This window comes from Melospiza melodia, chromosome 3, assembly GCF_035770615.1.
Source record: "Melospiza melodia melodia isolate bMelMel2 chromosome 3, bMelMel2.pri, whole genome shotgun sequence".
Classification (NCBI taxonomy): Eukaryota; Metazoa; Chordata; class Aves; order Passeriformes; family Passerellidae; genus Melospiza; species Melospiza melodia.
Genome location: NC_086196.1, coordinates 68,842,622 through 69,068,464, shown reverse-complemented (window position 1 = coordinate 69,068,464; position 225,843 = coordinate 68,842,622). Strand labels below are relative to the sequence as shown.

The following is a 225,843-nucleotide window of genomic DNA, read 5'->3' as shown; positions in this document are numbered from 1 at the left end:
TGTTCTCTCCCTTTCCATATGAAAATGCAGGAATAAGCAGGTAACAGTATTGCTTAACATCCACCTGTCCTGCTGGAATAACCGGGCTCATGCTGGTCTTCTGCTCCAGCTGGTTTGTTAACCGAGCTCACAGGAACAAAGGGGAAGTGAATATTGTCAGGAAAAATGGAATTCAGATGATCATACACATAGGGGAGGAGTCAAGCCTGGGATCAAACCTGGGAAGAGGTTTGGCAGCTGCAGCAGCACACAGAAAAGTGCAGCAGGGAAGGCAAAGGGGGGTTGTGATAAAGAGATCTCCAAAGAAAACACCAGAAGAACTGATAGAGAAATAAGCAAGTTCAAGTAAAGGTGAAATTACTTGGGACTTCTACCCAATTGACACAGAGGTTTTATTAACAAGCATATGATTTTTCTTTTGAGATAGATAGATAGATAGATAGATAGATAGATAGATAGATAGATAGATAGATAGATAGATAGATATACATATAGCCAGTAAAATCTGCCCTCTGCATACAAAGGTATAAATAAGTATGCACTCTCAATGTGTGTAACTGGACTAAACTGTACCAGTACACTTGCTACTGTGCCAGAAAAGCATTATGCTGCTCTGTGTTAGCATAATTAAAGTAGCAGAACTGGTAAGCATAGATGAATCCTTGAAGACCTTGGAATGTTGTTTGGAGTCATGTGGAGCTGCTGGCCTCATTTGTATTGCATTGCTTTTTAAAACTGTTTTTCTGTTTTGGTGTTTTACCCCAAAATATTTCCTTATTGCCATATAATCCCACTGAGGGCACTGTATGTGCTTAACAACATATGTGGGTTTGTTTCTGAAGGGTTTCTTTTTTAATGTGCAGGGCTGCTGAGGCTTTGAAGAGAAATGCTGAATCACTTTTTTAATGAGGTGTGGAAAGTGAACTGTGGGAATAAGTGGACTTGGCTGGACTGCAACTTCCCTAGATCCCATGAGAGTTTTGAGTTTCTGACAGATGCAAGAGTCCAATGTTAAGAATATCTCAGAAACATGAAGTTCCTGAAGGAAATACTAATCATCATCACATGCATTCGAAACCCTAGCAGCTCCTGAGTTTTGAAGCATTCACCCTGTACCTACTGATTCAAAGGAAGTATGCCTGAAGGGAGTAGTTAATAGCTAGAAGGGAGTAGCATCATTCACTACATAAAGTCCATAAATATTATAAGCCAGTAAAAATATGTCCTAAAACAACTAGTAATATTAACAGTGATAACCTGTCTCAAATACTGTAGCTTCAACAGAATGTATAGGGGAAGATTCTGACCTCCCTCACCCTTTGCCAGAGGCAGAAGCACAATTCTAAGCATGAGGGAGAGGAATAGCAGAGGATTGTCATGCCCCAGCCCCTGGGAAAGATAAGCCAGATTCAGAAGTTACGAGAGGCATTTCTACACACGTCACTGCAGAGAGGGGACATTTCTCTGAAGCAGCTGAAATATTTTATCTGTTTAGGAGGAGTTATAGCAACAGTAATCAATGAGATACTGGCTAAGAAACTTGTGAAGTAATCGGGAGGATTTTAGATGGAGACAAAATATTCCTTGGGGGGCCTGGAGAAATATGTGCAACCATCTTTCTTTGAAGAGAATGAGAAACAGCTTTTTTTTTTTTCCTGTGGTTCAAACAGTGCTAAAAGCAAATGGGCCTTGTCTTTGCTCCAGCTAAAAGGATCTTGCTTCTCTAAGCAGGAATATTTGGATCTGCCTGGGAGGCTGGCACAGCTTTGCGTGCTCCGTGCGTGCTGAGTGCGCAGCTGGATACCTGCAGAGTGCTGGGCGACCACAGACTCATTTCCATGGGCACTCCAGCATTCCTGGGGGAGGAGAGGCTCTTCATAAGCCTCTTCATAATGGACGTGTAAGCATGCAAGCTTTATTACCTGCCAGCTCACCAGGAAAGTATGCCATTCCTGCACCAGCGGATGTGTAACCAGGGCTGGCTAATTATCCCCTGCTCTGCTGCCAGCAGCTCTGCCTTGCTCTGTCCTTGGGCTTTTCACTGCTGCACACAAAGCAGGAGCCTCTTGCTCGCTCCTCTGAACCACTTCTGGTGTTATTGCAGCCGCTGGAGAGAGGCAAGGACATAGCAGGGAAGAGCTGGGCACACTGCTTTGTGAAGAAAATCGAGGAGACGCCGATGTCAGTGCAAATCCTTGACTCAAAAAGTCTGTGCCTGCAGCGTGTGTGACACTTGAGATACCCTTAAAAAATATTAAAGGACTCTCTGTGAGCATCGTCCATTATAGTAGTTTAAATGGCAGGATTTAGACACAGAGGGTTTTTCTCTGCCTCTTCTAATGCTTGCAAACTAATGCTCTGACAGACCTGCAGTGTTGCCTTTTCAGAAGCTGTGCAGAAGAAATCTGATTACAGAAACACTATTAGGAGCTTGAGAAGCAAAAATAAAATACTGCAAAAGAAAGTTGAGGGATTAAGAAGAAAAAGAGAGTATAAACTCCAGCCAAACCAAAGCCACAGGAAATGGAGTCTGAATGTAAGAGCAGGAGCTAGACAGAAAGGGATTTGGCAGGAGAGAAATTGTTGCTAAGAGTTGAAAGAAAAATATAAGGCCCAGTTCTGTGAAACAGTGCTTGTGTTGAATTCTTATCTCTGCAAATGAGCCCATTTGCATGACTCTGCCATCATTTTGTAGGTCTAGGATGTCAGGAAAATATCATCTGTTACAAAAGGGTAGCAACACTGGAAAGGTAATGGGGTAAGAAGAGGGCAATGTATAGGGTAGAGGGATTACTTGCTTAAAACTCCCTTTGTCTGGGCAGCAAGGATTATATGCACAGAGACAGGTAGTGGCTGTTCTTTACCAGATGGATTGGGTGTTTGTTGGGAAAACAGTGCCTCTGCTTGTGACAAAAAGGGGTACATTTCACATATGCTTATTTGCCAGTTCTTCCGTTTCTGTCAGGATACTCTTGGTGATGCTGGATTCCTTCCCAGCCTCCTGTAGATTTTGGAAAGTCTCCCAATCAGCTGCCATGTAGAAGGCTTTGAACTTAAAATGAAAACAGCCAAAATGCGCCCAGAACTGGGTGGACCCTTACAATCCCTGTTCCATTTCTTTCTTCCTCATTGGGACCACCAGGAAGGTGGCAGGCATCATCCTGGGGCTAGCACTGTTGGCAGTGAGGGAGAGTGGGGATTGCAGCACAAGGTGAAAACTTTTGAAGATTGAGGCTTGGATGTGTAATTGTAGGCCATGCCTAATTAATTTTTAGATGAAATTAAATCTTTCTGTGGAAAGGGAGGCACTTGCCCACAACTGGAGTCCAGCTGTGCAGGGGCTGTTGAAGGGGCACCCATTTCAGAGCCATAAGAGTGTGTGTAAAGGCTGAAAAGAGAGGCATTCTCTTACTGTGGAAAAATGGGTATCATTAGAATTTTTTGTGGAAAAATCAGCAAACTACTTTCCTTTCAAGGAATAGACACACTGCTGAAAAACATGCCATTTGTGCATCAACTCCCCTCTGACAATAAATGTGTCTGAGGTCAGGAGAAACAGAACTGCAAACTGTGTAGCTGATAAGGACAAGCAATTGATTTAGCTGAGGTGTGCAGCAGGTAGGTCTTACACCAGTGGAAGCTGTGTGCAGCTAAAGCTGGCTCATAAAACAAACATAACTCTGGGCAGCTACTTGGGAAAGTAGCTTCATCCTCCTTGGAAGCACAGTCATGGCACTGATGTGTAACATATTTTATTTGTTGGTATGTCTGATGTTTGCATGTAGAGTCTAAACTGGAAAGACAAAGAGGTGCCCTGAGATGTGATTAATACTGCCCTCCATATCCTTGATACACCCAGAGCTTTGTTTACCTCTCATAGCACATTTGAGATGCCCTTCTCAGCAGCTTGAGGAGCTCCAGAGAGTTGTTGATGTGAGTGAGAGAGCACAACAACCCACTTTCTTCACTTCCTTCCTTCCACTCTTTCATAAAGGTGTGGTCACCAGCACAGGAATAAAAACAATGCACAATTTTTTTTGGTCCTTCTTTCTAAAGGCAACAGAATTAGGCTTCAGCTCCCTGCAGGGACCCTCAGACTATGGTGCAAAGTGCTGCACCTCACAAGGGAGTGTAGCCAGCCCACATGTGCCTCTCTCAGCTTGCCTTGAACAGATTTCAGCAGTGATATAAAAAACTGTCCCACCATCTTACAGGGATTTCTTGCAACTTCAAGACTGGCTGGTCTGTGATAAAGGATATTTCACTTAGGAGGGGTTTGAGCCACACAGGAAATTCTGACATCACAGGGATGAGCACTCCATTGTTGTTGGGTTTGTGGAATTTAAACATCCAAGATAAGAGCTTTGTTCCTCTACAAAATACACGGAGGGGAAGCAGGGAGGGGATTTTAAACAAATACAGCTACCCACCTTTTTTCCTCCAGTGCATTTGAAAAAAATAATTCTTTTAGTTTTAGTTTTGTTTAAAAATCAGGTTGTCTGTGCTGGTCAGAAAAATGCCTTTTTGCTAGAATTCTATCTCTTGCTAGATACAGATATCTTGCATTGAGATAATGGGCTAATTTACAGAGAGGAGCTACTGATCTTTAAAAATTCATCCTTCAAAATATATCAAGCTAACTGATCCAAGCCTAGCTTAAGGAAATTTGATCTAATCTGTCCATTCTTTCAATACTGTTGAAAGATTTTAGATTTGTTGAATATCAGTTTCAATACTGTTGAAAGATTTTTGTTGTAGATTTTAGACTTGAAATGTTCCATTGCTTTTCTTGATTACACCTGTCCGGGTACCTGTGGATATATATATATATATCCAAGGATATTGTTTGACTTGGCCTATCCCAGTTTGTTGTCCTGTTTGTATCTCCCATCGGTCCATAGATGTTCCTGAAAGAGCACACACACTCCTGGCCAGGTGATGCATCTTTGGGGTGACAAACACAAAGCTATCCAGAAGATTCATGGACTCATCTCTTATTGTGCATCTTGAGGATGCATTTCACTCCATATCCCTTAGGAAATACTAAGTGTTCTACCTCAGCCACCCAGGAGAAGCAATTTTGGCACAGTTCAGAGGTGCTAAAGCAATCCTTCCTTGGGGAAGGAATAGCACCTTCAGTAATCAAATTCTGCAGATTACCTGGGATTTATTTTTTCCTACTGAAGTGTCCTCTGCTTGTCACTTAGATACTGTGAAGTATCCAGGAGGAGAAAAAACTGTCCGCTGAAGAGATCTCTGAAATATAACAGGAGAGAAGATAATTCACTGAGAGCAGTCATGGACAGAAGTTACAATGCAGTTCTCTGTTTTACTGGTGTTTAACTGCCTGCAGTGTGTGTGGGCCAGGCCCTGGTGACTGTAGGGACATCCTCTACTACACCAACTGGGAATTGTTGGAGTCAGCAGCATTGATTGTGCTTTATGTAAACACAATAATATCACCTAATCTGTCATGAGGGAGAGGGTGATTTATTGATGGCAGTGATGCAACAGGAATATTTTGGTGCCACCAGCCAGAGAGGAGAGCCAGAGTGCTGCTGCCTCTGGACAGATGTGTCAGAAGTGCCCTTTGCTTTCCCAGCACATCTGCCCAGGAGAGAACCATCACAGCTGATCTCACTCCCTCTCAAGGCTTTTTCTTAAAAACAAGTATTAATCACATGAGAGGTTTGCATACTTGGGTAGGAAAAAGTGCATAATTCAGGACTTTCTAAAGCATGCAGTGTGTCTGTTTCAAACTACAAAGCATTTGAAAGATCAGTGGTCAGGGATTTATGAAATGATTTATTGTGTCAGTGACCCTTTAGATACTTCACATCAATGGATTATTCTCCTCTGTCACAGGAGGAAGATTTGTTTTTGGCCAAAACCTGAAGTCATTATTAATTTTATTACTTAGTCAAAATTCTTATTAAAGACTTAAGGGTTTGGCTTAAGGCTCAGTATTTAAAGCAGAATGTATTTAGAACAGAAAACAGAAGGAAGATCTTTGTAAACATCTGGATGTCCCTTTAAATTAATTCAGCTAACACATTCAATCTTTTGCAAAGCAAGCAGAGAACGTTCCTTCAGACGTAATTCCCACCCTCCTTCCCTGCCAAGAGCTGAATCTGTTTACTCCTTGTGGAGATAACTTTGTTTATGCTCTCCCAAGGTATCCTTAGCCTCTCCCCTCATAGCACCTCCATCAGAGTGAGCCCTGCTGGCCTGCTTTACAGACCTGTGTGATGCTTATCACCCTGGCACCCAAGGATCTCAAACAGCCTCCAAGGAGAAACAGCTCCAGTGACAGAGGCTCTCAAATGTGCTGTCTGTGAGCAAGTGATGTGGCCACTGAGGGAGCCCAGAATGAAAACAAACAGAGAACAGGTTTCAGATTGGCCCGAGGGCCCCTAGGGGAAGGTTGGAGGAGCACAGTGCAAACCTATCAGCAAACATTGCTGCTGTGTGCTGGGCATGCATATTCTCCCCTAAATCTGGGAGAGAAGTTGTGTCTATGTCAACACAAGGTACCAGCAGATTCTGCAGCATGTTTTCAAGTCTAATTAGACACATCTAAAATATGGAAGTGGCTTACCTGTAATAGATTATGCTTTCATCAGTCAACTAGATTTCATCATTCCTTGGGGCAGGAATTGTCTTTGGTTGTGGTACACATATGGATGACAATTTAAAATTGAATAATGTGTGGTAGGAGATCTGGAAATGACTGTAATTTGCTTTGCTTTTCTGAAGTCTTAAAACTTCTGCAAACTGAGACTACAGTAACTCAACATTTGTACAGTGGTGAGCTATTGGATTTGAGAGATCAGTTTTCAGTGTTAGAGTTTCCTCATGTAATTACACCACCTGCCATCCTATAAACACATTTTCTCTCTCCATCCCTATATCAAAACGTAAAAAAGACATTTTCCTCTAAATTCTCAAAATTGAATTAATGAACGGAATGGTTGAGGAAGGAGTGACCTAAATTTCACTTAGTCCAGTTTCTTGATAGCAAAAACAGAGAATGGTTTTGTTGAGTATTCAAACCAGCACAAGGATGAAGCACCTTCACTTGGTGCAGTTTTAATATTTTGAATTCACACCATCCACCATGATCTATTGTCTGACTGCTCAGAATGCTGTTTTATTATTCCATGGTGTATTCCCCCTATTCCAAACATCATTACCTGAAATGACACTCTTGTCTGTTCAACCAGTGATAAATGTGTATAAATACTAATTTAACCTCAACTGCAGGGTGAATCTGAGCAGATCTCAAACACTGGTGCACAGATGTGAGGCAGAACCATCACTCAAATAAAATGTGTGTTTGTTAGGTAACCTCCAACTCAGGACCTTGTAAAAGCCTTCAGCTGTGTTCAGATGAGTATTTTTTCCTCTCTCATGTTCACCAAACAGTTGTTATGCACATAGACAGTTGGTTTGCCCATAATTTATTAGCCTGGACAACACTCACATATTTCAGGTATTCCAAAATAAGTCTTTTCTATGTGATATGGGTAAAACAGGTAGCAGAGATTAATGGCCTTCAATCCACAATTGCCATATTTAATATACACCACACATGGAACATTTAGTGTCCTTTTACTCCCTCTTGTAAGTTGCAAGGATGAATGCTCAGGGCTGTTGAAATGTCAGATATTTTTCATTCATTTTTAACTGTCTGTAGTGCATAATTCTGTCTCTTTGTGCATCTATTAGCACAGCCTCCAACTGAGAAAATGCCTTGTTACTAGAATTCTATGACTTGCTAGATACAGATATCTTGCATTGAGATTATGGGCTAATTTACAGAGGGGAGGTACTAATCTTTAAAAATTCATCCTTCAAAATATATCAAGTTATTTGGCAGGTGATTTGGCATATTTTCAACATCCAGCTGCACCACAGGGATTTTTCCCCGTGGAGCCAGTATGAGCCTTTTGGGAGCAGGGCCTGTGCCTCTGGTGCTGCCCAGTGGCCCTGTGGGATGCTGGGCTGGTGGCCTGGCGTGGCCTGGGACAGCAGTGCCAGCAGTGACCTCTGGCAGCAGTAAAGGCAGCCAAGATCAGCCCTGTGCCACCTCATCTGGGCCCATGGCAGAGTCACAGGCAGAGATCCTGTGGCTGCCAGGCGTGCCCTGGGCTGTGTCCCTGGTGGTGCCCAGAGGAGCAGCCTGTGCAGCACCCCCAGCCCGGCTGCAGCAAACACACCCAGCTCAGTCACTGCCTCCCCCAAGGGGCTTTTGCCAGCTTGCAGGAGAGATAAAAAGTGAATTTGGTGTCCAGGGCAGCCTGTAGGTCACCTGTAATAGGTCACCCTTAACAAACAGCGTTGACACTGAGCTGGAACAGCGGCAAGTGAATGAAACTTAGCTCTCTCCTATTTGAGCAATGGAATTTATTCCCAGCTGTGACCTCGTGCAAACTCTGTTACCATATATATCACATGGAAAGAATGACCAGAGCCTCTGCCAGCACTGTGGGCAAGAGGTCTCCAGCCAGGTCCTGGGCACTGAGGAGCCAAATGAAATGAGGAACCCAAGGTGGTGCTGGGACAGGGAGGAAGGAGGGATGGCCTCTGCTCTCCCACCTGAACCTGGGGATGCTGAACCCAAACGGCACAGGGGCTGTGCAGGGTTTCCCTCACCCCTCCCCGGGTGTCTCTGGGGGCAGGAGGGCACTGCCCCAAGCTTTGCCTCCAGAAAGGGAAGCAGAGCTGGCCCCAGGGCCTCTCTGTGCGCTTGAAGGCAGCACAGCACAGTGCACAGCGGTTCTGATCTTCCTTTCAGCAGCTGCATCTCTGAGGCACAGGTTTGCAACAAGAGGTGCTGTGATCACCCTGCCAGTGTCTCAGGAGGCCTGAAGGGAGGGGGATTCCTCCATGAAAAAAAAATTCTTCCCTTTGAATCCCCTGTGCTGTCAGGGACTACTTATACAGAACCTGCCCATCCTGCACTCTCTTCCCTTCTGGGAATGTAGTTTACCAGAAACAGTGACTGGCCTCCCTGAGCATACAGGAAGCATCCTGCTAAAAAAAGAAAGCATATCATGTGAACGGAGATAAACTTCCCACAAGGTGTAATTTTTGCCCATTTGTTACTTTTAAATGCAAATGCACCATGGCAAAAAGATAGAGAGAAGCACAAGAGAGCAGGGGAAAACTCTTTGAGCTCTTGGGACCTGTCTGCTTTGCATTCAGCTGTCCTGAGCCTGGAGAGACATTTGTGCTAAAGGTTATTTGAAAGTAGCTCAAAGGGGAGGCTTATTCTTACTGAGGATTTTTGTTAATCAGCTGTGACGCCCCTCAAACCATTCACCTCTGAAATAAGTCTGTGTTTTCCAGTGGTCACAGTGGAGAAGGAAAACCTGCTTTGGCCCAAGGGTGGGTTCTGGTAAATAGCAGAGGCTAAAAGCCAAGCCCAAGGTGCAGGCACAGCAGTGCAGCCCCAGGGACCCTGCTGGAGCCAGGCAGGGGAACAGGGGACAGGACTTGCAACAAGGGCTGTGGGGAGGGATTCCCTGGCCCAAGCTTGCCTTTTTGGGTGGCTTGTGGCAGCACTGCAACATGAAAAGAGTGAGAAGGGTTTTTTACCGATTAAGTACTTATTCATTTGGACCATATGACATTTTCTGGAGGCTTCAGCAAACCTGAACCAGTATAATAAAATGTCCACCATAAAGAAATCATCCTGCAAAGCAAACTCCTTTTATTGCTTCAGGATGTTGATTTAAATATTATTTCACAGCCCTACTGTAGTAATCCTTTCCTGGGTTTCCCCACCCTCATCCACACTGAGATGCCAGAAAGGAGAGTGAAGCTTTTTTTTTTTTGCTTCCCCAGCTGTAAGCCAGAAAGCCTGTAATTACATTAGCTCTCTGGATTTGGTCGGGGGGCAATGCAATGTGCTCTCTCCTCATCCCTCCAGTTACCCGGGAGCTGTAAGTGCATCTCCATGGATGTCCTTGCATGCAATGATTTTAAAGAACTTTGCAGTGGGAGATGCCAACAGCATCAGATGAAATAGAGAGGAATAGCTTTACACAGGAGGAGAAACAGAGAAAAATGTCAAACAACCTGCAGAGACCTTGCTGCTGGCAAGAAGAGGGTTCAGCTCCAGCCTTGTCCTGTGGGCATCCCCAGGGGTACAGAGGGCCCCCCTGCTGCCCTGGCATGAGGCAGCACACAGAACCTGTGCTGGATCTAATGACTCATGTGCAGCCTTGCTAAGCAGAACCCATTATTTGTGATGATGCAGTTGATGGCTTCCTGCTATACACTACAGGTACAGAAATGTAAAAGACTACCAACAAATTGCAGCTGTGGTAGAGCAAATTTCTGTGTGTTATGGCTTGGTGAGCGAGGCTTTCCTTTTCTGCGGGTGTTTCAGTCTTGTTTCAAGGTGGGGCTGGGTGCTACTGCAAATTTCACTTCCTTGCCACCCTCTTGCATCTGATTGTGTCAAAGCTGCCCAGAGAAAGTAGAATTGCAGCAGAGATACAGCTGAGCAAGATTAAACTGCTCTTTTTGTTTGCTCTGTTTATCTTTTCCCCCACCACTGCACTTCCCTGCATTCCTCTGGTGCACTTTAGAACAAATAAGCCTTTTGAAATGATTCTTCTAGCACACAGAGAAACCACCTCAGGCAGTCATCAAAAACCGAGGCACATTAAGTGAGGCATTCTGGCAAGAAAGAACAAAGGTGAAGCTTTTTGCCCTGAAAAAGTGTGAAGCTGACTGTTGCAGTGTGATGCAGAGGAGATTTTGTTTAGAAACACACACAAATATGGTCATGTAAAATATCATAGAAGATGTTCATAATTCTACTGGCAGCACATTCTTGATAAGGATGGTTTGAAGCTTAAATTGGACAAGAATAATGTGTGACTACTTATCTACTGCTTTTCTCTCTATCCATTGGCTTCATAAAACATTGACTTCCATCACTCTTCTTGGTATCAGTTCCCCTCTCCATAGCGTGGCCCTTCCACTTGCCCCATGTTCTGGCCCTTCAAAAGATTCAGAAGAAGTTCTGTAGGTCTCTTATATTTAAAGATGAATATTGATTGCATAAAAATACATTGGTACTTAAGAGTTCAGCTGGGAAAATATGCTTCTAAGGTATCATTATTTTGCCACGAATAGGATGCTGCAGAGACTTCCATATGAGTGTTTGATTTAGCACAGCATGTGTGGAAAATGAGCAATGTGCAAGCACATCAGCACAGGACACTGAGAAAGCAGACAATGTTTGCATGCATTGATCTATCTGATGATTTGATAAATCAGTAGGTTCTGCCTTTAAAATAGCAGAGAAGAGGTTCAGAGGCTAAAATTTGAAGATGCTAGTCTTTCCCTAAGTGAGATTTCGGTTCTCATTAACTCAGGGTTCATAGTTTCCTGTGGTGGAAAACTTTCCAGTTTGATGACGGCAATGGCCAGAGTGGATGCCAGGCCAGGAAGGCAGGTGACAGCAGTGGGGAGCCAGCTACCAGTCACACTGGGAGCTGCCACCAGTGGGGTACAAAGCTGCCACCACCTGGGGTACAAAGACCCCATGAGGAAATGATCCCCCTGTGTGCAGGAACCTGCGTGGAAGTAAGTGTAGGGAAAATAAACAGCTTTGGTCATGCCAGGTTTAGTTGGGACTGCTTCCCCTTTCAACAGCTATTCAAATGCCAATCTATTTTTAACATTCCAAATATTTTTACAGCACAGTTTTGGCATGCATTTTCATGCTGTAGTTTGGGAGGGCTAAGCTGAGGTTTTGCTTTTACTTTTTAGAATGAAACCAGAGGTATAATGCAGCACCCTCTTCAGCCAAGAGCCTGCCAATGAATGTGGTTTACCTTGTAGTGGGATAGAGAGTATAAATCAGGATCTAACACCTGAAATACAGTGAGCAACACCTTCCCTGAGTGTGAAGGAGCAGAGCTGGGGTGTCAGTGGAGCCTGACTGATTTATATCTGTGGGAGTCTGGCCCTTTGCCTGCACAACTCCTATTGGCCATGGCTGGCAGGTTCCAAAACAGCCTCCTGTTCTGCTTCTGGATGGAGACTTTCCTCTGGCTGCCATGTGGGGCTCAGAGGATATGTCTTGTAGAATCAGATGTCTCTGATTCTACAAGAATTCCGTCAAGGGATTGCTTTCTTCTGGTGCCTAACCCTGATCCTAGAAGGTGATCTTGGCATTAAAAATCACCTGCAGGTGACCTTGGCATCAAAAATCACCTGTCTCTGCAGGTATGTACAGGGCCAGACCCTCAGTGTGGTTCCCTACATTTAACCCCTGCTCTGTTTAGTGAGTCAAGCTTTAATGTTGAAATGTTCACTGTGCCAGAGGTCCTTGGAAAACAAATTCCTTCAAGCATTGCTGCAGAGCCTGCCTGGAAGCTCAGGCAATGGAGGCTCCTCAAGGATTCAGGCACTCCTGAAGGTGAGTGGGAAGGTGGGAACCAAAAGTTCTGATTTCTGATTTTGCCACGTCCTGCCCACATTGCAGTGGCTGATGCTCCCCTGCTCTGCTCAGTGCTAGAGCTCCCATTTTGTTGTTTTATTTTGATTAGTTCACCAGGGTATAACGTGAAGCAGGCGTGATTTGGGTTGTGAGCTGCCAGCGAGCTGTCAGTCAGCTGCCATGGATGTGCTGTGCCTTGGTCTCTGTCAGCTGATCCTGGAGGAGAAATTGAAATAGTTTATTGGGGGGTATCACTGCACCCTGACCCAAACCACAAGGCTCTGTTCTGGTGTTGACAAGAACAATGAACCACAGTGAATTGATGGTAAACCCTTTCACCTGGTCAGTATGAGATTGAATTAATCTTGCTGTGGGAGTGGGGGCTCACAGCACACGAGTGTGGCTGAGCAATGCAAAAACTCAGATGTCAGAGAGGGAAGGGGCTTTTCTGCCGAGGATAAATCATCAACAGGGTTATGGCCTGTTTGGTAAATAGGCTGAGAAGCTGAAGCAAAGCTAAAATACCACTATACAACCAGAGGTGTTCAGGAAACCACTGTGTGCTTCAGCTTTGTAAAATTGAATAGCTGCCCTGTTTCGACCCAGACATGGTTAATCTTCAGCTGCAGATGAGACACTTTGTTTATAGCAGGCAAAGGCAGCCTGCAAGGGGCTTCAGTTAGATGCAGAACCCCTATTGTCAACAAGAATAATCCTTGATTACTAAGAGCTGAAGTCCTTGCCAGGAAGAACATGTCTCCAAGTTTATACCCTTATGATCAGAAGGATAATCTATCAATAATCCAATTTTTTTAAGGAAAAAGAACTGGAAAAGCTGTTTGTGAGCAGCTGAGACTGCATTTTGTTAGTTGCCAGTGCTGAAAGGATGTATTATCACAGTCCTGGGCACTTAATCATTGAGTGGAGTACACAAAAATAGCCAGGAAAGTTGCAGGCTGTGCTGAATGGGTTGAAAGGTTGTGGGAACATGTTCTGGCACACCCTTGTGCTGTGGTGAGATACACAACGAGGGGGCAGGGGAGAGAGCACTTCAGCAGGCCTGAGCAAAGGGGAATATACTCTTGTTTCCATATAAACCCTCTTCTCTCTTTCACTCAGCATCATTTTGCTTCCTGGAGCAGAAATAATTTCCATTAGTCATTCAGGGTAACACGTTTCTAATGCATACAACGTGGAAATGTCTCAGCAGCAAATCTATGGTCCAGTTCAAATGCTGGGAAAAATCTTTAGTATATTACACAATAAAATATTTGTAAACACAGATGACTTGAGTTTAAGAGGAACTTTGGTCATCTGGAAAATAAACCAACACAAAATTACAACACGACAATAAATGCGCCAAGTGGAGAACCTGCCTGTGACTCTTCAAAAACCACCACCATTGCAAGAAAAACCCAAGGCCATTGTTGGAGCAGCAGGTACCCCAAGGGAAATAGGATAAAGAAACATTTGGTTGGCTACCTGTGGTATATATTAAGAAACAGCCCATGAAGCCCAGTCATTGTGCCACAGTTAATATCAAGTTAGCTGCCTTGCTGCCAGACCAGCCAAGGCATGAATACTAATGCTGCCCTCAGCTGCCACAGAAATTGTCTCTTTGCATAAGAGGAGCGAAGACCTTTTGTCCTTAACTTGCTCGTGCCAGGACTAAGCCAGGAGCTCCAGCTGCATCTGCAATCAGGCAGGCTCTGCTTAGCAGCCCTGAACTCTCAGCATTGTATTTAAAACTCACTCTCCTCCGCCTCCCAGGGAGAAAATGAAAAGGAAGGCTGCACGCACGCCCTGTGCTCAGGGTGGCCCAAGGTGGTGTCCCTGCTGGGTGCACAGCAAGCCCATCAAAGCACGGCCAGAACAGCTTTTTGAGCACTTCAGCTGTGTGAGCACAGCAGGGACCCAGCGAGGCCCTGTGGGGCCGCAGCAGAGACAGGAGCTGGTGGGGGCTGCAGGCAGGGATGTGCTGGCAGGGCTGGAGGTGCAGGGATGGAGGCACAGAGCCAGACCCTCTGGGGCCAGGAGGGAACATCCCTGATTCCATGGGCTGCAGGAAAACACAGCAGCACGGCTTTGTGCAAATCCACAGGCGAGTGGAATTCCTTCTCACCAGGCACAGGGGTGAGCAGGGCTCTGCCCCAGTAAGCAGGAGCAGCAGAGGAGTCCCTTCAGCCCTGGATGGGCAGAAGCACATTGACAGCCAAACCACAGGCTGTGTGACTCAAAACCAGAGCCCTTCTGTGTCATGCTTTCTAACTGCTATGGCTGGAAGTGCTGAGATAAGGAAGTTTAGAAATTAATTTTCATGCAGAATTTTTTTCCTGCTGCCTTTATATTTGAGAATATCCTTGCTTTTATGTTATACCACTCCCCCAGCAGTCTCACATGACTTTCTTGAAGATTCACCTCCCATAGTGGAGTTACTGTAGGGCTGTTTGAATAGATGTTATTTCAGAACAGCTGTTTCTGAACAACCCAGGGCAAAACCAGGCTTATTCTGAAAGAAGAAAACCTTATTCTGATTAATCACAGTACTATGTCAAAACTGACTTATTTTCAGGAGTTGATTAGGTTAAATCAGAACAGGTGGAAGAAGAGTGTCCACAAAGAGAAGGAACAGCCTGCAAATTCACATCCTCTCTTAATCAGAATCAAGTGGCAAGCATGGACAACTGTCCCATTGCACAGAGAGAAAAAAATAGTATATAGATGTGAGTCTGATACAAAGGTGCAGCATGGGCCTCCCAAGCCCTACTCTTTCTTCTAAGCATGTAACAACTGGATGAATATTAGTTTCTCCAGTCACTTGCCTGTCTTATGCAATGAACTTTGTTCTTTCACACTTAATGGTCATTGTTTTCCCCCTACTAACTTGTGCAAACATCAACTTTGTCTTCATCAGTCTTCCAGTCCTGCTTCTTCAAACAGCTGGATGTGTACAAACAGCCAATTCCTCATGATGTAACACTTCCAATTTTCACATAATTGCCTTGCTGTCAGCTACCTGCAGCAAATCAGTCCATTCAAGCAAACAAGAATTCACTGCAGTTATGTCAGTCACAGGTTGTTTTCAAGAATCCAAGGGATCTCTTGATCTCAGTATACAAACTATCACTTCTCTGTCAGTGAATCCATGAAAAGCAGCACAACAAAAATAATGCTGACACTGAATAATTCAGTAATACACTCTGACAATATCTGCTAAACTCCTGTCAACACAGCCTACCTTGCTGTTGCTGGAGCTGGCTTTACAGCCACGCAGACTATCAGCAGTCTGGTTTTTGGATACTTAACACCTTTGGCAAGAACAGAAATAGGAGAATAAACTGGTATTTTTATCATAATGATGTTAACACTAGAGGGATAAAACCCCAACCAAAACAGGTTTGTCACAGTTATAGGCACGTGGATGTAAGAATGATCAGCTCTCCTAGGCCAGCCTTGTCTTTACTGCTTGGGTTTGTGTCCATCTCCTCCTCTGCCACACTCACAATACAACGTGAGAGCACTTATGAGGCAACCAGGGAGTTACATAATTTATGACCCAAACAAAAAAATCCAAGGATGGCACAGAAGTGGGTGGTTGAAGATGCTTTGCCAAAGGATTCAGTCATTCTTCAGACAAGAGAAGTAAACCATAAATCTGAGTGAAGACAAGACAGAGGTGTTAATGTAAGTGGAGCTACTACTGTGGCTCTTTAATGTGCAGGAATGAAGCACTTCCTTGGCTGTTTTGGGCTTTGTATGTAGAATCTCTTTAGCTTATGAAAGAGGAGAACCAGAGGTGGTTGTCTTATGTTTGGGCTGTCTACAAATTGGATAGAAGACCTAATGCAGTATAAATATGTGCAACCCAGACTAAAAAGTGAGTAACCTGAGCTAACAGGCAAAAGACAAAGCTGACAAAATTCAATAAATCAGTCTTTTCACAATATCCCAACTCTAGAACGATTTATGTACAACTGTAATGGACCTGTAATCATGCAAAGCATTGAAATCAAGACTGAACCACTTCAAAAATAAGAACTGTTGTAGATCCAGCAGTTAAAAATACTATATTGAAAAGTTAAGATGGGGTATTCAGACTTCATGATACATAATGCTTTCTGATTTTTGAGTCTTTGTCTACCTGCACAAGACTAGAGTAATGTGTCTTCCTGCTGTACTTTTAATCCCTGGAAATTTTCCATAATGCACCAATTAAGATGGAAAGTTAGTTATTCTGATTAGAAAAATATGTAATTCAGACCAAGGCTTAAAATTTAAAGGTTATCTTCGATTGCAATTTTGCTTTTTCTCTTCTGGGCTCATGCTGTCCTCATATCAACAGTGCATTATTGTATAAAACAACTGACATGAAATGTTTGAGTCATTTCAGAAGAAAATACATATGGACTCTTTCATGTTTGCTTTCCCCTCACCCACGCTTTGCATTGTATTTGGCACTTTGTGGAGTGCAGCAGAAGAGCAGTTTGGTATGGGTAAAGCTGCTCTTTGAAGGACAACACATGGACACTGTACAGTAGCACAATGTATTTTATTTCTTGTAGTCTGGGCATACATAAATCAGAGAGGGAAAAATGCAAACCACTGGGTTCTGAGTTCTGTGAAGAGAAACAGAGTGATAATTTCCACTTGGAAAACTGTTTAGGTCAGCTTCAGGAGAGAAAGAATGAAATTTGATTGTAGGGGGCCTGAAGATGAATACCATTTCCCATTTACTGGAAAATAAATATTGGTGATAGAAAACGTTTAATATTTGACCTTGAGGAGCCTCTTCAGAAGAATTACACATAAACCCTAGAATACTCAGCTAGCATTTGGCAAATCCCTGGCTGAAAAACATCTATTTCTAAACAAAACTTCTTAAGAAATGACATACCACATGCAGAGAGCAACTGGAACATTTTCCAATGCCACGATGGTGTGTTTTGCTACCACCTCAGTAGTCAGGTTACAAGGTGGACACTCCAAGGTAAGATGGACCATACTGGAGATTCCAGCCATGTTCAGTGGCTGCAGAAACAACCATGCCAGAGGAAGACTCAAGCACTCCCTGACCAACAAGAGTCTGAACTCTACTAGAAGCCAACTCTACACATCAAGAGGTAGTTTGACAGCACAGCCCCCTTGGTGGCAATGTTGTCCCCACACATTCACATCTGTCCCCTCCCTGGTTTTGGTCCATAACTATCTGCTGAGGCAGGGAACTGAGACAATTAAATTTTAGGTTTTCTTGGCAGTTAGCTTCCCCAGGGGACTCTTAAGTGAGTGCTGTTCCCAGCAGAAATGCTTGCCCAGGCTTGCTGACCATGCATCTGCGCAGATCCTGGGAGTGCCAGCTCAGTTTTGCCCAGCAGGGCTGGTTAGCCCCAGTCGCTGTCAAGTTGCCCTAAATCCAAACTGGTTGGGTGCTCAGAGCTGAGCAGGAGAGGCACAACTTCCAACAGAGCAGCAGCAACAGCTGTTGGATATAGCACCATCAGAAACTGCTGTGGTCAGTCCCAAATTCCACTTGGCAGTCAGAGGGTAAACACTGAGGACAGAGACAGGACATCAGGAATGACTATCATCTGCCTGGAAAAACCTGGAGGATACATGAAGTTGGATCTACGTAGATATATAGGATTTGGGAATAATATCTTAAAAGGTTTAATTGGATTATAAAACATGGAGGTCAGAGTTTCTGTAAATCCTTTAGAAGGAAAGAAAATTCGGAGGTATAGCTTGCTGACATATGATTTGTATCAGCAATTTTTCCATGCTTTTGCAATTTTGATTTTATCACAATAAGGTCATTTTATCACAATAAGGTCAGGGCAGTTGGACATATCAGTTCATTCTCCTGGACTCTGAACCAGGTTGACACCACCTTCAGATGAAGAAATAAATGCCTGGTGGTCCATAAAACAAGTCATTCCACTAAACAAGTATCTTCTATAAAAGAAGAAAATCTCACATGCCCATGGAATATTATTCATCCAAGTGATAAGCCATTACTGTATATCCTCTCTAGGTAGACATTTGTAAGATACAGGACATAGTGGTTTGGCTGCAGAACATTTCTGGAAGAGTAAAATACTATGAAAGAGTGGAGAAACACAAAATCCTATTGTTGATGTGTCTGATGACTCTCATGTACTTCAATAGGGTTCATATCTCTTTACTCTGCAACGTTTTTTACAAACTGCATGGAGGAATCCTGCATGAAAATCTGGTTGAAGCAAGGCAGGTTGTACCCCACAAAGCTGCTATAATAATTGAAATTAAGATAGAATTAAATCCCAAACCTACCAATTTTTGTTTATGTTTCTACTACTTCCATCTACTTCAATATCCAGAAGTAGGTTAAAATTAAACTAGCAGATTTTTTTATATTCCTGTTTTGCCTAAGATACTAGATCTATTAGGATAGTCACTTTTTAAAAATCCTTTTTTTAAAAGAAGAACTATTAAAAATGCCTGAAGCATTCATAGGATGATGGCCTGTAATTCAGGAAACAAGAGAAAGCTGTCCTGGCCCCTATTTGAACACAAGAGCTCATGCTAAAAGATGCAACATGATAGTAACTACTTTTATTTTTTAAAAAAAAAGCACATTACACATTTCCTTTTGCTTCATAGCTGTAGCATACCTTTTGTAAAAGCCATTTTCTCTCAAGTAATTTATTTCCTTGCAAAATACAATCTACCACATAAAATACCAGCTTGTTTCCTTCTAACCCCTTTCAGCTATCATACTTTCCAATGTTACTGTAAAGTAGAGGGTAAAATTGAAGATAGAAAACATAAGTTAGTGGAATCATATCCCCTTCATATACTTCAATTCTTCTGCAGTGGAAAAACATAATACGGATTCAAAGGGTTTGATTGGTTTTGAAGTTCATGGGAATGATTGCACTAGAAAACAGAGTAAATGTTACAAGATAAGATAGAGGTCTTCTGCTAAAAGATCCTAGGGAAAGCATGGCTGAGGAATTAGTGTCATTAGCCAGTGATCTCATTTCAATGACTTTGTTCTATCAGCACTGGGGACAACTTACAATGGCAAAGCCTTTAATATTAACATGTAAATGCTCTCAAGTGCTTTCTAAAATGTCAGTTGCCTCTCCCACAATTTACAAGGTATTATTTTGTAACTACTGTATTATAAAACTGTTATGAAGGTTAAGTTATAAGCAGTTACTAATGCCTTTGCTACAGGCTGAACCTGTAAGAGCTGACTGGCAATGGGCTGTTAGGGGATGCCTGTTTAGGATAGATCAAACTAATTTTGTGAACACACCTTGCCAGTATTTTATTTCAGTAAAGAGATAAACTTTTGGTCTTAAGAGCTGTAGTGCTGATGGTTGAAGAGGCAGCTAAGTAGGTAAAAAAATACAGTAGTTTCCAGGGTGGAAGAAGAAGGGGGATAACAAGGGGAGTACAGGCATTACATACTTGATTAAAACTTTGTCTCTTCTTGCACCATAGTCACCATCAAATGGATGTGGGTTATTTAAAAGGTTTTTAGATTTAATTAACACATAGCTAGCTTCCTTGCTGGAAGCAGGCAGTTATTGCAGTACTAGAGGAATAACTGTAGAAATGCCATTCAGCATGAAGAGGCTCAGGTGTACCTCCAGTAAATTTCTGTACATACATTCCAACAGTCACTTTTCAGGAGAGTGTAATGATTTACACACTACTCTAAAGTAGTGGCAGTTTGAACAGCAGATTAGTAACATGAACTGACAAGCTGTATGTGCCTGCCAACAATACACAGCAGAGCTGTGTCTGTCTTTGGACTAGAACAGTTGCCACGTAAAAAATACTTTGTTTATAAAAAAAATACGTACCCTAAGTCAGAAAGAGACCATGAGTAAGTATTGTGTAGATTTTACACACGCAGCTCACTGCAACTGATAACAACTTTAAAAATGGGAAGACTAAAACCTCAAGTCTATGAAGGTCTGACAACAAATTGTGTAATCCTGGTGCATTGTTTTTGGCATTGGTAAGTCTGGTCTTGATAGCCTGGTGTCAGCATCCCTCAGGTACAAGTGCTGCACGCTGCTTCAGTCATTCTGTGGCTTTCTGTGGAAGTATGTGCAGATCTTCCTCATGGAAACTGAAGGGGCTGCAGCCTAGCAGGAAATAAAACCAAAATTAGCCTGAAACACTTTTAGGTGAACAGCTCATATGCTGCAGGAATCTGAAAAGTCTCCCCTCCATCATTGCTCCAGTTTGCTCGGCTTCCCAACTAAGAGAGTAAATGAAAGGCTCTTTACTACAATCTGTCTCCAAGGTAAGAGGCTTTCTATCTACAGGAAACACTGTCTAAATCCTGGGGTTGTCCCACTGCCATGAGAAATGCGCTCCAGCTGCAGTTTCATCTTCCCCACAGCAGGTAAGAGAGCTGCAGATTTCCAAGATACAGCAAATTCAATGAATGCTGTTGGGTATTCCTGGCGTCTCCTCAGGCTATGGAACAACACAGGAGCACCCCAAAATCTGAATCAGGGCATACTGGGCAGGAAAGGTAATTGTTCTATAGTAATCTCCCTCCAGGGCAAATCTCTCTGTCTTGTGTTTAAACATGTACAGCATAAAGCACAAGTAGTCACAAGCAGTTGTAGGTTTCCTATAGCCAAGGTTTCTTGGTACAACCCAACATGAGGAGTCCGGCTGCTATGAATAACTTCAGGACTGGTGCTTTGCCCAGGTTGTATCTGATAAAAGTGGAATTTCATCCCTTAGAAGGGATGAAATCAGGTAAGAAAAGAGATAAGCCTCAATGATGGCAACAACTTTAGCATCAGATATTCAAGAGTACAACTAAAATTTGATGCCTGAAAATTTACCTAACTGAAATGAGACTCAGACAAAGACACTGGAGGACTTGGGAGTCCAGTTTCAGGGACAAGTCAAGTTTGGTTTGTTTTAAAAAATGTAATTGTAATTTCCTAGTTAAGCCCTCATGCCAACATTTTTAGCTGCTTTATAAGCTTAACTTTAATTTCAGATTGTAGGGTGAGCTCTGTGCCAGCCTTCCTGTACACCAAAAGTAGGATGATGTAGGTCAAATCCTGCCCTCTCACACTTGCACACTTCTTGTTTTCTTCTAGTTTTCCATTGAAGGAACTGAAGGCATTATTTAATGCCCCACAGTTTTAACATGGGTAACAAATTCTTTTGCTACCTGAGCTGGAAGAGAATTTAGCTCATTTTCCAGTGTTTAAGTGGCTTTCCATAAACAGGCAGATATGATGGTGATCACATAAACAGGAGATCTGCCAGGAAAGCTGTTGGCATTACTGTGCCTCTCAGAGTAGAGCTGTATTTAAGATGGCTACGTCCTTCTAACATCCAGCTGGGAGCTGCAAGGATCTCTGAGCTCCTGTGTGCTGTAAGTCCCTTGAAAATGAAGGACACATCATAAAAATTCTGTTCCTGCATGGAGAGGATTAGCAGTTAACAGCATTAATGTATCTGGCTTATTAGGCCAGAAATCATCCCTTTTGTCCATAGTCACAGGGATCAGATAATTCTCTGTGTCTGAGCAGGAGGGAACAAACAAAGGGAGAGTGGCAGCTAGGAAGAACTTATTTCATGAGGATGCTGTTGGCTGCCCTACTTACAGTTTTTGGTGAAGTGGCCACTGCCCCAGACTCGAGTCTCTTGGCACCAGGGCTGCAGGATGACAGGGGGCTGCTGGCCATGCTCTGGCTGCCAGCTCTGCCAGTCCGTAGCTTCTCTCCCAGCGCAGACAACCAATTTTTTCTTTCAGGAGAACTGTTCTCTTTATCTACTACCTCAGTGTCTTTCCCACGTGGAGATCTGAAAAGATGGGGGGAAGTTTCAATGCCTGATGGATTAATATGGCTTCCAGAAAGAGAAGGCTCTTTTGGGCTGAGGCTGGAGCCTTCGTGGTCGTTACACAAGTCAGCCAGGCTGAGAGAGTCTTCATCAGAAGCCTTTTGGTCTGGAACCAAGTGACATAAATTCAGCTTGGATTTCTTAGCTGCATGGTCCAGCTCAGTCACACAGCTACAGCCCTGCAGACACTTCTGCCCTGCATCAACCTCCTTGCTGCAGTCAAGCCTTCTCTTGGCACGCTTTTCAAACTGTGAGTGTGGCACTTGAGGAGGGCAAGCAGATTCCAGGAGGCCCTGGGTGACCTGGGTGACTTCTGCCAGGGCTTTTCTAGGAGAAGGAGCCTTTTTCTCCACTTCTGGAGGAGAAGAGCAGGGAGTCCTTGTAACCCAGTGTTTGATGGACATCCTGGAGGAAGGGATCAGTCTGGGGGACGCAGAGGGGCTGGCTGCAGGTGCCTTGGCTGGGGTGGAGGCTGTGGCACTCGGGGTGTTGGGAGCAGCAGTGGGAGTGCAGGAGGGCAGCGGGAGGTCTCCGCACTGCGTGGGAGCGCAGGCAGCAGGCCGGGGTGAGGAAATGCACGCACTGCCCACTGCCAGGGCCTTGGCAGGAGTGCTCTGTGGGCTGGCTGCTGGCCCTGGGAGGGGAGAAAGAAGCAGTCTGATGAGAAACACAGAACAACAAATTAAGGACAGTCATTTTAAAAAACACCCTTTCCAACGAGGAGATGAATCAGTGCTGACCCTGTGAGTCAGATATACCTTTTTGAACTAAGAAGTTGTATAAATCCCTCTGATTTTGGTTAAACTGGTACAAGTCCTTTATAAAATCCTGTATCGCACTGATAAAGCATAATGCAGTGTATTTGTGTAATGTCTGACATCTATCCCTTTGGAAGTGAGAGTTCTTACATGAGCTACAGCCAAAAAGAACAGACAAAAAAAATCTTGAATCTTCCAAGTGTATCTAGCCTTGCTGGAGCTTTGGATTTTGCTTTTCCAGACAACTGCCTGGCAAAAAGGCTGGTCCCCACCTGCCCTGCATCCTTAACAGCTCCATAAGTGAGCTGATGGACAAAGGTACTGCAAGCAGGTCCCATGGCTAATTACAGTACCGAGGGAGCCTTACACTGTGATGCCCTAGCATGTGAATAATGCTCCAGGTGTTACTGGCTGCAGATTTAAATATTTTTTTTAGTGAAGAACATTCTTTCATTCTCTTGTCTTTTTGCTGGCGGACTTTCTGCAGTGTTGTATTAGAATGGAGCCAGTAGCTATTTACCACACCCAAGGAAGCTTGAGAAATTCTTCACCTGCTGAACAAGGACTTAATTCCAAAGGAAATAAAATCTCTCAACAAATGATTCCCAAGCAGGTATTTCACAGTGGCTTCTGAGCTCACTAGCCAAGATATAAATGCCCCTGCTTGTAAAGGAGAAATTTTGAATATTCAGAAAACACCAGTCATAGGTAGGGACATAAGGACTAACAACAGTGGGAATCACACATAGCAAGGATCTCAGTCTACAGCAAAATTAGAGAGTATTATTTTAATTTTTTCAAATCTCCAGCCCCCTTCCACAGGGAACACATTAGTAAGTTTGTAAGATACGGCATTCACATTCTCTGAAAAAATTCCTTCGTCCAGGACTTTTCTCCTGGGAAGCTGAGAAGCCTCAGAGAAAAGGAAAACAATTCTTATCTCATTTGCTTCTCCTCTGTTTTAGTCATGTGGAATGTGTTTGGAGATTGTTTATGCACAGGTGATTGTTTCATTGGATTCTGGTGTGAGTTGTTTTGATTCTTTGGCCAGTCAGGGCCAAGCTGTGTCACAACCCTGGAGAGAGTTACGAGTTTTCAGTATTATCCTTTTAGCATTTAGCAAGTATCCTTCCTGTATTCTTTAGTACAGTTAGTATAGTATTCTTTAATATAATATAGTATAATAAAGTAATAAATTAGCATTCTGAGAACATGGAGTCAGATTCTTCATTCCTGCCTTCGTTGGGACATTCCCAACAAATCCAATACTTTCTCATTCTCCTAACTCACAGTGATGCAATTAAATGGGGTAGTGCCTTAAGTTCCTCTGTGCACTTCCACTGCTGGGCACAAGAGCACTAAAATTTTTGTGTATACCAGGGGTTTAATCCAAACTGCCCACTCTGAGCACCACACTGCACTATAAAGCACTTCATTAGAACAATGAGAAGTCTAGTGTGAACAACCTGCCAGGTTCTTTACAGTGCTGGGCAGTCTCACAAACAACATGTTGAGTGAGCACCTACAGGCCTGGTTATACACCATCCTAAAACTCTTCTGACCCTTTCACTGTATTATCTAACTAGTATCCAAAATACAAGTACTGCTGCATCAGAGCAAAACTGAATAGGACCCCATATTAAAGGATCCCACTACCAATAACTTCAACACAAAAAACAGAGTTAAAGGCTCCTTTCCTGATAAAATTTGCTACTTCATAATAACTTGCTTCTATCTGGGCTATGCAAATATAACTGCCAAGATTTCTTCTCCTAATCTTTGGTTTAATGAGCACTTACAAGACAATAATAACTCAGCTGGGAAATTAGTTGCACTCAAAAATCTAAGCTCCTGGGGGGAAGAAAACAGCAAGCTCAGCAACTCTTGATCCATAATGATTACTACAAATTCATTGAGCAGAAACATTGCATGACTAGCTGGGTATGAGCACTTTGAATCCCAAACTGGTCTGAAAGTTATGCTGTGGACACACTGGATGATGGAAAAAGTGTTATCCTGGGAGTAGGATGAGTGTCATGGCAAGAAGCAAACACAAATTTGAGATAAAGAATATGAAGATCAGGCTTTTTTTTCCTAAGACTGCATGCATTATTCAGGTTTCTACCAAGCTAGTTTAAAGCTGTTTCCATTTATGCTGCCACTGCACATGGTACAATACTGCAAATACCTGCAGTCAACCTGCATCACACCAAAGCAGGTTATTTTGGATGTTTCCTACCTTCTCTGCCACAAATCTTCTAGAGTGGTATTATCAATCTCCAGATTTAAGACTCACAAACTGTCCATGCACAGGCCTGCTCTAGAAATTTGGCTACACAAAACCACAGAGAAAGTAGTACAACTTACAGAAACCACAAAAGTAATTGCCAAAGAGGAAACTCTGGTTGCTACACTTGATGAAATAGGTCAACAATCAATACACAACCTCAATCTCCTAATTTGCTCGTCACAAATGGGTGGGGAACTACCTAGATTCATCCCAGCAGGTCTGAAATAGTCCTCTGCTTGCCAGCTCTGAATTAGTCTCTGCAGATAACTCCTATATTCTACCAGCACGTGTTTTGTGTTCAGGAACCAAGGTCAGCAGGAAGCCTGCTCTTGTGTTTGCAGTGTCTGTGTACTTCCTCTTCCCTCCTGTGTTACTTTCATGCAGCAAGAGCAAGGAGAAATAAGTAATTTTTTCTGGTATTATTGCCAAACCTGACTTGTAAAGTCTTAGTGTATAAGATCCTTTAGATCTCATGTTTTTGGTCTAAATCTATGCTTACTTCTGTTTTTTCACTAGGACACAAAGATATTTTTTGAGCCCTCTCTGAGGAGGCTCAAAATACAAAAGAATTTTGCACACAAAAAACAATTACCAGCTATGTAGTGGTCCTGGTACTCTCCCTCCCATTGTCCTGCAAACTTCCTGCTAGACTTGTTACTCACTGGCAAAAGGTTAGAGGTAATGTTATCCCATTAGTGGGATTTGGAGACCTTCAGCCTTTATTTGTGCTAGCCAAGATGAAATTCATTTGGAGGGTGGCTCAAAAAGATAGGTGGAATGCAGGAAGTCACAGCAGCAGCTGCTGGGAAGCCATTGTATTCTCAGTTTAGATCTACTCTACAGAGAAGCTCATCTTACTTCACTTTGGGGGAAGGGCACCTCCTCCTTTCACCTACTCTACTGCAACAAAATGCAGGTTACAGACAAATCAAAGTTAATATTATGATCAGGGTTCCTTTATTCTGCTCTAGTCACCTGCTTAGTGAACCCCTTCTCTACACAGCCCACATCTGCTTGCTGGCTCAGAGCATGCTGCACAACTTGTCTGAGTGCCCGGGCTTTGTAGAAAGGTACTGCATTTGTTCACTCATGAATAGATGATTAATTCTGGGACATTACAATCATCACAGTTGTCTACATGTTTTTTTGAAGTACTTTCACCACACAGCATTTCATTTGGCTGTACATGGTGAGTAGCACTGACTGAAGCTGCAGAAAGAGAGACAACACTGATAACTGCACCTGATAAATAACTCTGTGCACAGTTCAGCTATGGGCAGAAGCAAACAGGTCAGAGTTCCAAGGCTCTCTTTGCTGGGTAAACTACCAAACTAGAAAAGGCACATGGTCTTACTGCTCTTGGTTAGTACTTGATAGGGAAATAAATAAAGGTGAGTTCTTGCTACAGTGACATCTCCTTCAGCTGTTCAATTATCAAACCCTGCTGAAACCCACTGAAGATGTGGCTGCCCAACAAGCTGTGTCAATGAATATCTGCTTTGCAGTCTGGCCATACAGACTTTGCCATACTTGTAAGCTACTTCAGCCAGCTTGTCCTGTTGATGGCAGAAGTGCTTGTCTGGCTATATGAGTAATTGCCCAATATGACAAAAACCTCAGAAGGCTAGTAAGACAAGCCAAAGGCTTTTGTTGGTACAGAGAACAGACAAAATTCAGCAGCTGTGTTGCAGAGCAAGGTTCCTCAGCTCTGCAGGGGCCTTACCTGCTCCATGCTGTTCTTCTGGTTTCTTCTGAGTGACCCAGCCCACCAGGTTGGCTTTCCTGGATACTGATTTCTCTTCCTCAGGACAACGTTGTAGGCGCCAAATCCTCACAGTGTTGTCATCAGAGCATGTGGCAATCTAAGTATAAATGTGTGTGTTAGAGTGACCAGGGCACATCCTATGGATCACTGGCTGAGTGAACTGGAACAGCTCTTCATCCAACACACCACACCAAGATAGACCATTGAACAGTGAAAATAACCCAACTCTGTTTCATTACTGCACCAGACACCAGTATTTGTTTTAAAGCAGGCAAGGCTGCTGCATCCATGTATTTCTGCTCTAGAAATCTCAGCCACCACCAACCATTTGCTTCACATGGCTATGTAAGAGACACTGCTCTGCTCAGGGCATGGCACATTTGGGGATTTCCAACCCTTGGTGAGCAAAAGTAGCCATGATCCTTTGTGCACCTGCACCTTAATCCGCCTCTTTTGCTGAGGACATCTTCTGCTTGGGGACAAACATTTGCAGCACACCAAGAAGGTGACACTGGATGGCTGCTGCATGAGCTGTGCTCTCTCTCCAGAGGCAGATGTCAGCAGTACCTGGCAGAGAACCCAACTCTGCCAGGAACACAGCTCTAGAGCCCTGCTGCAGCATCACATGCTCCAAAAAGATCTCTGGAATCCTGACCAAAGGAGCAGCACCCATCTAACCCACACTTTATGGCTAGCTTCAGGCAGATTAGCTGGCGACTCAGCAGGGAATCAACCAGCAGAAAGAAAAAGGAAATGCTGTGGTGAAAGTTCACAGCAATCAGACTGGGGCAAGTGTCTCTACTCTGACTTTTGTCACAGCAGTGTTGTCCCTACCAAAAGCAACCTTCCTCCTCGTATCACACCAAGCAGCTTCCTGACCTGTGTTAGCTCCATATTTTCCCCTTTTCCTCATGCATTGGCATCTGAACAATGGCTGCCTATTTCTTCCCTGCGTCAGTAACAATTTGAAAGGCTGAATTGGTTTGCATTTCCAACACCTCATGATCAGGATGCTGGGCTACCTCTAGATCACAGATTTCATGTGAAATGTCAGTTCTCATGTTGTGCATCTTGCACAATGAGAACAATTCCTGATGTTTCCCTCCAAGACTTCCACCCTCCTATACTGTAATGCTTTTGTGAAAGCCCTGGTGCTGCAATGGAAGCCAGGGGAAGAAGCTGAATTCTTTAACGTTGTGGGGTGGAAGGAACTCTGGCTATCCTTAGGACACTGCTCAGGATTTTTCAGGGTTATTTCTAGTTTTGAGCAAGGCCAAACATTTGAGCCAACTTCCTACTCCAGTTGTTTTCCTTTCAGTGACACCTGGTGCATAGCTACTGACCCAATTTCACTGGAGGTTCTTTTTGTCATAAAACCAGATTTTGAAAAGAGGTCACAATGAAAAGAGTCCATATGTTTTTAAAGGGCATTCAGAACTTCTTGCCACTCTGTACAAGATTAGCAGATGTATCAATGGTCAGAGGGAAAGGAAGATGTGAATATGGAACAACAAAACAAGCCTTTGGCTTACGAAAGCCCTGATTAAATGATTTCATTGTCTTGTCTCTTATAGGTAGTATCAAGCTCTCATCAGGAGAGGTCTTTACTGATTTGCAATTTCTTAGGATTTCTCAATTAGCCAAAATTATTTGGAAATAATAAAAAGGTTCTGATACATTGTGCTAATGTGACAAGGGTGGATTACTGTCTTCTAAAGGAACATTTTAGAACTGATTGACTAAAAATTTCCTCCCAAAACAACAAATGCTCCTGTCTTTTTGAAAAGCAGATGTTGTCACATCACACCTATTGTTTCCCAGTAAAAACCATTTTGCAGAAGACAAACCTTAGTGAAGTCTGAAGGACACCAGGCAATGGAGGTAACTTCCTGAGAGTGACCAAGGAGTACCCGTGGAGGAAGGCTGGGCTCAGAAACCTTCAAAATTCCACAGAAAAACAGGCAAACAGTCAGAAGGCACACAGCCTAATGTACATCTCCAAGAAAAACCCCATATCCCACCTGAGAAGCATATGGGTACTTCCCATCTTTCCTGTATAAAATGCTCTCAGCCTGTCATCATGAGGCAACAACTGAGGAAGTCCTAAGAAGCAGTTCATGGAAACACTTGTTCAATTCCTGCCACACAGGAATTCTGCCACACAGAAATGGAAACGCAGTTCATGGAAACACTTGTTCAATTCCTGCCACACAGGAATTCTGCCTCCAGAGCTGACAGCCCAAAACATGACACAAGCATTTTAATTAGCTCTACCTGTTGGGAATTCATATTTCATGAATATTTCATTCATATTTCAATTCATAATTCATAATCACGTTAGGCAAATATATTCTGCTGCTATTTTACCAATTTCCCAATTACAGGTCGATGGTTTATTAAAAAAACGAAACCACTGCCAACAAAATCTCATAGATGAACCTCCACTGGCTTCAGAACTGGCATTTCTGCAACTGCCAAGTGCCTGTTCCTTCTCCAATCAATCAGCTGGACCAGAGACCCTCTTAAGATTCATAGGAAAGTTCTCTCAATAACTCACATCCATTCAACTGATTTCCACTTCTCTCACACTCTTCATAAAATCTTTCTCCTGTATTGCTACTCATCTTTGACTCCAGCTCCCGTAAGTGACAGACAGAGCTGCAGCCAGCACTAAGTGGCCCAAAGAAGAAAACACACACATGAACACACACACAGTTTTGCTTGCTTTCAGCAGGCAATCCTTTCTGGAGCTGTGAGTCACCATCATTGATGTGACATTATGAGGGAGATTTATCAAGAGGATTTGCATAAATGACTAAGGGAATGAACAGATCCTTTGCTGTCTGGGAAAAGGAGTAGACCTTACATATAGGTTTCAAAGGAAGATGCCAGACTTTGGGGAAGGCTTCTGCTTTACCAACATTTTTCTCTTGTAGATCATCTACAACAGTCTGCAAAACTGCAGCTTCAGAACTTAAGTAGTTTTGATACAAACAGGTTCATCTTAACAGGACACTTTTTTCTCCCTGGCATGACAGAGGCAATCATTTGACTAAATATGCACTAAATGCCTTGTTCAGAGCATTCCCTTCACTGTCAAAACATGCAATGGAAATTAAATCCCTGTTTAGGGAATAAACAGGAGATCTTGGTGCAGAGAACACCTTCACTTACAGTTAATAGCAGTCTTGCTATTATACATTCATAGCAGCCAAAACAGTGATCCAGCAGCCACTGATTGCTGAAAGGAAAGGAATTACTCTTTCTAGGACACGGTGGTTTTACACTATAGCAGTGTAAATTAAAGGAACTATACTATTCCTGTGAAGTGAAGAAGAGTGCAGAGCTATGGCTGTGTCCATGTGTTTGGCAGAAGACTGTCAGGCAGTCTGCATGGTAAGTCAGGATTAGCCCCAGCACAGGCTGCTTTTTGTGCCAGAATTGACAGGATATTGTTGGGGAAGTGAGGCCTATTGTGGAAAAGTTAAAAAGAGAAACCTAGGAAATGAGACCTTTTTTAGTTACTCTCCTCACTGGAAACAGCTGTTAGATCCATTTTCAAGATGCAGCCTAAAATGGTGTCTATGGCTTTGTGCACCATATGACACAGAAGCACCTCCAGTCCAGGGCTGGGACACACCAAAGCACAACTTGATATGGTTTCCTGGGAGTGATCCACATCAAAGGATTGAAAGAACAATGGAAGCACAAATCTACAAATGATACTGTTTTATTACCAGGAAGGTACCTCAGATAGGTACCATCTTTGTGGAGAAAAACCTCTGCTCTTCAGCTTGTATAATCTTATGGTCGCTCAAGAGTGAGAGTTCATCAATTGATGAACTTCTAATTTAAATAAAACCAATTTCAACACAAAAAAAAGTGTTTATTGCCTGGAAACAACTTGTAGATGAAAATAGACTGAAACAGCATCCTTGTCAGCAATAACTTCTATCCACAGTGTTTCTCACTCAAACACAAACTTAGCACTGCTGCAAAAGTTTCTCAGAGAAATCTTTTAAGTGGAAAAGGTCTTCCACTGCATTTCATTCCTCTCTAGATACAGAAAGAGCTCTTCATTTAGGTCCTTATAATATTACCTGTTAACTACTCATGCATCATCTAACCATGGTTTTCTTCACAGCATAGTAAGTCCTCATGCCATGAAAAGATACATATGTTTCAGAGACAAATCTGTCAACATTTAATTTAAGAAGCCTCTGAATATGACAGATATTGAAACAGACAAATGCACTGGAAGTCCCACTTTCTAATATGACTATGGTATTGAAATAAAAAGTAATCATCTGATGATTTATTTTATAAATATGCAATACAATCTGTCACTCATATGTGATAGCAACAGAAGCCTTCCCTACATGAATGCATTTTAAATGTGCTCAAATGCTTAAATTTTGAGATATAATGACATCCTTGAATACTCTCAACTGAGTCCCAGCCTGTGTTCCAAGAGAGTATCAAAACACAAATGCAGAATGTGCAAGTCAAGTTCACACAGGCATTTTTGCTGAATTTGCACAGAACACGAGGAAGGTTAGAATGACACCACTTGGCACAGCAATCCTGCTACCACACTCCTGCCCCCAGAGTGAGCCACCCAGCTGCTTCCAAGTGCTCTCCAAAATAAAGAGGCTACATGCTCAAACCACAGCCTCAGCAGACTGGCCCTCTCCTCTGAGAGGTTTGTATTTTGCTTTCAAAATCGTTGTGAAATGGATGCACAAGTAAACATTCCCTAAAAATTATCCCAAAACTGTAATAGGCAGTCACCTGTGGTTTCTGTCTGTTCTGCTTCAGTAAGTCCACTCTGTTCCCATATGAGGAACATGAAGAGCAGAACTTGAGGCATGCCTTATTCTGAGGTGCCTGCTGCTATCTTGGTGACATTTGCATTTCCTACACGTCCCTGCAAGATGTTAAGTGACGAAGGCCCTCGGCTGTCAGACAGTGCTTTGGAATTTTGCTGAAGGCTCTGGTGAGCCTTTGCTGTAACACAGAGGCTTTAACTACTGTAAATTAAGCATGAGAAAAAGCCATGTCTGAAGCAGGAGCTGGAAAAGGGAGAGGTGGAGGGAAAGTGTGCCCTTTAAAACAATTAAACTTTTAGGTTTCTGCTAATGTGCTCTGTTGCTAACTATGAACTGAGAACTGTCTGTCTACTTGTCATAGCTGCCTGAATCAACAGGACTGAAAAAGGATTTTAATGCCCATTAAAACCAGATTAAGAACAGCAATTTGCAATAAGCAGCAGTGAGGAGAGATGTACTGATGGCAGGAGGTTAGCTCTGTTTTACATTAAACAATTACACAAAGCCTTGACAGCAACATACACACTCCAGACACAACATGCCAGGAGCCAACCCCACGCTGCTTTGGGAAGGATTGGGAAGCAAGGAGTGTTCTATGCGAACATGAAAAGCAAAAGCAGCTGCCCCCATTGCCTCACCTTCCAGATGTAGGCATTACAGTCACTCGAGCCACTGACCAGGAACTGGTCATCTGGGCTAGTGCTGGATTTGATGTAAAAGGTGGAATTCTGGTGTCCACTGAAAACTGCCACTGTGAAAAGAAAATAAAATACAAAACTCAGTAAAAGCCCCACTCAATGCATAGCCCTGGAGTCAGTTGTGCAAGGAGGGCTGACCTTACAGGCTTTTCCTGCCTAGCCACTTATCCTTTGGAGAAAGTGGTTGCACTGCTCCCTTGCTCTGGGGCTCTGGCAGCAGGAAGTTTTTGTTATTCAACTGGAGCCCTTCAGGCTTCCCAAACAAACCAATGGCAGTTTCATTAAAGCTCTACCTTGACCTGTATGACAAGCAGGCTCAGCCCTCACCTGGGCTGCCCCACTCCTCTGGTTCAGGTTCCTTGTCTCCTCCTCCCTCAACCACCATCACCAGTCCCGCTCCATCAACAAGGGCAGTCCTGCAGCAGGAGCCTTCTTCCACACAGGTGGCCCAAAAGCACTGGCTGCTCCTTCCTCCTGCTGCCAGCTTTATTTCATCAATAAAACCTGTATTTCATCACTCACGTTCTCCAGTATTTAAAGCCTCAATAGTATCTGCTAAAGCCCTGAAACCATCACCCCAAATGGCTGACATGGCTGTACCACAAGGGCCTCTGCTGGCATGAGAGCCAGGTGGCAACAAAGGCACTGGCTGCTCCTTCCACTGCCAGCAGCTTCATTTCATCAATAAAACCTGTATTTCATCAGTCATGCTCTCCAGTATTTAAAGCCTCAGTAGTGATTGCTAAAGGCCTGAAACCATCCCCCCAAATGGCTGACATGGATGTACCACAACTGAGTGTGATCTGGAGTGCTTGGCTGCACCACGTCCTGTCCCCTCATGGGGCACAAAGCACAGGGCTCCCAGGGCAGCCCAGGCTGGGCTCTCCTCCAGCCCTGTTTCAGCAGTGGCTCTCACAGAGGAAACAACCCACAGACCAAGAGGACACATGGCCGCCTTCGGTGGCCTTTGAAGAGCTGCTGTGCCTTTTTTTTTTGCCCTTTGATTTTTTTTGCCCACAGCTCTCCTGGTGCAGCTCCACGGTGCAGGGGCCATCAGACAGAGAATCCCTCCTAAAGCAGGCAGCAAGTGCTTTACAGGAGGAATTCCTGACAAACTAGAGCCGCCTCAGTGCTGGATGGGAGCAGCTGCAGCCGCGGTGAGGGCGGCCCGAGGGCGGGCGGGGGGCGCTGCCCTCTGCTGAGGGCGGCCAAGGGCGGGCAGGCAGGCACTGCCCTCTGCTGAGGGCGGCCCGAGGAGCAGCACAGGAGCTCCATCCCGCTGGAGCACAGGGCTGCACAGGAGCTCCATCCAGCTGGAGCATGGGGCAGCACAGGAGCTCCATCCAGCTGAAGCATGGGCCTGCACATGGCTGCACAGGAGCTCCATCCAGCTGGAGCACGGGCCTGCACATGGCTGCACAGGAGCTCCATCCAGCTGGAGCACGGGGCTGCACATGGAGCCCGAGGGCTGCACTGGCCACAGCCTGCTCCTGTGAGGGACAGGACAGACAGCACATCCCCACAGAGCAGCCAGGGTTAACCTCACAACCAAGATGTTAATATTTACTACTCACAGCAATTCTCCACTTTGGAAGTGTTCCCACCCACCAGACTGCCTTCCTGAGCAGACAGAAGGACACATTGTTCATCTCATTTCAGTTAACTGAGAGACTGAGAAAAGGAAATGGGAAATAAATTATGTGTCTGGCTGGAACGCATCTAACAAGTTTTGCCACTGGCCTATGGCAAAGCAGCTTCGTGCACCAAAGGCTCAGGGCCATCTTGTGCATGTAAAGGTCAAAGCTGCAGAGCTGAAGGAAACCAAACGGATGAGGCACCTCAATATGCTGGGGATCCTTTCTTCCAGAAACTGTGGTATAAGTTAAATTGAAAAGACACCTTAAAATATCTGAAGATATCAGGTGATTACTTTGAGTGGATTCACTGACAAACCAGTGACTGCCAGTAAGCAGAGGATTCAAACTTGCTTCAGGCTGGATAGTAGCCATTCCTCACTGGATAACTAGAGCTAACAGGCAAACTACCATCAGTCTCTGTCTGGGTGAACCTCTATCTGCCATTAATTTCATGTGGATGGCTTAACATAAAATGTGGATCTGTCCTGCATAGCTTTGGAGATGAGAGCATGGAATAGGTTTCCTTCAAGCTTTGAACCTGGTCCCTGTCTCTCTGTCAGAGGGACACACTTGCCTCTGTAACATCTATACTTTTTGCAGCTATTTCCACAGATATCATGCTTACCTGGAGTGGTCCTTAAACTTGTCATATTGAACATGTAGATACTGTCATCAGTGCAGTTAGCAAACAGATTAGCACCAGTGGAATCCAAAACCAGGCTAGAATATCCTACAGAGAAAGAGAAAAGTTCTTCAGAAAAAAAAAAATTTGGAAAATAAATAGTCTCAAAGAATGCCCAGAGAAGGAAATTTGGAAAGGATCTGTAAAATGTATGAGACTGTCAGGGTAAAGTTTCTATGTTTGACACAGCACTTGCTGAACAAGAAATGTTTCTACAATAACATCTACATTTTCTCATGAGGATTCAGGGAAAGGATTTAGAAAGGTATTGCACCTTCAGAACAGGCAAGTGATTTATGTGATAGCTTCAAACAGATAACAGGAACAACCAGTTGTAGAAGCAGAGATGAAAAATAAAGATGCTCATGCTTTGGTAGAACAAACAATTCTCTGATTTGCTAGTGATTCAGGTTCAAGAAAAATCTTTCCCTTCAGGCAAATTATTTCACAACTACCTCATTGGGAGTGACACTGACCATTACCACATTGATGAGACAAATCATCAGGAATTACTGTGTTGCATCAGAGCATTGTAAGGTATTAAAGGTACAAAGAAGACAGAGTATTACAGCGACCTGAAAAGGTCTCCAGGGTGAGAGAAGGACGAGAATCTTGTTTGATGATCAGAAGGCTGGATTTATTGATGTATGATATATAATACATTATAGCTATACTAAAAAGAATAAGGAGAGAAGTTGCAGAGGCTGCTAAGCTAAGAATAGAATAGAAAAGAATCTAAAAACAAGAGAGTTCTCTGTCACTGTGTTCCAGAGAGCTTGCCCTGTGATTGGCCCTTAATTGTACACATGGAACATGAACCAATCACAGGTGCATCCTATTGCATGCCACAGCAGCTGATAATCATTGTTTACATTCTCTTTCTGGGGCCACAGCTTCCCAGAAGATGAACAAATCTGAAAGAAAGGATTTCTATGAAAAAATGTCTGCGACAACAGAGAAACATGGACAAGTGTACTATCATTTTTGATAATAGTTTCAAGAGGTGATAATAAAAAAACCCAGTCCAGTCTGTTGTCTTTGCAAGATACAATGCAAAGAAAGTTCAATCTGAATTTTATTCATGTATCAAAATGACTAGCTAAATTCCTCATCAAGAGCTGTACTGTTCCTCAACTCTGTTTATGAAAATGCACCGCTGAAGCTTCTGCAAGTTTTTTATCATTGGTGCAGTGATAGAAAAGTCAGGCATGTTCACTCTTCAGCTTGAAAATTGATATTAGCAATCAAGATACCCTGCAGAGTTTGCCAATTGGCTATAAAGATAAGAAATGTCACAGACAGTACCTAATTGACTCTGCACTGTAACAAACCCACGTGCAGCACTCACCAAGCCTGCGAGTGCTGGTCCCAGGGTAGCAGAAGGAGCGCAGGGGCAGCGGGTCCTGGCGGAAGGCAGCGTAGTTCCTGCGCAGGTCCCACACCTTGATCACACTGCAAGAGAAAAGCACCAGTGCCTTCAGCTTCCTCACTTCCCTTCCCATGCTGATACAGCCCTTTAAGAGCACAGAAATCAGGGTGCTCATGACTGAGGAGTGTCAGTGCTAAGGAGACAACAGCTGAGCAGGAGCAGAGCTGTGCTGAAAGCCAAACATTGCTCTGCTGGCCATGGGTGAGGAGGCAGTACTGCCCTCTGTAACTAACACAAGACAGAACAAGAGCCTAGAGGCCAACTTCCTTCAACTAGTAAAAGGAAACATATGGATGCATTTATACTTCTTACAAGTAGTTTTAAAAATTAAGTCTTCCAATTTTTTACTTGCTCTTTGGTAGCAAGTCTCTGTCATGAACCATAGGCAGGACAGTCAGTCTTCTCTGCCTCAGAAAGGCTTTGACCACATGGAACCTGCTAAAGAATCAAGTCTAAGCGGATCATTTCCATGCTGATCAATAAGACAGTTTGCTCAAGCTCCAAGATGCTGCAAGGGATCTGGCACCTAAGAGAATGCATCTTTTGTAACTCAAAGCAACATTTTCTCAAGCATGCCTACACATGTCCAGGCCCTGACCACCCACCCACACCCATACAGGCTGTCTAACAATAGCCTGTCTATGTGTGGTCTCATAGGTCCATGAGAACAGAGAGAGGGAAGAATTGCTCTCATTCTGCCCCACAGCTAAGACTAAAATGGGCATTTACCACATATCACAGTTTGTCCAGTACTGCAATCTCTAGCAAGGGAGTAAAGCCAATGCAAGCTGGCAGCATAGCTGTTGATTCCACCTAGCAGTAGCTCTAGGCCTTGTTGGCCACTGAGTGATCTTAGAGAGAAAATCTCCCAATGTTTCTATGCCACTGAGCACACAGAATAGACAGGAAAGCAGGCATCCTCCCTCCTTACCCATCAACAGCTCCTGCAGAGATAAGAGTATGCTCATCCTGAAGCACTAACACAGTTACACTCTGCTGGAAATCCTTAAAAAGAGAAGAAAAAAGAACTTTATTTTCTTTTAAGGTCAGCGAGATCTTAGTTCAAGGCCATGCGAATGCAGGGAAAACCTCCTCCTAGGCAGGCAGCAGAACACAGAAACAGCAGATGTCATTTAGGACACAACAATGCTTTGAACACTCCCTCCAGTGAAATTGCCACTGAGAGATAAGTGTTTGGGCAGCAGTTTGAGATTACATCTTTGAGCTCACAGATAAGAGAGCTGCCTTCATCCCAAGGTCTAATAGATCAAAAATGATCAGGTCTTACTCCAGTAAGGCAGTAATTTGTCTGGTCAAATTAAGGGGGCAAAAAAAAGACAGAAAAAATGTACAACTCTCCCTATCCCTCCCCTCAAAAAGGGAATTCTTTCCTCCCTGGGGAGGGGAAAAAAACCAACATATATTTTCACATAGCATTTGCCCAAAGTTGGATTTTATGGCATGTGGGTTGTTAGGCAACTACCCAATGTCTAAAATTAGCCACTGCAAATGACCATGACAAAAAAATCTTATCTCTGCAAAGATAAATGGAAGCATTTACCATGTACAAACCACATATTTCTCACTATATTTGCTTAGGAAGAATTCTGTGAATAGCACTGTCCCCAGAAGAGACATTTTGTTTCTTGCCCAGACACCCACCACCAAGGGAGCAAGTCCTCTCAGGTTCTGCCTCTTCTTCTTTGGTTTGGAAGGAGTCTGCTTGTCAGCCACGTTGTGTGCTCCACTGATTTGATTTACCTGCCTGTAAAAGCCATCTGAAAGAAATCAAAGACATCTCAATTTACATGCAATTTTGCTATCACTTTAATAAAACAGGCATCAGTTTGGGATTAGACCTAAAAGGTGGCTTAGGTTAAGCTTGAAAATCATTACTGTATTCTGAAAACAAAAACTAATTACATACAAAACCAGTGAGAAGAACACACTGCAAAAAACCCTGAGGTCAGTGTAGCATAGACAATGAAACTAAAGCTGATCTAGGCAGGCTGCCTTTGGAAATTGCTACCCCTTGGTCTTTTTTTCACATGAATCTTGATCTGGAGTGTTCAATTCACCTCATCCCAAGCAGAACTGCCTCACTGGAACATGCCCGGTGCTTTTCCACTCTATTTTATAATTTCATGTTCAGCCTTTTGTCTGTTACCTTGTGAAATGTACTGCCTTACTAGAGTAAGGCAACTTTTTTACTTTTTTTCCCTACACCTTCCACTTCAATTGTGTGGAGTCAGTGAACTTTTCCTTCACTGGCCTGTTTGAAAACCCAGGAAACCTGGGACAGATGGAAGAGCAAGACAGGCAAAGAAACTGCTGTGGCAGAGCAGGGAACTGGGAAATGGCATAAGGGGAAAGGGCTGGAAAAGGAAAAACTCCAGGAAACAAACAGGAGCAAAATGAGCTCACATCATATTCATAGTAAGTGTTCCCACAATATATTCAGTTGCTACCAGCACTCACAAGCTCTTTTTTTCTACACTTTCTGCCTTCCTTCCTTCCTATGCTGGCAGGAGCCTTTCCAGCTTTTCCTCACCCCTCTGGATGGCTCTGACCTAAGCAATCTCTCCTGTCTCACCTGCTTTTCCACTGCCCTAGCAGGATGCATTCTGTACAGCCTCACCTCCTTACCTACACACAGGGAATTATCAAACCAGCCTGTGGTTTGATGCTGCACAGCTGGGACTGCTGCAAAGTGGGGAAATGCCATGGCATACATAAATAGCAGAGATAGCTATTCCATCCCCTTACAGTACCTAAAGCAGTACAGTTATCTGAGAGTCCTCTGCTGCCTACATTGTAATCAAAAGGATCAGTCCAACCAGCCCATCTGAGCAGTCCTTTTACATGAGACACCAAGCTTTTCTGATACATAACTGAAAGTTTATTTACCTTTCTTGTTGCACCTGGTATCCCAAACCATGATGTTTCCATCTCTCCCTCCAGTACAGAAAACAGCTGAGAGAAAAAAAGTGTTATTAGCTTCCAAAAGCATTTCTTTAATTAAGTGAATGCAGTAGAATGCCATCAGTGTACCTCTGTCTCTCCTGTCCCAACACTTGGGATGCCAATCCTGGAAATACAGAACTCAGGCCATTGTTTTGCCATGCTTTTGACTTGTTCCCTTACTCTTACTATCCTTTTCTCACTCCCACTAGAGAAACCAGCCTATGGAAAGCATATTCACACCCTTGGGTATGGAAGCAGATCTTATCTTTGCCCAAGATCAGAAATGTGCACATTTTAGCATCAGGACACCATCAGGTTCCAGCTAGACAGTTTTGCTTTCCTGGCTGGGTCACTGCTCAGGCCTGTGCTATTGGTACCTGTCAGCTTCCAACGCCCCTTTTTAACCCTTAAAGTACTTTGCCAGAGGTAAAGAAGAAGGGAAAAAACAGACAACAGGCAGTATCAACATTTACCTTTCTCAAACCTAGAAAAAGCAACTGACTTGAGGCTACACTGGTGACCTTTGCATATGCCAAGAAGCTCGCCAGCTCTCACATCCCACACCTTGGCTGTCTGATCTCCTGAAGCAGTGACCTTCAGAGGGAAAAATAAAAAGCTTCAGTCATTTTCTGTACACAGTTGCCAAAGCATGAAAAAAAAAAGTCAGATGGCAAAAGATTGCTTACAATCCTGTGCTCCCCTGGCACCCAGGCAAGGTCAAATACAGCATTTGAGTGAGCCTGCCATTCTAAAAAGAAAGCAAAAGCCAAGATTAGTTCAGTGCATTGTAGCATGGTATTTTGCAGAAGACTAAATGACACCAGACACTGAAATCAGAAATCTTGTCAACAGTTTGCCTTAGGCATGAAAGACAACACAGAACAATTCACCTACTGCTGCTGATTAAGTGCACATTCATGCTGCTGCTTTGTAAAGAAGACTCAGCAAACTATGTGGAAGAAATAAAGTACTGCCTACAATTTATGTTTTAAGGACTTGCAAAAAGCTCTCTTTGATTCCCGCAAATCCCACACTTGTCACATCAAATGAAGATCACCTTCTGTACAACATCTACCTTTAAAGATGAGCTTGCTGGTGGTCTGTGCTTCAGTATCATACAGTCTAACAAACCCTTCTTCATTTGCAACTGCCAGGATGTGCTCCAAATTTGGGGCTGAAAAGAAATTGAAATATATTACATAGCTAATAAAAAATCATGCCCATGCTCTTCGTGAAAACCATAGATGCTTTAAATAGGGAATACAGCAAACATAAAACTGTGAAATAAACAGCATTTACATAGCAACCTAAGTGTTAAAATAGAGAAACACTGGCAAGCAATTTTTCTAGATGCTCCATTGAGGAATGACTATACATGGGCAATCAAATGGCTCCAGAAGCAACTTTTGGGATAACACCTTTTTCATCAGCTATAACAGTTTTCCAGTTACATTTGTCTGTATCTAGAGTACCTATCATCAACAGCCTCCAGCATTTTCTGTGATCTGACTTGGAAAAGCAGGAAGCCACCTTAGAGAAATGTAAAGTCTCAAGCCAAAACTAGAGCACAACAAATGAAGATGTTTTGCCCTAAGGATCCAGGAGCTTCATTGCTTACTCCCTTCTCCCATCATGGGGAAATGCCGTGTGTACAGCACAGCCTGGTGACATCCATTCACATCTAATTTCTACCTAATGCTCTCCACCCTATTCTAGCTTTTATATATTTTGAACAAAGCCCAGTTTTTCACCTATGTAGCCTCACACTGTCACCAAGAGGACACACCTTGAAACACACACAGATGAAACAAAGAGACACTAAAATAAAAGCTTTACAGTTGCTTCTTGGAGGGAAAACTTCCCATCAGTATCTAGGTGCACCACGATCCAAAGTTTATCACGTGTAGGAGCAAGCACACTGTAGCAGTAAGCTCACTTTGAAACAACAGAGCCCATACCCCGGCCCCACAAAAGGGCTTTCAGGAGGTGACTTTACCTGTAGAAAAGGTGCAGCCGAAAGGAGGGACCGGCATTCCCGTCTGCCCGTAGGACAGGTGATCATCTTCTCGGCTGCACTGGTAGCTCTCCAAGAGATGCTGCAGGGGAAGCGCTGAGCACGGACCTACAACGGGACAGACGGACCGTAAGCGCCTCAGACACCACAGGCTCGGGCGCCACGAGCCGCGAGGCGGCCGCCGCAGCTGTGCGGGCGGCCGGGGATGGATGGGGACGGGAGGGCCCGCGGGAAGGCGCGGTGGCGGCGGCGGAAAGGCGCGGTAGCGGCGGAAAGGCGCGGTGGCGGCGGGAAGGCGCTGTGGCAGGAGCAAGGCACGGCGGTGGCAGAGGCAAGGCGCGGTACTCAGGGGCACGGCGCGGTATTCAGGAGCAAGGCGCGGTATTCAGGGGCAAGGCGCGGTATTCAGGGGCAAGGCGCAGTACTCACGGGCGGGCGCGGCGGCGGCGCGGCGGAGCAGCGCGCGACACAGCATGGCAACGGGGACACGGCCGGGGCGCACCGCGCCAGCTCCCGCCAAACCTCCAGCCCGCCAAGCGCGCCGCGCGCCCTCATTGGCCACCGGAGAGCGCTCAGCGCCGCGCCCGCCTCCTCTGATTGGGCGGCGCTAAGGGATGGGCGGGGCCTCCAGGCCGCGCCCGCCGGTGGTTCCCGCGGCCGCGCCGGGCGGGCGGGGTCAGGCGCGCGGCTGCGCATGCGCGGGGCCGGCGGCAGCAATGGCGGCCAGCGGCAAGTCCTTCTTGGCGGACGCGGGCTATGGCGAGCAGGAGCTGGACGCCAACTCCGCCCTCATGGAACTGGACAAAGGTGAGCCCGCGCGGGCCTAGGCAGCGGGGCCGGGGTGGGGGCTTCGCTCGGTACCGCTTTACCCAGGGAGGACGGGGGGCGGAGGAGGAACCCGGGGCCGGTGGAGGTGCCTGCGGTAATTCTGCTGTCTCCGTTAGGCCTCAGGTCCGGCAAGCTCGGGGAGCAGTGCGAAGCCGTCGTTCGTTTTCCGAGGCTCTTCCAGAAATACCCGTTCCCCATTCTCATCAACTCGGCGTTCCTAAAGCTGGCCGATGTTTTCAGAGTGGGGTGAGTGCTTGAGGGCTGCCCGTCTGCTCCTGTCTGTTCCAGTCTGATCCGCGGGAACGCGCCGTGCCTTGGAGTGTCCTGCAGTGGAGGCTGGCGGGTCGTGCTCGCCTGCCAACACCCCTGCGGTACCCAGTCTGTTGTGGTTGGGCTTCATTGGAACTTGTTTTCCACTTCTTCAGTGGGCGTGAGCGGCTGTGAGTGGTAACGACACAGTTCCGTTCCTGGTTTGGGGATTCTCTCCCTGACTGGTTTAAGTCCACTGGTGTAAGTTTTGCTCTATAAGCACATCCAAATCATAACTCATAAATGGATGGATGATCACATGTGCAAATCTAATCTCTAGTGTGAAAAGTGCATATTATGTGGCTCTCTGCAGATATTTACTATATGTATTTTGATGTATTGATTAGTAGTGCTGTATTAACATTTTAATAATATGATGAATGTAGACTTGTAGTTAAAATAAGAACTATGTAAGTGGGATTTTTTTTTAAGAAAGGAATGAGGCATTCACACCAGATAGCATCCACAGGACATCTAAATCTTTCAGAGAAAAATAATTTATTGCCCCATTATCAGAAGAAACAAACTTCTTCTCGCCTCAAAGGTGCTGTCAGGATTCAGAGGAAGAAGTTGACACTGACCAGATGAAATCCTGTGTTTGAATGGAATTTATGCATCATGTGTGAAGTGTATGAATATGCAACAGGCTATTGCTTTTAAGGGTTAATCCTCTGTTAACGTGGTGCCCTTTTTCGGGCTCGTGCTGCCCAGAAAAAGGTACCCAGACATCCGTAACTCTTTGTCTCTATTGTCTCATATTGTCTTAATTCAGTTTGTCCAACTTATTATTAGTCTAATTGTATTACTATTTTTATAACCATTTTATTACTTTTAAAATTTTAAAAACAAGTGATTGGCGTTTTTCACATCTAATAAAACTTCAAGCTTTTCTAAGTGCCTGCTGTCTAAGTGATGTATATATAATGGAATCAAAGCTGCTTCTTAAAAGCTTACAAAGGTGTATGCTATTGTTGTGGAATCTTCACTCTTGTCTTCAGGAAGGAAAACAAATTTGCTCAGCACTTGACAGTGGTAATTAAGACTTCTCTGTCTTAGTCTCGAATGTGTTTTTCCAGCAGATTTGGATCCCTATGTGTGCACAAAACAGGCATTTGCTTACACCCCTCCTCACTGGTATCAGCAGGTTCATTTCCCTGGAATTGGGCTTTAGTTTGACACTATCTGAACTGGAAAATAAAGCAATAGCATGTTAACAGTCTCTATTTTACTGTATCAGTCTACTCAAATGTTTCTAAAGCATAGCTATCTCCTTGTTTTAATTTGCTCCCAAACGCTGTAGTTAAGTAATTTTGTATTTAAAGTGCTTGAATTTTTGTTACAAAATAGCCTGACAAAGAAATGTTTGTATTTTCTAACAGGAACAACTTCCTGAGGCTGTGTGTGCTGAAAGTTACTCAGCAGAGTGAGAAGCACTTGGAGAAGATCCTGAATGTGGATGAATTTGTCAAGAGAGTTTTCTCAGTGATCCATAGCAACGATCCGGTTGCTCGGGCCATTACACTCCGGTGAGTGTGGCAGGAGGGATCCTCATTTCCTTCAGATCTGGGAATGGTTCTGATTTACTGCCAACCTGTAGGTAACTATCAATGTGCTTGTCTGGAATAACAAGACCTAGTGCAAGGTGCTGCATCTGGGCCAGGGCAACCCCTGGTGTCACTCCAGGCTGGGGATGAACAGGTCGAGAGCAGCTCTGCAGTGAGAGACTTGGGGTGCTGGTGGATGAAAAGCTGGACATGGCCCAGCAATGTTCACTGGCAGCCCAGAGAGCCAAATGTGCTTTGGGCTACATCAAAAGGAGCCTGGGCAGCAGGCCAAGGAAGGGGATTCTGCCCCTCTGCTCCCCTCTGGTGAGACCCTCCTGCAGTGCTGTGCCCAGCTCTGGGGTCCCCAGCACAGGAAGGAGATGGACCTGTTGGAGAGAGTCCAGAGGAGGCAGCTGAGATTAGAGGGATGGAGCACCTCTCCTGTGAGGGAATGCTGAGAGAGTTGGGATTGTTCAGCCTGGAGAAGAGAAGGCTTTGGAGTGCTCTGATTGTGGCCTTCCAGTACCTGAAGGGAGACTACAAGAATGATGGAGAGGGACTTTTTACAAGGGCCTGTAGTGATAGGACATGGGGGAATGGATTCAAACTAAAAGAGAGTAGGTTTAGATAAGATATTGGGAAAAAATTCTGTATTGTGTGTGTGGTGAAACACTGGAACAGGTTGCCCAGAGAAGTTATGGATGCTTCATCCATTAAAGTATTTAAGGCCAGGTTGGATGGGGCTTTGAGCAACCTGGTGAAGCAGAAGGTGTCCCTGTCTATGGCCAGAGGTTTGGAACTGGATGATCTTTAGGGTCCCTTCCAACCCAGGCCATTCTGTGAGTGAAATAAAAGAGGCTTTTTATCATTCCTCACAGAGTTAAAAGCAGAGACAGTTGTCTTAGAAAAGCATGAATGATAAGGATTAGTGATAGCAAGAACAAGGTTATTAACCACTTATGATGGGGAGAATTTTGTGGGTGGTCCCAGGCAACACAGAATTTGCAGTGTTGAAATTTTTTGTACACCAGAGAAGAAAACTGAATCTGTAGTGTGCATAACCCAGACAGTAGCTATATGGAATATATCACATCTTGCCTAGAATATTTTTAGGCCAAGTGAAAGTGCTCCCTTTTGTGTCAAAATAGTTTTTGATAACTTGAAACCAAAAGTAGTTGATATCTGATCAATAACTTCTGAGGAAATGCTGTTATATTACTGATTGCTTTGAACCTCTGGGAATCAAGTGGGAAAACAAAATTAATCTGTCGTCCATGCCACTGTCCTGCTGGTTTGGTGTCTGTGTCTCTCATGCTATCCAGCATGATCCTCTTAACTGCATCTTCCAGCCCCTGTGCAGGTGAATTCAAATGTGAAGAGAGCACTTCTCTTTCTCTTTTTATATTCTTTTTGTACCTCCATCTGGAACTGTTTTTGATTTCACTACTGGGAGATGGGAGGCATTAGCAGGGCTTTGGTTTATTAGGTCACGTGTCCACTTCTTTTTTCTTTGAATATTTCATTTGAGATTATGCTTTCATGCCCTGGTGTCTCAGAAATCTGTAAATAAAATATGTCTGCATGTTTTTTTGTAGTCTCTGTTCAGTGCTTCAGTATAAGATTGCAGTTGTTGACTGGCATTGAGGGTTATCTTCACAGGCTGCTACAAAGTCCCAGGAGTCCTCTCAGTTTGCATAAGTACTTTAATTACTAAATTCACAGAATACATCAAATAAAATATTAAAATAGCTGTTGGTTGAACAGTTTCAATTTAAAATCTTCTGTTGATTTTTTTTTTGTCATACTTGAATAGTGTCAATAAGGAATAACGTGTTGAAAGAAAGAGCAGCTTAAACAAAACTTTGTCTGTGGAATTTTATTTCTAGATAACTGTGTAAATATTTGCACAGAGCTGTAGCTAAAATTAGCATAAGTATAAATCCTACATTTATTCTTCTTTTAACTGGATTATGCTAAATATGCCTGAAAGGCATCTTTGAAATATTTGTGGCAAAGTATAGGCTACTTTTTTAGCAGTTACACAAAATGTGATGCTACTTTTTTCACTAATAACCTTAACTTAGATCAGTGAAAGATGTTGGAAATAAATCATGCCATAGTGAACTTTGAATTTTTAAAGAATTTTGGTAAGTTTCTCACTGTATCAATTTCAAGCTGAAAGTTATAAAAATGGAATTTTTATCAAACTACTGATGCAACCCACACAACAAAATCTTTACATTTAATTGCATGTTTACTTTTAGCATTTGCTTGTTTCTGTAATAGCCGTGAAAGAGCACATATTTATATAAACACAGCCTTTTAACCAGTCTTTTTTACATTTTTATTTGGTTTCATCATTTCTTCATGCTCACTGTTTGTCCTGATTTTGCTGTGATTTATTTCTGCAGGATGTTGGGCAGCATGGCATCTATCATTCCAGAAAGGAAGAATGCCCATCACAGTATTCGCCAGAGTTTGGATTCCCATGACAATGTGGAGGTTGAAGCTGCTATATTTGCTGCTGCCAACTTTTCTGCACAATCTAAGTAAGAACTATTTTTTTCACTTTTTCACATTACAGAGAATGGAAACTCCATTAACACTGACATTCACACACCTCTCTATTTTGTGTTGTGCTGTCCTTTATAGCAAACAATTATATGCAATAACGATGTAAGGAAATCTGAATACAAGTTGAGCTGATTTTTTTTTTCTGAAATGGAAAGCTCATAACTATAAGAACTGGAATAGCAGCTTTAATCATGAATTATTTGACAGAAATTATATTAGTAAAATGTAGTGCTGCTTGTCAGTTTTTGAAAGCTTTCATTTTTTCATTTGGTCATGCCTGTGTGCAGGGGTTCTGAAAAGACTCAGGTTTTGGCAGGCACTCTTCTGTGTAACTTTTAATTGTTAAAACGCAGTGTTTGGTAGTTCAGTTGATTTTTTTTTTCTATTTTTAATGACTTAATTTTTTATTTTTCATTTCACCTGATACTTTCTTTTCTCCACAGGGATTTTGCTGTCGGAATATGTAACAAAATCAGCGAGATGATTCAAGGTACATGTGTATGTTGAGTGATAAAGAGGAAAAGTTTTAATTTCTCTGAAAATTTTTTATTATTCATATTTACATATTAGATATCAGAATGCTGTTGCCCTTAGATGATTGCAGTTTTTAAATTAGCTGACCAATAATCTGTCTGGTTATCTTAAATCCTCCTAAAATTTAAGTTTTTGAAGCACCTGTTTGGTACAGAATAAAAGCCCATCTATAGTGTGATGAGCATAGACTCTCATAGGTTGCTTCAGATGAGTTAATTTGTGTGTTACCTGCAGGGAAGCAAGAAGCAGCTTTCTCAAACAGCCATGAAAGTGCTTGATAGTGCTGTCATTTCACACCTAGCTAGAACATGAGTTATTTGAAGCCACTGCAGGTGTTTGCACAATCTCCTTTCAGCAGTGGTAGCAATCCAGACATACTCTGTGCCTCAGAGCTGCCAAAAAAGCCAACCCAAGGACTAACTCTGGCTGTGTTTCTTTCCTTCCTGCAGGTTTGGCCACACCTGTGGACCTGAAGCTGAAGTTGATCCCTATTCTGCAGCACATGCACCACGATGCCAGCCTGGCCTCCAGCTCCAGGCAGCTGCTGCAGCAGCTGGTGACATCCTACCCCTCCACCAAGATGGTCATTGTCACCCTGCACACCTTCACTCTGCTTGCTGCTTCTTCTTTGGTTGACATTCCCAAGCAGGTAACTCTTCCTAAGGCATGCCTTCTGTTGAAGTACAAAGTACATTTCAAAAGCACTCAGGTTCTGCCTGCTGATCAAAGCAAACAGTGATGCCTGGGCTGGGTTGGTTGCTCCTGTGTGCTGTCAAGGAAGAATGCCCTAAAAACTGCTGCTACTTTCATGTTTTTTACCTTTTCTGGTTCCATTTCCAGGTGACTGTATCAAACACACTACGCCTTTTTTACAGTTCATAACATGTCTTTTACTAAATCAGGGATTCAAATCACAAGGATAGACCAGCATACAGGAAAATAAACATCCTGATTTTTTCAGAAAAGAGTTCAACTGGCCTGTGGAAGCCAGGCTTTACTTTGCACTTCTGTATATTGTCTTGGGTTGTGGGTGTGCCTTTTGCCTTTCTTTCATGGAAGCACATGAATATTTCACGCATTTAAATTGTATTTCTTGGAGAATTTTGAGGAATTTCAATCAGTTCCTTAAATTCAGGACTATAAACCAAGTAATGGGAAAGCAGTGATGGAAAAATGCAATGCTTTTTATGTTCTGATAATGAGCTTTGTGGATGTGATTTATAGAGCAGGTCTGGACACAGAGTCACTTGAGACTCATCCAGCTAATCATTATAAAGGAGTCATGAAAATCTGTTTGCTTTCTTTCATCCCTGTACAGCCATGCAAGGCTGGTGTCTGTTAGATAATGGCATTGATCTGTCTGAAACTCTCTGCTGTGGCTCACTTCTGTATTTCAGATGATGCTTCTGATGGTGCTGAACCTAAGCCTGCTGAAACAACATGAGAACACTTAATGTGCTGCTTTTATTTGTTTGTTTTTTTTTTTTTTTTTTTAATGGCAGTAAACATGGAGATTTAGGCTGTATTTCTGCAGCACAACAGCCAATACTGCATAAAACTGATGGAGACTAAAAACCATGGCTGGCATGTTCATACTTTCTCAAGTTAGTTTTGGCTCTGTGTGCTCAACATTTCTTCCTGAGTGCTTTAGAAAATGCTTCCTTCTAGTAGCATCACTTTTAAACAATGAATTTATTTTCTTGCAGATTCAACTTTTGTTGCAGTACTTGAAAAATGACCCCAGGAAGGCTGTGAAGAGGCTTGCAATCCAGGATCTGAGGTTGTTGGCCAACAAGACACCACATACATGGAGCAGAGAAAATATTCAGGTCTATTAAATATTCATGGTTTTTAAGCTAAAATTTCTTATGAAGCTTCCCAAGGAGCTGTAGAATTCTCCCCAGAGGAACGATTTGGGAGGTTAAGGAAGGAGTAACATGCATCTCCATACCCTTAAGTTAGGTTACTCTGTCAAGCAGCCTAGCCAGGCATCAATGAGCAGCTCACAGAATGTCTTCAGCTGGATAAATTGACACTACCAAGGGAAGGCATGTGCCGTGTAGGAAGCCTCTGTACCATGAGGAAGTAGCTTTTCCATCTGACAAACCCACTTCAGGTAACAGACATGAGAGCTGAATGTTTTTACCACAGTGAGTACACACCAATGCTCTGGTGCAAAACAGCCTCTGGGATTTGTCAAAACATGTCATCCAGCAAGGGGTACTTAAAAGGACAAATGGGATTTTTGTTTCAGTTCTTAGAATTAATGGGGTTTTTGCAATAGTAGCCTTGTGACTCCTGTTGTACCAGTGAGAAGGTGTTTATAGTGCACCTGTGCTGTTTGGGGAAATTTGTGTTATGTTGTAGATGTTACTGCTGCCTTCTTTCAATCACAGTTGCATATGAATTTTTACTCCTTCCCCTTTTTCTGGTAGAAAAGAAATGGAAAATAACTTCAGTTTAGATTAATGGGAAAGTAAATATTTCAAGAAATTAATGGCAGAGGGTCACAGCTCTACTTTTTCCTGGGTCATTTTTTCTTTGTTTTTGTTACTCTTGGAAGCTACTTGGATCCTGTCCTGTTGGAGCATAAGGCATCTGGGAGAAAAAACTATGCAGGTTTTTGTTAACAATCATGTGAGAAATAAAGCAGGTTCTGCTCTGTCCCCAGTTCTTGGAGATGATGGTCTGGAGTGTGCAGAGCTTTTTGCTTTAGTGAACTGCTTTTTTCTTCATAATGGATTAACTCCATAAATTTATTTCCTTTTAGGAATTTTAAGGAATTGTGGATTTTTTTTGTGAAGAAAGTGCTACTCTATCCCATATTTCAGTAGTAGTTATGTCAGTACAAGTGAGAGGCATTGATAACGTGGCTTTCATTGTCATGTAGTGTGTTGAAGCAGAGTGGGTGTCCTGATGGTTGAAATGCATAGGGAAAAGTTCCACTGATGTCAGAACTAAACCAGTGGCTAGGTGAAAACAAAGCTAATTGTCTGAAGCTTGCAGAAATAGAGTTTTTCTGACTTCTGAAATAATAAGTTGACAGTTTTTTTGGAAAGTTGTTCTCCCAACAACGGGAGATAATATAAACAAAATACCATGCTTATACAACAAGGACTGGAACAGCCTCTCCTTTTCTCATGGCAAGGCCTGCCTCTTGTACCTTTTTACCAACAAACATTGGTTAGTTTCTTCAGCATTTGAAGTCTGTCCTGAGTAGGTCAGGTGGGAAGTTTGGTGTTTGCACTGTGGAGGCTTCACTGATTTCTGGACATCAGCCTCAGAAGCTGTTGCTGCCTGGAGCAGTCCATCCTGCTGGCTCTGTGTCCTGGCAGTGTTCAGTCACTGTTTCAGATATGCCCTGAGAGCTGATCTGAGAGCACTGGAGTAAAGCATCAGTGTCTTGGGAGACATCAAGACTCATTTTCTACCCCAGTCATTAGATCCTCTCTGTCTGTTGATGCCATTCTAGTCAGTGGATTAGAAAAATACTAATTGGTACAAATCACAGATATGTTTAGAATTTAACCCTTACACAATACATATACCTGATAAGAACACTGTGGGGTTTTTTTTATGTTCTATGGAACTAATTGTGTTCTTTATTACATTACTGGCTCTTTGGCATTCAGTTTTGACACACTTTAAAGCAGAATATAGTTATATTTTCTGTTTATGTCTCATACTACTGTCCCTTCTGTTGACTAAAAAAGCATCCAAAATCACTGAATGACTAAATTGTGAGCAATGTTGGCATAAGGAATTGAGAACAACGTGCATTTGCAGAGTTATTCAAACCAAATTGTGATAAGACCTGTGATAAAAATCTGGCAAAAGCCACAAAAGTAAGATATGAGTTTATGTTTTAACTCTACTACAAATGAGTTAAAACATAAAATACACTTTAATTTATTTATCAAGAATCTTAAACTCCTGTTGGACACCAATGCTGCTAAAGGAAATTACAGTTGAAACCTTGCTCTTCAGAGATGTGTATTTATATAAAACCTTGCACATTGTTACAATGCAAGATAATCAGCATGCCTGAAACTGTCTTAAAATCTTTTATAATATTGGATCAATGAGACCAGATAATATTTTTGCCACCGATTTTTAATTAATGAATGGCTTATAATTGATGTTTTCTAGCGTATGGGACCCACTGTCACTTTTCTGCAAGCCACATCCTCAGTCCTCTAAACTAGATGTTGAGGACTTGGCTTTTGATTTTAGTACAGTATTTTCTGTGGGAGAATATTGCTTCTTAAAACTTCTCAGAGAAGTGCAACTAAATTCTTCATACAGATAGCTCATGCTACTTCTTACCTCTATATTTTTTTTCCTGCTGATTTTTAGGCACTGTGTGAATCTGCTCTAAACACTCCTTATGACAGCTTGAAAATGGGCATGTTATCTGTTCTTTCCACGTTATCAGGGACCATTGCCATTAAACAGTACTTCAGCAGTGCTCCAGGTAAGAAAACTGGATGAGATGGTTACCTTTGGCATTCTAATGGATTGGTTTTCTGCTGCTGATCAGTTTCATCTCAGCACTTTGTGGCATTTTCTAAAACTATTTTTGAACTTCAGAACCCTGAGAGTCAGACTGTGTTCATCATCTATGTAAGCTGAAAATGGGACACTGTATAGTCATGAATGATGATGGTTTTGTTGTGTTTTGTGGGTACTGTGGTATATTAAAAGGGTTTTTGCCTTTGGGTCTTCAAGTTTTCTTCATTTTGTGAAGGAACATATTGCCTCTCAGATGGCTGACCTGCATTCTGCTTAAGGTGCTTTGAAACCATGGATTTGCATAATTTTTGAGTAGTGGGGAGGCTTCATGGTGTAAGAGTGGACTGGCATGTTACTCTTCCACCCTTGTGGGCTTGACAGTAGTACCAGGTGTCACCAAAATATTGTGACAATATTCTGGAGAAATTTTAGAAAAAGTAGACATTTAAAAGTGATTCGAGGTATCTTGTTCTCAAAATTATGATCTCACTCTTCTTGAAAGCCAGACTGCCCAAATGAGTGCTATGAGCTCAAATACATGGGCTGCAGAAGCGGAAAAAAAATAGTACATCCTCTTCAGTCATTCTGGCATGGCTTAATAATTAATAGGCTCACCAGCTTTTTTTAATCAGACATAATATTTCTTAAGGCAGTATTTCTCTGAGTCCTGAAACAGAACATTTGGAGCTAAAGGTTGATTTCTTACGTGTCTAACTTGTGTAGTGCTCAAGAATGAGAGACTCTCTGGGTTTTTCTGAAGAGAGAGCAATATTTTCATCCTATTGTTTAAACATAAGAAAAAACCCTAAATCCATATAATGGTTTTGCAGAAATGTACTTAAAGTTCTGTGGTATATTTATGGACTGCAGTTTCATGTTCTATTTGCCTTGCTTTTATTTAGGAGCAGCAGCTACAACTGCCAGGTCATTTGATTTGGTAAAACTAGCACAGGAATGCTGTTACCATAATAACCGTGGCATTGCAGCCCATGGAGTGAGAATTCTGACCAATATTTCAGCCTCTTGCCAGGAGAAAGGTAAGGGAAAGCAGGGGCAGTGCAGTGGCTCTGTTTGCAGCCAGGCTTATGCTCTTAGCACAGATTAACTCGTCCTGTCTGTGAACCTGGCTGTAAGTCTGTCTGATCCCTCAGGCTGGTTAGGGAGAATGGGGACTGTCATCTAGTATGGCCTTATGAATGGTTGGGAAGGTTCCATCTTTGTCTCATTTAGAGAAAATTACTGCCCACAATAGAACTGGTGCTAAATGAATGCTTGTTTTACCTTTGCTGTAAGATTAGTGAATTGTTGGTCAACCTTTGAAAGCCCTTTGCACAGAGCCTGTTGCAAAATAATAACAGGGCATTTAGAAGTCTTAGTCCCAGGATTTATGCATGCTTTGCAAGTGTCAGTGGGGCTGCTGAATAGTTACCCAAGACGTGAAATGGCAGAATTGTTTCTCATCAGAGTAAGGCAAAGCTGAAGTGTTAGGAAGATTCTTAATTGTCATGACTGCAACAGCAGTGCAAGCATTACACCAGCTATGGTCAGAAAACTAACTCTTTTTCCTTTTGTAGATCTTCTGCCTTTGGAGCAAGATGCAGTTTTTGGCTTAGAAGCTCTACTTGTTCTCTGTAGTCAAGATGACAGCCCAGGAGCTCAGGCAACCTTAAAGGTGACATTACTGTTGTCTTCCCCTTCACAGCTATAAGTTATAATAACAGCTTGTGTGACAGAGAGGCTGGTGTGCACCAGATCCTTTCTGGTGGAAGCACAACAGACTGGAGGGAAAAGATGATTTTTCTGGCTTGCCCATAATCAGAGTTCAGAGCAGTAGAGAAACTGAGCATAGCCATAGTACAACTCCTCAGCTCTGGGATAAGAGGATTGTTGCAGGTGGCAGGGAGCATTCCTCTCAGAGGAACAGCTGTAATAAAACATGAACATTGGATTGAGGTGTCTCTGGAGGACAAAGAGAATCTTGGAGACAACTTGCTTTTTGGAGATGGAGATGCATTTTTATAAATTATTATTATTTTCCCACTTCAGAAACCATCAGTAATTTTTCTAGTTATTTACCTTACAGGCTGGTGGTGTGAGAGACTATTAATGTTTCTTGAATTTGTGATGTGTTTTAGTGCTGCTAGCTCGGGGACAAAGACTTGGAAAAATCTTTTGTAGAGTACATAGTTGTGAAAATACCAGATGAGTGTTTGTGCAGTCCTGCTTGCAGCCAAGTAGCTGTGCCAGGCTTTGTTGCTTTGAGGCCATTGTGGTGATGTTCCTGTGGGCTGTGTGAGTTGCAGATCACGCTGACCTGCATGGTGAAGCTGGTGAAGTGCCGCCCCCACCTGAGCCAGTCCGTGGTGGAATCCCTGCTGGCACAGCTGCACAGTGCCCAGGACAATGCCAGGATCCTCATGTGCCACTGCCTGGCAGCCATTGCCATGCAGCTGCCTGTCCTGGCAGATGGCATGCTGGGAGACCTCATGGACCTCTATAAATTGATTGGACAATCTGCCACAGATAAAAAGCAGGAACTCTTGGTAAGACCTCCCTTGATGGATAAAGTCTGTATTAACAATTGGGGATGGACTGTATTTTAAAAGGCAGCTAAGGCGTTTGTTATGCGTCCAGGTTGATGTGCCAGTCTGTAGCCACTGGTTTCGATTTTCTTTCAACTTCTGACTCTTTATGTCAGTGTTGAGTGTAGAAATATCTCCTAGATGGAGCTGTGCTATGCAGTGTATTCCATTAAATTTTCCAGCAGATGGCACTGCTTAGGCAAACCTGGCTATTGAAATTATTGGGGTGTCTCTAAAGTAGTGTTTAAAGGCCAAATGGCAGCTAGCTCCATTTATATAGGGTGCTCTGAGGCAAATGACTTAATATACTGTAAGAGAGAAAAATGCTTTCATCACATATATTTGGAAAAGAATTTGAATTTTAAAAAAGAAATTACAAGATTTCTGTTAATTTACTTGGAGCATTTGAAATATTTCAGCTAAAAGGCAGAGTTGAGATTCTTTAAATGAAAGTTGTTTTTATCTTCAAGAAATACTTGGATTGCTGTAACTATTTAAAAGATAAATGACTGAGAAGTTTTGCACTTAAAAAAAATATATATGTCATCTTCTATGTAGTTTTGAGCCCAAAATAAAACAGAAATGGCTTTTTTTTCTTCTTTTCTTTAGTTACTGAATTATAACTTTCTTTCTCATTCCTCCACTCTCTACTAGGTTTCTCTTGCCACAGTGATATTTGTTTCCAGTCAGAAAGCTTTGTCCACAGAAATCAAAACTGTTATCAAACAGCAGCTTGAGAATGCCTCCAATGGATGGACAGCCTACAGGATAGCCAGGCAAGCTTCCAGAATGGTAAGTGAAAATACCTGCAGAAAAATGGTTTCTGTGATTGAAGGAATTGCCAGAGAATTCTTTAAATTGGATAAGGGAATAAAGAAAGTTGTAGGACTTGGGAGAAAGAAGTGAATGGGGGAAAAAGAAATAAAAACCACTTTGCCTCTTAATTCTCTGGAATGCAGATTCAGATATATATCATTTGGGACATTTATCCCATCAAAATGTTTTTTTACTTACCCTTTTGAAGTATTTGAGAAGGAAGTAAGTGATGTCCTGGCGCTTTCTTGAGCACGTGCCTAATCTGTATTGTCTGACTGCTCTTCAGAATGTGCAGGTCATCCTGATGTATGGGTTCTCTTTCTTCAGTGTGAAGAAAGGAAGAAAAATATACTGTTTCCATTTTCCCTTAAGTAATTCACAGTTGGGGTTAGAATTACACAGAAACACTAGTATGAGATGCTGAGGTAAATTTCCATGGTTTTTTCTCATCTTATTGAATTATCTTGTGTAAATAAATACTGTACTTTTTTACAGGCTGGTATTTTTATAAAGTAAGCACTCATGCTTTTATTTATTATTAGCATTGCCACAATCAAATAATTGGAAAAAGTTTCAGTATTTCTGTTTGAAGGCTTGAGATGTTCCTGTTTTCTTCCTTGTGTAAGTTCTGTAGAAATCCCCAGCCTTCTTTCACGTCCCCTTTCAGAATCATTCTTGTCATTACAGGGCAACCACGACATGGCCAGAGAGCTGTACCAGAGCCTGCTGACCCAGGTGGCCTCAGAGCACTTCTACTTCTGGCTGAACAGCCTGAAGGAGTTCTCCCAGGCCGAGCAGTGCCTGGCAGGGCTGCAGGAGGAGAGCTCCAGCTCCGCGCTCTCCTGCATCGCCGAGGCCCTCAAGTCCTACCACAAAGGGATCGCCTCGCTCACGGTCAGCACACACCTCTGCTGATGCTTCTGCTGCTGCAGGGTGGCTCCTTGGGTTCTGTTGTAGCTCTCTGAAAAGTTCTTCAGTATCTCTGGCATCTGCCAGACTCTGTTTGGTTCTCCTCTGCAGGCATCACACACTGCATCTTGGGAGAACACATCTGTAACTCAGCCAAGTGCGATTAGCTAGATTTCTCTTTGCTTTTTCTTCTCCCTCCACCCCTCATTTCCTGCCTTGATCAGATCAAATGAAATGTGAAAGATCTTGTTTAATTCAAGTGACAATACTTATAGTTTTCCACTCCTTGCTTTGGGTGAATAAAAGGTATTGTAATAGTCAAGCCTGAGAATTGGCCTGAATTGGCTGCTGTCTTCTTGAAATATAGAGAAGGATTCAATTGTCTTCCTCCCTCCTGCTGAGTTCATGTTGCCTTCTATTTGACAATGTGATCTCATGGAATCCTAAAAGCAATCTAGTAAGAAGAGGAAAGACAATTCAGTTTCATCAAATCCAGCTGGTACCTGCTTTTATGCAAATACTTTCTGCTTCTCTGAAGTGGTAAAAATACCAAGAAGCTGTGTGATGTCTGTGAACGTAAACAAAAAAAAAGCATTAATGATTAGGGACCTTCAGTTCCTGCTGTAAAGTTGCTTCTTAAGCAAAAATGTTCCAGCTTCACACAATACTTTCTTTCAAATTTTAGTTTCCATGAAGCAATCTTTACATACAGTTTCTGTATGCCTTTTCAGTGAAGCTGCATCGTTGCTTTAGTTTCTGGACAGTTAGGGTCATGAAAATTCAGACATTAGCATTTAATAAAGTTCAGATATTAGTATTTATTAATAAAATGTCCCTGAATAAGCTGCAATGACATAATTTTCCACTTTTGTCCTCTGAAAGACCCATCAATCCTGAAGTGTTTGTCTTTAAGTGTTGGCTGAGTGAATCAGGCTTTTAATTCAACACTTCAAGATTTCTCTTACATCAAGAAGACATTGAGAGAAGGACCTCATCTAATTAGATGTTAATATTTAATACAGGCAGGAAAATAACATACTTAAATAGGTCATACTGTGATCCAGTAATTTAATTACCCCTTCCATGGAGTTTGGGGCTTTTTTTCTGTTGAAGGATTCCTGTCTTCATCTCTTCTGCTGACTTCAGTTCCCGTTGCACATAGTGCTTTTCTGGGCCCAGTGCCCTCCTTATGGGTGGTTGTGGTCCAGAGGAGTGAGTACAGGATTTGTAGGTTAGAGGGGAGGAAATTGGGTTTTACTGCTGGTTGTTGCTGACTTGTTGCATCACTCTGGACAATTTCCCAGCCATGCTTGAGTGTACCAACTGGAAAAGGAGCCACTGACTGCTTGTCTATAGAACTCAGCCTCTCCAAGGGGAGCAAAGTGCCAAAAAATGCATGTGACAACCTTGCTGCTGTAGGCTTTTGCTCTCTTTCCTCTGACTGGAGCTCTCCTGTTGCTGCTGTTTGAGTGCAGAGCATGGCTCAGCCCTGCTGGTACCACAGAGCAGTGGTGCATGTGATGAGCCTGGTGTAGCTGCTTTACTCTGCAGCTGGGAAACACTGTGTCATTAAATCTCTTGCAGATGTTCAGCCAGCCCAGTTTACCAAGGATGAAATGTTCAGACAGTGCCTTGTCGGAAAATTTCTCAATTCCTCCTTGATAAACATAAAACTCTGTCTTGCACTGCAGAGTGTTCTTTCATTGGAATTAATGCACTTGAGGGAAAAAGTCCCTCTGCTTTATGGATAAGAGCTTCTCCCTGTGGGAGAGCAGGGACTTGTCAGGGAGCACATTGAGCACAGTCCCCATCTGTCTCGCTGTGTGCTTGGTTGTACACTTAGCAAAGGTTTTGAATGGGTCCTGCTCTTTCTGGCACAGATCCTAGGTCTCGTTGGAAACATTGGGCTTAGTTTTCCACTTCTGGTAATCTATCTAAAGAAGATACAAAACTTGAACAAAGCACTTATACAGCCATTGGTTAAAAAGCACCAATTCCAAATATGTCAAGTGGTGGTGTTTGAAGGACTTGGCTGAGCCAAAGAAATACTTCTGTCACTTTCAGAAAGAATTGTAACTCACTCACTGCCCATGGCAGATAAGGTGAATTGCAGTATTAATGAGACAAGCTTGTATTTCCATTTACAAGATTCAAGACCAATTTGTGCTACTAAAAAGTCTGTATATTCTGATATGAGTACTTTACTCTTTAAAAGCATGTAGTCTCTGTAGAGCAATTACAGTGCAGTATAGCCCTCTTCCACAGAGGCTTTTCTGAAACCATCCTTGCAAAATAAAGTGAACAATTCCCATTCAAAAGGGGTTGTTTTTTTTTTTTTTTGTGCCCTTGGAGAAGGAAAAGCAAAGTGATAGATAAGAGAGGCTTAATGGTTTAAATATGAAATAATATTACTTTTTCTGTTGAAATCTAGTTCAGTAGTTTAAAGTGGTTGCAGTGGGCTGATACTTCCTCACTTTAGTGAGTAGTGGGCCAGTTCTCAGATGATGTGATGCTTTGTGTGAAGCCACTTAGCTGGTTTTCTGCCAGCAAAGAAATGGGTCTTAGTAAGGTTTTGGGGTAGATTATAACTTTTTGCTTTGAGAAGTGACCTGGTAAGGAATAAGAAGCAGTGGCAAAGACAGGCATGAGTCCAAGAGGAAGTACTGGTGCTTTGTTTTTGGAGAGGGCTTGTTCTTCTCAAAATCCAACAGTTTAAGAAAAATAAGTAGTGGGTTTTTGGCTTAACTAGTATCAAACCTCGAGTACTGCAGTTTACCCCCTCCTGGGTGTCCTAAGCTGTCATAGATGCTTCTACAAGTCAGATAAGCTTTTAGGGAGCAAAGCTTCATAGAACTGTATTTTCTGAAAAATAGCAGCTTATCTACCCTCCTGGAATTCTGTTATTTACTGTTCTTAGTTACCACTAGGCTGTGTCTCTTGCCTTCATCAAATGCAAGGTTCAGTGCCTTCATCATGTTTCACAGTTCCAAAAAGTCACCATTTCACAGTTCCAAAAAGTCACCCTTTCCTTGTGCTGGGGGTAACTTGAGCCAATTCCTTCTCTTGTGGCTGATGCAGAGAATCACTTTTTCAGTCCTTGTGTTTCTTGTTTGCCATCCAGTTCAGTGTACTTCTTCTTGTGATAAAGACTATCTAGCCTGATGTCATTTGAAGCCTAATGGCTTGGCCTTGGAAAAAGGAAATATGTGCCCTAACAGTATTTATTTTAACTGCTTAAGTCATATTTGTTACAAGGGTGACATGCTTGGAATATGACTTAGCAATTATGTAACTTCTATGTCATTTATATTTAGTGTGATTGAAATTGAGCAAACTTGTTAAATGTAATTTTTAAAAACCAGCTTTTAGAATTGAACTTGAGGGTTCAGTTTTTTCTGATGAGACTGTTCAGTGACACTGCAGTGTAATTTTATCATTTTTGCTTTTGACCCAGTTTGCCAACATTCCTATTACTGTGTTTCAGGCTGCTAGTACACCACTTAATCCTCTGAGCTTTCAGTGTGGATTTGTGAAACTCAGGATTGACCTTCTGCAAGCTTTTTCTCAACTTATTTGTACCTGCAACAGCCTAAAAACGAGTCCACCCCCAGCTATTGCCACAACCATTGCTATGACATCAGGAAATGATCTCCAGAGGTGTGGCCGCATCTCCAATCAGGCATGTGTTCCTATTCCACTCTTGTGCAGTTGTGTTTGTGACTCTGGTATGAATCCTGCTTCTCAGCAAACATTTTTGAGAAAAGAAATGAAAAGTAGTTGTGAAGTGGGCTTTGGTTTTCACCTGTAGCTCTGAAAACACCTGCCTGTAGCAGGCTGTGTTTTGAAGGTGAATGTGCACATGTGTTTTCTCCCCCAGTCACACACACAGCTTCCAGGGATATGCACGTAGCAAGTGACTTGGTACACTCAAACTTGCAGCAAGGCTTTTCACACCTTGCTTTGAAACACCTCAGACACTCTGAGTACACTAAGGAAGAGTATGATGTACACCTGAGGATAATTCTGCAACTCCTTTTGCTGGGAGTTGGCAACTGCCTTGGTACTGTACAAAACTTGCCTTGTACCTCCTTGGAGCACCAAGGAGGTTTGCTTCTAAATCCAGCCAGTGGGTGGTCACTGAAAGACAGAGCAGTTTGATTTACCAGTGGGGGATGGAGGTTTTTTCTTTTGCTTTCTTTTTAACCCAAGGAGATTTTGTTGGTGCAGGAAAAATACCTGTTTAGTGCATGGATTACAGTATGTCACTTTGGTAATCATTATCAGAGTGAAGAAGCAGGAACTTCATAAACTTTTCTCCAATGTGCCACCTTATTCCTTCAGTGTTGTATGTTACTGTGTAGTGGTTTTCTGGATTTGTGGGGTTTTGTTTTGCTTTGTTTTGTGTTTTTGCCTAGTAACATTGTCTCTGCAGATGAAACACTCAATGGAGGAATTCCGAAACTTGGCTACACGATATGGAGATCTCTATCAGTCATCTTTTGATGCAGATTCAGCAACTCTAAGGAATGTCGAACTGTATCCTTTAAAAATCCTAGGGTTTGTCCACTTTCCTTCTCATGTGCACAGCATAAAGCATAAGAATCCTCTTTTCTTTGAAGACTGCCACAAAGTAATTTTGAAAGTTAATAACGTAAAAATTGGATGCCAATTATTTAAAACCTGTTTGAAAATAAACATTGCCATATTATTGTTTGGAATTACTTGATAAGCAAGTTATGACACAAAAATTGGAGCAGCTTATAACTTGGTATTTTCACAGTTCCGGCTCTCTGTTCACTAAATGAGTAATGATTGTAGGATTACTTCACAGAAGCAAGGAAAAGTGCCACCAAATACACTGCATTTCTTGCTTTAGGTGCCAACTTTGAAAGTCTTTTAATTCCTTAATATTAATATCAGACAACAGCAGAGCTGCCTGTTGATTTCACATGCAATAGAAGCTCTGATTCTGGACCCAGAATCTGCAAGGTAGGTTTGATAGTTAACTGCATACTCCTTTTCTGCTTGTTAATAAATCCTTGGAGCTTTAAACCTAGGAATTCAAGGAATGTTCAGAAAGTTTCTCAGTAGATATTCCTAATTGTATTCTGAGCAGGCTTGAGGATCTTTTGCTGCTGTGCTGTACCTGGCGTATGTACCTGGAACTCTCTTGGGTTCTGCATTTCATACTGATTTTGTTCTTGAGAGCACTATACTGGAGTTATCTTAAATATAGACTTGAATTTCTAATCTCTCCTTTAGCCACTTGTTTCAGTTTGTGTTGTTGTGTGTTAGATCCCGTGCCTGTTGCTTGCACTTGTAAGTGCACCTTAGCTTCCTTCAAAGTTGTGAAAACACATGCAATAAGATAGTTCAAATTTTTAATGTAAAGCCATCATCTCTGGCTCTTTTTCTAACAATGAACTTAAATCCACTAGAAAAAAATGTTGAAGTACTGATGAATTGAATCACTGTTTTAAAACTTCCAGGCTGAGATTAAATGGATAAAATCTCTAAATCTCTCAGTGATTTTATAGCTGGTAATAAAAGTGAACATCCCAAGTGACTGTAGTACTCATTAAGAATTAAGCATTGCTTAGAAGGTGTATTAGTCAATGGGATGAAATTCTATTCAAACAGGAGATTATAAACCTGGAGATTTATTTTTAATTCTGACTAGCTTTCTTGCTTTGTGTTGTGAGATTTTCATGGCTGTTACAAACACTGCAGGGTTAAAAAAGCCAGGGGAAGTAAGTATGCTGAGTCTGTTAGACCTGTCACTGCTTCAGCTGAGAGGGTGGGGACAAGAAGTGGTGAATAAATGGTAGGTAAGAAAGATTTAAATGTAAAGGGCAAGTGTTTTAGTGGAAAAAAAATAAAGTAAGAGTAAACACTCTGAAAGACATTTCTTAATGGATTTCATGTTGTAATGTCTTGTCACATCTGTTTGGTAGTGTGCCTTCTAGGTTATGATGAGTAAAGTAAGTTAGACATAATGAAAAGTTTCTTTTTTCTTTTTTTTTTTTTTCTTTTTTTTTTTTTTATTTTTTTTTTTTTTAGTTTCCAGGAATATAGCTCAAATGGAACAGCTCATGTTGAAAGTGAATACGAAAGAAGAATGATGTCTGTATTTAATCATGTGCTAGAGGAAGTGGAATCCCTCAACAGGAAGTATGCTCCTGTGTCTTACTTGGCAAGTAACAGTTTTAAATGTATATTGTCTAGAGAAAAGGGGCCAAAACCCCAGAGCTCCATATATCTGTGGTTGGCAAGAAACTGGGAAGCATTCTCAGTTGATTAACATTACTGACTCAAATGGCCTCTACAGAGACACACTTGTTTAACAATACTTCAAAAATCATTTTGCTAAAACATTTGTAGCCTTGCTGGTCTGCTGAAAAGTAATATTTTTAAAGTTCCCATCCTAAGAGCACAGCAGGTGCTGATAAGGTCACTGCAAGAGCTGTCAGACCCCTCAGCACACTCACATGCAAACCCTGCAGCACATTCTCCTCGTTCATGTTCTTGCTGTGAAGGAATTGTCCCCCTGCCCAGAGCAGCCTGGCTTTGCTCCCTGAGCTGCTGGGGGTGAGCCCTGTGCTTTGGGAGTGTTGTGTTTCTCTTATCAGTGCAGAGCATCAGGGAGCACAGAGTGAGTGTGCTGGTGCAAACAGTGAGCTGATAACACTCTCCTTACAGGGCTGGTGCCTTTGGCTCTTGCTGCTCTTGAGCATCCTGAAGCTGAAGTGCATGTTAGTGAGAGCAAGGTGGTTTGGCATGGTTGGCATCTGTTTGCCTGGTTTCTAAATCCAACAGTCCTCACCAATTCCAAATAGAACACAGGAGTAAATCATGTAAACCACAGCAAAGGTAAAGCCTGTACACTTAGCTGTGGCTGGCTGCACACCAGGGCAGCTTGGTGACTCCAGTGGCACTGCTTGTGTTCATCTGAGCCAGAGGCATGGAGCAGCAGGAAAAGGAAGAGCAGACAAGAGCCTTAAAACTTAATTATTGCATGAAGTTGTGATAGATGCCAGGCTTTTTGCTTGGAGGGGAGTTGTTTTTTGAGAGTTTGTGTGTAGGAGTGTTTCAAGCAGATCCTGCTCTGTGAACTCTAACACTAGGACTGGAAAGATCTGTATTTTTCTTTTGCTTGACCTCCTTGTTTTTTTCCATAGCAGATTGCCTCCTTCAGTAAGGGGCAGAACATAAACAGAGAGGCTGAATATAGTCATTGTAATCTTAGTGGCTATAATTCTATGACTGTATTAATATATTTTTGGACTTAAAATGGAAATTCCTGCTGTTTCAGTAGCTCAGGTACATGTATTTCTCCTGTGTCATGAATGATATTTTTTCTCAGTTGTTTTGGCTCTTGTTTCTTGCAGCACACAGCTTGTTTGTGCAATGCTGTCATTGCCTTGTTGAAGGTGCCCCTTTCATTTCAAAGGTACTTTTTCCAAAAGCTGCAGTCTACAAGTATTAAGGTAAGTATTGCTCAAATATGGCCTCAAATTTTAGAAAGTCTTTACTTCATGAGAAAAGCCCTACTGAAGGCACAAAGTTTAAGGATTTTTAGTGAATGCAAATGGCATTTGGGTTAATGTGTTAGGAGTAACTTGAATAGCATGTGTGCATGGTTGTTCAGAACCACTAGACTGTCACTTAGGCAAGTAGGATTCAGTTCTTTGATTGCAAAGTCTTAAAAGTAAAATGTACCTGGATTTTTCGTTGATTCTGAGTCTGCAAAGCTAAATAATTCTAGTCTGCAATGGCAGCTTTTATAGATTTGTATTTGGTTTTTTTCCTTTCCCTTTAAAAAGCAATGTTCACTATCTTGGAAGAAAATTGCCCTATATATCAGCTCACTAACTAAGAATGACTAAATATGACTAAGGTCATGGGTTTTCTTTTTTTTTGTTTTACTCAAGTGCTCCTTTTTTCTGGGAAAAGTGAAAGCCTTAAGGTTTTAATATTTACTCTTACTGCATTTTGCTTCTTTGTTCAGCTTAATATACCTATGGAAGATTTTTTTTCCACATATTTTGAAGAAATAAATGAAACTGATAATATCTGGTATTGCTGATGATGTTTATTAAATAATATAGTCATGAGTCTCTGATAATGTCTGTGTTTCCATTTGCTGATTTTCCTACCCAACCTCTCTTGGAAATGTTTCTGTAAGAAGGTGTCCTGTTTCATCCTTGAATTTTGTTTGCTTTTCTGGAGGTTTATAATTACATTTTGCTCTGTTTATTGTGTTCCAGCTTGCTCTGTCCCCATCTCCAAGGAATCCAGCAGAGCCTATAGCAGTACAGAACAACCAGCAGCTGGCCCTCAAGGTGGAGGGAGTGGTTCAGCACGGATCCAAACCAGGCCTTTTCCGTAAAATCCAGTCTGTCTGTCTCAATGTCTCTTCAGTGCTGCAGAGCAAATCTGGACAGGACTATAAGGTGTGGATAGAACAGAGCCAGGAGGAGCCTAAAGCTGTTTTGCTGTTCTTTTGTTTGTCTCTGGGTAGCAGAATTCCCAGGATGAGAGGAATGGGGGTGTTTCTGTAATCCTTTCACTCCTGCCAGTTGACTTCCAGGCTCTGGCCAGAGCCAAGCATAACTTCTGGAGGGGATCTGGGATTTTTAGGTCTGCAAGATGTCAATACCTTTTTGTAACAGCTCTTCTTCCAAACAAAGAGGCTTTGTGATGTTCAGAACAAGTCATTAGGAATCTGCCTGAGATGAGGAAAATAGCCTAGTTATATATCATATAAAACACCACAGGGCAAAACAAGCAAACCAGGAGTATATTACTCTCTGCCACAGAGTCACTAGAATTTTTTATAGTCAATTTATGGTTCTTTTATTTTGTTTGTGGAAACCATGAGGACAGGCTGTCCAAAACAAATAGCATCTGAGGAGACACATATTAAACTTAAGTCAACAGTTTTATCAAAGGCTGCATGGCTGAGGTTTAGGTTCTGCTAGCCTGTGATATTTAGTGAAAGGCCTGTTTTGGTGGGTTGTGGGGTCAGCTTTTTGTTTGTTTTGTTCTTTGGGGTTTTTTGAGGGAGAATAGGAGAAAGTCAATGACTTGTAAAAGAACAGGGCTAGGAAGTGTGTGATGTTTGACTCACATTACTTTGTGGAAAAGTAGAACCTCAGGTGGAAGATGACTTGTTAGCTTGTCAAGCTGTCCCAAGTATGCACATGTATTGGTTTAGGAGAATTGCAAACAGATTTTTCCCTTTTTTTCTCCTCTCCCCTTCAAGTGGAGACCTGAAAACTTATTTTTGGCAGGTTTATGGTGTTCTAACCTTCCATCTGTGTTCTCAGATTCCTCTTGACAACATGACCAATGAAATGGAGCAGAGGGTGGAACCGCACAACGACTACTTCAGCACCCAGTTCCTGCTCAACTTTGTCATCCTTGGCACCCACAACATCACCGTGGAGTCCTCTGTGATAGACTCAAACGGCATTGTCTGGAAAACTGGGCCTAAAACAACGATTTTTGTCAAGTCTCTGGAGGATCCCTACTCACAGCAGGTTCGTCTGCAGCAGCAGCAGCAGCAGGGCCCGGCCCCAGCGCAGCAGCAGCAGCAGAGAACGGCGTACTCGCGCTTCTGAGTGCACAGCCTGCTCTGCTGGGGCTGCAGCTCTTCTGGACACTTCTTTTTAAAGGTTTTTTTGAAGATTTTTTATTGCAGCCTTCTCCTAGAAAGTCTCAGATGCCAGTTTGTTGCTTCTTACATTATCTGGAGTAAACTCGAACTTGATTCAGCAGAGGCAGCTGTTCAAATCTGGAGTTGTGCTCTTACTATAAGAATGTCTACCTGATCTCTAACTTCTGTTTACAAACCTGTTCCAGCAGGCTCCACAAAGTGCAGTAGCAGGGGACACTAAACTTGTTGACTGGTACATTCCATTATGTTTTTTGAAGCACATAGGTTCTAATGTCAGGCTTACAGGACATTGGGAAACACTTCACTTTGGCTGGTTATACAGAAATGAGTGTAATACCAAGTGTGTATCTTTCAATGTGAAGCAATTGGCAGGAATGTCCAGAGATTCTTTTTCTGACATTTTAATAGCAAGTTCCAGTATTTGGGTGGTGTATGTATGTTATTAAAATTCTTCAGCACTATTTAATGCATGCAGCTGGAAGAAAAAAATTGCAGTTCACTTGTGATACCCAGTCACTGCAGAGGGAGGAGACTGCTTGAGGGGTTGCTGTCTGCAAGAGGCAGAGTTTTACAGGTGGGAATAATCACTGTCTCTCAGATGATATGGAAGGTATTACCATGTTGTTTTTAAATCTTCATGCATCTGTATTTCTGAAACCTTTTCTTTTGTAGGGTTTTTTTATTTGCTCTTTTTAGAGGGAAATTAAAATGAATGACTGCTTGCAAGTAAACAGCTCTGTTTTTTAAAAGGAATCCTTTATACCAAAACTTTGTAGTCTTATGTGTTCTTTGACCAACTTGCAAAGCTTAATTGTTAATTTTACAAGAACTTGAAATAGAATTTTGCCAATTCTAGAAATTGATCCAGAATAATTTTGGAAATACACTGCTTCATACACCATTTTCACAGTTCCTTTGTGATATAAAAGGCTGAACTGTATCCAGACTCACAGGCAGTAGATCACATAACATGACCTTTACCTGGTCTGCATAAATGGTCTCTGCTTATCACTCTGTAGCAAAGCAGGACCCACTTGAGTGAGGAGGAGGAGGGTTGGCACTTCTTACATACTTCAGCTTGTTAATCCCTCTCTTGGAGCAGAAATTTTTGTTGTTTTCTCAGCAAAATCCCATGATCCTGTTATTTCTTCAATCTGATTTCATTCTAGAGCTGAATGGAGTTTACAGGTTTTGCTTGCTTCAAGTGCAGAGAATATGATAACGAATTGCTGCAAACTGAGGCTTCTTTGCATAGCAGGATGAAGAAGTTTTTGCTGTGTTTTCCCATAGTACCTCTTGGCTGGAGACTATCCAAAAAAACCCAAACAAACTGGAAGTTTGTTACCCAGTGATGGTAACTGGGAGGCAAGGTTGAAACAGAAGACAGAAAATTGGTGAAAAGTTGAGCAGCATCCTCCATAAATGATTTTCCATTTGAGCAGGAGACACAAAGTGCCACTGCCTTCCAAACTGACTGAGCAAAGTGGTGGTTTCTGTCCCACTTTTGTGGTTCCGTGCCCATAGTTTGGGGTGGGTGTGTATATATTCAACTGTGTGTGCACACAGGCATATCTGTACCTGTAGCTACAGCTTGTTGAATGGTCCAGAAGGAGGTGCCTGGCCTGTTGCTGTGTGTGCTTTCTGTCAGATTGAAGAGCTGAACTCCTTGTGGTCAGTTGGGTTTTTTTCATTAAAGCCATAGATCAGTTCTTTACCACAAAAACCTCTGTATTTAATGGGGAAAAAAAAAAAAAAAAGAAAAAAAAGAAAAAAAAAAAAGAAAAAAAAAAAAAAAAAAAAAGAGAGAGACTTGGAGGTCAAAGAGGTTTTTTTATCCTGCATAATGAATGTGTTTTTCTTGCTCTTATTGACCAATATGTTGGTGGAAACCTTGGATGGTGCCTTTCCAAAACAACTCAGAAATTACAAGACATTTCCATGCTGGGGAACAAACTTTTCTCATAAGTCATGTGGTGTTCAGAATGGGAAAGCCCTGCTCTGGCCTGAGGCTCAGCTGTCTGTGAGATTAGCCCTACTACAGCTGAAAAAAATGTTCCTCCTTTAAACACATCTGCTCAGCTGATCTTAGAGGTCTCTAGAACTCCAAGAACTTGCATCAGTTTTAAAGCCCAGCAAATAATACTTGAAGCCTGAGAATCTGGATGTTAGGTATGGGAGATTGCAGGGGGAGGAAAATTACAATTGCTATTTATTGGAAATTCCCTTATATAGGAGGGTGGCTTGCTGTACAAATACCTGTATTTCTAACAAGCTCTGAAGAGTTTCTCATGCTGATTCATTTGCAGGTTAGTTCTATGTGTGTGCTGATCAGGAAAGGCCCTGGACCTATTAGTAAATTCTCCTTCTATGTAAGCACAGTGCTTTATGTTTTGTTGGATTTGTAGTGAGGTAATTTTCTGTGTGGGGAGATTTTTTTGTTTTCTAACACAGTGTATTTTTTTTATTCCTAATAAGCTGGGATATACACCTGTCAAACAGAAACCAGGGGTTTTATGGCACACAATGTCTCAAAATACCTAAAGAGAAGTGAGGAAGAGTGTTAAAGTTACAGCAATATACAGAAAGTTGCTGTTGGAGCTATCAGCAGTGAATGTGATCCTTCACTATCAGTAGAAGCAGGGAGGTTATTCTTGTTTGAGTCCTGAATTCAGTTTCTGGTGCCTGTACTTGAAGATGTGCAACAAAGAATTAGGAAGGCACTTCTAATATATGGACCCAACTTAAATCTCCTCAGTGTTTCTCAGTAAACAAAGCAGTAACCTGATTACTATGCATAGCTGCACACTGATAATGGAAGACAATTCAGATCTGTTTCACTTACTGGCAGAAGAAAGCAAATACTCAGTGGCTAGACATTGGTCCTGAGACAGCTGCTAAGAATTCCAACAACAGAAGGGCTTGTGCAGACAGCCACGTGGTGATCTGTTCCTAATCACTGAGATATGCCTGCATCTAGCTTGGATGAATGGTTGGGCTGAGCAGGAGGAGGTGATGGAATGAAGATGCCTGGAGGTGCTGGCAATGTGTGCAGTGCAGCATGAAGACAATAGTTTAGTTCTTGGTGCTTAGGCTCTGTAATTTGACCTGACTTCCCACGGATGGTGGAGCCAGTTACCCTCGGAAGTACTTGCCTCTCATTCCTGTGAACATGTGCTCAGGCATGTGTCCAGAAAGTGTCATTTCTGGATTCCTGGCTGATCCCTCGCTCCAGGCAACGTGGAACTGAATGCAGGGCAGGGGAGGAATGTCCTCTGTCAGATTCTACCTTCCCCTGGAATTTGGAGTGTAATCTCCTGCTAAGGTCATGCAAGTGTATTTCAGAAGTGATTCCCCAAGTTGCACTCATTGTGGGTATTCATGGAATCTCTATTCATGGAATCTCAGACTTCCTTTCCTGTTTTTGTTTCCTTGGATATGCCCTCATTTTACCCAAGCACTGATATGCCTTAATATAGCTGAAGTTTTTGTATTTCATAGGGGATATATTTTGACTTAAATCCTATGAAACTCTACAGGAATTGAACAGGTCTGGAAGCAAGGTCAATGGTTCTTTAAAGATATGCATAAACTTTTAAGAATTATTTTATGTAGTGATACAACAACTTTAGTTGAAAACCTCACCAACCTACTGAAAGAATTTATAGGATTTGAAGGAATTTTATTGCAATCCTAAAAATATCTTTTGAGTGGTATTCAGTGTGTGTGTGTATGCATATAGAGAGAGATCTCATACAACACAGTATGGAGGCATCTTGCCTTCGGATAAGCTTCATTTCTTTTCTGGTTTGTTGTCTTTCTCTTTGCCTCAAGTGCTTGCTGTGTCCTTGATCAGCATATTTACACACGTGTCCTTTTAGTTCCTGACAGCATCTTCTCTGAACAATCTGTTCCTTTTGTGGCAGTGCAGGTGTACTCAGGTGTCTGCAAACCGAGACAGCAGGGGGGAAAACAGAGGGTAGAGAGGGGAACCTGGGAGCCCTACCAGCACTCAAAGCAGTTCTGGTTTGAGTAAAGCCCAAGAACTGCAAGTTCTCTCTGCTTGACTGCTGCAGTTCTGTGTCCAGCACTGTGGGAGCTGCTCTTGCTTCACACACATAGGTGCCTCCAGGGACACAACCTGAGATGCTAAGCAAGAGCAGACTTACCCAGAACCTTGCTATTTTCACCTCCAGAGCAGAGAGAGTGACTGAGACAAAAACACTTCTTGGAATCAAAGGAAAACCCAGAGTTGCATGCTTCTCTAGCCAGGCACGTTATGCAGTGTTGCAGTTATCCTCTCCTCCCCTGTGAATCTTTAAGCCATGTGCTGTTTTGTGTCACCAGGAAACAAGCCTGTCTACCTTAGTGACCCCTGATAGTTCCTGAGTTGTTTGTACTCCAAGGAACATCTCTGTGCTCAGACTCACTCCTGAAGTCACAGATTGCTGCATTTCAGTGAGCAGTCATCCCAGGTTGGGCTTCAGAAAGTTGCTCTACTCTGCTGATTGTTAGCTGAGAAATAGGAAGCATTTCTTTGGTGTTCTTATTTGCTTTTAGGATATGGTCTTTATCTCTTGCTTGTGCACCTCCAGGTGATGCTGTCAAAATTAAGGACAGCTTGGTTGTATGTTAATGAAGTTTGCACTTACTCTCAGCCTCCTGACCCAAGGATCTTAGATAAGCTAAGAGCAGCATTCAGTGAATTTTGAGTGGAAAGTCTTTCTGAGGTCAGAAAGAGCCTGGAACAATGCCTTGAACACTTTCTAGTCACTGGACACCTAAATGTAGTAAAAAGCTGATTTTTCTTTTTACCAGTGACCCATTAGAACAGTCAAGGGGATACTGAAACTGTTTTATTTTATAGATGATAAAAAACTTAGGCCATAGCCATTTCACAGTCTTAAAAATCATCCTTTTCCCCTATAGATAAGGAGTCTTATATTCACATTCCCTCAGATATGATTGTGGAGTTCTCCAGAAGTCTTTTAAAACTTTGATTACTAAAAACAATTGTTTGTAAGGTTTTTTTAGGGATATCAATGGTAACTACACAGCTCCAAGGAGGACAGGATAAAATAAGAGACTAGTGTGGGTTGGCTGATTTAAAATACCTTTGCTCAGCATTTTAAGTATGTGGCTTGCTGGCAATCCATTTTATAGAGCCTGTCCTTGCTTCCCAGAAGCTCTAAATTTAGGAATGCAGTTAATGTGAAATTAAGAGCTGTCCGTGCTTAACACACAGCTAACTATGGAGAAAACCCAAGGAGGAGCAGTTGAGCTGGAAGAGACTGGGATAAATATAAACTGAGTGTGATGTGGATGGATGGACTCTGCCAAACATGGTGGGTGAATCTCCAGGGTACAGTTTCATGCTTCACTTGACACCTTCTAGGTGTGTGGCAGTGCTGAAAAGGGACTCTCTCTTGTGCTTATTCCTGACTCCAGCTTTACTCTTTGGATCACATCATGAGTTTTTCCACTTAAAACAGTTCCAGTTGGCTTGAGTGGTTTTTTCTGCTGGTTTGTAGAGTGACTTGGTCAATGCAGTGAGTACCAGACAGGTGCTGGGGAAGAGAGTGGTGTATCCTGGAAGTACTGGTGAACTGCTGGCCTGTGCACCTGCAGTGTATTTCTGTGTTTAGCAGGAGTCTGGAGGAAACTGTGAGTTCATGTGCACCTGAACTGTGGCTTTTGTGCTTTTGTGCGTGGGCACTGGAGAGGGCAGAGAGCACTGCAGAGTTCCCAGCCAGCTGCCCGGCCTTGCTGCTGCTCTGAGTCACTGCCCAGAGGTGACACAAGGACAGGAAGGAAGGAAGGAATGCCCTTTGGAGCAGTGTGAGTGTCAGTCCCTGCTCTGCAGCAGCCGAGGATGCTTGAGTGTGTCCCGATGTGCCAGCAGTGCATGAGGGCAGCAGCTCTCAGTGAGGAACCATGACGGTTTCTGCCTCTCCTTGTTTCACAAAGTCCCACGGTGTGCAGAGGTCTGATTGCTGTTTATACCCGTGATATTCCTACAGGAACACTTACAAATCCTGGCTAAAGCTAGGCTTTTATCCCTTAGCCTGAAATCCACTATTTCCATGGGTACGTGTTTGCAGAAATTGGTCTGTGCAAATGACAGTGTCCAAACCAGATCAATTGTATTTGGAGGGAGGATCAGCTCACTGCTTACATACATCAGCTTCACTGATGAGTAGCAATAATTAGCTGTTTGTGGAGGGCTCCACTGTTTCGTGGAGGGCTATTTTTTTGTTTTCAGAAATTGGTCTGTGCAAATGACAGTGTGCAAACCAGATCACTGAGTGAAGTGGATGCAGACCTCTCAGAGCTGGTCACCCCCTGCAGACACAGGGGAAATTTCAGCAGTTGTAATAATTGACAAATGTCTGACCTCTTCAGCAGGTCTCTCCCTCATTCCACAAGGGAGGAGCAAAAGCAATTGTAATTAATTAGGCTCATTACTGCTACTCATCAGTGAAGCTGATGTATGTAAGCAGCGAGCTGATCCTCCCTCCAAAGTACAAACTCTAATAGCTAATTTCCTTTATCTGTCTGTCACCTGTAGTGAACTGAGGTGCATTTTCACCCTTGCAGAGAAAAAGGTTTTCCTGACAGCAGTCTGTGCCATGTGAGAGAGATGCAGGCGGTTTCCTTGATTCTCCTTGTTGTAAGGGCTTAAGTTTTAGAGTGGACCAAGTCTTTGAGTTGGGTAGGAATTTCTGAGAGTATTAATCCTGACTGCGTCTGGGTAGTACTAGCCACATCACAGATCCACTGGAGAGATTGGTATTTCTGTTAGTGTGTGTAAATTAGGTCAAGAACAAAAATAAACACTGATTTTCATTTCTGGGGGGAGTGGGGCAATAAAGGTCACCCAGAAGAACAGCTTGAAGGCAGTTGAATTTCAGCCTGACCCTAAAAGAAAGCACCCAATTGTGTTGGTTTTCCTATTTTAAACAAAACAAAACCATATAATGGCAATAACAAGAGTCCTCAAACCCCCAGTTTTGTTTTGCTATTCAGAGTTTTAGGAATTGACTATAGTCATGGAAAATACTGTTCTGTTTTGTGGAGGGATATTTTTTCTTTTTGTATAGGAAAAAGGAGAACACAATCCCCATGACTCTTAATTGTGTTGCAATGCCTCCAGTAGTTCAATTTGGCAAGATAACAAAACCAGTGCAGGACTTAAAAGGTAATTAATGAGAAAAAATAGTTTTAAATGCCATGCTGATTAATAATTTTTTTTTTTTTTTTTTTTTTTTTTTTTGTAATTGAACCTTTTTTCAACAAAACCCAGGGTTGCAGATCAGGTACTCGTGTTCAGGTCTGCCCTTCAGTGATGTGAGTGTACTAAATGGCAGATGGCAGATGGGAATGTTGATGATTCACTGAGTGTATTTATGTGTCAACACTACCTCACCAGAAAACAGCTTACCCAGAGGGATATGGAACTTAAAATTTGTTTTCAGTGCAGCCTGCTCTGTAGTACAAATACAGGGAGCTCTTGCTGTGAGAGGACAGATGGGAGAGCCCTCTGTGATGCCTGTCTGAGCACCTGAGAGGGTGATCTTTGCCTTTCTGCTGCTCTCTGTGCATTCTGCCCTTGCAGCCACGGCTAATAACAGCACCCACAGGCTGTGCTGGTTTTGGACATCCACTGCCAAGTCAGCTTCTGTTCACTGTGATGTGGTTTGTCTGACCTGGGAGTTCTCACCTGTGTGTGGCCACTTCCCTCCTCCTGGCAGAGATGAAAATATTCTCTGCTATGGAAAACTGCTGGGAGCTTGACATCCTCTTCCTGCTGTAAATCTTTGACCACTTCCAGCAGCTCCAAGGCAGCCCAGGGAGAGGTTGGCATTGACCACCTCAAATACTCTGCTATGCAATCTGAATAAATTTGAAAAATGCCACTTTTAATCTCTTGAGCTTTTCCTTTCAGCTGCTTCTCTGCAATCATGATGGCCATAAATCATGTTTAGCCTAATCTCATTCCTCATTTTTATTTTTAGTATACGACTCCAGGAAGTGTGGCTTAAAAAAATAATTTTAAAAAGAGCCAAATGCTCAGTAAAATCTGTCCTTCCAAAAAAACATCTAAAAATCTGTCTTTCCAACAGTATTGTTTAGCAATTCAATTAGTTTTGGTTGACCTTCAAATGCCCAGTCTTGCTGGGCTGTGCCTGACATTTTGCCATTCAAGGAGTAAAGGATTATCAGCACAGGAATTTAACGATGGCTTTGCAAGCCAAGTGGCTGCCACTTCATCCTATGGGTGGGACTGGGGCAGCACATGTGTGACTTGCAGTCAGCAAAAGTTGATGGCAAATTACCAATTTAAAATTTTATCACTGTAATTATCACCTATTTTATTTCCTCATCTCCTCCCTTTAGAAGAGATAAAAAACCCAGCATTCTTGTTGTGCTCACAGAAATAATTACAAGTAATAATGTTATTTACTTAGTACAGTAGATTATGTAAATAGTGAGATGCATGTGAACAAAAACAGAACTCATTTTGTCCTTTATCTTTCCTTCAGGAAGACTTTGACCTGTAAGTTGTAAAGAAGCTGTGGAGCAGCCTGGGTCAGTCCCAGCAGCTCAGCTGTTGGAGCAGTGATTCATTTGTACCCATTCTCAGTTCCAGCTGTGGTGCTGATAATGAAAAGCTGACAGCTGAAGGGCAGAGGTGGAAAGGACTTTGTCCAGCAAGACAGCAGCAATCTGCAGCTGGGCTGGGCTGCTTGAGATGTAATTTGTTCACCAGTGATTTGATTACACAACAGTCTGCATGGAATCACAAGCCATTCACAGGACTTGAATTTCTAAACAGAATGTAGACAAAAGTTTCCTTTAATGTGAGACAAATCCCTGTAATGCTGTAGTAGGGGTGACACAGGGCACAGGATCTCTGCCACAGCTCTGTGTTGGGCTGCAGTTAAAATCAGGTGCATAATTCATGTTCAGCACAGGCAGTTGAGACCATGACTCATTTGTGCCTCTCTAAAATATTAAACTTCCAGGCCACTTCAATTACAAGCCTGGCAAGACATACAACCTGATACAGTAAAATATTTATCTGTGTTACCCAGGTAATGGCAAAAGAATCCAGTCATTACAAAGAATGCTACTTGTGATTAATTATTTAATTAGTTTCTTTAATCATTTTGGGCTGCCTAGGAGTAGAAAGAGCTGCAGTTGCATGGACATTTCACTTACTAAAGTATTTTGGAGATGCACAAAAGCTTTGCATCTTCAGGAATATAAACCTTTAAGGTATTTGTGCATGTGTAAGCAAGTGTTAGTCTGAAGGAGGGTGAAAGTTAAAAGAAACTGGACAAACTTAAACTTCTGTAATAGCAAAGATTAAAGATGAATTCTAAAAGAGAATTTGAAAAAGATCTCAAGGTATTTTGAGTTTTGAGGAGGGGGAAATACTAACAGTGCATTTAATAAATGCACTCAAATGTTAAGCACATGTTAAGTAATGAAGATCTCCTGATGAGAGACTAATTTAAATGTTCTTGATGATTAGGTGTAATGTAACAGAATTAGTGCTTCCAAACGGCTAAAATGAGAACCTGGTCCATGAGCTTTCTTTTTAATCTAGATGGTAGCAAGAGCTAGATTTCACATCCATTGTATCACAGGTTCAAAATTCAATTTTTAGTGTTTATCTAGGCAGCCCTGTAGAGCTCTGTGTGCAGACAACAGATGTACTTAGCAGTGGACTTTGCCTGGAACTGCATCCATGCAAATGTCTCTAAATGTGAAACTGTAGAGTGCACTGAAAAATCTGAGTATTCCAGCTCATGTTTCCCTGCATAATGAAGTCACTGACTAGTATGATCAGATTATAAAAAGTCATCTTTGGTGTTTATATAATTCCTAGGTTCGGCTGAACTATTTTTAATCAGGAATTCAATTGTTTATCTTGTATGTTCTTTTATATCCTTTCATCCTGCATTTGCATACATTGTGACGACCTTTTGTGGAAACCCTGCAGGATTTTTATAACAGTTCAGCTGAAATTCAATGTGAACTCCATCAGCTGTTCCAGGCTGGGTAGGATCTCAGCAACGCAGCTCACAGGGTGAAAAGCTTCTGTGAACAAGGGTACAGAAAGTTTTTCTGTGATACTCATTGCTTTTCTACTGGAACAGAATGTTCATCCATTTCTTTTGGAAGGATATTTCATTTTTCATCTGTTTTTAAAGATGGTGACCAGAGACTGTAGGGTTTTGGCAGCTGCTGATCTCTGAGCTGCAGCATTGCAAAACTAAAATTGCAAGATTTATCTTTTTGTTTTGAACATAAAGTCAAGTAGTGTTTTCTAAGGCCTCTGGCAAGTACTGTTGAGGAATGACTGCTCCTGGGTGTGTTGGTTACAGCAGCGGTTTGCAAATCTTCCTGATGTTCTGCAATGATTGAGGCTTCTGCAGAGTGTATTTGAGCAAGCTTGATCAACTTTTCCCCCTGCAATCTATTGCCTTGATTTTGCAAATTCACCGGTGGATTCTACTCAGTTGTGTCTTCACTCAGCTGCTAGCTTGCACTTTTTCATCCATCTCCTCAAGACATAATCCACAGCTTCTAACAGGTCATCCTGCACAGCAGCGCTTGCACCCAGTCCTTCCAAACGCCCCCTTGGATTCTTTCTGTAATTCCCTGAAGCTGTCTTTGCAAAAGCTGTGATGGTTTGAGTTTCTGTCAGAGGAAGAGGAGCAGAATGAGCTGGGCAGTGCTGTTCCTGTGTCCAGTGCAGATCACCCTGGCTGCTTTACACTCAGAGGCAGCCTCAGCCTGACCATGTGTCAGGACTGTTCCCTTCCCTCCTCGCCTTTCACATGGAAAACTTGGTGGCCAGGAGCAAGTGTGAAGATGTCTGGCAGCATAATGAGTGGCAGAGATTCCTCACCTGGAATGTGAGCCTTTCTGCTGTAGATTTGGACACGTGTAATTAATGTTTGCTCACAGCCCCAGCTGCTGCCATCTAGGAGAGGGAGCCCAGGGAATGTTTTTGTGCACTCCTCTAACGACTGACGTTGGTCTCGGTTTGGGGTTGGTTGGCTGGGGGTGTTGTTTGTTTGTTTTTTATGTGCACCACATCCTTAGGGGAGAGATGATCAATATTTGAGGAATGTAACAACTCCTATATTACCTCCAGTTGGAGACAGAAGTTACCACAATAAGAGTGTGTGTTGTAGGGAGTGGAATGTGCAATATAATTTACATAGTCCAAATTACTGGCCTCCACCCCAACCTGAGACAGCAATAGCTGCTGTAGAACAAGAAGGTGTCAAGCCTCTGCTTCCATTCCTCCCTGCCTTCAGGAACAGAAAGAGCTTATCACTGGGCATGGTAGATACTCCTGGAATATCGGAGACATTGCCCTGGCCAGGGCTGCTCCCTGCCAGGTTGGCAGCTGGTAATCTCAGGCACCAAGATAGTCTGGAATTCAAGTACCACCCCATGGTATGTCCTGTTTCTTCACCAGTCAAGCCTGAGAACCCTTACTAACAAGCTCTCACAAATGCAACATAATTTGTTCTTCAACTGTTGTTTATTTTTGAACTGGTGTTCATCTTTGGTAGCTTTGCATTGAAAGAAAGAATCTAACTCAGTCATCACTAAGTATTAACAGTGGAAAAGAGGATGCAAGGCTGGGTTTGGGGGGCAAATTCCTTGGAATACACAAGAACAGAGAATAGAACATGAAAGAGTAGGTTAAATACTCAAGCCTACACTCTGCTGTATTGAGCTCTTTCTCCAGCATATGACTGCTTTGATCCACACTTACAGTTTGCCAATCAAGACACATTTTATGACAAGATAACGTTTTGCTTACTTTTGCACATTCTTGCTCTGGCTGGGACTTTCTGCTTCTCTGTAAATGTTTGGCCTAAAAGGTTTGAATTAATGTCTTCACTTTAGACAGATGCTGCCATTTAGAAGTGTTATCTGAAAGACATGCAATTAATTCTTGACCTCAATTAACTCAGTACACCATTCTCAGAGCTGAGTGTGATAAGCAGTTATGGTCCTATGATACTGAATTTGCTGTGATGTATCATTCAGCACTACCACAAGGCACATCTTGTTTGATAATTTTTCAGAGCCTCGACACATCAGCCTGTTCTTCATTCTCCTTCCTCCTGCCTTCCAAAACTTGTAGTGGCTTCCACTGATGTCTCAGTCTTGACAATTTGAAGTGGAAGCAAGTGGAAAGATCTGAGTTCTGCCAATAATGAGACTTCATTTATCAATCTCACAGCTGAATTTAATGCCATTTTTCAAGCCCCAAAGCTGGGGATGGATCCCCACCTGAACAACGTGGTGAGTGTCTTGCTCAGAGCCTCCAGTTTCCCTTGGAAACCTTGGGGCTGGAGAGCAGGGAGGTGACAGCTAGGACTTAAGAGAAACTGGCATTTCAGACAGTGTGAGATGAGGCACAAAACACTGTGGGTTGGTCAGCCTCAGCCTGGGCCACACTGGATTGACAAGGGGCTGCAGGGCTCCAGAGGAGCTCAGTGGAACTGGGACTACTGATACTTCCATATGGAGAAAAAGGGGTAAGAGTTGAGCAGATAGTTGAAAGCGTTTTTATCTTCCACTTGCATCACTTCTGTTTGACAAAGGGAGTTTCTGTTATGCTTTTACTTTCCTCAATATTTTTTTTAAATACATAGCCTTACAAAAATAGTATTACAGTTATAGCTATCATTAGGAAACTGTATGATTTTGAAACCTTACTTTAGTTTCTTTGTTCCTTTTTGTTGATTTAGGCTGAACAAATCAAACTGTGTAATCCCTAGTGGATTAATCCATGCCATTAGGATTGCTTTTCTTAGCCACAGTTAACAATGGTGTAATGGGTTTTACAACATTTTATTAAGTTGAAATGCATCAATAACACTAATGATAAACATTTGTGGTATTTCAGGAAGAACAATTTCCAGCTCTTACTGCACATGCCAACCTATGGAGCTTCTGGGCAGCACATGACTGTGTGGCATGAAAATAGGAAGTAATTGTCCCTTACAAACACGTTAGTGCTGTGGCACAGATTAAGGGAACTGGTCTTGGATGTCTGTGGTAAAAAATACATAACAGCATTTCTATCATCTAGATAAGAGCTCCTCTTTGACTGTTGACTGTTGCCCAAGTCTGTGCTTCTGGCTGGTGTAAATCAGGATAAAGTGGTTTGGATTGGCTGTAGGGAGGACAGGAATGGGCTTTATTGTTGATGCCAGTCATAGGACAGGGTGTGGTGCTTCCTCCCTTCCTCTCCTGCTGAGCACATTGGGCCTGGCCAAGGCTTAGGGTGAAAAACTTAATAGGAAACTACAGCTAAGGTGTATAAGGTTTTTCTGGAATCCAACCTTCTCCTGCATCCATGGAAAAAAGAAGACTTCAGTTAGGACCTAACTGTGGCCTTGCAGTACCTGAAGGGAGCCTGTGAGAAAGATGGAGAGGGACTCTTCACAAGGGCATGCAGTGACAGGACAAGAGGGAATGGATTCAAACTAAAGACAGCAGGTTTAGATTGGATATTAGGAGGAAATTCTTTCCTGTGAGGGTGCTGAGGTTCTGGCACAGGCTGCCCAGAGAAGCTGGGGATGCCCCATACCTGGGAGTGCTCAAGGCCAGGTTGGATGGGGCTCTGAGCAACCTGGCCTAGTGGGAGGTGTCTCTGCACAGAGCAGAGGGGTTGGACTAAATGGTCTTTAAGGTCCCTTCCAACCCCGGCCATTCTGTGGTTCTATGATCTTTCCCTGTAGGGAAAAAAAAAACACACAAAAACCCCCAAAACAGGATACCTTTTAATGCTTAACTGATAGTGTTGTCTACCTTAATTAATGATTGCTCATTAACTAGTGCCAAGAGTATCTTTAACTGAAGTTTTCCCAAAGAAATGATTAATTGCTGTTAACAGTGGACATCAGTATTCTGCATTCAGCAGAGAGTCTGCAACTGTGTTTTTCAGGCAGGTAGCAAGGCTGCAGAGGATGTGGGCAGCTTGGATGCAAATCATGGTGTGACTTCTCCTTTTGGATTTCCTTGAGCTTGTGCAAAAACTGTATAAGCAGCTTGCACCATGGAAGTGTTCATGACCTTCTTTGGGTAACCAAGTTAAACATAGTCTTGAGGAAGCTCAGCAAAACAGTTGCAAAGCTGCATATGGCATCATAAGACAAGGAGGTTGCATGCTGCGCTAAACTGGGGGAGGGAAGATGAGGAGTATTTCAATAGATCTCTGTCCTAATCAGATTTCAGAGATGGTATTTATTTTACAATACTGGCTTCCTGGAAATGTACAGTGGACCTTGGATCAGACCTATTAGTTTGTCCCCAGGTCTTCAGTCTGCTCAAATAGGATGGATCTTTGTACTTTGACCAGTGCTGTTTGAAATCACTGGAATTCAGCACTTGGACAAACAGACTCCCCCACAAAGGCAGCTGTTGTTGTTACATTGGACTCCCTACTTTCTTTTTCAACTCAAAAATCACCACTTTCCTGAAACATCAATATTAATTTTAGATTGTACTGATATAGAATTCAACAAATGTAAGAAGGATAAAGTAGTGTGAATAACTCTTTTATTTTGTAACAAGCTGTTCACTAGGGATTGAAGTGTGATAATCACATTTAATAACAGCGATAAGTATTTATTTAGTTCTCTTGTATTTATGGTTTGATCTACAAACACTGACTTTCTATTAAGAGTTTACCAAACCCAAGTAGGTCAGTCTGGTAAATGCTGACTTGAAGTGAACTTGAGTGACAATAAGAGCCTCATCTGATCTTTATGCAACATATGAACTTTATGATCAGGACCATACAGCATAGTGCTTAGTTTGCCAGTACGGATGGAGAGAAATATTAGAGATTAATTCAGGGCTGTCAAATTCCTGTTTTTTCTATATATATTTTTTTTAAATGGCTAATCACAAAACAGTGTGATAACTAGAAAATGTTAGGAGTCCCATCTGCCTAAAAACAGGTTGGCTTCATCTCTGTGTTTGTAGCAGGCTTCCTTATGCAAACTTAATGGGCTTACAAAAAAATCTTGCAAAGTGCAAGCTTATATATAATCAGCGTGTTATCATTGCCTGAAGTAGTGAGATTCTGTAGATGGGATTGAATTAAATCCATGTTATGGACAAAAGATTTCATAACCAAGCAAACAAAGAGGTTAAAGATTAATTAGTTGGAGTAACTCTAGAGCTCCTTTCTTTCAAAAAATGCCACAAACCAACACAAAACAAGATGCCACAAAAATCAAAAGCAAACCCTCAGCTCAAACCTACCTCGGTGACAGCAGTGTCAATGGGGTGAAGAAAACACCCATGGAACTGAGATGAGGACCCAGCTTTGTTGTCAAAGCTGCCCACTGACTGACACACACGGAGCAAGGTTAAAAACATTCCACAGAGCAGCAAAGGGAGTGCTGCTCACTGACCACCTGGCTGCATTGTGCTGTATCTGTTACCCATCTTTAATAAGAGGCCTCTGTCAAAGTCTTCAGTTTTGCTTTAATGTGAAATCAGACACCTCAAAACACCTGTATTATTCAGCTCACAATTACAGGGGCTGCTATGGAGACTTTATTACAGTATGAAAAGGCATTGCAATAGCAGGAACAGCCTCTCTGGTTTTTAAGATTATATTGATTTGGCCAACTGTGAAATACATTGAGTAACCTTACCAGGTCTGCATATGAGTTACAGAACATGTAGCTGCAATATGAGGCCCTATATTAATCATATGCTGGACCAAGAGTAACCCCAAAAATGATAAATATGATGTGTACATCTTATGTAAAACAGATTGAAATGGAAAATCCAAGAGTGGCATTGTGTGAAGGTTAACAAGCTCTGCCTAAGAGGAAAATTATGAAATTTGCACAGAGCTGGTAGAAGAAAGGGAGCAATGGCTACATCTGCCTCACCTTCTGCTAGTCTTGACTAGCTGGCAAGTTGTTCCAATGGGATATATTCTGGGTTTTGCTGTCTTACAAATGGTGAAGGTTATGAACAAGATGACTGCACTGTTCTTAACAGCTCCAAAATTCCTTGATTTGCTCCTGTTATACTGCAGAAAGAATAAGTACATTCAGATATTAATGTGCCAAAATTCTTTTGGGAGATCAAGATAGCCTTCACTGAAACATCATCTGGCTTTGTCCCCCTCAGCAGTTTATCCTTAGAGTGTCTTTAGATCCTCTGTGGTGGCAGTAGTACAGATGCTGGTTATCACACACAAAGGAAATAAATGCATCCAAAACCAGTTAAAAACAAACCCTTGACAAACATCCTAAATAACGGAGTACTTTTAAATATTAGAACATAATCTACACCTGAAAAGTTTATGAACTATCACTTTTTTATGTGTCCATACCCAGTAAATCTATTTTGACACTGCCTTGGACTCAGCGAACAATTGGAAAGCACGTGATAAATAAAAATTAGGTATTAAATGGGACAAAAATACCTTCCCATAGAGAATGCCCAACTATGCTGGCCAATTAAATTGAGCAGCAGCAATCCACCAGATGAGCTCCCTCTGAAATGCAGAGCAGGGAGGATGCAGTCCACGTTCTTGACAATCTCACTATATAAAGACCCAGTTTGATGCAGGGCTCAGTAGATGGAGTGATGGGACCACAGCCAGCCCCAGCATTAGACACAAGCAGTCTCTTCTCTTCCCCAGCATTTTTGTACACTGGTATTTTTACATCCTGATTTTGTGTAGCTGTGTCTTCCATGTTGCATGGCCTCCTTGGCTTGGTTTGCTCTGAGAACACCCCAGAAGCTGTATGTCAACTTTAATTTTTACTTTATGTTGGACAGAGCTTCAAGCATTGCACTGGAGTTGCCTCACTGGAGCCAGAGTTTCTTCTTCTGTCTGTGTCTAACTGTATAAAATTCCCTTGGGCAAAATTACAAATGCAATAATGCCTGGTTATAAAATGTTTACTTGGTCTCATTTAGGCTTACAAAAATTTTTGAATGAAATATTAACTTAAAGAGCCATGTAACAATCCAACTTGCATCATATTTAATGATTCCTGGTTAAAAAAAACAAACAGCCAAACAAACAACATCCAAAACCCATTTCAGGTCAAATGCTGCTACTTCAATGCTTCAACTTTTTATTCACTCGGGAAAAAATACATTTTGTTTAGTCTGTCTTACACTAGAGATAAAAAATGGCCTTAAAACAACTCAAGACCTTAACCTGGCATCCTGCAGTCTTGTTAAATGAGCACTGTCTAAGATCTGATGTCAGCTGAAGCTAGTAGAAGGGAGAAGAAAAGTGTGCATTTATCAGGAGCCTGGAAGTTTTGGTCATGTTTGTGATGTTTCCTCTGAGGCCTATAATTTTTTTAACATGAAAAACTTAGCCTTTCACCCAAAGGTTTAAATATTAGAGAAAATGAGCAAAAATGACAACTCTGTGTGCTAGAGCCAGGGGAACTGGCAAGGCTGCAGCTGGCTCATCTTGGTGCAGGGATCTGGAAGTGCAAGCAAGGGAAGGGAACTTATCAGGGGGCTGAGGTTCAGTTAAAGCCTTTTTGCATAAATTCAGGAATGTGAAATGTGGTAAAGTCAATGCCACAATTTACTTCCTTTTTAACTGCTGCTTCGTGTTACTCTGAAGTGTCCTTAAAAGAATTAGAGTACAAACAAAAAGCATCTTTGACTAAAAGGTCAAATAGGCTGATAACATTTACTTCCTGGAGAGAAATGACAAAAGGCAAGTGGCCTGGGTTTTATGTTTGTGTGTGATAAATGAAGGTGAGCCTTCAAAGGAACTTGTGTGTCTGAAAGATTACTGAAAATAGATCTTGTAAGAAGCATGGCTGCTGTTGGGTGACTGCAGGAAAGAACATGGGATCAGCTTGCCACTGAAGTTCAAGGGACTTGGACAAGCAGGGCTCCTCCTGAGGTGCAGCTGGTGGAGATGGAGTAACTGATACTGCCCTTTAAATCTGAGAATCTCCTTGGAGAATGGAAGGATCTTGCCTTTCTCACAGAGGTTGCAGTAGAAACTACTATTACCGAGTATTTTGGAAGGTTTAACTGTTGTAATGAAAATGTTAAATGTTTTGAAGACAGTAATGCTAAAAATCTTTCACACTGGGGTATTTGACACTGCAAAGCAGCTCAGAATTGAAGGTTAAATGTAATTTATTTTTTTCCATACCCTAAAACTTCCTCCCTTTTGTGCTTTTGTGTGGCTTTATCTTTTTTCCCTTTTGTTCATTGCAGATTATAGAAAACATAGGTTCTTGATGCTTCTTTAAACCGTGACTTTTCCAAACCTAATGCTAACTACTTCATTCACTTGAGATACTTTCTGTATTTATGTTCCCTTGAGAATATTCCGTATTTCATATTATGCATCTTCCAGCAGCCTGTGCCCTGCATGTTCCCATCTCTGTAGTTCCTCATGGCAATTTAGTCTTCTTCCATGTTTTCTATCATGCTCTCTTTTTAAAATAAAATTTTAGCTAATTCCCCAAGTAGCCAGCTGTTTTTTTCTGAGAGGCTGGAAGCAGTAGCTGTTTTCTGCTCTGTAGAATTTCTGAGATTTCTCAGAAAATTTCTTTTCTTGTCCTTGCTGTCTGTATGACAGAGATTATGATTTGTAAAAGGCCATTTTGTTTTTACAGTTGTCAGCATGTGAGTGCATCCTCCTAACCCTTTCTGCTCCAACCACATGGCATCTGCAGCTTCAGTTTGCTGCAAGGAGAGCCAGCAGGGAGAGCTGATTGAATTTGCTCGTGACAAATGAGCAGCTTTTGATTTGCTCAGTCACTTCTGGAAGGGCACCCAGACATGAGACATGTTACCTTCTTCAAAGGCCTCTGAGGAGTTTGTGGCTGTCACCTGACTGGAATCAGAGCCAGAGCTCAGGGCCAGCCTGTGCAGTAAGCTGAGTGCTCCTCTGGACAATTGTTAAAGCAGCCAAACACAAAAGATGTTTGTTTATTTATTACTGTGTCACATCCACACCTCTAACACGTGCTCAAGCCCAGCCTTCTTCTGTGTTTGTGGCCTGTGGGTTTTTTAGAAAGGTAAGTGGGAGACAACTCCAATATTTATTTAACTGCTCCAGCAATTGTTGACATTGGTTAATGACCTAATTTAACCAATGTTCATATCCGTAGCACATTAAAATGTATTTTTACAATGATCAATAGTGACATCCCTGTCAGTATTTCTGTGAGGCTGAAAAGAGACGTTATAGGCAGGGTATTCAGTCAAAAAACATGTAAACTTTAGAGAAATTATTAAAAAGGCCATAAAGTGAGAGCTGCTTATATTAATACTTTGCCCTTTTTTTTGCATTTATAGTAGTAAAAAGACAAACTATATATAATGAAAACTCAGAGATTGAGGAATGACTTCCAGAAAATAGAATTTATTTTTCTTAAAATCGAAACCAAAAATCACTTGTGATACTTCTGGGCTTCAGAGTTACTGACCAAATAAAAATTTGCTGCTTTTAGTTGTCTCCTTCTTTTTGTTTGCAGTAATGGCACACATGTAACTTGGTACTAGAAAGGATTCTCCAGAGGCTCAGACTGGGTGGCACAGCTGCTTCTCCAGAGCAGTGGGGTCATTTCATTGTGCACACTTCCTAGGACTGGGCTGTCCATGGGAAGGCCAGGAAATGAGGAATAGGGGTGGGTCTTTGCTAGGAGCTCATTCAGCAGAATGCTAAACCACAGCTTCCTAAGCTCCAAGGCAGTCACTGACAAAGAATGAATGCTTTGTACAGCTGCTTCCCCATGTGCAATTCCTTTCTGCAGGATAAATTGCCTAATTCATTACTTGTCTAACATCATTTCTGCAGTCCCTCATTGGATGCATCAGGCTTCAGAATAGTGTTCCAAACTGTGCAGTGGGAATAAAATTAAGAGACTTTAAATTTTCTAAAAATTTATTATCATAAATATTTTTAAGCTTGGAATGATACATAAACTAAGCTTCATTTTGCTGTTTGATGTAAGAAACCTAAAATGTATCCTTAATAAAAGCCTAAAAATTGTCCTTTTTTCTATCTGAGAATTTTGGAGCAAAATTTTGCTGAGAATAACCTCAAGTGTATGCCCAGAGTTGTTTGTATGAGATATATGGAAAAAAAAACCCAAACCAACATAAAACTCAAGTTCTACTGATGCTGGTAGCACTTCAGAACAGCTCAAGCTGACTGCATAATGATTACTGAGCACAACTGTCAGGTTTAACCTAGGAATAAAAATAACACAGGCAAAAAAACACCCAGACTTGGAAACACTTATGCAAGATGTGTTCTTTTTTTCAAAAAGGTCAGAAGTTTAGTGTTGTTTTGTTTTTCTCAAATAGAATATGATGGTATTATTTGGTTGTTTGCATTTTTAAGTTCTCAAATTAAATTTACCTGCAATAACAACTTTGTTTGCTTCCTGGAATAGAGGTTGGGATTTAATTTTGTTGATGGTACAGTCATCTCTGAAGCCTCATTGTCTAGGAAACAGTAGACTAGCTTTACACATAGTATAGGAAACTGATATGTTTTTCAGTCCACATATTACAATTTGAACTTTTTTTTTCTTTTTTCAGCACAAGAGACCTTCTAGCATATCTCCTTGTTAAGGTGTTTTCAGCTGCTGCTCTTCCTTAGCAACGCAAGGAGAGTTAAAATCACTTGCAAAGCCATTCTGCTCAGTGTTTTAACAGCTCAAGGAAGCAGGGGGAGCAGCCTGGTCAGGCCAGAGAGCTGATGGAAGTCTGTGCTCTTCCATGGCCTCTTCAGGGGTTACAGAGAGGACAGGAGCAGAGCTGTGTCTGACAGGCACAGTGAACAGACAAGAGGCACAGTCCTGTATCACCACAAGGGAAGATGCAGTTACACAGAAGGCAAAACAGCCTCACCCTGCGTGGTTTTGTAAAGGTGCAGGTTCTCTGCATGGGGCTGTCAAGTCTCTGCCCTCAGCTGCTTCTGTGCAGGCATCGGGTGTCTCTGTAGGCTGGAGACCATCACAGAGTTGGTTTGGAGGTAGATGATGTTTGTGGCTGCTGGGCAGGGATGAGAGAGAAGGAAGAAGACTGGAGAAGCAGAGCTATAAAAAGCACACACAAGGCACTCAGGACAAGACAAAATACACTGTTGCTGTCTGGGCCCAAAGGGCTTTTCTGGTGGTGCTGAGGGAACCTGTGGAGCATCCTCTTCTACCTTCCCCGATTGCCCAACTTTAACCAAACACCAAGGGTGTGGGGGAGTGGTGGGGCCCAGCCATGCTGCTGCCTGCTCACAGAACCAGTTATCCGGGATGCACAGCACTGGTTATCCCATCCAGCTCCCTGCCCTGCCCAGGACACCGCCGGGAGTCACCCCGTGTGCCTGCCTGGGAGCGTGCTCCGAACTCTGCTTGAGCTCTGCCAGGCTGGGTGCGGTGACCACTGCCCTGGGGAGCTGTTCCAGTGCCCAAACACCCTCTGGGTGCAGAGCCTTGTCCTGACATCCATCCTAAACCTGCCCTGACACAGCTTCAGGCCATTCCCCGGCTCGTCCCGGTGTCTCCCCGCCCGGCCCGGGACGGGCGCTGAGGGCAGCCGCTGCCTGTGCCCCCTCCGCGGAGCGCGGGCCGGCCCGGGATGCACTGCGGCATCCGTCCCGATGTCTGCGTGTCTGTCTGTCTGTGTGTCTGTGTGTGCGTCGGTGTGTGAGTGAGAGCGGGACGGCGCGGGGGGTGTGCGCTGCCCGGCGGGGGCGGCGCTCGCTGCAGCGCCAGCCCCGCTCCCGGGCGGTCAGGGCGGACGCGGCGGGGGCGGGGAGCGCGGCCCCAGCGCCCGGCATGAGCCCGCGGCGGGGGCTCGGAGGCGGCGGCGGTGCCGAGGTACGAACCCCCGCCCCCGGCAGGTGCAGGGTCCTCCCCCCGCCCGCGGCACCGCCTGCCCTTGCGGGGCCGGGGCTCGGCGCGGTCCCGCCCGCGGAGCGCCGAGCCGGCAGGGAGGGGAAGGGTAAGCGAGGGGAGGGGAAGGGAACGCAAAGCGAAGCAGAGCGAAGCGTGCCAGGCCCGGCCGCGGGCGCGGGAGAACCGAGGTGAACCCGCGGTCTGCGCCTGCCCGCCCGGCCCGGCGCTCCCGCCTCCCCCGCGCTCACGCCGCCCGCCCCCCTCTCCCTCCGCAGGGAGCCGCAGGGCGAGCAGCGCTGCCGCGGCCGGGCCAGCCTCCGCCGGGTCCATGAGCCGCCGCCAGCCGCCGCCGCCAGCCCACACCGCCGCCGCCGCCGGGCCCAGCTCCCCCAGCCCCGCCGCTTCCGCCGCCGCTCCGCCGCCCCGCCGGAGGTGAGTCCCGGGGCCGGGCCGCCGCCTCCCCGCCCCGCGGGCCCGGGCTCCTGTCAGCCGCGCCGGGGCGGGGGAGAGGCCGCCGGAGCGCCCGCCGCCTTTGCGGGGAGGGGGAGCTGGAGGGCGGCCGGGAGCACGCGTGAGTGCCCCGGGCCGGGAGTGCGGGCTGGGCTGCCCCGGAGCCCGGGCACGGAGGCGGCGCCGGCCGGAGGTCGCGCCGGAGCGTCCGTGCCTATGCCTACCCCCGGGGCGGGGGTCGCTGCCTGCCCGGGGACCCACGGCCGGAGCGGGAGCGGGTTAGGGCCGGGGCCGGGCCGGGGTCACCCGCGCCTCGCCCCCTCGGGCTGCGCTCCCCTGGCACCGTGTTGTGCTGTCCCCACTCAGGGAGAGCTCCCTGTGCCACCGTGGTTTTGCTGTCCCCTCTCAGGGAGAGCTCCCTGTGCCACCGTGGATTTGCTGTCCTCACTCGGGCAGCCCTCCCTGTGCCACCGTGTTTTTGCTGTCTCCACTCGAGGAGCGCTCCCCGTGCCACCTTCGTTTTGGTGTCACCACTCGAGGAGCCCTCCTGGTGCCACCTTGCTGTCCCTCTCTCCGCAGGACGGTCCCGCTGTGAAGAGCATGGCCGTGACTGTAGAGAAGGCCCAGAAGTTGGGCTACACCTGCCTGAAAGCACTCCTCAGGTTTGCTTTTATGGTCGCCAATAACCTGGTTGCTATTCCGTCCTACGTCTTGTATTTAATTGTGCTGCAGCCTCTCCGAATATTGGACAGCAAAAGCTTCTGGTATATCGAAGGAGTGTTATTTAAATGGCTTTTAGCTATGGTGGCTTCCTGGGGCTGGTGGGCAGGATACACAGGTAAGAATGTCTTATTAATTTAAAACATACTAATGTGTTAAAAGACTGTTTTGATAAGGGGATGTATAGGGGAATATCTGAATGTAGTAAATATGCAGGATGTTCTTCTTTCAGTTGTCTTACAGATGTGTTTCTGGGTTGAGATGCTGTGTACTGAAACATTTTTTTAAGTCATAGCTAGAAACTTTATATGTTTTAAGAGGTTTGCAGTCAGTATTTTGTGCTAGTGAAATGGGAAATATGCCTTCTTAGTATCTTGATCACGTTATTTTAGTGTTTCACGAAAAAGATACATCTCCTCAGAAGAGAGTTGGTTCGTACTATGCGTGTAGCTAGTAGAACTAAACTTTTCTTATATTAAGTGGGTGCATCTCTAAATCATCTCCCCTTAGAAACATCAGGAGCCAAGGCTGAGAAGTTTGACACAAAGCTCCTGTCAGAAGAGTAGGTCTTCTGCTCCTTGCAGCAGCGACTGTCTTTTGTGCCGTCTCAGAAGGGAGGGAAGCAGAGGGAACCTCTTTCATTCGAGTAGTGATACGGAATATTTCCCAACCCTATGACTCTTCATTTACTGTTAGCAGAGCTAATTACAGTATCTGTAGGGGTTTTCCCTCTGCATGCTTGCTTTGTGGTTATTTCTGAACTTGTTTTTGCTCGTTTAGTATTCATAGGCTCATCAAGGTGATGGACTGAACTGAAATATTAAGGAAGGCTCTGGTCTTGTCCTCGAATGCACTGATTTTCATCCTGGCTACTGCACTTCATGAAAAAACCAGCCATCAGTTCTTTGTACGAGCTTTGGAAAGGGAAGAAATGAATCTATTGAGTGCAAAGTGTGAGCAGCCCTCCTAAAATTCTTTCCTTCTCTTCTGCCCAGGCTGCATCTGCAGGTCTTGTGTAAACAAGAGAAACAAGGAATGGCAGCAGCCAGCTCTGGAGTCTGGTCAGACTCCTGGTTAGTCAGAAAGTCAGTGTTGGCCCAGACGGAGGCTTGTTAGGCAACGAGAGCTGACGCCTCAGTGCCAGTGTGGCTTTTGGTGCCCTGTCCTGTGCCTTTCCAAGATGCACAGAGGTTCTGTGGATACTCTAGGTGAGCTTCCCATGCTTTTTAAGGACATGGTGGCAGCAGCAGCAAGCTGGACTCTGATCTGTCGGGCCAGAGCTGTTGCAGCGTTGCACTGCTTCAAAATGCCTTGCCTGGTACGGCTCAAGCTTATCCAGAGATGCTGTTTAAAGGCCTTTTTATATGTTTGCTCATTAAAAGAAGTCCACATGGTGTTTGCAGTGGCAGGTACACTTGTAAAAGTCTGCTTTATGTCATAAAGCACACAGGCCTTCCAGCAGGAAGGAGTGACTTTCAAGGTGTCTTGTGTACTATTAATTGGAAATGGGAAAGTTTATGGCCATAATGGTGATGGTAAAGTCATGCAGCTCCTGACCTCGAGGATCCACTATGTGTACTGAAGGTGCTGGTTAAAATTCATTGTCCCATGACAATTTTTGAAAGCCGTTTCCTCAGGGTAGTTTCACTGCTGACTGCAGAACTGTGTGGTTTCTTTTGCCTTTTGCTTGGAAGGTGGTCTTAGCATGATTTGCATATCCTAGAATATTCCTGAAGCATCTGTTGGTTGGTGTTACTGATTTGAAATCACTTATTTTATGGTCTTGAAATGTCTTAGTATATTTGTTTGAAGTATTTACAGACTGCTATGCAGAAGTGTTTTAAGGGATGGTGTACGGGTAAGGAGGCCCTTCTTTTTGCTTTTCACTATGAAGCATGGCTTTTGGGGAGGATTTTGAGCAAATGCTTGTATGAGAGTTTAGTTTAAATGCATTTTATTTGACATTAAGTCATTAGTGTGTTTTATACTGAAATTATATGAATTAGCAAGAACAGCTTATTTCTTTGTCCTTTCTTTCACCTCATCAGTGCTCTCTACCACTTGCAGAACGGACCTGGAAAGTGTATCTTTCTGGCTTCAAAATATGCAGACAGAGTAATCTGTGTCTTTTTCCAGATTAATGGTTTCATAAAAACCTGCCACTAGGTCCCCTGTTATTTATACAGTATGACATAACTAACTCGGAACTGAAATACTGTTTTATTGGAGTTGGTGTCCAAGACTTGCAGTGGTGCATCTGAAAGGGATATTGCTCCAGAATTCTTCTGTTCTAAATTCCAAAAAACTAAGTCAAAGGTAGGCTTCAGTATGTCCTATCTTTGCAAAAGTAAATACAAGACAGTAGATATGCATGGGTTCATTGAAAAGATTGAAGTTTTTGTCTTTTAGTAATTGGTGAACGTTTTTTCTTGGTTTATTTGTCTTTAATAGGGTAACCAGATAAATAAGTTTACTTGTCTTTTAGTTGGAGGGCGTAGTCTGCTTCAGTTGTGTTGCAAGTATATTTTAGTTCTTTTGTTTTATTTATTTTTTCCCTTTCCAAGCTTGGGTCATCTCTTGGGTAAGAAGCGACATAAATAATTTGTAATTAAGGACTTAAACTGAGCCTGCAGAATAGATTCAGGGCAGAATTTTTTTGCTCCCGTAATTTGTGTGTAATGTGTAGGAGAAAGCTCGACAACAAATGAAGAGAATATGGTGAGTGCTAGCTTACCCTTCTGGGCTTTGCTGCTGTTGCATAATTGTTGGTATATTTTATTGAATATAGCTGGAAGAGCTGAGAAAGAACTCCTGAATCATGTCTGCCCTTCTCTTTCTCTGTCTAAATCTGGGGGTTTCTGTTAGGAACATAGAGGATTTATGATCACAGGAATTACCTGATCTGTGTCTGTATCAGTAGCTCTAATCTGTGCTTTTTGATAAAGGTAGGTGTTTCTGTTTGCAGATGCACTTGGTATTATGTAAAGAAATAGCATATGACTGGACAAGCAAATTAAAGAAGGGACTGGAAAAGAAATTGTAAAGGTCACTGTCATCTCCCTGATCTTTTTCTTCTTAAGATGCAAGTATGAGAGAGAACTTGTGCATAATTGGTTTACTTTGATTTTTAAAGGGCAGACTATGATAAATATCTCTGTTGTTCTCTTGAGCTCCATAGCGTTTCTTACAAAAATGAGAACTGGATATCTTTTTATGAAGAGTGTGCAGACAGTCTAGCAATGTTATTTTATTTTTACATTATTTCATAAAGGCCTTCTTATAACTCTTCTAAATCTCCTTTTTAAAGGCATTTTTAATAAATGTATTGCTCTTGTAGGAGCTGTTCAGCCAGGGCACTTGGAATCTGCATATTAGTGTGATTTGAAAGGCACCTTTGAATAATACTTCTAAATATTTTCCTGCATTTGTTGGAAGATGCATTCTAAAAAAAGCAAACTCGAGAGTGCTTGATTCTTTGTTGGCAAGTACCTTTTCCCCCTGTACTATAATTTGTCATTTAATATATGAGTACACCAGATAGCACTAAATAGTGTGGTAGAAGGGAGGGAGATGGAGCATATCTGTGGTGGTGAATTCTGGCGATCTTTTGCTCGCCTACAAAACTAGTTTTAAAGCAGTCATCTTAGAGATTTCATCTTCATTGGTCAAGTATTGCAGACTAAGTGTAATATCCATGCACTTAATCGAATCACCAAAAATAGGACTGCCAGAGAGAAGCTTGCTCAATTAATTACACACAGAGGAACTGTGTTGTTGCCTCTGTGCAGTCAGAATGCAGGAGTCGGTCAGAGCCCGTGATGGTGGTGTTGCAGTGTTGCAGTGAGGAGTCTCTGGGACTCAGAGCACTCAGCTGGCAGTGCAGCCCTGGCACTGGGGATGCTGATGTTCTGCTCCAGTGTGCTCCACGCAGCTCATCCCACCGTGGGAGCGGGGCTGCTGCCTCTGGCTGTGGCTGGGGAGGGGCTGGCAGGGTGAGTTGTAGCTGTGATATCTTCTGAAAAATCTTTTCTTTAAGATTTTTTTCTCTTGAGAAGCTGAGAAGCCTCAAGAAGAAAATGTAAACTATCATTATCTGCTGCTGTGGAATGCAACAGGTGGATCTATGGTTGGTCCCATGTGGTTGTTTCTAATTAATGGCCAATCATGGCCCAGCTGTCCGGACTGTCTCAGTCAGTGACAAGCTTTTGTTATCATTCTTTTTCTATTCTGATGAAATCTTTTCTTCTATTCTTTTATTATAGTTTGAATATAATATATATCATAAAATAATAAATCAAGCCTTCTGAAACATAAAATCAACATTCTCGTCTCTTCCCTCACCCTAAGACTCCTGCGAACACCATCACAGTGAGTGACCTCTGGCTGCAGCAATCATCAGCTCTTCTGTCAGCACCAGGGGAGAGAAGCTGTGGGCTCTGCAGGCTTGTGTGCACCTGGGCAGGGGGTTTCTTCAGAACTGTGCCTGGGGTATTTCATACTCCAGCAGCAAAGAGGAGACCTTGACAAAACCTTGTGTTTCGGCCTCTCGGTGACACACAGAGCGGTATTGGATAGGTCAGTGCTGTGGGCAGGGGGAAGGGAGTAATACACCTGTTAATTCACACTAAAAACTATGAGTGCAGTGACTGTGCTTGCTGGTATAATGATGCAGTGCTTAATTAAAAGTGGACCCATCCTGTGGTGTTACTGTTCTGTGTCAGCCAGGATGGTGACTAATTTTAAAGAGTGTCTGTAAGAATTGTCAGGTTTTGTCAAGTGAGGAGAATTTCTCTTTCTGTCTCTGTTCAGCCAAGTAAAGAAAAACTGAGATTGAGATTTTGATTTTTAGTTGTCCCCATCTCTTCTCCTCCCAAGAGATTTAGCTTTTATTGGCTGATTTATACATGTGATTAGAATGAGACCACTCTATAATTTTTTCAGCAGTCATACTTTTTTTTTTTTCTTTCTAATGCAAAATCTTGTTTCCGTTTTATCAGTCAACAGTCTTAATTCCTCTAATCGTCTAAGAATGCAAATATTTTTGTCTTCCAGAGCTGTAAAAGACACAGGTGGAGTTGCTGTGACAACACTTCCTTGGTGCAGACAACATGTGCTGTCTGTGCTGCTTCTTGTGACAGGTTGGCCGCTCTCCTCGGGCAGGAAGTGCAGCAGAAGCTGAAGGACAGCAGATGAGATAAAGTAAATTTTTTGTCCCATACAAGGCAGGCAGTGTTATTTCAGGAGACCTGCCTCTAACCCTGCCATTGATTCTGCTCTCCTCAGTTCCTAGGGTCTGATTTTTCACTGGCAGTGTTTTGCTTTTGGGTCTGGTCACTACTCTGAGGACTGGGCAGGGAGAGGCACAGGGGAACAACTTCTGGTTTGAGGTCAGGCAGTGTGAGAAATGGAGAAGGAAAATGGTTCTTGATAACATTTTCATAGAATGTGCAGAAGTACCTGATTTGACACAGTAGATTTGGGTAGCAGAGTACTGCACATAAACTTCTGGTTTATGCTGGGGTGTTGAGTTTCTAGGCAATCTCTGAGTTAAATTAAGCTTTTCCTTGATGTGTAGGTTATGCTGAGATCAAGCAGGAGTTTTTGCATTCATTTTGCTGTTTGTAAGAGGAAGTTTGTGTTTACCTTTGGAGCTGACTGGATAAGAAAAGGTCAGAGTTGGATGAGCTGGGGACATTGGAGCTGTTTCCACTGTGGCCTCGGAGCAAAGGCCCGTCCCAAAGGCAGCTTTGCGTAAGCGGAGGGAAGGTGTGCACTGAACTTGGTGTCATCTTCTTTGGGCTTGTCATGTGTCTGTGCAGAGTGCTGCACAAAGGCCCTTGTCCTTTTCTAATGGCATGAGAAATCACATCAGAAACTCCCCATATCTCCTTCTGGGGACATGGGTTACAGTTACCATACTTCTTTGTACTTCATCTAATGCCAGCAAATGTAATCTAATGTGTCAGAAGCAGTAAAGCTTGTAATTCATTTTTCTATTGTATCATTTCACTGTAAAGGGTCATTCCAAAAGATTAGATAATGAAATATTCTCTGAGTTGATTTTTTTTTTTTCAGGAAGCTGCTGCCTCCTGGCACAAAGCTTAGAGTAAAAGCTCACACTATTGTTTTTGTTGTTTGTTACTATTTAAGTACTTTTAAAATGACTTGTTTGTCTGGGTTTTTTTTTCCTTTTTTCCCCCTTTTTTACAGCAGGTTAGTCTCTGTTCCTGTTTCACCTACTGTGGATAATACAAGAACTATTGCAAGCCTACCAAAGCATAGTAAAGATGAAATTATTGATGAATACATACACAAAAAGGTGTGATTCTATAATTTCAAGTCCAGCAATGACTGTGGAATGCTTCTAAATTAGCTCATATGCTCACAGCCAAAGGAAAGTGAAATTTTAGCAATTCTGGCTTCCATTCCTCCTTATAGCTGAGTTTGCTTTTTTTAGCATGTGTTTTTATCTCCCCTAGTTCATCTGGGCCTTTGTTTTTAGCATATCTATTCATTAGCTATTAGTCTTCTTATTTCTCCCTTCAGTACTGAAGGGATATGACTAAGAATACCTGAGAGATGTGTCTCTGTTCTCTTTACCTTTTGCTGTTCTTTTCCTTGATGGTAGCCTTTTAGGAATCATGTGAAATAATTACAGGAAAGCTTTTGTCCAGCTCTGATTTGGATAATCTTAGAGAGTTAAATATTTTGCCCACAAATTCTTTGCAGTCAATTTTTTTTTTGCACTCGAACAGTGTCATCATGTGTATTGAAACATGTGAGAAATGATGCCTTTATGTCAAAGATGCAATTTCTCACTCTCATTTAATGTAACTAAAGCATGGAAGTTTTGGAGGTTTTCAAGAAAGCTGGAGGAAAATAAAATTGAATTTTTCATGTGGAGAAGAAAACTCTTTTTCTCTAAAGTTTTGTTCTGGGAAATTACTTTTTTAGAATGAGTAGCAGAATACATCACTTTCCCTTTTTCTGTCATGTGTGTGAGAGGGACAGAAAAGTCTTGCCAAAGGTTACTTTGGCAAGGTTTGAAGGTGCTGAAAAATGGAAGAGTTGTGCAACTCTAATTAGACAGGGTAGTTAGTAAATCCTTTATGGGATATAATCATACTGCTGTAACTCTGCAGGGTGAGCTGAGCCCAAGTACAGCTCCAAGATATGCAATCTGCTGTGTGTGTTGGAGTGGGACACCAGCTCTGCTGCTGGGGATGACATGTCAGATGTGGGCTTGTGTAGGCGCAGAACTGCCCTGCTCTCGCAGCCACACAGCTCAGTCCAGCCACTTATCTCAGTGCACTCACCGAGATAAATAAAGCTAGTATGTTTGCATTCCCCAAAATGTTCCATGACACCAGTGAGGGGTTCTGTGTATGAGGCTGTTCTGGGTTTTTCCTCTCCCTCCACAAAGCATTTGGAGAAGGGAGTGCCACAGAAGAAGGGCAGTCCCAGCCTTTCAGACTCATCCAACCACTGCTTCAGTTGTATTGGCCAAATATTTAATGATGTGTGGTGGTCTGGATCACAGCCAGCTCTGGCCTGTGCTAACACTACCCATCCTCTCCTTTTTTTGCTGGGTGACATAGAAGACACAGGCCCTAACCCAGTTCCTTTTGTGCGTGTGGTGAGAGAAAGTAGGTACAAACAGCGGAGAGAAAGGGGAAGGAAATGCATCTTTTGGTGGCAGCAGCAGCTGTAGTGTATTTTTTAAACTAGTGCTTATGGCCTCAATTCAAGAGAGCAGTCCCATGCAGGTCAGGGCTTTAGTATGTGAATGTCACTGAAGTAGATTTCTTCATATTTTCTTACTATTTTCTTAACTGGTTGATGTTGTTTAGACTGGAAGAGTGCCTTCTGCCAAATTCTTTTAGAGAAGAAAACTAAGCCTAGGGTGAGAACAAAGGGCTAGGATAAACTGAAAACTAGTTCATAAAGAAATAAGTTCTGGTGGTGGTTCTGGTGCAAACAGCAAGGGGGTTTCTCTAACGTTTTGTATGTGTACTATTTGAATTTGTCAGCTACAGAGACAGTTGTAGAAAACTTTAAAAGTACTTAAGCTGCATGAATAGCCAACACAATGCAGAAGTTGTTTGGTGTTGAACAATATAAAGAAATAAACATTTAAGTAAAGTAGCAGTTTAGGAAATAGATGAGTATCATGGTGGAGAGCTTAGGGAAACTTTTATCCCAGTGAACAACTATACCTTCTGTTACAAAACTTTTACAGAGCAGAATGGAGAATAATACTAAAAAAATATCAGTGGTTCGCCTTCACAGTTCAGTAGTTTCATCTCAGTTGTTCTAAAGGTATTGAAAAATTAAGACCTCTGTAAGAGGGTCACCAGCCTCATTAGTGCAGGCTGAAATCAAACCAGAACCATTTCACTCACAGAACCAAATTGGACAACTCAGTGATTCTGCTTCCTGGGCAGAATGGAAAAGATTCAGTCTCCTTGACTCTGTGTAAAGGAGAAGGTAATTTTTAGTGACCCCATTAAAAGGTAGAACATTGCAAGTCTATGAGATTTAATAAGCAGCAGTACCTGGAGCTTATGTTTAATTTTTTCTTAAATACTTCCATTATACCTTTTCATAAATGCTTTGCCAGGTAATGCCAGTGGTGTTACTCTTTTGATTTGTACAACATAACCGTAAAACTACTTGTTCAAATGTTACAGTTCTAAAAGTAAGGAATTGTCCTTTTTTAAGGAGTGTAATAGTTCATAGCTTAGAGACTCACCTCAGTTTTGTAATTTAAGTAAAGGAGGAGAGGAAAGATTAATAGCTTTATTACTGCTTCTCACTTGTGTGGAACTAAAAATAGAAGTGGTGTGCTAAGAGCAAGGAGCAGAGCTGCTGCTGTTTGGGAGGATATGGCTTCAGGAAAATTGACTCTTTAGGACAGTGGCATGAGTGCTTGTGGATTTGGGGCTTTTTTGGTGGCAAAAGGGAGGACTTTGTCTGACTTCTCTTAAAATTTAGTTTAATTTGTTTTCTAGCATCCCATAGTTACAAGCATGTGGAGTTTCTGTGAAAGTCCATAGTGTCTATGTATGTTTGCCAGAAATGGGGGAGAAAAAACCCCATCAATATTAAGAACACATACTTTTGGTTAATTTAAGCACCAGTTATGTTTGAGTGTGGTGTTTAAGGTGGGCCATCAAACATCATTTTAATGTAATTTTCTGACTTGGGTGTTTATTACCCATGTAGATAAATGTGACCATGTTTAAGTATAGTTTCCTGATGAGATTCAGCTACTTGTTTAACAGCTATCCTTTCTCTCAGCTCTCCCACACTTCTGATTTGCTTCCTTCCAAATCTGTCTGCAATTGACCAGATGGTTCGGATTTCAGGCATAATTGTGTTCTCATGAGTTTTGTGAAAATTGACAGCTGAGCAGAGGAGAGAGACCCAAGTTTGTGCCTCAGCTGAGGGTGCTGCAGGCAGACTCAGCCACTGTATGTCTTGTTTGACATCTGCTGCTTGTTCAAACAGTGCATCAGTGATTCAGGGTCTGCCACAGTGCCAGCATATCTTGTCCACCCTGTTGGGAGAATGAGGTTAGACAGTGGGTTTTTGGGAAATCAGCATTTGTTACTTCTGCTTCTGGAGCAACACATGAACCTGGCAGTGGCAGATGGTGCTGGGAGCAGCATCCTTTCCTGTGGGACCTTGCTTATCATAGTATTTTAGATCCAAAAGGCATATGCAGAAAACTCTTTACTCCTAATATTAGGAAAAAGGCTAACTGGTAAAAGAACTTAATATATTGAGATTTTAATACCTTGTACTCTGTATAAAACAGAAGTTCATGTAGCCTCCTAAAAAGAGGACTGGAAGGACATCAACCTCACTGAAACTCCATCCTGATTTTGGCTAGGATGGTGTTAATTTTCCTCTTAAAACCACATCAAGCTCTCAAGAAAGAGCAGTGATGCTCAGATTCCTATAGGCAGGTCAGAGTCAAAGAGAAAGTCAGTTGTGAATCTGACTCAGGGACATGTAGAAACATGAAGGTCAAGGCATATTTGAGTATATTTGGGAAAACCAGGGAGAGAGCAATGGTGTGGGTTGTAAGGAGCATGAGAGTCTGTCAGGAGGGGTTCTGTGCCACTGTTGCACCACTCTTGAAGGCATCACATTAAAAGTGTGGCCTCTTGAGTTATGTACCTGAGCCTGTCCTATTTTGATATGCATAAATATATATAGATGGCCTGGCAAATCTCCAACTCCAATAGCTGCCAGTTTGCTTTCCAAATGCATTCTTCTTTCTTACCCATTTTTATTTCTTGCGGTTGTCTCTGGCATGAAATTCAGTTGTTGTTGCTCCTGTCAACAGCATTACTTGGAAATAAATAGAACCATAGTCTGTGTATACATTAATAGAGAATGAAGGACCTGTGAGGTTCAGTTTACATTTGTAAAAATGTTTCCAGATGCAGGCATGGTTAATATAAATGTCTGTTAAACATCTTGCATGGAGTGGGTGATGTGAAAATGAACAGATGATTTTTTGTGTTTGGAACTCTTCTGTTTGTATTATCAGACCTAATACTTTGCTCTTCTAATGTAGTAACAGAGGAAGGGAATGGGACAACAGCAAGGCCTTTGCCCAGATAATTCTGTTGTCTTGGTTAACACATCTCAAAACTCTCAAGATCATTTGATGCCTATCTTGGGCTTCTCCAGTTTGACGAGATTTTTGCAGGCTGGAGGAGCACTTCTGTTCCTCCTCTCCTTCAAAGGGAGCAAATACTGAAACATACCTTTTGTTTTCCTTTGTTGCTCACCTTCTCTGGTTTGTTTTAACATCCTACTGAACTTTAAAAGCTAAAATGCACTACTGAGTTCATGTAGCCATGAGTGGTGTCACTGTAGGAAGGCAAAGGGTTATCTTGGGTGGCTGCTGTGGGAAGGAACCCTAGCAGGTGGCCTCCTCCCTTCTTTTCCAGTCCCATTCCCACCCTTTCCTGATACTTTGCAAGAACTGTGTGGTAAATGCAAATCTGGCTGTCTGGTCACTCACTGTGTTTGATCTGAGACATTTTCTTTGTGCAGAGTATGGAGGATTTGGTTGGGTAGGTAGAATTCCGTGTTTGAATGGTACTGACCAAAGTTCTTACTCTGTGGGAGTGCTAGACTTGTGTGGCCCAATTTTTTTTATTTTTTTTTTTTTTCCTAGCTTTCTTTTTGTTTGAAGAAAAAGTCATTTGTAAGACTTCTGGCAAGAGTTTCAGGAGTAGGATAAGCCAAGGCACTAGTAGCCACATGTCATAAAAAGGTGCATTTAAAGTGCTTACAGTGCCCATTGCTACCCACAGACTTAAAAATATTCACATCAGTAATTTAATTGTAAAGCAAAAGTTTGAGAGTCCTCATATCTTCTTTCATTTGTGGCACCCTTCTATATTTGAAATGGAAAAGCTTATTTCCACAGTCTCTTTCACAGCTCTGTTGTTCAACCCCTTTATGGGTGCCCTCCAGAGAAACTGCTCTGCACTAAAGTAGTTTTTAACTGAACTACTCTAAAGTCTGTACTTTTTCTTTTTTTGTTCCCTAACATTTTTTTCTGCTGTCATTTCCACCATTTGTTCTAAATCTATTGAAACTTTTTTTTTATTTGAGTTGTGAATTCTTCTTTAATGTGAGGAGTGAAAAGAGAGAAGAAGAGAAGCTTCAATTACTGTCATTGCAGTAGCATATTTCACAATTTGAGCCTGAGTATTTCATTGAAAGGTGCATTCAGTACTGGTCTGTGCACCAAGCATGAAGGCTAGGTGTTGGAATCATCCACTCAGAATGTTTCAATAAATTTGTTTCTAGGGATTGACCATTTCATGTTAGTAAAAAGTATTGCTGAAGTACTTCCAAGTAATGGCCACAAATCCAAGGTACTTCTTGCAGTTGTCAGCAGGTGTAAGAGGATTATTTGTTTTGTAATAGTAACATATGCCAGAGAGCCAAACTTTTTGTAAAATTAGGAGCAGTAAACTTTCTGCTGCTGCTTTGATGTACATCAGCTAGAATAATATAATGAGAGAGGCTGTTTTTTCCTGCTCATTGCTTAATTTGTGATAGCCTGACTATGCCACCAAAGGTATTACTTCTGATGTTATGGTGGGCTTCTGCTTACTGTCAACCTGAAACCTGGCCACACACTTAATTCTTAAAAGTCACTGAACTGGTATAGGATAACCTGGGGCAAATTTAATAAGAGGTTTTGTTCTCTTGAATCATTTGTTGTGTCATACCAACAAAAGTAATACTTAAGTTCCCTGCTAGAATTGGTATCATACACATTCCAGCATGCTTTTCAAACTTACTGTGGCCTCTTGCTTTAACAATGGGATTTGCATAAACAGAAACATAAAACTAAATATAGGAATTTGCTATTATATTCATTTGCATCATTAGCTTCTAATTGGTTTGTGATCAAATTATTTCATTAAATTTGTGGTAACTGAGCATCATTTACCGCAGCCTTTATAAAATCCATTATTTGGAAAAAATTACCCTGGTATCTAACAGGTCCAAGGAGCAGTGTTTTCACAGTTCATGTTACAACTTCCTGGTTGTAAAGACTATTTTTAGATGAGAAGTTTTTTAACGTTCTTGAAACATAATGATGGAAACATTTAACACTTCTCTTGAAAGGTTTATCCTTTTTTCTTGCATTTGAATCTAGTTATTTTGTGACTCTTTGCAGGCCTTTCATTTTGAAGTGTGCCCCTCCGTGCTGCAGGCTGAGCATGTCCAGTGCCTGGCTGTGTTCTGTGGCACATGGCCACACTGTCCTGGTGGGGCTGGATGGTGGCACAGAGGTGTGTGGGTGGAGAGGAGAGTAATGCTGCAGCTGCTGATTAGCAGCCAGTTTTATGGCTTGGGGATATTGTTTTTCAGATTATGCTACATCTGCATTCTCAGTGTTCTTGGGCTCATTCAGGTGCTCAGTAGCCATTTTTATTGTCCAGACAAAGTTGAAAAGATTTAAATGGTCAATGTCCTTCAAGTGGAGACAAGCTCCTCAGTTCTGAGGTCACTGTAAGGAGACAACACATAAATGCAGATAAGGGCCTTTTGCCTTTCACATGTAGGCTGTTTGACCAAAGTAATCTAAAAGTACAGGATTTTCCTGGCACTGCTTTTGTGTGGTGATTATTTGTACTGGACAGTGAGCTGGGCTGAAAAACATTGGCTGTATAACAAGACATCATCATGTCTTGTTGTGGTAACTCAGGCAAGAACTGAAGAATATGAAGAGGTAACTGCAAGGTGTCAGCTTGGTTTAGGCAAACAGAAGGTAATGATCAGAGCTGGGATATAGGGTGGGCTTACCTCAGGTAGAATCTTGACTTCCACTAATAGTATTGTTCTCTTGACTTGAACCTTCAGCCAGTGATTAAAGTCATGCAATTTGCTTCACTGAGGAAATGGTTTCCTTTCTTAGTAGTGTAATTAGATTTTTTTTAATGTAGTTTATATTTTGAAAAGCACAGTCCTTAGCTGTTGTCACTCTGGCAGCTTTTCTTGCTGTGTGCCCTCTTGCTGTAACCCTTGCCTGCCCCTGGTCCCAGTGGTGCAGTCCAGAGCTAAGCAGTTGAATGCTTGGGGCTGATCAGGCCTTTTCACCATGCTGTTAATTAGGGTTTCTATGTAGGGAGAGATTAATGCAAACTCTCACTTGGACTTCAGGCAAGTTGCACATCTTGTATAAAGAAAAAGCAATGTTTGCTCACTTCCAGTCTGATTGCAGTTTTCTGGTTCCTGTGTTTCATAAACCTCAAGGCACTTCAGAGATTTTCATGTCTACCAAAAAACCCTTGATGAGTTACCTCTCTAACTATTATGTAAGTGCTCTAGAATAGCTGTGTTTTATCAGTTTCCTGTGAGAAACTGGGTTGCAAGAAAGGAGAAAGCAATGACAACTTCCTGCATTCTGCATGCCTTTTACCTCAAAGAGCCTCTTGGGTAGTGCTCTGAAAAGTTTGTAGTCCCACATCATACAGTAACTTAAAACTTGCAGTGCAAAATGTGAATGAGACTTACAACAAGTGTCTTTTCATTGCTGGCCACCCTCTTCAGTCCCCATGCAGGATGGAATAACTAAATTTGGCTGAATTCTTCTGCTGTCCCCAGAAAGACTTGGTATAGCATGGCCTTGGGATATTTGTTGGAAAATTGCTGCATATGTCATGTCATTTCTACAGCTGTGTTTTTTGGGGAAAACATCTGAAAAGCTTCAAGATGCCCTGGTTTCCTTGTTATTATATTGGAAGCTTGCAATCTGCAAATCTGAAAAGGAGAGGAAGTGGCCATCTCTTCCTGGGCAGGTTCATTGCTATCTGCCACCAGTTACTTGTTCTTTAAAGCCCTACTTTTAACTGGCCTTACTGGAGGATCTGGACTAAGTGAGAGCAGAGTTTTCTGTATGGTTGGAACTGTGGCTTTCAAAATACCTCAACACTTTTTTTTTTATCCCCCTGAAGAGTAAAACAGCAATTTTTGCAGAACTTTGCAGTGGTAGAACTTGCTTCTTCTTAAGTAACAATGAAAATCTTGTGCAGTCTTTATCAGGATTTGTTTTGAGCACCTCAGCAGTTATCAGCAGAATATACTTAAATTTCTGTAATAAATTCTTTCAAGTCTTACGTATTGCTCTCAGAAGCAACCAGGACTTGAATCTGTCCACTTCAAAAGCAGAAAAATCAAGTGTGGATTGCATCCACCTATTTACCTATCTATGATAATAGATGATTCTTATCTTTATTTCTTTATAGCCATCCGACTTTATAGCCATAAAACAGCTCATGTTTTATTTTCTTCTTGGAACAGCATTACAGATTTTTTCCCAATTATTTATTTAAAGCCTTGTTTTTGCCTTGCCAAGTGCATTTTATTTCAATGAGTCTTTATCCAGTTTCCCCATTATTTACATTATTCTGGACTAAACAGTGCAGGCCCTGTTCTGTCATATAAAGAAGAGAATTTGATCCCAAACAGCGTGCACCTCTGGAGATGCAGCTGAACAGCTGAATGGGAGCAGTGGGAGTGCTGTCTTCCTGTACAGTGACTTGTTGGTTATTAGTTTTGGCCAGCTTGTTCTAGGCTGGCCAGTTCACATCAGGATTCCCAGAGTGAACAGCTGAGGTTGCAAAGCAGGTTTCAGCCTTTCCCCCGCTTTGAAAGAGAGAGTTCTCTGTCTGGAGGAGACAGGCCTGCAATTTCACAAATTGTTTGTTGTGCATAGACCATTTTTCACACAGATTTTTTGCACGTTTGGGTTAGATATACTGTTTTTTGGTGTTGATGGCACAATCTGAGGTGTATTCCTTTGCTCTAGGGCCGAAAACCTTGGCTCTCTTTTCTGTGCATTGTCTCCCCAGGCCCTGACTGGGTTTTGTCTGACTGCTTTAGCCCTTATCTATTACCTTGTTAAGGCTGTATGATGTGTGGGCTGTGCTTTCTGAGCCACCTCAGCAGCTGAGGCAAGTGCAGTACCTTATGAATGAGTCTTTTTGGCATCAGGGGAGTTTCACATCTGGAAAGACAAGCAGCAGTATCAGATTAGTAATGCATACCATTGCTAGTGACTCAAAAGGAAACCGTAGTAATGGTGCTGTAGTTTTTGGTACTGCCTCTGGGTGATTTCTGCTGCCTAGTCTTTGCTGCTGCAAAGACAGCTTAGGTTATTGCTGGGATGCAGTGCTTTAACTGTGACAGAGGGTGTGCTTTCAGACTGCTCTCTTTGGGAGAAAATTTTTTCTTTGTTTTGCTTTCCCCAAACAAATCCAAAGCCCACTAAAAATTAAGCAGCCGTCACCCTGTCCCTGCCTTCTAAGTAGTGGCTCTGTATCTCTGTGACATATGGCTACAAAAATTTTGTACCAAGGATGTTTAACTTTATCTTGTACATCAGCCTACAAAAAAGAGTGAGGAGGATGCAGGTTTTCAGCATGTTCTTTAAAAGAACAAAACTCTACACTTGCTATGCTTTAGAGACCACAACATGCCTAACAAGTTTGTTTCAGAAGGAAATTCACAGCAATTTTGAAGGTAACCTGGGTGACTCGTCCTGATTGTGCTTTTCTTGTTGGGCCAACCAGACTTGCCCAGCAGGTCTTCCAGCGTGGCAAACCACAGTTCTGTAAGCATTCATCCTGGTTCAACAGGTGCTTGCTGCCCCATCATGCCATCTTCTGATAGCCCTGATTGTGCTGGCTTGCCCCTTCTGGTTTTGTTTATTTTTCCACCAGCACAGATTGTCCTGTGATGTTGCAGTGACTCTCTTCTGCTTCTCAAGTATAAGAGCAGCTTAGGTAACTATTTTAGATAAATATCTTGGATAAAGATAATGTGGGAAATAATTGGGGCCTTCTCACTTTACATGTTGGGGTTTTTTGTTTACTTGTTATTACTCTTAAGTTTTGTGTTTGAGTAGGTGTCACTAGCTGTGTCTGAGTATTAAATAGTAATTTGAGTATCTTTAAGTTCAAGTAACTTAAAGTAGTTCAGTTTCAGTCTCGCTGCTTTCATGTGTAATGTTTGTCATGCAGACAAAACAGTCTCCATAGAGGAGTTCACTTTTCCATAATATAGCTAAAGAGAAAAATACCTAAATGAAGATCTTCAGATGAAATTATCAAGACTTCCTAGCAGTGAACACAATAGCTTATTCTGAATGGCTAAAATGCATTGTTGCCTCCAACTCCTGGGGTTGGTCCCACCTTTTTTCCTGAGTTTGATGATCCCAGATGAATAATATTCTGCTTCTTTCATATTAACATTTGCACTATCTTTCAGATTTATATTTGCTGCAGTTCTGCAGCAGTAAGACAGAAAAATGCTGCTAGTTTTTATTTGCAATATGTGCTTTGTGATTGTAAAGGCTGTTCCTTCTCATGCTGCAGGATGAAGCTGTAGGTTTTGTTGTAGCTGTGCATATCCACTAAGAGAGAGTTCTCTTAACACTGTGCTTTCCTCCTGGTATCAGGCTGTTAGAACTGTTTAGGTTGGAAAGGACTTCTGAGGATCATACAGCTCAAAGCCAGGTTAGTTGCAGAGGTTGCACAGGTTCATGTCCTGTCAGGGTTTGAACAGCTCCAAGGATGGACGTTTCACAACCTCACTGTGCAACCTGGAAACATACTATAGTAAAGATGCTTTGGTGGTGTGGTTGTTGTGGGGTTTCTTTTTTGCTTTGTGTTGAAGTGGGGTATCCTTTATTTTTTTATTTGTCCCTGTTACCTCTCAGCCTGTCACTGGACACTGCAGGGAAGAGTCTGGATAAGCCATCTTTACACTTCTCTCTGGGCCTCTGTCAGTACTGACACATGGGTACAATTTTCCCTCTGAAGCCTTTTCTTCTTCAGGCTGAACAGTCCCAGCTCCCTCAGTCTCTTCTCCTGTGAAGATGCTCGGGTCCCTTCATCATCTCAGTGGCTCTGTTGTGGTTTAACCCCAGCCAGCCCCCAGGCCCCTCACAGCTGCTGGGTCACTCCCTTGCTAGCAGGATCTGCAGAGAATTGAAAGTAAAAGTGAGAAAACCCATGGGTTGAAGCCAAGTTTTATGGGGAAGGCAAAAGCTGGGCACACAAGCAAAGTAAAGCAAGGAAGTCTTTCTGCAGTTCCCATGGCAGGCAGGTGTTCAGCCATCCCTGGGAAAGCAGGGCTCCATCACACAAGTGTTTGCTGGGGAAGACAAGCACCATCCCTGCAAACATCCTGCTTCTTCCCTCTTCCCCCCACTTCATCTACTGAGCACGAAGTCATAGGGTATTTTCTGACTTGAACCCAGGAGGGAACAAGTTCTCCACTCATGCAGCAGATGGGTATTTTTTATAAGATAGCAGTAGTTTTTAAAGGGAAAATAAAGAGACCAGTGCCATAGCGCTTACATTCCTGTCGGTGTTTGCTGAGTCAGAGCTGTTTGTCAGCTCTGTTCCTGCTTGCTTAGTGGCACAGCAGTGATGGGGCAGATGAGCATGGGTAAAGTACTATGGCAACCTGCTGGGTTCGGGTCATTAAAAATACAGAGCCTCAGCCAACTGCTATTTGCTTGAAAGGGTGATAAGGGTAACAATAACACTTTGTATTTGTAGCATATTTTCCTTACCCAGCCGCACTGGTATGTTGTTTCACCAGAGAAGACCAACACTGTTTTCTTCTCTCTTGCTCCTCTGTAGTACTTAACCTTTTGCAAAAAGGTGTGCTGGGAATGTTGTAGTGGTGTTGTATTCCAGAATTGCTGCTTTCAAGGTAACTTTTCTTTTTAATTCTAGAAAAGCCAGGCTGTTCTTCATAAAGCGGCTTTACAGATAGAGTTTTCTTTGCAATTAGGATATGGTTTGCATTGTAACCATAGTTAAATTACTGTCATTTCAATATACAATACACTGGAAAGGACTTCTAAGGTATCCACTTAGGGTGGTCCAGCATCAAATTTGCCTCTTGTTAAAAGCAGACATCAGTGTTGCAGGTGAAACCCTGGAATGTTGACTCTTGCATTTTAAAACAATGGAAAAGTATTATATGGATTCAGTATTTAAACCCATGTGCTTAGTTGGTGAGAATCCTTTTTCACTTGTAAAAATTATTCCTGTGGATAAAGAGACCAACATACAGGACCCACAGCCTTGTCTGACAACCAGGTCTAGTTAAGTAAGTGCTGACCTGTGTGATGGGAGGTAGTCTGTGCTGTTTCCATTATCTTCTCTGACCTTGGACTTGAATCACAAAGTGCTGAGTTGGTAAAAAAAATTGTATGTCTTGACTGTCTCTTAAAATTTTCAAATCCATACTCTCTGTTTAAGGAAGAGTAAAACATCTCTGGACCGAAATTCCACGGGACCTTTTTTTCATAAGATAGGTCTTGTGATTAGTGATTGTCAAATGAGGTTACTTCCATTGTGCAGTCTTAGTAAGCTGCAAATCTTACCTTTGCACTGTGTAACAACTTAGCTGAGATCCTTCTATTCAGAACCTCTTGATATTTGTTTTTCTAAATGTGATTCTTTGCTTCCGTCACTTACAGCATTACAGCTTTTTGGTCATCCCCAGTATTTAGAAGCTTTTGACCAGGAAAACGCAAAAGTTCTTCTTTAGCTTACATCCTTTTTTTGTTTTATGGTAATCTTAAAGACAGTCCTGTAAATTTAGTCTTTATTTCATGTTGGAAATAGGTTTTAAACATAGGTTGACATTATTTCTTTCCACACGGTAACTGGGAATGACCAGAATGGTGCAGGATTTCAGCTTTGCACATAAACTGAAGTGGTGGCAGTTAATCTAAACTGTGTTTACTCTTGGCTCAGGTTCATCTGCCTTTTTAGGGCCTTGGTGACAGTGTGCTTCTAACTAGGTAATTTTTGTATGCGTACTTTAAAACTTGTCAGGATCATTTTCAACTTTAAGGCCTAATCATTTGATTGCAGTATCCCTTAATAACCTTTACTTGTGCTGATTTTTTATTTTGAAATATTCTTTAATGGCGAGAAAACTTGCTAGACTACCCCACTGTTTCGCTTCTCCTTCTAGACTTCAAACAAAACTTTTTTTTTTCTACTGGCCATTAAACCATCTGCAGTATGTAAGGTATTAAAGCTTTAGGATATTAGTTCATGAATGCATTGATGTTCTTGTGAGTGGTTAATGTATTTTATCTGTCACTGGGGAGGAATGTGCTGCTCAGCTCGCTCCTTGTGCGAGTGCTGTGACTCATGAGCGCGAGGTGCTTCAAAAGGATTTCAGCGCTCCATCTCCTTCTTCAGTCTTGCAGTTGCTTTTCTAAGAATAGAAGCAGCAAAACAGACAGCGGGGTTCCTTCTCAGCTGCTACAGTTCATTACTGCTGTAGTCATGAAAGCTGACATTCCATCTTCACATCTCACGGTTCCTGTTTACCTGTGGGGCTGCAAACACTGTGACTTGTACTGCTCCTTGGGAGCAGACGCCACATCTACAGCTGGGCTTCCAGTGTGGATGATCAAAACTATGAGATACAGGAATTGGGTGCCTCTACGTGTCAGGCAGTTTTATGGGAGCAGCATGAGACCTCCAGAAAATGTGGGGGGTATGTCCAGTGCAAGACGTGTTCTTGTAATACTTAAGATAGATTGGAAATCTTCTTTAGATACCTGCTGCGGTCATAGCTTGTGTATTCTGACAGGATTTTTAATTTTAAAAGTTTTCTCATAATGTAAACTCCTTGCCTAATACAACTGCAAAGTGCTAAAGCTCTTGAAATGGTATTGGCAGAATTTAAGTCAGTGAAAGGTTTGCTTCCTTGAAGGTGAGCTAAGGTTTTGCTGTTTATTGATTCTCATTCACATATGGGTAAAAGGAGCCCTCTCTTCAGCCACAAGCGTCATCTCTTGTGCCAGTGAATTATAGAACTCAAGTAAACTGTACCCTTGAGGTCTTGAATGTGCACTCCAGGAAAATTAAGTCAATCTTCAAAAGCAGTCATTGCTAGAGCCTGTTTCCAAAAGGAGCTGCTGTGCTTTAGGAAAAGGTTCTTGGCTTGGTTAGAAAGGTGACAGAGCCAGGGAATCTCTGTTGTAATTGTCTCTTGTTTTTAACCCTTTGGATTGTTGGTTAATTGAAGTAAGAGGGCGGGATGACTTAGGGTGACTACTGAAGTGTTCTTGTCCACAAAGCACATCTGACTTTAAACTGCAGGAGGGGGAGCGGAACAGAAGCTAAGAAGAACTGAGAGCAAAAAGAAATTTGTGTTGTTTCATACAATGAAGCATAGAGGTGTGCAAAATGGTTGGTCACAAAAAACCAAAGATGGTGACTGGGACATCTTAAACCCCGCCTTGGCTTTTTAACATATATTGTAGGAATAACCTCCCTTTATTTGCAGCCTTCCCTTCCCTAACTTCTGTTCCTACTGTGAATTTTCTATTTCAAGTATTTTTCTTCATTGAAATAAAGGGAAAAATTGTCACTGCAGTCAGTTTATCATCATAAAAATCTGAATCAAGTTATCTGTAAAGGATGCTCTTTTTGTTAGCAAAATCTGGTTTGAAATTGCATGTTTACGACCTAAAGATATGGAAATTGTGGTAGTCTTGAAATAAAAATAATCTTCTTTTAGGAAGAATACATTCTTTAATAGAAGAAGGACAGTATATGAAATGAAGATATGTTTAATGAGATATGATATTGTATGTATGTTCTTTTCTTCCTTTCTGTGCTGTATTTTTATTCATGATCTGTACCTCTTATGTGTGCTATTAAAAACATGATATGAAGCCTTCCTTGGCAGTAGGAATTTTGGAAGGAATGGGTGGGATAAGAAGAGCTATTTTTCTCTTTCAAGTAGTATAGGTCTGATTTTATGTAGGTGTTTTAAAATATATTCTGACCCTAAAATATGTGCTTAGTAAGTGTAAAAGACTAACTGTATGATAATTAGCTTAGTCCATTTTTTGTTTTCCTTTTTTTCACTGTAGACAAACAGTTCTCAGAGATAAATACCTTAACCTTTTTGTGAAGGGCAAAAAACCTCTAAGTAGTATTTAACCTTTGGCATCATTTCTGGGATTTCATAATGCCAGCCATCAAAGAATCCCATCTATTAAGGAGAGACAAATGAGTTGAACAACTGTACATGGTTAGTCCAGTTGAAACATGCTTTGAGTTGTTTGTGAATAACAGTAAAGCAGGATTGCAACTTGCCAGACATAAATGCTTGACTAAGAGGGAAAATGTTTAAAACATAGAAACCTGGTTGTCAGGCATTAGTCACTGCTCAATACCTAACAATAACATTCTTTCTGCTAGATAGCTGTTGAGGAAGGCTGTTCCTCAATAATGCTATTTGTTTGTTGCTGAAGGTTTCCAAGTGATTGACTAAAGGTGGCTCTGTTCAGTTCTAAAAGTTGCCAGTCTGCACCTTCTTGGAACAAGTTTTCATGAAGTCTTGTGACATGGATGCAAGTGATCAGAAGGGAAAATAAACTATGGATGGGTCTAAAAAGGCAGGGTCCTGTACCTGGGGAGGAGTAACCCTGTGCACCAGCAGCACAGTCTGGGAGCTGGCCTGCTGGAGAGGAGCTCTGTGAGAAGGACCTGGAAGTCCTGGTGGACAGCAAGCTGTCCCTGAGCCAGCAGCACCTTATGCCAAGAAAGCCAGTGGTGTCCTGGGGTGCACTGGGGACAGCATTGCCAGCAGGTCAGGGGAGGTGATCCTGTCCCTCAGCTCTGCTCTAGTGAGGCCACATGTGGAGTGCTGTGTCCAGTTCTGGGCTCCTCAGTACCAGAGAGACGTGGAGCTACTGGAGCTGGTCCAGTGGAGGCCTGCAAAGATGATGCAGGGACTGGAACATGTGTCTTAGGAGGAAAAGATGAGAGAGGTGACTGAGAGGTCACCTCAGAATCTCATCAACCAGATTCTTAGGTGTCTGAAGGGAGATGTCAGAGGATGGACCAGGCTCTGCTCAGTGGTATCAGGCAATAGGACAAGGACAATGTGCAGAAACTGATGCATAGGAATTTCCACCTGAATCTGAGGAAGAACTGTACTGTACAGTGACCAAGCACTGGAACAGGTTGTCCAGAGAGGTTGTGCAGAGTCTCTCTCACTGGAGATGTTCAAGAGCTGTGTGGATGCAATCCTGTGCCGTGTGCTCTGGGATGGCCTGCTTGAGCAGGGAGGTTGGGCTGCATGATCCACTGTGGTTCCTTCCAGCCTTACCCATTCTGTGATTCTGCGCAAAGTTCTGGAGTGGAAGTTCTTAACTTCTTGCAGTTTCTAGAGAAAGTTGTGAATATTGTGTGGACTCAAGCCTAAGTAGCACATAAAGTGGATATCCAAATCAGTGACACGTTTACGTATATTGTAACATGTAGGTGATTTGTGTTTCAGTAGTGGTGACTAGAATGCTTAAGGTGACTTCCCTGACCTTGCCATAAAATGTCAGTCTTTAAAACTCAGTGCCTTTTGAAGTAATAAGTTAGGACGTAAGTTGTTATGAGGCCAAGGAGATCTATGCCAGTTCTTAGGGGACACTGTAGTGAAGCTACTGACTATAACAAAGAAGAGATGCTGAAAGTTTCAGAGCATTTTTTAAGTTTTAATATACAGTGTGCAGAATGAAGTTGTTCATATTAATGTCTGGGCAGTTGCACAAATCAGTAGAGTACCATTCTTCCAGATACATTCAAAACTATAAAATAAATCTAGTGAATGGTTAGTTAGGTTAGTAGTTCTTTGCTCAGCCTCCTGACATACTGTAATTGAAGTGCTTGAATATTTATTCATAGCATCACTTGCATGCAAACAGTTACATTAAGGACATGATTACAAAGTAGCCAAGTGTTCTGAGAACTTGAAATAACAAGTAATAGTTCAGTAAAAATATGGAAAAATTGTATTACTTTTGTTCTCTTCTTGGAGCTCTATAAGGATTAGGTCATAAAAAGCTAAGTCTGCAGCTCATTAAATGAAATATTTTCTTGATGTTGTACATCTTGCGTTTCTTTTTATGAGAGAAGGATAAATATTTCTGTCATGGGGCTCATGTAATTGCAAGTAGATTTGTCTTCATTTCTGGTGAAGCCTTTTGCTCACAACCTGAAGTCACAAGTGAAGTCTCTTTTTAAGCTAAATCACTTCTGTCTTGCCACATTAAAATTATTTCCTGCTCTTTACTCCCTTTATATTATTTTACTATGTTAAACTGCATTTGCAGAAATCTAACTATTGTCAGGCTGTAGACACAGAACTGCTGTCTTTAAAAAATGTGCTCTGGCAGTAGAATGAAGCTGTGAAGGAAAGTTTGCTGGATCTCAGGACCTCAAGTAACAAATATTTGCCTTTGAGCTGTTTTTTGTCTTCTTACAGTGGAGCAAAGCAGTGTTGTTGATTCTGCTGCCATGCAGCTGAGGTTTTGATTTCAGTGTTTTCAGCTGCAGTGGAGGAATGTAATAGTTCAAGTATTTCTTAAAGCAAAATGTTCTCCTTTGTGTGGGGAGAAAATTGAAGATGAGCATTTATTCCCCCCACTGAATTTAAAGGCACACAGTGAACTTTAAACTCTAGAGATCTGAGGGTTTGGTTTTTTCTTCTTTATAAGACTGTAGTAATGACAGTGGTTTTTCTGCACACTTCTGTGGTTTGCTGTTCTCTTTTCAATCCAGTGAAGGACGTGGACAAAGTGATTCTGTTCTCCTCGATAATCAGGTCAATCAATTGACCATAGAGTGTGATGAAGCACAAGAGACAGCCTGGTTGCCTGAGGAGGAGTGACAGAGAGGGAAGAAGCAAGAGGGAGGCCAGCTGGAACCCTGGGATTTAATAACCCACTACCTGTCAGCTGAGCTCTTGGCTGGGCTGCTTGATAGGTGCAGTGAGTGGAGTCAATCAGCTTGAAGAATTAAATCAAACTTCATTTTACTTCACCTTGTGTTTGGAGTGGGATCACAGAGCTCACCTTTTTGTTACTTTTCAGCTGAAACCTGTTAGTGCATTGTGAGCTGCTTGTTTGTTTTATACCCTCTTGTATTTAACAACAGTAGGTAAAATTGGTAATGAGAGGTTTTTCCTCCTCTATTTCTTTGACTGGGCCTATCTGAAGTTTCAAAGTCAGACATTAGTCTTCACCTAGTATGTTAAAAGTGTACTTTTTTATAGCAAATTGAGCTTCATAATAAGCTTCATAATAATAATAACAGCCTCCTCTTTAGCTGTTTTCAACTGTATGCTGCTTCTCATGGCATGTGTTTTTCAGTCGTGACCTTCAGTTTAATCCATTGTGAAGTTAGATCATTTTTGGAGAGGTTAATTTTAAACTGTTCTACAATTCAAATTATTAGTATTAAATTGCTATGTTCCAGGGAAATATTTATAGTAAAGAAATGCATTTATTTTCTCTGAGTGATCTAGAAATAAAATAGTTTTATTTGGAAACAATTAGCTACTTGTGAGAAATGTGATTTTGTAGATACTTGATATATTTAGTACTTAATTTTTATTACTTTTAGAAAGCAACAGTTCAATAAGACTGTTGTATATTAGCTACTTAATAGAAAAACTGAAGTAATAATTTCAAAGTTGGTATGTGGTTGATTCATTTCCCTTTAAAACAATTCTCTTTCATCTTAATTTCTTGCTCTGTGGGGTACTGCCATGGTGAGATAATGTGGAACACTTGATAAGGAAGGAGCACATCGACTCCAGCTGCTGTGGCCAGGCATTTTCCAGCGTTCATGGAGTGAGAGAGGGCATTGCAGGGAATGTGCACACAGTGGGGAGGAGGGACAAAGGGGCTCTTCCAAGTTCATGGTGAGACAAACAAGGAAAGATCTCTGCTTAGCTTTCCCAGGGAAAGGAAAGGAGATTGAACATTATGGAATGAATAGTCCTCTTCACCCTCATGTCTCTACCCTGATTTTATCTATTTGTGACCAAACACAGCATTTTCTTTTTTTATTTTGTGGTCAAGTCTCAATTCAGTAGTAATTTTGGAGCTGTAATAAAGTGGCAATTTTCAAAAGTGTGCTACTAATTGATTTCTTCAAGGACATGGAAGCTATGCATGGATTATTGCTTCTTGTCTTCAGTGCGTAGCCTATTACCTTTGCATCAGTTAAACCATCTTTTAGAAGACAGTAATTAGCCTGTGCTGAGAGTTTTTCACTGCCTGAAGAACTTTTAACTATACAAAAGAGTCAGTAGTGCAGGTGAAATATTTCCTTTGTTGTCAGAACTGAAAATAATAGCCAGTAGGAACCTCTCAAGGTACAGAGCAAACACAGAAGAATTTATGTCCTACATGCATGGGCAATGCATCTTAATTTTCTTTTTGAACTTTACAGAGCTCCTCTGCCTGTCTCCATCCTTTCCCTTAACCCTGCACTGCAGTGTCCATTATTGCAGTGTCCATCCCTCTCACTGAAGAAAGACAGACTCTACTCACTTGTCTCTTAGCCCCAGTAGCAGCATTAGACATATTCTGGTCTTTAGTTTACAGCACACATTTCCTGGTTCCCCATCCTGTTTTCTTTGGGAGGCAGTCTTCTCTTTCTCCACTTACTTCATGATGATGGGACTATCAATTTTAACCCCTCTTCCTTATCTCAGCATGGTTTTCATAGTCAGGTTAAGTGTTGGGTGATAATCAACTGTATCTTCCTTCTGACATCATTCTTGCCACTGGAGCATCTGGTCTGTAAAGTATTAACTAATAGATTCTGTCATCTGAGCAGCATTTTCTGAACCGCTTCCTTGCCTTTAGCTAACTTGTTTAGATTTGAATGAATGAGTTTGTTTAACGTAGCATTTTAAACCTAGTGATCCAAATACAGATTTTTTTGGTTTGCTTTTACTGGAGTAGAATAATAACAGTGAGTGTGGAAATTAAAAAAAAACTTGCTAAATTAAAAAAAAAAAACAAACAAGCCCAGCCAGCAAAACCCACAGCTGACAATATAATTTTCTTTTTAATCTAATGAGGTGAGATAGATGAATATGAAAGCTGGGTCAAAAAGCTTATGTAATTTTCAGACCCTAAATATAGAATGGTGTAATGACACAAAAAGATCAATGTCTGTGCACATGTTCTGGCAGAGTATTTTTGTTTTGTTGTTATTCTGCGCATGCAGTTTCAAATGAAGCTGGATACCCCGTGCTTGGATAAACACTCTTGCTAATATTCCTGCCCTATGCTATATGCCAATATAAATTGACATGTAGCATGTAGGTTTCTTTATGATTGTAGTCTGGGTGTGGGGTCGTTTTGTTGATAGAAAAATGTCCATGTTCTCCATGTTCTCATTGTTAAATTTACCTTTTTTTTTTTTTTTTAATACAGTAGTGGAATGGGGTGATGATGTCAAAGCAGTGTCAGAAGATGAAGCCATGGTGCTGGTGAACCACCAAGCGACGGGTGACGTGTGCACGCTGATGATGTGCCTGCAGGACAAAGGCACGGTAGGCTACAGCCGGGGCAGGGGTGGTGCTGGGCTCCCTGCTCTCATCCCTGTGCAGCCCTGATAACCCACCAGGGCACCACAGCAGGGAGCTTTTTGTCTGGATTTGGTCCAGTGTGACAGCCAGGAGCTTGGAGCAGGTATAGACCCTGGACATTGTTTGGAGAAGGTGAGCTGTGAGCTGAGTCACTGTGCATGCAGTCAAGGTTAACACAGAGGGAAGCAGATCTCCTCACAAGCAATCCCGTGCTTGACTTTTCCCTCTCACCTCGTGCCTTTGTGCAACTCAAGCCAAATCTGCTCACACCAGCACAGGTCAGGCTTCTTGCTTATGACTTTATTGCAGCATGGAATTTTTCTCAAAGTTAGAGCAAGCAGTGTATGGGATTTTGGTAGGATGAGGGCATGCCAAAGCTAAGCTACCTAGCTAAGGTCCAAATTGCTTGAGCTCTTATTTCACGAGCCCTTAAGGATTTCTTGGTGAGAAGTTTTAACTAATGTTAATCGTTCCATGCATTGCTGTTCAGAAAATTCACATCTAAGGAGTGGAAACAGAGTAGAGGATCTAAACAGGAGATCAGATTTCTGTACAAATCAGGAAGAAGGGCATGTGTGCATGGTTAGGCTACAAAGAGTAGGAGGCATACCTGTCAAGCTGTAAAAATGCAGCAGCTGTATCTGTCTTAGTGTTATCTTCTTTCTTGAAGTGTCTTAGTGTTGATCCCTTCTTCATACCCTGAAGAAACAAGGAAACAAGAACTGTTTTTTGTTGCATCTGCACAGTTTGTACCTGGTACTGTTTTTCTTAGTGCAGATTAATAGAGTTATGGGTACACTTACCTTTATCAATGATGTAACATTATTTAAAAAGTTTTCCAGATCTTGCTTATGACAGCAAAGCTGATGAGAAAAAAAACCAAACCACAACTTTTAAACAACCCCACCTCACAAAGTATGAAAATGGTACTCAAGATGGAGCAGAGACCTTTCTTTCTTTCTACTCTAGGCTAGAGCAGGCTGTTGTAAAAGTACTTTTGATTGCTTTCATTTCTTTTGGAATTGAGGACATTTGGTATAGATGGTATTCTGTGCTGTACCCAGACGAGTAGAATTACAGAATAAACTCTTTAATTTCCCTCATCAAAATCGTACCTAGGACAATCTTGTGGTAAAGATGTGACTGTGAGGGTGTAGTCCTGTGGGTATGTATGGCATATGATCTTAACCACTGGTTTATAGATACAAATCTAAGTCATGCTTATTCTGTTTGACCCCATAGCTCAAACATTTCAGTCAAGGCAGAAGTTTCAGTGAATGTAGGAGATGCTAAAAATGAAGGAAGGCATTGAGATCACAAATAATCTTCACCATGGAAATTATTATGTTTGCATGTTTTCAGAAAAGCAGAAAATCCCTAAAATCCCTATTTTTTCCCTGAAGTAGTTGTAGTCATTGCTCTTGGAATGTGCATGTCCCCAGCTTAGTATGGCTTTGATGTTTTTAGCTAATTAAGAAGAAAAACAATATGAGCTTCAATACATGCTTAAAATACAGCATGAGTAATACAAGTGGCTGAAAATAATGAGAAAGATCAGGATAGTTTATGTTTGCTAGAACTTGCTGGATCAGGTGCTTTTAAATAGCATGCTTGGTATTTCTAAAGAGAATTGTCTTTACTTAGTGTGACTTTGGAAGTACTGGAGGAAAAAAAAATAAACCTACCTGTCCAGAAATAGTCATTGTACAGTATGTAAATGCCTAAATTAGTCACCTTCCCTTAAAGCCTGTTTAAACTTAACATGGAGTCCTTCACAAGCTTGATACTAATCTATCAGCAAGACTGTAATTTTCAAGAATTTTTTTTGTTTAGGATGGTTAAGCTTGTGCTACTCCAGAACTTCTTTTGCTTGCTTTAACTGCCAGTACAGACCAAAACCAGATGTAATCTGCAAGTACTTAGAGTTGAATGCTGTTTTTAAAAAAATGTTCATGCAAGACATCAGAAGTGTTCAGTTTAAAGTTCTGGATTTTTCTATGTAGTGAGGCAAATGCATGAGACAGTCTTGTAACTTGACAGTGTTTCCCAAGGGTGGTGTCAGGTAATTTTTTCCAGTATTTTATAAATCCTTATATACCAATCAGAGTGTAGCCTATCTGTTTTAAGTAAAATCAGTCTCACAAAGCAGTAAGATAAAATACATGTGCTGAGATATTTCTGGTTTTTTAGATTCACTTGCATGAATAAGAAAAGAATGATCTTTAATCAGAGAAGTGGAACTTCAGCTAAAAATTAGAATTTTAGTAGAAGGACTGGATTGGCATTATTTGATTAATACATTATACCATAATGTAAGCCAAACAGCAACATTTCAGGTGAACCAGAAGTGACTTAATTACACTTTAATAAAAATTTGAGAAATTGTTCCAATTTCTTTGTGAAAGTAAGAGTTAAAAAAATTAAGTAAGTTGTGGTCTCATAAATATTGAAGGTTATTTTTTATTACTATTATTATATTTATTATATACATATAATATTTATTATTATTATATATTATATTAATTTTATTATAATATTATTTATTATTTTATTTTTATTTATATTACCCTACAAAGAAGTAGGGTAAAATTCTGCTACTACTGTTTTCTGACAGGATTAGGACTGATAAATGTGGGGTTTTTTTCTGATTTGGAACAGAAAGCAGTGCCAGGAAGGGTGTAGTGGGGACAAAAGTGCAGCTTGCAGTGGTTTGTGTGCAGATTTCAAGTTGTGCTTTCTCAGGTTTCATTTTTAAGTTACAGGTGCTTGAAAGATGAAAGTCAGTCTGTCCAGGTTGCTTTGTTATGAAATCTGTGTAGGCTGAAGCAGGCCTGTGAATAGAAGGCACATAGATATTTTTTTATATAGTTGGAAAAAGCTTTTGCTAGCTTCTGAACTTACTTAACCAGGAAGCATTTAAGAAGCAGGGCCTGAAGTGGCATCCAAAAATTCTTTGAAGCCATCAACAACTATTAATTTGTGTTCAGAATACTTCTGAATGTCTTTGTTTAAACCTCCTTGAAATGCAAGTGATAAGAGGCTCATCTCATAAGTGTTGCTTTATTCCTGAGGATGCCAAATAGAGGAGTCACTACATAGAAGAGTTACCAGCAAAATTTTGCAGTGTCCTCTATTCTGTCCTTGCTAGCAGAATAAAAGGAATATCTATTAATCTCATTTGCCTTTTGAATAGCAGACAAGAGAACTGTGTCCTATTATTTGAACTGCTTTTTGATTTGGTATGTTAGTATGTGTATATATATTGCTTCAGACATAAAAATACTTTCTCTTTGTACTTCTTACCATTGCCTAGGCTCACAGGCAGATTTATGATCACTGGGCTCTGAAGTTTGTCTCTTTGTAGCCCACACACTGCAGACTGTGAGTGTCTCAGTTGTAATTTGTGTGTCACACTTACCTTTGGCAAAATCTCATCCCTCAGGAAGACTGGGGAGGCTCAGGGATGCTAGTTATAGAAGCCCTGTGGCACCTGAAACAAGGTGAGATGGACTTCAGACTTTGAAAAGCAGTGACCAACTTGCAGGATAAATCTAAATTAAAAGACAGCATCAGATGGTATGGTAGGGGAGAAGCTGTAGCACTGCTGGGCAAGGGTTCCTCATCCAGGATTGCCATGGAACATCTGGGACCAGTGCTGACTCCTCAAAAGACACATTTTCTTTCCAGCAAAGCAGAGTATTAAGCTTGCTTATCTCCTCCAGTAAAATAGATTGTGTTGGTTTAACTTCTGCTTGAGACAATAGAAGGTAGTTGTCAGAATGCCAGAGTAGTAGATGAACACTGGCAGTGTTTAGCCTGAGTACTGCTGCAGGCTAAATCATCATTAGTGAAATTTTGGTGGTGTTTCTATCAAAGGATGTGGTTCCCTACAGCAGCCTGTCCCCTCTGGGTGATGCATGGGCATGAGCTTATTGTGGTGCCTTGATGAGCAGTAACACCTCTGGTGATGCTTTTTTTGACTCTTGTCCTTAGGGCACACCCTTCTTTCTTGGCTTTTTTTGCATAAAGCTTTTTAGTTTACTGAAATGGAAAGAATGTTAATGTCTGCAGAGAAGAATTTTGGCTCACTTTAATTTAACACAGCCCAGAGATCACTGTAGGATAAACGATTTCACCAATATGAGTCTCAAGTAAGGATCTAGGAACTAATTTTTCTTTTGTCACTCACAAATACATAGTGTGCCTTTGGTCCTTTGGATGCATCTAGTAAGGAATACCACTGGCAGACAGGAAGGGATAGTAGCATGTTACCTTTATTTCTTAGGCTGCTTTCTTCTGTGTTTGCCTCAAAGTGCATGAGAAAGATGCAAAGCAGAAGGTGCTTGCATGATCCTCTGACCACCAGAAAAATGTCACAGTGCTTCATATTCTTTGTTGATAGTGGTAAATGGAAGAATACAGGCTTACATGACTTGAGGCTCACTGAACTTGTGCCAACTGTGATGCAGGCTCATTACCCAGGGAAGAGAAAAGGCAGCCCATGATTGGGAGCATGTAAGAGACACTGGGTGTTCCAGTTTGGGGAACCACTTCCTACCCCTCTCAAAAGCTACGTGTAGGAGAGATAGAGGAAAAAGATCTTGTGAGAAAAGAAGCTTTTCCCTGCTGTTGTTTACTTTGTTGGGAGTAATTCTCCTAAGAAGCGATGGCCAAGTGAATTGATCTGCTCAACCTTGCTGGTTTTGCCTTCCCTGTGCTGCTTGACTGGGACAAACAGCAAGCTTTGATTAAATTCTCAGGCATGCAAGTGGCTGCTCTGCCATGGCTAATGCTGTACAACTGTGTATTACATAACAAAAAGGCAACTATTTAATCCTCCTCTCGAGGGAGAAGCATAGCACCTGTGCTGCTTTATATTTTGGGCATAAAGGACCTTATTCTATTTATTTGCCAGTTTTATTGCTGTTGAAAGAGTGACAAGAATGTGACCAGTATATACATAACTCATCATTCTCTGCACTTGATAATTCACTCATTTTTAAAATTTCTTTTTACTTTTCAGGTTGTCCGTCAGATGATGTGGCTGATGGACCATATTTTTAAGTATACAAACTTTGGCATTGTGTCTCTAATCCATGGAGACTTCTTTATAAGACAGGTAAATTGAAACACACAATACTGCTTTGATTTATCCTTTTATTTGGAACATCATGGTGTTATGGGACTTACTTATCACCTTGTGGCTGGTTTGCATGATAAAATAGCTTTGCTGTGATGTGTATATTTGAGGAGGTCATTGTTCTGAAGCTACTTTATTTTCCAAGCTGTTTTTATTATTTGCATAGACACAAATGATGATGGAATCCAGTTGTGAATGGAGCCTATTATGAGAGAGGTGTACAAGCAAAATACCTGGGCAGTCCTTTTTATCTCTGTTTCTGAGCACGCCTCTCATCTTTCCTTAGTGACCTTGAAGCCATGCAGGGAGTCTGTGTGGTTAGGTCACTCTTCTGGCTGCAGAGTTTCAAATTAGGACTGTCCCTTTTGATGGTGACATAGTAGTGGATCAATTTAAGGGGGTGATGGACCTGTGTAAATAATAATTAATTGGTTCTTGAAGGGTAATTATTATTTGAGCATTAGGAAAGAATGTCTGTTGAGCTCAACATCTGAAATATTAATGAATGAGACATTCAGATTATTTCATACAGCTTGGGTAAGGTTTTTTGTTGTGTGGTGGCTGTTGATCAAACTGCACTCTCCAAGTAGTACCTCAGGAGGCCAATGAAAAGCATGAACCTGTTTCCAGTTACATGAACTGCAATATCCATCATACATGTTTCTTTGCTCTCCTTATTCCTTTGTCTGAACATAAAATGTGTAGAGAGCCAGAGAGAATTAATGAATTTTCACATTGCAGAGAAGTTAATTTACCCAAAATGAAATAGAGAGATGCCTAATCACAGCAGGACACAGCTGAAGTGAGATTCACTAACACTACAGGCATGGTTAGAAAACAAAGGTCTCTAGAGGCACACAGCTGTGTATTGTGAGAGGATGGATGGAAGGAACAGGGTTGGATGCTGTGTAAAATATAAATCTGTTCCAATAGGTAGAACTTACAATATGCACATTTTGAGGTACACAAGTCTGTCACCTTGTTAGTTAAAATTTCTGAGTGTGGGGTTGCAATTCCAGTCACGAAACCAAACCAGTTTTTTGCACTGAGCTGCAAAAACAAAGGCTTTTCCTCATTTTTGTAAAGTGGCTGACGTAGACAGCATCACAGATACAATGATGTCATTGTGAGTCTAAAGATAAGCCAATTGAAAATATAACGTTTCTAGGCTGTCAGCCTTTGGGTGTGGCAAAATACTTCATTTGAGTGAGTAATGGTCCTTTGCCTAACTCTAGTAATATTTGGATTATTACTGTTCGCTGCTCTTTTCTTGACTACTGTGCTATCCTGGAGTCCTGTGGTCTGATATAAGAAAGGACTGGCTTAACTGAGGACTTTTATGTTGCTTTATAATTGCATTAATATGAGCAGGCAAAGCCTTTTCCTTCCCTCTCGTGCTAAGTTGGAAGTAATTGCAGTGGGGAGACTTAAATGTAGGAGAAGCACTTTCACAAAACTCACTTTCAGTAAAATACTGTCTTTCATTGAACCCCACATGTTCCCTCTTCCTTCCTCTGACCAAAAAACCCAGCTAACCACCAAACAGTAAAATGTTTGTGGCAGTGTAGTTGACATTTCAGAGAGTTGAAATCACCTCTACTGAGGAGAGCTTTAATTTTTCCCTCCTGTGTCTTTTGAGTGATTTGACAAGGTCACTTTGAAACACTCAAAAATGCTAATTAATGTAAAGAGATTCCTCTGAAAATTTGGATAGCTTGGTGCATGCAGAGATGGGAAGAGGAAAGATTGTTCCTGAAGATATTTGTGCAGTAATTAAGGCTGTATCTTACTGTTCTTGAATGAAGAAGTTGTCCTAATGCACCAAAGAGGAGAAATGAGTGGGTCTTTGGAGCAGGGCAGATCTGAGTGAAGTCTGTGGTTTGGCTGGGCTAACCCAGCTGAGGTCCATAGGCCTCCAGCAGGTACTCCAAGGAGAACATTGCTTTTTATTGTCTCAGGGGCTTAATTTTATCTCTGAAAAGAGAGGAACCTTAGAAGTATAATTATTAATGTCTGATGTTACCTCTTTAAAGCAATCATTTTATTTGGATAATGTTTTACCCTTGCAGGGGAGAACACACCGTGACCAGCAGCTCGTGTTACTCAAAGATCATCTAGAAAAATATTACAGGAGCCGCAATAGGAAATGGATTGTTTTATTTCCAGAGGGTGGCTTTCTTAGGAAAAGAAGAGAAACAAGCCAGGCATTTGCCAAGAAAAACAATTTGCCATTTCTTAAGCATGTCACCCTGCCACGTCTTGGGGCAACACAAGTAATTCTGAAGACGCTTGTAGCGCCACAAGAAAATGGAACTCCACCAGCTGGAGATGGTGTGAGAAGAGGTAAAGATCACTTCACTCTGTGGGTATAAAGCAAATTAAATGTCAGAGACTTGAGTTAAAAAAGCATTGAGTAGAATTGTCCCTGTAAATATCAAATACATTGTAAAAATATTTTCATAATTAGTTTTAGTTCACTGACTTTAGTTTTGATGTTGAGACAAAAGAAACCACCTTAGTTTTAATTTGATTTAGTTTGTGGTATGGCTGCATGACTGCTTGGCTTGGCTCACATGATGGGTGAAGCAGATACTGGAATAAGCGCCCAGAGTGAGCAAGAAGGTGATCCACTCCTTTGGGTAAGATTGATGGTTTGCACTGGTTTGTGACAGCGTGGAACTATAGTAAAAGTATTTCTGGAATATGCTAGCTGTGTTCATATTTTTATTCCAGGCTTTAGGAGTTTCTTTGCATCCACTGCTGTATACATTATTCCTCTTCTTGAACTCTTTTCCACTGAGTTCAGGTCCTTCTGTTCTGTACAGATCTTTGTGTTGCCTGTGCCCATTGTTTCTGGAGTTAACTGTCACTGATCACTAGATTTGAAGGATTGTTTTGGCTGTCATGTCAGAACAGTTCCGAGGGAATAAGAATATTCCTGCAACATTATTGTTCTGGGTGCCTGGGCTATAGGGGCGGGTATAGTTGGGATATAAGTAATGCCTGTAGTTAAGGGACGTGGTGCTTTTTTCTCTTGGTTTTTAAAATTAACTTCTTGGCATGTTCAAGAGCAGGGTTAGATCTTTCTTAATTTCCTTGTGGATTTCTGTTACTTATTAAAGAAACAATGGATTGAGGGGTTGTGGTAGTTTCTTATTGATGGGTGGGGCTGGTGTTTCACAGCCAAATTCTGATAATCATTTAGCAATTTGAAACAAAGATCATTACTAATGAAGCCACATAGGCAAAAGACTTTGGATTATTTTCTGTCTGAAGTTCAACTCTTAGGGTTAGCAAGAACCCTTGTACAGAAATTGCTTCCATGTTTTTAGTTTTGAAGTTATTCTTGTCAACATAGGAAATAAATTGAGATGATGTTCTTGGAGAAGTGAAGGTAGGATTTAAAATGAGATGAAAAATCAAGCTGTGGAATGCACCAGAGTGTTTCCTGTCAGGCTACATTCAGCAAAGAAAGGCTGAAGAAAGCTCTTGTCATAAAATATCTTAGGTTTAAAAGAGAAACTGAATACCCTGGTCCTTGTTAAAAAGTTTGGGTTTTTCTGAGGAGAAAAGTTTGGCCTGTTCCTGTTCTATTTCTTGCTGTCTTAAAAAGATATGGAGAGTAAGAATTTCCTCAAATTAATTATAAGTTGTCTGGTTCTGGAGGGAGGCCAAAAGTGCTTGTTAAATACCAATTTTATATTTCCCTATTCTTAGGTTGCTATCAACTTAGCTGAACATTGAACTTGGCTTCCTTTTTTTTCCCTCTGAGTGGCATCATTCAGACTCTAGAGAAATGATCATTTGATAGTAGTGGACCTAACTGGGTACTAAAATAAAGGAATTCTCTCAGAAATAAAATGGAACCATATTGTCCATCCTACTCAAGAAAAGATAATTGGACAAAAATAGGAATGAAATGTGTGGGTTTAGCTGTCACTTTTTCATAGTAATGGACTTGAAAATGTACTAAAAGGGATGAAAAAGAAAAGTGAAAGTAAATTTTGTAGGCTAGGGAAAAGTAGTATTTGATACATAGTGACACTGAGATTTTTTTTGTCCTCTCCTCTTTTAAGCTCACAAAAATATTTCCAGCATTGTAAAAACTTCCCTTTCAGAGATGTATGAAATATTAGTTCTTGATTGTATCTTGTATAAAAGAGTCTTCCTCTGATCTGTTGCTTTCGGAATGCTTTTATTGGTCTCTTGCCACGTCAGAAAATGTTTGTTCAGTTGAATGAAATATAGTTCTATAAATTGCTATGTTTATATTATAAAGTTAGAAGTCTGACAAAGTTAGTGAATATCTTTACTTTTAATCTCTTCTGTCTTTTCCCTTTTTTTAATCCCATGAAGCACCCGTGTTAGTGCAATCAAGCTTCCCTCCTATTCAGGTGGCCCTTGTTGAGCTGTGGGTGCCAGAGCCAGGTGTAGTGCACAGAGTAAAGGCTTTGCCAGGGGCTGCCATAGAGAGACTGCCTGTAAACCTTTTAAAAGTACATGATAACTCTTCTCCTTTGCTTGGGAAGGGGTTTCTCTATCAGAAGCATCACACTTGAGCTTCATGGTGTGCTGGACACATTTTTCATATGCAACACTTCTTGTGCTCTGTACCATCTTAACAGTGTTCCTGGAGTCCTGGCTTGCCAATTTATTCAGTTTACTATAATAAGCTTTCTACTCCATCTTTTATTATTCTCCCTGTCCTTTTGTTTCCACCAAGCTTTATTGATACTCATGGTAATTCACCTTCCTCTCCCACATGATTTTAGTTCAATTGGTTTATAGATTAAGAGTTTTCCTCATCAAAAGTTATGTCCCCTTCCTGTTGAGTTTCCTTGGTAGCTATTTTAATGTTGAGTCATGATACACAGTTCTGTTCTTGACTGCTAACATTTCATTAGTACTTAATTCATTTTAAATGATCCTTGTAGCTTTTATACTGTTGTAAATTTGATACCATTCTACTTTCTGAGCTGGAGAGATGTGTAAAACTGGGTGAAAGAAGAAAAGATGACAAAGGAAACTAGAATAAAAGGTGGTTTGTCCTTAGTGCCCTGCTGTCACAGTTTGACACAAGCCAAGTCAGATACAGTTGTTTGATTGTGTCACAGCCCAGCTCCTCAGCCCAGCTGGCTTTTGTATGTCACATGTCACCAAAGCTGTGGCCTTCAAGTTGTAGTTCAAGAATTGAGCTAATTGTAGCTCAGTGCTACATCATCTGTCCTGCTCCAAGGTCTCTAATCTGATTTATGGCATCCCTTTGGTAGAGGTGGGTTCATGTTGAGAAGTGCAAGGTTCAGTAACCTCCCCAAAAATTCATTAGTCTTAATTATGATCTTAATATCCAATCTCCTTTTCAATTTATTTTTATGGTAGTAATGAACTTCTCACAGTTTAGGAGCTGATTCTTCCTCTGTAAAGTGACAGGAAGAAGAAATGTTCCTGAGCTAGACAATTATTGCTGTTTGATAATTTTTGTACTTAAAGTGATCAGTTCTTTATCAGGGGCTTTTCCAGAACAAGAAGTCTCTATTGTCTTAATTTTTTCTTCTTAACAGTTTTCTTTCATATTTAAAAGAAGTACCATCTTCATTGGAGTGAATTTTAACTTATTGCTGGTAAATACTAAATTAAGTTACAGAAATGCTTATTGCTTTTGCTGCCTTTTGAAACTCGTGTTTAGTTTAAAAATGCTGTAATTTAGTTTAAAAATGCTGTAATTGTATTCCTAAATTATTAGAAGGATGGAAAAACATAGGAAAGGTAGTGCAGTCATTTGATAGCATGAGCACTGTTGAAGCTGAGTAATGCAGAGAATGTAATGTCTGTCCCTGAAAAGAGAGTTTAAGGTACTCCTGATGTCTGATGAAAGCCTCCAGATGGGACAGATGGGCCAGCCCTGCATCCCAGAAGAAGGTTTTAGTGCAGAATAGAAAATGGGCAGTGTAAAAACACTTAATGAGCAGCCATCATCACCCTTACCCAGTAGTGACCCAGGGGTGTGTTCACAGGGGTATTTTACAGCTTTTTGAATTTTTTTTAGCACAACACTTACTCTTTGACATGGTTGCAAATACATTGTTTCTTCACTTGATAAGAATCGATTTTGTGAGTTTCAGAACTATCAAAATGTTCTAAATGCCAAAAGCTGACAATTCAAAGGAGTATGGAGCTATTGTTCTTCAAAGATGCACATTCCAGAGCTTCTTTTTGATCAAACTTGCTCTAGTGTGTTTTTTAAAGTCTGTTTTATTTTACCATGCAGCAATTTTTTGTCTGATAAGAGGTTACTATAGTTAGAGCCATACTGAAATCTTACCTTACTGTTTTCAAATGCAGCAGAGTACATTCAGTTCTGATGCTGATTCTCTTGGAGAAATTAAATTTTCACTTCTGCAGGGTTGTAAATTGAACTACATAATCGATTTTTTTAAAAATCAAACTTTTTCATTCACTGTTACCTGAGGAACGTGACTTGAATAACATGTGAGAAAGCTTTTGATTGTTGTTTTTCTTCCCCCTGGAAAAAAAGGCTTCTTGTTTTGTTCCAGGTGGTTTGTTGCATCAAAATCTTGGAATGATGAGTAATATGTTCAGTCTGAGAGTTAATCTTTGGAGAAAAAAAGTTAATTCTGGGGCCAGTGATCCAGCTGATCACACAAGGACAAGTAGAGAACAAGGGACAAGCTACAAGAACAGATTGCTGTGCAGGGAGAGCCAGCAGCCTCTTGGGCTGCATTCAGAGTGGTGCAAGTGTTCAGGAAACCACACCTGGATACTGGTGAATGCTAACAAATACTTTCTTTCCCAAGTGCAGGCTGCAGTCCTCAGGTGCACACCTGGCTGGTGCATTCCTTCCACTCTGAATCCAGTGTGGCAGTGTGACACCATCCAGAGCTCAGCTGGAGGCAAGCTTTCCTGCTGAAATATGTCTGTGATTTATTCTTTTTCTCAGTGGCAAACACTGACAGCCTGCTGGTGGGTTTGAGGGGCTCTGTGCATTGTCTGATCTGGTGTTTAGCATGAGCTGACCCCAGGAAACAGCAACCCCAGGAAGGACAAAGAGGGGGAATGTGGAGGACCTCTGAACCCCCATAAATTTGTGATTGTAGACAGTCAAGTTGTGAAAGGATTTCAGAGAATGACAGCTTGAGTGCCTTGAAGAATCTGATGTTGAGTTGCTTCTTAGTAGATAGGGAGCAACTTAATACCTTTGAATCCACAGTGAAGAAAATAGTTGTGAAGATTTGCCTCTGCTGATGATTTGGAAAAAAGCCCAAAACCCAAACAACAAACAAGTTAGGAAGCTGTTTAAATTTTACTTTTTGATTTTTTTTTGTCTAGGCCAGCAAGCTGCTGTTCCATTGATTGTTCAGTTTTCTCTTAGCACTCATAAGACAAGTATGTACCATTCACACTAAGGTACCTCACTGCTGCAGGGTTTGGGTGCTGCTGTGCAGGCAGGTGCTTGTGGGCATATTCAGAAGATTTATGTGGTATTTAAAAAGAATCAGACTGTTAACATTTTCAAGGAGTTTGAAAAATCTGTATCTTGTGCTGGAAGTGACAAGCAGACTGACACTGCAGCAGAAAATCCAGTGCTTGCAGAGATCAGCTGAAGTATGGTCTGTGCAGCAGCTTCTTCTGCTGGAGCCTCTGACAGCCAGGCTGCTCAGGCTTTCAGCAGGTACTAGAAATGGAAGATAAGAGTGTCTTTCAGTGGTAGGCAGAAAGTTGGAAGAGTTTGGCTGTCAGAAGGTGTGGCTGAGTTGGCCAAGGCAAGCTGGCTGAGAGGAGTTCTTTAGCACAGGTATGTGCAGCTCCCTGATTTCTCAGGTGCAAATGCCAGACCTGAGATTCACACCACGTTATAACTAATGCAGCAGGCTTTGGTTTGAGATCCTGTTAATGTGCTCCATTTAAGAAATAATAGGGTTTATTCTGGCTCAGAGGTCTGCTTACACCTGAAAACAGAATCCTTGGAGATATTTAGGTACCCACTCCTTTGTGTTTTGTGTCAGTTTCTTTTCCAGTTTCAGGATCTGTCAGAGCTCCTGGACTTTAAAATAAACTCGCTTATGAGCGGGTTGCAACACAGTATAACCCCTCCCTCCCCCCCAAAAAAATTACAAGATGTATTTCAAAATTAATTTTCCTAAATCCTTGGTGATGTAGGTTTTTTTGGCAGTCATGTATCTTGGATGATTATGTAAGGCTTATTTTAAAGCAGAGCATGCACCAATACAGTGATTTGAGAGCACGTGAAGGTAGCTGCACTAACACCTGCTTGCTCTAAAAGGAGGTCTCTAGAGGCTGATGTTGCTGACAGAACTTTTTTTTCCTGGCCTGGGGTTTCTGGTGGGCTGTCTGGTTTTTTGCCTCACCCTGCCGTGACAAGGGTTGGAGGTGAGTGTGGAGCTGGACTGAAGAATCCAGTGCTGCAGCAGCTCTCTCCACAAAAGCAGAAGGTAGGAAATCAGCACAGCAGAGAACTGCAGGAGTCTTCCCTTAATGAAGTGCAAACCATTATCCACTGGAAGAACAGCTTTAAATATAGCTAAATATTGAATAAATTATTTTGAAACACTTTACTGTAAATAATTAGAAAATGTGCCCATATTCATTGGGCAGTTTTTCGAGGCAATTAATGATCTTTGTTGCTTACTCACTTAGGCAATTTAACTTTGGCAATTTACTTGCCTTTATCCATTCTTGCTTTACATCTGGGAAAATAATAACTTGAATGACTTTGTTTCAAAATCTGTTTCTAAATTAATACTTCTGTTGATTTAATATTAATTTCATATTGGCTCTTCTCTGATTCATTGCTGCTTTTAAAATGAAGCACTCTGTAGTTAGTGCTTTTCTTAAGAGAGACTTGACAAGCACTCTGTCATGATGCTGGCAAGCCTGCAGCCTCCAGTTCTCATTTCATGTGTCTGTCAGGGCTCTAAAATACTGTATTTCCAGAAGGTAACGCTGAAACATTCAGTGTTACCTATGCAGCTTGCCCTGGGTCAAGTTTTGGAATAGTATGTTGCGTGCTGCTAAGAACCCATAATCGAAATTTTAGGAAATGGTGTCTAGCCCTGTTGGAGTAGTGCATTTGTAATGAAGCAGTGCAACTCCACTGATGAGCAGACAGCAAGAAAACACTGTCTGCTTGTTAAAATAATTGATAGATAGATGTGAGAGCATTGCTGTAATTTTCACACTTAATTAAATTAAATGCAAATGAAATGAAATGAAGTGCAGGTAGAAACTCACAAGCCAGTCCTTGCATGCACATTCCAGCTGGAGTCAGGAACTGTGGCTCAGGGTGCTGCTCAGACCCAGTGCTGCAGATTTCTTCAGGTGTGTGGTAGGTCTGTAAAATCAGAGTGGCCACTCTGGGCAAGGCCGCACTCTAGCCCTACATCTTGTCCATGACTCCAGGTGGATTGCAGAGTGAGAACACAGCAAGCAGCCCTCACACTTCTCCCACATATTCTCCAAGTTTCTGGAAGTTTCCTGTGTGGTGGGTTTCCCAAGCCAGGTTGGGATTTCTGCCTGGTTAGTTAACCCTCCATGGTTATTTAGTTCCCTCTTGTTCCCAACTCCTGGCATCCTTGACACCCTTTACAAGAGATTCCCAAAATTATTTTTCCCCCTCTGCACAGTAAATCATTTTTCTGTTTTCTATGAAAACTTTTCCTCTTGGCTGAATTTTGAGTATCTGTCCATGTATAGGGAAGGATGGTGAACAGTCAATCCCCATACATGTTCTTGGTGCTGACAATGTTCTTGTCAACCTCTGTTATATTTCTCTTGTAGCTTTCTCAGCTGCAGGCTTGAAGAGTATTGTGCTTTGTACTAAAAGCTAACACTTCTTACATGCTCTTGCCCTTGGGTGACTGTTTGTGATAGTCAGCTTTTTAAATCCTTAGAGATACTGCCTGGTGTGGTGTGAGCATGTTGTACTGGTGTGTCAGGCAGTAAGTGAGCATTACTCTGCTGGCCTGGGCAGAGTGTGACCTCAAACACAGGACAGCTCCAGAACAGAGAGAAAATTCACAGGCTAAACTCCAAGTGCCATCTTGGCAATGTGGCCTTCCTTCTTGGTTTGCTCTGCAGATATGCTGGTCTCCTCTTAGCAAACCTGGGAATTGAAGACATGCCAGAGAGGGGTTCTTGATTTATGACCTGGACTGTTGGTGGTTCTAACTTATGTTCAGATTTTAATAGAGTAATGGAATATTCTTACTTGGAAGGGACCCACAGGTTTGATTCTCTTTACTCATCTTAATAGCAAATATTTTCACCTCCTTTGATCCTTTTTCCAGTTTCTAAATGATCTGAGCAGCATATGAGCATATGGGTCAGCCTCTCCTGGAACCTTGTGGGTGCAGTATCTTCCCCACTGTGAAATCTGACCAGCTTCTGTTCCTTGCTTTCTTACCCTGAGCACACCCTGAAAGTGATGCTTTTCCTCTTCATCCTGCAACTCACATTTTTAAGAGCCTTTGAGGGATCTGAATGGCTGCTGTTCCATCAGTGATCTTTAGAAAGGCCCAGGTGCACATGTGCTTGAAGTGCAGACCAAGAAGCTTGGATGTTTATTTTGGGATTTTTCCTTTTGGTGAATGGGGGGAAGCACCTGACCTTGGGGCCAAGATGTCTGTGACTGTACTCAAACCTGGTGAGTGAACTTGTTCTGTGTACCACAGTATCTAAGAATAACAGAAGTAACCATGAAATAAAATCTAGGTCCCGCTGAAGTTTGTAAGGGTGTTTCTGTGCCCTGTAATGAAATCTGGATTTGATTTTTTGATGGCTTTATTTGTGCCTCATACATCATGAAGTGATACAAAAATTGCATAACTCTCAAATAAGTGATGTGAAATTTTCTTTTTTGTTCCTAGAGAGTAAATCCAAAGGCCTCCAGTGGGTGATAGATACAACCATTGCATATCCCAAAGGTGAACCTATAGACATCCAGACCTGGATTCTTGGCTACCGACAACCAGCAGTGACACACGTACATTACAGGTGGGAAATGAGGCTGCTCCTCCTGCACTGAGCTCAAGGATTCACAAATCCCTTGTGGCATTTTAGGATAGGGGAAATCAGGAGTAGTGGGAGTGGGTGTTTGTGTCTCATACAGGTGAGCAACTCATGTCATTTAAACACAATCAATCTTTTTTTTTTAAGTTTAGTGGCTATTCTGTATCTTAGGACAGACATTTAAGTTTTGAACTAATGTCCTGTGGTTGAATAGAGTTGTGGGGAATATATCTAAAGACTAGGTCATCTTTAGTGTTAAGGTACTGCTAAACCCAACTTTTTAAAATTTTGTTTTTAGTAATGACAACTAAATGAAAATCACTGTTGTTAAGTAAACAGATTTCCTAATAAAATATTCTATTTTACTTTCTGACAAAGAAATGCCAGCTTTTTCCACTCAAAGAATAATTTTAGTAGTTGAGAATCATTTTTTCACTCAAAGAATGATTTTAGTAGTTGAGCAAAGCAACTGGAAAAAGTAGCTTGTAAAAGTTACAACTCTCATTGACAGCTGGATGGGAGACTATTAAAACTTTCCTCCTCAGCAGTTCTTTGTTTCAAGACCTAAACTGACGGAGAGAAGTTGAATTTTGCTTTTAGTTTACAGTGAGTTCCAAGTCACTTCAGGAGTATTTTAACACTTTTCCTATACTAAGGTGTTGAATTTTATCCCAAAATCACATTATTTTGTCTTACTCCCTGTTGATGATTTGGAGAGCTTTTTTTACAGAAAGCTTTCAAGTATTCTTGTGTGGATCCCCTGGGTGGCAGTTTAAGTGGGAATGACCTTCTCCATCATCACAGCTGTGGCAGTGTTGTGTGATGCAGAGTACAGGAGCTGTGTTTAAATCTGTCCTTACTTTTTATAGAAAGCTGCCTTCCAAGTTTCCCTGAAGGTGAACATACTTACACCCTAATTTATGTAAGATAGCATTATATCTGTTGTCCTTTATTCAGGTCACCTTAGTACTCTCTCAGATCTCTGGGATAATTGCAAGTTTGAATGTATTTAGAATTCTTCTGAAAAATATTTCCAAAAATGCATTCTTTGAAAACAACAGTAAGTTAATGTAAGTTGAATTAATTTCCTGCTTCTAAATGTATATTCAGACCTATCTTTGATCACAAGCATAAATATGATGCAACCTTTTTTGCATTGAACTTGAATGTTCAAATTCTTGTAGTACTGAAGTTCTAAGAAAAATATAAATTTTTTTTGGAGTGTAAGTTTGTTATTTTCTTCCAGAGGGTCTAAGTCACGGGGTTAGGCAGGGGCAAGCCTCTCTGTTTGACTGCTTTCTGTATGTTTTTAATAAGCTCTGTTTGTCATGGCTGACCCTGTAAGAACAGCTGAAGTGTGTCCCAGATGGAAAGCCATGCAGTATCTCTCCCTGGCCAAACACAGGGTGTGGTGGCTCTGAAAGGAGCCCAGAATGTCTTGGGTTTGCCTGGAGCTCATTCTGTCCTCCAGTCCTGGTAGTTCTTGGGGCACGTGGCCCCTGCATTCTGAGGTGGGTGCAGGTGGGCAGATGGATGTCCTCTGAAATTTTCTTTAAATGTGCATCTAGTCTGTCTGTACTGGTGTTACACTTTCCTGCATTTAGTGAAATAAAACCTTGCTCATTTTTTGTAATTTGGAATGTCTTGGGAGATAACATTTGAAATAAATTTTAAGGGTAATTTGGAAATAACTGGGAAGAGAGCACAATAGTTTCTCATGTAGTTTCTTGTAACTGAGTTATAGGGGGGGAAAAAGCACCCCTTTGGAAAAAGTGAAGAATAGTTTTGTCCAAATGCCATCTGTGTTGTATGGAAGAAGAATCAGGATTTAAACATGCTTATTCCCTTTTAGAGTAGTCTAGAGTGAGGTATTGATGTCTGACAGCAGTGGGGAAAAAAGGAGCATTTTCTGTGCCACTCCAACTGGAGCAGAAGAGACTGCAGAGCTGCTTTTGTTCTGGTGGCTCAGTCAGTCCCTTCTGCTGTGCCCCTGGACCACCACCTGTCTCTTTCTGCTTTACAGACTCTAAAATCTGGTGGTTGCCTTTTCTCCTAGCCTGGGCCTTTGCTGCAGGATTACTTCTTTTTCATCCTGCTCAGGGAGCAACAGAAAAGAACACAGCAAGGAGCCTTATGTTATAATTTTTAGGTGCTGTTCTGGCTGGTGGAAATGGCAGAGAAGGCTTGGTTTAATCCAGTAATCTTTTTTTTTTTGAAAGCTCAGTTTTGATAATGAGTTGAACCTTGCTTTTCAAACTTCAGTTTTCAGTACAAATGACACAATTTTCAGAAGTTCATAATTAGACTAAGCTGTGGCCTGATTTTCCTCAGAATGTCAAAAGAAACCTCCCTAGAAAAAAGAACAGTTACCACTTTGGATCTAACAACACAAGGTGTGAGAACTTTACCCATCTATTGAATAGCTTTTTGACCCTGACTGACTTTTCTCATAACTTACTGGAAAGTGCTGCAAAACTCAGTTTGCTCTCTAAAATACTCAAGAAAATGTCTAATCAACTTCCTCCAGGCCAAATGGCACTGGGATTTTTGTGGGAGATGTCAATGCATGCTAAGCATGTCAAACTAGAGGCATCACTGTAAGACCTGCCTTGTAATGAGTCTGTTGGAAAGGTTTGTTTGCTCTTCTCACAGAGTTTAGGTTTATGCTTGGGTCCTTGTGTGCTGTGTGTTGCCTGTAAATCCAGGCTCACTGCAATTGCTCTCAGCAGAAATAAGCTGAGTGCTTTGGTGACCATGTAGCAAGGCCACGGACTGGCTGCCCTTCTCAGCTCCCACCATTTCTGTGCCATGAGTCGAGTTTGGGCTTTGTTTCTTTTCATTTCACACCAGGCACTTGTTTAGTTTGATTGGTTTGGTGTTTCTTAGCTGAACACCAGCTTTCTCCAGCAGTGATTTCTTGTGTGCTGCAGTTCTGTTGGCAGAACCCGAGACCTGCAAATATAAACCCCCTGGCTGTGAAGCTGGCTCAGTGCTCAGCGTCCCCTCGGTCAGGGATGGTTTTTTTGCCTTGGTTTCCTGCAGGATGGTGCCCTTGGCTGCTCCCATGCCACGTCTGGGCTGTGTGACAGTGGCTGTGTGCCGCAGCCCTGACGTCAGAGCCAGCCTGAGTCAGCTGTGACGCAGGGCTGGCCGTGCATGGCAGTCACACACGCTGCTCCACTCTGTCCCCTTTCCTCCCCTGCCAGCCTTTGTGCTGTGCCACTGCTGAAACAAGCTGTCAGCTGCTGAGCAAGTTCTATTTTTGTGTCTGCATTGATACAGAGCTATTGAAATAAGCCAGGCTCCGAGCTATAAATAAGATGAAGTGCATTGTGGTTGCTGAATGAATGTTGCAGAAGGGCATCCCGTTTGGCAGTGTATTTTAATGCACTTTTATACGCAAGTAACTTATTTTTGGTCATGCCTGACATCTACCGACAGCCTCCACTGTCCTGGGTTTATTTAGAGCCATTGAAGCAGCAAATAATATCATACTTGTATGGAGTAGCAAGTAATACAGGACTTCAATTCAGGGTAGGACAGGTGATAAAAGGCAGTTCGTAGTTAAAGTGGTAGCCATGAATTTCAGAATTTAAATACAGAATCAGAGGTTGTTTCTCCGGTAAGAACAACTTAAAAGAGATAAATGTTTCTAAATATTTCTAAAAATCCTTGGGTGTCTTCTGAGAAACAGCCTATCAGTAGCTAATTCTCCACAATTCTCACATATACCAGCATGTCTTTGGCAGTTAGATCTCCTGGTTTTTAAAATCCTTTTTTTTTCCTGGACTGTCATTTATTGTAATAGAATCTGGTTTGGGACATGGACACAAATGTGCGTAGCAGTTTAAGAAGTGGCCATCCCTCAGTCAGGTACCCACTCTGTCCCTGCAGCTGCTGCCACCTCCAGCTGCAGGGTGATGCTTACTGGAAGAAGATTCTTTGCAGATTCCCATTGAAATGTGTCTTTATTTCCACCACCACTTTTCACTTCCCAGGGTGCAGCCTATGCTGCCACTGCTTTTAGCCCCTTCCCCACTTTTCCTGGGGACAGAAAATCAGCTGTTCCTGTGATGAGGAGCAAAAAAAGGTATTTCCATTCTGCTTGAATTTTCTGGTCAAGTTCTTATCCAGTCCTATTAAATTCCTTGTTTGCCACACCAGGAATAAAGATGCTCTTATTTTAATGAATGTGAAGTTAGTTTTACCCAAAAGCTAGAAAGATCCAAGTGCCCCAGAGACTCCAGGAGCTCCAGATGTTACATGTTGATCTTATTCCTTGCCTTGGCAGTTCTGTGCAATGATATTTTGTTCCCCTGAGGAGATAAGCAAGCTGTTTGCTTCCAATGGCATTCCTGATCCTGCATACCCAGAGGTGGGGTGGAGCCAAGCTGATGCTCATGCCTGACCACATGGACACCTGTTTCCCTATGTCACTGAAAATAGGGAACTTTCTTCTGCATCTTTTAACGCTGGACCTGGCAGATGCCAGCTCCTGTCAGAGCAGTGGCTCTCTGCTGTTCTTTTGGATTGCCTGTGTGGGGAGTTCTGTAACAGTAGACTTGCTCACTCACCTTCCTGAACCCAGTCTCCTTCAAGAGAGTGTTCTTGTAAGACACAGATGCCAGCTGAGCCATCTGATGGGCAGAGAACCATGGCATTAGCAGTATGTTTAGTTTAAATATAGGAGGGTTTAACTTTGCCTTATCAAGTACAGAAAGGGCTTCTTTCCAGAGTTTGAGGATTTTTTTTTAATATTTAATCTCTAATTTAGATCAGTCATTAGTAAGAATGTTCTGCTGGTAAAAATAACTCTGGATAATCTAAAAATACATTTGAAAATGCTTCTAAATACACCAGCACTTAACCATTGCTGAGTGTGGCAGCCAGTGTAGCATTACTGGAAAACAAGTTGTTTTTCAGTCTGTTAATGTTTGTTCAGTCTGGGTGTAGCAGTGGCTGCTTCTCAGACTTCAGAGCAGCAGAGTTTATCTCCAGAGATTGAAGCATTCTGGCAGCATTATTGATCCACACAAGATCCTGGATGGATTCAAGCAGGGAATTGGTGTGCAGTGCTTCCATTAGTCTCTCACAGAGCTGCTATCACCTGTGCTACTGCACTGCTTTATTAAAGTGCCAGCTCAGAAAGTGTTGTAGCAGGTACCTTGCAAGATCCTGTGATGTTTCCAGATTAGGAGGAATGTTCTTGACAAAACAGAGTTGTTACCCATTAGGTCAGGGAGAAATGAAGGCAGAGGTGAGGAATATCTTACAGTCTACAATGGAGACTGCATGTGAAGCCAGGTAACCCTGCACTTCTGTCCTGAGGCAACACACGTTCTCTTAGTTGTGAGCCCTCTTAAAACCTGTGTAAGCAAGCATCTGTCCTTCAGAAATACTCTGTGAAACATAATATTCAGTTGCTGAGCCTTTTATCTCTTCACAGCAGCTTGGCAGAAGAGAGTAAAAATAGTGCTTGGCAGCCCAGTTGTGTTTGGGGACACAGAGTAAGTCTTTCTTAGTGTTCTGCCCTCAACAAAATAGTTCTTACTCTGTGGGTGTGTTTTTTACTTGCTGCTAGGTGGTTTAATTTTAACCTGCTGTACAGCATCTGGGCCTCAAGATAAAATAGTTCTTTATTGTTTGTCTTTGTTCCTAATATGCAGACTGAATACTTGAGCTGATTACTGAAGCGCCATTTCATAACATTTGTCTTTGGGCAAAGACTTTCCTTCAAACTCTGTTTTATCTGAGATAACAGTTGCTAATTTCTGGTTACCAAGGCTGGCTTTACTGGAGCATAGAGAGCTCCGCAGTGCCAGGAGGGTGTAGGTAGAGTTACTCCAAAGGCTACAGAGATAGCTGAGTTCATGGTGATACCATGGTGTGTAAATAAAGTGGTTCATCTCCTTATATTGAAGTTGTCTTTGTATGCCAAAGCACTGTGGTTTGTAATTCACTCCTTAGAGCAATGCTTGCTGCTTGACTCCCCCACTTCCAGCTTATTCTTCCATGCATCAGACTGAAAGGAGGAAGGACAGATGACAAATGAACAAAGCTGGCAAAGATGTTGAAATTATAACAGCAAGAAAGCATTCTTCAGAAGTGCCTTGTTTTCTTATTCTGAAATTCCCATATCTGTCCAGAGACTTCCCAGATGATTGTGGTGTTACTTCCAATTCTTTGCAGTATGGTCAGTTGAGAAAAACTGTGTTGAAAATGAAATGGAAATTCACTAATGAAAATAGAAGCATGGTGTAAATGAGAAGCTCAGTGGGAGCTCACCTGGAAAGAGAAACCTACAGTAAAGGCCTTGCATTTCAGAGTGTGAATTTTCCAGGTTAGCCTGGTACACAAATCTCTCCTGCCTTGTCCTGCCAGTACAGCACTGTGGATGTGTAAGTTCTTGTATATATCAAAAGGCACTGAGGGTCTGCTGAGAAGCTTTCACACTTACTGTGAGATTGGAAATTCTATTTTGAAATAATCCACTGAGGTGTGGTGGGTAATTTGGGAGTTTCAGGGCGTGTGTATCCCAGTGAATTCTGCTCCGGGTGTCTGTTTGTCTAAGCCACCTAATAGTCAGCACAGAAGTACCAAAACACTAGCAATTCTCTCATTGGTGTTTTTAAAACAGAGCAGCAATATTTGAGTACAGGGTCAGTTTTCAGTGTAAAATGTGCCTTGTGAATTTCAGAGAAAGCTGCCAGCATCCTTTGAAAAGCACAGAGAGCTTGTTTTCTGGGATGTGGAAGAGCTGTTGGTACTTAGTGATGTCATTATGTGGCTTCTGCCTGCTCAATTGTTTCTTCAAAGCTGTGAATTAACTTTCTCATTTTTTTATTTCTTTCATTCCCCTTGGTTTGTATTCTTCATAGGGAATAATAATATAGTGTGGTGGTATTCTGTTAAAAAAAATAACAAACCAGTGCCTTAGTAGTTTTTATCAAAAGCTGTAGTGCAGCATTTGGTGGAGACTGATGCCAGTGTCTTCTGTGTGGTTCTGGATGGCAGCCTGGAGTTTCCCACTCTTGTACCCTTCATGCCTCTGTGATCTGTGAGTTGGAGAGAGTGCAAATCATGCAGCTAGATTTATATAAAAGTCTTGTTCTGTCTGGTTTGTGGTGGGCTGGGGCAGAAGAGTTTTGTTCTCCACATGCAGAAAACATTTGCTAGGTTTAATTTGTGTTTGTTTCTTTGATAGGATTTTTCCAGTGAAGGATGTACCTTTAGAGCCTGAAGCTCTCACAAACTGGCTGTATCAACGATTCATTGAAAAGGAGAACCTCTTGACACATTTCTATGAAACAGGTAGGATGCTACCTAGCAGAGAGAACTGTGCTTTGCTAATGGCTTTCCTTACAAGGATCTCAGAATGGTTCAGGAATGTGTAATTCCTTCACATGTGTGATACAATTATTGCTATTACAATTACTGCTATTATTACTGCTTTTTATGTGGCAAAAAGTATGATTAAAGAATTATCTAGGAAAGGTAAATTACCTGGGCAACACTAGAAGCTGGGTAGCATTTGGGAGCTGTCAAAAAAGTAACACACAGCTCAGCTGTGAAATGTGCTGCTCTGGGACTTCATGGCAAAGCTCCATGATTGAAGTATGATTGGAAGGGCCTGTGAGAATTACATGGCTCACATTCTGGAGCTGTGATCTGCAGCCCTGTTCATCACAGTTGTTGATGGGAAGTGTTCACTGTCTCAAATCAGCTGAGTTTAGTATTCCTGGGTGACTGTGTTAAATGAAGATGCTTCTTCTGTGAGATGATTTATTGCAAAGTCTGCTTTAATTTAGTTTTGAGTACCTAATTTATCAATCCAAGTGCTTAAAGAGATTAATAGAATTCTTTAACAACCCACAGTTGTATTCTGTTTTATGAAATGTTGCTGTCACTCAGCCACCATTGATGGCAGAGTTCAGACTCTGCTATATAAATCACATCCAAATGTATATATTGGACTTTATTACACAAATAACTTTGTGAATATATTTTAAAATACATGTGTAGCAAATACATTGTAAAGAATTCTTGGTTTTGTGACATTATTTTATGCTATTGAAATAAGTCATACCCAGAAAATCTAACTAGTCCAGAATTTCTGAGAGTATAATTAATATAATCAGGTTTATTCATTAAAATGCATTTCAAAAATAGCATAATTGGTAATAATTTGCCAGTGCAATCAGTATGAATTAATAAACACATGTTTTAAATGTAAATGCTGTGATATAGGACCTTATTAGGCATAAATTAGTATAATTTAGAGTTACTGCCATTTATACTTTTTGAGAACTTGCTTGCATTGCTTTAGTTGGCCTATTGAAAAAGTGCTGCTGCAGTTTTTGGGAACCCCTTGGAAAGGTCCTGAGGTTGACTCTGAGAGGAGTCCCTGAGGCTGCTCAAGAGCCAGCTTTGTACTCACCTGGCACATGGTCACAGGAGGGGGTGGTTTTAAGACTTAGGGCTGTTTCTGTTAGAATCAATCATTATTATTGTTATCATTATATTATTCTACAATACACACTGCTTGGGAACTACTCTCTCTTAATAAAGCTTACTTCAAAAAGCTGGAGTAACATTTAATGCTCTGTGAAACTTTAAAAGGTTGCATTGACTAAGCCAAGAATTCATTTCTTGGCTTATTTTTATTTGGGAAGAGAAAGAAACAAAACCCAGAGCACCTTTCTCCATTTTGCTGTACTCTTAAGTGTCAAGAACTTAAATCATCTGTAATATTAGACCTCTGGAAATCCAAACCAAAAGAAAAAGTATGCCTACAATTTGACATTAAGCTAATCCCATAATTTTTTACAGGTGCATTTTGCACATTTCATTTATAAAATTAGAACCATTTCAAGTTAATAGCTGCAGTAACAGACTCCTGTTTTAGGCAGTTAGTGGAAAACTTGTATTGGCAAGTTCTTGATTTCTCTGAACTCTTCAGCAAGACAACCTTGAAGCCTGCAGTAAGACAAGTGAGATTTCATTTAGCAGGACAAAAACCCTTGGGGACCAATTAAGGAAAAAACCCCAACCATAGACTAGGAGCAGTTGGAAAAGTGATGGTGTACTGAAATCATTGTGCTCCTCATTCCCTGTGCTCAGAAGCCAAGTGGTGTGAGGTGATGAAAAGAGTAAGGAATGGCTTCCCTAATGCTATGGAAACACTCCTTGTTGTGCCAGATTGGAAACCTCATCTGGAAATCTGCATGCTGTCCATTCTCCCTGTCAAGGAATATAAATGGAACTGGGAAAAGGGACAGCTAATCAGAGCTGAGATTAAGGGAAGGGGGAGTCGTTTCTGTGAAGGACAACTAAAAGTACTTGGCTTGTCTCAGCTGGGAAAGGGAAGGGGCAGAGCTGCCTTGGGAGGGAGAGGGGGAGACAGCTCTCTGTACCTACCAGGGAAAAAGAAAAGGTATTTAAAGCAGAGGTCAGTGTTGGTACAGAAAAACAAATGGGCCATGGAAGAACAAATCTAGCCTAGAGTGGACAGATAGAAAGAAGCTTAGCTGTGAGTTACTGGGGAATAATGATGTAGCAAATCTGCCCAAGTGTGAAATACCTGTCAGGGAGAGGTGGATGGGATTCATCAAGGATGTTTTTAGGCTTTTTCCTTGTTTACTTTTTTTTTTTAATTAAGAGCATTCATGCAGGAAGAAAAGCTTTGTCTCAAATGCTTGATTGCAGTTCCTCCAGTGATTGCAAATGTGAAGCACAGAGATAAGCTGCTGATGGTATCTAATTGCCCAAATTGTGTGGTTCCCAAGATTAAAAATTGACATTGCTGCATCTTTACTCTTTGAATCATTAATTTCATTTTCTTCTTAGAGAAGCTGAGACTCCGTAATGCTGCAGCAAGTACATCATCTTCTCTGGTGTAATTCAGAGTTTTCTATCCCCTGTTCGGGATTAACAGCAATAAAAGTACTTTGTGTCATCAAGTCTTTGTGCATCTGAGTACAATGTAACACAGATGATTTAATATGCTGATGTAAATATATGCAGATAGTTTGCTTACAGTCATAAAACTCTGATGTATTCAGGCACATTTAATTTAGTGTTGCAAGTGAGAAAAAGTCAAAGTATGGAAAAAACAAATTTTATTGTCAGATGAATCTCTTCCAGTCTTTCCCATCTAAGCAGTAAAGAATTTCTGGAAAGCTCCATGGCAAATGATAATGTTTCCTTAGTCAGTATGGCTGAGTGTTCAAACAATATATGGGAGCTGTTCTTTAAAGAAGGGGGTGTTGTGTGTGTATTTACATTTTCAAGAGGAACCTCAAGAACATATGTGTGTTGCTTCTTCACAGTATACAGCATCACCACCAAACAGCTGTAGAGTTTAATATGGAATCCATTCAATTTGATCATGGAGGTACTAATAGAACTTCAAAAATAACACAAAACTTAGTTGACAGTTGGATTTCTCTGCAAAGGTTGAGTACAGTGATAGCAGCTTCTAAGGAATGCTTTCAGGTTTATGCTTACAGTTTATAAGGAAATGAAAATTACTCTTATTAATTAAGGGATTGTGTTTTGGTTTGGGGTTTTTTATTTTCTTGAAGGCTTCTGGAGAATCTTTCATAAATTTGATGGCATTAGAGCATAGAGCAGTACCCAGTTAATTGTGTGTGGGCACCATTGCTGGGACAAGCAGTAGAGAAGCTATAAAGTGCATTAAGGCTGTCATCCCTGGGCAAAGCATTTAATGTGTTTTCTTTTCTCTTGCAGGAGCTTTTCCACCACCCCAGGGTCAGACAAAAGCGATTTCTCGGGAGATGACCCTCAGTAACCTGTGGCTGGTTGCCATACAATCATTTGCATTTTTGTCAGGAGGGATGTGGTACTGCCTCTTTCAGTATTTGTACCATTGCCTATTTTAAAAGTGGAATGGGACCTGAGGACACAATGGGAATCCAGGCTCTTGCAAATGAGTATCATGTTGTATGTGCAAATGTGAATATTCAAGAGTAAAAGGAAAATACTGGATGGACTTTTACCTCTCTTTGGGGGAATTTTAAACTCCACTAAAAGTGAAGATCAGTAACATAGTGACCTGATGATGTATTATTTTAAGAATTGTCTGTATTTTTAAAAATGTATACTCTCACCCACACTTAAGCAAATTCAGCATTTGGACAAAAGGTGCAATCGTACAACCACCGTAGAAGAATGTCTGTGACAAGAAAGCTTTGTCACCACAAGTATTTCTTGGCATTGTAGTTAGAGCTCAGAAAATTCAGCAACTTGTCTCTTCAGTAGTGTGTACAGCATTGGTGTGGTAGAGATTCCTCATTTGCACAACGTGTACTTTACTGCAGCTCATTGTGCTGGAGTCAGAATCCTCAGCAGAGCTGCGGAGGTGTCCTTGTGGCTACGCAGTCAGCAGTTGTTGTAGCAGACACATCGATCTGAGCCCAACACCCAAATAAGATCTGGTGTCAGGTCTGTCCTCTGAGGCCCTGGTCCTCACACAAGCATTGCAGCATCACGGTGTGATTAAAAGCTGTCCACGTGGGATGAATCAGCCCATCCCTGCTGTGGTCTTGCCATCAGCTCTCCGAGTTCCATGTGCTACCAGTGTCTCGTGTTATAGGGAAACTTGGAAAATACAAAGTCACTCGGTTCAATTCCCTTTTTGCTCAGAATGCAGCTAAACCCTCACCACCAGTTTTGAAAATGCACTTTCCGAGGTGAAAAGTCAGTGAAGGAAAGACATAAAACGTAGGGAACAGAGGGAAGCTTTGTTTGTCACACATTGGAAGGCAAAGCAATTCTAGCTGTTTCTGAAGGTCTGCTGGTGCTGCTGGTGATTTTTAGCCACATTTGTATTTTGTATACTGCAGTCCAACCAAGGTGACCTTGGAGTGGTTTATAGAGGCCTTTTTCTCCCCGCTAGTTGCAACAGTGCTAAATATACTTGTGGGAGAGTTTCAATAATTAAATGCCAACCATCTTAATGTTTTGCTAAGGAGAAATAGAAGAAAAACTAGTTTCATAAAAAGAAAAAAAATAGGTAAAATTGCTATCATAAATCTGTAGGAAGATACTACTGAAAAAATAAGTATGGTAAATATTCTGAATAACTACATGGAAGGCAGTATTAATTAGCTCACCACTAAAATCTTACTGGAATAAGGAGGGGTTGAACTGAAGGGCAGTTGGGAACAGAGGACACTTTCAGATGTGTAGTGCAGGATCCTTTTGAAAGGATGTCAGTGATGTACAGCCTTACTTCTGGCAGGTCTGGTTGGCATTGTGTTTATGTGATTATGCACAGATTTGCGAGAACGGTTCCTAAAATAAAACTAATCTCTCTAAATACAGGCAGGGTAGCCAGAACTTCAGATGTTGGCCTGCTGCCTTCTACAGAGTAATTTTGTTGAGAACAAAGTAAGCCCTCAGTAGTTTTGGCTCTGAGCTAGCAATATTGATTCCCCTTCTGTCTCCCTCTGCTGCTACATGAATCACAGGAGGTGGTGTGCAGAATACAAAACCTTGCCAGTGTTCTCTTTCTGTGGGGGGGGGAAAGAGCATACCGAAACACGAGGCAGTGCCAATTTCCCCTGGTTTTGTGGAAAAATACTTTGTCAGATATGCCATCCCTGCCCCTCCCCATGCAGCAGTGGTTGCTCAGTGGGGATGGATGCAAAATGACACCACAGTGAGGTCCCCTGAAGTGTGTGTTCCCTGCCTGACTCCACAGGAGGCTGGAGGAAAAGTACAGTGGTTGCCAATAGCTTCATGTTTGAGGCAGGATGCTGTTTATAAATACCATCTCTGCACCTGAATTCTGGTGTAACCATTAGAAAGAGGTAGCTGTGCCATGATAGGGAAGGGAGTCTGTGGAGTTTTGTTGTTTCATGTTGTTCTTGCTGAAGTTCAGCTGATGGAATGAATGTATTTAATCTGCCATTTGACAGGGGGGTGTTGGGACAGCCCAGCACTGCTGTGTGTAAGTGGTTATGTCTGCTGCCCATGGGACTGACTCAACTCCAAAAGGCAGGTGGCGAGCTACTCACTCGCTGTCCTCCCCCATGTAGTTCAATCAGAGCCACAGAGATGCCCTGACTACAGCTCATTTTATTTTGAGCTAGGACAGACTGGACTGATGCAGAAAGGGAAGTTTATATAAGCAGAATGCACAGCAGTTACTCCCATCAGGAGATTGTTCCTTATAGACCCTGTGAACTCCATGTAAGAGCATCTTGTTTTGTCAAATGCAGTATTTTTATTTTCCCAGTGGGTTGCAGTCAATAGCAATTGTTCACGTGCTGCCTCAAGAAATTAGCACTGCGCAGTCATGTTTCAGACAAGCATTTGATTGATCTGGTCCTGTTCATTTTCACGTTGTTCCTCTGTAGTTCTTACTCTTACAAGAGGTTTGTTTCCAAGCACTGGTTGTTGTTTCAGTAGGGTGTGGAAACAGTGTCAGTCCCAGGCTTCTCTCGTGCCTGCACTGGGAATTGTGAAGAGCGCCTGACACACAGCTCTGTACAGCCAAGTTGTGGGTGACACCAGAATGAAACTGTGGGAAAGCAACACCAGAGGAGCCCCCCAGCATGATCCTGGATGCTGCTTCATGAAAGATAATAAATTGGATAAAATAAGTTTTGCTATGAAGGGAAGAATGTAAAATGGATACAATATGTAGGAAATTCAGTGCTAAAAATACCGTGCTAGTCCAGACTGTCTGGAGCTTAGCAGGTGAGTCTGTAAAACACAAATTTCTGTCTGCTGCAGTTTGGGCATTTTGCTGCACCATCCATGGGTTGCCTCCTCTGGAGAGTTCAAAATGTGTTTTGCCACAAATATGAATGAACTGTACAGTTGATCACAAATGAATATCACACTGAATTTATATTAGGGGAAAAATAATGGAAAAATGTGTAAAATTATCAAAAATGAAAAATTCACAGAAAAAATTCCAACTGAAAGCTGTTGCACACAGAAGTGAGAACAGAGCAATTTGAGTGCATTGCAGATAATAAGAATAAAGATGGTTCTCTGCCAGGGTTGCCCACAAAACATCTCCACGTTTCTATGTTTAATTGTTCATAAAGAAGTTGTTATAGTTGAAGTTGTGTCAGTCCTCATGGTTTAGCTTTGCTGCTCTGTGAATCCCATGATGTGAAGAGCACCTGTCCATCCACACCAAGCAGTTTCCTCAGTGCCCTGGGGTGAGTGCGCCGTCATTTCAGTCTCACTTGGGTTCCACGTGTGGTTCTGTTGAATCTTGCCACAGTTGTGTTTCTTTTTCTTCTTCTTTTTTTTCCTTTTTTAAAGTTGATATCGCCAGATGTTGAAAAGTGAAATTTCAGTTTACCTTGATTTCCTGGAAAATGAAAAGCTTCCCTCTCCCTCCTCCCCCACGTCACAAATAAGGTGCATCTTCTTGCAGTAAAAATAAAGCGATCACTGTGGTACTGTTCTTGTTCACTTGGCTTGCAGATGGTAGAAGTTTTCTTTGTGTGACACTGCCATAAAGTGCTGTTAACTTTTCTCACCTGTTTGTACAAGATAATAACAGATACCGATCACTGTGTGTGACAGGATTCAACTGCTCCGCTTTGCCTTGACGTAAATTTTGGGACCAAAGGTACCTAAAACTGGGATTTCCAAACCACGAGCCCAGGCTTGGATGCATTCTCTTGACAGTCAGCTGAAGATTTTGTGATGATCTGATACAATCACACAAAATAGTTATACATCTGGGGTTCTGTATTTTTTGGAAATAATGGAGCCATATGAAATAAAGGGTTATTTTGCAAAATTGCATACTTGATAGTTTTTACACTTCTTTTAAAAAATAAATGGGAAGAGCAAAATGGAAACCATACTCTGGTTCAAAATGTCTGCATACATTAGAAATGCTTCTGAGCAGCTCTGCTTTTTCTCTAAGAGCTGTAGACTGTCTGGCTGTGATAGAAGTCGTCATTGGAAGGACTTTATGCATTTTAAAGTTAGACCTTTTATTTTATCATGAGATAATGAAGTAATTATTCACTGAACAACTGTCCTATTAAAATGAGCTAGTTACTTAAAATTACTTCACCATGATGTTCATACTGTATGATGAAAAGGGGTTTTTTTATAGCAGTTATCTTCACCTCCAGTTTTCTCCTTCCCTTCTCGGTTACCTGCATTTTTGTTTTGTGTGATAAAATGTGGAAACCTGGAGTGACTGTCAATGGTTTTGCAAAGGGCTGGTGATGTTTGGAATTATTTTGCTGAATTTATTTCATTGGGTATTTTTTTATAAAATCTTTCCAGTAGCCAAGATGTCTTTCAGAAGTGTAGAAAGATACCAGAAGCAGCATTTCTCTTCCTTTTCCCTGGGCTGGGGTTTTTTTTTGTTTCATTTTGGTTTGGTTTTTTTCTTGTTTTGGTTTTTTGTTTGTTTGGCTTTTATTTGTTTGGTTTTGGGAGTTTGGGGTTTTTTTGGGGGGGGGGGTTGTTTTTCAGGGGGTTTTGGCTTTTTGTTTTGTTTTTTTTGAGTTTTGTTGTTGTGGGGAGTTTTTTGTTTGGTTTTTTGGTTTTTTGTTTGTTTTGGGGTTTTTTTGTTTGTTTTTTGTTTTGATTTTTTTGCTGTGGCAAAAATACAGTTGATTTTTTTTCAAGACTATTTCATGTGCTTCTGATCCTTAATAGATGAGAAGATTTTCTTTGATGGTTGTATTTATTGTGCTTTTAACTAATGGATACACAACTTTTACTGTGCTTACTATAAACACAACAAATAGTAAAATAACTCTTTGGTTCACTGTACAGCTGCAGTGTTAATTTGGGACAGATAACATTGCTCATTAGGAAGGACACAGAGACAAATGTTTCAGTGCCAGAGGTGGCAAGAGGAGGAGTGGAGCACTAGGGGAGAGAGGGGGCAGCAGCTTCTGCAGCCCTCACTCACTGCAGCACCCGCTAGAAGCTGTGCCAGTGCCCAGCTGCAGAGTTCCTCTGGAAGTCACTGTAGCCATGAGTCTTCTTAAAGTTTCTGAGAGCTGAGGGCATGCCAAGAGCAGAACCTGAGCCCCCTTGAGCCTGGTTTGCCTCCTAGAAGGATGTGACTCCAGCCTTGTTGGGGAGAGGCTGTTGTCATTGTGAGGTCCATAGTTTCAAAGAGGGATCTGATTTTAAGCAACTCCAGCTGGGCAGAGCAATGCCAGGTGGGACAGCCCCACCCATTCTGCAGCCCTGGCACCTCTGGAGTTCAGTGCTGGGGCCCAGTTCTGCAATGTCTGATGAAGGGAAAAGGAACTCCTTGGAGCACCGTGAGACATCTCGCACAATTTCCAAACAGCGCCGTAGTTGTAGTGATGTCTACCTCTTTGTTTCCCATCTGGGTTTTGTCTTGTTTTTCTGTGTGGTGTTTTTCTGTGTGGGGTGGGGGGAACTGGGGAGTGGGAGGGAAAACTTGAAATCTGAATATTAAGACACTGGTGGGGTATCCAGTGCTTACCAGCCGTGTTGTCATATTGAAAAAGCCATTGTTTTTAATTCCTGCCTAGTATGAAATGTTTGTTTTTAAAAAATCCTTCCTGCTGGAAAGAAAAATGTATTTTTAAAAAGAAAAAACATCCTCTTGGCTATAAGAATGTCAGCTGTATGAGTTGTGACCATATCATGACATGCTGATCAGATAAATAAATTTTTATCTCTCAGGACTCTATTGTCATTTTTGCTGTTCTTGTAACTATCAGCTTTTCTGAAAGGATGCTCTTCATTCTTAAAGACCACTAATTTCAGCAGAAACAGCAAATTTAAAAGGTATGTGAATGTCTTGAGTGCCTACTCTGGTTTACAAAAAAACCGTTTTTGTCTTGATTTAACAAAAAAAAAAAAATCATCCTGTGAAAAATAATGAAAGGTTACAGGTAACAAAGGTTACAGGCCCCTGGGGTGCTCAGGTGTTACATGCTGCAGTTACTTTGATCTCAAAGGCAAAGAAAAGGTGTCTCCTGGGGGAGAAAAAAAGAGGTTTTCTGGTCAGTACCTTTCTGTAGCTAAAATCTGTTAACTTAAACTTCCCATATGTCCTTGGGCTCTGTGTGGAATAAGGAAGAAGTCTTTTGGGTCAATTGTCCTTTCTAATGTCAATCTGGTTTTGTGCCAGGTCTGACTAAAGACTTCTCCATGGGCTTGGAAAAGTGGTGCATCAGGAATTTCAGAGCAGCTGGTGCTGGGATCTGGTACAGCTGAATAAAGGCTACCGATATTTTTGCTTAAAAATAAATCATCAAGTTTGTTGTAAATGGTGTTATTGTGTAAGTATTAAAGGCTGCTAAGAACAGATAAGTACTGTGGCATGCAGATTTTTAAGTTTGTCTTGGGAAACTGGAAGTTCCAAAAAAGTGGATGTTGTGAAAGGGACCAATAAGATCAAACTCTGGGTCTATACAAAGAGTAAATAATAAGGTAACCTCAGTAGAGCTCTTCTGTGTGGCTTTGGGAAAAAGCAACACTGGTCTTGCTCAATAGAACTACAAGACTAAATCAGATGGCAAATGTGGCTCATTATTATATGCCACAATAGAGCTGGTGTTTTATAATCTCACTTGAGAACCTGAAGGAAAAAATGAAAAGGTCAATTTATACTGAATTACTTTTGAAGAGAAGAGTTTTTCATTTGCAGTTAGCTAGTACAATTCTGCAGATCTGTTGAACTATGTACAATATTTTCATAAATTCTATTAAATAAAGCACTTTTTATTACTGATTGTTATTAAGGAGAACATGTTGCTGAATGGTCTGAGTCACTTAGTGCAGTGTATGTTTGATGCTGAGCAAAAGGAAGGTCATCTAGCCACTAGGAACAGATGTCTTCCAGGAAGAGAAATTAACCAGAAACACAAGAGTTGAGAAGTTCTGGCAACTGAGGGCTGCATGGCATTTCCACTATAAATACATGGAAGTAAATAAAAGGGAAGATTTGACCCTTTGAGCAGACAGACCAAGTAGGAGCAGAGGGTAGCAGGATTTCCCTCTGCAACATTAGTGAGACCATGTATTGAATATTGACTCAAAGTGACAAGACAGAAAAGAAGAGCCTGTCGGTGTTTTCCCCTTAAGTGAAACTGTTGGGTTTTTTACTCCTTCTGTGCTTTTGGCAACACTGAAGATGCTTCTGATACTGTTCTGCTGTTCCCTTCTCTCTGCATTTCTCTTAGGCAGACACACTGGGTCTTCCTCATCAGCAAGGATTTGAAGGGGAGAAACCCAGAGATGTTAGACAGGGGCTAGATGAGAAAAAGCTCCCTTCACTGGATGAGACTGACATTTTCCTGCAATGAAAATGCCAAATTTAGAATCTGTTAGAACAGAACTGATGGTTTGGTTTGCTTTTTGGTTTTGGGTTTGGTTTGGTTTGGTTTTGTTCTGGATTTTGCCACTGCTCTGACTAAATACTCTCTTGCAGCTGGCAAAACCAGTGGAACATTTTATGTGCAGTGCTCTGCTCTGTTACACCATGGCCAAACAATTTACAGGACCTTGTGGACAAGCAATTTTAAGAGCCTTCAGAGCTGAACCTTGTATCCTGTAAGGTGGGTGGGGTTGCTTTTTCAGGAGATTCCTTATCCAAAGCTGATGACAAAAACAGATGTGAATAATATTTAACATTTAGTAGAGTCCTAAAACTAAGGTCTGTTAATTGCCCACAGGCCTGCAGTTATTTTTGCTGAAGCAATGTTGCTTAGGTGGCACTAGATTAATTTCTGTCAAAAAAAATTTTCTCCCACTTCTGTTTATTCCAATATTAAGTCTTGATTGCACTGTCACTTAAGGCAGTAACTGATGGTTTTGCTTACTCCAGCCAAACCTCATGGGAAATACTCACAAGATGCAGTTTGATGTTCCGTGTTGGTACCACAGCTGATCCCTAAAGTTCAGAACAGGCAGCTAAGGATTTGCTAAGAGGCAGAAGCACCTGTAGGTGAGAGCAGTCACCAAAGGTTGCCTCTGACACCTGCTCCTGTGAGGCCCTTACCCAAGTGTCTGTTTGCTGAGAGAAGGATCTAGGTCAAGATTGATTTTTAGCATTAATCATTGAATAAGCCTTACACACATGAAGTGAAGCTGTACCCACACAACCCCTAAAAGACCCCAGGCAGAGGCAATTAAAGCTACAAAGTTAATCTGCAAAATCTTAGAGAAAGAAGGAAGCCTTGTCTGCTTAGCTTATCCAAGGGTTAAGTAAAATACCACTTTGCTATGTACAAGTACTCAGCAGGTGCTGTCGGTCATGGACTCCTGGCTGGAAAAAAAAGGCTGAGGAGGCAGCACTTCCATGCAGAATATAATGAGCTGAGCTCAGCATGAGGAAGGGAGGGAAAGCTCCAGCTTGGGCATGTTTTTAGTTCTCCATCTTTGAAGTCCTGAAATCAGAACTGTTGCCTTAAATGTTTTATTACAGAGCTGAAATAGAAGTAGGTACTGTTTAGCCTAATTACAGAGGGAGGTTGTGACCTACATTATGCAGGTAACAAGGCTAAATAATTCATGGGCTTTGGCCCAAACGTCTGTGAAGCTTAGAATTTCATTAGCAGCTAGATGGCAAATTCTTTTTTTATGCTTTTACCTCCTCAATGCAACATTTCTGTTTTCTGCTCCAGGCTTACAAACCCCAATTCTGCAAGAAATAGCAATAAACACAATGTTAATTTTTCAGATTAATCATTTGCATCTCTGGAGTAACTATTAAAATATCTTCCTTTCTTACATAAGCACAGATGAATAGAGAGCATAGAGAGCTGCATAGAGAATCAGGCCCCAGGTATGTCTGAGCCATTATCCACATACCAGAATAGTCAGGACAAGTGCCTCAGAGAAAATTGTAAGGATCCCTGGAGTGGACAAGCACCAAATAACCTTGCTATATATAGGAATTTTCTTCCTAATCCTTCCACTAGAAGTTGCTTTATATCCTGGCCCACTGAAATTTACATCCCTCTTTTGTTTTACTTTCTGTTTACCTCCTTCCTGTCAGGTTTTGGTTTTATTTTGTTGACCTGATGATTTTTGAGCTTGGGAAGGTTAATGTGTCCTGCAGGCCACTTGGAAACTCTGTCAGAAGTGCACTTTTTTCAGAAAAAGTTTCATTCCTTATAAATCTTCTTGGTTTGCATTGGTTCTTTCTCTCCTCTTGTGTTATGAGAGGTTTAAAAGAAAAAACCAAACCCTGATGCAGCTTTTCCCCTCTACCTTTCCTGCTTTTATATCCCCTGTCAGTCTACCACAGCTGAGCATTTCTCTGAACTATTTAAATTTCTGTTCTCATTGTGGTAGATCCATCACCTGCATAGTTAAGTTCCTTCTGCTTTTTATTACAACATTCAGAGAATTGATTGTCCTATCAGTATAATTTATTTAAATACTTATCCATACAGCTTGGTGGTGAGAGGATTAGATTGATTAATGGATTAGTAATTTCCTGACTCCAGTGACACATATAAATCAAACAATACATAAGTTAGCATCTGCAGAACAAAAATTTGCTGCCAACAGTTTTTAATTTCCTACACAAAAGTATCCACATTTAATTTTATTGCATAGTGAAGGCTAAAAAGATAAAGCTGTTCCCTAAGGTGAAGGGAGAACAGGGAAGTTGCTTCCTTCATACTAATCTGTCCTTCTTTCTAAAATTAAAAAAAAAAAAATAGTCAAATGGGGTCAAGTTTAATAAGCTTGTTCTGCTATTTCCCTGAAATTTTTGAGATCCCAGGAGCTGATACAGAAACCAACAAACTGCTAACCTGAACCAGAGCTGCCCTGTCTCCTAAGGGATCTATGAAAAGTTGGCTCCTGATTTTTATTTGTGAATTTCTAATTTGTTATATGGAAATAAATACAGAAATATTCAATGAAGCCAAAGGATAAGGATGTGGAGAAACTCCATACAGGCTCCTGACCTTTATTTTCTGGTTTGCATTTCTCTCTGCAGCACTTTGTTGTGAAAGGAGGTGTTATATATCCTGGGTATGTTAATGCAGGCAGCACAGCCAACCTGGGTGTATATTAAGGGTAGAAATCACAAGGTCAGAAGTGCCAGTTGCACTAATTAGTGCAATCCTGACTAAGAACAGTTACATGACTTTATTTTTAATGGGCACAAGGATTATGGGAATTTAGATAGAACAATAATCTATTTTTATCTGGTATTTTGTAAGCTCAGAAGATGAAACAGGAATAAGCTGCATAGTAAGACAGGCCAGAGCTGCAGCTAAATTATCAAAACTGCAGGAGCAAAACATTCCTTCCTTACAGCACTGCATGGAAGTCTCCAGGTTATGGCAATAACCCTTACTTGGTACCAAAAGTATGTGTTACAGTGACAAGGTGAAGTACAAGCATGGCACCCACCTCAGAAGTTAGTATTACAAAAGTTGTCAGTTGTTTTTTTATCTCCTTGGTGTTTGCAAGTCAGGAAGAAGAGAAAATACATTTTGCTAGTGGTTGGTTAATCATAGTTATTTCTTCTAATTACTGCATCATCTGCTATTGAAGGCTAAGGCTAAGAAGGCTAAAACTGTTAAAAGGGGGCAAAAATAACAGCAAAAAGGAGCTCTTGGGGAGGGGTTTCCATAAGGAGTAGGACTTGACTTACATGCATATGTAAAATATATGTTCTCTGTATGCAAAGTCTCTGCACTAGGATTTGCTTACTCTCTTTCCTGCCTTGTGCACTGGCTGCTGGTAATTAAATATCAAAGGTGGGGTCTCCTTTTGCCAGGAACACATCTGCATTGCTGCAGAGCTGGAGGCAAACAAAACCAAATCAGTGGGAAAGTCAAACCAACTTTCTACATCTTGGGAGATGGGAAAGGGGACACAGGGCACTTAAAGGATCATTAAATCAGAAAAGGATGGGGATAGAAAACCAGCTTGTTTCTCCCACTGGGCTCTCTCTAAATGCAGCCTAGCCTGCAGGAACCTGCAACCCACTCAGGTTAAGTGGGTAGGCACTTAAGTGCATTTGCACTTTGGCAGCTTTACACCTGCTCTTGAAAGTGTCCAGGATTGGGGTCAGAAGAGTAAAGTGTGACTCTTTCTCCTGTCCTGCCAAACCATAGTAAAACTCTTCACGCTTTGTGTAACTGCATTTATCTCCACCTGATCAAAACCACATGTATTTTTATGATGACCAGATCTCATGAGTGTACCATCTCCCTGGATATGTACTTCAACAAACTCGCACGCTCTGGTAGGGCTTTGTATTCCAGCACATTTTCCAGAGAGCTGAAAAGATAATGAAGTGCACCCCACTGTCCTACATGAGCTGTTTGAACAATTTGAAATACAAACATTGCTGTGGACACAATATTTTCTGGTGATTCACCTTATTTGGGAAGGTAGGGTGAGTCACGGTATCCTGTTGGAATTTGTATTAACAGTTGATAATTTAGAATTTTTCAGATAGAACATAGAACAGGATTTTTCCTGTAGCAGAATTTAGCATTAATGTCAGAAAAACTTAACTTGGGTGTCTGATTTAAACTGTGCTGCTCTTAGTTGAGTAAAGTCCCATGGTACTAAAAATCACTTGGTGATTTAACTTTTGGATTGCTATTTCATGCCCAGGATCCTGTTTTAGGTTGAAACTGAGTTTAAGAACACCTAGAGAAACTAAAGTTTAATGTAAAGGATAAAATGAATGTTTCAGCTTGTACAAGGCTTTGGGCTGCTCACTTTTTTTTGTAATTGTAGTTTAAGGATTTGCCACAAACAATTGCACAGGCCATCCTATCTTGACCTTGAGCAAAGCCCAGTTTCCTTAAGATGATAAATCTCTGCTGAACACATCCCAAATGCAAAATCCTTCCAGAAATTATCTGCCACAGCTAGAGAGAAATGTGCTGTTCTATCTAACTTCCTCTTGAAGGCTGGAGAACATTTCCCAAAGAACATCCCATAGGCACCAGCTGCACCTGGATTGCTCAGTGCCTTTTTGTCTGGCAGTGCAGCCTGACAGTGTTACCTGTTCTCCAGAGGCTCAGCTACTCAGTCCTTCAGGACACTCTCTTTCTTCCAACTTGCACCACCAGGGGAAGTTTCCAGTACTGAAATGTTAAGAGTCCTTCATCCCCTCCAAAAGGAGATATATAAATAAGAAGATTATTATATCTGTGCTGAGATTTTTGGACCCCACTTGTTTGTTGTATAAGATCTGTCAAACTGGTTGCTGTCCTCAGTTTTCTCTGGTGATGCAGCAGGTTACTAATCATGTTGCATCCCCCTGATCCCTGGCAGGTATCAGGTGTTTGATAAACTGACCATCAAAGAGATTAACCAGGAAAGCTTGGGCTTCTGTGGCATTGGCTTAGCATTGGTACCACCTCTTGGGCTGTGCTGGCCCAGGTAGGAATTTCTCAGGCCAAGATCTGTGGAATCATGAGCTTCTGCTCAAGCAGTGACTGAGGTATTTCACAAGAAATGTTTCAGCTAAATAGCCAGTGAGATGCTGCTCTCTTCTCAGTCTTTCTTCCTGCTCACTTTTGTCCCAGAGCTGGGTAAGAACTCTGCTGACAACATTCCATCTGGATATTTAGCTGAGTAATGGCTCACACTTAAGCCTCAAATGATGAGAAAGCTCACTTACTTATCTCTCAGGACTGCACCCTAAAACACAGAAAATAAAGAGGCTGGAAGGTGCTTCTATTCAGCTGAGTCACAGACCTACAAAAAAGACTTAGAAAGATATTTTAAAATTGAAATTTGCTTTAACATTCAGACAAAAGTGGAAATAAAAGGCAGTAAGTGCATATGTGTCAAAATGAAAAAGAGAAGTGACATTTATAATGATAAGTAGACAAGATGAGAGGGATGCACTACATTTTTTCACTATACTAGAAAGTCTTTTCTTCCAGCTTTATAAAACATGAATTCTTATCTTTTTATTGGAGGGAGTGAATTACAAAGTGAATGCCTGAGGCTGCATCTGGACCAGATGATTGGCTCACTGAGGTGAGATACCCTGTGGAAGAGAACTGCTCAAGCACAATCTCTCAAACCCAGTCACATAGACATTGCTGGGTACTGTTCAAAACACAACCTGCAGTCAGTGCTGCATGCAGTCCATGAAAAGCAGCCTCTGGAGCTGCCTCCTCACAGCAGTGTCTCTCCTATCTGCAGCACTGGCTCTCCCAGGCTTCCCAAAGGATGGGAGCACTGGGGGTCTTAATTCATGGTCATTGTCTGATTTATTTGTGGCAGATGCAGAGCTTGCCTCCTATACCTCTCAGTTTCTCTGCCAGTGGTGACCACTACATTAAAAAGTGTAGGTGGCTGTTCTGCCTTCAGATGTTCCATCCAGAGTGTGGCTTATTGGTTTGGGCAGGCTTTGATTCCAGTCTGTGTGAACACACCAGGCCAAGAACCAAGGCAGCAGAGGGCTGGCTAACAGTGCTCATTAGATCTCATGGCACTGCTCCGGGAGGTTTCCAAACAGACACAGAGGAGGGGGAGGAAAGTTCAGTGAAAGAAACAGATTTTAGGATGAGGGTCTGGTGAGCTCACCACTGAAGATGAGTTTATGGGACAAGTACTCAGCATTCACCCTGATGGGGGTTGGTGGCACATTTAGCAGCAATTAAATGCCGCACCCTGCCCTCTTTTGAACCGTTCCTTGTTAGGGGACTCAGTATTTTTATTCAATTACAATCTCTTCCTGCCTTTTATTCTTTTCTGATATAAGCACCTTACTTCTCGGTTGTTCTTTCCAGAAAGCTGAAGAATTACTTGGCTGAAGCAATTTTGAATGTTAGACATAGGAAGCAGCTTTGTAGAGTAATTATCATAGAATCATTAGGGCTGGAAAAGATCTTGTGTACTTACATACAGGCTTGCCATGGTTTAGTTAATTGGCTCAGGCATGTGCAAGCATATTTAGTTAGCTTCCTCCTAGGTCCCCAAGTGCACCAGTTGTAGTGTTGTAAGCACTGCCATGAACTGGAGCTGCTGTGTAGCTCTGTGTGTGGGCCAATTTCTCCCTTTTCTCTCCTAAAGCCATTGCTGCAGGAGCAACACCCTGAGTTCAGAATTTTTTTAATGGTGAAATAGCCTGTTCTGACAAATTGTGTCAGCCTTTGAAAACAGATTAGCATGACCAAGCAGAGATGATTTTGTTCTTACTTTCAGGAAGAATGAGAACAATGTCTTAAGAAACCCAGGCTACCTGCTCCTGGATCCATTTCCATGGGGGTGGCTGCTCATCCCTCTGATGCAATGTGTTAACAGGAACATTGATCCCTCTAAGCATATGCTCTCGTCCTTGTTGACAAATGCACAGCAATAGATGCTGTGGGTGATGCATCATTATGTAATTGTGCTTGTGGTGCAGACACTGAACCTCCTGTGACATTACAGATCCTGTATTAAAGACAGAAGCAGCTTTATCCTAAGTATTATTGCTGATGGGAACAGACCTAAACACAGACAGATGCACTGCTACTACATGCAATGTTAGGCAACTGTGACATTAATAATTTTAATTTTAAAAACTGTGTCTTGTTTAATTTGTTCACAAAAAGAACCCAAATATTTGGGTTCTGAAGATTTTGTAGATTAACATCTGTGGTGTATAGAGTTGGAATTAGAGAACTCTAAGATGTACATTAAGAAACATATTTTGACCTTGACTACTCAGGCTTTGATTATTCAACCCTTCCAGTTATTATAAAAAGGGTCAGGTCCTCTTGTGTCTACTAATTAAAATTAAAAGCTAAAATGTTCCAAATTTGTCTGAAACCTCAAAACAAATTTAGTATACCAGCAGAGAGAAAGAGATTAAAAATATGGGAAGGGGGGAGGGGAAAGAAAATGAATGTCCCAATTCATCAGAATGCTATTGATTTTGACACTCAAATGTTGGAGGCATTTCAGTATTTTAAGCAACACATGAAGCCTTGTGGTCTCTCCACTGGACTGGCCTTGGAAAAGCATTGGAAGTCATTCCCCTCTGGCCTGCCAAGTCACTTTGCCTCCCTGTGCTTTTGTGTTCTGCACTGAATGGCACTGACACAAACTTAAGGCCCAACCAAACCAAAGCTAGCTATTCTCTGTCGGCACAATATGCTAAATTAGCTTGTGCTGGGATCAAAGAGACACCAGATTCTGTGATTGTCTAATGTGAAACTACAGAGGTCAGGTAATGGGTCAGCATTTCCCACTGGGTGTGACCAGCATGGCTTTCACCTCAGAAACAGAGGACTAACAACTCCATTTCAAATGAGGTTTAAATTGGGGTCCTGCACCTTGTGGTATGTCTTCTTAGCTTCCTCTTTTCTTCTGGATGTCTCACAAACCACAAACTGTGTCCTCAGATCATCTAATCACAGAGACCTTATTTGCAGCCAACATTACAATTGATTTTACTTTGATTATCATTCCAGTACACCAGCACTATTCAAACAATGAATATTAGAGGACATTGCTATTTTTCACAGTCAGTTGAATCACAGACAGCAGCAATCTTCATCTGAATTTTTCATTTAAAAAATGAAACCTTTCATGGAGCTAAGCCACCAGGAGACAGAATTGATGGGAATCACAGTGCAAAGTCAGTGATCTGAACCACTGAGAAGCACAGAGCACATGGTCACACCCTTACTGAACATACTGAGTTAAAGCTGTCAGTTTAGAACTGTGCAGGCCAGAATATCTTAAACAAGAATTCAGAGCCAGCTCTTGCTAATTAGGAGCCACATAATTATGTAGTATGTTTTTCCATTAAAGAACTTAGGGAGGGCCTTTTGGGAAAAGAACTGTATTTTCTGGACTGAATAAGAAAAGTCTCCTCATCCAATCTTGGTAGAGTCATATCCATGTAGCTGCAATATAGTTGGTGTCCTTACAGCTGTGAGCTTTCCTGGGTGCTCCTGCTAGCTTAGGTAAAGCCACACTCAAATAAAAAACTGAGCTTACCAACGACCTTGCTAGTGCTAGTGCTGTAAGCACAAATGCACAATACTGTAACACCCCTAACAGAGTAAGATGTATTAAAATAACTATTTGGACTGTCTGCAGTTAGCCAGGCCAAAGAACAGGCTGCTGCTTCTCCTATTACCTACACATCTTTCTTCAGCCTGTGACTTAATTGAATACCGATCTTAAGGCCAGAAAGCTGAATTCCATTGTAAAAAGGACAGGTTTAGGATTAGGCTCAATACTTTATATTTTCAAGGTATTATAAATGTCTATAATAAACTCTCCATATGTGACATTTTCCCTTACGAAATTTTAGACAAAATTACAGTCTCTATGCAATTTTCAATAAAATATAAGAATTATCCCCAAACCAAGAGGTTTGAAAATCTATAATGATTATATTAAGATGTAAGATTGTTAAATGCTTATCTAGAACATTAAAAAGGATTTAACCCTATCATGACAAAATATGGAAATTATCTTAAAAACATGAAAATGCCCTAAGCTGATTGCATTGCATCTTATTGCCATAAAACAGAGGGTTGTCTGGGAGTCTTGATACTGCATTTCCATCCCACACATAAGGGGTGGGAGAAACATCCCCAGTTTCCAAAAAGGAGAAGATTTTTGTGGTTGATTAATCTGTTGTTACTCTGCCTCACAGATTTCAGACATACTGGCCATCCTCGGCTTCTTTTAAATCCTGCAAGTGTGATCCTAAGAGGGCTTTTTACTGAAAAAAAAATAAGAGCTACACAGAGGGCAGACTCCCCAGCTGAACAGCTCCCATGTGAGGAAAAAAGTGGGCAGAATACAGGCATTTTATTTAACCTGGTCAGCTGGCAGTCTGTGATGGCTGTGGTGACTGCAGCATGTGGCTGTTGCAGGGAACATTGCAGCAGAGCTGCTATGAAGGGAGGAGGGAGTTCAGGAGACAAAGAACTCAAATCTGCAGGAATCCAGCATTCCCTGGTTCTGTCACTCATAGAACAGCTTGAGAGGATTTATCCTCTACACTTCTTTGAGGAATAATTCTTGGCTTGTGCAATAAATTACTACAGGATAAATGTATGAGAATATTAATAATGAAAGCATCTTGCTCTTCTATGCTGCAGCTTATCAAAAGATCAAAATCATGATCATTATCTGTGAAGGTAGCAGAGCTCATTTCATTCCAGAGAAGCAGAAGTGACACACAGGCCCTGTGCCTGCCCTGCCCATGGCCACACAGGAAACCAGCAGGGAGGGTTTCAGTAAAAACAAACCACCCCATTTTTATCAGCAGCATGTGGGATAACTCATGTTCCTGTTGTCTGTGTTTAAAACAAAGGAAGAACTTACTTGACTGTGTTCTGTTTGAGTCTACTTGAGATATTTGCTACCTGGAACTGGCAAACATTATTAGATTAGACCAAGTAGGCGGTGTTGTTATTATTGTAGAAATTACATTTACAGAGCTCTCCTGCAATCATCTTGTTTCCTGAAGTTTTCCAAGTATCATACTGATAAAAATCATAAAACCAATTGTTATACGTGATATATTATGATAGTTGTTGTGGTACAGGGCTAGTCACTAAAATAAACCTACACCAGCTATTCAGAGTGAAGTCAGAGAAGAGGCTCCTATTGACTTGAATGGAGCTGAGACTTTGTGTTAATACCTTAGTAGAACATTAAGTTCTGATTTTACAAATTTAGCTGCTGAGACATTAAAAGTTAAGGAAATTTCTTTCATCAGCTGGATAGGAACCTGTCCTTGCTTTCAATGCCTGTCCTCACACATCTTGGCATTTTTGCCATGTTGGGTTTCTTCAGTGACCAGCTCCAGCATCTGTCTTTAGCCTGGCTGTCCCCAAGCAGGGCACAAACTCATTATGTCCAGCAGGTTGGGATCAAGGAGAGGCCATGTCCGAGTCCCTGGCAGTGAGCCTGGAGCAGCTCTGTGCCGTGCTTCCTGTGCTAAGTGCTGCAGCCTGGGGGCAATGCAGCCTCTGCTGAGCAGGGATATCCGGCATGGCAGGAGCCAAGCTCCCACAAGGCACCTTGGAATCACATTTCATTTGAGAAATGGAAAGAGAAGTCCAAGGGAAGTGAAGTGCTTTTGAGTGCAGTATAAAGAGTCTGCTGCTCAGATTTTTTCACCCTATGCCATTCATTATTTCAGGACTTTGCCCTCATTCTCAGAGTTGCAAGACCCAAATTACAATGTGGGTGATAATACATCAAATCATTGCAGATAGGGAGAGGAACCACTCTGATATTGTGTAATGATTGTAGCCAGTTGTGTCTGTTTTTATAATTATATTGGTCTCAGTGCTATTCATTCTGCACTGATACCTGTGTTAGAAAGAAAGGAACTGCACATATTTTAAATTAAACCTGCATTGTTTTTCTAGTCATGTACCCAGAATGCATCCTCCCACCACCAGTTTCTTTTGGGCATTTTAATTAGAAAGAGAGCCAGAAAGAAAACAATAAGAATTTTTGCCTAAGATATTCTCTGATTTTCGTGGACCACACGAGCTCCAAAAATTAATTCCAGCCAAAATTAGTTTATGATTCTAGGCTTGATTCCTGTTTTGCCAAGGAATTGCCCCTTCCCATGGACCTGTGTGTGTCATGTACATTGAAGCCCCTTGCTGATGGGGCTGTTTTGTACCTCCAGCTGCTGTATCCAAAGAAGCCAAGTCCAAAGTTGCTGCTGTGCCTGGACAGCAGGGTATATGTGTATGCATTAGGGCTGTCTGCTGCTCAGAGATTCCAAAACTTGGGGGGGGATGTGGGGTATGTGTGAAATGAGGACAGGATGACAATGTTCATAGCAGAAATACCTCACAGTAATAGTTGTCAACTCCATTACTGTCAAATTAATTCTGAATTGTTGCCCATCATACACTGTTTAGCTTGAAGGCAGTGAAATGGTGGCTTTGCCTCCATGGCAGAAATAACAGTAGCTCAGCCCTCCGAGGAGCCTTGCAAAGTGGCAAAGGAAATGTCAAATATCATTTGGTCAGAGAGCATTTCTAAAGTCCTCCAAGGAAGAGTCCAAGGAGGATACACTTTATCTCCACTAGATATATGAAACAGAGGGAGCTCTTTATTTAGGAAGTATCAGCTTTCAGACAAAGCTGGGGATACTTAGAATTGAGGTTATGTTTGGACTGAGACAATGTAATTTGATTTTACAGGTCAAATCTGCACCTCCAAGCAGCTAAACTTCTGCCTTGAGAGCAGCAAAGAACAGTAGATGGAAAACCAGACTGATATTCAGCCTTAGCAGGCTCAGTCTCTGGATCCACAATTAACTTGGCATGTGACACTGGGCCAAGGTCCATGGTATTATCAGTACTCCTCCTCTGATCTGGCACAGTGAGAATCAATGCAGCAGACCCTCCAGTCCAAACCAGCTATCTCAATATTTGAACTCTTAGGCAATATCTCCACATGTTTACACACTTTGGTAACTGAGATTGCATGACAATGAGTGTTAAGGACCTGAATAAATTAAATATTATCTATTTAGATGCCTAGTTAGAATTTAAATCCCCAAAGAATATTGTTTCTACTTTTGTAGTGCATGTACTGTGTCTAGAGAAAGGAAAAGATAAGGACAGGCTGAAACAAGGGAAACTGATCCCTCAGTGCACCTGAATAATTCCCTGGATGCTTTTCTGTTGGGCTGCCGGTTCATTTAAGCTTTTTTCCTTCCCTCGCAAGAAAAGATCTATAGGAGCTTTTCTTGAATCTCCAGGCTTACCAAATTGAAATTTTGTGGAAACACATTGAGGAAGACACTGGGAAGGTGCAGTGCAAGTCTGTCTCTGAGAGCCAGGTAGAGATCTTGAGAAAGAAGCTGAGGGCGCTGAGGGAGCTGAATGTGATGCTCTTGTCTAGGAAGCACAATGAATCTGAGTGCTACCAGACCTGTACATTAATTCCAGAACTATCCTAGATGTATGGAGTGTGAAATAATGACCAGGCCTTCTGATCTGTGGTGTTACTGATGAGAATGCTACTGGTACAGAGAGAATCAGATGTTTAAGAGTCATATACTTGGGGTGATCACACAAAATCTGGATTATTCTCTGGGGTCAAGCAACTGCTGCTGTTACTTAGGGCTTCACAGATTAATAGTCGTTCTCCATCTTGCAAAGTGACCTTAAAATTGCAGTCAAAAATGAACTTGATATTACTACAACAGTCTGCACTAATTACTCTGTTTGTGTGCAAGTATTTTGCTATCCATGCACTCTGTGTGCCAGACTAACAACAGCGCAAGGTCCCAGCAGGTGCTGGTGAGAAAGCAGGTGTAACTGGTGGGTTAATCTCAAGGAGAGAACAACCCCTGCTGCAAACTCCTCTGGCAGGCACCTTACAGACTCGACATATTTTGCCTTCTCCCTTGCTTTCTTCCCTGGGCTCACAGCGGTGGCCGTGTGGCTCCCTGTGGCCAGAGGGGGAATTGCTTTTCCTGAGCAATCCCAGGGAAGATTTTATTTGTGGGGTCACTTTGACATAATTCCGGGAGGTGGCATTGTAACTTTTGACTTTTAAATGCTTCAGTCTCATCCATATAAAGCTTTGGAGCGTGACTAATTAATACAATAATCACCTCTTGCAGAGAACACATTACCTCCCTGCACTCAGGACTTACAGGATCAGAGAGAATGCTGAAAGTCACTGAGAAATTGAATTAGCAGATTCTCAGGATGGCAGCCAGTGAGGGGCTTCATGCACTCATGTGTGCTGAGGGATGAGCACCATGCCCCAGGGACCCAGACAAAGCTGCTGTCTTCACTAGGATTACACCATGTGGGTACTTCCCTGAGGACAAAAGGGAATGAGCTCCAGAGAGCTCTGGAGCCCTGTATTTATTCAAACTAATATTCTGTGAATCAAATGATCTAATTAGCTAAACATGCATTTGACCACAAAAATGTTATTTTTAGCTGGCATTGCAAACCTACATCAGGGTTGCATCTTTTTCTCACTGAAACTCTGCATCTATTTTCTACAAAATTCCCCTATTTCTTCTGCTTTAATTCATCAGTGATCCGAGTGACTGCTCTTGAATTTTGATTCTCAGAGCTTGTTATGCCTCTTCATCCTTTTTATTGATGAGATAAGCTTCTAACAGAAAGACAGACAGAAGTAATCAGGGTGTTTGAAATGAGTTTTACACAACAATACAAGTAATGTTTTCTTTCTGTTTTTAAATAGAAAAAGAGAGGGCAATTACAGATCAGTGTGATCCGTAAAATTCATTCCAATCTGAATTTTTATTACACATTTCAGGGCTTCAAGGTAAATTCAAGATGATACTGAAATCACCAAGATGGAAGCAAAATAGTCTCAGATCCTGACCTTCAGCCTCTCCGAAACTGAATGAAGTAGCACAGAAATCAGATTTCACATTCTGAAAGAGCAGTTCTCCATGGATTTAAGCATTTGTTTGTCACATACCACAGTAATTGTTATCACCCTAATTGTGCAGACCTGGGGGCTGTGGACTGCCTGAGGTGTCAGCAGCCATTACCCCAAACTGTCTCATGTATACCTTAGCTACTCACAATGTATCACCCTGTTGTAGCATCACTGTAACATTTTGTCCCTTTCTCTCTTTCCAGAAGCATAGGAGCAATCTGGAAGAAAAAAACCCAAAACACATAATCAAAAGCTGCACAGATGGTTGTGTAACAGCTGATAGGTAGCTGCACTTGCTGATGAGTATTTTGGAGGTGGCAGACAGCAAGGGCAATGAAGAATTACTGCTGGCATTTAAAGGGACTCTGCCAGGACATGAAATAATCCTGATAAAAGAAATACATGTCAATTTTTCCAGCAATAAGACTACTTAAATGGGAAGAAATTCCCCCAAGGACAGGGACTTCCTTCCTTCCTTCCTTCCTTCCTTCCTTCCTTCCTTCCTTCCTTCCTTCCTTCCTTCCTTCCTTCCTTCCTTCCTTCCTTCCTTCCTTCCTTCCTTCCTTCCTTCCTTCCTTCCTTCCTTCCTTCCTTCCTTCCTTCCTTCCTTCCTTCCTTCCCTTCCCTTCCCTTCCCTTCCCTTCCCTTCCCTTCCCTTCCCTTCCCTTCCCTTCCCTTCCCTTCCCTTCCCTTCCCTTCCCTTCCCTTCCCTTCCCTTCCCTTCCCTTCCCTTCCCTTCCCTTCCCTTCCCTTCCCTTCCCTTCCCTTCCCTTCCCTTCCCTTCCCTTCCCTTCCCTTCCCTTCCCTTCCCTTCCCTTCCCTTCCCTTCCCTTCCCTTCCCTATCCCTCCATTCTTCCTTCTGTCCTTCCTTCCTTCCCACCCTCTCTTTCCCACTTTTTGAAGACCATTTAAAACTGTGCTTTGCAGAAGTTTTCAGAAATTATTACCCTGGAAATAGAAATGTCTTAGGTGTCTTGCAAAAGCATTTTGCAGTGCCCCACTTACTCTTTCTTGTGGGAAAGAGTTTGGATTGTGACAATAACCACAGATCCCATCAAGCCAACTTCTGATGGAGTGCCAGTCATGCAAACTGCAGAAGGGGCCTACAGTGCAGTTTGTCTGACTCAGGAAGGATATCTGCAGATCTTTTAGGAAAAGCCTTGGCAAGTGGCATGAGACCAAAACCATCAGCAAGTGGCTGTTCATGCCCCAGAGTGCTGCTGGCTCAAGGCACAGTCAGCCAGACCAGAACTGCTTTTCATGTTTCCCAGTCATCCTTAGCAGTGGGTTTGGAATGTGTGTAACAATCAGATATGATTCTGACATAATGCTCTCTCAAACATTAAGCCCTGAATGATAAAGACTGGTGTTGGTTTAGGCTGCTGTGTTAGGAGCTCATCCTCACTCAAAATTCAGAGTAATTCCTGATGCATTTAGCCCCTTTAGTCCTGCTCATTTTATAGGTGCCCTTGCTTTGTTTGAGGGTCCACTCTGTGCACAGACAAGTGAAGCACAGCCAGAACCTGTAACTGAGTTCTGTCCCTATTGAGCATTTTCCTTAAGCACTCTGAGGTGCCTTTAATTTCTGACAGTGCAGTCCAGCCTTTCCAGGAAAGCCTGACAAAAAATAGCCTGATAAAAATATAGAACTACTCTCTATTGCAGTGACTTTTTTACCCTCTATGAGCTGTCACAGAGGGCAAATAATCCAACTGACAGGTAATTCCCCTGGAAAATCCTGAGTAGAGATCTTCCATGCAGCAAGTTCTCCCTCTGGTCCCAGATATTTCGAGGTAGCTTCTGACATTTTCTGTTGCTGGATTCGCTGAGTGCCAGAATAACTCCCCTTTTGAACATGACAGGAACAGCTTCAGTGACCTGTAAAATCATGATCTGTTTCTTCTCTTCCACTTGGAAGATCAGCCTTGAACTTCCTGTGCTGCCACCAGCAGCTGAGTCTCAGAGTTTGGCATGTTGTGACAGGCACCGTGGCACAGTGCTGTGACCTTAGTGCTGAGCCTGCCTGGTGCCTGTGGCTGCACAGGAACTGCAAAGGTTCCCCATCTCTATCAGAGGTGTCCTTAGCTCACTCACTGAAGTGTTCTGAGCCTTCTTTCCCAGCTCCAGCCTCACACCTCTCCTCTGCAGTGAGGGTAATGTGTGTCTAGTCAGCACACATCCCCTCCGAAGGGGCTCTGAGGGGATAAATCAGGCTGCGCTACAGGATGGCATTCAGGATCACGGGTGAAATACAGAACAGGCAAATACACTGTGACTACTGGAGACTGTGCTAGATTTAAGAAACAGTCTAAAGGACTCCCACTAAATGTACGTACATGTGTATGTATGTGTGGAAGTTTGTATGTATGTACTTTTGGTTTTGAAATTCCCTTCTCAAGGTATTTCTATATGAACAAAATGTGAAGCAAAGGACAAGCTTTCACAATCATTGGCTGTACCAGTCCTGCAATTGCTGGCTCCCTGCTTTCTCCGATTAACCTGAATTCCATAATGAGTTCCCCTCAGAAGCTGGTGCTGTCCAGGCAAGAGGTTATATTGATGTCATGAAGCGTCTTCCTGGAAGCCTCTAACAGAAATAAAGCTCAAAAACTGTGAGAAAAAAGAAGTAAGGTGGCCACCTTGCTCTTTAAATACTTATGTCTACCCACAGTGTTTGTTGATAGTTTCAAATCAGGACAGCTGAAAATACCTAAACATACATGAACATGAAAGCAAAATTTGCTAAAATCTATCTGTTAAGTGGAAATGTTCTAGAGGCATAGATGGGTCCTGCCTTACAGAGATGAGGCAGTGAGTTCCCTAAAGAGTTAAATGCCCTTCCCTTCTATTATTTCCATTGATGACAATGTCCCTACAAGCCTCACTGCCCACCTCTTGCTTGCTCGTAAAGTTTAAACCACACCTGAAACAGGTATTCCACTTGTAATAGATAAGTGCCATTTTCTCTTCTCCTTTTGCTGCTAAGTAAGCAAAATGTAGGACGGATGAGGACTGAACTTGAACATTGTTCAAACGATAGGAATAGGGGTCACACTGTGTCTCTGCTGGCAGCTGTTTTTTTTAAAAAATATATGACCAATCCTTGAGCTGAAAGATGGTAGTCATCCTGTGTGCAGAGAAATAAGTTTCATTTGATGCTCTCTTCGGGTGTGTGCAGGTAGCACAGGTTGTAAGACATTTTATGTTCTGCTTCACAACATCCTCCCTTGACAGCAGTGCATGTGAAACTTTGAAAGTTGAATTACAGACAGAATGACATGGAATGAGCAAACCATGGTCTTCATAAGCATCCTGTGGTGGCCAGCTATTTCCATCTCTGCTGAAAAATCTTCACGCCTCATTACATATAGAAGGTAGACCTGACCATTAAAGATCATCAGAGCACTTCCCTTAAAGACAAGAATTTCCAGTTGCTCTCCAATAAGACTAAGAGATGAAAGTATTAATATATTCTTATAATCCTTATTTTTGGTATTGGTGAGTGATTTCAAAATCTCTGAAACAACAGTTAGATGACTTTACAATAAGAGGAGAGGATCTTGCTGTCTTTATGTCTGTCTCTTCTTGTGCAGCCTCTTTCATTGGGCTTATTTGGGAACATTTCTCATCTTCAGGTACATCAGGACTAGAACAGTGTCTTGTTAAATTTGGGCCACTTTGTATCAAAGATTTTGGAAAATTGTGCCAAATGGAGCTGGAACTCTCTTCCATTGTTATTTAATGGCCATACATAAATTACAGATTGTGTTTCTGTAGCTTACCTTACTTCAGAGACACTTCTTGCTGTGTCTAACAGTACTTGCTGTCATTTAAATGGGAAAAAGAATAATGGTATTGATGTGATTTGGGCTTGATGTGGTATCTCTAGATAACACTTTAAAATTTGTGTCTGAGGTTCTTCAGTAACTTGAAGAGGATGAGAGATTTCACAAATGGATGCTCTGTCCTCTTGGTTAGCATGAGTTAGTGAGCAGCCTCGTGGCAGAAAGTGCTTTCCAGCTGAAGTATCATTGCTCTGAGCACTAAAGTTTGCTGTGCTAGACAATCATAAGATCACAGCTGAATTTACTGTAGAAAGAAATGTCAAATTCAAATGTGTGTCATGACAGAAAGGCAAAGACTCAGACGGATTAAAAACAAACTAACTTTGAATTAACTGCTGCTTCTCCAATAATTATATTCTCCTAGGAATAACCTACTCATATTAACACTACAGGCTTGATTTTGTATAAAGGAAACACAATCACATTACTTGCATGTCAATCACTCAACTCTAAGGTGCTTTTTAGCCTTCCTAAATATTAAAAAAACCAGTGAATTTTGCCTCCATAACCGCAGAGGTTCTACCACTTAACTTACCAAAAGAAATGTAATAAAGATAAGTTCAGAGAACCTCTGTTTAGGATCATGAAAATTAGACTTTGTGAATTTTTTAACTAGTAAAAATGAATAAATTGAAAAATAAAATGACATTTCCTCCTCATCTAGGCTGTACCTTCTGCATTTATAATGCATGCATCTAGATGTAATCACATAATTAGGACTCTAACCAAGAATAATTAGAAATAATTATATCAATTTTCAACAAGTTATTTGAATAATTAATTGCACATATAGGATTAATGAGGCCTTCTGCAGAAGCAGATTGTAAATCAATTTTTTTCCTTTGCTTTACCTGATGAGTGGGGGTTTTTTGTTTTGTTTTTTCACTTATGGTTTTAGGGATTTTTACCACACCCAGCATTGTGGTGTGATAAAGCTGGGACTGGTCTTCTGACCCAGAAAGTCTCTAAGTGTCTTCAAATTCAGAAAGTCTTAGAAACTCAGCGTCACGAAAAAGGTTTTGAGATAGAGAAATCCTGGTTAACTGTGAAGCCAGCTTAAAAAGCAGCAAATATAGCTGCAGAAGAGAAAGTCTCCTTCATTCTCAGAAGCCACAGCTCTTCTGTGAAGGCTCTGAACTGAATGATGTACTGATGTGGCTCATTTGCCATAGTCTCCAACTTTGCTCCAAGATCCTATGCACCACTTTAAGACTTCCTAGACAGCTGTCATTGTCAAATGACTCTCACAGAAAGCATAAAAAATTTTTAAAAATATATGTTTTGACAAAGAGACCAGCAAAACAGAATCAGAACTATTATGTCACTGTGGTAGGAAGGTTTCTTGAGATCCCACAGATTGAAGGTGGCTCAGAGAGGGGCAGGCTGCCCCATTCCTCTGGCAGGTGACTGGAAGCCCTGTGAGTATCAGCACTGTTGAAGCACTTCAGTTTTTCTTGCCAGCAGACACAGGGATGCACACTTGGTGCCACTGCCACCAGCTTATGCAGAGGACATACTTTCTGTTCTGTTCATCAGAGGTGCCAAGGTCCCTTTGGGGATTTCCCCTGAGAGATCAGGGAATGTACCTGAGAGCTCTGACCAAACATCCCTGTACTGATGGTGCTGAACTTGTGGCTTGGGAGCTCGGTGTGACTCAGCCAAACAATCCTTTCAGAATCACAGAACAGTTTGAGTTGGAAGGGGGCTTAAAGATCATCCAGTTCCAACTCCCCTGCCATGGGCAGGGACACCTTTCACTAGATCAGGTCACTTAGATCTCCATCCATCCTGGCCTTGAACATTTCCAGGGATGAGGCATCCCCAGCTTTTCTGGGCAACCAGTGCCCCACCGCTGCCACAGGACAGAATTTCTTCCCAACAGCTAATCTAAACATGACTTCTTTCAGTTTGAAGCCACTTCCCCTTGTCCTGTCCCTGAGTTTTGAGAGAGAGTCCCTTGTGTCACGGATCTCAAGGTCCTCAACACAACAGAAAAGAGAATTACTATGTTCACATACATTAAAATGTCCTTATTTATACAGTCAAAAAAAAAAAATCTGTAAGAAATCCTTCTTTCTTCTCCCATCTCAAAACTCACTGACTGCAAAGCAGGACCAGATTCCCCTGTGACTTTGAGTCCATGGATATAAATCTTTGCCATCTGAAGAGGTCTCAGGATCTGATTGTCATGACTGTGGCTTACCCTTTCCTGAGTGCAAGACAAGCAAGGCACATCCTTGCAGGGTTCCTCTGCCTCCTTTGTGGACACTGGCCTTCCATAGCACAGTTTTCTGCACACTACTGAGGCACATGACAGATTTTTGATTTAACATCATTTTGGTTTAGGAAACCCACAGAGTTTGTGTGGATTTTATGCAGTGTAAGTCTTCATTTCCTATGTACTTTCCTGAAAACACAGGTTGTCAACAAAAAAGTGCTAGAAAGCTTTTTTCATTTTTTGTTCCTCCTACTCTTGTAATTCTCTCTTTTATTGATGCATACAACAGTTTATTTGGAAGCTTAATAACAGAAACAGCACAGTGGAAAAGACTCTAACTAGAGGATTCTGAGAGGGAAAAGAGAGTAACAGAAGGATGAATATCAGTCTTTGTTTACTGGAAACAAAACCCTGATGACAGTCTCCCTGACACTGCTCTGCCACTTATGGAAGCAAGGAGAATAGTCCTTAGCTAAGTACACATTTTTGTAAAAATGTAAAAGACAAAATACTGTGTAGAGTGCATAAAATGTCAGTGATTTTCCCAAGCGTCAAATTCCTAACATTTCCCTGGCTACAATCTATCTCAGAATTTGGGTGACAGGATAATCAGCACAACATTTCAAACTTTCAAAAAATATTTTACAATCTCAAGCCACTTTTTTTTTCCAATATTTTTTTTATGTAAGTATTTTCAACTTTATCATCATATGATTGAGAATGAAGGCCTCTTGCCCCCAGGATGGTTGTTAGAGCTCCCAGCAAAGGTAGGTGACTACATTTGCCATCAGCTCCTGTGTGTTACCTGTTCCCAGAGGCTCTGCACACTCCCTCACTGCCTTGGGACCATCCCTTCCAGGTGTACAGAAAGGTGCTGCATTCAGGGAAAGCTGGAGCTGCACCACATTTTGCAGAACCTGGAAGAGATTCTGCCATCACTGCTCATGATGTAACTTTAATGTGAATTCTGTGCATTTTCTCCTGCAGGAGAAACAAGGCAGGGAGGAATCTTATTATTGAGATTATATCATGGGTTTGTAGACATTGGGAGTTAGAGAAATAGTGACTGACCTCATAATGAAAATATCTGTGACAATAATGGTGCATGGAATTCTGGTGATGGTTGAAAAACTTTCTTGAAATATATTGAAAAACTTTCTCCCAGCATATCTGAAGGGACTATAAGTACAAATAAATTCATGGAAAAACATTTGAGACTAGCTGTTCCACAATAAGAGACTCTAATGTTGTTGCTTTAAAAAAATTAAGCGGCTTTACTTACTTACTGTATCACTTAATGCAAAATATTTACTTACTGTATCACTTAAAACCTTTTTTGAGCATTTTGAGAGCTCCTAGATATGAATTTTAATCAGAAAAGTTTCCCTTTCAAAAGAGACTAAATTTAGGCACAGATCCTAAACTTTTCTGCTTTCCTAGGAATGACTTGGTAAGCAAACCAACAGAAATCATGGATGATCACACTGGAATCCTTCCTTTGAGACAATCCCAATACTTTAAATTTTGACTTATTAAGGATTTAAGGAGACTCTGTAATTTCACCTTTGAAGTTCTATACACATCAAATAATCAGTCTTTTAATCAGTTTAAATTGTGGTCCTAAAGATAATTCAAGTACTTTCTGTTCTGAAGGTTAATGAATACTATTTTGAAAATTAGCATATATATGAAGACATATATAACATATAGGGCTATTAGTTTCATTACAAGAAAGAGAGTAAGTAATTACATACTTTCAAAATGTCCAGCTGAGCACTGTATTTAAATATTACTTTACAGAACATAAGGAATGGATAATAAAAACCTGGAGTTAGTAGAATTCATATGCTCCCCTCTCTGAATGCAAAAATGTGTATTTTCTCCTCAGTCTCCTCCTCATTGCTTCCCATCCTCTCAGCTTGTCAACTTTACAGTCCTTTGTGCAAAAACTTGACCTGCTGCTGAATTTATTTCATGGGGGTTTTCCCATCTGAAGGGTTTGTAATGCAAAACCTTCAAGGTACAGCAGCTGCAACAAACTCCCTCACTGGAGCCTGCCTTGCTGCACACATTGCTCTTGGAGTCTCAGCTGCCTTTGAATCCAAGCATTGGATTCAAAGAAGATGAAAAATAGCATGGTCTCAAGTACTAGAATTAATGCTGCTCAATTTTGTTCCTTTGCTGTCCTGTCCACAGCTGTGTTGTGCAGAATTTATTCAATCAACATGTTCTTTGCTTCCCTCATAAATCAATAGAGGGAAATTTTATCCTCCGGTACCTTTTAGAGTGTTTCTCTCTAATATGCCAATATTTTATATGTTTTTGTTGATCCTGTGGATTATTTTTGTTGTGAAAGTCAGTAAACATAACGTTACCAAAAAATTATGTCATCTGTGTACAACAGTCCTGGGTAAATGTAAAATGTCTGGGCATGGACAGAGGTGAGAGAAAGGGAGGGGGAAAAACCCAAGTAAGGACAAAAGCAACTGAATGTGAAAAATCCCAGACTACTTCTGTGGTGAAAATGAACTCAAATAAAACATTGTCTCAGTCACTCCAGTATTTATAAATCCTCTTGCTGTCATGTAAAAATATTTCTAAGACCTCTTACCTATCTAATATTGAATACTCAACTCCTTCTTTTTTGTTAGAAGACTTTGGCACATTTCTGAGATCCTGGACTGTGACTTTACATGTCTTTCACCTCTTTGAAAAGAAAAAAACCAACATTTATCTCAGTTGCTATTTCTAATTATTTTTATAAAGTGCATTTATTTTTCATTATTAATAATTATTACGGTTTCATTTTCAGTACTTTTCCTATTGAGCTTATTTTCACTTTCTGAACCTGTGCAATCTTCTCTGATTAGAAAACAAACAAAAAAAAAGCTGCCAGAAACATAATTTAATTTCCTTCAGTATTTTACCACACTATTTTTGCTATCAATCTGTATAATTATATTGTGTTGGACTTTCACAGCAAAGTGTTACACATTTATTTTTACCCATTTCCACGTGCAAAAAAAAAAATCTTCAGAGAAATATCAAATTGCCTACCATACTATTTATCTTCAACACTTAGTATTTTGTCATACAACTAGGTCCTGGAAGAAGAGAAAATGTACTCCTTACAGCACAAAGGACAGATGTCATCAAAACTGAAAAACTTTGGTGGGCAACTACCAAAGAGTACTTTTATTTTGTTTAAGTTTTGGGAACTAACTTGTGAAATTTGATGTTAAAAAATTAAAAAGCAGAATATAATATTAGAAGCAACATTATAAATATGCTATTGAGAACTATTTGGTGGCTTTTGAGGGCCTGGATTTTTGAGCACATGTATTTTCAGGAGTAGAAATCTGAGAGTTGCTCCTGAACTAGAGACCAGAACTGAAAATACATGACAAAAGAGGCCCCCATTTCAAACTTGAGACATAGTTTTGGAATTACTCTGTGTCTGGGCTCACTTGTCCATATATAAAAAGGAAAAAAATCTTATTTTTATAAGTGTGAAAATCAGAAAGAAAGAAAATTGAGTGCCTGTCAAAAATTCTAATAACCACTTTCAGAAATGCATTTTTCTCAAAATTAGCCAGCCCTTAATAATATAATAAAAAGTAAAATTACTCTGCTGCTGGCTTTTGAAGCATGACATTCTGACATTTCTCTGATTCAAACCAACATTTCTAAAGAAACTTTTAAGATAGTGCCTAGACAAAACACATTATTGAAATCCTGCTCCATTTCTTTTGAAATATAAATAGACAGGCTCCCATTGATACCAGTGGGAATGCACAATGACCTTTTCCTAATTTGAACACACAGAAGTTGGAAATGGAGATATTTGAAACCAGTAATGAAGCTTACAGCCTGAATAATACACCCTGCACTGCTTGTCACTCTTATTGTGCAATGCCATCATTTATTCACTATGCTAATGGTGCAGGTGAGGATTTTCTTTCAAGGCAATTTAAATCAGTAATAAACACGAACCCTTTTGATCACCCTGTTACTCATTAATTACAAAACCAAAATATCTTCACACTGTAGAATTCATTTGCTCATTTTCTCCTGGAATGACCATACATTCTGTACAGATGGAAGTCTATACAATTTTTATAATGGCCAGCAGGAGTTTTTGTGCCTCCTGATGATAAAAGTAAAGGTTTTGATTTTTCTAAAGACTAACAGAAGAGTATTTCATAAATATTCAGTCGTAGCATGACACCTACTCAAACCTATTTCAAAGCTGAAAGAAAATTGGGAAATAATTGAGACCACTTGGAGATGCAAAATGAGGAACTACTCTGTCCTGTTGCTGAATTTCTAGGTCAGGACATACAACTGTTCCTTTCCCACCTGATTCAGGAAAGGTGTCCCTGCCCACGGCAGGGAGCTGGAACAAGATGATCTTCAGGGTCCCCTCCAGCCCAGGCCACGATGATTCTGTATTGTTACAATGCTTTGCTGAAGGAGTTCTTGTTCCAGTCACAGCTACTGCCACATGGATAGAGATTACATTGCATCCAGAAGTGCACTTTGGTGTCATTCTTATCATAAATGATGCTAGAAAAAACACTACATTCTTCTTAATATGTAAATAATGCCATTAGTAGATTGTGGTGTTACTCAGTACCATTTAATGCAACCACAGTATTTGCTGGCTCTGTGTCTGGATGTGGACCCACAGTTTGCATTTTTCAAATGTTATGTTTTAAGCCATTGCATGCTTTGGTTTGTTTTCAGCAGGTGGTTTGTGTATGATGTAGCATGGCTGTTCATATGTGGTGGGACAGGAGAGCTGCCATGACTTTGGTAGTTGTTAACCTGTGAATTTTTTTGAAAAGTTTTTGAGGAAATTTTCCACACTAGTTTTAAAGGATTATTTTTACAGAACATACTGAGTTGGAAGGGACCCACAAGGATCTTTGAGTCCAGCTCCTGGCCCTGCACAGGACAACCCAAAAGTCACACCATGTGCCTGGGAGCTTTGCCCAAACACTTCTTGGGCTCCATCACGCTGGTGATGTGACCACTTCCCTTGGGAGCCTATTCCAGTGCCCAGCCACCCTCTGGGTGAAGAACCTTTCTCTAATGTCCATCCTAAACCTACCCTGACACAGCTTCAAGTCATTCCCTCAGGTCCTGTCACTGGCACCACAGAGCAGAGATCAGTGCCTGCCCCTCCTCTTCCCCTCACGAAGAAGTTGTAGACTGCAATAAACCCAGACTAGATTTACATTATTTTAAACCGCCTGAGGGTTTTTTTAGCATTTCTGAATATTGAAATTATCTATCATTATCTATCCAAGAGATGTAAGCATTTTAGGAAAGGTGATGATTTGCTGTTATTTTTGATGGAAAAAACCCGTCCCTTCCTGAGGAGCTATGAATATGTGACTTATTGATACCTGCAGGCCCGGTGATTTGTCTAATCAGGAAGAACAGAAGGAAAAGAAAGGAAAAGGAAGAAAAATGGAAAAGGGAAAAAGTCGGGGAAAGGAAAGGGAAGCAGCCGGCAAAGCAGCCGAGGGCATTCCCTCCAGGTCCTGTCACTGTCACCAGAGCACAGATCAGTGCCTGCCCCTGCTCTTCCCCTCACGAAGAAGCTGTAGACTGCAATAAAAAATAAATAAATCAGACTAGATTTACATTATTTTAAACAGCTTGAGGGTTTTTTTAGCATTTCTGAATAGTGAAATTATCTCTCATTATCTGTCCACCAGATGGAAGCATTTTAGGAAAGGTGATAATTTGCTGTTATTTTTGATGGAAAAAACCCGCCCCTTCCTGAGGAGCTAGGAATATGTGACTTATTGATACCTGCAGGCCCGGTGATTTGTCTAAGCAGGAAGAAGGAAAGGAAAGGAAAAGAAAGGAAAGGGAAGAAAAGTTGAAAAGGGGAAAAGTCGGGGAAACGAAAGGGAAGTGGCCGGCAAAGCAGCCGTGGGCGTCTCCCTCAGCCGGGGGGCGGGGCCAGGGGCGGTCCGGCCCCGCCCCGGTCTCGCGATGGGCGCTGGCCCCGCCCCCAGGGGTAACGGCCGTACCCGCCGGGCCTCGCGGGCGCTGTTTACGGCGGCGCAGCCAATGGGCGTGCGCGGCGCGCGGGCGGCGCGGCCAATGGGCCGGCGGGGCAGTGCGTTTGAACGGCGCGGCGCGAGCGCAGGGGCCCGCGCGGCCCGGCGCGGTCCGTGCGCTCCCCGCCATGCCCGGCCGCCCCGACGACTACGAGGTGCTGCTCACCATCGGCGCCGGCTCCTACGGGAAGTGCCGCAAGGTCCGCCGCAAGGCCGACGGCAAGGTGAGCGGCGGGGGAACCGGCGGCAGCGCAGCTTTGCCGCTGCCGTGCGTCCCTGCCCGGTGCTGGCGGCTCTCCGCGACACTCGAGCGGCTCTGGCAGCCGCGCGGCCCGGCCGCTGTCCCGGTCACTCCCCAGGGTGTTTGTGCCTCCGCAGATCTTGGTATGGAAGGAACTGGACTATGGCGCGATGACGGAGTCGGAGAAGCAGATGCTCGTGTCGGAGGTGAACCTGCTGAGGGAGCTGCGGCACCCGAACATCGTGCGCTACTACGATCGCATCATCGACAGGAGCAGCACCACGCTGTACATCGTCATGGAGTACTGCGACGGGGGAGACCTGGCCAGCCTCATCGCCAAGTGCGCCAAAGAAAGGCATGTGGAGTGTGTTTGGAGTGTCTGGCACGGGGCTTGGGCAGCCCGGGGAGAAGGGAAAGTTACTTTGTAACTTCTGAGCAGTTTCGGGTTTAAACCTCTGGGCCCGACAACTCTTCTCAAACGCGAAAGGTTTTGTACAAAGTTACAACAGCGATGGGAACTGTGCTATTGGCTGCATCACCCGATTGGGTGTTGGTGCTGAAGTATAAGAAACCCCGAGCTCTCCTGGGAGGCACATGCTGTTGAGGGGTTTCTGGCTATGAATGGGGTTAGGAACATAAACCAGGAGGTTACAGCTCTTTTTGACAGGCAACATGGTCTTCCCCTTGAGTAAAACTCCCGGGGTTTATGAGGACGCCAAAGTGTGTGGAAGGGAGGAGTGGTTTTGAACGCAATGTGAAAAGCTGTTTTACCTGTCTATATATAAAGCTTGGAGAGACATCAAGTTGATAAGTCTTCATCTTGGTCTAATCTCCTACTTAAGTATAGTGTCAATTTTCACATTCTTAGGTCAAAACAAGTACATGACTCCACCTCTTTGTGAGGATAGCCTAAAACAGTTGTGCAGCTGCCTGCCAGCATCATTGTTTTCATTTAAGGAAGTTTGTATTAAAAAAATCAGCCCTGTTTTGGCTGTTACTATATGTATGCTCATTATTAATAAGTGGCAACATATTGTTATCTTAAGTGATCAAAGGGTCAGATCTCATCACAAAAACATCAAATTGACGTTTGTAAATAATGAAAATGCTATGTGTTTGTTAGATGGTATGGGAGAGGGAGGAAATACTGCAGTTATTCTGCAATGAAAGCCTCAATGTCATCTAACATATCTGCAGTGATTTTTTAAAAACAATTAGTTTTAAAGGTTGAATATGTAGATGCCTGTTGCTGATAGTGCTTGAGTGGTGTTTTATGACAGTACCATGAAAAAAGTTATGGAACTAAAACTGGCAGTGACTTATCGAACTGATGTGTGTTCAGAAAATCCATTAAACAATGTGTTCGTTTTGCAGGCATTTCTTGGATGAAAGCTTTGTTCTCCGAGTGCTGACCCAGTTAACATTGGCCCTGAAGGAGTGTCACAGACGGAGCGATGGTGCAGTCGCTGTGCACCGGGACCTGAAACCAGCAAATGTCTTTCTAGATGGCAAACAGAACGTGAAACTTGGAGACTTTGGGCTGGCCAGGATATTGCGCCATAACACCAGCTTTGCCACAACGTTTGTCGGCACTCCATATTACATGTCTCCAGTAAGACCTCCTTCTATACCTTGTCTTCCCTTCTGCCCCTCCAAGGTGTGCTCTGTTGGTCTCAGAGTCCATGAATGTTTGGGAAGTTTTAATGAAGCCTTATTGGTCTTAAATGCAAGTGACTTTTTTCATAAAGTATGTGTGCTCTGGAGACAAGGTTATCCTGCAGTTATTTTCATCTCCTTTCTTCCCCACACAATCAACTTCCTTCTAATAACAGTTGCTCTTTGCTGTATAAGTTTTGTTATATTCTTGGGACACTAGAGGTGTTGGAGTATATTGTTCCTGAAAAGGAATAGGGAAGTTAGAGACCTTTTATGCTTCATACTCTTAAGGTAAAGACCTTATTAAATTACCTTCTAATGGTAGGATTTTAAATTATAGTGGAAATGAGCAGGAATTACTTATTTCCCTGATACAGGGCACTTTGTGTGGGAAAAATTAATGTTGACTGAAATAGAGTTGCATCAATTAAAGATTGCTGCAACCACTTCAGTCTTCTACAGTGTAGTACTGCTACAAATAGTTAAAATCCTTCTAGTAAGAGTAGATATGGATATTAGTTAAGATGGAATATTAGAAGTTGCTCCAGTATATAATGGTTTATTTCAGGTTTGAATGGTAGCTGATTATCCTGCAATAGTGGAACCATGTCTTTGTAATAAACCTAAGGTTGTTCTCTTTCTTTAGGAACAAATGAACTACTTGTCATACAATGAGAAATCTGACATCTGGTCGCTGGGATGTATCGTGTATGAATTATGTGCTCTCTCGTAAGTAGGGTGGTGTGGTAACAAATGTGGAAACATAACTGCTAATGCAGGTGTGCTTGTAATTTGTGTAGATGAAAGCTTAAAGGTTTCAGAGACTAGTCCTAGATTCTTATTTCTCTCTTGGTCTTGACATTAGATAGTCAAAACAAACCTTGACTGCAGCTTTTTTTTCATAGTCTGATACGTTGTTTTTTTTTTCCTGAAAATAAGTCCTGTAAAACTAGTGAAAGAATCCAAGAAAACTTTTCTTCTTCAGGCCTCCATTTACAGCTTTCAACCAAAAGGAGCTGGCAGAAAAGATAAGGGAAGGGAGGGTCAGGCGAATACCATATCGTTACTCAGATGATCTGAACAACCTTCTCAGGGACATGCTGAATGTAAAGGTAAGAGCCAATTACTAATTTCTCCACCTGTGATTTGAGCTAGTACTGAAATACTAGTTTTTCTTCTCGATTATGAAACAAACCTACCTACAAACAACAAGTAGTTGTTGTTATCACCTTGTCACTTGTAGAGGAAGGAGGGAGGAGTTTGCTCTGAGTCCATCAGAGGCAGCAGTTCAAGTGTCATGCCAGGGTCACAGGGTGCCAAAAGGTGGTCTCAATATTGGCTTACATGGGGTTTCCTGATTGCATGCTTATTGAGGCCTTATAACTTCAGGGTTAAAATGGTTCTAGTGTGTTTAGGAGCTGGAAGGGGCCGTTTTTTCTTCATTTTAGGGTTGGCTTTACATGGCTAATGTATATCTTGTTCCCCTACACCTGGTGAGGAGATATTGAGGAGAATACGGCAGGGGCAATAAAGTTGTAACAAGTGCCAAGCCTCCAGCAGGCATGGACTGTTCAGCAGAGTGTTAGCTGAGCAAAGTGCTGGCAGCTGCCTCTACAGGCTCACTCACCCCCTTCTGACTCTGCAGGGAGGGGGTCCCTGGGCTGGGAGACACAGTCATGCAGCTCTAGAGCTGAAGGCTGGTAACAGCCTTCTCCCTTAGCTTTTATCATCCTGCTGTGCTACAGCTTCCCAACTCCAGTTTTCTCCAATCTCCTTTGCTTTGTAACACCTTAGCTGATCTTGCTTGGAAATCTCTGACCTCACTGTTTCTCCTTACAGATGGAACCTGTTGCTAATGCCTTTCCACTTCCTAATTTCCTTTAGGATTACTGCCGACCTTCTGTTGAAGATATTCTGCGGCACCCCTTGATAGAAGATATGGCAACAGAAGAACAAAAACAGAATTCTGAAAGAAGATGCCTCAAACTGTGGGAGCCAGAAAGGCTGCAGTTCTCAGATGTTGTAGTAAATGAGCTGAAACGAAAGGAGCAACAGTTACAGGAGCGAGAGCAAGCCATTAAAGAGAGAGAACAGCGTCTGGAGCGTATGCTATTCCATTTTGGGAAGGGGATGGCAATGGGATTCTGATTCAGTCAGAGGAAGAAAAAGTAGACAGTTTTCACAACCCTCATTTTAATGCACTAAGATACTGTAGTACTTCATTCACCACTAGAATTGTGTCTAAAGACCAAACCAAGAATGCAAGGGCTTACTCTGCTATACTAGCTTCTTTTTTAAGTTACTAAGATAGACTTGGTAGTTTGGATATGGAAATCTGGTTTGTGAAGATTGTTAAACCTGAGTGGCAATTAGGAAAGTATACAGAAATGTAGGGTCTGCACTGTGCAGTGTAGGTTGCTTTTTCACCTACTGTGTAAGTAAACATTGCTTATTCTAACATGTAACCTAAGATGAGCCTCATGCTGGAAAAAAAATCTTTGAGTAAACTGTCAACTGCTTTTATAAAAGCTGCTCCCCACAGGTAGCTTACCTGTGAGTCTATAGATGGCTGGTCCTCAAGTGTTGGTATTTCCTCCACATGAAATATCTCTCTGCATATGCAGTAGGCTCTGCAATACAGTTTTTAACCATGTGGATTTTTTTGTCTGAGCCTGAATAACAGCTGCTGCTGTTGTAAGCAGGGTGTTAAATCATAGCTGGATTATAATATCTGATATATAAATATTTAAACCTGGTGTCATGTGTGCCACGAGTTAATGTGCAGAATAGAAAGTTGCTGTCTCTTTGTTGCATACACGTCAGAGTTTGGGACAGAAGCGTGCCTGGCATTTCAGAGTACTTGTCAGTGCTTTATTAGTGCATTGATAAAGGTGTACCTACACAGCAGTAACCTTTGTTTAGAGCCATAGAATCAGAAGTGTGGGTGCACCTGACTGGCTATTACTGCTGTCTTTCCCTGTAAGAGAAGCCCACCATGCACAGTCACTCTAACATTTACGTGTTCAAGCTGCATACTGCCGTATTTCTGCTTCCAGAGAGAGAACGGGAGCTCAGTGTTCGGGAGAGACTGGCAGAGGACAAACTTGCTAGGTATCTTACTAACCTATAATAGTCTATATTAGAAGCTCTACAGTCTTACAACAAAAAGCTTAAACTTCTCTTCCCACACCAGAGCTGAAAGCCTGCTGAAGAGGTGCAGTCTCCAGAAGCAGCAGCAGCAGGAGGTAACGTGCGCGGAAGGCCCAGGTATGCAAATACTCCGGCAGGCGCTTGCACGGGTCGATGTAGTCTGGTGTGAGCAGAAGAAAGCCCCTGGTGCTCAGCGTGCTCACCACAGTCCCCTTGGGGAAAGGCAAAGCCCACTTATGGCTGCAAGGTTGAGAAGAGACTTTTGATTTTTCTGCTTTGCAAAAGGACTTAATGAGTGATGCTCAACCATAAGCCTGAGTTAGCACTGTTTGCACTGCAGTTTGGTGCTGTCTGAGAAATGAGGTTCTTGTGGTGACCCAAACCTTTCTCAGAGTTGCACTTATTTTATGTGTGGATGTCTTTTTACAGACCTTTGATCTGGTTAATTTAAATAAAATTGTACATGTCTAATAAATTCAGTTTTCATTAAACTTCCAAAAGCTTCAGCATGGGAAGTACTATTTTTTTGCAAGGGACCCAGCTGTGACTGGTGGATGCATCATATAAACTATGAAGAATACACATTGCTATTATAGAAAGAAAAACTCATATTTGAAAATGTACTAAAACACTTCCTGACTACCTCTAGTCCAATCTGTTTTATGGTAGTATTTTATACTCACTTTGCCCTTGGTTGTTCATTCTTTGCTATCGTAAGGGTATCATCTGTTAATTGCTCCCATCTGTTATTATTAAAAATAATATTCAAGTATCTAAATGCCTTTTTAAATAGTGGTAGGTATAGTGAAGGGCTGGGTCAGAAGTAGTACTCTAGAACAAAGATGTGTGAACACTCTTTAACGTGCAGTAACCCTCTCTTCATTTAGTTTTGGTCTGATAAAGCAAGATAAGCATGTCACTGCCTCCAAAGCAAATAAAACTGAAGTAGCTTTTTCTTTTTTTCCAAGAAATGCCTATCAGAGCAGAAAAGGACACAAGTAAAATGCCCCTAGCAAGGGAGTGCTTGAGCTGTACCTAACATTTCTGTCAACTTTGGGAATTCCACCTGTCTCAACATCTTGTCTGACATCGACACATTAAAGAATTTGAGAACAAACTTGCTTTTGGCTTTCTGATGTTGCATCTAAAACTGGATGACTGAAGGCAAATGAGCTTCAGCTCTTACTTCTGTTCTCTTCTGCATTTCCCACCCCTTTTCATGATATTTGACCTTACCAGGCATATTAGTTTTTGAGGATAGGCAAAACCTGTTTGTGTGGTTAATACCTCAAGCTGGATAATGCAGCAAAGTGAACATAGTTATTATAAAACTGACCAAATTTTTCACTATCTGTAGAGCATGTGATTTGCTGCCCTTCTATTTCATTCCATGGTGCTCTTGTAACAGTGTTTCTAAAATTATGCCCATTCTCATACAAATGGACCAAGTGTTTCTCCAATAGTGGTACTAAGATTGCTTGCTTGTGTTTTCAGTTGCTCAAATATTGCTGTATTTTTCACAACTGGGTTGCATCTCACACATCTCTTAGATCCCTAATTTCTCCTAGAAGTCCATTGGGTGGTTCACTTGACAATAAAATGGAATACCAAAAATCCAGGGTTTTTAAGACTGTGTCCTAGACACTGCCCTATTTTTACAGGGATGTTCTGATTCTTAGTGAACCATTTAATGTTAAAACAGACCTGACTTACATTGATGAAGCTAAAAAATGCTGAAATATTTACTGGCTTTTAAAATTCATTCTTGCTCTTTTGTGCTTATTGCATGTTTGCTGTAGCCTCATAAATTGACAATTAAGGCTTCAGTGTTGAGATTAGAATAGTGAGACCTCTGATTGAGTAAAAATCACGCTTTAAGTTGGGCCTTGTGAAGTTGGCTCTTATGTGAGGCAATTCAGCTGTTACAGTAGTTTTTGATGGCAGTTTTTCTACTCTTAAATCATTGACTGCCTTTTGATGGTGGCATGCTATAGGATATTCTATGAAAATTCCTGTTCTGAAGGCTGCAGTGAAAGCAGCCTGTTAATTTTCAATTCACCTAAACTCATTACTCACCAAGTCAGAGCCTAATTTGTACCCCAGTGACTTAATTCAAGGATGGAGTTGGAATGATGTGGGTGAAGTACAAAAACCACTAGCCAGGTTGAGTCTACCTTTGCTGTGAAGCAAAGACAAGCTTTTTTCAGTAGCTGAAAATTCATCCTGCATTTTCTTTTGGAACTGGCTTATGTTACTGTTTATTTAATTTCTGTCCTTCAGAAGACACATGTCTTCTTTCCTTAATCAACTAATCTTTCCTTAGGTATTGGGAGGTGCACCCTAAAAACTACTATGGCATATATCTTTTTACCATGATCATTTAAAAGGCTTGTTTTCAATTTTTTTCTCAAAAAATAGAAAATAATTGTTGCTATTAACAGAGATGCATTTATTTAGATGACTTAAAGCCATAGGTAGATGACAAATTGGGCATCAGGGTTAAAAGCAATAAATGCTGGAAGATGCACTAATGCAGTACTTTTTGATTTCTTAAGATAACACACTCCTGCTTCCCCTTTCTACAACCAAGAAGAACTCACACTATGATGGAACTGAAGAGAAAGCTGTACCTCATAATATGGAAAACTATTTCCTTTCCAAAGGAAAAAGCTCTGATCTCAAAAGGCGTCTCTATGCTGCAAATCTACGGGCTCAAGCACTGGCTGAACTGGAAAAAAACTATCAACTAAAGAGCAGACAAATCTTGGGCATGCGTTGAAACTGTAACAGATACATTTATCTTTGAAAAGAAGATTAAATGTATAGGCAGATACTTGTGCCTCCCTCTCTTAAGCTAGAACCTACTGAGAAATTATTTTAGCAGTTATACAAACTCTTCGTTTATGACAGGTAGTTTATGATAAATGGATAAGATGCTATATGATGAAAATAGGTACTTTTGATACCAAATAAAACAAACTGAATTAATTGTACTATTAAAGAAAAATATTTTGGTCCTCCTGTTTACCATACTTTACTCTTCTGAAAATATAAAGAATGAATATATATAAATTATTTGTTTAAAATCTGATGTGAAAAACTTTTCAGGTGAAAAATGTACAGAGAGTTTCAGTCTGTAGGTTAAAATGTTGTATGTAATGCACAGTTGTTGATAAAGGAAGTGTTTATATTCTGTATATGTGGGAAAACAGTGCCTTCTTTTCTGCACTTGTAAATACTTTTTAACCAAAGAGCACAAAGATTTTATCCATCTCTTCCTGCTAAGTAAGTGCTCTATCAAAGTAGGCTGCTTTTAACTTTATGTTTTGACTAATGTGTGGGATGTTTATATTCCTTTCTACCTGAGCAGCTGAATGCCTTGTCCATCCTCCTACAAGGCCTGTGCCAGGGCAGGGCATTGGAAATAGCACCTTCTTTGCCTTGCCTTGAAGCTGTGCTATAAACTGATCCCCTGAGACTGCTGTCCAGGATGGGACACCATCCAGTGTATTAGCATCTGGGTTTTGGGGTGGGGCAGTTGTCCTTTAAACAGCAAATCCTTATGTTCTTGAATAACTTGTGGAACCCAACAACAGATCTGCTCTAGCAGATTCTTAACAACCCAGCAGAACTTAACATTTGCTTGTGGAATGGTTGCTGTTTTCACCACAACCTTTGCTTAAAAGAATTAGACATGACTATTTTGTTTGCTGATCTAAAACTACCAATATTTTGGTGGTCATTCCCTAGCAGTAGGTGTGGTGGGAATGTGCCAATGTATCTCAGTGCAGCTTTCCTCTGCATTCATTTGTATTTCTGAGGCTGCTCACACGTATGTGGAGGATAAATCCCTGCCTGGTCACCATGTTTGCACACTCAGGTTTTTCTGTTCTGTGCCTGAATTACTGCATTGCACTGCAATACAGTTCTGGCCTTCGTGTGGATCTTTATGGCTTAACCCATAAAACATTAAAGGGTAGGATACAGTGGTGTCAGTACAATTGATAAAAAAAAAGGATTCAAGAATGTTTTGTCTATAAAATGCAGCTATCAGTGAAAGGATGAAAACAGGCAGCTAAGAAAATGAATACTGATTCGTGAGAGACTATATTCTGAGTCACAGAATGGTTTGAGTTGAAAGGACCTTACAGAACATCTGGTTACAGCCTCACAGCCATGGACAGAGACACTTCACTAGACCAGGTTGCTCAGAACTCCATCCAGCCTGGCCTTGAACACTGCCAGGGACCATTCAAGAAACATCCATAATTTCTCTGAGCAGTCTGTTCCAGTGCCTCACCCACCCTCACAGCAAGAACTTCTTCTTAGGATCTAGTCTAAACCTACTCTCGGTTAAAAGCCATTCCCCCTTGTCACAAGGTGCTCTAGTGAACAGACTATCATCTTTCTTGTGGGCTCTGTCCAGGTATGGAAGGGCCACAGTTAGGTCACCCCAGAGCCTTCTCCAGGCTGAACAATCCCAATACTCTTACTCTTTCCTCACAGGGGAGGAGCTCCATCCCTCTAACCCTCTTGTGAAAGGGCTGGCGTTTGCAAATGTTTTTTCCTTTAACACAATCAAGGTAAGAAAATGGCTTGAGAGCATTTTTTTTTTCTCTTGGGACACACGTTTCTCTATTTAAAAGTAAAATGCCTTGAGAGAGCACTGTCTTTGGCATTCCTCTTCCTTTAATACTCTAGTAACCTCAAGATGGCACTGTTGCCTTGTCATTCATAAGAACATCCTCTCTTATACATACCTTCAAAATATAATATCTTATTTACATTTATTTTTACCTGGTTTGTTTTAAGAACTTTGTTGCAAGATGCTGGCTTTCTTTGGCTACGGATGCTTTAGTACTTGCTGGTGCAATTAATTATAATTATCTCTGATTTGCCATTTTGCATCTTATATGCATGCATTATAAAAATAGCTGAATCAAGTCCTGCTTAACAACTACACTGTTATGAATCCGAAATGCTACAGAGTGTGCAACTGTATCAATCACAGTGGCAGTAATAAATGAGAACAGCTTAGGTTACAACTGTAGCATTAAGCTGCTTAACTGTATTCCTTACAGCATCTTCTTGAAGTATTTTCACTCTAATATGATAAATGCAGTATTTCTTGATGTTTTTGAAATAAGAACTTCCTACCAGTACGTGTCAAACACAGTAAAAGGCATTCTGGAGATGGTCTTCATTCTCTCTCAGGATTTCTGCTTTGGAATACTGAAATTCACGTTTTCCTACAAGGGCATTATTGTTTTTCCAACAGAACGTGTGCAGCATTGGAATCACACTCAGGATGCAATTTTCAAATATATTCAGGAAATAGAACATTCACAAATAGAACATTTATAGGAATGGTGACTGCTTATGGAGTGCTTCCAAAACATTGCCATCATGCTGATGGATATACTAATGTCTTAGGGAAGTGTGTACATATGGATATGTTACAGCTTAAGCCTTACAGAATGATAATAATGGTATACACTGTGGAATGTTGTGAGAGAAATTAATTACTGTTTAATACAGGAATTTTAATAATATGATTAGTTGTGAGCACCTCTGAAATTGCAGAAGTTTTATATGCATAGAAACATCAAGGATAGCCAGGAGGGGAAGTTGCATCATCTTTGAAAAATACAGTCCAGTCTCCTGGTTTTCAACAGTTATGCCCTGTCCCCTCTGCTGCCAGCTGAACAGCACTTAAACAGTGGGAAAGTGCTGGCCAGCTGGGCACATAAGAAACTTAATGAAAATAAACATAAATACAGAGGCCCATCAAACTTCTTTGTAAAAGTGGGAGGTGCCACTTCTGAGTCTCCATCTCTTTGGTCCCTGTGGCAAATGTGGACCCTGTACTCTAGAAGTGTCTTCTCTACAGCGGTAAATCTGCATTTCTCCACCTGTGGCAGACCTTTGGCTGTTGTTCATCACCCATTTCAACAAAGGAATGAGGAAAATATGTGGGGGGACCATGATGCCATCAGTGGAGCTGATGCTGTGCCAGAGATCCAGTATCCCCTGCACAGGGTGTTAATAGAGTCTAGGTGTAATAGCATATAAAACTTCTCAAAACCACTTCTGACAGCCAGAACACACCATTCTCTGTCGTGTTCTCACCTCCAAAGAAAGTTGTAACACACCAGTAGCAGCATTTCCAGGTTTTCACCCAGCTTTAGTGGTTATTGCTTAGGGTTGATGGTTTAGCCTTCAGTGTTTGCCACAGATTGCCAGAAGTTTATGGCTTATCCCTGTGGTCCAGGGCCTATGGTTTATTGATCCCTGTGCTCTCACACCTCCTGCTTTTTTTGGTTTAAGATTCATAGCCTATGTTTAGTGTTTTGTGGTTTATTGGGTAAATTATAAACTCCTGAAAGATACAATTCTCAAATTCTACCCCTGAAGCAAGATTTGTAAGCTTCCTTCTTCACTGTACAGGGTTCATCTCTCTGTAGTCTGTGTTGATTGATTCTGGGACTGCTCTTAGCTTAGCTAATGAAGTCCTCAGAATGGATCAGACACAGGTGAAGGAAGGGGTGGATGGGTGGGTGGTGTCAGGTGTCATGCCAGGGTAGGCATTTCTCTTCATGAGGAGCTCCTGGGGACAGAAAGGAGAGGCAAGAAGAGACTTCCATATCTGCCACAATCCCCTTCTTCCTCCAGTATCCATTTTCCTATCAATGCACACTATAGTTTATTTGATCACTTTCATGCCAGGGGGCACTAAGCATTCTAAACTGAACCTTACCAGCTCTGCCTGGCCATTTTGCAGGGGCCTACATGTGGAAGATGAACAATTTGGGCAGGGGTTGAGCTGAAATGGCATTTTGCCACTTCTGATTTCCTCTCAGCTTTCACAGGGGGCGAGACCCCTGTCCCTGCAACCCACTTGCTTTTCACATTCACACATGTGTGCCTGGGTGGCAGTTCAGGGTCACTAAGTGGCTGCTGCAGTTTGAAACAGGGGCTCTTGTTTCCTTCTTTGGGTTTCCTAACCCCCTCCTAAAAGCTGGTGAGAAAGGACACAAAAATATTGCCTTGGAGGAAGGGGATCAAAAGCATAAAGTTTATTTTTAACCATTAATAAAGTGTTCCATCCTCACAAAAAGTGTTTTCTCCTGACCCCCTTCCTTCAAACTCACAGGCTGAGTGATGATGTTTTGATGTGGTGAAGTTCTGGCACTCTGGGGAGAAGAAGAGAAGACAGAAACTGCTGGTCAGTGGAAGAGAACTCCTGTCCAGCCTCTCCCAGTGTCTCCAGTGCCCCCAGTGCTCAGGCCACACTGGGGCTGCTCAGAGTTGCACCCAAGCATCCTAATGGATTCTACATTTTGGAGAAGAGCAGGATGGAGGGATATATGCCACCTTCTCCATAGATGCAAGAGTGGGGTGCTTGTGTGCCACCTTGTACCCTCCCAGCACTGGTATTTGCACTGTGCCACGGAGCCAGGTACCCACCTGAGACTCCTGTGGCATGAGGAACAGCCAGGCCTGCCCTCTTTGTTGTGACAGGAAGGTCCCCACAGACCAGGGCATGGAGCAGGATGTCCAGGGACTGGATCACCCCAAATGGCCATGGTAGCAGTGGAAGCAGATCCGCTTTGGGGGGCTGTACTTTGGCATTCCTGTGGGACACAGGCAGAGCTCATCCAGGGGATGCTGCTCCCTCCCAGCCCCTCCTTTGCTCGTGCATCCCTGGGGATGTGAGGGCACACCCACTGCCTTCTCACCAGCACCTGCTCTTGTTCACAAACTCTGGGTTGTGAGAGAAAGCGTGTGGTGCTGCAAGAGGACAGCTGAGTAGGGAAAACCCTGAGCAGGGAAAACCTTCCCCTTACCCCTTACACCTGAGTTGGCCAAGAAAAATATCATAGGCCAAAGCTGAAAAAGGGAGTAGAACAGCCCAAATCCTTGTGCGACTGAAAGCAAAGCCGGGATCCCTGCTCCTCCAGGAGTCCCGAGTGCACTCTGGATGCTCCATCACAAGCACAGAGCCCTCGGGGAGCTCGAACCTGTCCAGCAGCCTCACGACTGCCGCGGAAGCCACAGACGGACACCTTGAGGAGCAGCACCGGTTCCAGGTGAGGGGGAATGCGATGCCGTCAGCCGGGCTGATGCTGCTCGGGGGTCCGGATCCATCCCCCACCCTCCAGAGGGGATGTCCCGGTATTCCCCTGCCCGGCCCCGCAGCGCTCGGCATTGCCCGGGCCCGGACGCTCCCCGGTGACCCCGCAGCGTCCCGGGCAGACCGGCGGAGGGAGGGCATGGGAGGGATGGGCGGGATAACGAGAGGAGAGCAGGCAGAAAACCGCTCGGGAGAGTCACTGCTCCTGCTGCTGATGCTGCAGATGCTTTATTGGTCACTTGCTTTTCTAAAATTTCTTGTTTTTTCAGTTTGTATTCTGCTTTCCTGGAAGTGAAGTAGCACTTGCTGCCGAGGTCAGTCTAAGCTCAGCATTATTGCCGTGATTTGCAGCGTTTGCTCGTGGCTTGCCATGTTTGCATTGCCTCAATGGCATGCGAGACTCCCTGTCAGGGAGATTGATTCTAAAGCCTTTCTGTGGGTCCTGCCCCAGCATCCCTTACCGAGCTGGTTCTCCACATTTTCAGCCTGGGAAAACTAACAACTTTCTCAAAAAAAACCCAACACATACCAAACAAAAACCCCCAAACCAACCAACCAAACAAAACCAACCCAAACCCAAAATAAAAACCCCAACCAACAAAAAAGAGCCACCTCTCTCCCACCTCAAACCCCTCACCTTTAGAAAGTGGGATTGAAGAAATTACTATGCTGTAGTGAAGTGCTTTGAGATCTGTACATACTGAATAATACTATTTAACTCCTCATAGTTAGTAGTAGATGATGCCCTGTATGTAAATAATTGGTACAAAGTTGGAGAAATGCTGTGCATGTTTTGCATGGATTTATTGTTGTTATTATTATAAAAACATGCACTACCAAATATGCTGCCGACTTCAGTCCAAATCCAGTATCCCACAATATCGAGCTGTGAATTAATATTTTTTTGTGATCTTACAGTAAAATCACCAATTATTCTTCAACAGAAAATCAGAAGCATAGACAAGGAAAGCACTGAATAATAACGAGTGTTTGCAGTGGTGAAGACAGTTTTCAGTATATGCAAACACAGAATTGTCTCCTACTCTCCTTGTTAGTAACCAAACACAGAACAATGATCCTCTTCCCCCATTTACAGGCTCATTCTCCCTGGTGACTCAGCCTGGAAGAATAGGAGCTGCTCACTTCTTTAATGCCAGTAGGACTCCTTCCAATGTTGCAAATCCTCCTGTGCTGTGCCAGCTCCAGCAGTGCTGAGGAACAGGACATGAGCCCAGCCTCACACCTTATGTCCTCAAATGCATTAACACCCACGAAGTGGGGTCCCTTCCTGTCCTTGGCAAGTAATAAGTAATAATAAATGCATGAAATAAGCATGAACATCATATATAATACATAATACATAATATAATATTTTGTGTATAAATATATAACATTTACATGCAAATATTAAAATACAAAATATAGCATCTAATAAATACGTGCATGTAATGTAAATATATAATATAACAAAGAATTAAATAAATGCATGTATTAGACATTTCTCAACCTGGGAGTTATTATAAGGAAATCCCCAAATTCCCATTGAGGCCTTGCATTACCTGGCAGTGAGTTTTTGGTCTGTTTTAAGCATGTAGCTAGAAGAAATAACCCCATGCTGATAAGTTGTCTTTGCACAGCTACTGGGTCCCTCTCAACACATCAACACAGGCCACAAGGTAACCTGAAAATGTCTCTGTGGCAACATCCAACCTTCTAATTTTGTTACTTAGATTAAGCCCAGTAGCTGATGAGAGGCAATTCACCCTGAATTAACAGGATGAGCCTGTCTGGATGTGCACTCAGAGCTCTGCTTCCTCACCTAGTTTGCTCAGAGTAGTGTTGCTCTTGCTTATGTGTTTCATGAAGTGGTTACTTCTTCAAGAAAGAGGAAGGATAATTTGAGGTAATTTTACATAGATTACTGAGTTTTATGTGTTTCATGAAGTGGTTATTTCTTCAAGAAAGAGGAAGGATAATTTGAGGTAATTTTACATAGATTACTGAGGAGGTATCAAAAGGCTATATTTGATATGTTTTCTGTTTTTAAAATCTTGTCTAAGCTAATTGTCCCTTGGTATGGGATGGAGAGTGGTTGTTGAAACAATGGTAGTTTATTTACAGGTACTTGGGATTTCACTGTAATTTCCTTGTGATGGTGAAAACATTAACCCTAATTCAGCATAATTGGAAGCAAAGGATTTCCATGGAACTGCCTTTTCAAGGCATGTGTTATAATTGGGACTTCTAATTTAGTACCCATTTCACTATTACATCTTCCTCTGTGAGTTACAGAGAAACTTTTTATAAAATTTGGGCTTAACATCATAGTAAAAAATCCATTGACCCCTCCAGTTGTTTATTAGGTCATCTCTTTGCAGTGTATTATTTCTGGATTTTCTCTTATATGGATCCTCATTAATGTTTTATTTATGTACTTCTGAAACATTTCCAGTGTGTGGACCTGAGTGATTGGGGCTGCTCTTGCCAGAAGACACCAGCAGCCAGGGGATAGCCAGACTGCAGGGCTGAGATACTGAGGGATGAGATGGCTTCCCCACAACCTGAAACCTTTCCATCACTGCTGGATGGATTTCAAGAAGACTACACAATTTAAGCAGGAGTTCCTGATGTGAGAATCTCTGAGTGAGGGTTTAAAGTTATGTCAAAGCCACAGCTCCTAATGATCAGCCTTTGAGCAATAATTTCAGGGCCAGCCTCTGAGATTTTCTGTAAATTTTCTTTCATCTCCCTTAGAGCATCTGCAAAGGATGGAGAATTCCTAAGAAAACCTGTCCTTTTTCACAAAATATAAATCCTACTAAGAACTATTGTAGTAAAAGCTGTTGACAAATGCATTTCCCCCGTCCCCTGCTGGTAAGTCCTTTAAGTTTGAGGCGTGAGTGACATCAGAAGAATGACAGTGTGGGGGCTGCACACTCTGGGAGACATCTGCCATGCGTCAGACACCGATGAAATGGGATTTGCAAACTACCAAGGAAAGTTGCTGCATAGGAAAAATGAGGGCAGGATTATTGGGTTTTGTCCTTGGCTGGAAAATGCAGGAGGAGTTCTGGCCCTGTGGGAGCCATTGATGCTATTGTGGCCTGGGCTGTGCACAAAGTCCTGCCCTTTTGATTTAGAGTGTTTATTTGTTTCCAAATCTCTTTTCCCACCATCCCTCATTTCTACTCTCTCTGGGGATGATTCAGGGGAGTAAAACCACATGCGTATAACACCCATCCAGCAAAAACACTTGAGGACACACTTTAAACTGAGCAAGTGTTTTATTACTTCCTGAAGAAGAATGTTTTTACAAAGTGATACCTGTATGTTTACTACAAATAATACATCTTATAAACAAATCATTTTAACTAAAGAGAAACCTGTAGCAACTGCCCCTGTTGCCCAGCAATCAAAGGAGGCTGGCAGAAGGAAGCAATAACTTTGGAATTAATAGAAATAACTAATTCTGACTCTGCCAATTACTTGCTTTTGATTTTCTTTCCCCTCTTGCTGTCTTTGTTCCTTCTTGACTGTCTGCTCCATTTCCTTTGTATTTTTCAATCACACTGTTGCTTTTTTTTTTACTGAAACAAACAAAACCCAGAAAATTACATTGTTTGTTTGGCCACTCTTTAGAGGGCTGAGGAACTCTGTTCACTGAAACCATCAGGGTAAATAGATAGCAGCACAGATATAAGTGTGCTCAATGCAGGCCAGTATTTACCTTGGGTGTCTGCATATTCTTTTGATGTGAAAGGAGTATTGTGCTGTCCTCGGTGCTTTGCCACAGAAGCCTTTCTCCAGCAGAAAAACTGAGAAAGCAGGGTTAATCATTAGCTGCTTTGCACCTTGGTGGCTTCAGAAGGCTGTGTGGAGATCTTGCAGATCACAGCCCTCAGGCACACCCAAAGGCTGTGCAGGCAGTCTGGAAAGGAAGAGCTGGAGGTGACCATTCCCCTTGCAAGGCTCCAGCTGTCCCAGATAAACACTCGTGCAGGAGTGAGGAGGGGGAGCTGCAGTGGGAGGGTCCCCAGGCAGATGTGCTATCCTGCTGCCCCAGAGGGCTCCCTCGCTGCCTGGAGCAGATAAAACAGAAACATGGAACTGGGCTGCCTGCAAGTGTGGGTTACGCTGGGGCCTGGCAGTCACAGGGCACAGCACAGCTCCTGTAACTGGCTGTTCAAACATGGAACTGGGCTGCCTCCAGGTTTGGGTTACACTGGGGCCTGGCAGTCACTGGGCACAGCACAGCTCCTGTAACTGGCTGTTCCCTGCCATGGGAGGCTGAGCACTGGGATTTGGTTGCCAGAGATCCATACCCATACGCTGGGATCTGTGTCACCATCCCAAGAAGCACAAGCAGGCTGTGTGACACACTTCCAGCGGGTCAGAGAGGCACCAAGGAGGCCAGGAGGACTGAGAAGGTCAGGAGGACGCTGTGGTATCTGGGGCTGGGATGAATCACCTGAGCAGAGGGAAGGCTCACTCGTGCTACACGCCCTGGTAGGAAGTGCTGGGCTCTTGCTGCCCTGACTGCTGGAGCAGGCCAGAGCCATCACGTAGGATGATGGCAAATGATAATGATGGCTAAATTAAATTACAGTGATCAAGCAGCTCCTCCTGTCCCTCCTGAAACACTTGCAGCCCACACAGTGCCTGCATGTTGCCATACAGAAGATCTCAGGAGCGGCCACTGGTGCACACCCAAATCCTGGTTCACCCACACAGTGTCCTAGAGGGCAATCCACTGGGATGGCTGTCTCCCATGGAGGACTGTGTCAGCCCAGCCTGTTACAACTCCTTGGGGATATGTGAACACACAAACACTATTGGCTGACTTTCTGTGTGCTCATAGTCTGTAACCAAGTCTCCGGGAAACATTTTTTCCCACTTAGGATTAGATACAAAGGTGTTGGATATAATTATCAACAATAGAGAAGCTTTGAAGACCAATTTTAAAAATAGCTCCTAATTTATTGATTTTTAACAGTTAGTGTCTGTGTTTTGATAATGCCTATAGTGATTTTATATCACTACTGTGCTATAAAATGCATGCACTGAGCTTTAACAACAGGGGCATGCTATGCTACTGCTCCTCAAATATATATTTTGCTTATTTATACACTTCATTTTTTTACAGGAAGAATATCCTTCTGAAACAGAATTCCCAAGAAAAAGATAGGTCCTGGTTTATTTAACTGGCAAAGGCACAAAGTTTGTCTATTTTATGTGGCTAATAAAAAACTGAATAAGCATATTCCTAGTACTTTAGTTGGCAGTGTTCAGGATCCTAAGGTTATACACAGTTTAACTGCAGCTTTTTACACAAGAGCTTGACAAATGACAGGAAAAAAGACCTTTAGCCCCACAGTTAACTAACTAACAGATAATATACATTGTTAGTCAATAAGGGAGATGGAACACGTATTTCACAAACAGATTACTTGGAAACTTGACTGACAAGTCCTTCCTGGGACAGCCACTGTAACTGCTGGATTTAATAACTGCTTTGTCATCTTAGCACTGATGGAAATGGATTCCCTCCATTGGCTCTGCAGCTACTGTAGAACATCATTTAATCCACCCATGCCAATCTGAAACCTTATTTGCCCAAACATTAAGGCAGAAACATCTAGTTAGGTATAAAGCAGGTTAACACAAATAAAGCTCAGAAGAAGCAATGCTCACAGTCACTATTTTGCTATGCAAATAGCCATTGATAATGAACTCTATAGAATTAGCTTGTAAGATCTGGATGAAGGTGTTTTCAAAACTCATGCCCCAAGTGAGGCTCCTCCATGTTTAATCACCTACATAGATGACCTGCTTTCCAAAAGCATCCACCCCTTATGTTTGCTTCTGAGCAAACTGTCACCTGCCCAGGACTGATTAAATCAAAACACCTCCGCCGTGCCTGTGAGTTTTAATTTGGAGACCCAGCCTTGAGCATCACATTTCTGGCATATTGCTATAGCCATTGGTATTGGCAGGACAGGCCACTGGGTTCCACTCTTCCTGCTGGCATTACTCAGTTTGTGTCATTAAAGAACTCACTTAACTCATGATCTTTAATGTAAGAATAAGAGCAAAATCCTTGTTTTATGGTGGGCAAAACTAATGGTGGGGGCAGGAGTCACTTCATTAACCATTGACCTAATCTCCAAGCAATTCACACCAGGCTGTCTCTATAACCCAGGGCAGAAATGCGCACTCTAAGGATGGAATTCATCTGATCAAGTACACAGCATTGTAGGAGGAGATAAACCATGTTGCAGACTCCACTGACAAAGCTGATTAGATCTCTGCTGACTCTAAAGGGAGACTTGTGATCACAAGATGTTTGTGTATCAGCTACCCATTCCCAAACATGAATCCCTCCCTTCTTGTCCAGTTGAGGCTGTGGTTTCATGACCAGCATCAATGGATGCAAGTACACGGTCACACACTTTTCCCTGCCCCAATCACATGGTCCTGTGTGTCAGCTCCAGCAATCCTGCTGCCCTAGGTAAATAGGATTAGCTTGCTGGACTGATGAAAAGCAATGAAGATGAAAAGGAATTTGGTTTTTGGTTGCACTGGCAGGCAAAGCTGATGGCCCTTATGGCATCACATACCCTAACTGCTAGATCTGAGGCCTGGTTGGGAGCAGGAATACAGTTTCTGAAAGGGACTTGCAATGGCCCCTTTTGGCACCACCTTTTAATTAAACCAGCTTAAGTTGAGAACAAAATGGCCTCTGTAGAAGACAGTCTGGAAAATTAATAGATGCAGTTATAGAACATAAACTTAACATGTCTATGTTTACTGCCCTGGGATATGATTTGACAAACATCAAACATAATTGATCCTTAAAAAGAGGCCTTCATGTCTCCATCCTTATGTGAAGGGCATGTAGTGTCTGGGAAAAGCAGCAGTGTCCAGCAGGTTTCAGAGGTGGGATTGCAGCACATTCCAATTCAAAGCATCAGTATTTATTGTGTAATAAAGGCAAATTCACCCACCTAAATCTGACCCAGTAAATATCTAATCCATCAATGGTAAAATGATGAGTATGCTATAGTTCAGCCACTTGAATGGCTTTCCAGCCTTTGTGTCAGGACAGAGGGCTGCAGCTCTTGCCTGGTGTGTGCTGTGGCAGCAGGAGCAGAGTGTGGCTAGGTGAGCTGGCTGGGAGCACCAGCAGCACCTGGGCTGCCCTCCAGGTGAGACCTGGTGGCGCCAGGTCAGAGCAGGAGCCTGCCAGGGGTGCTGCCCAGGGCCCCGAGCCCGAGCATGCCCTGCACATCCTGTGCCACCAGGCTCTGTGCCACGCTGCAGGCACTGCACAAATGAGAGGATGTGCTGTATCCTGTGCTCATGGCTGTTCCAGGAAGCAGCCTGTAAACTCTGCATGTACACAGCCAGGGGGATGGCTTCCTTTCCAACCTGCCTGGGGATCTTCCTCTTCTGGAACCATGCTCTTACACAGCCTAGCTCAGTCACTGGGACTGAGGTCTTTGCACAGTGTGCCCTTGATGCCACTGAGCTCCCAGGAGACAGGGAGATAAACCAGCACAGCTCCATTCCTCAGGGCAAAATGTGCCACCAAAGGGCATTGCTTCTTTGCAGCACTACATGGAGGTGCTCTGCAGCCTCCCACAACTCAGACCTGCACTTGTTGAACTAGTTTTGAACTGCCTTTTCCAATGCCAGTACATGCATGTTTATGAGTTCCTACAGTATTAACTGTTCCTGCAGGGACTTACCTCAAAGGACCTGAGTGATTTTCTTCCAACAAGAGACCATCCAGAGATCCTTCACCAATGAAATCCAGCATGCTACTGTGAAAAAGAAAATTCCTGCCCCTTATTAAGCAGCTCAGGCCCCAGAAAGTACTGTGAGCTCTGAGAGGACCTGATACTGTAAATAGGTGTATCAGGCACCACTGTGATTAGCACACATCTCTCTCAGAGCCTGTCCTCAGCAATTACCCGTTGATTCCTTGACACTCATTATCATGGCTCCAACAGAATTGTCTTGTTCTCATGTTCTTCCTAAAGATAATAAAAGGCAGAGCTTAGCAGTATGATTTATTAAAAATGCCATAAGAAGGATAGTAATTTATTTCAGTAATAATTAAAAATGTTATGAACCAATCAGATGCAAAGACATATTTTCATTCCAGAATTCCATATTTACAGAATTTTCCGATCCCTCTTGAGTCATTGTTACTCTTTCCACCAGAGAGCCACACTGTGTGCAAAAGTGAGTAACACCACAAGTTCTCCTGCCTTTTTTCCTTTAATGATTAATATGGTGGTGATTTTTCTACTTGGATCCACTCAAGCACTGGCTAAATAAGGCATTAGCTCTAACTAATGCCTTATCAGTATTAATTTCACAGCTGATTTGAGCAACTATTTTGCCTGCCTACTTGTGGATATTAAGAAAATACTATTTGTATCATAAGCAGAAAAATTGGTAATCAAAGCAGCCGGGGAATGCTCTTTAATCCACCAAAAAAGGCATGCCTGTTCATTAGAAATAATTACAGATTGGCCATACAGTTAATTGTGCCCAAAGTTCTGGAGCATTTACAGGAAACTGAATGCCATTGAATCAAGTGAGCAGCTTGAAAGTAAAAATGCAAAATAAAGGAAAGATCAAAACTGGACATAAGAGAGGCATATTTTAAAAATGAGCTGTTTCTTCATTAGGGAGAAAATGTTTCAGAAGGGAAAAAAAGGGTTTTTAATCTGCTTTGCAAGGTTCAGAAGAAGTATAGTGGATGACACACTGATCACCTCAACTTGCCTGGAGTTCCGCCACCAACTTCCAAAGAGCCCAGATTTCACAGACACAGTAATCAGGCAGAAGAAGAAGAAGAAATCACTTTGTAGAGCAAGGTATCCTTCATTTCCTATCTCAGTGCCAATTACAGCTATAGCCTTTCTTCACAGGTCACAAACAAAAGCATGTAAGCACACGCTTAACGCTTAACTTGCCTCTGTTCAAAGAAGGCCTTTTAATTAACTGCAAACACATGTCTAAGTCCTTTCCTTGATAAAGCTGCTTTCCTGAATCAGGCATAACAGTGAATCCAACCTGCAGCTACATGAATAGAAACACTCACTTTTCATTTGTGTTGTTTTTTGTTACAAGGAGCAACCTTTTTTATGCAGGTCTCTGGACAGTGAGTGCTTCTGTTGGCTTTGGTGATGCCGACTGCATCTAATTTGAAGAAACCTTGTAAGGACAGCTACCAGAGAGAGAGACACTCACTGCCTGTGAGAAACACAGCCTAAAATGAAAGCTGACAGCCTTGAAGTGGAACAGACAGATGGAGACATGTTTGCCACAGTCCCACAAAGCCCTCATTAAAAGCCGGCAGGTCTGATGACTGCACAGAAAGGGGAAGAGTTAGGTGTTAAAAGGAGGCAGTGTGCTCTGTAATATGTGCCTGCATCCATGGTTTCTAGGCAGGGTTTCACCTTTTCCAAGTGGAAAGGCACAGAGTGATGCAGAGCCCTCCGTGGTGGAGACCTCTCCACTTGCAACCCTGCGCAGAAATTCAAAGGGAAAAAGCAGTGGCTTTATTTGCTCAGCAAACACGCTGAGTAACAGCAGAACTGCCAGCCAAAGTCCTGCTCCTCACACAGGGCTCAGCCAGCTCGGGAGAGCCCAGCAGGACTCGTACAAAACGTTTTGCTGCAGGACAGGTGACAAGCAGCAGCTCTCTGTTCAGACTTGTCACCTGGCTCTGGGGGGGAGAAGCTGTGTGCCAGACATCCACAGCTAGAGCTTTTATGGTAAGTAAACAGATTTTAGATGGGTCCTTCCACATCTGTGGACCGGAAAGTGAGCTGAGAAAGAATTCTTTGAGTCATGAACAATGCCTGGAAGCCTAAAAAAAAAAAAAAAAAAAAAAAACCAACAAAAAATCCAGAGTCCTCCCTACTCTGAAGACAAAGTATTCTCCCTAAAAGCATAAGCAGGAACATTGTGTCTCCTGTGAAACACCATTTATGGTCTCATTAGGTACCTGTATCAGTCACTTTCCCATTAATCTTAAAATTGATGATGCTGCCAGATGGAGAGCCCTAAGTTTAGGAACTATACTTGTTTCTCTTGGCTGCTGGTGCATGGCAATACAATAGAAAAGCCTGGAAACTGCAGCATACAGCCCACTGGTTTACAAGAAAGAGTGTGGGGAAGAGGTAGCAGTGTGAACTCTTGTGTGGTCCAGCTGCCAGTCCATGCCTGGCACGTCCAGCAAGGGGACTGGGCTGCCACAGGGGATCATTCATCAAAGTCCCTGTGTTTGAAGCCCACAGAGACAGCAGTGGCTGGGTCAAAACTGTACGCCCAGCCCTATTCATCAGGGAGCAGTGGAAGGCCTCAGGAACCATTTTTCTTCCCTGCCTGGGAAGAAACCACGCCCTCCCATTCTCCTGGGGTATATTGTCCATGTCTTGTGGCTTTTGGCCCCAAGTAGAATTAAGCATTCAGTGTGGTAAAATAGGACAAAAAGCTATCCCTGGACATGGCCAAGGATCAACAGGATGCCATCCTCTAAGGGGAAGGCTGCAGTACACTGACCAGTGGTGTGGAGCAGATCAGGAGGTCTCATGGTGGAGAGATGTTGAAAGGATCACAACTGGATCTGGACATCATTTGCATACTAACAAAGGAGTCCAAAAAGCCCTAACTCCCCTCCTTAAATCAGTCAAAGCTCTTGACGAGTTTTTAATGAAATTTTATTCATCAGGGTTCTACTGATATTGATATCTTGTTTATTTCTCTCAGGAGGGGACTGAGTACTTTTAATCAAGAAAATTATGACACCCCAGTGGCAACCAACTAAAACCCAGTTTCACAAATTCCTGGAGCTGAGCCAATGAGAGACACCAAACTTGCTGTCCTCCCTTCCTTCCTCCCTAAATTCCATTGGATTAATAGCAATCCCTGTAAAATGATGACCCACTTCACCTGCAGGAATTAAAAGAGGTTTGAGCTGTACCAGTTTCTTTGACCCATATATCCTAAATTTGGGCAATTCTTCCTTGTTAACTAATGGCCTTGTGTGGGAGTGAGGACGACACAACACGGGCATGTTGCGTTTCCATGTAATCACCGTTCAGCTTCCCGGTTATTTACTCCTCAGCGAGTGACGTTAGGGCATACGGGAAGCCAGGCAGCTGAGGAGAATGTCACAGCAATATAATTGCTGACTCTCTTTACAATGGCCATTAAAGAGTTCTGGGCACACTGCTACCGCTACATCCAGCGTGTAGCATACCTAGATTCTGACACAAGAAGCAGAAAACAGGGTTCAGGGTCACAGGTCAGCACAGCAGTGGCCAAGCCAGCTGTGCCATGTGAGGAAGGTTGCACAAAGGTGAGGGAATGGCATACATGGATAACAGTGTGGTATCCAGGTGTGGACTCATGGGGATGCTGCCGAGCACAGGGGAATCACTGCTCTCAGTAATTCTCATTGATAATGCTTTCCTTGTGGACATGTAAGCACCTTCTGTCATTTTACTGCCCAAACAAAGCCAGGAACTTTTGCTTGGACCCTGAATCACAATCCCTTTGAAGTATAGGAAGGACATTTTGCATTCTGGCTGGCAAAATGCCCTTCCCTCTCAGGGCACCAGCTCTCCTCCTGCCCCTCTGGGCCCACACACAGCTACACCCACAGCTGCAGAGCCAGGGCTGCTCTCTCCCCTCACGTTCTGCTCATGGAATATTCTTTCACCCTCTTTCTCTTGCTGCCATGTTAGTTCGTTCCCTAGAACACAGTGGGCAAAGTAAGAGGTCAGCTCTGCCTTTTCGTAACCTTGTGATTTATTTTTTTTTAAATTTTGTGGTTATGCTTCTGTGATTTTTCTGGATGTCTCCAAATACTTGCTTTCCCTTTCCTGACTACAAGCCTAACAAACAGTGTTAGCATTTACCTTTTAGCATTTACATATTTTTCCCTATATTATTACAGGAAAATAATTATAAAATTTATTAATTAGTATTTAACGTTTTAGCAATTATTATATATTTATTTTATTAATATGTTATTATTTTATACAGCCTTTCAAAACTTCAAGCAAAACTTCTCTTCCAATTGTTTTAGCGGCCCATCAGTTATTAGTGATCGCGTCCGCACTTATCTTCCGGCCCTCAGCGGCACGAAAAGAATTAAACAGAGCCGACCCCCCGCAAAAAGTCACCGAAAAGCGCAAATCCCACCCGCAATCCCGGCTCCGGACGCGTGACGTCACAGCGCCCCTCACGCCGGGCCCCGCCCCCGCGGCCCGCAGGGGGAGCCCCGCCCCCAGGCGCGCGCCGGGCAGGGGCCGTGTGAAGCGCACCTTTTGCACGAGTCCCGCTCGCCGCGGGCGGGGCCTGCGGGGGCGGGGCGGGAGGGCAAAGCCGGCGGCGTCAGCCAATGGGGATCCGTAGTTCCCCAACGCGTCACGCGTGGCCCCGCCCACTCCCCGTTTCGGGCGCGGGCGGGCGGAACGGGGAGGCCGCGGCTCGCTGGGCGTTACCGGGCGGGGGCGGGGCCCCGCTGTCGCGAGGGCGCGCGGGCCAATGGCAAGCGGTGCCGGGCGCGGGGGCGGGAGGGCACGGCCGGGCGGGCGGGGCGCGTCGGCCAATGGGGCGCGGGCGGGGGCGTGGCCGAGGCGGCGCTCGGGTTCCGTGTGAAAAGAGTGAGGGGGCTCGGGTGCAAAGTTTGCTCGCCCGGCGCCTGCGGAGGGAGCGGCGGCGGCGGCGGCGCGGGGGGAGCGGAGCGGAGCGGCCGCCCGAGCGCTCGGGGCTCCGACCGCCCGCCACGCTCCTCGCGCCTCCGCCGGGGTAGCCGCGATGTGCGGGGGGATGGCGGCGCACGGTCCGGGCGGGCCGCGGTGCTGGCAGAACCGGCGGGCGCGGCTGCTGTGCATGCTGGCGCTCACCTTCCTGTTCTTCGTGGTGGAGGTGGCGGTGAGCCGCGTCACCTCGTCGTTGGCCATGCTCTCCGACTCCTTCCACATGCTCTCCGACGTGATGGCCTTGGTCGTGGCGCTGGTGGCCGTGCGCTTCGCCCAGCGCACCCGCGCCACCAAGAAGAACACGTTCGGGTGGGTGCGGGCCGAGGTGATGGGCGCCCTCGTCAACGCCGTGTTCCTCACCGCCCTCTGCTTCACCATCCTGCTGGAGGCCATCGAGCGCTTCACGGAGCCCCACGAGATCCAGCAGCCGCTGGTGGTCATCGCCGTGGGGGTGGCGGGGCTCATCATCAACCTGCTGGGGCTCTGCCTCTTCAACCACCACGGCGTCGGGGGCCACGGGCACGCCCACGGCCACGGGCACTCGCACGGCGGCCGGCAGCAGCACCCCCGCGGCGGCCCCAAGCCCGAGCAGCCGCCCGGCGACGGCGAGGCTGCGCTCAACCGCGACGAGACCAGCACCTTGGTGGAGAACTCCAGCAGCTCCAACGGAGTCAGCCAGGAGAAGCTGGGTAAGCCCCGCGGGCAAGCGCCGCTGCCCCATCCTCGCGTAGGAAAGAGGGAGAGGGCCTTTCCCCGAGTGGGGCGGTGGCCGTCCTGGTCCCACCTGGTGCGGGCTCTGTCAGGGCTCTGTGGGGACCCTCTGTCCCCACTCCTGGGAAAGAGGCGAGAAACTTTCTCGGCAGCTCTTGGGGCACATGGCTGTCGCACCTCTTCCTCGCGCCTTTCCTTCGGATGCCCTAAGCTGCATGTTTGTCTTGCAGACTGGTCACAGTGTAGAAGAGTCTTAGGATAAAGCAGTTTGCCCTGGGAAAAAAGTTGGTTCTGCAAGGGAAGGCACATGACAAGCGTTCCTTGCCTAGCGACACGAGCTGTCACAAGACGCTCTCCTAATGCCATCCCAACTAGCTACACATCAAATGGAGCGCGGCTCAGTGCCTCGGTCCCAGCAGCTGGATTGCTCCATTGGGTCGGTTATCAGCTACCTGGAAGCTACTCTCCGTTAAACCAAAGATACCGACATGTATTCCACTGCAGTAACGTTGTGCTTCTTCATAGCATCGGTATTTATAGGAAGAAGTCTTGGAGATTGCCAGTCAGAACTGTGGAAGCCGGAATGTGGAGCATGCTGGTGTCAGGACACACGTGTGGTGTTCTGGAATAATTTTTGTTTAGCTTTCTAAAGCATGCACCTTCCCACTGACCTGCATACAGGCATACGTTTAAAATCTTCCCTTCCCAACTGTGGTTAAACAGTTTCATGGGTAGGAATTTCTAGGGTTATTTTTTAGTGGATCCGCAAGCCTGGATAGCTGATAATGAAGCTGCTTGGTTGAAGCCAAGTATTGCATGCTAGCGGAGTGAAAGGTGTGTGTGATTGCCACCTCTCTGTTCCTAGGGCATCCTTGTCACCAGAAGGAATGGACTTCAGGCTTTGGAACCAATTTCTCTCCTCCTGCTTCAGGGTGACATCAGCAGACCGTTTTTTTAGCTTAAAGGGAGCTTTAATTGATCGGAGTGAACTTTGCTACAGTTTCAGGTTTTCTGTGATCAGAGGTTCCAATACACATTTGAGAAACTTAGTTTCTGTTTCTCTGACTCCATGTTGGTCTTGGAAAGACAGGTTTTTCAAGAGGATAGGAAAGTTCCTCTGAAAACACTACACCATCTTCTTGACCACGTAATAAGCTCTTAATGTTGGTTTAGTTCCAGCAAGGTATCCTAATAATTAGTTTCAGACAATGTAAAATTCCCTTTACCCTTAGTCTCATACATATCTTGGCTTGGGAATGATTCTTTAATGGTGAAAAGTTGTGCTTTTAGCCAAGTTTTGGACTAGTTAGAGAAAAAAGTTATAGCATGGATTAAAATGCATATTGTTGTGAGCTAACTTGTCTGGAATGTCTCATGGATGTGCTTCTGGCAATAACAAATAATTTGTTTTGGGTGTTTAGGTGGTAATAGGTCATAATTTTGGTCACAGTGAAACTTTGAAATAAGTTTGTATTTCCTTCAGTGCCCTGTCATGATTATGTAATGGATGGAGCTACTCATAGTTTGCCTATGAAAAGTTGCAGGTAGAGGTGATTGGAGGCTTAGGAGAAGATAAAAGATGTAGAGATGATGACAAAGGTGATCCTGTGCCTTCACTGGAAATCACAGAGTGGGGTAGTCCTGATTTCCTAAGGTGGAAGTGAAAAATAGGCATAGCCTTAGGGTCTAGTCCTGCACAGATATTTCTATGGATGCACTTTATGCAAAACAATCTTGGTTTTGTTCCATTTCAATGAACATATTTCAAATGGACGTGTTTTAACCATTTGTCATTAAAAAAAGGTTCCAAATTAGTTCAAGAGCTTTCTGCAACTATGTGTCCTGTTACCCACTCATATAGATAGCTGTACTTTTTAGATTTCCATTATTCCAAGTACTTGGTACAAAGTAGAGTGTTCCTCTTTCCTTGCTCTCATTGTGGACCTTGAGGTCTGAACTCTGTAACCTGAGATATTTCCCTCTAATGTATTTACTTCTCTGGAAAGTTACAGGTCCCATGTTCCATAACTCCTAGGGGTAGTGTGGAAAATGTAGCTGGAGCTTCAGGGTAGAAATGTACTGGGTGAGGTAAAGAGCTGGGGCTTGGAACTGAGCCTTGGTGGGAGCTCACTCCCTCTTCAGAGAAGGAAGGACTTGAGCGCACTCTGCAACTGCAGAATGGCAGCCACAAGGACAGAACAGCAGAAGCTGCACGTCTTGTTAATGTTTACAAAGCTCTGAACTCAATAACCTCAGAGGCAGTAAGAGCTCCTTGTTTCAGTTTGTCAGGCCAGGAACTAGTGCCTGTTGCTTTTCTTTACCACTGGAAGTAGCCAAAGAAGAACTTCTGAAGAAAAGCAGGAGGTTAATCATGTACAGTTCCCTCCAATTTGAACATTGGAAGATTGTTTTCTTTCTGAAAGGATTCTTCTTTGTAGTGATGTGTATGTTTATTCCCATGTAGCTGGTTAGCTGTGTGTTGGAGTGATAAATACTGCAGACAGTTGTGGCAAAGGAGGGCACTGAAATGTTAATTTATGTACAGTCCATGGCATATGACTTTGGACATCAGAAGCTGTATGTCACTCAACAGCTATATGTCGCTTGCATAAAAATATAATTTTACTATTTATTTATTTATTCTGAAATATAAATAACAGTAATTCATATCCTCAGAGTTTCAGTGATAATTTACACTGTCCTAGGGTAAATTCTGCTGGTAAATTCTGTGTTTTAGACCTAAAATTTCAGCTGATTGTATCTCATAGTCCTGCTAACTCCATGCACCATCTTGGAAGATCTTCCTTTTCTTTGAATTCAGAAGCCTCTTGAAAAGGCAGTGGTAAACCTGAAAAGAAGCTACTACACAGCTGTATCACACAGCTTTTGAGCTTCTAGCTTCAGATTTTAATATGAAATAGCAATCCTATGGGTAAAGATGGATTTTAGCAATGTGATCAGTCTATTGGTGTTTCAAAAAAAGGAACAAATGTACCTAACTAAGCTACTTAAACCAGCTTTTTCTCATATGCTCTGTAACTCTGCATTTTGTTTAGGAAAGAAGCAGTGAATAGGCAAATGGTTATATGGCTGGAAAGGTGAAAGTAGTTTTTCAGTACAGTAATTAAAATGTGGTCATCTTCATTCTGTGCCACTCTACGTCTTTAATCTCCATGTAGAAACAGTTGCCTTCTAGGTTATTTAGATCACTTATTGGGAAAACTGAGTTTTCCTCAGCCAAAGATGTTGCTAAGTGTGTGGGTTGAGCTGCTTTTCGGCTTCATACTAAGTGTGCCATGCTTACTGCTGGATATGATTTTATAAGGAGTTACAGTACCATGTTGTATTATAGCTCGTGACTAACTGTTTTATTGTTTTCTTGTCAGGTGATATGAAGGATGACCTGAGTGACGTACAAGTGAATGGGAATGCTGGCCATTATCCTCTGGATGAAGAGGAAGTTGAAGAAGACTCTAGTGCACAACTTAACATGCGTGGAGTTTTTCTGCATGTTTTTGGAGATGCCTTAGGTTCAGTAATTGTGGTAGTGAATGCCTTGCTCTTCTATGGCTTGTGGAATCCATGCCCTGAAGATGGGCCTTGCTATAATCCATGTGTCAATGATCATTGCATGGAAAATGTTACTTTATTCCGAGCACTTGGCAGCACTAACAAGTCAGAGCAAGATGGCATTACGGTGGCTGGTCCTTGCTGGTTGCTATATTTAGATCCTGTCCTCTGTTTGATTATGGTCTGTATACTCCTTTACACAACTTACCCGTTGCTTAGGGAGTCAGCCCTCATCCTTCTACAGACCGTTCCCAAACAAATAGACGTCCATTCTTTGAACTCAAAGCTACGTACCCTCGAAGGAGTCGAAGCGATCCACGAATTACACATTTGGCAGCTAGCAGGCAGCAGGATCATTGGCACCGCTCACATCAAGTGTCCCGACCCTTCCACGTACATGATGGTGGCCAAGCGCATCAAAGAGATCTTTCACGACGAAGGCATTCACGCAACGACCATTCAGCCCGAGTTTGCCAGCGTTGGCTCTGAGTCAGGGAGAGGGAAATGCGAGTTTCCTTGCAGGACTCAGTGTGCTTTGAAGCAGTGTTGTGGAGCAGGAGAAGCTAGTACTGCAAAGAAGACAGAAAAGTCGTCATCGCTTAGTATTTCTTGTTCAGAAGTTGTCATTGAATTTCCGAAAACGAGGAGGACTAAGTCGGAGAGCATCCCTTCAGTGAAGCTGGAGGCGAACGCCGATCAAAATGAGCAGTTTGAGTCATCTTTGTAACTCCCTGAAGGGTGCTACCTGAGCTGTGGAGACTTTGTCAACAGCTGTGTTGCAAGAGGAAGAGACAGACGTTCGAGATGCAATTTTGCCAAATAGTGTAATTGCTGAAGTCCTTGTTCTTGTCATATTGCTAAATATAGAATGCTTGTTTTAAAGAATATAATGTCACTGTCATGATACAATGCGTTTGTGTTGACTTTGTTTGACTGGGACAGACAGAAAGTGCATCCATGCTGTAGCACTTCAGAAAACCAGTTTCAACATTTCAGCAGAGACACTTTTTGCTGTGCTTCAAATTAAGATACTTTTTTCCAGTGAAAAGGTATTTGAGGGATGAGCATGTAGGAACTCAATTTGTGTTACAGATTTCTTGGACCTACTTTTTCCTTTAATATTTGATTTGTAGATACCTTAATATATTGTTTATTTAGAAGCCCTAAGAAAACCAAAGTTCATAGAACATTTTTAAAGATATAACTACTAAAAACTGGAAACCACTTTGCAGTTTCACATATTTTTCTTAAAGCTATGTAATAATAATAAAAATTGTGAAGGCTTTTCTAGTGAATTTATCGCACAGCATATTTTACAGACAACATCATGTGATTGTCAGAAATTGTCCCCTCTTCTTCTGGTAAGGTAGCTAGGTAATTGAAAACAACAGAAGTGAAAGGGTTTCTTCTGTCAGAATGGCAGTTCAAGCTACTGTATATTGCTCTGTGATCCAGACATGAGACTAGTTGATAAAGTAACACAGCCTTCTCTGTTTTATGGATTTTCTGCTGTTTTCTCTTACTTTCAAGTTGTGTCTGGTCATGAAAGTCTTTGAGGTTTAAGGAACCCTTGACTCAACAGTGCTATGAATAAATACTCAGCTGATGCCGAGTTTACTAAGATAAAATAATAAGTTCTGTCAGTAAGTGCTCTGTTGGGGAAGGTCTGCCAAGCACTGACAGTGTAGCTCCAGCTTTCAAGCACAGACAGCAGCTCCCCAAAAATAATGGTGCATTTTGCTTCTAGCTGAGTGTGTCTGTAAACACTTGCAGTGACTTCAGTCCTGGTCCCCCACCATGTCCTCAGGAGCCCTCCACTGACTTTTGAGGAAGTGGTGCAGGGATCACTGTATTTCACACTTCGAGATGCTTATGGATCACATTTCACTTACTCAGTATCTGCATCTATGGTTTAAAATCTTGACTCAGTTAATTGACAACTGTCTCTAAAGAAGCTGTTACAGTGTGCTGCCAACTTACACCTTAGGAAAGGAGAAACTTGCTCTGTGGACTCCGTGAATTTGGCAGAGATGAGGTGAGAGTTGAAAGACAAAACATACAAGAAATCTATTCTAAAACCCTGGCCCTTTTGATCCACTCTCATGTCATGTATGGGAACTAATGTCTTGTGATTAACAGATTGCTCCTGTGTGCAAAACTGGAAAACAACTCAGATCTTCCATTCTTTGCTTTATGACTCTGGACACGATAAACACTTTGCCTCAGTTTCCCTGTCTTCAAATGGGGATAATACCTACCTCACAGGGGTGTTGTGAGGCTTAACTGTTGTGTGAAGAGCTCTGAGATCTGTTACTGGAAGGCACTGGAAAGAGGATAAGATACTAGATTACCTGGCCTTTACTACTTCTACAAATGCATTGCAATACCTAGGCTCAACCAGAGGGAACTGAGGATAGTTTTGGCCTTATGAAATTCTTTGATGCTGTGGTTTTCAGGTTTTTAACAGTATTTAAATATAGATTTTTTTAAAAAAGAATGTTTTGTTAGTGAAGAGAATGTAGCTTTGCCTCCAGATACAGAACACCTCCCTAGTTTGCATTTCTAATTTGTGTCTTGCATCATAATTGCTCCTAAATAGTACAAAGAATAGTCCTGCTGCTCATTGGACCTGGATTGGCCAAGTCAGTCAGTGGTCTCACCCAAGCTCTCAGCAGAGCATTGCAGTCAACTCTCGATTATCCAGGGGTGGGTTACAGTGTTGTGCATTACCTGTGCAGTGAGCAGGGCCAGCACCAGCCCCGTGTGCCAAAGCACAGGAAAGCTGGAGGTGCTGCCTCTGCTGCCAGGGAGCCCCATCACAGGCTGCATTGCTGGGGTGCAGCACAGCACTGCCCAGGGTTCTGCCTCTTGGCTGCTCAGATGCATCTGCAGGAAGCTGTGGATGGGTGGGCTTGGCTTTGTCCTGGCTTGGGATGTTGGTGCCTCGGAGCCACCAGCATTGCTCACCTTCCTCTGTGTTTATGCTTGTTGTATAGTCTCATAAACTAACTTAAATGTGTTAATATAGTATTTATATATGTTTTTGGTTTTTTTCTGAATTATCTTAACTCTTTTTTCTGTTACCTGTATATGATCTAGAGTTGACTGTTAAAGGAGATCTTGTATGAGACTACATTTGCTGAGTATGCTACCACTGCTACTATACTACAGAGTATTAACCTAGTAAATTTTGAAATGAACAAAGTACTATTTTTTTAAATGTGTATCCTTGCTTTCTATGGTAAACTTTCACTAATTATTTTCATCACTAGCTTAAAATTTGTCTCAGTCGTTAGTACGAATTCTTGAGGTTCTGCCATATATCACTAACACACCATAGAACTACTGTTCTTTAGTTTATTTTTAAAAGTACCAACAAATCTAACCATGGTAGCACTGAGAAGTCTGATTAACCTCTTTCCTGTTGCTCTTATAAAAAGAAGGCAACTGGTAAGTCATAACAGTTATCATCATTGGTTAATAGTCTCAGTAAATGCATCTGAATAGAGGGAGTTGTAGTCACTAACTCCATTTTAAACTATTTAATCTTTTTTTTTTTTTTTTTTTTTTGGTGCCAGAAGTCATATTTTTCTATTTCTGTGTCCATTGCAGGCAATGGCTAACTAAAAAGACAAAAAGCTCTCCCCCTGGTTATTTTAAGTATCAGGGCAGGATGCAGAGGTGACAGTGATGATGATGGGGGCAGGGGGGGAGTTGTGTGGCCTCTGTCATGTGCCTGTTGCACATGCAGCACCGGCTGGTGTTACCAGGGCCCTTTAGTCTCCTTAGCCCTTGATGATAAACTCCCTGAAAGTAGAGTGAGGTCAGCATGGTGGCTGTGCAGCAGCAGGAACACAATTTCTCCATTCTGGCTGTAGGAGACCTGACTGTAGCCCACTAGCTTGTGAAATAGCTCGATTTTTTTTTAACTTGCTCTGTCTGGGGTTATACAGACTTGATTTGTTCTGAAGACCACAGTTTAAGAATACTGAGAGCATTCAAAAGCACTGCACAGTCTCTCTTTATTTTATTTTTTTTCCACAAAGCATGAAACTAGTGAATCTCATGTAAGTGAACACTGCAGTGGTGGGGAGCTAATTGTATTGTGTATCACATTCCTGAATTTTTAAAATAAAAGCAATTATGGAACACTGATTTTAAGGAAAAATAAGTTTGTATTTCAGTGTCTAGATTGTTTAGACTTCTGATTAAATGTGTCAGAGATACACCAAACATCACCAGATGAAAAATTTTACTCCATGCCTCATCCAGGAACATGCTATTTTAGAATCACTTCCTAGATTATATCTGCACCTAAGGTGAGATGCAGAACGAATTCAGACACTAAGTGGGCTAGCCACAGTACCATCAGTCTTCCTTTTTAGGAGAGTAAATTGTTTCTGTGCAACCCCTAGTAATTGTAGCTCATTTGCTTTCAACAGCCAGCGTGGGCTTTGTTAATGTCTGCAGTTGCCACATCGCAGTGTGCGGTACGGACGTACACGGAGTTATGTAAGGGAACCAGCCCCAGCTTGTGACTCCCCAAAAGTCATGGCAAGGGCTCACTCTTGAAAATTTCTCTGTTCTTAAATAGTTTCGTCAGCCTGACGAGTGCTTACTTGCACACCAGGTATTACTTGTGGGAGGGAGTCCAAAGCCTCTGCCAGTGTAGCCTAGCTTTAAAGAAAAAAGTACCTAGATTTTATGGATGTATTAAAATCAAGACTGCTATGGTGTTTCTAAATTTGCTGTAGAAATACTGTCAGTTTGGTGTAATTCCAGAATTTATTCCTTTTCCCCATTCTCTAAAAAGAAAGGGAAAAAAGCCCACTGAGTGTCCTAAGACTTGTTAGCAAGTTTAGCTAAATGGACACTGTTAGCTTCTGAAATCGGGCCATCTGAATTTATTAAACACTGCCTGGTGGAGTTTGGGGAGGAGGGATAAAGATTCCTGCCATTCCCCTTCCCCTGCCCCCTGCTTTGACTGCACTTTCTAATCTCTTCAGCTATGGAGAGACTGGGAGGGATGGAGGGGGTGAATTTTGTAACTAGATGTTCCGAGTTCCACGTGGAGGGAATGGGAAATACTGCTAACTATATTTAAAAGCATATAAATATGCTCTGACTATTTTAGCTCCATAGCATAGCATCAGTTACACCCTTTTTAGGTATGCATTTAAGTGGTTCAGGTCCACAGTATCTTTGGCTTTTCCTTTCTCTGCTAGGCAGAAAGAGGTGAATGCTCCATTTGCCTTAGCTAAAGCCAGAGTTGACAATTTTCCAAATCAAACGTAGCTTTGCTGATGACAGAAGGTCTGATTATTCCTTGTGACCTTTGCTTTGTGTGGTTAGCTGCCTGTGAGGTACAGCACCATGTTTTAGCAGGCTCACATTTATATTTTTTGCACTCACTGTGTTGTCTAACTAGTTGAAAAGCAAAACCACAAAGCTGAAAAATATCTTTCATCTGTATGTCTCCAAAAAGCACATGGGATTAATTTGGCTTCTTTTTTTTTTCATGTCCTGGATCCTGTTTCTGAACAATGTTAAAATATAATTGGCATAGCTTGTTCATTAATGATATTTCTTTTTGCCTTCTTTTAAAATAAAGAATAATGGTTTTTTTTTTCTTTTTTTTCTTTTTTTTTTTTTTTGTTTTTGTTTTTAAGTATTAAAGTGCTGAGAAAATAAATGGAGCTCTTGACTATCAAATACATTTTAGTTGGGATTTCTTTCTCAGATCAGCTCCCAGGAAGGAATCTAACTAGTAGAAATATACATTTACTATCTCCCAGAACATCAAAAAGAGATGAAAAGAGCACAAATAGAGGAGGTGGAGGTTAGTAAATGGGTTGTAAAGTCCTGGCTTCCAACTGTCTGGGTTCCAGGTGCAATTAAAAGAATAGTTACTCAGTTCTAGTATGGTAAAGAGTTAATTATGCAAAAGGCATTTTTTTATCTCAAATGAAAACAGCTTTTGAAAATAATAAAAAAATCATCTTGACCTGTTAATTTGCCATGGTTAAATATCTACCATAAGGGTCAATAAGGTAGGCTTCCTAACAGGACTCTATACTGTTCTTTCAATGTGTTTGGAAGAAATCTGCTTTAGAGCAGATGCTTTGGTGCTTTTCAGTTTCATTTGTTTCAACTCAGAAAAACTGCAGTTTGCACAGTTTTTTGGGAGAAAAGGACTGACTGCAGATGCCAGCACTAGTACTGAGGAGGGCAGGATGGTGACCAATACCTGCTTTGAGCTGTTAATAAGCTTGCAGTGATGAGTTCATTTTGGAGCCCTTCAGCAGCATCATTTTTCTGCTTCAAGAGGGAAAAGTGATTCCACATTATTAGTTATATGTGCAGGAGGGTATGTTTGGTTGTGCTGTAAACACTGCATGTGAGCTTCAGTTTTGCCATTTCCCAAAGCTGCTTCTACCTCTCCATGAAATGATGTGATTTGAACTTATTATGAACATCCTTTATGAGACATGCTGGTGTGGGAATTTTAAATTAGCAGGAAGGGAAGCTTCAGGTCTGTAGCTTACTTTTGCCATGTCATTCATGCAGATAGTTGCCTGACTGCAGATAGTTGCTTGACCTCAGGGACCAGCCCCCAGGACAACTCCTTGCTGCTTTTCCATTGGAGGAGCTAGTGCCACAGAAGAGGGGTGGGATAGGAGCGTCTGACTCCACAGGCACCTTCCCAGGCTGATCTGTGCTAGCATCCCAAACCTGGCATGAAAGCCTTGCCACTGAGACTTTGGCTAGCATTTATATATATTTGTGCTTTGCTTTATCCTTTTTTTTTTTTTTTTTTTTTTTTTTTTTTTTTTTTTATTTTCTTGACAATCAACACAAGTCTTAAAGTGTTGCTGAGACCAAATGGCAATCCCCACCCCCCATCACCCAAGCTCTGTTTCTAGCTACAGCATTGGTTGGCTTCCCAGCATTTTCCTCCTGCACCAGCTCCTGCAGCTAAGAATAGCCCTGGTGATGCTGTGGAACAGGATGTGCAACCTGCTGGGCTTCCTGCATTTGTGCTCGTGTTGCTGGCCTGTGCTGAAGCCTGTCCTCATCTTCCCCTGGACTCACTGGGTGGATTTGTTAGATTTAATTTCTTGGATTAGGTTTACTGTGGGTTGGCCCACAGGTGTTCCAGTTGCCTATATTCTGTGCTGTAGGCAACTGCATTCTGCAGTATAGGCAAGGCCTCAGCCGAGGGAGATACTCACTTGCTGCCAGTCTTCTGTGCTGCACAGTGTGTCTGCTGAGTGTAAGAGGATGCTGCTGGCCTGCTGCAGACCTGGATTCAAGCTTCACTGCTTGGTTTGATGTTACTGTGTGATCCCTGTAGCTGAGGGTGCAGAGTACAGCACAGGCAGTCTGCAGGTAACTGGGTCACTGCTGCTCATCTGAGCTAGGTGCTCATACCTTAGTTCTGGAGTGAACAACACTCCCACAGATAAATGCTGCACATATTGCTATACCCTCAAGATTTTTTCATTAGGCAGCACTGACTGGAGACTCAGTCCATTGTTTTATCCTGTGCTGCCATGGGCTCTCTCCCAGTCAATTGCAGACAAGCACATTTTTCCTTGAAAAACAGATTATGTGAATTAGCAAAATTGGGATGATGATTTTCACTTGTATTTGGGCATGTGGGAAGGTTCTGACCCAGATGGATGGGGCTGATTCTGCATGCTTCCAGCTGAGCTTTAGGATGGGTTGGGCTTAAGTACTAGGTAAAATCTAGGCTCAAGTAATTCATCCTAAATATCCATACTGGCAGAGCTCTTAGGTTTCTCTGTCATCACAGTTTGAAGTGATTTTCTCTTTATATTGCTGTTTGAAAAGAAAAAAGGAAAGAACTATGTTTAATTATCGCAAGAATTATTACCCAGCCCTGGTAGGTGTGTTTCCAGTTTGCTAAAAACCTCCCTGCATGCAGCAGCAGCACAGCAGAGACACTGACAAGTTAGTCGGCAAGTTACTGCTAAAACGGAGGTGTTTGGTACACATGCTTGAGTTTGGGAGTGGAATGACACTTGGCACCATAATGTCCCAGTTATCCTTTTCTGAAGGAGTAGGAAAACTGCAGAGCTAAATATTGAGTCAAGCTGTGTGGGCAGAGCTCCTGTGTCAGAGCTGTGCTGATGTCACAGCCGCAGCGTGACATCACGGGCTGCATGTGAACAGCCCAGAGCATCACCCAAGCTCTGTGTGCTACTGAAAACCTCAGTAACATTTATTGAAAACTTACATGGGGGTTTTATCCCTTTTCCCATTCCCTTAATCCTGAGAAGTTTATCCACACAGCCAAGGGGAGAGTGTGCAGCTCAACTGCCTTGTAACACTGTGTGCTGTTCTGAGAAAAGGTGCCATTGAACCAGGGTTTGGACTCTACTGCACTTGGTGTGCCCTTCCTAAAAGTATCTACAAAAATGAGGTGATGTCAAAACAATGTTTCTCTACTGAAAGCTTGGGAGATACTCAAGTCTACAACTTCTGCAGCAGCTTTCTGTGATGCTCTCATTTGCTGTCCTCTGCCCAGAGATTAATCAGAGTTACTATTACTGCATGTGTGTGCAATAATTAATGTGGCATGGAAAAACAGTAGGGCAGACACTGGAGTTCTTTAGATTTATTCTTTAATAATAGAAATTGTGATCTATGAGATTTTTGCCAAAACTTCTTTCATCTTTGATAGTATCAAAAAGGCAGGTTACTTCTCCCATAGTGGTCTTTCTGGTTAGTAGGAAGCAAATGAAATTATGGCACCAATGGAGTGTGTGTGGGTTTTGATTTTGGAGTGGTTATATTTTCCCCTTCCTGCAGCTGCTTTAATGAGGGTAATGACTTTATTTGGTTTTCCTCTATAGCTCTGCAGTGCTTAACAGCTTGTTACCGAGGGACCTACACTTGGAGTGCATGGAAATCCAAGTTAGTGAAAGACATGGAAAAACATGTTCAAACAGATCACAGCTGAAGCTGAGACCTTAATCTTCCTGAGACAGAAGGTAGCCAGCACAGGCTCAGCTGTTCCATCAGGAAAGGTTAGTGTGAAGTACCAAGCCTAGCTCACTGCTAGAGAAATGGTGCAGAAAATCAGGTAACAGCAGTTTAGTTTCACACCCGAGCATATGAGGAGTGGCCTCTCTCTGCAAGAGACTGCAGCTTGGCAGAAATAATGTCTGTGCATGGGGGTTTGTTGTTGGCAGTGGCTGAAATCCTGAAAGTGCAGTATTTCTCCAAATGACTTAAGGTAAAGTCAGATATGGAGGGTTCTTATGCAACGTGAGAGTTCCCCTTTCGAAACAGTGGTTTGGAGAGAAAAAGTCATTGGTCTGGGCTAGGACAAAAATTAAACAAGATAAACAAGGATGGATTGCTGCCATCTTCCCCTTCCCCTTTATCTCTAAACCTTAACCTTAAACTGCAAATTTGAGGTTAATGCAGTGCAGTGTGTCTGCAACTGCTGAAAGCAGCTATGTTCTAATAGATCTGACTTATTTCAATGATGATGAAGGTTTTAAAGTTCCTCCAGGTAACAGAAATATTTCTAGACTTTTAAAGTTCAAATGCAATTATTTTTTTATATTACTAAGAATATTTTCAAATTAAATAATTAATTCTCCTGATAAAACATTTAATGAATTATTTACTTATTCTGTGTCCTTGTTTCTAATCCACAGAACACAGAAATAAACTTTATTTTCAAAAACCTGTCCAATTTTTGCTAACATATTATTTTTCTTTAATATCAGCTTAAAAGAGAGGAAGTGTCAGTTCATAAAAAGTGGAGCTAACCACACAATTTTGGTAGCAGGTCACTTGCCACTAACAAGTACTTCAGCCCTCTGTAGAGCTCTGAGTAGCTGTAGAATGTGCTGTGGAAACAGGGACCACAGCAATAAATTGGGATGGAAAAATATTTGCTTGAACTTCATGAAGAAGAAGCTGCTTTAGTGATACAGAAGAAAATGTGTCTGTTCCTGAGTTGCATTTTGGCCTATACATATGCATAGAATGCTATGTATAGTACAAATGTATATGTATATACGTATACATTTGTACTATACATAGCATTCTGAAAACCTAATCCTTCAATGATGTGATGGGGACTTTATTCCATAAATACCAGATTAGATCCTGTCCTATGCACTGATTTATCCAGCCACTTAAAGTATGGCAGGGGAGGAGTGGAGAGCATGATAGATGCATTTCTGGACTGTACATCATTCAGCTACTCCTTCCAGTACACGTGATCCTTCTTTTAAATAAAGTGAGAGTTTGTTTGGGGTTTCACCCAAATATGACCATCCTACTTTTCAAATAACTTGGTTCTGACAGGAACATTGTTCTGACAGATTCTTTTTGAAGGGAGATGTCTTAACTCAATTGGCTTCAGGGTATCTTCCTGTGATAATGCCTTCAGGGGCCACATGCTGGCTGGCTGAGTCAGTGACACTGTGTTTTCCTGTGCACAGTAGGAGTGCAAGACTCTGAACCAAGTTGTGCTGGATGGAGGATATCAAAGACCTGGAAATCTGGAAGAATGTGTTGAAGATAAGGCTAGATTAATTCTCAACACTTTAAGCCTTTGTTAAGAAAAGCTGAGCTCTTGGATTTTTTTTTTTTAATTTTTTTTTTTACTTTCTGTATCTGTGACTAACCCCAAATGCAGCCACTCATATGTAGAGGAGGAGAACTTAATATTCACTGAAATTTCACTGATGTGCTTTTGGCAAGTCTGAGATGTTTGCTAAGTAAGTTGAATAGGATGGTAATGATTGTTACAGGACCCCTCAGAGCATGTTTTCCATCTTGCTTTTCATCACTTATAAGTAGATTATGAATATAAGAGCCTGCCTTGTATTGGGAACTCTGACAGGTGAAAAGTGCTCTCTGTTTGTAGCACATGCAGGGCTCTGACATCTGGCATGCTTTTCATCCCTCATACTCTGCTAAAAAGTGCCTAAAGAAATACAAAGTACTCACTGAGGCTCAAAAACGTGACCACAGTAGAAGCTGTGCTTCTCTGAGGGGTCTCCCTTATCTCCACACGGATTTCAGTTTCCCCCAAAAGCTGAAATTTCAGTTTAAGGATGGCCTCAGAAATAGAGATTGGGAGTGGTTTGTAGAAATCTCAAGAGGCATCCAGCAGGACTACAGCTGTTCTAAGGAAAGAAGCCATTCTCTCTTGGATTGCACTGCAAACTCACCCAGTCTGAGGGATGGAAAACCAGCAGCGTTCCTCAGAGAGGCCTGGATTGCTCCTGTGCTGCACCAATTTTAGGGCCACAGCACACGGGAGAAGTGAGGGCATGACTGCCATGAGCTGGGCCGTGTAGGCCAGCTGTAATCAGGTAATCTGCGCTCTGAGCAGCTCCTGCCACAGAACACCCACCTACCAACAAAGGCAAGCACAGCACTGCCCAGCCCTCGATGTTTGAAACTTCCCCTCAGTCCCTGGGGAAGGCCTCCACATCCAGAGCGTGTGTGCCATAGGTGTAAAGGGAGCAATGGGCTGCTGGAAAGGGCACCACCAGTGGTGCAACAACTCTGATACTGGGCTGCCACTCCAGCTGTTCTGGGATTAATGCTGTTACTGAGTTTAGAACTGATGAATGAAACTTGAAACTCAATTTATGCAGAAATAACTGCTTAAACCTGGTTATTTCTTGTTTCCTTGTGCACATGGCTTTTCTAGGCTGTCTGCTTTTTCCACAGTAACTTCCAAGCCCTGCTTGGGCAGGGGTTGTCACCTCCCAGCATAGCACTGATCACAGAGGTAGGTATCCTCCAGGCAGGGCTGCTGGATGCTTTCTGATCTGGCAGTGAGGAAAAACACCCACCCCAAGAGAGTCTGCAGTGCTTCACTAAATAATTAATAGGTACTAAAGTCTCCAGGACTTCAGAATCACATGGACTCCGACTATTCATGCAATGCTGTACAGTGTTTAGGTAAAAGGTTAAAACTATACCTACTCTAAAACAAATCCACACCATAACATGGAGGCAGAAAGACAGACAGAATTAGTAGTACTGCTTCCTCCTTTAACAGGAGTCAAGCTGAGACAGAGAGTTCATAAATATTTTCTTTTTAGTTTTTTCCTTTCACGTGACTTCGTTAGAAGGCTGGAAACAGACTTCTGTTAACTTTTGGTTATTAAAAACCAAAAAAAGCAGTCTTAGAAAGAAATCAGGGTCTGACAACCCAGCAGGGTAATGGGAAACTTAATAAATATCCTGTTGTTATAACATCTGTCATTTTAGCATTAACAAGCTCATGACTTTAGCTGTTGTATGATCACAGCTCCACTCTGCAGATTAAGGGAAAGGCTGCTAGACCTCTAAAGTAAAAGATTTCTGCCCAGCAGGGTGCTTTAACCTCTTGTATCCTGAAGCAATTTAGCTAAAGCAGCTTGAAAGTGATAGAGAGATAGACTCCTGTGCAGGTCAATTAGGAGGGATACAGAAGCAGTTGGACTCGAGGGTTTTCCTAATTTTGTTCTTTTTGATGTCCAGAAGAACCAGGAAATAAACAAAACAAAACAAAAACCCAAACAAACAAACAAAAAAACCAACCAGGCCCAAAAGAACGTGGTGGGATTTTTTTTTCTTAATTTGGTCAGACTTTGATTTTCTTAAAGGTTATAGAGAGGAGATTTAAGACTGTTTTATTAAATGAATAACATCACTGCAGCAAAGATACGGTAGCTGCCCATTGCTTGTAAGACAGTAGATATCTGTCAACCACAAACACAGAGTGGTATTTTGGTTCATTTAAAACAGGCCTCTGCGAGAACCAGAGCAACTGCACAAATACTGAACTCCATACAGCGTCTCTCACCACCTGTTTCTGAGATTTCTTTAGCCCGTTGACTCATGTTTTTCTTTTCTGGAAGCTAAAGAAAATGCCTGCCATGCTGAAAATGCTCCTGGTTTGGTTTTAATCTCAGATGAAGTTCATCCAGAACAGTTCCATGGTGATAATGTTTCTGACTTCTTTATTTTTTGCTTTTAAGTGTCAGGTGGTGAAATGAGAGCCCTCCACGATCTGCATGCAGCCAGTGCTTCCCTGGCACACAGCTTCTCACGCAGGCAGGAGCAGAGGGCCTGAAAGAAAGAAGTTGTCCTGCTGCTCATGAGGAGTCTGTAGCTGGGTGTGAGCAAGAGCTGTGGAGTTCAGTGGAGAGTAAATCCACCTTGTCCCAGATCGCTCAGCTGGCCTCCCTCACTGTCCTCTCTCAGGGCAAGGAAGCAGCACATCCAAGTCACAGCCAGCTCCAGGACTGCTGGCAGTCTACAGAAGCATCACAAAAGTATTGTGGACCTCATTGTCTAACATAAGGATAAATCACCATGTTCTCATGCTGCTTCTAAAAAGCTCAGAGGCATCAGTAGCACCCCCAAGTGCCCTCAAGTCCCTGTGTACTTTAGACAAGTGAGCTTGCATAGAATTTAGGATCCTTGCATAGAATTTAGGATCCTTAAAGCATGTTTGTTTGCTTTACACTGAGATTGTCTTGCAAATGCTACTATTCTGTTTGGGGAAAAAATCTGATGTCTACAGCAGAGATGCCACGTCACGTGGCATGACTGGGAAGGCCAGACATGATCTGGGGCACTGGGGCACCCAAAACCCTTGCTCAGGTCTTTCATAAGCAGATGGTTTACCTTGTATATTTTCAATTTCTATTCCTTTTAGTGATGCTAAGGCAAGAAGAGAAATCCATACCCTCCCCCCAAATTTTGAAAATACCAGCACAAACATTTCAGTAGCTGGTGGTAGTTTCATTGCAGAGACAGACTTGAGGGATGATGACATTTTGTTTTGTAAAATGCTTTAACTTCCTAAAATAGTTATTTAAAAAAACCTGACTCCAAACCACTTTCTGTTTTGAAATACATTTGTAAGTGAAATTACATGTTCAAGTTCTCTCAGTGTTTTGAGTAGAACAAAACATTTGGACCCAGTAGTTTTTGCTAAAGGCTTTCAGAGCTGCTAACATCTAGAAAGTCTGTTTTTGCATAGGGCTAATTAGAGCCCATAAAAGAATAAGAGAAATTAAACCCCACAATGCAGTTCAACTGCAGTGCTAAGACCTTGCAATTAAACTGTGCTGCTGGATTTTGCGTATTAGCACATGAATTACACTTTAAGTGATAAATGTTGAACCAAATAATTATCTATAGCTTTTGGGAAGGAATAATCAATAAGGTTAGGCTGAGAAAAGACAGTACTTAAAATAAATAAAAGAAATAGTAGGATGGCTTGATGAGAACACAATAAATTGTTCCCTGTGAATGAACTGACAGGTTAGTCCACATTTCTTCTTTTTGAAATATGGGTGGCACCTTATGTTATTTTTTCCTTTTAAAACCAGGCAAAAAATGAGAATACTCAAAACCTTGAGGAACGCCTACCCTCTCTCCAGAGGCGGGTGGCAAAGACCCTTGGAGGCGCTAATTCAGCTCCTCCTCACTGCAGCAAAGGGGCGGCTGCGAAGGGCAGAGGGGAGCGTGGCTGTGCCGGGATCCTGCTCTCCCTTGGATGCTGGCACAACCCTTTTGACATTTCAGTCTCTCTGTCGGTGCCTGGGTTTGTGGGAGTGCCTGCCTCTGTTATAAATAAGAAGCTTGACTAGGCCGATATTCAAGCAGCAATCAATTTATTAATTATTATGGTAAAGTATGAGCAATACAGCGCTGGGTACAGTGGGGGAAGTTTTCCCTCCAACTGCACACCAATAGTTGAGGCTTACAGGTATTTATAGGGGTACTCATAAGCTTTCTCATCAGTTTCTATTCAAATTTTTACTCATCAGCAGTTTCTATTCCCAATTTTTACATCACAATTCTATACACTATTGTGAGTTAGTGTTTCTCAGGATGTATCCCAAAAGGAGTATCCCCAGATGGTGGTGGTCCAATTTCTGAAAGAAGAAAGACGAATCCCATCTGGTGAAGTCCAGCTCCCCAGATGTGGGTCCATCTTTTAATTGCAAGGACTATAAATCTCATAACAGTGATGTCCAGCTTCCCTTGGTCAAAACTATTAATGTTTGAGTTGATGTTCATCTTCCTTTCTCAAGCTGCTTTTCTCTGTTTTATTAAGGCATGAGATAAGCATGTTTCCTTTATATATATTCCAAAGCTATAGTTTCATGGACACATGCAATATTCTAAAATGATACTTCAAAAGGTTATTATTGCAAAACTCTTTAATAAGGCTTAACTACAAGCAAAGAGCAACATCCTTAACATCTATTCATCTATTCAAATGGTCCTAAATCAACGAAGGTTAATTGCGAACAAAAGATAGGTTCAAAGGCCTTCTTCCATGCTTTACTTTCCTCAGTTATTATTATTAGAATTCGTCTTTATAACTGTCCCATGGTCAGTTTCCACGCATATCACGATCACAAATACACACATTGCCTGTATGTACCTGACACTAAACATAGCTTTGTACATCACACCTCTGGGGAGCTGCAGCACTGCCATCCTCACGCTCTGCGCGTGGCCAAAGTCACCTTGCACGGTTCCTCGTGCCCAGCTGTGCTGGGATGGCCCTGGATGGGTGCCAGGGGACAGATTACAGAGGCCAGGCAGCCGGTGAGGGGGCCAGCCCCCTCACTTATCCCACCAAGCGGCCCGGCGCACCCTGCCTCTCCCCGGGCCTGAGGCAGCGCGGGCAGCTCCGCGCCGAGGCTGGGGCTGGGGCTGGGGCTGGGGCTGGAGCAGGCCCTGGCCAGCAGCGGTGCCCTCACGGCAATTCCCTGAGCCCTCCAGCACTGCCCACTCGCCCAGGAGGTTTTATCCCAGCCCCCATGGCAGGGAATGGCCAGGCCAGTGCCCGCAGTATCAGCCCCACTTTCTCCTGCCGCTGAGTCCCTGTCTGGAGCTGCCCCACAGCCGCTCCAGAAGGCGCCGGTGCCGCTGTGCCTGAGCAGAGGCCACCGAGGAAGCAGCGTGAGGGGTGTTGTGGCAAATGGAGCGACAGCGGGGTTTGCCACAGGGCCACTGCAGCAGCCCGGTGAGGGGAGCCATTGCCCTCAGGCTATTAAAATGCAATTTGCTGAAAGGAAACCGCTGCGGCCGCACGCACCCAACTGCGGCGTCCGAGCAGCGCCGGAATAGCCGCCGCCACAAGAAAGCCGGCAGCCCGCATTAGCAGGGAAATCCATCTTTTACAAAAGCCACAATGGACTGTTAGCTTTTAACCAGGTTTTAGGGGTGGGGAGCAGCCTTCCTGTCGGGCGAACCCTAAGGAGGAAGTGAGTGGCTCCAAACATCCAGGGGCGGTGGGCATTGGGAACTCCGAGGCGCGCTGCTGGAGCTCGCTGGTACAATGCAGGCAGCCCCGCGTGGATGGGCCACTGGCCGAGCCGCAGGGAGCTGCCCTTGTTTGTTTGTTCCTACGGCACAGGCAGAGACAGGGGCCCTGTTTTATGTTCCCCTGCAGGAAGGTGATAAAGTGCCCGGGAGCTGCTGGAATCCGTTCTCCAATAAATTCAAAGGGAAAGGCCATTTTTTTGTGCCCTGGAAGGCTGAGGGATGCTGGAAGGCAGTAAAACTAAGGCAGCGCATCGCACGCTAGTGTGGAAGGAAGCCACCGGAGCAATTTTTCTGATTTGTTTTGTTGCTTGTTCTTTTTTTGCCCTGAATGATTTTTACTCTGCCTGTGGCTAAGCAATCAATATCTCTTTGCCAACAATAAATATTCCAGGCTTTTAAATGATGATGTATTCCAGGGTGAAACAAATTAGGTGCGTTATTGCTGCCCTCTTGTACTCAAACTAATTCTGTGGGTCCAAATGGAAATTCAGAGAGAGATTCCTGAACCAGGCTCACCGGTGGCAGCAGATCTGAACAGGTCTGGCTTCAGCTGTCAGCTCTGTTGCTGATCTCTCTTCTTTCACTGAGACGAGCAGAAATTCAGGAGAGCTGTGTGAGTAGCTCCGCAGGCTGAATCCATCAGGCAGATGCATGCAGCTGAGCATGAGCCTGCCTGGAGCGCTGCAGCGCCCTTGTTTCCCTCGGCAGGAGGCTGCAGAGCTAGATTGGTGTGTAAAGCAAAGCCCAGGCTGAACAGCACCGGCCCAAATGCTGACCCTGGGGTGTCACACCAGCAGGGACTTCAGCTCTGACCTCTTGGTGCAGTGGCTGGTCAAGGAGTGTTTCCCAAGGATCAGCTACTAAAAGCAGTTCTTCCCTTTTGATACCCACACAGGGAGCCAGGTGGGAATCTGTTTGGAGCCCTGAAAAGTCTGTCAAGGCTGTGACAGTAACTAATCCTACTCCCATGTGTCTGAGGGAGAGCAAATCAACTTAATTAGGCATCAAGGAAGCAATCTGATTTGCTTCTGAAGTGGAGTTGGATGATTTGTGCAAATAAATTGTTACAGACCATTTTATTCTCTTTGGTTTCCTGTACTGTTTTGCTGACGTGGTAGAGGGACTATATAGTCACTCCTGCTGTGTTTCCCCATGGCATCGGTGCTGCTTGAACCCTCTAGCAGAGAAACTTTATAGGACAGTTCAGGAAACATCTCACTCCATTTCCCACCTACTACTACAAGAGCTCTTGCTCTGAAGGATTAAGATGACTATGGAAGATGGAGGGCAAAGACACTGGGCATTCTTGCTAGGAGAAAATATTGCATAATAAAACACAGCCAGCCAGAGCAGGCAGACACCTCATGTCAGTGGCCATCAGCCCCACTCCCTTATCTCCCAGAACTGTCATTCCCCAGGTCCTAGCTCCCTGTTTATTAGGGGGATGGGGAGCCATGTAAAATGATTTCTCTCTTCTCTCCTTTTTTCTTCAGGGGGAGGGTGCTGCTGTTTTAGTAATGGCAATAGTCCTCATGCATTAATCCTCATCAGCTTGTATGTGCATACAGGCAAAGCATGATGGGCTTGACATTTGCCATCAAGAAAATGAAATCCTCCCAGTTTCAGATCACCCTGCCCTGGTTTTCTACCAAATCTTTTCAAATCAACAGCCATTTCATCTCCATAAGCTAATAATAACCCTTGCAAAGCCTGTGAATCAGCAAAAGGCTCTCCACAGCTGCAACTGTCAGCAAAACAGGAGCTAACACTGTGGAGGGGTGGATGTTGAAGGAGTTGGGGCCCTGGCCCATGGTAAGTCTTGGGCAGCATTTGCTGAGCCAGACCCATCTCAGGGCTCTGCCTCTGTCCCCTCCACCATGCTTGTGGTTGTCATTTGTGAGAGGAGTGAGCAGCATAAGACCCGGCTGCACAAACAACTACCAAAGTCTTTACTTATCCTTTCTCTCTAAGGAGAGTGCTCTGGATGCCAGAAGAAGCCAGCTTTGTGACTTCCACTACAACAGGAACCAGCTCTGAAAAAAATCTGCATTGGTGTCTGGTGGGAATATCTGGAGCACTGGAGCTTGCCCTGCTGCTTCTCATTGAAATGAGCAGGAATTTTGTCACTTGCTTCTCTGGCCCAAGTCTGCTCCTGTGGCTGGCTAAGGAGAAGCAGGTTCTGCTGCAAGAGTATTTGCAATGGGAATTGCCAGGTAGTGGGCAGGCTGCCTGCTGGGAGACCCTTTGAGTCCCCTTGTAGTCCTGATGTTCTTTTTTTCCCCCTTGTGTTTTGCCCAAGGGAACCTGCAGGTTTGCTGCTGATCAGCAGGCAGTGCATGCAGCTGGAGGCCCAGGACTGAGGATGAACTGGAGAGATAAGCTATCTGTGAGCACAAATGCCTGTCTAGCCCTGTACACCTTGGAGGAAAAAGAAGAATTTCTGAAAAAGACGGCCTGCCAAGAGAGGGGCTGGGCAGTGCATGCCTTGTTTCTCACCCTCTTTCCTTCAGCACTCACTGCTGAGTCCTTTTGGAGGCAGGCTACAGAAGAAAAGACCTGTCAGACCCAGGATGGCAGTCACTGATGACAAAACTACAGCAATTTAAGAGCTCATGAACATGGGATGTTTCAGACACTGTGCAAATAGAAGAAAGATCCTGCCTAGCAGCTCATCCCTGAGACCTTTTAATGACCAGGGCTATTGTGGCTTCCTTCTTGTGACTCCTAGGTCTGGGCATCCTGACATTTCTCCACATGGCATGAGATTTGAAGCACATACTCCACAAGCCAGTCTGCTAGCCAAGAA

At 42.3% G+C, this 225,843-nt stretch overlaps 5 protein-coding genes across 6 annotated transcripts; 4 read left to right on the top strand and 1 right to left on the bottom strand.

Annotated features, from left to right (window-relative positions):
* Window positions 1-20,375: 20,375 nt before the first annotated feature.
* Window positions 20,376-42,095, bottom strand: DTL (denticleless E3 ubiquitin protein ligase homolog). Its single transcript, XM_063153348.1, has 15 exons — window positions 41,825-42,095; window positions 41,382-41,507; window positions 40,461-40,559; window positions 40,072-40,133; window positions 39,859-39,979; window positions 39,329-39,394; window positions 38,084-38,199; window positions 37,353-37,426; window positions 36,341-36,444; window positions 34,936-35,040; window positions 32,614-32,726; window positions 28,994-29,083; window positions 27,105-27,243; window positions 22,096-22,967; window positions 20,376-20,601 (listed from the first exon to the last, which is right to left on the bottom strand). Exons 1-15 carry the CDS (start codon window positions 42,093-42,095, stop codon window positions 20,533-20,535), a joined length of 2,427 nt encoding a protein of 808 aa, XP_063009418.1. The 3' UTR covers window positions 20,376-20,532.
* On the top strand, window positions 42,093-66,454 carry INTS7 (integrator complex subunit 7). Of its 2 annotated transcripts, XM_063152153.1 has the most exons (20): window positions 42,093-42,206; window positions 42,344-42,473; window positions 43,916-44,062; window positions 46,492-46,629; window positions 47,098-47,144; window positions 47,638-47,837; window positions 48,895-49,017; window positions 51,545-51,662; window positions 52,603-52,737; window positions 53,275-53,372; window positions 54,004-54,243; window positions 54,937-55,074; window positions 55,786-55,992; window positions 59,492-59,686; window positions 60,440-60,543; window positions 60,928-60,996; window positions 62,068-62,200; window positions 63,396-63,494; window positions 64,275-64,460; window positions 65,337-66,454. In XM_063152153.1, exons 1-20 carry the CDS (start codon window positions 42,116-42,118, stop codon window positions 65,628-65,630), a joined length of 2,892 nt encoding a protein of 963 aa, XP_063008223.1. In that variant the 5' UTR covers window positions 42,093-42,115; the 3' UTR covers window positions 65,631-66,454. The 2 variants fall into 2 exon arrangements, 1 of the variants encoding a protein (XP_063008223.1); XR_010027164.1 differs by lacking the exon at window positions 65,337-66,454 and having other exon boundaries at window positions 42,104-42,206; window positions 62,068-62,178; window positions 64,275-64,413.
* Window positions 66,455-87,955: 21,501 nt separating this feature from the next.
* Window positions 87,956-146,734, top strand: LPGAT1 (lysophosphatidylglycerol acyltransferase 1). Its single transcript, XM_063152152.1, has 8 exons — window positions 87,956-88,029; window positions 88,627-88,885; window positions 115,598-115,716; window positions 120,776-120,871; window positions 122,962-123,235; window positions 131,797-131,923; window positions 139,143-139,249; window positions 142,688-146,734. Exons 2-8 carry the CDS (start codon window positions 88,648-88,650, stop codon window positions 142,837-142,839), a joined length of 1,113 nt encoding a protein of 370 aa, XP_063008222.1. The 5' UTR covers window positions 87,956-88,029; window positions 88,627-88,647; the 3' UTR covers window positions 142,840-146,734.
* Window positions 146,735-176,568: 29,834 nt separating this feature from the next.
* On the top strand, window positions 176,569-184,494 carry NEK2 (NIMA related kinase 2). The gene is made up of 9 exons (XM_063153486.1): window positions 176,569-176,664; window positions 176,819-177,036; window positions 178,056-178,293; window positions 178,984-179,066; window positions 179,323-179,449; window positions 180,222-180,441; window positions 181,394-181,448; window positions 181,531-181,604; window positions 184,043-184,494. The coding sequence occupies exons 1-9, from the start codon at window positions 176,569-176,571 to the stop codon at window positions 184,264-184,266; spliced, it is 1,335 nt and encodes a 444-aa protein (XP_063009556.1). The 3' UTR covers window positions 184,267-184,494.
* A 17,973-nt stretch (window positions 184,495-202,467) lies between these two features.
* On the top strand, window positions 202,468-210,848 carry SLC30A1 (solute carrier family 30 member 1). The gene is made up of 2 exons (XM_063152151.1): window positions 202,468-203,101; window positions 206,510-210,848. The coding sequence occupies exons 1-2, from the start codon at window positions 202,468-202,470 to the stop codon at window positions 207,418-207,420; spliced, it is 1,545 nt and encodes a 514-aa protein (XP_063008221.1). The 3' UTR covers window positions 207,421-210,848.
* Window positions 210,849-225,843: the final 14,995 nt, after the last annotated feature.

Coding starts and splice junctions, on each gene's coding strand:
- INTS7 (XM_063152153.1), top strand. CDS start 42,116: ATGGCGGCCAGCGGCAAGTCCTTCTTGGCGGACGCGGGCTATGGCGAG. Junction 42,474..43,915: donor GCCGATGTTTTCAGAGTGGG/GTGAGTGCTTGA, acceptor ATTTTCTAACAG/GAACAACTTCCTGAGGCTGT. Junction 62,201..63,395: donor ATGCTCCTGTGTCTTACTTG/GCAAGTAACAGT, acceptor TGTTTCTTGCAG/CACACAGCTTGTTTGTGCAA.
- SLC30A1 (XM_063152151.1), top strand. CDS start 202,468: ATGTGCGGGGGGATGGCGGCGCACGGTCCGGGCGGGCCGCGGTGCTGG. Junction 203,102..206,509: donor AGTCAGCCAGGAGAAGCTGG/GTAAGCCCCGCG, acceptor TTTTCTTGTCAG/GTGATATGAAGGATGACCTG.
- NEK2 (XM_063153486.1), top strand. CDS start 176,569: ATGCCCGGCCGCCCCGACGACTACGAGGTGCTGCTCACCATCGGCGCC. Junction 176,665..176,818: donor GCCGCAAGGCCGACGGCAAG/GTGAGCGGCGGG, acceptor GTGCCTCCGCAG/ATCTTGGTATGGAAGGAACT. Junction 179,067..179,322: donor TATGAATTATGTGCTCTCTC/GTAAGTAGGGTG, acceptor TTTCTTCTTCAG/GCCTCCATTTACAGCTTTCA.
- LPGAT1 (XM_063152152.1), top strand. CDS start 88,648: ATGGCCGTGACTGTAGAGAAGGCCCAGAAGTTGGGCTACACCTGCCTG. Junction 120,872..122,961: donor GAGACTTCTTTATAAGACAG/GTAAATTGAAAC, acceptor TTACCCTTGCAG/GGGAGAACACACCGTGACCA. Junction 123,236..131,796: donor TGGAGATGGTGTGAGAAGAG/GTAAAGATCACT, acceptor TTTTGTTCCTAG/AGAGTAAATCCAAAGGCCTC.
- DTL (XM_063153348.1), bottom strand. CDS start 42,095: ATGCGCAGCCGCGCGCCTGACCCCGCCCGCCCGGCGCGGCCGCGGGAA. Junction 40,560..41,381: donor CGGCTGCACCTTTTCTACAG/GTAAAGTCACCT, acceptor ATTTCTTTTCAG/CCCCAAATTTGGAGCACATC. Junction 40,134..40,460: donor CAGCAAGCTCATCTTTAAAG/GTAGATGTTGTA, acceptor CTTTCTTTTTAG/AATGGCAGGCTCACTCAAAT.